Source organism: Falco biarmicus, chromosome 8 (assembly GCF_023638135.1).
Source record: "Falco biarmicus isolate bFalBia1 chromosome 8, bFalBia1.pri, whole genome shotgun sequence".
Lineage (NCBI taxonomy): Eukaryota > Metazoa > Chordata > Aves > Falconiformes > Falconidae > Falco > Falco biarmicus.
In genome coordinates this window covers 17,985,234-18,207,969 of record NC_079295.1, presented here as the reverse complement: position 1 = coordinate 18,207,969, position 222,736 = coordinate 17,985,234, and the positions used below count along the sequence as shown (strand labels likewise).

The window sequence follows — 222,736 nt, the reverse complement described above, 5'->3', positions numbered from 1 at the left end:
TTAAATATATGCTCTGTATATGTTCCTCTTTGTACGGCTTGGATTTCTAACTTTGCAAACAGCAGCTGGCTTCCAGGGTATATACTAACACTAATCACAATCATTGTTAGCAACAGTGAATTGAAAGAGGGTAAGAAATATGAGCTATTTTTAGAGGCAATAAGCCAGAGCTCTTCACTCTCAGAGAAAAGCCATTTTTAGGAGTAAGTGGCTGAGCTGTTTAAAATTCATCACTGTGTTTGCTAGTCTATGGACAGCCTTAAAGACTCCTGACTTTGTAGTTTATTATGTTTATTAAGCATTTAGGAGCTTTAAATTGTAACCTTTGGTGTGAAAGACTGCTTATTTTATAGAAAATCAGTGTTAGTCAGTGTTCAGTTACTCAGTGTTCAGTGTTCACCCTGCATGTCAGAAATCCTGTTCAAGAAAGAGAGAATGTCATGGCTAAATACCCAACTATTTTACCAAAGAAAGGAAATACATCTCCAATGATAACTAAAAAGTAAAATACATTTTGGAATATGTGGAGGCAATTTCTCATTGCTTCATCAAAACTTGTATACAAATTTTATTTTAATGCATTTTGAAAGAGCAGTCTTGAATATAAGTAATTGTATTTATCCTTTACTAAATATTTCTGAAATTTTAGTCAGAATGGCCAGGATTTTCAAACATATCCAAAAACCCTAGGAGCCTAATCATGGGATGTGTTTATAATCCACATAGGTGTTTTAAAATCCCACTCACTGGTCCTTGTTTTGTTTTTGTTTTCCATAGTTCACAAGTAGTTTGTGATATCACTTTTCTGCACACATACATCAGAAGTCACAGGAAATTAGGCTGCAACACTGATCTTATTCATGGAGGTCACACACAAATAAGGTGTTAAAGTCATTCACGCCACCTTGAGAATAAGGTAATACTGAAATGGAATATGAAAAATACTATCTAATCCAAAGTGCTGATAATTTTCCAGTCTGAGGCAAGGCTTGAGTTTTTTGTTTTTACAGTATTTGGTGTTATACAACAAGTGAAATTTGAATGTAACTGCTGAGTACTAAATTAGGTACTTGGCACTTTATCTTCTAGTACATGAACATAATTTCAGAACAGCTCATACTGAGAGACAGGAAAAATAGGGCAGACGAACAAAATCACACAACAATTTTTACTTAATAAGGTAATACTGAAAAAACTTTCATAAAAACAAATATTGTTGAAGAATGTTATCATGCACTGAGTTACTATATGTAACAACATTTACAAACCATGAAAATTTATATGTCTAAATGTTAAAAAGAAAGGTAACAGTCCTTCCCTTACAAATTCATGGCAAAATTTACTTCAGCAAATGATCCTTTCTAAGGAAAAGATCACTCAATAATAACTCAATGTACTATGAATCGAACTTTTCAGTACTACAAACTATAATGAAACTTACCGGATGCGCATAGAACAAAGGAAAGGAATTTCAGGGAGCGCAGTCAGAGGCAGCTCAAGCACACATGTGCAACTCCACTTTTGGGGCACGGCAGGTGGAGAAAATATTTCTGTACTTACATTAAGTAAGAAATTTAAAATTAGTCATTTTGTGTACAAGCTGATTTCTTATACTGTAACAAATATGATGAGTACCTTATTGCTTCAATAGTATCTTTCTTGCAATGGTAATAAAGGTGTTTTAAATCTACTTCAATTTTCAGCATTAAGAGCCAAAGTTTAGTTCTTTCTTAATATTTAACTGGTTTAGCTTCCAAGAGGCAGGAGCTGGATGGACTCTTTCCTGCAGTGCAGCTGACTCGCAACTATCATGACAGCCTGTCTATACTTACCCATCAAATCTGGCCCGTTGATCTGTGTGGTTTGCAGAACCTTTTGCGGTGAGCTATTCAAGTTACTGTGTTTCTTGTCAAACTCTACAGAAAAGGAACAGCTAGTTGCACCATCATTTGTTTGCATCTTTCAGCAAAACTGTGGTGGTTCTATTCCTTTACAGGCTTTGCAAAATTTTGTTTTGAGCTGGAGGAGGAAGCAGAATTTGTACCTAATGAAATGGCCATCTGGAGCTAGCACTTTTCAAGTTCTGTGCTTCTTCAGTGGATGTATTGCTTGCTAACAGTTTGATACTATTACTGACTTTCATTGCTTATTTCAACATAGGCTCACATTTCAGGATTTTTGAAACGTTTGGTTTAACTGAATCAGTGGTATATTTGGAATGTCGACATACTTGGAACAACATAACAAATGCAGAGCTGTGAGATTGTTTTGCTTAAGTGTTTTGCAAGGACTCTGCAAGTTTCACAGGATTTTATGAAATAATTGGTTTTCATTCATTCTTCTCCTAAACCCTTTTTCATAACTGACTGTGACCATCTTTCAAACTTTAACCATAAGTAAAACGTGTATCCTCTAGCTCTAAGCAGTGACTGGAACAAGACTACTGTTTGCCTTTTTCTTCTAAAAAGAAGTATTTTGCTTATAATTTGCTGCCCTGTATTTATAAATGCCTGTATGATAAGAATCTGGAATAAAATTGAGGAAAAAACCTTACAGAAAGTTAGAATTCTCAGGACTAGCAAGAAACATTTGAGTTTTCAGTATCTTGACATTGCAGCAAATTGTCCTACTGAACCTCGCTGCTTAAAATTCATGAGCACGCTAAGTGCGTGTAGTTGGAAGCAGCATGCTTTTAAACCTTCTTTAAAATAAACAGGCCTCATCTGTTTTCATTGGCTTCTGTGCCATCTAGGCCATCTATTACTCCTCCACAGAAACATGTCCTTATGCCTGTCAGTTGTTGTCACCTGTGCTAGTGCCAACTCTTCTCCTATAGCTTCCTGAGCATCCTCACTAGCTCAAGTGAAGCCCTTTTCTGAACTCCACACTTGCTGGCCTGGTTAGTGCCTAGGGTTTACCACTTCAGTGTCATGCCGTAAGGGGACTAAGGAGCCTTCTCAGCTTTGCTTTCAGCTAACAGTAGGAACTTTGTTACGCATTTCTCTGTTTTGGTTTCCTCCCTGCTCTAAACATGTTTTGGGGTTAGCTCAGAATTCCCTCACTGCACCCATACTGCCTGTCTAACCATGCCTCTGTCACCTGGAAGATGTCACCTGTCTCTCCATCCTCCCACCTACCAGCAGGTTCTCCTTCATGGCTAGTCATCTCAGGCCAGAGTTTGATAAGCCCTAAGTTCATTTGCACCTGCCCCTTTCGCCACTGCCTTTTCACTGTGCATTTTAATTTGTGTGGCTACACAGTGAGCCACGCTGGAGAACTAAGATCAAAACCAGATTCTCTCCCTCCCTGCAAAGTTGGTTCAGCCAGCACTTCCACCAAAGGAAGTATTCATCAAACTCTGCCTTGAGTTAAAAAGTAAATCCTTCCTGTTAAGTCACACATGCCGTTCTCTCAGAGTATTCAGTCAGTATTTTGTGCATTTCCTCATATCAATCCTTGACTTCACTAGTGCTCTGTTTAAAACATTTTGCTGCTGTCCAACAAATGTGACTAGCCAGGGTTCTAAGTTGCTGCTGTGCCATTTTTCAAGTGTCTTCCACTTGAGTGCAACCAGCAAAGTTCAGGGGCCCTCCAGTTCTTGAAGGTGTGTCAACCTCTGGCAACATACGGCATGTTATACATATGCTGTGTTATTTAGTTACACAGAATTTTTTTGAGATCAGCCACAATCTGGAAGTTGCACAGAGATTCCCCAGGCAATTATCCATGACTTCTTCCTTTGTTCTTTTATATTTTCAACCCTGTGTAAGAAATTAAACCATTTTTGATAGAATGGGAAGAAAAGCCTTTTCATAATTCTTGTTCCTGTCCTGCTAAGCCTCATCAGTATAATTAGTGCTCATGTATTTATAATTCAAAGTGACTACTCATGTATATGAAGTTGCTTGTTTCAGTAAAATATCTACAGAATAGACATATTTTTTGCATTGGAGTGCAAATCTTGTAATCAGATCTGTATAGGTAGCCACTACTGACAAGAAGCCCTATTCATTTCAAACATTTCTGTAGCTCTACTGGCAGGACTGTGGTTTGGACTTTATATCACTTATAACCATGTAATTATACGAATGATATAAAAGATTTCAAGTCAGATTTCTAATTACTGGAAGTCTTTTGGAATAGCACAATGACCTTTTAGCTGCATGAAAGACGAGTCAAACCAACCTGTCTTTGGATATCTCTGTTCTGTAAAGCAGACATTAGAGGCCAGAGCCAAGTTGCTCTCAACAAAGGCAGTTTACCTCCCAGAGCCAAAGTGGTACGGGATACATCCCAGATCATAACTGAAAGTCCACAGCAATTCTTTGTTCCTCACAGGGAGCAGGACACAGATAGCCGTTTTAAACATTTGCAGCAGCTCATCAGCAGCAAAGCAAAACAGAAAGCAAACAAAACCCTAAAGTCTTTCTGTTGTAGTTGGCAAATAAAACATTGCATTTGGGGTTAATCCAGATTATGCCTCAAAATTTTCACCCTTGAAGAGATTTCAAGTTTTTCTGTTCTGCATATTCATTAATATAATATTTTTATCAGTGGCTGCGACGCATTTTTTTTTCAATTACATTTTTAGGCTTCCCTGGCAGAATATGCCTTCAAAAGTAATTATTAAACTACTGTATTCTAAGTGCCGAGCCACTATACAGCCTTCTAAAAATCCAGTCTGTGTTTCTAATTTCAGGTTTAGATGGAAAAAGGAAAGATTTTTCTCTTTGCTTTGCAATAATCTCTTAAGAATTTCCACTTAACGAATCAAAAATAAATTTTCTTAAATGTTCTAAGTTTTTACTGTTTGTTGCATTATAAGGATTGTACTGTTAAAATATGATCACATTCTCATTTTTATTTATTATTGTATTAACAATAAACACCAGCAATAATTAATTATATATATAGTAGTTAGGTATAACAAGGTTACATCCAATCATAAGGAAAGTAAACAACCTAATAAAAGCATATGATTATTTTCACATTATTAAATGAATAAATAAGCTCTGCCTATTGGTAAGGGAAACAGGTTGCATGCCACTATTTTCCAAACAATTATAATACAGGACTCATACTTCCTTTTTTTTCTTTTTTTTTTCTATTTACACATAACAAAACAGATCATACACTTCCTTGCCAATGCATTTCACATCTGTTTTACTGGGGAGGGAAATTATTTCTCAGTGAGTTTGAAAGCTTAGACATCTGTAAGATATTCCTGTGAAAATCAGCTTTATATTGTTCTAGAGGTTTTCAGTTCAGAAAAAGCAAGAGGCTGCAAAAATGTTAGCACAGGAGGAAAGGGAAATGGCAGTATGGTCACATCATTTATGAACTGCCTTATGTTGGCTCAACTTTCAATTTGGCGTTTCTTAAAAATAGCTGTTAATGACAGTACAGCCGAAGCATCATGTAGGTTTTGTGGGTTTGGGGTTTTGTTTGTTTGGTTGGTTGTGGGTTTTTTTTAAAGAAGAATAAAAAATTAGTAGTTTTGCACTGGGCAAGCTGCAGTGGTGGAACCTTGTGCACAGGAGAGAGGAAGGCATGCCAGTGCTCAGACCCCTGAAAAAAGCAGAGAAGTGATAATTCTTTCCTGTGCAGCACAGGAAGATACCACTTTCAATCTGGACCTCAATATGAGATGTATAATGACAATTGAGAGCCTGGCACTGATAATTAGGAAGGTAGAGGGACTGATTTATGAGGAAATGGCATTGATTAGAATTTGCATTTAGAGCACTTTCTCGCAGCGGATCACAACTGCTGTATTAGTGTTACCAGCATTTTCAAAAGCAAGTATTAATGGGCTGCTGTACTCCCATGGCCTCCGGTAGTCAGCAGATTTTCTGAGCAGGTGTTTAACAAAGCCAAAGCCTGCTGAACACCCATGTGCTAAATACTCAGTGAGGAAGTGGTGGGGATATAGCTGAAGCAATAGACACATTACTTTTATTTGTGAAAACACTCAGACAGCCACTTCCCTTTGTTTCCAGCCAGGTGCCCCTGGTTTAAACAGCTCAAAGGCATAAATAAAGTGGCAGGAGTGAAGGGTCATTAGGCTTGTATAGACAGTACTGGTAATTCAGCAAACTGTGTACCTTGGAACCTCTAACAGAAAAACAAAACAAAACAAGCTCTCTGCCACTACTTTCCCCAAAACCTAAGCCAAAAAAATTAAATAAAGTTTGACTGAATATGAATGGCACAGCAATAGATGAAAGCATGCAGAAAGAAAGGAGGGAATTGCAATTCAAAGGGTAGTTGCATCAGCCACTGGCTGCAGAATCACATCCACCACTGAACATACCTGATGAAACCAGAAAGAACATTGTGGAGAGGGGAGGTGCAGTTATGTGATTAGATCTAAGATATATCCACACCCGCAAAATGGGGAGTGAAAGCCACAGAGAACTTTCCATGATTTGACAAAAAAACTATTGGGAAGACACAGTTACCTACAAAAAGGGATAAACTGTAGAAGGACCTAAAGAAGTTCCACAGACAGAGATGTGATCTGGGAGTCCTAATAGTGTGACCATAACACCGTGTACACTAATTAACCACCAGAACATTTAAAAAATATATAGTTAGGGAGCACTTAAGCTTCTGACAGATTTATGCTGCCTATGTCATGCTCCCGTGGTTTCTCCTACCCTTGCTCCCCCCGCGTCCCCACCCGTACCTCCAGTTCCTCTCATGTTCCTACCCTTGTTATGCAGAGCTGTAGTAGAACTGTCAAGATTGGGGTGAGTGGGAATGAATGGGAGTGCCTGGAACAAAGGGCAGGAGAGGACATAGGGGCCCACGTGTTGATAGCACCCAGGTTAGCAGGTCATCAGGATCCCAGCAGCTCCCTGCGCAGCTCCTAAGCATACCCAAGTTTAGGAGACAAAGGAGAGTGAGTAAATGCCGATGACTCACAGAGATGGGACAGGACTGAGAGGCTGAGGACTGTCAGCTCCTAAAGGGCATATAAAAGGCATATCCGCATTCAGCACGTGGAGCTCATTGAGAAGAGTGGAGAAACCTCAGAAGACTCAGCGTGCTAATCAGCCCAGCTAACAGAAGCAAGGAAACAGTAATTGCTACAAAAATAGAGAGGGATTATAAAGCCTTTACATTGTTTTCCACAGCTTATTCTGTGGAATAAGTCATTTGCATTAGTGGAAATGAAGGCATTGCAAAGCACTATGAAGTAACCTTGGAGAAATAGAGCTCAGCCTCAGCACACACATAGTTCTTTGCAGTGTGATGGGTCTTTATGCCTTGACATAGGACCAGGGCCAGCTGTAAGTGACTAAGGCATCAGCACATATATCAGAAGATTTAGCACATAAAGATATTGTGCGTTGCTATTGCTGCTAAATATACATTGCTTTTATTTTGAAACAGATTCATATAGGTCATTGCTCCAGTGAAATACATACTTCAGTAATAATTTTCAAATCTCTCAGGTTCTCATCATTTAACCATTGTTAATTATTTAGCAATTATGCTGATGAAAGGTTAAAAATGATCGCAGAGGCATTTCTTCAGCCAGGGGAAGGAGAAATGGTTTAAAATTAAATCCTTGCATTTGGTGCTTAATAGTAATGACATGCTATTTTTATATTGTTTGAAGTAACAGATGATTACTTAAAAACTTTGACATTGAAAAATGGGCTAGAAAAGTATGGTGATCTAAATTAAAGACAAGCATTCTCTACTGTAAGATTAGTACATAGTAGAGGCCTTTGCAGAAATACAGCTTTACAAATTAGTATCTTGATGACTACTGCAAACCACAGTGTGAGGTTTATATGTCAGGGTCCAAACGTAAAGTAGGCAGAGACTACAGGTAGAGTGTTAAGAGAAACTTTGCCTTTCTAAGAAAGAACAGGGTATATTTTCACGTATTACTAATACAGCAAGTCATGCATATTTAAATGAAAAATAAAAGTAAGCTAAGCCAATAGTGGCTGCAGTGTCTTTATAAAATCATACCTGAACTACCAGTAACTTATGTTAAGTTGCAATTTTTTTTCTCCTATGTTATGAAATTTAGCATAGTTTAAAGAACTTAACTACCCCATCTGAATGTCACATCAGCCATTTCAGACTGCAAAAATGAAAATGCAATCTAGTTAATTTCTCCTACAAGCAATAGCTGGTATCCAGGGTATACACACGAGGCTGTATTTCATGCTTTCTTCCCCTCTTTAAAGGGAAGTTGGAACAAATGAGCCAAGCTTTATTCCTTGAAATGAGTAAGCCCAGACCATTTCAGAGCAAGAAAGCATCTCAAAGCCATCAGGGGTCCCTGTGAAGAATATCCTGCCAAACACCCACACTTAAGATTGAGGAAGGCATATTATAAGCGCCTTTACCAATTGCATCCCTGACCCCACAGGGAGGGAGGCGGGAGGAATGCAGCCTGCTTACACAAATTGACCTCAGGTTGCCAATCACTTGGTGTCTTTCTGGTGCCTCATTCTAGACATTATAAAATCTTCACTGAAAGATGAGCCACTCTTTTGAGGATGGCAGAGGCATTTAACATAATCCGGGATGCTGTAAACAGCTGTGAGGCAACTGATGACTGTATATTTGTTAGAAATACCTAGAGCACATACTCAGGCTGCAATAAGAAGAGAGGTATTGGCACATGTAATTTAAATAAGAACAAATTTGAAGATTTGGTGGTGCCCTGCAGTACATGGAACTTCTCACACTTTTCTGAGTATTTATTAGGGCTTAATATCCAAATGTTAAATGCAAAGTATTTCAGGAAATCCCATATTTATGAAAATGGGGGAATGTGACCCTTCTGTCAGGCTTTCACTGACAGCAAAAAGAGCTACGGTCAAACTTCAGGAGTTTCTAATAAACACCAGCTTAAACGCATGTCCTGAAATTTGGAAACATAAAACTGGGCTAATTATTCCTGCTTGTAAATGACAGATGAACTTCAAATATTAGAACAGTATTTCACTGAAGGGGGGAGGAGGAAGCGGTAACAGGGAAATAGAGTAGTATATAATACATAACCACTCCTTTCCAGAAGTGCAAGTATATAATATATAGTCCTTCTCTTTCATCTCTTGTGCTGGGTCCTGCGGCTGTTTTTCTCATCCTATAGTAACACCTCAGTCTTGCAGGTTACGGCTGTCAGGCTGGGGGAATGTGTTGCCTATGCTGCTGAGGAGCAAGGGCTTCAGCTCCTGAAGCTCCACGGGTCCAAAGCTGATCATTTGCTGTCTCTGATGGTGCCTCCAGCCACTTGCCTCAGCTGCCCCATTGCTCCAAAGGGCCTTAGCAACTCCAAGCTCATGTGGGTAATCACTGCAGCTCTGCTAACAGTGCCTGCTCCTCAGTGCCCTGTGGTCTCCAGCAAGAGTACAAGAGTGTCTGTAACACAGAGGACTGCACAGGCATCTTTGCTACCCAAAGGAGACTTATTCAATAGACTTCCTATACTGCCTTGTCAGTCTACAACTTTTGCAGTGCAAATCACTTTTACCTGAGCTGATATGCCCAGATTTATGCTCAGTATTGCAACTACACAATTTCATTCACATTATGATATGTCTGCTTATTACAAAGAGCAATATCTCACCTCTAACACTGGCAGCAAACTGGTTCAGAGCCAGCCCTTTGTTCCCCTCGCTGCCAGATGCCAACAGAGTCATCCTCCTCTTCTGGCGGGAGGGAGGGAGGGCAGCTCTTCCCTCCAGGCCACAGCCATCAGGTTTACATTTGTCCAAATGAGAGAAAATTTAGGTGATCTTGCTGGTTCTTTCTTGAAACTGCAAAAGAGGAGATAAAATAAATGGCTTGACTGAAACCTTATGTGAACATAAATTGTGGCATAGATTAAGAATATATATTATTATATATATATAATCATATATAGAGAGAGTTATAATAGTAGTATATATATTATATATAAGCAGAGCTTATCATTACATTTCATTTCTTTTAATAGATGCTTTCTGCTGCATTTATATCAACAGGGCCATTCCTTTTAAGCTGAATTGTGTGTCTGTATCCCTCTGTGATTTAGAATATGCAGGGCTTCAGGGTGTATATATCTGAACTGCACCATACCCTTCCTTTCATGTTTTGTTTTTTGTTTTTTTTTTTTTTGTGGGTTGGTTGGGTTTTTTTATTGATTTGGTTTGGTTTTGTGGTGTTGTTGGGTTTTTTAATTGCTGCACTGACCAAACTCTGATCTGTCACTTGTTCCAACGCAATTGTACCATGTCTTCTCACTTCAAGAGGACAAGTATATTAAACACCCCAAGCTCCTCAAAGCTCTGATAAATATACTTCTAAGTTCTTCTCTGCTTCTTCTCACATCCCTCATTCTTATGGGCATTCAAAAAAAAAGCCACCCATTTTCACTTTAGAAACCATTCCCACTTGTGGGTTTTTTATTATTTTTCATGGCATGGTTTGTTTCGGGGTTTTTGAGATGTGACACCTCTAGAATTGGAGCAATTATCCATTATCTGGGAGACATTATGCATTCATAGTGGGCTGTAAGTAGCATTGTTCTTCTGGGATCATCTAAAGCACATACAGATGCACACAACAGTTTCTAGTGAGGTTTTTTAATTATTGAATTTATCTGTGTAAATCAGTAGTAGAACCATTTATAAAAGCACAGAAATGAATGAGCCCATAATTCCGGGAAAAATAACCATATTGAGTCAAGTCTCTCTTTGGAGCTCTGTTATCTTAAACTTGGTAGGCAGGTGTCTCTGAAGGTTCCCAAGCTTTCCAGATTAGCACTGCTGAAAAGCAGGAGAGCCATCAAGGCAGTCAGTAACAACGTCCTCTTCTGCACACCCTTACATTCCTCACAGTTAGGTTGAAGCAGATCTGAAATTCCTCTCAGCTCCAAATTACTGTCTAAACACAAACTGCTAGTCAGCACTTTGAAAAAGGTGCCATGTGCTGAGAATAGCTTTTAATCTATTTCTTTCTCCCTGCACACTCTATTCAAACAACATTTCTACTTGTCTCATAACACATAAAGCTTGGCGGTCTTCACAGTATAGAGTGGGGCTGAACTATTTCAAATGCCCACAGGACTTCAATTATTCTCCTTGTCCTTCTGCAATGATTAATGCTTTTGAAAACAGAGTTGCACTGGTATGGCTGGATCAGGCGTGTGCGCACCCGCATGTCTGCGGACAGCTGTAACCGAAGGCAGGAACAGAATCACTAATGCTCTGCTGACCGCAGTGCCTAATCAATAAACCATGGCAAAAGCATCACAAGCCATACAATATATCATGGGTTTTGACAGCTGGCAGATGGTATTACTAGCAGCAGGATGCCTCAATGCAAATCTGATTTGGGAGAATTTGGAATATTTGAAGTTTTGTTTTTCAAAGTACCTATTTGGTATCCACACAATAGAAATCTGAAACAGAATTTGTTGGATACAGTCATTTGTATTGCTCCATTGCAATAAAAATGATTTTTCCCAAAAGGAGAAACTGTGGAAATAAGATTATCTCTAGTTGAAAATAAACATGAACATATATTTCAATATCACTAAAACGATTAAAATTGTAGATAAGATTTTCCTACAACCTCACAAGGAGTAAACTCGTATGTACCAGAAGACCTGTTAAACTGTATCCACTAAATAGAAGTATGAATTGCAGAGATGATCTTATTTTCAGACTCATATGTTTGTCAGAAACCTGTGATTTAATAGCAGCCAAAAACAGATGGAAGAGAGAGAGAAATGCTTTTGGAAGTATTTGAAAGGTAGCTTTGTACCCTCAAGCTGCGTTTTGGTATCACAACATGGCAACACACCTGCTTGCAGGCAAAGCATTTTTCAGTTTGGTTACATGCATCATCTTACAAAGATCCACATCGCTGTGCATCAAGGCTTCATGGTTTGTGATAACATAGTTTCAACAGAAAGCCTAAGACAAATAATATAAAACATCCGTTCACTGAGCACAGTGTGAGGTATGGCTTTTATTAATTCCATAGTTCTAGTTGTTAATTTGTTTTTATTTTCTCATTTTCACATTTTTCTATTATTTTAGTCTCTTTCCTCATACCAGTCTCTATTTATCTTCTGCTTAACTATTTCTGTCCCTCTATGATCCATACTTCTCCTCTGTTGCACAATCCTTCTCTCCTATTCCTCTTACTTTCTACATCTTTTCTCAGATTTCTTCCTTTATTGTTTCCACATCTCTTCTTCCCCCACCCTATGTTCTTTATCCTGTAGTTGTTTTTTTTGTCCTGCTTCCTAAGTCTCATAGACTTGTGTGCCTACTTCCTGAATCCCTTTAAAAACATCTCCTTTGCCAGCTACCTTTCTGGATTGGCTTCACCTACATCTCATTGCTTAGATGGTAATTTACTGTTAGGTTGTAGAGAGGCCAAGCACACTGATAAGTTAAACCCACATATACAAACAAAACTCCAATTAAATTCTTTAGCTGTAACTGATAAATTAACACCACATTGATTAGGTTTTAAGGACAAACTCCTGATAAGCACAAGAAGTCCTCCTAGACCAGTTACCATTTGCTTGTAGTCTCTCTACAGTGCTCACAATTTTTTCTGGTAAGTGCATCATCTCTCTGAAACTACTGGCATTTCTACAAATACATTTGGTCATGGACAGCCTCAAGCAATTCAGATAACACTCAATTAGCAGGAGACTGCAAATAATGTGCTTGTCAGACACCTCCCAGCCCTGCTCTCTTTCTCTGAATGTTCAGGCCAGGGAATATATTTTTTTCCTCCTCTACTTTTTGGTGATTTGCATTTTCATTCGCTAAGTGTATTACAATGTCCTATTTATCTTGGACTGCAGCATCAAGATCTTTGTGCATCTTAGTCCCTCCAGGAATTTCCCAAGCAAGTATTTCCCCACTGCACCTATTTGTTAAACAAAGACAAAAGATTTCTCTAATGCAAAAACGTAGAGACTGTCCTCAGAGAAAGCCAAAATCCTTCTGAAGAATAATTAATTTTCTGGATACAATTCAACCGAATGCCATTGTGTTTGTGAACATGTGTTAGCAAGAAATAAAAGCTTCAAATCGTATAAGCTCTCTCCTAGCTCATTGGAATAATCAGAAAAAAACCAACGTTCTGATTGGAATAATCGGGGAAAAAAACCCCAAGAAGAAAAAAGTTCAATGTATTTCAGGGTTCTCATATACCTTCAGTTCAAGCCCTCACTCAGAATTTCTGGAAACACTAAATATATTGCCTGAGAGCAATATTGTTCCCCACATCCAAGCACTGGATTCTTTGGGGTAGAAAGACAGAGATTACCATTATTAGAGAAACACAGCTTCAACCTGTACACTGCCCCCAGCAACGCGTTTATGATTATACATAATATATTCCCTTAAGCTAGAAATAGTTCATTATTTTGATTCCTCACTCACTGGAAAGAGCATGCAGCAGGCATATGTATTTTTAGCCACCACTTCTCTGGCTGGTCCATGGTTTTCACTGTGTAATACTGTCCTAGAGGGCTCACAGAGAGGCTTCAGCCCCGTGGGAGCACTGCCTGACCCTGTTCTTCAGTTCAGCCAACAGTGGTCATTTCAGCTTTGTTTAGCTCTGTGAAAAAAAGAGACCTTCATGGAGCTAATCCAAAATTGCTACCATTCTCTTCAGCTTCTGGAAGAACCTTCACTTCATTTGGAAAGTCCTTCTGGAGAAGGACTCCAAACTCTACACTAAGTTCAGCTTTGCGTTCCAAACCAGGTTTTAATTTGCTTCCTGTTATGATGGCTCAAAAACATCAGTGGGGAAGTGCTGAGTTGAAAGTTGATGAAAATGAACCTTTCTGAGGGCTGACTTTTCCCTGTGTGCCAATAACTAAGAGCAGAGAACACTTTACCTTCTGTGGTTTTACCCCATCAGGAGTTCTGGGTAAACAGTTTATGCAGATGGCTTAGCTTTCTGCCCATTATTCTGCCTTTCACTGAGAGAAGAGAGTCCTGCAGATTTGGGGCATGGGGTTTAAATGAGGTTTTATGAAATAATATTTTTCTATTTTAGAATAATACCTGTCAGAAGGAAAAACAAACAAAAAAAAATTACAAGAGTTAAGAGCCCCACAGCGGCATCCAAGTATTTTTTAAAATCTCATTATCACTCTAGATTTACCACAATGTTGATGACACTGTGCAGAGGTATAAAGTTCTTCAGCTGAATCACTGTTATCAGATGCTACGTGCTCTATGAAAACAAAGAAGTTTCTGTTGATTCAAGGTCAGGCAAGTTCCATCAATACTTATCTCCTACTGACTATCCAGAAAGTGCCTCCAAGATTTAAGCTGGTCTACTACAGTTACATTTGAATGCATTGTCTTCAATTTCCTCAAACAAGTATACATGCCTACTTTCCATCCTTTGCTTCAGTGTCCCCACGATCCACGAGCCCACCTCCTCAGCATCCTCCCCACCTTGGTCTGTATCACCATCTGCAATGTCAAGAAACAGGATCAGTGGGGCATCTTATCCCCACACTGCTTTGCACCTTTTAGTGGCATGCCTGTGAACAGTTGTCTGTACATTTCTTTGGGACAAAAAAATATGGTGATTCCACTTGGTGTCCTTTTTTGCCATATGATTCTTTTTTAGGTCCTTTCCACCCTTATTTTTTCAATCCAGTTTTGACTCTGTGGCTTCTTCCGTCAACAGAAGGCATGAGCTTTTAGTTGCAAGTGTTTTTTAAGCCCACTCATTCTAGGAATTTTCTAGCAGGGCACCAAGTCTTTTTTTTCAACTGTTACACTGCATACATTCTCTTTCCCACTTTATAAAAATACTGAGACTACTAGTTGCTTTGTCTAATCTTATCTTTTCTAACCCACTAACTCTGCAGTCAAAGGTATTTAAGAAACAACTGAATGGAGTCTAGAAACAAGGTGTATTTGATTAGGGCTGGCACTATGCAAATGTAGCTGCACTCATCCTGGACCAGATCCAGAATGAGTCTTGTGGATTTACAGGCTCTGTTCAGCCTGGTGATGTTTGTACTGCATTGTCTTGCACAATATACACACAAATCCTGCCTCACCTAGGCAGTACTGCAACTGTAGCTGTGCATAGTATCCCTTTACTTGGACAGTAGCCTCTTCTCCCTGCTCCACTTTCAGAGCTGCTTTTCTGTCATCTAAGTGGTGCTAGCCATCTTCTTTTTTCTGTACTTTTAAAATTTGGACTGTTAGCTCTGTATCTGGGAGAGTTTCCTTCAGCCAACTCCTAGACGAGGTTTCTGGTCTTTGCTCTCTTCCTGCACAGGGCAAGTACTGCACAGGTTGGGACATTTGCTGCCTCTTCCAGATGGAGCTGCATAGCTCCTGCTGCTGGGCTCCCTGACTGCTGCCTGGTTCTTACTCTACTGTCAGCAATAGGAGATGATTTTTCTTAGAAACAGTCTTTACTGAATTTATTAAAAATGTCAGCTACCACTAGCCATTAGTCATGGCACAAAGATGTACCTACACACTAATCTAAGCCATAGGAATTAATGGGAATGTGAGTCCCCTGCTTAGCAGATTTATCATAATGGGAGCAATTTTAATCCGTCTTGAGCAAAACTGGATTTAAGCCAGTTTAACCAATACACAAAAGACTCTGTAGCTAATTAACAGGTCTTTGTAGTATCCAGACCCCAATAAATATTAATGTGATGTCCTAAAGAATGAGCTTTATATTCCTGAATCATACATTTATTAAGTAAAGATTTGACCTTTTTGGAGATTACACGGGCAAACTCCTTCACTCTATGCAAACACAGGAAAAATCAATCTCCTGCAAACGTACCCTAAAAGAATTAAAATGCCACATCCTACACTTAATGGACACATTTGATTAAACTGAATACAAACCCCAAAATAAATGGAACTCTCATAACCTAGCTACAATAAATTAAATATTAACGAAATATCAGCATCTTTAAAATGTCATGTATTAGTTTTTAATAATGTCATGAATTACAACTCTTCTGTTCTTCCCACAGTAAGAGGAGAGTCTATCTATGCTAAAAATCTAACATTAAAATTCTGCTGTGGCTACAAAGTTAAACACACTCAGATTAGTAAAGGCTAAAATGAAATCTATCAGTAGAGCAATCATTCACTGTCACATACGCATTCTTCTATTTTCCTCTCAAATTAATGATCAATAGGATTTTAACTCTGATACGTTGTGCCCACCAGCACATTTCTTTTACACAGAAAAGCAACAAGTAACAGAGACAGCTATTAGCCCTCACATGGACCAGTGAGTAAACAACTGCATGCCACCCCGTCTGCCAAGGGGTGACATGAAGCGAGCAAGATCTTATTTGGTGTGGGGATTCCTGACTTCCAAGAGCCCAAGGGGGTCTGCAGTGTTCAGCGCAACAAATTCAGAAAGGACAACTCTAACATTCAAGTAACATACACACTACCTGCAAGGAGCCATGTAAATGAGTCAAGAGATTTCATTTTGCCATGATGGCCACCCAAATTATATTCCCATAAATCTTTGACTAAAGCTCTGGAGCACTGTACTGATAAAAGCAAAGGGGGACTTGCCAGCCATCGTGGGCAGAAACATTAGATCTTGGCCAGTGATAAGACTCACAATTTACCTAGAAATGTTTACAGAAACTGATAAGAATTAGAGTCCATGACTTTGCAAGTTCTGGCCTACCCTGTTTTTAGCCTGTGAAGAAAGTGTCTCCCGCCCCAGCTGCAACTAGGTGTCATATCTGATGTGTGTGTAAATCTCTGGGGAGAGGTGGTCCTATGATGGTCAATGCCACTAAAATAAGCCATTTTGAGAATAATCCACTCCTCCAAAAAACTTTCTACCATCAGCTGATGTAATGTATACATGGCTGCAAACATTTGGGATAATACAAAGCATCTTTTATCAGGCCATCACTACTTTCAATATCATGTTTATTTTACTTAGATATCTTTTTACTTAAAAAATAAGGACCACCATAGTAATTAGATATGCCTATTGCACATCTGCAGCAATACTGCTACAGTTACTTAGCAACTAGTAAGATTTTTCTTTCCTGACAGAATAAAAAAAAAATCATGTAAAGGAAGAGAAAAATTGGAAGCAAATTGAGTTGAATGAAAAAAAGCAATTACTGTATTAACATTCAACATGCATAATAACATGGAGATGTCTTTGCTGTATGCACCAGCAACTGTTGCAGAGCATTGTCAGCTTTTATTAAAATCAAAGATCAATCTAACTTAAATTTTCGTACCATTAAGATGCGTTATCTACTATCTTAATGACTATATCCTCTTCTCTGTTTCATATTACAGGCAGAAAGAGGCAACGAAAGGAAAAATATTATGTTGACTTAAAGTTTCTGTAGAGGAGTACCATTCCTCACACTGCGAAGGGAAAGCAACCTCAGCCAGAAGAATTTACAGGGAGCAAAATTCAGTAAGAATATGCACAAATGTTCATGGGCCTTCAGCAGAATTGGAAATTTGGCTGCAGCAGAAGAAAGCACAGGGACATATTCTGTGTTCCACATCCTAGCTGGCCAGTGAGTTTCATGCACGCTATTAAAATCTTCTCAGACAGACAGATGAACACACCTCCCCCTCCCCCTTTTCCCTTGACTGCATTGCTTTCCTTCCTCACTGCTACCTACCATCTCAGGCAGGACTTTGATTCACTTTAAAAGGTGAAGATTTAATGTAATTCTGGCATGGAGCAACTGTAAAGGAATTTCTGTATGTTGACCAATCAAATAGAACTTTTTGGCCCGACTTTTATGATTTAGGAAGGAATGAATCATATTCTGAAGGAAATTACAGACTTAATTACTAAAAGTAATGAATCTATAAATAAACACTTTGATTCTCAGCAGGAGGTAATTATATTTATGGTAGTTTGGAAAATTTAGCACTGTGGTTTTCTTTATAAGACAGCAGTGTTTCATTGGGATGCCATAAAATATATTACCTTCCAAGGCAGTAAGAGTCTTAAGTATAAAACACCAGAGACCAACATTCACTTCTGTACTTAATTATTACATTACTTTTTACGTTATATTTCAGCAAAGGTACCGGAAGTTACAATTTATTAAGTATTTTCTGTGGAATCAAATTAATCACAATGAAACCCCCCCAGTATTTTATTTCATGTTTTCCACAGAAATACTCTTCTGCCAACAAACCCCACAAACTTAACTAGGCTTTGTTTTCATATTTGTTTTCAGGTAAAACCATTTCAGGACAAAATATCCGTCAAAAACTTCTATTAATATAAATCTTTTTTTCAAAACCCTGGAACAAAAATCCAAAGGTGTCTCTCACAGTGTTTGATATGGTAAAGGTCTGCTACGATTGCATTCTGCATTTCTATAAATCAAGTTTTTCTTGATAAATGCAAGAGAGAAATAAAAGGGTCTTTCTCAAGTATCAAAGAGAGAGAAAAGTAAAGTAAAAAAGTGGTGGTGAGTTGGGGTTTTGTTGATCTGAAATTTCAGTTAAGCATCAACCATTTTGAAGGGAAGTGTGTCCCCACAGAAAAGCCACGGTGGGTGGTGGCATCAGGAACATGATTTCTGTGCCTCATTACTGAAGACTGTTTTTCCCTAATTTCTTGTAATTGATATCCCTTTGCTTGTAGAGCAAACGCTTTACTGTACAATTTGCTTTTTCTTTCTTTTTTTTTTTTTTTTTTTTGGTGTTGTTTGATGTTTCTAAAGGGGACCGATTCCTTTTTAAAACACAATAGACACAGTTATTGTTAGTGAGAGTAATGCTGGTTTCAGGAGACCCATAAAGACTGTAGGCTTTGTGAAGGGCAGGGGGGCATCATTAGGAGAGGATGAAGTATTGGAGCCATGTCTTTGCCCCAACCGCTGAGGCAACTGATCTGAAGGACACTTACTCTATAGGGTATGATTTCTCCCTCTCTTGTTTCCAAGTGTTCCACAGTAAGGAAAGACTTTATTTTGGCTGATGCTGAATGGTGTAAGAGCTGGTTTCATCCCAGCTCTGTGCCACCAGTCCAATCCCTGTGTTAGTTGCACTTGGCAGAACCTTGGAACCCTTTCCACCAAGTACCCAGCATCAATGTCTGGTTGCTGCCCTTATCCCAGTCTGTCACTGCCAAAAGAGGCTCTCATTGCCTTTGGGCTTTAAAAGTGGCAGATTACTCCACAGTTTGTCCTGGAGAGCACAGAATGCTGTACAAAGCTTCAGTGAGGTGGAAAGTTCTGATTTACAGTAAGCAGAGGAGTTGAACAGGACTGCAAAACTTAGATAAAGATATGGGCATTTTAAGAGCTCAAATGAGGAGTATCAATGCATACCCATCTCTTTATTCAGTCTTTTGAGCACTGCAAGAACTGTTGCTGTGGCAGTGTAGGTCTGAAAGGCTGCTTCCATGTTCTCTACAGCGATGGCAAACATAAAAGTACTACTGTCAGACTGAACAGGGCAGGTCAAGTCCTTCACAGGCACAGCAGCTAACAGATGGACTTTCAGTGATAATCCTAGTTCTGTAAACCTCTAGCCACTTGAGAGACAGATCTTTCTTATGATTGTGTATTTATTAATATCACAGATTTGCTATCCTTCCTACATAATCATATTAAGGTTTTTTACAGATTTTCTGTTTTCGCTTTTGTTACTCGCAGCTGGATTGATGTTTTATATAAATCCTGGAAGGCCTGAAATTCAATTGAATGTAATTCCAAGAAAATAGAAATAGGTCTCCACGTAAACAGGCAAATAAAATAGCAGCATCCTAGTGGGAACCAGGTGTTCTCCCTGGAATATTGAAGCATGGAGGATGGCTTGAGTTCCAGGTTGGTATTCTGCCAGTCATGTTTAAAGCCAAGACTACCTGCAGCTGGTTTTCCTCCCTCACTTTAAAAAGAGAAGTTCATTATCTCTTCTTTGCATCTATGTGCCTCACTCCAAACCTTTAATTAAGGGAAGGATACAATAGATTGTTAAACTTCCCTGCTTTAGACTTGGCTCTTCCCCTTCAGTGATTCATCATGTTAGTGAGACTTGCTTATAGAGCACATAACTCAGCCCGCCACTTTTCTTTGCAATTAGCTAAGCAGACTGACCTCTGCCATCAGGAAGGGATGAAAATGACCTTTAAAACTGAGGGCCAGATTCATAGTAACTTATGGTCGTGCTGAGGTGGCTACACTGCACTGCAGGAAATATGGGACAAAGTGTGGGTTCTCCTTTGCTGAACAGGGCAGGTGAGGGACCATCTGTACTAACTCCTGCTTGGTGGAAACTTGTTGCCTGTGAACGTGGCAGCCTCTGATGGTGCTTGTAGTTGCAGGATGGCAAGAAAGCAGACTGAACAGTGAAACCTCTACTGATTTATTTGGGGCCCTCTGCAAAAAAATCCCTAAGGGGTCCTCATAAGGAAGACAGAACTTCAAACCTATCACGTAGACAAACATCTGTGGGCAAGCAGCAGCCAAAGCTAATTTCTAGACTGGCACCAAAACAGTCTCCCTCAGTCAAGCCGATTTATTTTTGTACTATTCATTTCTGAAGCCAAGAACGGCAAGATAAGCAAATGATACTACAACCTGGTAAGTAAGTGTTAGTTACCAACTAAACCTATAAAAACTCAGTAGGGCTTTGCTACCCGGGACATACATACATTCAACAACAATCATATGATTTCAACTTCATTAAATCAAGAAAAGGGAAATTGTCTGTGAATTATTACAATGAGAGATCTGTCCAAACTGCTTGACTTGGACCAAAACCCGGAGAATAACTGAAGTGAGACTACTTCCTAAAGAACCAGCATAAGGACACACAAGCACTATTATCATATGTCTTGTTTTATTTCTAACCAGGCCTGACTACACTTCAAGCCAGAAGAGTCTACAGGAACAGATTTTCATGACACAGAGGCCCAGGCAAAGGTCCATCCACAGAAATGCCTATTTGAAGTTTTAGTCTGCAAAAATTCTGTAGGACAAGAATCACTTCTTACTCTATATCGAGCTGTCACCAAACAAGACAAGTCAATACTGATAAAGAAATACTAGTCAATAAAGTCCTGTTTTTTAATCCTTTGTTCAAATTATCTTTGTATTAAATATTGTTGCTACTTCTATATGTTTTCAGTCTGGTCATGGTCAGAGTGACTAATACTCTCAAAGATTAAATGAAAGTACCAGGTTATTTTTTCTGTCTCAGACCCATTGATAACTTTCCTGCCTTCCTATGGCAGTGCCACAACATCAAAAACAGAAAGAAAACCGACAAGATATCACTACTGTCTATGAAAGACACTACACTGATCAAACCATTATTCTGCCACAGGCAATCTGCCTGAGCAAAATGTTAGAGATCTCATGTCAGTTCAATGCAATGAAGCACAACTCATTCAGCTACTCATCAAACATGCTCTATACAAATGGGAAAGCTCTACCTTGCCTAGTAAAGATCCACCTTTAGAGGTAATAATGATCTTGATGGAAAACTACTGCACTCTGGTACCTGTAAATGAAGGGCCATTTGGAGAGGTGGCAAGGGAACAGCAGAGGATCTGTTCTTCGTAGAATCAATTAATGAGATCCTTCTGATTTTGAAGCCTCATCTCAGTCTTGAAAGGTGGAAGAGCCTCTTCAGAAATGAAAAATTATGAAAACGGTAAACGCTAAAAACAATTCACAGTTTCCGAGTGAGTAGGATACATCTTTGGACAAGTGAGTGAGGATTCAGAAAGATGGCATCACATTGGTGGTCCAATTCATTACTATTTTATATCTTACAAAGCACAATGCTAGAAAGCTTGGTGAGCTGGCTTTTTAAGCAAGTGAATGTAAGGTGCTGGGTCAGACAAAAAGACCTATCCAGGCTGAGGACCAGCAGGAGTGGTGTGTATTACAGTGGACAATTATGGAAAAAGACCAAGTGAATGACAACTAAAAGCAAGAGGCACCAACTTCGACTAACGGAAAACAATGATAAGATTTGATTACTCCAGAAGCCACAGGAAGGACACTTATCCCTAAAAGCTGGATGAACGAAAGCTGGCAGGTCTTTCTGTGGAAGAAAGATGCAGTCATGGTACAAGTAGTTACAAGGAGTGCTATTTCTGTTACTATTATCTTCTATTCTTTTGTTCAATTCATTTCCCTCCAGAAACCCAGAAGTAGTTTCTTACATCAATTTATTTGTCAAATGCCTAAGCTGTAGGCTTTCTGGGGCAAGATCATCTTTTCTGTGTGCAAGCAGTAATGAGCACAGCGAAGGCCTGATTGCTGACTAAGACCACTTGAAATACAAATACTAGTAAGAAATACTAGTGGGGACATTGCACAGTGATCTAGCCTAGCGTATAAAAGCTGATAATAGATACTTGAGCCTCACACAAGAGTTTTGATTTTCCAACTGTGCATTAAAAGCAAGAAAGCTTGCTAGGCTGGCATCTAAACTATTTTCAACCGTTTTCTGATGTTGTTTGTATTTAACCTAAGACACTACATTTCTTGTCTGATTAAGATTGGTTCACATCAGTTGATCCGAAGTAGCAGTCTTTTGACCTTGGAGGAGAGACTGAAATGTTTTGTTACAGGCACACAGAGCCATATTCTTAGCTGAAGGTGTTTTACCTGCAATCATTGCCCGTGAAGGGGAGAGTTGCAGAGCTAGAGACTCATAAGGTCAGGTTCTGATGGCCAGATGGAAGTCTATCGCTTCAAAGTTAAACTGCTGAAGTGTCAGGCAGATGATATTTTCAGTCAACTGTCAACACCCCTTGCCTAGCACAATGACTTTCACTGTATCTGTGACAAACATTGTGTTTTGCAAAGAGCTAGTGACTTGGAAACCCTTTGGTATACAGCTAGGTGGGCATTGCTGCTGAACCCCGTGGTCTTCTTAGAAATATGTCAACTCCAGTAGCTACTCTTCTAGTGTCAGTTACTCAAAGCTTTGCTGTTAGTATTCAGCGGGTGGTTAGTAAGTCCCCTGTGTTCAAGATAGCCTTTTTGGTCAATGCAAAAACTGCGTAACATAAATTTATTTTCTTTGCAGGACTGACACTTATAAAGATTTCACAATCTAGTCAGAACCATTCCATTTAGTGGACTGATGATTTAAGCCTTCCATAGCAGATGAATCATAAATGCTAAACCTTAGCTCAGTTTTAGTTTTACTGTTGTGATAGGCATCTGCACTGAACAATCTATAAATAAAAGAATCCGAGCAACTATATATCATAAATATTTATTTCTCAATGTATGTTTCCCTATCCATCAGACTGAGGCTGAAAAATGTATTTGTGACAAACCCTTCCAGCAGCTGCAAAATGAGCAATGGGGACATCTTGGGGTCTTTTTTAATTTAGAGGTAGGGGGAAGATGGGACTGAGTTTCTTATAACTGTGCCCCAGTGGCTTTCCTGACACATTTCACAACATAGGCTACACAGCTGTTCCCATCTTTTCTGGAGGCAAAATGAAGATGTCTTTTGAGATTGGTGTAACTTATTTTTCAGTTAACAAGCTGTCCTAAGTCAAGAGCTGCCCTTGGTGGTCACTGTCTGTAACCCACATCAGTTCTGCATTACCAGGTACGTGGCAGGAAAAGGAAGAGAAAGGCTGCAAGAGGTTGTGGCCCTGCCAGCTTGGTAGCCTGAGGAAAGCATTCACAGCTCTAAGTATTAACTCTGGTGGTCTTGAATTACTGGGATTTTCCAGTAAAAAGTGAATCCTTGATGGAAATACATTGATCTAACAGGAAGACCACAAGCCCCTGTTATGTACTTAGTTGGCACCATATATTCTTTCATGCTAGAGCCTTCAGGGGAAAAAGCAGCAAATATTTCACTCATTGCTCTCAGTTTCTACTTTTTGCTGTGGTGTATTTTTAACAGCATTAATTATTGTTTGGCACTTGTACTTGAAGTGTTCTCTATGAGTCAGGCTAAAAGTTAACGTGCACTAAATAATAATACAGGAGCAGCCAATTAGTAAAAATGCATCAAAGCATTGTGTAATGCAACCATACTAGCAGCTGATATAGGACTTTTGATGTAATTACTGGGACTAAGATGTCAAATGATTGAACAAACCAGCAAATCAATGAACTGTGCATACACAGACTATTAAAATCTACTGTGGCAAGGGATCTTAAGGCATCAATCAGCAAATTACTCTGCCGTGAGTCATTTTTGGCAAAAGTTTGCTAAGATGTTGTGAAATCTCCTCTGTCGTAGGTTTTAAGAACAAAGCCTAGGCAATCTATGCCAATGCTTACTCCCCCAAACGATGAGAATTTTTCCCTAACGAGTAATTTAAATCTTCCTGCCTCTCATTTAAGTTCATTGCCTCTTCTGCTAGCCTCAGTCAGCATGAAGAACAGGTTGTTTTATTCTTTTCTGCTGCAGCCTTTCACAGACTTGACATATAAGCAGATGCTGCATAGGGTCTGGTGAGGGCTGCACCCTTCCCTTATGCCATGCTGTGCAAATCACTGTTCTTACAGCTCCGGTAGTGAGTGGCAGCAAGTCTGAACTGCGAGGGGGGGGAGGGGTGCACTACTTCCAGGGGTGTAAATAGCTAGTTCAAACCTGAGAGCCAATGTATCTTTGCATATCCTGTCTCTGCTATCTAAGCCAAGACAGGAGCTCTCATTTACCTGATAGAAGGGGCACTAAAATCCAGGATTGCTGTCATTGTAGTCCTAATAAGATATTGGCTTTATATATAACTTTTTAAAGTTAGAAATACTTAATTGTCTCCTTACCTCTAAGCACAAATAACTCACTCTTGCTTTAGCTAGAGCTTGGGCACAGACTTTACTTGCATATTGTCAGAATATTGATATTTTACTTTTTCTTCACCATTTTTTTTTGTTTGACCTATTTAAATCATATCAATCAGTTAGAAAAAAAATATAAGCAGGACTGATATGTTATTCAACCTTGGGAAAAAATGAAATGAGAAAAAAAGTGCCCCAAACTGGAATTTAAAGTTTGGGATATTGTCCCAACAATAGAAGAATTACTGAGAGATTGTTGGAGGAGGGAAGCTCTTGAGTTTCCTGCTTGCTTTCTTTTCTAGCTTAGAGTCCTGAAATTGAAGTAGTTGCTGATCTTTGTGATATTACAAAGTGAAAATGAGGACATTCTGATCGGAAAATGGAGCTGTGTGTGTCATCGTGTGCAAATCATTAATACTGGTGCCCTCAGATAATTGAATAGTCATGAAATTTTCAGAGATTTAAAACAAAGAGAAAACCAACTATTTCACTTCACTGCTTCTCTGCAAAGTATAAGTTATTACACTTTTAAAATGAATGTTCAATTGGCTGAGGAATCTCAAACTGATAGTTCAGTTGTGCCCTCAGCAATCACTGTAGCAGGCTGAATGCAGCCCTAGTGCTTCCATTACATGGCACACAGTGGGAGATGTGGAGGAAAATATGAACAGCAGGGTTACAACAGCCACCTTTTCTGTTGTAACAGCCTCTCGATGTCTCCCTATCTATACTATCTATTAGCAAGACATCGTACGTGAACTGGAAGCTAAACTGAAGCTCCTTAGGTGATTTCAGGGCTGTTTCCATAAAGCAAACAAAAGATAGCACAGAAACATGTGGCACAGATCAGCTAAAAAACAAGGTGCCAAAAAACTTCAGAGTGAAAGAAATTGTTGTGTGAGGTAGGGATCTGGAGTATTTTGCAGGTCTTTGACAGTGGTGGCAGACTTCTCACAGGAACTTATCTGCAAGGTGCAGGAGGAATATCTTTGAAGACTGAAACAAACCAAAAAGCATTAAACCCTTTCTTCAGCAGAAGTCTTTCTCAGGGCTCATAGCTGAGAACAGAGATGCTGGCGTTTCACTTTCATAGCCTCACAGATCCAGTTTGGCAGTAAAAGAAATGAATGGGTAACATCCTCAAACAGCCTACCTGCAGCTCACCAAAGCTACCTGCAGAGGCTTGTGGCTTCTTCCCCTGCTGCTGTGGCAGGTCCCAGGCAGTGCTGGGCTGGGGAGCGCTGCCCTGGGCAGGCTCCCTCCTCTGCCCCCTTTCACCTCCTGCGAGGTGTTTAAAGGCAAACCCCAAAACCTCTGCTCTGAAAAAGGATTTTTCCACATCAAATTCACTTGACGAATATTTATCTGGAACACTATATTTATTATCCTGAAGCTTGTATTCCTGGTTATTTCACAGGAACAATGTTGGAAGTCACTTGAATGGTATCCAAGGAGACAACTTTACTGAACTAAACTTATTAGTCTTATTGCCGTTTACGGTTGTTTTTAAATAGATAGTAACTGATCCTGTAGAGCACATTATAGCTCCTCTGTATGGAACACTTTATAAAGATATGCAATACATTTATCAGAGCTGGTTTTGCTTCCTAAAATAATGTTGTTAAGCTTTTCCATTTCATTCATAATGTATTATTTTCCACTTCTTTTTTTCAGCCTCTAGTTCACATTATGGTCCCCCTGGATATCATTTTCCTTTAGTTCAAATAACATTGATATCACCCATATACGCCTTCTATTTCTGGTGCATTATTCCAATTTGGCCACTAAGTGTCACCCAAAGGCATACTGCTGCCGCGGCTCCCCTGAAGATTTGGGAACGCTGGGGGGGAGGTGGGGCTGGGGGGAAATAAAAGAGAGAAATTCTTAATAGCTGCGATAAATTGGCACAGTAGTAAGGGGGGCAGAATTCTGATTTCCCCATGCCTTTCTCTGTTTAGCTAGACTTTTGCATTACAGCAACAAGATGCAAACAACACCCTCCAAATGTTTGTGCTGCGGGAGGTTGACACCATCTTACCTTTGGTTTCGTTAAAAGTTACTCTAAAGTCTGCCTGGATTTACAGTGTTCATCAGCACACCTGGAGAAAGTCTTTCTCCTTGTGTCAGGCCTTCCTGGCTTTTCAACAAGCCATTGATGCTCCCAATTACACATCTACAAGATGAAAAAGAAAAAGCACAAATTGAAGAGGCATCAGATAGGACATACTCATTTATTCCAGGGTTTCACTTAAGAAGCATTTAGCACCCCAACCTCCCACCCCGGTAGATTGTGAAGCAATTTCTTTTTCAAAGCAAATGTAACTCTTCATCTTTGTCCTCCATCTCTCCCTCCCCAAATGTTTACTTTTTTAAAAAAAATATTAAATGCTTTTTCTACCTATCACAGTCTAAGTGCCCATTTCTGTATGCTGTCATTTGTCCAGCTCTCCATTTCTACATTCATTTACTGCATAGAAGATTTCTTTTTTTTTTTTAAATCATCTGGACCAGAAGCTTGAATAAATTGCAGGTGTTCACCAGGGCTGTTAATCAGATTCCTGATACAAAAACATTATCTGTCAAGTGCAGAAATAAACCTGCCCTGAATTTACATAGACGGCCAGGCACTGCAGGACTTGCTGTGTGCACGGGGGAAAAGTAAACCCAGCGAAAGGTGTGCCAAGGTGATACAACCACCAGACATGGCTGGGCAGCACTTGCAAGTCAGCTGCCACAGCAGCCCCATGGGCTGCACCTTGCCATCAGCGTCCTGCAGCCAGTTGCTGCTGACTCTGCCAAGCTGGTTGCAGTTTGTCTAGCACCAGCCAGGTGATTCACAAGAGCCAAATGCAGGGAGAGATTCACCCTTTCATTTTCTCAAATATAATCTATTAGCAAATTATAGGCAGCATGTTGCAGTAAAAAAGACCAGCGTCACCAAAGCTTCTAGTATCTATCTGAAAAGCAAATCAGCTTCAATACACAAATAAACTACTTATTTCCAAGTTTGTTATTTTGTTTCAGCTCACACAAGCCAAAACATTTAAATTGATTTATCATTCCTCCAAGGCCTAATTTTTTGATTTTTACCTTTTGAGGTGGTTTAGCTGGTCTGGATGCTACCCAATGCCTTTTAGGTCAGCTGGCTTCTGGGTGGGTCAGCACAGGATCCTGCTTCCTTCTAGGATCCAAGGGAAACATCCCAATGTTTTCATTTGCAGTTACTCTTATGTGAGGCAGATAGCAGAGCCTGCTTCGCTCACTTCATTTCTTTGGGGGTAGAAAGAAAACTGATTAAAAAAAAGGATAAGAATCCCAATCTAGAAACACTCTACTTCTTTCTGTGCCCATGATGCCCAGAATTGGTGCAAAGGAGGGAAGCGCGCCACCGAGGAAGAGTCCTGGGTCAGTTTCAAGTATGTACAGAAGCCTGGGAAACTGGCCTATGCCTTTGTCTTGTGTGAGATGGCTACTTACATGAAACTCAGGCTTCATAGGATTCCAGAATCTGAATTTACTGTTAAATATAACCCCTAGATTTCATACAGGATGAATTATTATTAATATCCCATCTATTTGACCTAGATTCGGTAGACTGCAAAGGGCTATGTTTAACTTCTAAAGAAAAAATAATTAAATTGGAAAATCAATCACCAGGCAATTTCACATTCAGTTCATTTAAGGTCAGATTGTTGCTGTCTCAGAGAACATAAGTTATACTAGTTTAAGTTTTCTTAATGGACCGAGTTCAGAAGTATTGTGAAATTAGACATAATTACATACTGGCTAATGAGTCTAAATTGGCATATAGCATACATGTTGAGAGGTATGTAACCATTTACATCCTCTTTGACTCATTTATTAGTTGGACCCAAGATGACAAGGGCCAGGAATTGCCACCAGAGGTTCTGGATGGTTCAAAATGTTGTAGCTGAAGTGGACAAGCACCTGCTTCCTTTCTGCACAGGGAGGTAACTCAAGGCCAGGACTTGGTAGAGGCATCATACGTTGATTCCCAAGGGTAATTCTGGTGCTGTGCAGGAGTTGCTGTGTTAAATGTGATCCGCTGTAGATGACTGACGTTTGCGATCCCTGTGGTACTATTTCCACTGTTCTGCACCTTTCTAGTATGCTGGTTCTAGGGAAAACACCCAGGGTGAAAGCCAACATGTTTAACTTGCTTCAAATTTTAGTCCTCTTCAATCATCAACTCCAAGTTACGTTTTGAATTTCTGTAGAAAACCTATAATAACCCAGTTAGAGAGGTTCTTTGGTCTTCCATCTAATAGGTTCTCCAGCTGGAGGTGCTCTGGGCTTCCATCTATTTTTTCAAACTGCAATAATTTCATTCAGCAGAACATTTTCAACAGAATTTTGTAGTACCATGAAGTATAAAGATTTTCTAACTGCATCATGGTATGTGCATCTCCATTATTCAGAGACTGTAGCCCAGTGTAGTTTGGTTCTAGATTAAGATACATAATTCCAGCTTTAAGGATTTGCATCTTTGGGTTTGGGGCTTTATTTTCTTTTTAGTTTATGGTCTCTGACTAATTAAGTATAAAAGTATTTGCCTATAAAAAAGGCTCACTAGTATTTTTATTATAGCATTATAAATGTCTGTTAATGTTAAAGTTTTAGAGTGTCTTTACAAGAAGTAAAATTTTATTGTATACTATATTTTTAAAATGTCTTTTTACTGTGGCAAGCAATTTTAATTTGAAGTCATCTAATTAGTTTAGGAAAGTAATTTGGAAAGTACTTTAGAAAAGTATCTTTTTCTTTTAATGATATATTTCTGATTAATCTGTGTTTTTAGGAAAGCGATGTTGATACAGCTGGCTCTACCAACAGAGTAATTCTTTGAGCGTTAACACACTTTAAACTTGGTAGACTCAGTTTTACAGACATGCAGAACTTGTGCAACTTAAAGCTGTAGTTCTAAAAAGAAAAAAAGAAAGCTTTTTGCAAGTTTAACTGCACTCATCTTAGAATAACAACAGCTGGCCATAAATAAAATCCATCTATCTGCATTACTTCCTTTACTCCGAGGTGCTGTGTGAATCAAATCACCCTAGTGCTAACTTGACTGAAAGCCATGAGAGTTACACTTCTGTTCCTAAAGTTTTACATTTCAAGGTAGCATGAAGCATCAGAAAGAATCACAGATTGTTAAACTTTATCTGCATATCAAGTCAGAATTTCTAATGTAAAGATCCTTGTTTTTCTTTTCAGCAGGCATGACTGAGGGAGGAGTACATCTGGTGAGACAGCTGCAGTGGGGTTGACTTCATGGAGGTTCCTGCAAGGATTCTGCTCAACAGAGACTTACAGATTTTAGGGGTGCAGTTCTTTTCTGTTTCCTTCTTTCCTGTTGCCTTTGTTCCTGGGTTAGTGAAGAAAGGGAAATTCCTTAGGTGAAACTCCTTTATGCAGAAGCTCTGTAACACTTTTGTCCACTGTATTTTTCCTTCAATGGGAGACCAAGCAAAGGAGGACAGAGGCCATGTCAGAACCTGTAACTGAGCTGTGTATCTCAGTCACTAGGCTTCTTGTTGCAGCCAAGGCTGTCTCTCCAAGTGCAGGCATTGTGCAGAACAATAAAAGCATGGGAGGAATCTTTGAAAATACAATTAATTACCAATTCAAGTTCTAGGTAATTAAAAATCTTGAAGAGTTCTTCTAACTTAGCTGTATCCTGAGAATATTGAATATTATTTTCATTACATTAAAATACATTTTAAAAAAGGAAAACCAATAAGCTTTATCAATGTGAACTTCTCAGGCAATAGTAAATAATCTTTTTTCTTCCTTTTTTAAAAAAAATCAGCCTGAACACTTCTTGGAAGACTGAACTATTTCTATGACAAACTTACATTCAGCTGTTCCAGGTGTGACAAGCTCTGCAGAGCTTTCTTTGGGGTTCGTTGCTGTCGTCCTGCTACAAAGTCTCTGTGGAAAATACAGAAATACTTGACATCGGCTCTCAATTCCTTTAAAATGTCTATAGAGAGATTTATCTGGAGTTACATATTTAACCTCTATACTTTCAATCAATGTCAAGAAGAAACGCATTTCTGCATTTCTGGTGATGGGGTTAATTTTTTGGCTTCTTTATCCTCTGAAGAGACTCTGGTCAGACTCTGCTTATTCCAGGATTTAACTATGAAAATACAGAGTTCCAAAACAGCAGAAGCATTTTGTTTGTTTACTTGTTTTAGTGCTGCTAGAAACAAGAAGATCCTTCCTAGCAAATGGGGCTGGGGGGAATATCGCTCCATCAGTAGTATATGCAGACCAAATAGCAAGCCTTATTAACAGTACACCAAATGAGAAAATTAGTCAGACTGGTCTACAGTTTTGACATGTGTTGGATAAAAATAACTGTGAAAATCGGACTTTACAATACCTGCACATACTTCCTACAGATCATCTTATAAATGGCTTCAAGTCCTCTACCATGACAAGGCAGCCCTGTCTGTGGGCTGGCTGCAGAGTCACAAGCTGCAGAGTAAGTGCCAGAGATCAAGAAGCCAAGCACCCAAGATTTCCAAAAGTTATGGCCAGGGCACTCACCTGGTTGAAGAGAAAGGTGTCACCACTTCCTCCTTGCTGTTGCAAGCCAAACAACAGAACTGCAGCGTGACCTCCATTTTACTTTCTTAGCTCTTCCTTTTAGTAATAGAGGATGGGTGAGAGGCTAATTTCCCATCAGCACAATGGCCTGGCAGCCTGTTTCACAGACTGTTTTGATTCAGTCCTAGTAAAACTGCCGGTGTTTTCCCCTTTTCAAAGACTCACTGGTTGTTTTTAAGGTCCTGGTGTTTCTTTTCATCAGCAGGCAATGTAAAAAAAATCCCTTTGTCTCAACTATGTGTGAAAGACACACTCACAGAATTGAAAATTTTCTTATTTTAAATGAAACCAGAAAGCAAGTGGGTGATCTGTTGAAATGCATCGTTGTGTGAACTGCTTGTTGAAAGTATGCAGCCAAGCTTTGAGAAAAGGTGGGAACTATCACTGCTATCAGCCTTCCAAATACCAAGCAAAAATGTTTGATGATTTTCATCTTCTCTATCTGTCATGATGAGAAAAGACAATTCCTTTAACAATGAGGTGAAATATTGAATATCTAAACTGAAAGAGGATGATTATAATTTTTTTGATTCATATCTTCATAAAAGAAACATTATTTTCTGTCTGGAGTCCATTTCTATTGACCTTATTCTCTGAAAACCTCTATGTATATTTTTGAAGAATCAGATGTGATCAAGGCAGGAATAAATTTTCCACATGGGATGCTTTGAAGGATGTCTGGTCATGTCAATACAGTCTTGAGAGGATTGCTGTTTGTAAAGCAGATATGCTGTATTTAAATTCTGTATTGTAACCACTTCAATGTTACTTCTATTTCATACACTGAAGAATTTGAGCAGTTACTCCATTCAAACATTGTCATCAGTCCACTTGGTAGTTGTATTACCAGTGGAAGACAGCATCCAAACAACATCATGTAATTTAAGCTTCATGAACCAGTTTCAAATCAGATTAAGGAGGCAAAAAAGCAAAGGTATTTCCTTCTTTATACCCATACTAATATGTTGAGAAGCTAACATTTTGTCAGTGATCTGAAGTTCTCTGTTGCTGCCTCCCGAGGAACAACATGCACTAACATTTTGTGTTTCTTCCTTATGCCAAGGTCAAACACCACCAATGAATCAGGATGAGAGACTTCCTTTCTCTCTCATGCCAGGAAGAAAAGTTCTTTTAGTGCTCACCAACATTTTTACTGAAATATTGGAAATATCTGACAAGTTTCTGTTAGTCTTCAAGTTTTACCTTCATTATTAATGTTCTACGCTATTACAGAGATATGGAATTGAATGTCTACCTTAGACCAAACACATGCAATGAGCATATGAATAGAAAGAAATAACCATCACCACCCAAGTTTCTTCATTGATTTCTGGTAATTCCATGACTTGGAACATTTGCCAGCTCTGGAGATGTTGAAAGTGTAAATGTGCCTTGCAGAAAATGAATAGAACTTCTGAACTTACTGCAAATTGGCGCTTTTTCAAGTCACAGAATCAAATTTGGCAGTTAAAATTGTAGCCTTAGGAAAAGAAAACTGAAACAAATGTTAAGGTTTTTAGCATGCAAATATATATAGAGGTGATCAAGCCCTGGTGCACAGAAACAGAGATGCCAGTAGAATGGGTTAGAGTGGCCAAGAGAAGTTCCTGGCACTGACCAGAGTGCTGTCCTCAGCGTCCCACTTCATAAGATCTATCAAGCATCAGTTGATCAGCTTTTTAATTTTAGTTACATATTCTTTAAGTGACAACACAGAAGTGCATTTCAAATCACAACTGAATTTTTGATCACTCACAATGTAAAACAAAGCCTGACAGTCTGAAAGCACACCTTCGTAAATATATTTTCCTCCTTAAATGCCTGTAAGTGCACTGTACCTCTTAGTAGCTCACACACCATCCCAGTGCAGTGAGAGCTCCCTCTTCTCTTGCAGTCAGCCTGGGCCACTCTTGTCTTGCTGCCTCCTCTCTGTACCAGCAAAGTATCATCCTGGCACACAGCAAGCACTCATTACAGGACACAAATTTTAATTATAAAATATCTCAAATTTCCATTAATTCCCTTTAAAAATAGATGCAAATAATGGCAAGCAACATATGTAAGGAGTTAAATATTTTCACGAAGGGGCTAAAACTGTTTAATGCTTTTTTTCCCCATGACAGGGGACTGCAGAGCAAGCCAGCTCCAATGATTTAGAAGGCACCAGAGCATTCCCAGCATTCAGTCCCAGAGAGAAAATAGCAAGTCGTAACTTTTACAATTAACTTTTGCATTTGAAAATGTGGATGTAATTCTTATAACCCTCTACATTTGAACAGTCCTGGTGCCTTTGCTACCACCAATCAGTATCTCCTGCACTAAATCATTTACAGAGAGCAACCACTGAAGCTGATTTATGAGCCTGGTGCCAGGTCTGGCACCACAAAGGGATCAGATGGTAGAAAGTATCTGTGCTTGCGTGGTCCCCCCCTCCTTATGTATTCTAAAGATGGGTAGCAGAGAAGGGGGAGAATATAACTCGAGTCTGTTTAGAATCAGCAAGGAACTGTAATCTGGGATTTATGGTTTGGTAGCTGTCACAGGTGAAAAGCATTCACTAATGAAGTCCAAACTGGTGTCAGATAGATATTGTGTTCCTGTTCCCATCTCCCTTTTCTTGGGGGCTGAATAATTCATCAGCAAACACTCACCTGTGAAAGTCACAGGTAAATCTCATACTGGAGGGTTTTTCTACATGAACTCTGATTGCCACTCCACTGAGGGAGGGAGGCAGGAAGCTGAGAAGCAGGAAATGCCTCTGCCCCTGAGAAGGAGCAAGGCATAGACTCAAGTCACTCCAGAGGATTAACTTTTCAAGATATGGAAGGGGATTACTTAGCCCTAGACTCAGGGTCAGACAGACAACAGGAGACAGATCTCTTGTCCCTCTGATGCATATCAGATAATTCAGCAGCAAAGGAAGTTAAAACCCAGCACACATCAAGGCATGAATGTACCCTCCCATACTGTGGCTACGGTGCAAACAGTGCTGTTCTGCAGGGTGGGTGGACTGTGTTTGGAGCAGGAGCGCACATCTACATGATCCTAGCAGAGATGAAAAAGCAAGGATGGAGCCAGTGTATTTGTTCTTGTATAAGCCAAACCCCCACTGTTTCCTTTGTGGTGTTTGGCAATGGGTAGGATCACACTATTCAGCCATGAGAGCCTCAGAGCAGCTTTGGTGAAGTCAGGCAGTGAAGATCAGTTTTTGATTCAGCCTTTGCTGAAAATGTTAGAGAACATTTTAAAATTCAAATTGCATGTGAAAACCTGATTTGGCACAGTTGAACATGAAAATTAGTTTTGAATGAAGCAACCACCTGCCTTCCTGAGGAGATAATATATCCCAGAAAGGAAGTGTTTGCAGGCATCACTGACCCTCTAAGGCAAGCATCAGATCCGCCAGAAAATGTGCTTAGCACAGTCAAGGCTGACAGAGCTTAGACAGATAAAATGAGAAGGGTCACGGTTATGTTGTCCCCTATTCTCAGGGTTTCTTATGAGCTAGTATCTGACATCACAAAATCTCCTGCCAGTTTTACTCTCCCTGCAGGTGCTGGGGTAGTAGTTCTATTTTTTGTTTGGTTTTGCGACTATAAGGGAGCTTTAGAGAAGATGTTTAAGGTGGACTTTTTGGTGGCTTTATAGTTTAGGGAGCTGCTTTCAAGTTCAAGGGCAGTATGGAAAAATCTCACTTGCACTTGCTGAAAAATGAAGACAGACTTCACTCAGGAGATGGAGGAGGGAGCTGAGATCTTGACAGGCTATAACGATACTTAAGAGGCTGATAGAGGGCTGGAGAAACAAGCGACAGGGTTTGATGTGGTCAAGGAAGGAGCTAGATAGAGGATCAAAGAGTCAGCTGATAGAATCAGAAGGCAAGGCAGGACAATGCTGCAATAGGCTCAGACTTGGGATGGCAAGAGGTTGACTGGCAGAAATTGATCCTTGAACAGCGGGAAAAACCTCCCTCTTACAGCTAGAGGAGAGGAAGTGTCTAAATGGAAAAGTAACTTGGGTGGATGGCTCTGGGGAGAAGGCTTAACCAAAAATGTCATCTTTTTATGAGTGAGAAACCTCCTGAAGGAAACATAATCCTGGGGAAAGAAGATGGAAATTTCCCTTGCTGGACAAGAGCCGTGTTTGGGTCTGGAGTGCCAGTGAGGGTGCTCATTGCCCGAAGTATTTTGAAAGCTGTGGCTCAGATTTAGTACTCTGACAACACCAACTGGCTGCTGCTGTGTGTTGGGCATTTAAATCTGCTGAAATTACATCATATATTAAAAGTGTAAACCACAGCCTTTGAAAAAGAAGCCTGTGTGCCATGGCTGCTCCTAGCCTAGGAAAAGAACTCACAGTAGCTAACACCTCCTAATAAATAATGTGTTTTTCAGCACTGCTACAGTCAAATGCTTTCATGCAAGACTGACGTAAACGTGTCCCTTTCCTGATGCATCCTTCTTCACGGGGCTAGATGTAGCCATCCTGGTACTTATCTTGCCTGCATTTTGTGGCTGCGAGTCTGGCTATGCCTGTTCCTCTCCTCAGTCTGTCTGATGGCAAAGGCATCCCTTTCCTCCAGGGCACCTTAGGTCTTCTGTGCAAGAGGAAGCTGTCTGCTGTTTCTAAGTGGTTCTTGAACTAACAAAACCACTGCAGACATCTAAACCTACCCAGTCTCCTGTAAAGCGACCGGCCTGATTCTGTCCCTTCACACAACACATTAAAATGTTTTATGCTGATGGAATATGCTTTAGTACTGTTTTCTTCAGTCCTTAACATCCCTTTCTCTTTACAGCTCATGGAATTGAGACAAATAGTGGAGGCATTCAAATACTTTTTAACAGCCAGTGGGAAACTGTTGCCAAGACATGAGCTCCACCTTTCAGCTTTCTTCCGTTTTCATTTGGCTTGCACAACACAATCGCAATAGTTTGCCCACCTTTATTTAAGGGAAAAGAGTCATTTTTGTTTGTATGGTTATATAGATCTCAATTTGTTTTCAGAGAGAAAAATTTTGTGGTGTGGATTTATGTTTGACTTTATATGATTAAGCACATCCATGTTCTGTGGATTTTGCTGGCCAGTTCTCCAAACAGAGAAATCTGTCTGAACCTTACCTAACCCTGCTTCTGAGACAGCAGGTGCCCTTTTCTCAGTCAGCATCTTACCTGCATAAACCAGTGGATGTTTATCAGATTCAGCCAGCAGTAGCCTTACTGTCTGTTGCATGGAGTATTTTTTGTCCTATCATAATCCACCCTCTTGTTGCTGCTTTGCTATACTGTATCACCAATACTTCCCTTGAACAGAGAATCATAGAATAGTTTGGGTTGGAAAATCCATACTACTTCTCTAAAAATTATGACCAATTTTTGTATTGATCTTTCCTTTTTAAGTCTGACTGGGTGCAGAAGATATATGCAGTTCAAAACCCAAACAATCCATTGCTCCAATACACAGGTTCCCAAGGCAAATGCAGAACAGTTGTCAGCTGTGGCCCTTGATGCACTGACAGAAGTTGCTTCGCTGTGAACACAGGATGTAAGCAAGACTGGAGAGAAGTTTTTCAGCTATTAAATTAGTTAAACGGTTTCAGATAATCTACACGAACAGCTTAGTGAAAACATACTTGTTTTAGTAAAACTCACCAAGGCTTGAAACACATCACGCTGCGATTCCTGCAAAGTCCTTTTTTGGCCTGAGAAAGACAACCTCAGCCCCTCCAAAATCCAGTCATAATATTGCAGTACAAATAATTTCCCCTCCCTGTCACTTTGACTCTCTCACCTTGCCAGGTACATCCTCCTTTCAGTTCTCCTTCGTCAGCCTATTACAAGTAAGATGCTTATCTTCATTGTTTTCAGGCTTTTGTAGCAGGTGCCCACCGTGTTGCGAACGATCAGTCAGTATTTAGTGCTGCAAAGTTTCCTTCAGCTGCCAATCGCCCTGTAACACAACAATTACTTTGATTTTTCAGCAGAAGGCCTTTTTATCTTTCAGAAATTAGAGACTTATTTAAGATGGCTGATCTTCTGGAGATCACCTAGTCCAGCGTCCTGCTCAAAGCATGCGAAGCTGGATCGGGTTGCCCATCTGGCTGCATGTAAGAGATTTCTCAAGGGTGGATACTGCAATAATCTTCCTGGGCAACCTGCTACAGGGCTTATCCCACTGTTACTGTGAAACCTTTTTTCTTCTTATGTACGGTCAGAATGCTCGCTCCTCCACCTCCTGGCTGCCTCCTCTCCTCCTGGCGTGGGGCTTCGCTGAGGAACATCGGCCTCTCTTTGCTGTAACCACAGATCAGACACTCGAGGACCATGGCCAGACCTTTCTCCAGCTCAGTAGAGCCGCCTGGCTGCCCTGAACACGGCGTGCGCGATCCCCAGCCGCCTCTGCAGCCTTCTCCCAGACTTGCTCCCCCCCTGCCAAACCCTCCCTCCTGTCGGAGGCCCCAGGCTGGACACGTTACTCCAGGTGCCGCTTCAGAAGTGGCGAACGGGGGAGTTTTACCGCGTCCCTTCACCTGCCGGCCCCGACTCTGCTAACGCAGCGCGGCGTTCAATGAGGCGCCGCCGCCGCCAGGGGGCGCTGCAGGGCGCACTGCTGGCCTCCCGCGGCCCGCCCGCCCGCAAGCGCGGGGCCCGCCCGGCCCTGCCCAGCCGCCCCCTGGCGAGCGGGCGCGGCTGGCGGCTGCCCGGGCGCAGCGCTGGGCCTCTGCCGCGCCGCGCGGGGCGGCCTCACCGCGGGCCGCTGCTGCTCGGCCGCGCCCTCCAGCCCCCCGCCCGCGGGGGCAGCCCCCCGGTGCGGCGCCACAACCCGCACGCTTGCCCAGCGCTCACCCTTCGCCACCCCACCGCGGGCCAGCGGGCAGAATGTTAGGCGCTCCTGACACGAGCCCGACGGCTGGAGCTGGGTGGCCCGGCCATCCCTGTAGCCACCCACGCCACACACGCTGCCCCCCCTCACCTGCGGGTTCCCGTGGGAGCAGCTGAAGGCCTTACCGAGGGCAAGGCTTACACTGCTCCCCCTCGTCACAGAAAGCACCTGGGCCACACAGGCACCATTTTGCCTTTGCCAACCCATTTTGGCCAATCCAAATCACCTACCTGCTTTCACGTGCCTGGATCCTCTTTCTTGCCATTTTTGAAGACGGGCATAAAATTGTCCTTTTCCCAGTCACTGGGGACCTCCCTCAGCGCAGCCTTTCAAAGGCGACAGGCTCCATTTGGCCTCCTCCGCTGCGGGCTTTGGCAGGAGCCGGCTCTGGGCATCCGGCACCCAGCACAGTGCTCTATCAACACAAATACATATGAACTAAACCAAATAGAAACATTTCTAAATCTGTTACTTTAATCCAAAACCGTCACAAGATCTAAGAATTCTAGATACTAAATATATATATATATATATATATATATATATTTTTACCTGAAATGCTGGTTGTTCCAATAAATACTTGCGGATGTTTAGGTTGTCACTTGAAAGAAGATTGCTAAGAAAAAAATGGTTAAAAAAATATACTACCCATAGTAAGAAAATCATCATGACCAGAAGGTGACATCTGTGAAGATTTACTGTCCAACCAAGCATGAATGAATAGTACGGTACTTCACTTATTCAAGGTGACATGTTCAAAAGATATACAGTGAGGCTCGCTGGGTCACAGCCAGATGCATAAAGATAGTGAAATACTTCCCACATAGCTTAAAACAATCATGATCTCTTTTTTTCCCCTGACAAATGTGCCAAATCCTTTTGCACAACTTTTCTGAGCATAAAAATTACAGTCCAGGATCACAGAGTAAGGAAGTAAAGTAATTTATTTTTAATGAAGTAATCTCTTTCTTATAGGAAACTTTTATTAGTAAATGGACCCAGTGTAACATTATGATAGGACTTCAAATGGTGATATGGACAGGGCAACGTGCGTGCTAGCATCTGTCTTCCTTCTGTTATCTGCCCAAAATCAGAGGGAAAGATTTTGACCTGCAGAAATGAGAAGAACACATACTAGTATCCTGCAGTGGTCTTAGAAGATCCTATTTGTATTATTTTTAAAAAAAGTATGTATCTGTATAGACTACTGGAAACTATCTTCTGTTTGACACCCTTTACGGAAATATTTCACAGTACAGGGACCATGATCCAGCCACACACCAGCAGAAAGTTCCTGCTGACGTGCCTGTGTCCAGTCTGAATCTTTTTTGATTCTGCTACAGAAAGATGGCAGTGCCAGGTGACAATCCCTGACACAGTGTCCCTTGTAACATTTGACTTCTTGAACAGGAACAACTTGCAGCTCAGGGTGCAGCGAACAGACCTAGAATAACAGACACATGGGAGAATGCCATCCTATTACTTTAACCTTATTACCTTAGTGGTTTGCACATTCAATATATTTATTCAAAATTGTAACCGCATTGCAAAGTTTCAGTACTAGTTCTTTGTTATAAAAACCCCACGAATTTCAGAGCCAGCAGACTAATGGTATTACACCTCAAAAGAAAAAATCCCAACATATAAAAAAAAGCAGCTCATAGCCTTTGTGCAAGTATGATACAAATTTCCCTTCTCATGTAGAGCTTGTTATAGACCTAAAACGCAAGATCCCAGCAGGCGTATTAAGAGGGTTTGCCATTTATCATGGGATTATCATCTCAAATGCTCAGTCCTGCACGACATGGACAAAACTTCGGTGGCAAGTGCAGTTACAGTACACAAAATACAAGTTAACACAGCAACGAGTACAAAGGGTGTTGAGTATGAATCTGAACATGAGCCTTCCTTGGCTTACAATCATAGTCTTTTAACTTAGCTTGTGAAACACAAGGAGCAATTCCTCTTAGTGCTGAATAACATGACACGTTCTTTCACTCTTAGTGACCTAAATATTTCTCCAGGGTAGGATGCTCTTTGGAATAATCAGTTGTCCAAGAAACCTACACGCCCCTGGCCGGTCCCCTCCTTCATGCAGGGTTCCTCTGTTTTACATGGGACCCTTTCCAATTGCAAAAATTTGTAATTGCTTTAAATTTCTAATCACCAACAGTGGGCTATAAAAAGCCGGTAAAATAATGTTTTAATACAAAGACAAGTCATTTCCTGAAGAACCAACTAAAATTCACAGTTCTGTAAACTTACCTCATGTTGGACAGAAACAGGCTCCTCATGCAGGTAACTGCTCTGGAAGCAGCTGAGCACTTAAATCTGACTGACAAGCATGAGTTACCAAGTCAGATGCACGTGGAAGACTGTACCCATACTGTCTTGTAATTCTCACAGTCCACAAGATTAATACAACTGTACCTGCTTCCCCAGAGGATGCTAAAAGCCAAGACTCCTGCACCTACTCCTTTGCAGGCGATTCTCCAGCAAACCATCCTCTCACAACACAGTCGACTGCTCCACTGAATAGTGGAAATTGGGCAGAATTACACTCGCAGAAAATGGTCTCTAATATGTTGCAAGTATGAGGTGTATGTTGGTCTGTAAAATTCTCTATTATAGTTTTTATTCCTTGGCCCTTGTAAGGGTTAATACAAAGCCAACAGGGCCATAACAGCCTTACAGTTCAGTCTTTTTACTTTTGTATGCTTCACTTTTCACTTCATATTAACAAAGAAAAGATTTTTCCAGATCAAGCTTTTCAGCAGTGAAAGAGGTCTTTTCAAAGCTTCCCCAAACACCTGCCTTCAAAAGCCTGCTGCATCAGGCAGCTGCCTGCTTTGCCCATGCCTCAGAGCAAGTCCTGGCTCTAAAGTGACTTGCTTCCAGCCTCAGGTATGCCCAGGCTCATTTTAAAGTTAATCCTTAAATCTCCATCAGAGATGGCATAACCATATTGTGGCATTTTAGTGGTGCAATAATAAAACATTACCCACTTGGCTCTATTGCTTCTTCCTCTGAACCTCTCCTGTAGTGAATGTTTACAGTCTTACTGCAAAAAAGCCCCAGTAAAGGCTGTAGCAGGATGTAGCAAGGAAAAGACATTAAAACACAAGGGAAGTAAACACAGGTTCTGTAATTATACTTTATTGCAACTCTAATGCTTTGTCTGCTCCTGAGGACTCCTTTAGCTAAATTTATTTGTTTGAGGCTTTTTTTTTTCTTGTACCAATTAATAAACACAAGAAGTATGTATATTTTTCTTATTATTTTATTGAAAAGGTACATTTAAAAAAATACACAGACATTTTACTATTATGGATTGCAGATAAAGATGCTCTAAAAGTTAATTCTATTTTTTTCCCTTTCTTCCACCTGTTGTCCCCATTATCGCATAATGACTTCAGTCTGAGTACTGTATATTGATTCACCTTTATAAAAGGGTTGGGGAGGTAAGAAGATAGGTGGGGCATTAATGCAGTATATTCAGTAAACAGAGAATACGGTCATTTATAAATATTTCATGTTCTGTACATTATTGCATTAGGGAGCCACAACGTTATGCAGCATCGTTACAAAGAAAACTAGTTAGAAATGAAGAAAAAAGGATATTTACGTACAAATGCATGGATCCATTGTCTTCTTGAACAATGCATGTGAGCTGTTGTAATGTGCAATTGAAAAGCTTTTTTTCTCTTTAAACATTGCTTAGCAACACCAGTGAGGAAACAACAAAAATAAGTTAAATGAAAGTAGCAAACAAGTAGTAATCTTAACTATGTGTTATATGGCTTTCTATTTTTAGTTTCTCTAAATAAAGTGTGACACAAAAGAAATAATTAAAAGCTTCAGCGCTGCATTGCTTTCAAACATTTGCACAGAAACTAAAAATATTAAAATCAGACATATGATACATTTTTAGTACTACACAAGATACACCAGGACTGGGCCTAGGACAGTACACAATCCCTGTCAACAAGAGCACACTGAAAAAATAATTTAAAAAAAGGACGCAATTAATTTTTGAGATGTTATCCACAATCAAGCATTTGGTTCATCTACTTTTTTTTCCACATTAGATTATACCCCCACTGGTTTTCAGAGAAGTATTTACATAAGTGTGAGCAAGGAAGACCCTGGTTTTCAAGTCTGTCAGGAAAATATTTTATGTTCCTTGATGCCAAGGTGCATCATATACATAGCAAAAAAAAAAAAAAAAAAAAAAAAAAAAGCATGAATATTTAATGCTATAAATTTTATGAGCCATTAAGTTTTTAGTAAATAACTCTATCTGAATTTAAAAAAAAGGACTGAGAGAGAGAGAGTTGTCTAGACTCCAAAATGCAGTACCGTCAATGATGAATTTTATGGTGGTGTTGTTTATGGTGGTTGGTTGAGATGTGATGGCATTTCAAAAAAGAAAGATATTTCAAAATCTTGACCCCTTTCCTTCTTTTCTTTTACCCTTTTTACTGGCCATAGTTATCTCTTTCTTACATCAATCAATCAGTATGGTGCAAAAAGTATGGAAGCAGGCGTTGCCCGGATGGGACCATGGCCTGGTCTGAGGAGAGCTGGTGGTATTGCAGGGGCCTGGAACAAGGAGGCAGAGGGCCGAGGAGGGAGCGACAGAGCTGATGATACAGCTGCGGCTGCAGCAAGAGGAGATGAAAGGAAAGCAGGTGCCAGCGGCTTAATCATGTCCTTCTGGAATGCAAGTTTTGCCTGGAATAAAACACAAAAAACCAGTGTAAATACAGTTCTCCCCACGCCCATTTTCACATGAGGGAAAAAATGAACCCTGACAAAGGGCACACTGTGGTTCCTCACAGAAGCCTCATGTCAGCTGCTTAGGAGTTTTACCCATATTGCCTTCTTATTCCCAAGGTAATTAAAGCAACCAAATCATACATTTAAAGATACATAAATCTTATGAATGTGGGGGCAGCCATACTGATGTTTGGAAGGAAGCATGATTTGCAAGTGAACAACTTTGTGTAAATCATAACTGTGCAAGCCATATTAAAAAAAACATGATTAAGACTTCAATGGCAAGAGTCAAATTTTCCACTTGCAAAAACGAACTGTAGAAAAGTATACTGGTCAAGATGGGAAACTAGTATTAGTCCAGTCAACTTTTTACCTGTCAATGCAGAGCTGGTCTTTTAAAAACAGAAATATTTTTTAAGATCAATATCATAAAGAATTATTTCTGAAAGAATTATTATTCAGTTTATGATGTACAATCACTGCTGGTATTTGTGGCGAAAAAGCTAACCAGAAATATATACACTACCATCTCACTGAAAATGGTTTGCATCACAATCACGTTTGTGGGGGCAAAGATACTCATATCCTTTGTTACTGGAAGTCTCTCCTTATGTAATAGATGATCGAATGATGTATTACACAAGCAAAGAAGATTAGTGTGCGCAGAACCAACCTATCTAATGGGGACGCTCAGACAAAGCCTGCAGCATTTTCATTTGCCTCTGTACAATTACAAATACATATTAATATTTCAGCTTTTAAAGGCTCTTCACATACTTCCTTGTGTGCACACACATTGGCATCTCTCTCTTTCCAACCTATAAATTGTTTTTGTGCCATAGATGGCATGCACTTTTCCCTAATGAATAAAATACAGGCTGAGTCATGAGCAAATAAACATACAATCTGTGCTGTGCTAGAGCCAGCCTGAACTCTGGCTGCAGCTGACTGGCAGAACCAGCTTGGGGAATTCCTGAAAATGCAGGTGGGTGTGGAAGGGGAATGGCTTGGGGCACAAAGGCAGGAGAGGTGTTTTGATGGCCAGTGACAGACACAGCCCCAGCATGCAGACAGGCAATCAATTCTCCCGAACACCTGGTAACTCTTGTGCCAACATAATACATCCACATAGCACTCTGTTTTGCTGTATGCAGACAACGAGCATTAGTATTTTGATATCTTGACATCTTATATCCTTTTCCCTGATTGCACCCACCATAACTGAGAGTTATCTCAGGTCCCCAGAAAGGCAGAGTATATACGTTTGCAGGCTTCAAGAAGTGCACCAGCCCAGCAGAGCCAATACCTCTCCATGGGGCACACAGTTCACTCCCCATTCCACCAATTACTCCCTTCTTCCTAGCAGTAAATAAGGCAGTGCTGTCTGCATGCCTTTGACTGGGCAGACAGAATACATAACTATCTTCAAACCTGATCCCCATGCAGACTCAGCCCGCAGGGGCAGACACGCTGCGAAAGCGTCAGGTCTGTCATGTTCCTGTCTCTGTGGTAGGAGTCCCCAAGGTCACGAATTCGCAAAGACAGTCACGAGAAATAAAAATACTTACTGCTAAAATACTTGGGCTGCGCTGCAGTTTGTTGTAAGGACTATATTTAGGTTTCATAGGCTTTCCTGCGACTCTGTCCTTATGCCTTCGGCTGGAAATATGCTGAAATAAATATCCTCACATTTAATTAGCTGTTTAAACATTTCTCCATTTTGAGTTTGAAATTGATTTATCATCAGGATATGCCTAAGCCCCTGTTTGTAAGATAAAGTAGGTTCTTCAGAGAGATTGCTAAATTAAACATAAAAATTTGGAGCACATCAAATAGAGAATCAGAAACTAATCAAATGGAGCGAATTCTGTGATCCGAGACAGACTCTGCAAATTATTGATATTTTGGTTAGTATTTCCTTTTTCTGCTTGAGGAGCTTTGAACCAGGCAGAGCTGTAATCACTAGGTCATAGGGATATTCAGAAGTAGGAGGTAAATTTCAGTCTTGCTGATGCTGCTTAGTTGTATAAATAATTCAAAATTAGCTGAAGGAAGAAGCAGTACCCAGGGATATGTCTACACCATGCAATTTAATACTATCTTAGAGATAACTGAAATGACAGGGAATGAGAGGACACATCCATACAGCACAGTACCATCCAGTTAGAGATTCCCATTTGGGCATCAAAACCAAAGCATTTGTATTGGTACAGCTGTGAACCCAGGGCTAATTGGTTCAGACAGAGCAGAGCTGCATGTTCATACAGACACGCTGCTAATGATAATGTTGCCCTACGCAATTCAGACATGGCTACAGCATTACCCTCCTGCTGATTGTCCTAAACTGGTGGGTTCATGTCACATTCTCCTTTTCACATAGTATTAAAAAGTATCGCGGCAGACTGAAACAGCACCAAGAGAGGAATTCGGGGAACCTCAACCCAGAGTTTCTTCCATTTGGGAGACCAAAGTTCCAATCTCTCTCCTGAGCCACAGCAAACTTTTTAACTGGATGTGCTATGGGATTCATTGGTACTGACACCTTGTCCACCTCTGCTTTATGACTCCCAAGCCCACTTTTTTCCACAGCTGAAACAATTAGGTGAACTTGACCTATGGTAAATTATTTAGAAATAGTTGTGGGATGACAGAAAAGAAATAATGAGTTCATGTTTTGCCAAAACATCTTCACAGAGACCTACACCCCACCTACAATACTGCAATGTAACTAAAACCAACAAAGCAGCCCCAGATACATGCAAGCTACCTGTTTAAGCTGAATTTCTGAATTAACATGAACATCACAGATTTCACAATGAAATGTCTTGTTCTGCAGTCCTGAGCCTTTACTGCTGTTCTGCACCTTCAGCCGGGATCCAGGTCTAGGGTAAGACTTGATGGGACCAGCACCATTCCGAGCCTCAACCATGGTCTTGTGCTTGGAGCCTAACGAGCAAGACAACACAGGTGAGTTAGTGATCGGCAACATGCAACCATGTCCATTAGCCTTGGGCCTTTTTGTAACACATTTATCTTCAAGACAGAATGGTTAAAGTCACCACAGATCAGGATTAACAATGACTGGTTTTGGTCAGTGTAGTTCTCGCTTCCTCAGTCTAAAGGGAAATCAGACAATGGGAGAAGGTTTTATACAAAAAGGGAACAACAGGCACACGGGATCACTGCCTCTCTGTTTGGGCTTAGTGCATGGCTGTATGGCCAAGGCGTTTGCTGCTTATTGTTCTGTAAAATCTATATAGCTGGGGAATCATGAAAAAGGGCATTAGTCAAAAGTGGGAAAGGAACTACAGCAATCACTCAAAACCTGCCTAGGAACAATAATACTTCAATAAGTACCCTCTGATTTGGAAGAAATGGCTGATTTGGCCATTTCAAGAATGTAAAACCAGCTTCAGTGGTTTGTTAGCAAGCTTTACATCACCAGCACATCACAGAGCAGCCAGAGCATATTAGGGATTGCTGCTTGTGGCCTTTTAAAGGGAGCATATCTAATCTGCAATAATCATAAGATTCTAGGACATCCAGGAATCTAAGCAGCCTACCCTAAAATTAGCAAAAACATCAAATAACAAGAAAATGTTATAAGCTGTACCAGCAAAACCCCAGATACTAGAGACAGCGAGATGAAACATGAAAGAGCGACAGAACTGACATTTTAGAAACCTTAGCATTACAGAAACCACTATGATCACACTATGATCATCACTATGGAGGTATGATGGAATCTGATTAGGTAACATGAACTGCAGGGATTTTGTCAACTAGAAGATTATAGAGTACATGAAGGACAGTTCAAAAAAATTTAGAGAGCACTTTAAGAAAATATCAAACACCACAAGTGAAATTGTCATTAACAGAATTTTTTTTTGTAACTTGCCATTGTAAATTTTGACTAAAAGACCCTTCAGTGAAGTGTGGCTACCACAGTGTCAGAAAACCAGCTTGTTACACTGAATTTTAAACATGATAACAGACACAACTGACTTGCACTGTAGGCATACTCACCTGTATTGTGGGCTTCTAGTTGTGACAGGGAATTCACAGCCACTTTGCATAATGAACAGTAAAGTAGTTTTTTGGCTTTTTCCTCTTCTGACTCAGACGCTGTGTTAGGAGCTCCATTCGTGCTCTTGGAGGATGAGGCAGGTGTTACAGGTGCCACTGTTGCCACCCCAGGTTTGGGAAGAAAAGGACCCACTTCTGTACTGGACTGCTGACTTGCATTATTAGGTTTTGCTTTCCCTTTATCTTCTAAAAGAAGCAAAATACTTATGTCATAATATGCTGTACACAAAAAAAAATAAATAAAAAAAATAATCATACAGTAATAGTCCTGTGGTTTTAGTGAACCTAACACGACAGGGGCCTGATTCATCTCATTTTATACAGGACAGCAGCAGCCTTGAAATCTTGTTAAAATCCTACCGTGAAATGTGTGTAATTTGACAAAAGGGATGATTTTCCTGTTTTTAAGGTTACCAGTGAATACCGATGCCTTCAACAAATTCATGCCAGCTGTTGTTGCTGTCGTGCTGAAGGTTTGGCCAGTTGAAAGGAGCCCAAGAAAGCCCCAAAGGCAGCCAGGGTTAAGGACTGGAGAGCACTCAGAAACATGCAAGGCTTTGTACTGTGGATTACAAAAAAGCAATGTATTTGCCTTTGGAATGGCTTGAGTTTCTCAAAGTCACTGGGAGGACGCTGAAAGGCTCCAGCACCATCTTGACATATGATATCCCTCATTTCAGTTGCAGGAGTTGCTTATGGTACTCCACTACACACATGAACACAGCTGTTAATATTTTTAGGTTTTTCCATGAGCAATTCCCCATATATCTGGAGATCAGATGGCTCCAATTTGCATTCAGTGCATTCCTGTATCACTTCACAAGCATGAGTCAATCATCTGTGCTCCTATGAGATCAGTAGGCAGGTATTACTTCATTTTACAGATGGCGATGGCAAGGTGAGAGATTAAATGTCCCAACTGCACCTGAAGAGGAACTTCGTGCCAGAGCCAGTATTCAAACGCTCCTCGCCCACATGCTGCCTGCTGCTCACTGCATTTTAAGCTGTTCAGCTGCAGGCCTTGTGACCACAAGCCATACCGGTTGCCAGCAGTAAAACAAGCTCATCTAACAAACATGGGATGGGAGGGGGACAGTACAGTGGTGCTGGTATGAGCAACCCTGACAAAATCGACATAAGAAATGATTGTGTAAGTGACCTGTCATCACACGGAACAGGCATCAGATTTTATCATCTAAGCAAGTACAACATCTATATAACAGCAACCTCTTAAAAACTACTTATATCCCATTTGAAACCTATGGCATAGTTTTGAGTAGTGTTGAGCTGATTGGGAAAACTAGGTTCTATTTTGAGCATTTGGTTATTTTTAAATATGGGCCCTTTCACTTTATGTTTAGAGCCACCCAACCCTGTCTTAACATCACTCTGTGTATCAGGCCAATGCTGGGCTACAAAGAATTCTGAAAACGGGATTGTACCCCCTCCAACAAACGCTTGAGAGTGCGTATGAACTATGAACAGGCATCCTGAAACTAAAGCCCACAGTTGTTGGCATATTTCCCAGAAGTGCATTGCAGTACATCAATTTTAGAGAGTTAAAAACCAGGAGAAAGAAAATGTAATAAAAGAATGATGATTTTTCAAAAAAATAGTGATAAAAATAATACCATTCATACAGTGTAATTTCAAAGTAAACACTGAAAATGATCAAGAACTAAGACTACTATTAGGACCAAATTAATGATAAAACCAGATTGTGAACGTATTTTGATTGATAAAGTATGACAAAAGAAAGTGATATTAAATCATAGTTCATAGATGACTCAATGTTAATGTCTCTATAGAAGTAAGTCACATCTGCAAAAATCTAGAACACATTATATGATTCTGAGTCTTCATAAAATACAGGTTTTTAATAAATAGCATTTGCTAACATTCTAAATTAAAGAGTTTTCAATATGGAAAGTTCTCAGAAGTGCTAACTTCTACAAAGGAAACATGCTGAACTGCTGCCATTTGTGAGTTCACATTACAGGAAAATAGACTTTTTGTTGTTATTCTATGCAATATTACGCCAGACTGCAACAGGCATAACACCAGGATACAGGTGAACCCGCGTGCAATAAAGGAAGGTTCCTCAGTATTTTGCATTTCAGGCCTTAAAAGAATACCACACCTGCAGAACTGCAAGCTGTATGTTAAGATATAGAGACTACTCCCCCGGCTGACTGGGGTTTTTTGTGTTGTCCCCCATGTATTCTTTTTAATCGTAAGCATAAAGATTTGGTGCTTTTGAAAACACTTCCTGGTGACAGAAATAATCTCCTGTGAGCAAGACAGCAGGAGTGGGTCAGCAGGAATGTCAACCGATGTGCACCGAGGCGGACCCCTGGCCTGAGAGACCACCTCGTGCAGCAAGTGAATCATTCACGCTCCTGCTTGCAGCCCCTGACCTCACTGTTCAAACTGCCTGCAGCAAGAAGGAGCACATTTTTATTCCTTTGTTTTGCCATCAAGTGTCTGTGGAGCGAGGTCCTGAGCAAGAGTAAGATCTTTAAACAGGCCACCAACTACCATCACAGAGTGATGGATTGCCATCGCTGAATTTAGCAGATGATTGTAAAATGACAGATTTCATTTCCCAAATCTCCTCACTTAGCTGCCCACCAGCTGATGTATTATGTCAATTTTTAAAATACTCCCTAGATTTACAGTGTTTTCGTTATTCATTATACAAAGCAATTCTAGAGTATATAAGGCGTAAAAAGCTAACAAGAAAACTTCTAGAAAACTAGAGGGAAGTTACCAGCATCCAGCTGGGTTCAATTCTGCCAGTATTGCAGCTTTTGGAAAGAACCTCAGTTCACATAATAATTCCATCATTTGGAAAGCTTCCTGACACAAATAAGCTCTTCATCGATGGGGATGTATAAAGAGAGACATACGCCCCTCTATGAATTAATGTTTCCTTCCACCATTCTAAATGTTTAATGCAGAACATCTTCAAAGATCATAATTGTAAGGTTATTATACAGTTTAACTCCCACAGAAAGTACACCGAGCTAAATGCATATTTGTCACTGCAGTGGGGCCAGAATTGGGTTTTCCTGGCTCCTAAAATCAGAAAATTGCATTTCTCCAAATGGGCTTTTGATAACAGCTTACTGTTTTCAATCCACGGAATTCAAAACACCATTACTTACAGTTTTACGTTTGAGACAGAAATGCCAAGTATTCAACTGTGCAAAGCACAGGAAATGCAAATCACATGTATATACAAAGCACGAAGAAGATTACTCTTTTATTTGTACTTATAGCACAGAGCTAACATATAATATCTCCATGCAGAAATGTAACTGTTAATGCCTGCATGCATATACATACTTCCAAACGGTAATCACCATATAAAATACATGTGGATGGTTAGATGCAGCTGTAGGATTATAGACCTTTTGCTGTTTTTGAAGGCAAGTATTATTGAGAATAGGCTCAAATTTGCTCTGATTTCCACCTGGGCCAGGCCCCATGGAGCCAGATAGAGGCCAAACAAGTGCGTGAGTCCGTTCTGCCCAGGACCAGGGATGCACCAGCTTCTGCTGCACAGCTCGGCAGAGCACAGCTGGAAGCATGAGACCACAGTGGTATCAACCTCTCCCAGAAAACTGTAGATGTGGTTCAATCTGAGTCTGGGTCAGGCTGAAATGCTCACATCTTAACTCACGTGCAAGAGGTTCATTTCAAATCTAACCCATACCATTGCACTGTGTCCAACTGTGTTCTTTTTGCTCATGGAAAGGCCATATTTCATGTGCGTTAAATTCCCGTCTTTAAATTAAGTCTCCCTTTTAAGTAAATTAAGACTCCAGAGAAGTAAATCAATGGTTCATTTCAAGTTCTTACTGAAGCCTGAATTTATTTTGAAATAGAGCCCAAGGAAAAAATAAAGCAAGCTAATTAAGTACTGCTTGGGGCTCAGTAATATCAATGCTCTTGTCGCCTACTTACATTGTTTCAATTCTGCTTTGAAGTTGTTTTCACATATTTCTGGTTGTTTGCCTTATGTTTGTGTCAGCACCATGTTAAAATTCAAAACTTACTTATCTAATTAGTACTGCCTCATTTCAGCTGTACGTACAAAGTCAGGACACAGCACAGGATAACATCTGACAGGTTCAAATCTAACAGGTTCTAGCTTCCAATGCAAGACAGCTGAAATGATTTACTCACTTTTGCAGGTCATGCAACTCTTGCTATAGTTGTTACATAGGATTCACCTGTTAATGCTGTCCTAGTCCAACTAAGTGAATGGGGTTTGCCCTAACTCTAAAAAGGGGCAAAAATGTTACAATAAAACTTCTTCCCTCTGACACTCAACCTGCATTTCTTCAGTAATTTTCTTTCCTGGCGAAGAACTTAGAATGCTCCGCGCTGGCTCACAGCTCCAGTGATCGCTGCAGTCCATGCCGAAAGCAGAAAAAGTATTTTTTTTTAATCCCCCTAACCATTCCGTTAAGCAGTTTGGTTTATGAGGTACCTTTAAAAGAGTTCACTTAGTTTACTCTGTGAATTGTGTAAAGTCTTTACAATTTAATAACCTATATACATTTGCACATTATAAATTTATATTTTCAAATTATCTCTTCTTACCATGCTAAAATGTGCCTACAGGTATTGCTTTCTACAGCTAGGAAATAATTTTTTTTCTTCTTGAGTGAGAGTGATGATTTTGGTGCATGTTAGGCAGAAGTTCTAATTTGGACTTCATGACAAAAATATACATGCTATTTTCAATAGATATCTAACTTAAAATTCAGATCCATCATTCAGAATTGAGATTCTTAGTAAAAATAAAAACAAGAAGAATTCTAAACCTCCTGTATAGATCTAGAAATTCAAATGATAAAGGTTTTCTGTAGCAATAATACTCAATGCTGCTTAGATCCCACAACATGCCTATCTGCACATTTTTTATCACTGAAGATACATAAAACATAACTACAATAAACTTCTGTTTCGCAACAGCTTGTTCAAATAGCAATTGTAACCAAAAGATTATCCAAGGTAAAGATGATACATGTGACACACTTGCAGGAGCCCTTTCCAACACGTATGCTAAAAGCTTTTAGATGGAGTTTGGCTATAATCCTAATAATCCTTACAAAACCATCACATAAATATTCTGCCTGTATGTAATAAATAAATAAGCCTGCTCTTACTGTGACTAACAGAAGAAATAATATTTCAATTACTGAACATATGTATTTTGTTTGTGTGCGTGCATGTGATAAAAAGTATAGCTTTACACCTGCCTACCTCTCTTCTCTGCCAGAAGCTGAGACTATTACCCACGCCTTGTGCCAAAGGCCAAGCAGACGGACAGACAAGAATCCCAGGACAGAGAACAGCTTCCCAGAGTGGTGCTGGCTGTGATGGAGGCAGCTCCCTGCCAGGAAGAGACCACACCATACTTATAATCACCCACTGCCAGGCTTCACCTTTGCACCTTTCCTTGCGCCAGGTCCTTCACTGCATCCCCCAGCTGCAGGCACTGGACAGCAGCCATACACAAAGTAAGTACAACATAAGGGCAGCACAGACATTGCAAAGTGGCCACCACTGCTCTAGACAGCCCCACACAGAGGCTCTTTTGAGAGATTTGCCCATTTCCCATCCTAGAAATAGAGATTTGTTGTTATAATTCTTCCACCTGCTTGCACAACAGAACATATTGCCAGGTTAGAAAAGAGCATAATGGAAAAACTATTTTTGGCAGTCTAGATATTTATTCTTCTCCTTCGTAAAAGTAAGAAAATAGTAAATACTTGTGTTCCTTTTCTTCTTGAAAAACCTGACAGAAAGAGCCATGCAACTTCCAACCTAAAACAGCTACATGAGAAGAAACACAGCAACAAAATAATTTACTATATAACTTGACCACTGCATGGTTATCAAGCCTATGCAACCGGTAAGCAGAACTGAGGCATGCTTAGGTGCAAATCCTTTGGTGCAATCAGCCTTGTTTACGGCGCTTTGTTACAATGCCACATCACTACTGAAAGAATGACTTTTGAAAACATAGACAGCTTGACGACCCCGAACACTTTCCATTAATTTCTGACTATGCCACTTCCTATGGTAACTAAAACCAAAAGTGATTTCTGAAAGGATGGGTTTATGTTCTATTTATGTGTTACTAGAAAATGTGATGCAAAGATTGTCTTATGATAGCCTGGAGTTCACATAAGTTGTGTTACAGGTAGCTGGTATTAATTTGAAGTGTTGATTTTGGAGAGTAATTGAGACTTCAAGGTAAAGCAAGCATGTCTCCCAAACCAGTACAGCTGCACAGAGTGAAACAGATTTTCACATTCTCCCTATAATTTCAACAGCTTCAATTATGCCTGTGAATACTGGGCTGCATTAAACAACCTTTGAGACATACAGTGATTACAGAATGGGGAGAGGAAATGAAGTTGTCTGACCATTATATAAATGCTCTTTCTCTGATCAACTGTGTAGCAAAGGTAAAATCAGTTGCATTAATTACAGTGGTACACAATCCAAACAATTTTGCTGAAAAGCTTATCCCTGTAGGTAAACTGTCATCAATAAACACAAAGTTAAAATGCGTTTATTGAAAAATAAAATTCTCAGTTAAAATCTGACATGCTAGACGCTTGGCACATCTGACATAAAACTAAAAAGTGACACTTACTTCCCACTACATTTTTTCTTCCTACACTTCTTCATAACACATGCCTGTTGACAATGCTGAAGAGAAGCTAGTTCATTGATACTACTACTATCTATCATTTGACCTTGCTGTTCTAAGCTTTCTGCACACAGAACGGTAAGGTGGTCTAGTCACCAACAAAGGCACCAGTGCGGCAGCCAAACTTCTCATATGCTTTTTTCTGTTTTTCAATCCATCACAGAGAAAGAGAAATTTTCAGAGGTGAGAGTAACAGGAGTAACTTTGGCAGCTGTATGCAGGGAGCTTTTCACAAGTAGGACCAGGAAAAGCAGGAAGCTTTTCAAGATTTCAGTGGCTGATGGGTGGTAGGTGCAAGTCAGCATCTTGAAAGTATGTTACAGAAGACATACAAAAGTATGGAGAGCTTTGAAAGTGAAGCACGTGAAGAATTTGGAGAGAGAAAAAATCAGTAGGTTCAGCTGTACCACAGACATATTGTAACAAAATTTGCAGCATTTAAAATAAAAACATGAAAGCAGAGAGATCACAGTCAGCAAGGTTACAAGCCTGGCTGAAAGTAATTAAGGGATACATTAAGAAACCATAACAAAATAAGATCAAGGTGGGGAAATCTTATTTAGCCACACTACACTTGAAGGACTGCCTAAATGAACCCTAGGATCTTCTACCCTGGGACATAGGTCTGGGGCAGAGAGAGAGGACTTCCAAGTCATCATACTGGAAACAATAGTCGCTGTACATCTCTTTGCCCTGAAATAAGATATGGAGGGAGAAGAACATCAATGACTGAATTAAAAGAAGGACAAGAAGGGCTTCCTTCAATATATTGGCAGAAAAGCTAATGAACAGAGAGATAGATAATCGTACCAGTAAGAAAAACAAGTTTCAAAACATTGTTTTTCACAGAAAAGTCTTATCTTCTGCTGGCTCGTACTGCTACAAAGGAATAAAGCAGGCACTTACACAATTAATTATCCTTTTTATGAAGAAAAAGATGAACATTATGAGTAATATATGCCATAAAGGCAATAGCAGGAAAGCAATTAAGTCACTAGCGGTCACAACCTTTACAGCATTTTTAAGCTCTGTCCTGTATCACAGCATCACTCAAAAAAAATGAACAAAGAGCATTAGATTATTTTTTGACACTCATTAAAACAGTTAGCTAACTTTGATAAGGGATTTCAAAATCTTTTTGTTTTATCTCCACATTTGCTGAATAATGAGACTCTAATGGCTGTCAGACAAAATACCTACTTTCTCACCAGTTGTGCAGTCTACTGAGAAATGAGGCTGAGAAACCCGTAGGGCTCTGTTCTAGAAAAATTCCACTGCAAACCTACATGCAAATCAGACAGCCGAGTGTGTCTATTAACCCTTTGATTACTTTTAGTTTTTGTGAAATGTTTTTCTCTTGTACTTCAGGCCTGTCTGAGAAATGGCTAGGTTTTATGTAATGAAAGGTTGTTACATGAAATAAATATGTTTGACACATTCTAAAGAAAAGCAATTTTGTTTCCATACAAAGATGAGAAACAAGTGGAAGCTATAAATATAAAGCTTTTCATCTCAAACACAAATGTGGACTGAAATAAGCTACAGCATATTTTCTCAAGATACTGAAGCTACATGAGGAAATGTCTGGATTGCTCTGCAATATTGAGTGAACTCTGTAGCTAGACTGATTATTTGATTAACTGCATCACTACCGTTCAACGGGCTGAGCTGAAGTATCTTTTTCATTTCAAAAGTATTGCTTGTTTGGCTATGGTACAACAGTGATGTTGATACTTAATTTCTTAGATATTTTATTTCTGATTTGGCATACCAAAGACTCCAGGGAATTCTATTACAAAGGAACCTGTCATTTTTTCCGAGTACAAAAATATTTCTAACTGATGAAGGATGTAATTACAAAGGTTTGGTTTTGAACTTTTGGATGGGTTTAATTTTTATGAAAGCAGACTGATGAGAATTAGAAAATATTCAGAAGTACACACCATTCTGCAACTGTAAAATCTTGCCCTGCAAAATCTATTTCTGTACCTATTGGTACACCTTCCTGAACAGAGATTGCCTGCTGCTCCAGTTATTGAGGTGTCCGAGATGATCCCACTATATCACCTATGATTGTTAGTCAATTCCTTGCACAGCTGGGGATTCTTGGGGAATTGTTTTTGGCTGGTTGGCTGGTGTTTTAGATCTGTTTTACTGACTAAGATCAAGAAAAATCCAGGTGCACTCACCAGGTGAAGGGAAAAAAAATGCTGGTGCATACCTAGAAATCATATATCAAAGTAGCTGTGCAAAAGTTGTTACGTATCAACAAAGGGCATTCACATCTCAAAAATCTTTTGTTTAATATTCCAACGCAATGCAATTTATTTGTGCAAAAGCAGGAGGAACAAGAAAGGTTGATTCTGCACTGTTAGCCAAAATGCAGGAGTGAACGTACTATGTCTGGAGCAAATTAACTTCTAACACTCACTTGAAGCAACTTGTGTTGTGTCTCCATTTCACCTGCTTGTATTCAATTCCGCTTTTTTTACAGAACGCAGGTTACATCAGACTTTTCCTTTCCTCATTTAAAAAGAGATTAATGCAATTGCACCCCCTCACCCCCCTACCCCCAACCCCCGGCCTTTTACAATTTTTAGACTGAAAAGGGTGAACAGGTAACTATATGGTGAATGCAGTACATTAGTTCTGGAGAAAATCAGCTTGTCTACAAACACAAATACAAAGCAATTTCATAGTGTACACTGCCAACATCTAATTTCTCAGTGACACATCACACCCTTGTCACAGTAGGTTGGGAAAACTTTCACTAGCCGTTTGTTCCTAAAACTCAGCAAGATCAGTTAGCACTATGCTTCCAGCAGTTGAAAACAAGGTGGATCTAACCAGGGGACACATAACACGCAGCTAGCAAGGGTGGATGTTAATTTAACGAATATCCATAAAAGTGAGACTACCCAACAGCTTAGTCCTCCTGGGTCCTGTTGCTATGTGTCTAGGCAAATTTACTTTAAATCCACCTTAACCTTTCATCTTCTCTGAGCTATGCCAGTCTGCATTGGCTGGAATGGAAAAATTTAAGAGCTGGAAAATCATAACACAGTTTGGGCAATATTTGAAATATGGTATAAGATCTGTTATTACAAAATGTGACTCTCATCTGAGTAAAAGTAAATGTTTTACTGGTTAAACTTATCTTTTTCTGGCACCAGACATCTGTTATTTTGTGAATAATTTATATTCCCATTACAGATTATGCCACATTTATTTTAGAGGTTCTGGAATGCAAACTTTCTGTAGTACTGCATTGTCTTGTTAACATTTTAATAATGTAGGAATGCTTAAAAACATATCATTCAAAGATTACAACAAACATACTGTATTCTGCCCAGACATCCTTCACTTCTCCTTAAAAATGTCTTAGTTCATCTTCTCAACTATAAAAAATAACATTGCCTCCTCCATTTATGAATCTGAAATATATTACTAGGAACACATTTCACTTGCCGTTTGTGCAAAAAAAAAAATAATAAAATCTTAAAATTCTACCCACAGCTGCTGAAGTGCTTTGGAACTCAGTACAAAATTTATGGATGTCTAAATAAATGAATCAAGAAGAACTGACAATCTGCATGCAAGTACATTCTCAGGGGTCTGTCTCTGAACTACTGACTTGGTACTTGCCCAGGCAGAACTGCCATTGAAGTCAACTATGAAACACTCATCTTCATTTCAGTTAAATGACATCTATAATTGTGCATTCTCACTGACTGCTGTGGCAAGTTTGCCTGAAGACTGTGAGTATTTAGTCATGCCCTCAAGATTTGACAAATAAATTGTATTTCTAATATACCTTGTCTAACAGACACCAAAATATTTTCACTTTCATTGAAAACAAGTAATAAGGAAGTAATATGTAACCAGTGTGCATATACAGAATTTTTATGCTACAGGAAATGTAGCATATTTCTTATACCAAGTCAATAATGCAGCAGCTGTAGAAATAAGGCTGGAATGATGATAAAGGAAGATTTTCCAAAAGACCTATATAAATTTGTCTGTTGTGCCAGCCATGCGTATTTTTGCTTTTGTGTTTGCTTCAAGATCTCTGAACAAGTCTGTATTAAATCCCACTCATCAACTTCTCAGTCTCACAATTGCCTGCCATCCCTTAGCAACATGCATTTTTCCTTGTGTTCTAAATGCTGCTTGCATTTGTTACAAAAATGAAGACAGATATGAGTTGAAGTACCATTTACCAAAAAAAAAACCCCAAATAAAGCCACACTATTGACTTTGTGGAGCTTCCACCAGACCAGCCTGCACTCTCAGAGGTCATTTCCTTTACTTAAATAGTTGCTGAGAAACACAGAAAAACCCCACCAGCAAGACTGTTTTCCCCAATTGTAAGTACATGTTTTCCAGAAAAGAGGTAAAACACAACATGTAGCTCATTTAGGGGCAGAACCAAAGCATCCTGAAGCAACAGCAACGGGCCTGAGCCACTCTTTTAGAGTTGGAGATGAAATTCACTCAAAAGCTGAGAGAAAAGAAGGAAATTTAACTCACATTTTACAGTCTCAGCGCAACCTTTAACTTTGGCACAACTGGACACAGACAAAACGCAATGCAACTACTAATTGTATGAGTAATCACCAGCATTCTGATATTTATGCTCTGGTTATGTGAGAAAATGAAATGTCTGGCTTCAAAAGAATGGCTGTACTTCTTTAGCAATATATTTCTTTAATAAGCTTTGTGAAAGTATTAGGTACAGATAAAGCTATTCCTCCCAGGCTTGTTAAAACAAACAACAAAACCAGCAGCTGTCTTTTTGGGGAGTTTTCCATTCTAATGGATTTAAAGGGCTAATTTCAGTCCTGCATAAAGAAAGAGAACTTCCACTGATTTGAATTTCTTAGTCTTCTAAAAACAAACCTAGGGCTTTGTTCATGAATTAATTCTTTCTCTAGGCGAATAATACTGTCATTTGCCATCAAAATAATAACCATCTTAAGGTGAAAGAAGGGGGTATTTTATTTCTCTCATTTGCAATTTTTACAAAATCTCATTATATAACCGTCACCTTTTAGGTAACTTCTGATCATCTTTCTTCCTAATGAAAATTGCAAAACTGATGAGTGACATTGGTATCTGTCTTAACTCTGTTTTTGCCAGCTGCTCCTTTTTTGTCCCAATTTCTCCATTTTGTTACCTGAAGACTCAGGAACTCTTGTAATCGTATGTTGTAAAGATAATGATGAGTAAAGAATGATGTGATACATAATAGTTCTGGTAGTACCACCTACCCGGTATTATGTCCCGTATATATGGAAGTACACACACACACTTGTTAGTAGTTTTTGTTACCTCATATTCACCTTATTATCATTCCATTATCATCACCATCCTATCCAAAAAAGTCTTTGGATATTAATAGGCACATCAGCAGAACAAACAAGAAAAACAGATGCCTGATTTTTACAGTATAAAAGAGGTGCTGAAAGATTCAAAGTATATAAATGGATTCTTTAAATGACCACATACACCTAGCTAAAAAAGACCCAAACCAGTAGCTGACAGTGTCCTTGCTCTGCTCCCACTGTCCAGCAACATTAAGAGAGTCAATCTTGCTTGGCCCAATGCCTTTCTGTACCTATCTGCAAAGTAAGAAAAACTTTGAATAATTTTAAGGGTGCTAATGAAAAAAATATGCAATGAAGTTTTTAGAACTGGAATAAGTGGTACAGTTTTAATGATACAGGACACATGAATGCTCAGGCACAGTGAAGCACCCAAAAAGAGTCTTATTTCACCTCACAACCTATTTTTTTGTAATGCAATGCAGAGATTCTGCCTTAATTACTGTGGGAGAAAAAGTCTACCATTTGATCAAAACAAAATCTTGCTTGCATGTATTCAATTGATATAATAACTGTAGAAAAAGAAGACTGAAATTGAACAAGAATTGCAACAGATTGTCAATGTAATTGTATCAGTCACAGAGCATATGTTTCAGGCAGTGGCACCTACAATCAGTTTTCAGTAGAGGTACAGAATTTGGTTATGTACCAGTTAGCATTATTATAGACAGACTGAAGAAACACCTGAAGACTTCCAGGAGCTCCCAGGAGTTTATCAACACCAAAATGTGCAGAACGACTGCTCTTCCATTCAGGCTGTAAGACACTCATGGAAAGTTGAGGCTTCAATATCCACTTTTGAAAAGTATGAGCAGTCGGAGTGACAGGAAAAGGGTTCAAAGATCCAATCTACTGTAATGAATTCCTGTTAATAGACTTTGATTTGCTAATTATCCTTTTGGTTAACCTTTCATCCTAAGAGCATAAACCAAACAGCAACTTCCCGAAACAGCTGCTGAAATAACCCACCAGAAAGTGCCTGGAAGCTATTAGTAATAGAGCCAATACAGGCATTACGTGTGCCACCGACAGTATATTTTACATATCAATACCAATAACATAATGTTCATGTAAATACACATACAGTACTTGCAACAGTGTATCTGTGATGAATTTATGACCATTTGTTAATACTATTTTATATTATCAACTATAAAACCACTGTGGTCAAGCAGCAAATTCTACACTGTGCCTTCTCCTCTGTTTTGGGGATAGAGTTTCAACAGGTGGCAACATAGAATAATCTTCAGATGGCTGTGAAACATTGATTGAAAAAGAACAATCCTCAGGCTTTAATGAAAAAATGCCCTTGGAATGACTCTGGTGGCTGAATCTGACTGAATTTTCACTTAGTTGACCATAAACTAACACCTTTAACAGAAATATGCCACTGCTTAGCAGGCACTATCTCAATACATACAAATGCAGATGCATGATTATTTTATAGAGTATAACTTCAGAACAACTCTTCACATAAGCATAAATGTGAAGAAGTGATGAGGCCATTCGTAGCTTTTGATGGAGGCTAGACCTAACAATGAGCAACTCTGAGTGGCGTAAGACACAACCTCTCAAATATGACTCACTGACGCTGGGGCAAAAGCAAGCCAAACACATCCTTGTTGTGCTTCTCTTCTACAGCCTCTCTCCCTCCCTGCCCCACCCTCAGAATTCAACTTTGCTGCAACATGTTTTGAGGTCTAGAGGACTTGAGTACATTACAAAGCATCAAAAGATTGAAGAATAAATGCCCTAGAAACACGCTAAACTTTGAGGTTCTTATGATGGTATCTATATGACAAATAACCTAGAATTCCCAGAACAGACAGACCACAGTTCAGCTGGGGAGGCTGCATGCCTCTCTCTCCCAGCTATTTCTGAAGGATTATCTAAAAAAAGGTTTATTTGAGCTATGTAAACAAGGTGTTCCTTTAAAATGAGTGGAGAACAAGGTGATAAATGGAAATAAATGTTCAGGTGAAAAGGGATTTTGTTAAGAGAACTGGTATCATTTTTAGGATTACTCTAAGTTCGGAGATACATACGGAAAAGTTAAGAATTTAAGCAATGGCAGAAAGATTTTTAAAATAAGCAATGAAAGCAACATGACTAAGGGAGTGTCCTGATGGTGGACTTGTGAAATACAAACTGAGCTCTCCCTTGGGACATTACATCTCATTGGTAGCTCATGAATAAACAGCGCTGGTAATTGGGGCACTGGAGAAATCCAACCCATCATAATCTTCCTATGAATGTGATTCAACGTGTTGCACTACTTTAGGAATAAAAGGAAAACACTCAGTTTTGTTGCCAAAGCACCCACAGAAAGCCCTTAACAAACTAAAACCCACAGATGAGAACTCAAGGTCGACTTTTCTAAGGCTGCTAGAGCTTGGAGTTGCCAGTCCTGTCTAATGGGCCAGCTAATTACCATATGTCTACATGACATTTATTTTGGCATTTATTGGCATTAATTAGGTCCGTCAACATGTCTAGGCTGTTTTAAAAATGTGAGCTAGCCCATTCAGTGTCAGACGCTGCACTGCACTCTAGCATGACAACGTTCCCCAGAACAACCTCCAGCTGGTTTTAGTTATAGAGCTGTAATGACTTAAATAACTCTTACGGAGCCCACTTAGGATTGAGAAGCTGGCAAACAACTTTCCAGTTGCATCCCTTTCCTTCTGTCCTTGCCATACACAGCGAGATAAGCACAGGACTGCTCATATGCTGGAATATCATCACCATGACCCTGTGAACTGCTTGTTGAGCTGCCCCGAGACATTGCTACAGAACAAAGCAGTAGGTCATGAGAGGTCATGATTTGACACAGGGTCTAGCATTTGGCTTAGTTAGGTGTGTAATGTTGCCTATTCCTGCACCAGCTGAACAAAAAGGTGTTTTCAGAGAGCATCCAAAGGGTTTATCTGTACCTACTAAGTCCCAAGTAGCAGAGCCTTCTGCTCTTGAATGAGGACTGAACCCGAAATGTCCATACCTCTCATTGGCACAAAGGAAACAGAGCATATACTGAATAGATCAAAGGCAGGGGAAAAAAATGACCTTACTTTTATAATCTGAAACCTGGTTTTGACTCTTTTGAGTAGTTTAAAAGTTGCATTTACTTCCTGATTTTTATATCAAAGCAAAATGCAAATGAGGTGATACCACATCATCTGCCTGCTTCATTTTGAACTATTTATTTTGATTTGTAAGTATGATCAAAGAATTCCTCTTTGCTTGATAAGTAAACAGTGACATTTCAAACCAGTTATTACCATACGCATTCCTAAAGGACTCATCACTGTAAGCATCTAGATTATGCTAACCTGGGATCACAGACACTGTCTTCTAGTGCATTCTCAGAGCTATATTTAAAACACACTAAATATTCTAGACTGTGTTATGTAGTGGTTACTATCCCTGCTGTTTTCTAATGCAATGCCATACATATATGCCATACACATATGTATACTTCTGTGTAAAGCCACCCTGAAAATCCTGGGCTTCCACAGGGAGGAAAGGGAATCTTTGCCCCTGTATTGGGTTTGTGTGGCAAGGATTTTGTAGCAGAGGGGCTACAGGGGTGGGTTCTGTGAGAAGCTGCTAGAAGCTTCCCTTGTATCTGATGGAGCCAAAGCCAGCCAGCTACAGACAGATCTGCTGCTGACCAAGCCCATCAGCCACTGTGGTAGCACCTTTAGTGTGGTAGCACTAAAGGTTTCCCCCCTTTAAGAAGTGAGGAAAAAAGCTGCTGCACAGCAGCAATTGCGGCTGGAGAAAGAAGTGAGACTGTGTGAGAGCAACAACTCCACAGACACCCAGGTCAGTGCAGAAGGAGGGGCAGGAGGTGCTCCAGGCACCAGGGCAGAGATTTCCCTGCAGCCCACGGAGGTCCACAGTGGAGCAGATACCCACCTGCAGTCCAAGCAGGACCCCATGTCAAGACAGGTGGATGCCCAAAGGAGGCCGTGACCTGGCAAGACGACCAGGCTGGAGCAGGTTTGCTGACAAGAGCTTCTGACTCCATGGGGGACCCATGCCAGAGCAGTCTGGTCCTGAAGGACCACACCCTGTGGGAGGGACCCCACGCTGGAGCAGGGGAAGAGTGTGAGGGGCCCATCCGCGGAGAAGGAAGGAGCAGTAGAGAGAACGTGTAATGAACTGGCTGCAGCCCCCACTCCCCACCTCCTTGCACCACTTGGGGGGAAGGAGGTAGAGAAACCAGGAGTGAAGTTGAGCCCAGGAAGAAGGGAGGGGTAGTGGAAAGGTTTTTTTTAAGATTTCATTTTATTTCTTATTATCTTACTCTGATTTGAACAGCAATAAATTGATTTCCCCACCTCAAGTCTGTTTTGCCTGTGATGGTAATTGCTGAGTGATCTCCACGTCCTTACCTCAAACCATGAGTCTTTTGTTACATTTTCCCTCCCCTGTCCAGCTGAGGAGAGGTAGTGATAAAGTGGCTTTGGTGGGCACCTGGTGTCCAGCCAGGGTCAACCCTCCACAGCCTCAATGAAAGAGCAGCTCCCGGTGCTGTTAACACTGCTGCTCTGTAGCCATGGCTCAAAGCAGCTACAAAAAAGCTTGCAGTGTCACAGTAGTGATTTTCTAGCATATGAAACTGTTCTGTAGCCATTACTAGACTTCTCCTAGTTAGACAGAGAAACTGTGTGGGAGACAGGTTATGAAACGGTCCCCTATGGACACCTTCAATCTGCAAATACCCGTCAAATCAAGCAGACATGACCCTACAAGAGGTAGGGGAACTGCCACCTTGTCATACATCAGCTGTGGAGTTTTCTTCCTGTCTGCTGAAACAGTCAACAGGATAGGATGGTGGTACTTACAAATATCAACAAACAAGTATTTTCTGAATGGTGAAGAGTTGTGCACTAAGAAAATAGGATCACATAGTAGTCTGTCGTGTTAGGATGCAAAACTTGTGCAATCCAGCCCATCAATATTCCCTTACCCGAGGTTGCAGCCAACACAGCACTGTGGTACTGTGGCTTTATCATTACATGTGCAGCAGATGATCTATTTACAAAAGTAATTTCTGAGTCATAATGTATTATTAACCCCAGCACGGAAGACCACTCTCTCACAGCTTGGGCACTGTCACATCAGACTGAGTTCCAGAGTCACCCCTTTCCATTTGGCTGAGGCTACTTTTGTCTGCAGGAGCCCACATCCTTCTGGAAACTTCGTAAAAGAGCTTAAAGATTAATTTAACCTTTGTAGCTCTACCAGCAGCTACACTTCTCAAGTTGAAAGGAACGGCTGCAGAGAGACCACCGCATCATAAATTTTGAAAAATAAGGACTGGATGAGTTTGGGTTTTGCCTTTCATAAATTCATCACATAAACTGAGCCAACAGTGAAATTATTTTTCCTGTTACTACTACAATAGTGATTTCTGACAAATCAGTGTTTTGGATCTCATGCTATAGCTGACCCACTGAAGACATGGCTCTGTAGTAAACTTAACTTGACATTTTAGTTCAATATATAGCAACCATTCAGAGAGCTCCAGATCATTTATCATTATGTCACGCAAAATGACAGCACATCAAAAAGGCTGTTAGATGTGCCTATTGTGTCCTGTTATTAATGGACCTACATATAAGAATAGTAAATTCAGTTTATCAGTTTACTATAACAGTCCCTACCCATTCTGCACTAATACCAGTGGAAGTACAGTGGATAACAAACACAAGAACTTCAAACTGTCTTCTCTGTTTAGCTTCTCATTCTCCTCTTCCTTCCAAGAAGAGGACACCAGGAATGACTGACTTCTTGATGAACATTTCTGAGGAACTTAGCAATACTCCAAAATGCAATGGCTAAACAACAGCTCCGCAACTGGTGGAATTTAATTCCCTTCCTTGATTCCATGTAGCCCCACCTTATGTCCTTCTAATGCAATTTTTTTCAGATCTACGCCACACATACACGCTCTCATACACCACCACCACCACCACCCTCCATCCTGAACAGAAACATAGTGCCTGGCCAGTCAGCAGGCCAAGCAAAACAGAGCTCACATGGTAGCATCTCTCAGGATGGACCATAAGTTAAGGCTTCTCTTCTATCCAGGTGCCAATTTCCATCAGACTTCTAGGAGCTTCATTAAAACCTCTATCTCATACATTTTCTTGATGCTAGACAATATAGTCAAAGTTGTAAAGACAGGGCCAGAGAATAACAGAAGTACGGATAGATGATGTGACTGTAACCCTCATTTCCTTTGGAAATCAGGCTACAAAAACCAAGATGACAAATACACACATGAACTGAAACTCTCAGTATTAGAAATCTTTTAAGGAAAACTAGAATATACCTATACAGTTAATATATAGTAATAATCCATTTCTCAGAGAATGAAAGCTGTGTTAAAATATTCAGGGAAAAAATGGTATCAGTTAGTTGCTCCAAGGTAAAAAAACCCCTACCACTGATTCCCAGAAGCAACATAGTGATTGCACTAGCTGCAATAAGCACTACGTTAAAGAGCTAAACATATGTCAAAGAGCAGATGAACAATAGCCACTGTAAGGGAACGTGTAGCTGATCAAAATTATGGTTTGGTTTCATGTCCTTAGCATGGTAAAAACCCCCACCTCCAAGCTTTCCCCAGCTCTGTGACCAGCATTCCCTGTGTATATGGAGAATTTGCCATGCCAGGTTCAGGTTTTTGGCCTCCCAAACATCCCATATGCAATCTCCTGTAGAAGAATAACAGGCACTGAGGATTCTCCCCTCCACAGAGAATCCCACTGTTCTCCTAACGGGTAAAAAGTGTTTAACTAAATCGCCACTGTGATTTATTTTTTAATGTAGAAACATTTGCAGTGGTATAATCCAACAGACACAGATGGTAATCTGTCTAATTTATGTGGAGTAATTAATAACATAAACCAACACACTGACAAAACAGGGCAATATAAAAATATCGAGAGCAGGTTTCCCTTGCCATGGGTTAGATTATTTTATCAGAAACTGAATGTAGAGGTGTGAATGATTTTAGGTACACTGCACAGAGAAGAAGAAAATCATGTCAGGGACAGATCTATCTGGCAAAGGACACACGAGACAGATCCAGACTTAGGGAAGAGATAATGGCGTTATTTGGCCCTCAGCCTTTGGCATAGTCAGAGGAGGGCATTATAACAATTACATTATCACAGAATGCATTCTTAATATGTTAAATCCTCTGAAGTTTTAACTGATACCTTACTTAAGAAGCTGTCTGACTTCTTACAGTGTACACCTGGAGCAGTAAGACATTTTAACCAAAGCTATTTTTGATATTTCAGAGTAAAATATTTATCAAATATTTTAAATCTCTTTTCGTTCAATAGTCCACATTTGATTTAGATCAATGGTAGTCTGCTACTGTTTTATAGTAACATGGCTTGTTTACCTGAAGATGCTACTTGGATTTATGTTATCTCTCTCAAACCTAAAATGTGATTTGCTAGGTGAATCAACCCAAAATTTGGGACCCATTGCTAAGTACTCAGACAAAGACAGTTTTGGTGCTGTTGTGAAAACAGCAGGCTGACTGATAAGGAAATTATTTTTTTTTGCGGGGGGGGGGGGGGGGGAGGTGTGGTGCGTCAGAAAACTGTGTCATTCACCTTAAGGCATCTGAGGCAAGCTCAGCTCTGGTGAAGAGGGTAATAAATGGCTATCAAGACAGAAGCAAATTTATCAGAAGCAGTCTATTAGACCAACAGTTGGGCAACCCACAGTAGCTGCTTTCTCCTGCATAACAAGTACAGTATCTCAGACTGTCAGCGAGTTCAGGAGATTCTCCTGTTTCATTCAGTAACACAACACTAACAGAGCAAGGAGAGACTCCAGCAACTCCACTGCAATTAATGCTACTGCTCTTCCTCAGATTACTATATATGGAGGCAGGGGGGTGGGGAAGTGATGTTGGAGTGCTAATGAGCTGTACAAGTCAGGAAATAATCCATGCCATGAGGCTTCACTACACTTCTGTAGGTGTGCTTCCCTGTTTGAACATTATTATCCTATTCAGAAAGGAGAAATTCCTCACAAAGGTTTTTTATGCTTCAGCTAAATACATACATCTCAGACTTGCCCCTCCACCCACACCATTCATTATTATTGTTGTATGAAGAACATACTTTATAAGAGTCAATTTCACAAGTTAAAAAAAAAAAAATACTTCAGCTTTCAGGGACACCAGATGTTTCACAGATGTGAAAGAGCATTCTGATATAAAAACCAATCAATCCTGAACAAGAAAACACAGTAAATAGTTTAGAAAACACAAGTCACAGATCACTGTCATGCAACCAGATTCTCTCGTACAAACACTAAAAAAGGAGAAAATAAAGAATGTATAGAACAAAAAGTTTTCATTGACCTGATTTGTCAGAGATGTTGGCTGTGACTGGCGTGGTGGAGCAGCTTGTGTTAGCCTTTGCGCTGTCCTTGGAAGAACCAACTTTGGGTTTATTTTTCGTTGCCTCTAGTGCTTTGACCTTCTTGGCATGTTTACTTCCTTTGTAGTGGGCCTCGGCCTGGCTCTACAAAGGAGAACAAATCAGGCTCACTTTTTTCTGTACTTCTATATAACACAATGGATGACAAGGCAGAAAAGTGACACTTTCAATAGTAGGCACCACATTATTCCACCTAGAAAATTTTAGTAGCTTTATACTAACAGTTTTTCTAGATGTAAGTTCTTCTATATTCAAATGACAGGATTTTAATGAATGGTACATGTTTTCACTAACTCGGAAAAAGAGGCTTCAAGATTACATAAAGCTCTGTCACTCCTGATGTAATTCTTTGCTTCCATGGTGCTTAAAGATTTAAAGCACTGTACAAATGTAAACACATCCAATTGAAGATGCGCTACTCAATTTTCATGTACTGTTCCCTAGTCTGTATTGCTTATACTTAGAAAGATGTACCATGCTGTAACATGATTAAATCCATTTCCCCTCCTGTTTGATCTAGCACAAAAGTCCTGAAATATTTTCATCCTTACACTATCAGCAATTGAAACAGGCATTAATGACATTATGACTGCACTATTAGATCAAGAAAGAAGGGTTAAAATGAAGAAATACCATACCTATAAACTTCAGTAGACCCAATTAAAACACAGAAAACTAAATACGTATCAGTCTTGATTGTTTTATAAATTGCCTTGAATATTTTTTTCCACAGACTAAGAACATTGGAACCTGAAGGGCAGGAAGGAGAGGAGCTTTCCCCCCCTCCCCCTGCAAAGTGCTTCATATATAATGTACTCTTCTGCCCAAACAGAACAGTAGAAATATGTACTGAGATGTAGTCTTTCCTTCACCTTTGTCTTAAAGCTATCTTCAGAAACTAGGTCAGTGTCTTTGAAGTTGCACAGCTAAAGCTAGACACACAAATAAATGCCTGTTTTTTTCAGTAATTTTGAGCTCCTGTTATTGTTCCTAACATAACCAGCCGCCTTGACAAATCAGGCTCCTTTGTTAGGTGCAAAACTAAGGAACTACATGCTTAATAGAAACTCCAAAACTTGGAAATTTCAGTTAATGAATTAAATGTTTTTCTTGACTTCTTAAGAAATGAATTTACCAAAAATGGGTAAGAAACATAATTGTATACAAAACACTGCCTACTTTCATAACATTATGCTATTCAGCAATAGCTTTGCAATATTAGTATTTCCAAACATAATTTTAAAAAATTATTTCAGATATACTACTAGGCGCCTCTATTGAAGGTTACATATTAACTAACAAAGTTAAGTTTATTTCAAAGTAAAACACTCAGAGAAAGCATGCTTCATGTAACCAGATGACCACACCTTGGTACCTGGCATACAAAAACATCGGTGTAAATAAACTTTTACTTATGTTCATGCAAAAACACATTCCCTCTCTTCAACTGATTACGAGTATTTTATTTAGTTCAACGCATTAAATGAAGTGAGCCATGAAACAAGTCACATGCTTTTTATAAAAAGCAACTATAACATCTAAGACATTTGAATTCCATTAAGAGTGCTGCCATAACCAGGACAATCATTTTAAGATCAGCAGAAACAGGCATTACAATACAGTCACCTTGGGAAAGCGTGGTAACAGTTTTATCATATGGTAGAGTGTAAGTGAAGAGTAGAAACAGCTGGACCAGACAAGAGAACAGACGGTGTTTGGAGTCCTCACAACAATTATATACACTGTTAAAACTGATGGAGAAGTGATGCTAAAATAGACAAGTGAAGTTCTTATACACTGAAGCTCCTTAAGTGATTATACACCCTGTGAAACACAGTGCTTTCTGCCTCAAAAGGACAGGGTATGTGACATGTTGTGGCTACATCTTTTTTAGAGGAGATTTCAGTAAGCAAGCATTCAGCAAGAAAGGGTACTAAATAAGTTTTACTTTGAATTCCTATGAAATTGAGATTTTTTTAAAAAGATTTCATAATACAAACAGTAAAAAGTCTACTCACCAATTGCTATTAAACTTTTCCTTGATTTTAAAACCTTTGAAATATTAACACATGTACAAACACAATTTAAGAATTATCAAGGAACAACTAAACAACTACACCACTTCTACTACGTGCACTACTTAAAGGGACACTTGTCAACTTCTAGGTTGGACTTCTTCAGTTCTGAATGTGGGTAGAGGAGCACAGATCTGTGTGCACCCCATGATGTCGATGGGTCTTACATCAGCACAAGAGTCTCACCCTGTCTCTCCCCACCCTTGCTGGGTTTTGTCCATTTGTCTTAAGCTTTGCTGTTGCTACATGATGTACTAGGAGTGTTTGCCATCAACAAAATTAAATGAACTATTCACAAATTACAGTGTAAAGAAAGTGAAGCTAAAAATTGAGGTGTATATATCCTCTTTCCATTCCAATACTTTCAACTTTAAATAATAGCAAGTACAAGATTTTTCCACTCAAGCACGCTCAAGTTGATGATGTCCCTTTAAATATTTGAACTCTATGCTCTGCGCATATGTGTGTTGTTGATAGGATCATATGCTGCCTGAGGCCAAAGCTATAACATAAGACATAAGTGCACTCAAGAGAAAGACTTAGTAAGTCAATTCTTTGATAATAAGCCTTTCTGCTGATATATGCAATAATAATGCCTGCAATATCAGTAATAACCTGCTACAGTCTTTGATTCCCTTCATTCAATCCTCATATAGTGTACAAGAGACCTGTTGAGAACAAACAAGCCCAGGCAGAATTAAAATTAAGACTTCCACAAACACAAGCAAAGCCTCATGGAAATGTGGGGAATGGACTCACTTTTGATTTAAGCTTTCTAACTAGTATAATATCTTTATTATCAAATTCATAGTTGTACATTATAAGGCCAGAAGGTATTGCTATGAGCATCTAAGTACAGCTTCTGAGAACACCAGCCTTTTCAAAAAATGTTTGAACTAGTCCATTTGCCTTTGGGGAAAAAATTTTGATTCTGAAGTAGCTAGAGATGAAAAATCTATTTTTGGTAAAATGTTTCAGTGCTTGACTTTGTCAGTTAAGTACATACCATTTATTTCTACATTTGTCTAGTTTCAAATGCCAGTGGCTGGATTTTGGTAAACCTTTGTTTTTCAGGCTCTTTCAACTCATCTCTGTTCTGTGAGTAGAAACACAGATACTCTTTTCAAACACGAAGTTAGAGGAGCATTCCTTGAGGTACTGAAGCAATGTTTCCTAGCCACATAAGCACTATTTTCTAACCCTCTCAGATACACCTAAAGTTCAGAGTTCACTGCTTATCCAATGTGGCATAAATCATTTGAATCAGTCACCTTTTGGTAACTGAAATACAGTATCAACAGGGAACTACGTTCTGTGGAACTGTTAAAAGAACCATTGGAGTTTTCTGAAGTCATAGTAAGCAAAAGGAAAAAGGACAGCTGTGGGAATCTGAAATTGGAACGCAAGTTCTGATTATTGCTAGTACCAGTTATTCAGATTATCAATGTCCTGATCATTATTAACCCTACTTTTAAAAAATATTTGCACAAGTACCACAATAAAGGCAAGAATATTTGCTCCAAGTCCCATTTAAAACTTGTTTCTGACACAGCTACAGCAATACAGTACCGGTTACAAGCTTTGTAACATACATCACTGAAATACGCCATGATGTAGAAAACTTTCATTTTTAGTTAAGACAAGAAGATGAACGTTTATTTTCATTTACTCTGATAATCTAAAGGAAGATCAGTACACACAAGGTTTATAAGTCACATGTATAAAAGAAAGACAATTTACCAATTTTAATATAAAACCCCAATAAAATCTAAAATGAATTTAAGAGTAAATATCTCAGGGATGCAATATCTTAAATGAAAAATGAATGTGCTTTTTAACGTCATTAACATTAACTAAATTAAGTACAACTAACTCATGCAAACTCCGTATCATGAAAACAATATTTGAGAAAACACAAATAGTTAGGAAAAGTCAAAATAAAGATATACAACCTTAAGGAATCTCTCGGTATTCATGTACTGTGATGCTTTTTACTGGCATAATAACTTATTCCTGTGTACAGGGATCATTTACTGGAGGGTTGAATCAATTCTACAGTAAAATAATTTATCTGTGCTAAAATTCAATGTTATTGGAATATTTATTTTTTTTAAAAAGATCTGGTTAAATTTATTGTTTATATAATCAAAATTAAATGTCACTATTAAACTTCTATTATTATTATTAAAATCTTTAAATGAAATGCTTACTAGGTTAAGGAGGACACTTTTTGAAAAAGTGGAATAAGAAATTTTTTCATATGAAAGAACCCCCTACCAAAAAGGAGAACCTGATTTCCACTTGGTTCCAAAACTGACTGTAGTTTAGTAGCGAAATTTCAAAATGGAAAATTGAATCCCCCCACTTATTAGAAAGTATAGTAAGTCATCAAGTACTGGCTAGTAAGATTTAATGAACAGGAAAAGCTTTAAGCTGCAATAAATATGACATTACATACCAGAATACAAAAAATACCTTATACTGACAGGCCAAATTCCACAAAAGTGTTTATGCATTTGCCTGGCATTACTTTTTGATCAATAGGATGCATATTTTAAGACACTAAACATATGTCTAAATCTTTAGAAGATTATGGTCTACTGAAAAGCTGTATTTTGAATTCAGTTGCAAATAATTAAGAATATCATTGACATAAATAAATATACAATTTTCTCCCATCTTTTTTCAGACTTCTACACCTTAAAATGGCGGGCAGATGACTGTCCTTTCTTTAAGCAATCCAGATTTTTAATTCCACTCACAGTATTTAAGTAGCAATTAAAAAACCACAACCAATAAACCCTATGAGTTTGTTTTTTTATTAAGCAAGCCTTCTATGCTATTAGGATTAATGACTTCGCTGTAAGAAAGGACAAGATTTTCCTCCCTTAAAAACATATTTCATTGAGATACACAAATGATCCAAGTGTTGCAGTTTATTTAAAATCTAAAGTTAATTGCCATTTTCAACTTCAAATTATTGTTTGACATCTAAGCATCAGGATGTTAAACTGTGAGACTACACACCATACGTCAGCCTTATAGGCTAGACTGTATCTAATAAAACATCAACAATGCAAATCATCTTCTACATGTAAACATGTTTTCTAAAATAAATGTGAATATCATTAGCATATCGGAGTTCTTAAAATAACTTCAGTGGCTTTACTTTGCATAAACTTAAATATGTGTATAGGTATAGAGATGTATAGATGGAAAGATATATAGAAAACCAGGAAACATACAGAACATACAGATTCATTGACAGTGGTATTACCTTTAAGAAAACTCTGAAATTCAGGTAAGACTAGAGTACAAAGTATTACTGAAAATTATGCCTGTCAGGAGTAATGACTGACAGTATATTTGAAATCAGCACTACTCATTCTGACAGTTCACAAGTGACTGAGTTTTAGAATCTATTTGGTGGTGAATGACTAATTAACTGATTTTATTACTACATAAAGAGACAAAATATCAACCTACCAGACCCTTTCAATGACAACCTGATGCAAGGTTTGGCTAAGTCTAATGATTTAGCGTGTATGTGTGCAAGAACAACATCTTTTCAGGTTTCTTCAGGATCCGCTGAAGCATCCCTTCAATAGGTCTTCATGGAAATGAGACCACTGGACCATCAACACTTAAGCTGAATACTTGAAACTGCTACCACACCATCCAGTCTGACAATTAACATACAAAATCAAATCTATGTAGAGCAGCATGACATTAAGAAGGAGAAATACAGAAATAAAGGGAGATCTGGAGTATTCACACGGGAGGTCTAGCTTCGTGCCTTAAGCTCTGCAATACCAGTGAGTGCCATAACTAAATGGAACTGAACATGGTGGCTTGTAGCGCCTACTTCTTCTCCCTTGCTACTGCATCTTTTTAAAGCAGGAATTCCACTCTGGATGGGAAGTCTTCTCAACAGCAATTCTGTCTCAAATGGTGTATTCATTTGGTGTCAGTACAATGGTAATCTCAAATGGAAAATATTTTGTTGAAAATATCACAAAAGCTTCTGCCAGTAAGAGTTCAACCACACAGACCATTTACAACTGCAAGACTTAACAGACAAGTAATAATCTTGAAAACTTCTATTCTTCTTGGAGTAACTACAAAGATAAATCCTGCCTGCATACCATATTTTTTTTATATAACGTAATGCTAAAAACATATATAAAATCTAACACATCCTAAATCTAGTCATAACACACATTATAGGTAGACCACCCCTCAACACCTGTGTACCTGTCCACTTCCATGCATCAAGTTGACTCCAATTCCAGGGGGCATATCATTAATACAGAATTTCCATATTTTATTAGTATTTCAGAATATTTACAACATTCTCATATTACTCGGGTCTTCATCCTAAATTATCAATAGCTTGAATTACCCAAACTTATTTTGAAATCAATAGATTTTGTGCCTGACAGATATAAATAAGGCCTAAGTAGGGCTGGAAGATCATAGTATTCTTTAAAAGCATGGATCAAAGCAAAGCTGTGACTTCCAGAATTCCTGATAACTACAGAATTCCTTAACGACTACATAGTCTCAAAAAATTCATTTTTTTTGCAGGTAAAGCTCTTAGTGTGGAAGTAGCTAGTCTAACCAGAATTGTATGAAATGAGTAACTCAGGAGCAGGGGGTTAATGCAGTGTGTGCAGCTCTGCACAAGAGCTGACCTGCCGTGGCTGCCATGGCAGCGGTCCTACTGCAGAAGGCATCTAACTGTGCAAGACTGGAGGAGCACAGGGGTATTTATATCCATAACATATTGCCATTTTAATTCACAGAAAGTTCTAAACTATAAAGCTCCCTTTCTTAAAACAGTAAGAGGTCTACCAAATGTTTGAACACACAGTTCACCTGTTATAACCATACTGTAAGAGCATGCATATTTATGTGAGGAATATGTAAGTTAAGAAGAATTTAGACTAGAAACATAACTTGAATAAAAATTATATGAAGTGATAAATTAGGAAGTGGTGTTGAAAAATTTAATTTTATGTAATTTGATATTAATAATAGATGTAATTGAAGAAATCTGCAAAATTGAAGTGTTCATGCATTTGTTATACCGAAGCTATGCATTATTTTTTCGACAGATTTCTAAACCCTAATTGCTCCAAATGGTCAGGTAGATTACTATTGAAAAGGACATGGAAAAATCAAAAACCTGTGAAGCTCAGCTATGTCATAAGGAGTCAATTCATATTTTAAATACCTAACCGAACTTGAGTTAAAAGCTCTGTTAAACAACTGTTATTTGAACAGAACTTTCAGCACATTATAACCCTGTACCCTGTAATTGTGCAATATTTCTGTCATGTTGGAGCTAACAACTTTCATCATTTTGTCAGTTCTGTCTACAAAACAGAAAATTACCTTCAGAAGTTCCTGAGATTTATGCTTTTAATTACCTCCTATCTGCTTCACTACCCTCCATACCCAAGGAATCAATATAAATAGTCTTATTTATAGGAAAAATCTAAACCATTTGACAAAAGATAATGACAGTTCTGTAGATTTTTATTTGATGCTATTGATTATTTTGTGTGTTATCTTTTTGACAGCATGAGTGATTCATTCAAATTTGCAAAGGTAACATTTGGTAATATTTGCCTAAACTTCAAAAATTTGCCTTCTGTCTTTTTAAAAAGGTGATCACTGTCATCACATCATTTTTATTAGCTACAAATGTATTCAACAATAAGATGATATTTAACACCTCTTAATGCCCAACTGTTACAGCTGCTTTTTCTGATCTACCTACAAGGTGTTTTTTCTTGAATTCCGAGACTTCACAGGCAACACCAAAAAGCAGTAGTGACTTACAGTCATTAGTCACAGAGCAACACACTGTGCAAACACAAGTTTATTTCAATCAAATGATGACCCATCAAGATGGTACCCACCAGGCTGTACCACAGCCAAGACCTTTCTACAAGAAACAGAAAGTGAGCAGTGCGAAGCAGATACTTATTGCAGATGTGATCAACGGATGACAAACTCTGGTTTCAAAAAAAACACCACCAAAGAAAAAAAATCATCCACAAAAAAACCCAGCTGTACTGCTGGCATAATATATTCATGAGTTTGGAGTACAGAGAGGTCTGGTTGCTGAGGAAAGGGACCATATTAGCACTGACATTACTGTGTAGTACCCAAGCTCCAACAGCTCTGTGGACCATCAATACAAACAAGGAAGGAGAAGAGCAGAGAGAAGTTACTTGGGCATTTGGTGATGATTCATAGATACCGAGAAAAAAGCAATTCTGCAGAAGCCAAATAGGTATCCTTGCAACTGCAGCTCACTTTTCTCTTATGGCTGCAAGCTACAGTGTCAGCTGCCATAACAGAATATAACAGACATCTCAGGGACACCCTGGCTGAAGCTCCACAGTTGATGGAGGGACTCACTGCCACACAGCAGCTGCAGGAGATGCTGCAGATTCATCCAGTAGCCAGAAGGAATGAGAAAGAATGAACCAGCAGAGAAGGACTCCATGTGAGAGAGAAAACAGCCATTTTTCCCCTTGCCCTGTTGCTACTGCACCCTCTTACAGGTGTCATAAGGATTCAGCAAACTCAGTCAAGCTGCTTTTTGTTTCTGCTAGAATGTCTATAATATAAATAGTTAATACCAACAAGCCAGACCTATATAATTAATAGGAAAACTTACTTAGCAAAGCTTATCTATAGTCCACATAGATATGCCATGGATTTGGAAGGAATCCCAGAATTCTTAAAAGGAAAAAAAATTATTTTTTTTTCCAAAGGCTAAGCCAGATCTTTCTCAGCAAGTCTTGCTTCCTCTTGGTGGAATACAGTTATGTCCCTTGCTCTGGTGGCCTTTAAGGAAGCATAAACTCTGACTCACTATCACAATCTGTTCCAAGAGGAGGATTCTTCTTCTTCTGCTGCCTGGTCTCTGGTGGTAGTAAATGTAACTGAGATACTTCTCACTTTTTCTGAACTGGATTATAACACAAGACCATAGCTTGAACTTTACTGACAGACTAGTCATCGCTGCACTGGAACACATACTGTTTCATCATCATGTAGAAATTAAATGATAAGATGGTGTTAACAGGTATTTTGATGCAATAACGGAAACATCTGTGTTTATTTTAATATACTGGAGCAAATCCAACTGTAACTATTAATGGATGGTGTTGTGGTTTTTTGTGGGTTTTTTTTGTTGTTGGTTTTGTTTTGTTTTTTTTTTAACTAACTATCCTCGTAACACTAAATTAAGATTTCCAACTTAATTCAACAGCAGTTAACTCCTGGTATCTACCATCATTAAAAATTAGTTTAGGAAAAAGCCCTCTGTTCCCTCCTCACTTTTTTGCATTTCATTTCTTTGAATTGTTGAGAGCTCTACTACCTATCCAGTTTTCTGGTATCATCATCTTGAGATCATTGAACTTTCTCCTATTTCTTTTAATGCTTGCTCTCCTCACTAAATACTGCCCCTGCCCCCAGCTTAAAAAAAAAAAAGGGGGGGGGGGGGGGAAGATTAAAAGAAAGGAAAAAGAAGCTAAAAGGCAAACTAAATGAGTGGGGATTCAGTTCTAGAAACAGGCATCCAGTATAATTTGGGATGCCCTCAGGTGTCCTGCCTGACCTACTGCAGGTCTTCTGTCAGGTCCACCAGTCTGGTGTGGAAGTCGCAGATACTTCAGACACCCAAACAAGACACTTAGGTTTAGGCACCTGATCCCACCTTACATACCATTGTTGTTGAAGCAACCTCAGTTATTACTGTTGTCAGGTCAATAGCAGTATTACAGATAAAATTCCCATTCAAGGACCTCAGAGTCCAGGCTATTAAAACAACTTTAGTCTGGTGTTATATCACTGGGATGGCATTTTATTCTGTTTCTCAAGACTTTGGATTATCTCTTCTGTACTACAGATTCTCCTGGAGTTGACAGTTTGGAAGCCGTGCTCAAACTGGTTGTGCCAGCATTCACTAGCAGAAAAAGACAACTTCCAAACTGACCAAACTGCAGCTAATGAATTCTAAAAAAGGACAGATAGATTATGATGGCAAACGTCTATAAGAACGAGCCAAAATCCATCATTTCTTTTTTGGAAGAGGATAAACAGATCAGGCTAAAACTAGACCAAATTTAGAGTCTGTACACAGATGTTCTCTTCATGATGTACTTTTAAAAATTGTTTTAAAAGTAGAGGAGACTGGGAGACCCTGAAGAATTTCAAATTATGATATGGTAAAAGAAAAATAGCATCATCCTAGCAACTTTTATTTTTCAAAATACAGAAGGCATCACTTCAACATTAGATATGTTTACTCCCAAACTGGAGACAACCTATTTTAAAATTTCCTTCCATCTCTGATATCAGACTTTCTCTTCCTGCAGATCTCTGCTTCTCAATCTGATGCCAGAACACTCACCAAAGCTAAATCTGCAGACATACTAACAGAAGTAAACTGAAATTTACTGTATTAATTTAGTGGGAGTTTTGACAATTATAAATTGACTAGTCTGAATTTTTTGGGTCTATTGATCTAGACCAGTGAGTGTCAATAGCATGAGGAAAAGACTGCAGGCAAGGAAACCAATTTTCTTCTCACAGATGAATATCCACTGGTCTGTATGTTACTCATGCAATAGATAAAGCACTACTAGAATCAGGTCAGAAGCTTCAAACACCATATAACTTAAGTTCATTTAGGAGAACAAAGTAAGAAAACTACTTAGTAGCTTACTTCCGACATTTTTCTTTCATTTGCTTGCATAATTTAGGTCAAAGGAAGTTCAAAGGACTGTAATGCCAATGAAAAAGGAGCACATCAGCCTTTAAAGAGCTAGAAGAAAATACAAGTGTGAACCAGCTGTACTACAAATCTCATTCTGCAATGTGCTGTGCTCAAGGTTTTAATGCAGGTTAGCACAGTTTGATGCCATTCAGAAGACTCTCAATGCATTCTTAGGATGTTACATGGTGGAACTGATTCACTGAAAGATTCAGCAGTTACAAGGTTCACAAATATCTGACTCCCTTTTCCCCAATTAGCAAACACAGGATGGATTGTAAAGACCATTCCAGCCCCTAGGCACAATTTCACATTATAAAGGGACCAAAAAGAAAAATACAAGCAAAGAGTCCAGATTTTTATTTCTGTGAAGGAGCTTTTAACAAGCTAAGAAAGAACTATAAAAGTCTGCAGAGCTTAGCTGAAAGACCATTAGCATTGCCTCAGTGAGATTATAACAATGCAGATTATAGGTGGTAGTGAGAATAACATCTGAATAAAATAAGATCTCACTCTTGGGGGGGGGCGGGCGCAAGGTAACACACACTCAGATAAATATTTAAAGTCAAAAGGCTGAACCTGGAGGAAAGGTTTAAAATGTTATGTAAAGCTTCCCAGGAAAAGCTGCATTATCTGATGAAAGGCTAGCTAGCTTTTACAATAGAAGCGCTACACTATTGAGAAACTCATTCTCCAAATATTCCTGTATGTTGTAGTTCTAAAATATTTGTGAAACACAAATTTAAGTATTTTCTGGTATTAATACTACTACTAGAATCTCAGTGCATTGTAAAATCAAATTTCCAGGTTGGTTCTGATTGTCCTGGTAAAGTAAACTGCTGTAGAAAGTAAGGAACTGCATTTTATCACTAACAGTGGCCGAGTCACGTTGCTTCATTCTTTCTTACAACCACCCATTACAAAAGGTTGATGACATTTTCCAGTAACTATAACTGAGCATATTGATCACATTTAGAAAGAAAAGAGCATGATATTGTATGAATATACCCACCCCAGAAAAGGAAAGAAGGCTATAACCTGCCAAGCTTTTGTGATGCCACTATTGAAAGCAGAATATGATAGGTGCTTTTCTACTTTGTGAGTAAGCCTAGATAGGAAAATTGCTTGGTTGGCAGATGTACAAAATGATATATTATTTCAGCTCTTGTTTTGTTTTGAGCCACTAAATTGTGATTCAATCTGCTGTTTGTCCACCTGAATTTCAGTGCAAAGTGAGCGCATTGCTCACTCTAGGGACAGGGCCCATCAGCAGGGGGACCCTGACCTCAGGAGGAGAGGGATGAAGCAGGATCAGGCCCAGCTGCCTCCCTAGGGATAGGGTAAGGCCAAGCTCAGAAGCACCATTCAGATCTACGGAGCCCAGGGAACTTTGTAAAGATTTTATTGGTTCCTTGTTTTCATCAGTAAAAGCTGGTACCTGGACCAAGTATCAGAGCAGAAATACTTTTTCGACCTGAAGTCTTAACCTTAAAGAGGAAAGACAAGTGAACTAAATTTTAAATAACAGCTCTTGAAATCAGTTAACTAAGTAGGTATTGCCACTTCAAAGAAAGTTTAATAAGCTTGTCAGAAGATGACAGATTTAAAAATCAATTTGAAGGTGAGACAGCACTGCTTCAAAAATCTTTACCAGCCAAGACAAGTAAGCCAAACCGAGGAAAGTACCTTACAAGACACTTTTCAAAATGGAATGGTGGAGGCAGAGAAAAATCAGAGTAATAGGTATGGGTGCTTTACTGCGAAACTCTAGGAGCACCGAGTACTCAAAGGCTTTCAGGAGGTGTCTGCAAGCTATTTCTTAGATTGAAATTATAACAGCAAAATACATAATATTAGCACATCACTTCAGGATTTTTCTTACACTTAAGATAAAAAAAAAAATCCGGATTTGAGGGTTTTTTTATTAGCTTAATGACATTAGGAAGTAGTGTCCAAAAACAAATACATATTTTTGAAGTATCAAAGGTCATAATTATCTTAGGCATAGTTTTATTGAATTTCTTTAGTTTTCAAGGTACTCAGGAAAAACATTAATTGGATACCCATTTAAAACGTATCAGCCAATGTACTCTCTTTCATAATGCATTTTTTTTTTAAATTACACCTCAGAAAACAGTTTCCTTGAACTTTACCAAACTAAAAAAAACAGCTAAAAGTAAATGTTCATGTTAATTACAAATTAAAGTTACTGGAAGAATGACTTTATTAATGGAAGACATACTATCAGCAAGGACACAGGAACAACAAGAAAAAGATACTTCTTCTGGAAGAAGAATAGGTATGACATGGAGAACTCACAGGTAAGCTTTTCTCTCTGCTCCCACTCTTTTTAAAAAAATAAAACCAAAACCCCACAAACAAAAAACTTTTTGCAGTACTTCTTGAGGGTTACTGGACTGTCAAATAGGATATCATGGATATCGTGGCGCTGGATACCGTGCCAGACCCATTCAAGAAAAATCAGAGAGCAATATACCTCTGTGGACTTCCACGCCTGAGTGGACAAAGTATCAGCCCAGCAGACTGAGCAGAATGCAGGTAGAACTGGAATGATTTGTTTGGGAAAAAGAGGTTTAGATTAATTACACCTACTGTACCAAAAAATAAAAGAAAAAATAAAATAAAAGAAAGAATGAAAATAGCTAATACTCACATCAGAGTTAAAGCGAAGCTGGCAGACATTACAGGAAATGACTTGTTTCTTCTTTGGGGGAATGGACACACCAAATGTATGGTTTATGACTGCTTTTTGCACAGGATCCATCTGGAGAACAAACAATAATTAATTTACAACTTTTCAGGGCAATACACAGTACAGAAGAAAAATCAGAAATAACACTATATGCTGGAAGCTTTTTCTTTTCTTTTCTTTTTTGAGATAAACAGGAAGAAATAAAATGTCAGCCCTCATAATAATTAGATTTAACACAGGTTAGGGAAATGGTAGCACATCAGAGCTCATGAAGAAAAGGCAGCTCCGTTGTTGCTGCTATCCCCGTGCTGATAAACCGTTCCTCCCCCAACCCCACATATCCTCCTGCTGCAACGCCCCACTATCGTGTCTGAATTGCGAAGAGACCCCTGAAAGCTTTCCCCTACCACCTGCTGATCCAAGACACACGAGAAACCACTTTTGCCCCCTAACAAATCACTGTCATTTATCCCTACCCGTTCTTCTGTTCAGTGACAAATACCAGCACTTATTTGGAAAATATCCTCTCCTGGAGACCTCTTTGTGAGGAGAGGTCCTTTGCAGGCTCCGTTAGAAACAGCACTTGCTGGGGAAAAAAGGTCGCAATCCCCAGACATTTCCATGCAGAACTGATGAGTGACAACGCCCACATGAAGGCTGAAGTTCAGAGGAGCACGCAGGGAGCATTTGCACCAGGAAAGGATACTGAAGTTACCATGCTTCAGAAAACATTTTAACACTGTGAAAAATGCGAGATAAGTGAAGCGCTGAATATGTTAATGCTAAATTCGACGGAACATTTTCAGGAACTGGGAACTGATTATATCTTTGCTAAATACCAGGACTCCTGTTGGTCACCAGTTCAGAATATGCTCAAGATTGCAGAGAACTCTGCTGTTAACACTGCAGGAGCTGGGGAATGCACTGGATGTCAAGGAAACCATTTATAACTGCTACTGCATCAAGGCCTCAATTAAGCATAATACATCATTTTTCCTGATGTGGCGTGGATATAGATTAAAATTAATTTCCTGACTCAAAAGTATTCAAACGTGTTTTTCTAATTTAAATAAAACAGAATATCTGGTCTGATCTCACAGCTGATCCTGCTCTGAGCAGGATGCTGGACCAGATGACCTCTGAGGTCCCTTTCAACCCAAGTTATCCTACATGTGTGTTCTTCCATCCTTATTTAACATGAGGAATGGATCCTGAAGAGGAGAGGCCAGTCTACAAGAAAAGATAATTGCTCCTTTCCCAACCTTTTTTTAAAAACAGCTCAGGAGAAAGTAATTCATTTTGTTTTAAAGTTATATTTTTGCTGAAGCTTGATTTGCAGTCACAGTGATGTTTTTTCCCCTTTACAGTACTATTTGAAGAAACTAAACCTGGCTTTTTAATCTTGGGTGGTATACATCACATATTTGGATACTAAGTTGATTTATGAAAGCAAGAGAGAAAAGTTGAAGTTATTGATTCATTAAAGAATTACAACAGTAAATAAGCAGCTTCCTGACTTTCTAAACCTCAGGATAAACCCTGCAGTTTTCCCTTAGTACACATTTAAGCTTCCAGAAACGCCTGCACTGATGAGGACTTTCTTCACATATATGCACATGCACAAATACACAAAATCAAGAAAAACATATTGCATCATATCTTCCTAAGACTGCATTCCCTGATGATCTATTACCTAACATTAAACACTTAACAAGTTTTTCAGACTACAACTACACAGGTTTTTTTGCTATATTCCTTTTAAACCAAATTCATAGTTTTGTAAATGTCATTGCTAACAATTTTTCTGGAGAGATGATATAATTTTTATCAGCTTTTGCCATTAAATACTGTATTTCATTGCCATGGGGTACCATATTAAAACAATTACAAAAGTAAGAACACCTTGTCTAGAATGAACTACTGAATCATTAAATGACACAGTGTTGTTACAATGAACATGATAAAATCTAAACCCCCCTAAAATAAATATCTTTATTTTTCATTTCCTGTTTCTAGAACAGTGACGGTCCAGTTTAAAAGGTTAAAATGGAACAAAAAAAATTTCTTTCTGACTTGTATAATTTATTGCACCACCCTGCGTAACATACAACAATTATACATGCAGATTAAAAGTTCTTCAGGCATCCATTTTGTAATAGATATGCCAGTCAATATATATTATTAAATTTATAATATATATTAAAAGATTGCTGTATCATTAAGGAATAGTGTTTTCGTTTGTTGGTTTTTTTTTTTCCCTTAAATTTAAGCTACGTTTTGCTTTTCAACTTAATTACTAATTGTTAGATCAGGTAATCTAGAATAAAAGAGTAATGCTGAAAAGTACCTCAACCATTTGAAGTGTCTGAGATCGATGAAAAGAAATCGCAAAAATACCCACTAGTGCCTGAAGTCCCGTTTAGAAAAATAAAAAGGGAAAAAGCAGCAGTGATCAATGATTCCTCTGTGCATTCCAGATAAAAATCCACAGCGCTAGCGTTAGGCAACGCAGTTCAAAACCATACAATGCAGACTACACACAAAGTCCCAGTTTCAGACAGATGTAGCAGCACAAGGACAAAATCTACTTAAATAATACAGCTCACGCTGCCTCCAGAAAGTACCACTCAAGATCCCCAGGGGAATGGTTAATGATCCTTCCCAAACAGGAGCCCTGCATGTAGTCTGGTCATGATTAGAATTCAAGAAGTGCAACATTAACAATTAATAGGTTTTATATATATCAGAAACTAGGGTGGATTACAGCAGGCTGGAAAAATAAAATAGTATCTCTCTGTTAGAAGATTAATGCTGCAGGGTAAACCGATCTCAGATCGCTACACAAAATTATTCTCTTCATTGCAGGGAGAGAGGGAGTAGGAAATGGAGAGGGTAATTTGTTGAGGTATATATTAGGAAATGACGCAGCATACTTTGCCCAGTGGGGAACACCAGTATTTAAAAACCAGTTCTATAAAACAAAATAATAACAGAAGCTAACACTTACCACAAATAGAAATAAAAATCTACACTACACTGTTTATGCTACTGGAGCAATTAATAAAGCAATTCACAGTGCTCTGATAGCCATAACGAAGTTTAGCAACCTTTTAGTCTTTTTCTCCCATTTCAACTGGTTTAATAAAGTTAAATTTAAAAATGTCTTTCCGACAAAGTTGAAGATACTATCTTTTTGCAATGTCTCCTTAAAACAACCTAAACTATCAAAGTGAGCAAGGATTAACAGAACCCAGACAGGTTTCAGCAGCAATCTACTACTACTATCCTCTGACTTCAGACCATGCAAACATGAGAAATACTCTAGAACTACTGAGACTGGCAACAATGACTTTCAAAGCACTTTAAAAATGGTAGCATAGCATCAGACAATCCAAAAGCACAGAACTGCTAAACTCGACTGAAGCTCCATCTACCCTGTCGTTTTACCCCCCAAAACAGTCATATGTAGCTATCAAGAGAAGAACAGGAGCAGTGTAAACATGTATTGTGTTTCCTTTGACTATTTTCACAAGGTTCACATATTTTTCCACAAAAAATTTTCCAGAGCCAGGTGTTTTCTGTGTGTTTGGTAAATCCGAGTGACTTTCTCCTGTGTAGTCACCCCCTGAACTGGAGCAAAACAGTTTGCAGTCTTTGCATTGAGTTCCAATGCCTACAATCTGCTTGTCAAGAAACATTGTTTTTGTTAAAACATAGCTCCATGGAACTCAATTTTATAAAACCTGCACCACATCCCAAGTTATCTCTGTGTTGCTCAGTCATTTTAGTGTGTGGAAATCATTCCATTCCATTGAGTGTTTTTGTTGCCCTTCTCAATTCTACCACAGTTTAACAAATTCAATCACATACTTTGAAGACATGGCCAGGAACCGCATACAATACCCAGGGTGGATCAGTACTGAACTGAGCTGATGTTTTCATGCCATTCACCTTACTCCCGAGTGTTAACGGCCAATTCATAGCACATTACTTTCTGTGTGAAGTTTTGTGAAGTTTTCCTTGTGTGTGCATCACTTCACATTTATCTAGACGGAACTTCACCAACCACTTATTGTCTGGCTTCTCAGTCTCATTAATGTCTTGTTTTGGTCTTTCTTTGTCCCCCTACCTTGGAGAGCTTCACCATTAGCAAACTTCCTCAGCTCATTTACCTCAGAACTATCTTTTTAGCTTGCAAGGATCCTCTTAATGCCAATTTAGTTTTTGTAAAAATCTTTACCAAGGGGTTTTGTGAAGACCCTTTTGGTAATTCACAGCATGTCAATTAAAACATCCTTATTCACATGTTTGTTGACCCCTACAAATAGGTTTGTAAAGAAGGATTTACCTTGAAAAAGGAATTGTGTTGACATTTTACAGGCAGTTTACAGCATGAGGTTCTCTTATGCTATTTTTATTGAAGCTTCTATTAATTTGCCTGGCAAAACTATGCCACCCAAAAGCTTACATTTTCCATGGAATAGATTTTAAAAACTTGCATCATGTGTACCACCTTTCACTCCTCAGGTACAAGAGCAGTTTTATATGAGCTGTTACACATCAGTAATTCAACAATGAATCCCTGAATTCTCTTATAATTCTTGCTATCAGAAAACCTCCCTGACCTGCTATATGTCATGGTACCACAAATGCTTCTGGTGCCTTCTGGGAACTGAACCAGACTAGTAAGAGACATCAAAGTAGCATAGGAAGGAGAAAAAAATAATTGAAAAGTGCATCAGGATAACGCCTTCAGTGAAACTGAAGTTCTGGTTATTTTAAAAGATCTCTGTACACATCGCAGACAGTAAAAACACCAACTCATGAGCCTCAGAAATAAATTGCACTGATCCTGTCAAGAAGTTACTTAAAACAGAAAGGTTAGGTACCGTTTCTAAGTCTTTTGTTTAAATGAGGTGACACTACGTGGCAAGAAGAGCTACTTTTTCTGATGCTGGAAACCCAGAATATTTGTGTTAGGTTTTGTTCAGGTGTAATCTCCAGTTTAAAAGTTTGGATAAATGCAGATACTTACCTGATTTGAAGCTTTTTGTGCTTCCCTAGTATCCAGGGCTAAACCGCTGGTTACACATCTGAGCTAGTGAAAGTGTACTGATTTAGATTTCCCATTTCTACCTAATGACCCAATTTCTAAGATTTCATTCTCTTCCTGATCTGCTTAGCTACTGAAGCATGCTAATCAAGTGTCATACATGGTATGGCTATCACTCCAAAAATCGAAACCCAAAAGCTCTTCTCCTACCAGCAGCACAACCTTAAATCTGAGTAAGGTTTAAAATCATGACTGGGAATTTATGCCCTCAGTTCAGTTACCTCTCAACATGATGTAACTCTTGGGTCAAATCTAGACCTGTCTGTTAGACAAACATATGTAAACAGAACATTGCTAAGTGGGTATAAGAGATTTAACTGAGTATCGCTTAGCTACTCGGCATTAAGAAGCTTCTGAAAAAACTCTGAGAGGGGCCCTACGGCATACTGTGTTTTTTAATCTGATAAAGCAAAATTTTAAACCGTATGTGGAACAAACTGATAATATACTCCAGTACTTCCCTCAGGCAAAGGGAGAAAACAGTGCCACATATATATATATATATATAAATATATATATATATAAATTACCAATGCAGGAGCAGCATCTAAAGTTCTGGGATTTTTTTAAATCATTGGGCAACACTCCTTATTTGCATGCCGTTGTTGTTGTTGTTATTATAATTATTATTACTACTACTACTACTATATAGGTAGGCAAACAGCAACAAACATCCTGTAAATAAGATCTTTTCAACATCCTTCTAGATTACAAAGCCTACATGAACTCCTCCCTGTGTTTGACCTCCAGTTGTCAGGGAAGCTGAGCGCACTGCCACTGAGGAGAACGACCATGCTCTGAAGCTTATCGTAAATTCTGCCTCCTACCATAATTGTACATATTATGATGACTAAGAGTGACAGAAGTGAACACACATACTCAATGGAGCACATATTTAAAATGCCTAGCGTAAAATCAGAAACATTAACATTGTGATGCAATACTTGGCACAGTTGGGCAATGCAAACTAGCAAGAATCTGTTCTCTCTGTGCTCATGCTGCTTTTGTCCCAACAGGGAATGTATTTCACATTTAGCTAATGCTAAGTGTAATTTCCTGTTCAAATCAATGCTATAGCGTTACATGTTTTCTTACTTCTTTTGCATCACCAGGAACACTTGAGTCAGCGCTACCGATGGAGCTCTATCTGAAAAGAGGTCGTAGCAAGGTGAGTGTTGGTGTCTTCTCCCACATAACAAGTGATAGCTGTGCCAGGGGAGGTTTAGAATGGATATCAGCAAAACTTTCTTCACCAAAAGGGTCACCAAGCATTGGAACAGGCTGTCCAGGGAGGTGGCTGAGTCACCATCCCTGGAGGTATTTAGGAAAGCTGTAGATGTGGCACTTAGGGACACGGTCTAGTGGTGGACTTGGTAGTGTTATGTTAACAGTTGGACTCTATGAACCTAACGGTCTTTTCCAACCTATATGATGTCCACAACTCCCTCCTCTTGTGGGAATGCCATGAATGTTTCCCGTGTATCAGCTCTCCTTGACTAGCACAGAGTGTGTCCCCACAGAGATGTATTTCTGTACAGGGAGCCTACAGTTCTCCAACAGCCACCTCTCCTCACACCTCTATCTCTATGCTCTTCACATTTTGGGGTTTGAAAAAAACCAGGCAGGTGCAAATGGCCTGTAACCAAACCAGGGGAGGGCTTCTGTCAGATTCCCAGCAGCTGATTCAGTCTTGTGCAAATGTTGAATTAGAACAGAAAGAATAATTAATTTACAACAACATTATAGGGGGCTTTACCAACCCAAATGCACTCAGGTTGCAGCCAGTCCATGATTTTAGCTTTTTGGCTTTTTCTTTTTTAAATTCTGAGTAGGTGTCTTTCCCCAAGTGCAGAAAGAGATAAGCCAAGAAAGAATTCAGACCACAGGGAATAATATCTCCCTTCCCTTCCACAGGGTTCCCAAACCACAGTAACAACACTGTACTCTGAAGGCAAATCTCTATGAATGCAACTTCTCACTGTGTTTCTCTTTCCCTGTCTTGATCAATTTGGCAGCAAGCTCCAGCTTCCCCATGGAAAACAGTGGCTGTGATAGCTGTGACCTCCAGACACTACTACTAGTCAGTGAAATCAGCCTGAAGGCATTTTAAAACATAACAAAACTCTTGCTGTAGTTCACTTGCTCACATGTCAGATACTACAGCTGTCCATGAAGAGCTGTTGAAGTAACAGTGAGTATCTGAAAAATAAAAAAGGAAAGACATATCTTTGGAGTTTACACTTCTACCTCATTTTTAGTACAACTAAAAGGGCACCCAGCGCTGGAGCAACCTTTTATGTCTTAAAAGAGGTGAAATATTAATAAATACAGTTTCATCATTTTCCTTCTAGAGAGTAAGGTTCAGCTAATTTTATTTTTGTGAATTCCACATTACTTTTGTTAACAGAGTTGCAGGGCTGGAGTCTTGGACTTGGGAGACCGCTTTTCTGTCTCTGGTCACTAGCAGTTAGGCTTCCCTCCCCACCTTTTTATGTCTAGTCATATGCCATAATGCAGAGCCACTTGGTGTGCCACCCTCTTGCATGTTCCCCTTTTAAAGTACAGCTTTCATGGAAAGATGAAAAAGGGGACGATTGCCTCTGCATGCCTGTATTCACAATCACATAGAATACTGAAAGTGATGTCTGTGGCAATTTACATATTTGTTTTAGGCCAGAAGGAACTGTAACATCTGACTTCCTGAAAAATTCATGACACTATTTCATTCACTAGGGAGTTTCAGTCCTTCCTGTTATGAAGTCTGATAATTTGTGGTCAATCAGAGCCTACATTTTGGGAAAAAAAACATCAACAGTTTGATTTAAAAGTTTTCAACTAAGTTAATTTACATCTCTGGGGAAGCAATGCTTACTGTGTCTATTATAAACCACTCGACCTAGTTGTGCTTCTCTATTAAAGGTCACCCTAATCTCAGATACCTCCTGAATGTGTAGGCACTCGTACATTGCAATCAGCTCAGCTCTCAGCCTTCTCTTTGATAAACCAAGTTCTATACGCCTCTCACTATAAAAGCCTTGATTCATTTGTTAGGTCTTCTCTGACTCCTTTTCAGATTTTCAATATACTGTTGAAACATAGATACTCCAAGTTAGAACAATACACTCAAATATACTTTCCCTTTACCTACTTAATTACATCTTTTTTGTTTTAACAAGAAATGCAATAATCTTCTTGCCTTAGCACTGACTTGGGAAGCACATCCCTAAATCTTTACTGACATGCCCATTTATCCATCTTGTGTGCTAGCACCATCACATGTCCTCCTCTACCTTAGCATGTGTTTTGACCCAGTCTGGGAGAAAGCTGGGTGAAACAGCACCAACCTGAAAATCTTATGTTGAAGCAGAGACTGCTTTCAGTAGGGTTTTCACTTAGAAAGTCTAATTTGCAAGACTTTATCAGACCAAGCTCAGGAGGCCAAGGATGAATTCCAGCCTTGACAGCAGAATTTTGTTTCTCCTAAACCAGTCTGAAATCATGGTTTAGACCAACATAAGCAAAAGGAAAAACATTCTACACTGTCCAACTGAAATAAAAACAGTGATTTAATAACCTTTTGCTATTCTGTCCTCCTTTGTCTTGGTATCTCTCTGTCTTAAATCAAGAAACTCTCATACAAAAAATAAAAATCAGGTAAATAACTCTGATGTTTCTCTGTCCCTCTCTTCTCCCCATATAATGTGATATGATTAAGCACAGAGATCAAAAAAAACCTGAGAAAACCTCTTTTAATTCTTTTCTACTATTAATATTTTCAGTGTTAGGAATATTTCCTCTGGCCTTCCTTCCCTTCATCCGTGGATATATTTATTGCATGTTAAAAATAATTTCTGTTTTAGAGAACAGTGATTAGGAAAGCCTTAGACTAGAATTAGTTATTAAATACCACTGCTGTTTTCGAAATTGTCATGTAAAAGATTAATAAAATTTAATATTTGATTCCTGTAGAAAGACTTAACCCAAAGAAAGAAAAAACTGGTGAGACACCACAGCAAAATAAAAATTCTGAATCTGGTCTCAGTTCTTATAAGGCTTATTTCTCAAGTGAGGACTATAAATACATAAAATGATTGTGTTTGTAATATGAATACCAACACCCTGAAGTAGAAAAATGTCAGATTTTCTGCTCTAGACAAGATTGGAGATTTCTATAGGTGAAATAAACAGAAAGCTGATGAAAATGTTTTAGGATAAAAGAGAATTCCCCCTCAAGCAAATGGAGAATGAATTAAAAAACAAATATCGGAGGTTTAATGCTTCCTTTATACTAAACTAAATCAGCTTTAAGTAATCGGCAGCTTCTTTTTTAAACCATCCAGATTACTCCTTTACCATAGTACAAGACTTTGTACCTGTAATATGAACTTTTAGGACCATGACAGACCAAACCTGAGAAAAAGACTTAAGTACAAACCCAATGGTTAAGCTCAAGCATTATCACAACTCACCTTCCCTTTGTGGCTATGCTGGCTCACAAGTTTAACTGTACATGCGTCACTTCACCTGACACAATATTCATTTGTAAAACAGGGATTAAAATATTTGCAACCTCACAAAAAGGCTGAAAGGTTTAAATAACATGTTTACAACTCTTCAAAATCATCCAATGGAAGATGCTATGTCACTGGTATCAAGGCTGCTGTTGCTCAGAACACTAGGCTGTGTTCCGCTAAACAAAAAAACACTACCAAAAACTTCTTGCCTCCAGAACCAGCAAAAAATAAAAACATACTACAGTATGAGACTTGCTGAAAATCAAACCAATAACATAGTCTGAAAAGCTATTCTTGTTATGCTACCTATTACTATCTGACAGTAAAATAATATGAATAGGTAAAATAATACAAAACATTACCTTTCAGTAAAATCCTGCCAGAACTTAAGCCTAGGAATTGTCAGAAAAGCAGCTTAGATAACATGTAGGGTAAACAAGGTTCCTGATTTGTGCTTTCCTCTAAGATAGTCCTTAGATGTGAGCCTTTTCTTAAGGGTCTGCTTTAAGTTTTGCTGACAGTTTTCTTTCTCCCAGCCTTTTCCAGAACACCAACAATGCAAAGATTAATGGTATATCCCATTGGGTGGGTTTGAATTTCCTCTACAGTTCTGAACTGTGCAAAGAGAGGAAAGGGACAAATTCATGGCCTTGATTAATTCTGTGAACAGGAGAGAATAAAGAAACTAGAAGCCTAGTCTTCTGAAATGAATTAATATCATTACTTTTCACATAGTTGAAAAAAATCTAAAAAGAGGATAAGTTATATATCTATATACACATTTGCATGTAAGTGTATGAAATGGCTGAATATAAAAAAGAAGCAAATCAGAACCAAGAACTGCATAAGTATGCTGGCTGACAGCTGTCATATACTCTTCATAGTAAGGAATAATAGGCTTTCTTCATTTAAAAATCAGTAATGATGTTTCCAGTTTGGGATTTTTGGCTTTTTTTATCAGTGCTGCACACTACACAAACAGCCTTTAAAATACTTCTAATTAAAAAGTGCTGTATTTAGATATGAATCTTTAAAGGAATATTCCATTTCTAATTGAACCTGTCCTGAAATTTAATGTAGTATCAAAGTCTGCTGGATATTTTTGTTCTGTTTTCTGTTTGGTGTGGGGTTTTTTTTCTTCTTTAAATCTAAGTAAATGAGACACAAAGCAAGGTAGAAACCTGTCTCTTCTATCAAATACATGAGCAAGAAATGTGATCCTCATTCCTTAGTGTAACTTGGGGAAGCAGCTGAAGTTTGTGGTTTCTCTACTGTGAGACCCAACAGGTTGAATACAGAGAAGACTGGTCTGAAATGCGCCGATTTTCAAATCAGCCTTTCTCTGTAGTTGAAGATCAGTAGCTGAAACAAGCTGGTCAGTGCTTCAGACCTGTGTATCACTGTTTTTCAGGTATGCTAAAGACAGGTTTCACACCACGACTGTAAACTGCCATACAGTGCTTTTAAATTGCCATAAAATTAACTGTATCTATATTAAAAGACCACTAGCTACATCCACATTTGGGGGGTGGGTGTGGGTGTGTGGGTGTGTGGTGGTGGGGAAATGTACAATAAGAATTAATTCTTGGCTACATTCTTATAATTTATTAACTAATAATTATTGCAGTAATTGTTAGTTTCTCATGGTACAATGCGATGAAGGTCTAATAGAGGGCAGGAAAGCTAGCCTCATACAGCCAGGATGCTGCAAAAGCAGCCACTACTGTATTCATCAGACACACAGAGCATTAGATTTCTCTAAAGGTGCTCCAGAATTTTGCTTAGGACAAGATGTATAATTAGAAATCGGCAAAACCTTTATAAGCACAGTGCTGCAACACATGTGCCTTGTTTGTCTTAAACTACAGCTTTGTGACTGCTTGCTTGGAGCGGAGGTGTTACCCTCACAGTCTTTATGGAAAACATCCTTCAGTGGTCTAACACCTGAAATATTTATGGCTAACAACCCTCTCCTTTTAACCAGCTTCCTTGTGTCATAAACGTGCTACTAACTTGAGAAGAAATTACTTCAGTGAAGATAAAGGCTTCTGGCTTTTACTACGCTGACCAGTAAAAAAGTAAATACTGCTGAAGTGTTGGGAGAGACAAACTCCAAGATTTCTGTAAAAAAAAGATGAAACACATAGCCAAGGAACAGATTTTCGTGAGGACTCAGCAAATGGTAAGATTTGTATGCAGAAACTGTATTTCTTTAAAGAATCAGGCTGATGACCTAATTACTTGTATGCACAATAATGGATGTATTGCAGCAATTAAGGAACCACTTTTCCAACAACCACACCGTGGACGCTTAGCTCCTGTAAAGTGGTAGGGAAAGGCTGCTGCGTGTGGTGACTTCTATTTCTCACCAGTGCATGTCAGTGCACTTTCACCTTACAGACAGGGTTTCCTATCTGGCTGCTTATCTGGGAACTGAGAGGAGGAAGCTCATCCATCCAATTCCTGTTAGAAAAAATACAAAGCAACAGGAAATAAGCAATAATTAATGTTTGAAGAGATTCTCCCTTAAAGCCGGTCTGTATTATTTTAAATACGGTGGGGGTTTTTCCTCAGAATAATATTAAAGACTAAAAACAAGGTGGAAAAGTACTTATTTAGGCTCACCAAATTAAGGAAGGGCTGCTCTTTGAAGAGTTTCCTGACAGGAACTAGGGAACCTTCATCTTCATATTAAAATACCACAAACTGTAAAAGCTGTCAAAGATTGACTGACAACTCCCTGCCTTTGGCAGCAATTTTTTCCCCATATCTAACTCAGTGTATCTTACCAGGTGTTTGCTTCAAACTCAATGTTTTTTGAAAGTTTCAGCTGAAATGGCTCAAGTCTTCTGTAGGGAAAATACACCACCTTAAATAAGCATTTTTCAGGTCCTCCAAAGGCTGAGAAGAACTTTTCCAAATACTGCTACTGCAGTTGAAAGAGGTCTCTGCTGGTCTGCACCAAAGCCATAGAAAGGCAAGGAGGAATTCCTGGCTCGGTACAAAAAAGCCTAAGGACACAAAGGAAAAGGGACTACAGGAACTGAAGAGAGGAAGATGTGGAAGGTTAAGGGTCTCTGCAGCGCTCTCTGTGAGAGGAGGGAGTCAGAGGAGCAAGCAAAGACTATCTACAGAGCTGAGTGAGGTCTGTGCTGCCAGAATTTGGGCTTTATCAGGTAGTTTCTGAACTTCTGCTTTCCTCACCTGTAACTATCTGGGAAAACACCTATTATTCTCTTTTATTCCCTTTATGAAAGGTACCAGGCTTATTCCTCATGTTCTAGTTTGGATGATTCTGGCTATGACTTGGAAAACACAAACTATTATATCCATAATAACTAAAACAGGAATGTTTTTAAGTGCTTCACACAGGAATAAAAGGCAAACCTGAAGTGCCTTTTGTGCCTGCATGACTTTAAAAAAGGGTATAAAATGTCCAGAAGAAAAAAATCTTGCCATTTCTTGATTAAAAAAGACAAAAACAACAAAAAAAAAATACAAAACAAACAGAACACCCAGCTACCCCCAAAACCACCTCTCCTTCTAAGGTAACTGCTTGAATTTCTTTTCTGTGCTGTTAATGAGCATAACTATAGCTCTTACAAAACTTCATATGCTCTCTGGAGCAGAGTGTTTCAGAGGGATATGAGCAGAGCAGGTCATTCCCATCCAGCACTTCACAAAAGGGAAAAGGAGAAATTGGAGCACATGGACAGGCTACTCAAAGAGGACCGTAGATAACGGGTTGGCAACATACAGTTGGCTGCATCTGTAATTTGCTCCTGCTGTGCACAATCCTGAGCTCCAGAGCGTACTTTGGCACTGCAACAGGGTGTTAAGTGGCTGGATTCAGACCCTGCTAAGGAAAGAGAAAGCTCCTGAGCCGCAGCGCTGTGCCAAAGCACTTGGCACAGCTGGGCGAGCCAAGCCAGCGATGTGAGTGCCCCACACTCTTATCTGCAGACCTCCACTTCTGCCTTGGCTGATTACTGGGCCCTTCAAATGAGAACTAGATAGGTAGCAAATACAAATGAGGAACATAATTGAAAATACAGAAGACGAAAGAGCAAATTAATCCTTCCCAGTCGTTGTCTTGGGGGTAAGCCAGGGATACTTAGTCCAGGCAGGGCTAATGCTGGAGAGGACACAGAGATTTCTGACTAAGTTACTAGTCAGCTCCTCTTTCCCTTCCTGTAGCCCATTCCAACTGGCTCACCTTCACTGACAGATGTAAAATACTTCTGGTCCACTTTGCAAGGGGACTGAGGGAACTCGAATATAAAGAATCAGCATAAACCTACTTGAAGAGAAACAGACACTGAAGCAGTAACTAGGCCACATTAACCAATGAGTCCTCCAAAATATGAAGGTATGAACCAGCATTTAGAAACCAATCATGGGCTAGCTAGATGGAAAAATATTTCACTAATATGAAAGCTACAAGAGTTGCTATAATCTTTGATTACCCCTGAGGCCATAACAAACTCAGAAGGAAGAATATGAATTGCTGATTATTTTCTATGATGATAGAATCTGCAAAGTTGCTGATACTGCTTTTGTGCAGACTGACGGGTCCCTGGCTGTACCACTTCAACTTAATTTGAATCACGTAATGCTGCTTTCATTTCAGGACCAGGTAGAATGTGTTGGGAGTTCTGAGATTTTTTTTTTTTTTCTGGAAAGTATATATTCTTTATGGAGAGATGCACTCAGTGATCATTAAGTTTGCCTTGCAAGAGAAATCCTGGCTTTCAGCCACTTTAGCACATGCATCATGATAACCTTCCACGATGTGATCACGAAGTGTCCTTTCTTCATTCTGTACCCAAGACAGATGACATAAGACAAAGAATCAGGCAGACATAGAGAAGGAATGGTACAGAAGGTGAAACTGCATGGTAGAAGCCAACAAGTGCAGAACTCAAAACTGCATGACAAATAAATGAACAATGGCAAGGGCAGTAATCTTAACTTTGATTTCCATCGACTTTATGTGCTAGATTTTGAAGTTTTTACAGATCTTTAGATGTAATCAGTATGCAAGATGTTACATGTTAAGGAATCATGAGAGTAATTTTAACATGCTAAAAAAGAGCTCTGCTTAAACAATACCTTTTTTGTACACATCCATTCCAAATTGGAAGCACCAATTTGGGAAGTTCCTATAATGCTGTTTTCCATTCTGCTATCAACAAGAGTATTTTAAATAAAACCAGCCAAGAATTTGATTCAAGCTACGCATTTCAGACAAAGGGGTATGAGTAACTGAGCAAGAGATTTTAGAACTTGATGCCAGGACAAATATGATGTCAGCTTTGGATTTGCTACTGCAGCACTTCTGAGAGGGTTTTTCCTTCTATGCGGCAACTCAGGTTCAGGCTGTCACAGTCTGGTCATGTCTGTCCTGTTCTGACAAAAGTGTTTGCTGGTGCTGTGAAAAGCCCAGGAAAGAAGAGAGCGCCTATTCTGCAATACCTCTCCACTTGGAATCCTTCATTCTGCCTCTAGAAGATCCCTTTCTGGCTGATCTGCTGAAACAAAAAGGCACCCTTACTAAGGAATAAAGGCATGTATTCAAGGAGTTAGTGCAATAACTCCCGAATTAATTTCTCCTATATCGTAAGCACATCCTATAGAACAAAGACAAATTTAATTGGGGCATGAATTGGTAAGTGCTATATATACATTCACAGCATTTTTAGAACAATTAATGGTTTCAGGAGTAACAGAAGGGAGGCATTTCAAACTAAATCACACCATTCTGTCAAGGAAATAAAATATACTTGAGGTAGGCATTTCTTTTAAAAAGGTCAGGGTCTGCTCAGTGCTTCATGTGAAAGTGACTGGAACTTTCACAAACAAAATAGGAACACTGATGTTTCATCTGGAGCATCACATATATTTTCAGAATTGAAAACTGTCAAAGTTAACTATATAAGAAAGGCTTTACCCCAGATTTTAAATATATTTCCATAAATATGAGAATTTATTTTGGAAACACTGTAGGGGGTGTTTTTTTAAACATGTTTGTAGTTAATATATTTTACCTTGTTTTTCCTGCCCTGGTAGTTACTATATCAAGCTCCTAAGCAGAAACTTTTCTTTTTTCAGGCCACTGAAATCACCTGCTGGCAAAATTTAGAAAAATGTTTCCATATCTGACTGCCATTGAAAATGAACAAGTGGATCCAACGTTTCCTCCTGTTTCCACATTTCTTTTTGCTGCCTTCAGTGAACACACACAAGCATGCATGTAGCGCTGGCACGCACTGCAGTGTCCCCACAGTCCTACCGAAGGCAAAGAGGTTGAGTGCTGCATGCTGGAAGTTTCACTGTCTACAGTCCTTGACAAGTCCTCTTGTGAGTGAAGTGCATAGATTTCCTGATTGATCCATAAGGCAAATAATGGTGCTTTTGGGGGGGAAGGGAAAAATGGTTCTTCTAATACTTTGTTCCTGCACAAGATTATAGCACTTTGGATGATGCATACTTTATGGGTCAGCTGGATTTAGCTCACTCAAAATTATCTTCTGGAAAAAGCCTTTTTACAGACTTTTACATACTCCTCACACATGCACTTCAGAGTGACAAAAAAAAAATTATATATACACAAACATGGAAATCTACATTTGCAAAGCTTGTGCTACGTCAGAAAGAAATTTCTTGACAGCTGGTGTTCACTGTGTCTGTCAGTAGATAACCATGAATGGTTTAGTTTTCCAATGAGCTTTAAAGTCCATTGTAAAAAACTGATAGGGAAAATCAATACCTGCAAGATAAATGGCAGCGTCTGTGAATTAGAAATACAGTAGTACTGAACTACGGTTCCTCAAAAAAAGAGAGCTTAAACACGCAGCATCTGTGGTGCATAACAGCATGATTTCGTATAACTACCAAGAATTCCAAGGGAGGAAACAGATATTGAGTCGACAATATTTGCCGATTACCCCAGGCCTCTTTTTTTTTTTTTTTAAACAAAACCCACAGAAGTTTGGAGAGGAGTGACAGGTGTGAAGAATAAACACTCTGGGAATTAGGCAAATGGAATGTAACCCAGATAAATGTAAGCTAGTGTACATAGGCAAAACCAGTCTAAATATCCAAATTAATCTGCCTCTAGAGGCTACAGCAACTCAGAAATTCAATAATACTGCAAGTATGCAAATAATGTTGGTTGACTTTACAGCTACAGCATCCCTAAAGAAAAGGTTCTCCAAGTCTTTATGTATAGTTCCATGAAAAAGCTCACCCATAAAACTAGTGCAACTGGAAAGCAGACAAATCAGTAAAAAATAAAAAACTTGAATGTATTAGAAAGAGAATGGAAAATTAATATGAATTGCATCATGCCTAGAAGATGAGATGATGCAGTACTTTCTTGAAATTGTATTGAGTTTTGGCCCTGCACTTTAAACATACCTGGATTTTTTTCTATCTTTTATCTCTTTGGACACACACATGCACCCCCTGTAATCTGCACACATGCACATCCCCACAACTCTCATTAATACACAATTTTCACATACACATTTTGTAATGAATTAGTAATATTTGATACTATTTATAATAAACCTTGGGCTGCTGACATCTGAAAGAAGCTGGCTGATATGTTACCTCATAACCATCCCACAGCACCGCATGCTGTAGCACAAGGCTTGTCAGCTAGATGTATTTGCAAGTCATGAAGAAAAAAAATTCCTCTTGCTGTTTTAACTTTAGACAGAAGGTGAGTTTGCGAAAGGAAACACTTGGCAGTGGTTCAGCAATCACCGCCTGGTGGTGATCACATCGCTTACCTTCCCATCCCCCACCCCTCCAGCAATTACAGTGACAAGTGTGATGCTGCACAGTTCAGGCAATGGTCACATACGGACAGATCGTACTTGCTGACTTGGCAGAAATGACCCAGAGCTGTTTCCTTCCTGTTGCTATTAGCTTACTGTTTGCCAAGGCATTCCATGCTGAATTACCTCTGCAAATGGAAACCTGAGTGGTAACATGCAGAATACTGGTTTTGGTGTACTCAACGCATTTAAGATAACAATTAATTAAGTTCCACAGCAAAAAAGCATTTTGGTAACATTCAGAACCATTTTACAAGCTGTTGAAGAAGTGAGAACTACAGAAAAGAGTATTTTTATAATTGCTGCTCTGATAAACATGGAGAACTACAGAAGCAATGAGCATTATTTTGGCAATGGTATTTTTTTTTTGCAAAAAACTAAGATGCTTTACCATAGACTAGAAGTAGCAGTTTCACATTTTTCACATGGACTGGCTGCTCAATTTTAAACTTTATTGATATTATACAGAATTAACAAGATCCTCCAATTGCTTCACTGGCTGTAATAGACCTAGCTTGAATAATGTCAGTGGAGGATCTAGGTTTTACCTGTTGATGTTTTTCCATTTTGCTTTTTTCTTTCTTACAGCACATGGAAACGCACATACCCAGGCAAATACTCAAAATGATTCTACTGGTCATCAATTCTCTAGTATGGGGTTTGTTTGGTTTGGGTTTTTTTTTTCAGTGTGCAAACACCACCCCAACAGACCAAGTTAAAAAAGGACCAGCCCTGTTCACAATAAGGCTGGGTACCACTCCAAGCCTTTCGCACAAGGGAGCAGCAGCCACCACAGCACAGACATAAAGGGTTCTCTAGAACTGTGTCAGCAATGCGCTGTTTTAAGGCAGCTTCAATACTGGATATTAGAACAGTCTTGGAAAGCATACACTGAAACTAAATGTGGAAACACCTTTACTTACTGTGTTAAAATTTGGGAAGAATCCAACAGCAGAGCTGCTGTCCACAGGGAAGGACATAAAGGGTTTGATATCCAGGGAAGGCTGCATCATCAAGGTAGGTGTGCGCACAAGGGTGGGAAGTGTAGTAGCGCCTGCCAAGAGCAAACAAAACCAGGAATTCATAGTATTCCCCTTTCCACATCACACACAGTATAGCTGACACAACTGCCAAGATAAAAAAATAATACAGAGAGGTAATAAAGTGGCTCTGTATAAGTTAATATCATTAAAAGAAACCTACTTCCACATAATACATATGAGGCAGAGAATTTCCCTATGGCCAGCCCCAGATGCTGAAGAGGACACATATGGTATATAAATCACACTGGCAGGTAGAATAAATCCTTTCTAAAGCTGAAAAATTCTCCTGTGCCAAAAAGGCCAGGCTGGGCGCTCATGAAAGTCAGATGCTTTTGCAGTTCATGGTTGCCTATCAGATCAGCTAGCACACACAATACATGCAAGCTGAAATCCAGAGGTTTGTTTCCAAATAGTGAGCTGCATGTTATTTTTCCCTTTTCTGACAGTAACTGTTAGGTACTGCACAAACATCATTTTACCTAACATTTAAAAAAAATGCTTTCTGTTCTACAGTGCAAGGCAAACAAAAGAAAAAAAAACCACCAACAATTAAATAATCAGCTAACACATAAACAAACACAACTCTTACATGCAATGCAAACTAGCATTTTCTTAAATGGAGCCCAGATCTTTCTCTCCAAATAACAGCTTTCCAGAAATCTACATGCTGAAGTTCTTTCTATATACAGCTGAGAATCATTCCCCAAGCAAGACCCCAAAGGAATAGGAAGGCACAGATGTCCAAATATTCATTTTTAAGTAGCTATCTGCGCTATTCACACAATAGTGTCTAGTACACAGCTTCCAGCTATGCCTGTGAGAGTACTTTTTTTCCTGAAATCATACAAAATAGATTTCAAAATAAATTTATCTCATTGAAATAAAAAAAATGCAAAAAAAAGTTTCAGTTTCTCCTTCCAGGGTTGAATAAATAATTCAACAATGACTGGAGCAGGCACTGGAACACAAGTGTCCCACACCTCTAAAGGAGGGTGAGTCACTCTCTGCCTCTCCTACCTCTGCCAGAATTTCTCCATAATTACCTCCTTCTCCCACTCACTGATGGTCAGCACATCAGCTGGGAGCATAACAGTCCTCTTAGGAGCTTCTCCGGTCTCAAGCAGAGCTGACACAATACCTAAGCTTTTTCTCACATTAGTCATCTGAGCTCTTTAAAACCAGTCAGGAATGTGGGGGGGGAAAAGAGGGCAGGGAAAGGAAACATTTTTCCTTCTTTTCTCCCATAAAATCGAATCACTTGCATCTACTTGCAGGATGCCAGGCAATCCATATGGGCTGCCTGAGTACCAGTCTTCCATTAAGGGATCTCCCTTTCTCCCTGTTAAGGACACACAAAATTGAAGGCGGAGTAGAATTTTTCCTCCTTTTCATCTCATCAACCTGCCTCCACAGGCACAATTTCAAAACCATCTTACAGTATTCAAGAGGAAAGCTGAGCTCAGATGCCAGATGGGGCTGCATGGATTTTTTGGATGACCAAACACTGATAACTAGCCCTGAGCTCAAATTTTGTAGATGCTGGAGAGACAGTCATTTCGATCACAGCTGCAGCACAGTAAACATTATATTATGGCCTAGCAGATAAATACCAGGCTGTAATTTATTCTCTGTTTCTTCTATAGGAAAAGTGTGATGCTTGCACAAAGATGGGTCATTGACAACTATGGAGAGAGAATTGTTTAACACCGTCCCAACTGAGCTGCACAACTTGAAAGGAAAAATATGCTTGAGAGACTTCCCCAGAATATTTTCTCCCCTCAATACTTTCATAAATGTAAGGTTTGTTTCTGCATAAGCCCATGAAATTAATTGACAGTTGTACTTAATTAACTGTAAGTCAAAGCTTAATCAAGTGGAGTCACAAATGTCAAAAAGCTAAAGGCTAACATGCCTATGGTTACTTCTTCACATCCATAATGAAAAAAATGCAGCACCAGGAAAACAGTGCGTCAGAGGATTTATCCAAAGAAAATATCTTCAACTGCAAAAATGACAATTATTTCTACTAGCTGGTTCTGAAACAGTAGATTTACATAATTTGGATTTCAGAGTTGTATTCAAACACCAGATATGTTGTATTCAATTACCTGAGGCCCATAAAGTGCCATCATCAATCTAACTTCCAGAAGTTTCTCTTTGAAGTTCATAAGCAATTACAGATCCATGAAGTTAATAGAGCTGTCCTCTCTTTACATATACATACTTCAATGAAGCTAGCTATGATTACATATTTTAACTAAACTTTACAGAAAAAAAAACCAACAGAGTAGAGCTAAAATTATGACTGACTTAAAACCAGAGTTAAGCTACATTTCTGGTGTTGTCTTTAACTGAGGTATAGAAAGCATTTAGCATAAAAGTTTTAAAAAATCAAAAAACAGTTAGCATCCCCTTGCAAACAATGCACTTCTTTGTACTCCTTGGCTGAGTACAGATAATTTCATGCTACAAAGACATTTGAAATCTACCTGCAGTTTTGCAGTCCATGGTCTTTCTGCTGCCAGAGTAACTATATGAACAGTAGACTAGGACACATTTGGAGTCCGTACAGAATAGAAAACATACACACCTACCAGATTGATCAGTGGAGGCATCAATAATAACAAATTTCTTCACCTCTCTTCACCAGTTTACTACTGCAACTATTGCCAATCAAATACCAGTGACCCTGTTTGACTGAAGTCTGATTTTTAGACCCACCTTTTGAGGGCCTCTGGAAGAACAATCAGATAAAGACGACCTAAACTACAGGTGGAAGCACTTCAGGATAAAATCATCAAATGAGACAGAAAAGGGCACAGTTTTACACTGGCATTGCTCCCAAAGGTCAAACAGATTCTCACCATCACTTCACCAAATCTGTATGCAAACCTGAGCTAAGCAGGAATACTGGCACAAGAAAGATGTAACTGACAAGCTTCATTATCTTCATAAATCTAGCAGATGTTTACCATTTCATTAGCATTTTAATGATAAAGACAACTTACCATGTCAAACACAGATTGTTTTAAACTACTGGCATAAATATAACTGATCGTTCTTGTAAATTCATCTGCTCATTTCAGCTTCATAATTTTTAAGCAGTATTATACCTTTGTAACTTCAATTTTAACTCCCACAGCAGGAGTTACCTACATACTGGAGATGCAAGCAGCAGAGAGACTTTGCCAAAAGGCACTGATCTTCACTGGCTCCTTCATCCTTTTCTAAGAGGCTTCACTCACACTCCAACGCACCGAGACTCCGATGTTTTTGCAAAAATTATGAAAGATTGCAATCTTTATCCAAAGTTGCTCTGTCTCTAGCAAAAAAGGCATATAATTAATAGATTAGGCAGTGAAAGTGATGTTTTGGGGAAGCAATTAGAAAGCCTTGCATCGGTCACTCCTGTGGCAAGACGAGCCCCAGGGGCAGTGAAACACGCTTTACCCAGGTGCCAGGGAGGGGACAGACGGCACAGGCACTGGAGGAGCCTCTGCCAACTACCCCCTGCAGCTCTTTTACAGCTTCACAGAAAAGCTGCAGAAGCCAAGACTGGCAAGGTCACAGTTTTGGCAGAGGCAATCACAGTTAACTTTGGCCATGGTTATCGGTCACTGCTCATCTTTCTCAAGTGACAGCAGTGTCAAGTTCAGTCAAATCTAAGCACACTATTTCTCACTCTCTACCTCCCGAGAACAATTTGTGGAAGTATTACTTCTATGATTTTCTTCCTATATGCTTTTATATATCACTAACAAAAAAAAAAAAGGTCTAATATATGCACATTATTTCCATTGATTTGGGTCAGTATGAGACCATTACATAAAAAAACAAATTCTATTAGAAAACTTACTCATCTAAAACGCATTTTGTGAACAACTTGAGCATACTTAAAGAAATTAATTACCTTCCAGACTTGAAAGTACGTTCTTCCAAAGTATTCATTAAAGACAACTGTAGAGAAATCTAAAGCCATACTCAAGTCTCTCCCCCTTTTTGTATTACCTACAGATGTTACTACAACGTTTTAATCCTCTGATCCAAGGAAGCAGTTCACACTCAGAACAAGAGCAGTGGAAGAGTAATTGAAGTGCCATCAGAACTGAATAAAAGTATCCAGCTGATAAATTTCTGTGAACTGGCCAATCTACATCCACCTCAAACTGCACATGGTTGCCTTTGTTTTAACTTGTGCCATGGACAGTATTTGGGAAAAATTCAGAGGGACACTGAGTTAGTTATTCACACCTAGCACTACTTCAGCACATTACGCCGAGAGTTTTCAGTTTATGGACAAGCCGTGCTGGCTTTTTCACTTCTGAATTACCTGACCATTTTCAACTATGAGAAACCTTTATTTCTACCCCAGTGTTGAGTAGTCTCATCTGGCCAGTGAAGGGTAGCAATGTAACTGATGAGATAGGTCAGTTCTGGGCTTTCTCCCCCCTTGACCTCTTTAGCACAGCATTTTTAAGATGCTGCTTGAGCCAAGAGTATCCCCTTCAAGGGTGGATGACAAGTTGCCCCTTTCATTTTGCCCACGTTGGCTGAATTCATTATGGACTGTAACCACACCATGCACAGCCACTCTGCCTTCAGACCTCGCGTCTCCATTTACAGCATTTTCCTTCAGAACTCCAGAAGATGGAAGCCCAGACAGGACATAGTTGAAACAGCTCCCTGGAAGGATTCTGAGGTAATTCTGCATGCATTCATCTATAAGCTTTGTCTGGGACCCTACAGGTTCAGTAGAGTTAATTAATTTGTCAGTGGAAGTTTTGAACATTGTCAGAAATATTTACTTCAGCACATGGCTCAGAAAACATTTTATGAACAGGTTAGAGCCAGAGGTAGTAGCTAGGCTTTCATACTGAATAAAAATCTCTTCAGCTCTACTGCCAATGCCTTGCAAAAAACTAAAAAAACGAAAAGCTCACCACCACCAAAAAAAGCACAAGAATTTCCTACACTTACTTCTAGCAACTTTATGGGAAGATTGGTACAATGAAATTTATGTTTATAAAAAAAAAAAAACACAAACCAGCTAACTACAGAAATGCATGCCATTAAAAAATAGCTTTCTTCCCTTATATCTGATGCCTCCATTGCATCATGCCCCAGATCTATCTCCCTTCACTACAGTTTCTTTCCCCCCACAAATGACAGGTAAGAATAAATCACTCATAAGTCACTATGTTTTATAGTTTAGGTATTTAGATCTTTCCCAAGACTTACTATAAATATTAGTCTTCTTTTCCTTCTCAGTATAACCAGTTTACAGGATTCAGAAATTTTCTAATTTTGCCTGTTTAGTTACAGCTATACACGGGCATTAGAGAATGTCATGTGTTTCTGTTTATGCCTAACAAACTGCTAAAACCAAGTTAAGCCCAAGTGAAATAATTCTGAGTTTCTGAACAGCACATGTTGATTATCAAAATGCTTAAGGAAAAAGCTATTGTGGAAGTACTCCATTAATAATACTCATGAAGGGGAACCTTACGACATTCACATTCTCCCCTCTTAAATAAGAAGCCATGTGAATAAATACAGCATTTTAGTAGATTCCCCCACCCCAGGATTCACTTAGCAGAAGAAACATCGCTTCCTTATAATACAGTATTATGATAAATGAGACTTATGACACCCATAGGGATTCCAGTCTGTCAAAAGTAAAGTAGTCAAGGAGAGATAAGACCATTACTTCAACAGATTTTCCCAGCTGGTGAATTAACATGATCCTAAGAGATATCTCACTATCCAGGCAACTTATTTTTAAAAATAACTTGAAGCAGAAGCCCAGCATATATGAGATATGGCACAGCCCCCAGGAAAAATGCTAACAACCTCTCTGCCTCCAGGGCACTATACAAACTCACTAATGAATGAGGATGCAGCTCCTTTGAGAGCTTATATGATTACCATCCGAGCTACTGATACACATGCATCTTTTAAAACTTGGATAGTGCACTGAATTCATGTCTCAAACATTATTCAGATGTCAATGGAGCAATCAGACCTCCCACCAACTTATTAATGGATTTAAAAAGCACAAGCCATAGACATCCATCCATGTTTGGTAAATAAAAACATGTAAATCCTCAAAAGATGCAGGTTGCTTCAGAAGCCACAAGGCAAGGCAGCAAGAACTGGTGTAGAGCTTATGGCTACTCAACAGCACTAGCAAGAACCACTCTGTGTAACACTCATAACACAAGTGATGAGAAACCATTGGCCCAGGTCTAGCCTTCCATAGCAACATGTGGATACAAAATGACATGCCAAATATTTTGCACTCCATTCTGAATTTAATTTTTCAGTAGATGTTTCAGCAAACCCAGGGGCATTTGATGCAACTTCACCGCAACATACAAATTATCTGTATGTAATAGTTTAAGCTCTTCGTGCTCAAGAATGACTTCTCTAAAAAACATGTCAGATTATGAAAATTATCTCCCTACAAATGAAAATAATTTCCAGTATGCTTGAGCACGAAGTTAGTATTTCCATTATTAACCAAAGAGAAATAAATTTTCTGTGAAGACATGCTAACAGAATTCCGTATTGTCCTTTTGTATAAAATGAGATATCATGAAATGAAGTATTTCTACATTTCAAATACATGTAGGATTCCACCAACTAGGTCAATACCAAAAATAAATTGAAATCTGGAGTTGCTGAAATGAATGGAAGCTCTGCCATTTAATCAATCCAAAAAGGCAACCACCACTTACCTAATATTGATAATCATTTATAGCTCATTTACAATTAGAAGTATAGCTATATATTGCATGTATTTCACAAGAATTCTAAAAATAAAAACTTAAACCTACTTGTACTTACAAGTAAGCAAATCTTCATTAGATCAGACCCTTCATCATCAAAGTATTAGGGGCAGCCTTGGAATTACTTTTAACTTCTATGAATTGTTAATATTCTTCTGTCTAATTGTTTTCCATCTCCAATGCCTTATGATTGAAGGGTGTTAATTTCAAAAAATAAAAATGTAGACTACAGATCACAAATACTATGCATTACTTGATATGAAGGCAATCATGGAAAAGCTGATATTGAGAATCTCTATTATAATAATATTAATAATCAAGAGACCTGTGTCAATATTTATTTTTCTAATCTCTACAATTAGTACATCAAAATCTAGGAGAACAAATTATGACATGTACCTGTTGGGGGGAAGGGCAATGGGAGGGTAAAGGCACAACAATAGGAAACTGAAATTTCAGTATTTCAGAGACTAATACATCAAAACATTAATCAAGAAAAATCTCATTCTCTTGCAGCTGTACTGCATTACTAATAGTTTGCAATAACAACAGGAATCCCTGTAGGTTCTGTATAGAAGATACCAGAACAGATGGAGTGGGAAGAGAAGTCCAATAATTAGAAGTGGAACAGATTATCTTGCATTTTCCTTAAATAACTGTGTTACAATTGCCTGATCAAAACATTTGGAAGAGCCCTGTCCTTCCCTGATTTGCAGAACGTATGACTCACACTCCTGTCCTCTTTCTCCTTTAGCCACCACTCTTGTGTTCTTGCAGCTGAGAAAGGACTTGCACACCTGCACAGCGGACAGCCTAAATTTTACAGGAATTGTGCTACACATTTTTTTTCAGTATGTATATTCCCAAGTCAAGTGAACTCCAGAAGTACTATACTACTATCAAAGCACATTTGTTAGTGCTAGCTCCTTATCAAGTCTAAGCAATTAAATAAATTTCGGAATATCCTTCACTATATTTAGAAGAAATATGCTGTCTGCATCACAACTGCTGTTTGCTGTTATCTATAGGTAACATGGAAATATCTGTCATTAGTTTCTTAAAGAGCTAATTCTCTAGACTTCTAAAGCAACCAAGAGAATCTATCTGACTGGAAAGCAGCAGCACATTATAGCTTAATACCATCAAGCTCAGTAAGTTGTATTTTATTCTAATCAAACAGTGACAACTATTAAAATGCAATGCTCCTGCCTGCATTAAAGTCAGCTGGAGCTTTGCAGTCTATCCCAGTTTCTTGTTCTTAGAATCTCCTGGCTTGCTCAAGCCTCTGCCTCTGGTATCCACAGCCCGAGTGAACAGTTCTGCCTCCTCCTCTGTTCTTATCTGCTTCTAGGAAACACGGCTTTGAGTTGGTTTTGCTTTGACATTTGCAAAGTATGACAGAAGAAACAGCTGCATCCTTTTCAGCTCTCTATTCTCTTGCCATCTGCACTACTGGGGATCTTTTTGAAATCCTCAGAATCCTTTTTCTTGATTTATTTAAACCAGGCCCTCCCTTGGCTTTTTTATTCTCCCAACAAAAAGGCACAGTGAGAGAGGGGGTGTGTTTGCTTTCCTTCTGACACCCTTAACTAAAAATATGACATCACCACGTGCCTGCTGAAGTCATAATCTTGTCCAGCGCATGGTGCAGCTTCCATGCCAGTCCCTGTTTTTTTCCTTGGTGCACATTCTCAAGTGCTAGGCATCAAGCCTGTCGGCAGCCCAGGATGAAATACTGCACTCCCTTCCCTCTTGGTTCAGGATTCTGATTTAACACAATGTTTCATTACAAACTGAATCTCCCCTATGAAGGAAGAGGAGCAAAAAATCCCAATTTACATTACACTGAAAGTTTTACAGTCTGGGGGATGGGACTTGGTTGCAGTTAGCTTTTTAGAGAGTCTGTTATCACTTCACCTCTCATATAACATGATGCTTCTCAAAATCCAGCTCTTGCCCTGAATTCTGTCACCACTGAGCTCATCATCTAACCCTCAGCGAGCCTCAGCACAGACTTTCTCTCAGGAGCTACTGAGTTGCTATTCACGAACACCAACCAATTCTGTCACCGGGAGTGCTGCTGGGTGACTCTTGTTATTAGTTGGTCAAAACCATTATGCTTTAACTTTTACATGTGGGGGATTCTTGCTCCTTATTCCACTTCAATACTCCAAGACACCAGCTTGGCAATGCTGTGTACAAAGGTAATAGGGGTCTAGACCTATATGCATCCTCACAAATGTGTCCAATCACTTAAGCATATTAGACAATTTCCAACTTTCTTAAAAGTCATCAAATTTCATGCCTCATTGGCTTTTCTCATGTTACACAATCATCTACAGAAAATACAGTTACTCAAGTTACTTCTTGTTTTTGTAAGTTCTTCTATTGGTATTACTCCCTAAATATCCTTCAGATAAAAGATGTCAACAGCAGCTAATTTAGGTTGTTGAAAGTGGTCTATTGAAACTATCTGCAATAGAAAACAAGATCTTTGCTGAATGAAATCTAGTTTTCCTTCCAATGAAAATTTCCAATTTTCCAGTAATTTCAAAAGAAGTCTGAACATCCAGTTGACCCCCTTTTCCACCCAAAAGGCCACAATTTCAGTCACAATCTTTCCCTTAGGTGCTATTATTTGCATAGCTAGATACATGTTTTTAGAACCACTATCCTTCTGTTTAGAAATAAGAAACAGTGAGACAGGGAAGAAAGGCAGATTTAAAAACCTTAACACTGTCGATGTAGCCTACATTCCACACTGAATTTAACTGCTCTGCCATGGCACAGGGCATGCAGCATACAAGCACCTGTCCAAAAGAGGTCAAACATGTAAAGGTAGTGGGCAGATGCAGTTTAAGTCCAACACATGCAGTTTAAGTCCAAGTGATACAACCTTTTTTCTAAGACTGCTCTACTGAAGGAATTCCTAGATGGCTCAGAAGTAGTTTAAAGAAATAAAGAACTATTTCATAATTTCCTAGTTAATACTACAGAAAAGTTCCTCTGTCCAAACTTCTCTAATTCTTCCTTGTACTCTATCTGCTGCCCCTAACTAAAGCAACAAGAATGTCTTTGTAGGGTTTCAACTTTCTCTTAATCAAATGACATACTATTCTCCTTCTTTTCAGAGCCCTCACTCATAAAAGTCACAGCAAGAGACAAGTCAGAGCTCCGTTTCTCAAGCTTTCCAAGTCACTAGCGTGCCCTGTTGTATTGTACCTGGAAACACAAAAAGCACAGAGACTTCACCCCACTCCAGAACGCAGGAGCCAGACTCAGCACTTCTTTCACCTAAAAATACAGATGAAGATACTTTAACCTGGCTGTGAAACAAGCACAAGAGTTGCATTTCTGACCAAAGTTCTTTAGGCCATTTAGAAATTGAAGACTGATAAAAGTTCACCAGTGCCTTATAATACTCATAAGCTGCAGAGGTTTTTGCTATGACCACACAACCACGAATCATTTTAGCAAAGCAAAAGCATAATAAACCACAGACCACGTAGTCCCATAAAGGCTTCCCACTATTAATCAGTGCCACGATGCTTACCTTAGCCGCTAACGTTACAATCCACTTCCTCTTCAGCTTTTAAACATACATATAGAATAAGACTCAGAGAGAAATAATCCTTTCATTTCAACATGGTGCTTTTGTGATGCTGGATACTATGAGGCAGTGGGCAACCAGCAAGCCTGAACAAATCCGGACTGTTGTAATTGTGTGCTTAGCTTTAATTACCCTTGAGGAGAGCATTTGCAACTTGACTCCTTGGCAACACCAGATCAAATATAACTTAAAAGACTGATAAACTCTGTTTCAATGGCATTTCCCCTGCTATTATTCTTAGAATTAAACTTAGAGGGGTTACTAACTAGCTGGCTGCTACAGAGCTTCATTGAAAATAACTTTTGGAAAAAAAGAGAAAAAAAAAAGTAATGGTACCTGCTTGAATTTTTTAGTAGGTTCATAAAAGAGGTCCTCAGAGCACAGGGTGAGGTCATGACATTCAGAAGATCAAAGTCCACAAATGCTAGCTCTCCTGAATTAAGGTGCACTGCTTTAGTTATTCTCAAAGTCAGGATTGATGAATAAGAACTTGAAAATTTATAAAACTATAACACATGCTATCTACCCTCTATTACAGAGGGAGGAATGAAGGCAATAGATTTCAAATTAACAGACCTGTTAGCACAGATCAACGCACTCATGATCTTACTGAACATCAACTAAACACTGGTATGTGACTAGAAACCTTATTCTGCTTTAAGGTCCAGTAGTGCACCAGCCCTGCCAAGGGTGGACCATAAATACTTTTGATGCTGTTATGCTTTCAAAGATTGCACAACATGAAGCTGGGTAACCCTACCCCTCGCTATATTGAGAGAGAGAGACCAAAACACAAAAAGCAGTATATAACAATGTTTCGGTTAAATTACGTTGAGATTGGACCAAAGAATAATTTTTTTTTTAAGAAAACTTTCAAACTGACTTTTAACAAGACTTCAGCTAGTATAAGCCTTTCAGAAAAAGCCACCTTTCATGTCCCAGAGGCTAATTAATATCACTTTAATATGATTTCATAAATTAACTAAACACTATACTGAAAATAAAGAGAAATAAGCAGAAGGTGAGAGCTGATGTAAAAAAACCCACATGAAAGTGTTTTTATGAAATATGCCATGCAGCCTGCATCTACTTTCCATGACCGCACTGGGAGCAGGCTGGGCAGCCCCACCACCCCTCCGTTCTCAACACTCCCCTTGAGCCAGTGCAAGGAGTCAGACCAGCTGGAAACAAACCAGCAACAAACCAACAAAAAAAAAATTTGCTTTCCACCAGACCACTGAGCTGGTCAAGCTGAACTCATGGTCATGAAACAAAAAATACCGAGATGGGGCAGCTGAAAAAAACCACCTTTGTGAGTGCTGATGCTTCTTATTCTCACCCAGATTCACTAGCCCTCATCTTTCTTGCAGTGTAGCAGACAAATTTCATGCCTGCCACGTTATGTTTCTGGTTACATCTCTCAGGATGGTATCAGTCTTGGTAACACAGCAGCGTTAACTCACATTCAGCTTGTGATACACAGCAATCCTTTCCTGCATTCGCAGAGCAGCGATTCCTGCTTATGTGTTGCATTGGTTATTACACAGCTCCTGTCTTCCTTCGTATGCTTTGGCATAATTCATTTGTCCCTTTCTTCAAAGGGAAGATAATCTATTAGTTGTTAAACTCAGTTTGTTCTTTCTTCTCTTTTAAAAACACTGTGACCCCCTCTGCTCTCCTATTGCTCTGGGACTTCACCTTCTCTTCACAAGTGATAACAGCTCTGGTATTTCCATCCCTGCGAGTATCCTTGTGTTATATTTGTCAGAATCAGCATTTTGGAGACTGTAGTTCATCAGGACAGTTTGACCTCTTCTTACAGGTTTTAGTTATTTATATTGAAGACTGTCACATTAAACAATTGATCTTTCTAATGAAAAATAATGCAAAAATGGCACCATGCAACCCAAACTTCTTGGCATCCTCTGACATTCACAGAATAACAATCCACCTTTTCCTTTAGTATTCTGTAAGTATTGTATGTGCACTTACAGAAAGATTTCTTAAAGTTTGGTGCTTATTTCAAGCTCATTTTATTTTCTTGTCCTACACATTCACATCACCCTTTCTTCACCGTCCTTAGTAAATTAAACTACTTCCCACTTCCCACCTATACATATAGTCCTTGGGCTTGAATCCATAGTTGAGTCAAATTATCCTTGCCACGCATCCTGTCCCTCCTCTGCCATGGGATAGTCTGCAGTTGTGCTGTTACTAGGGTCCCTCTAAAAGAACTTCCAAACCCTACAGTACGCTTGATTAAAGAATATCCTGGTAAGGGTATCTTAAAGAAAAAATCTGCTCAATCCTCTTCTCAAAATTATTTTCATTACTGGTTGTTTGGTGTACTACAACATATCATGCTGCATAACTTAAAAATCAGGCAAGATGGCTATTCTGTTACTATTTCTATTAAGCAACTCCCTCTCCCTCCTAATAAATATCCTTTGCACTATCTTAAAAATGTGTAATATTTCACTCTGATCTTAAAAGCAATAATCTTAATACTTAACATTTAGTATCCTAAACTCTATTTTAAAGATGTATCTCAGCAGCATACAGGCTTCAGCCTGCCTCTTGGAACAGGCAGGCAGATATATTTCACTTTCTAAATCCCTGGTTATATACTAAGGTAAATAACTGAGCCTATCATTCTGAGAAGTAAGAATGAAGCAATGGACATTTCACATTTTTTTTTCCTCTGTCCTGATTCCTGTTTTAAGAATGAGCTTAAATTCTCAGTCATTGGGCTTTAAATTAATGTTCAAACATTTTTCTTAATTCTCTCAAGAGTACCAGGCACATTTAACCTCACTTCATACTTAGCAATTGGTAAGACTGAAGTAAAAGAGGCTTTTCTGATTGAAAGGCAATACACATTTTATAGAAAACATATGGTATGAAATGTGGCTTTATATCTAAACTTCTCAAAACTTCACAATGACAGATGAAACTACATAATTCAAAAGGAAGGGAAAGAAAGGGTGTTTTGTTTTTGTGAGGTGGAAAGAACAGCCAAAAGGCACCAATGCTATTACAAAGACATGGCTTCCTCCCCCTCGTGATGTGTCTAGCAGCTGTAATGCCGCTGACTGCAACAGGGAAAGTAAAAACTCTGAAATGCAACCCAGATTACTGGAGAGAGAATTATTCACGTATGATTTTGAAATCACAGTTAAAGGCATTTTATAAGAGTATACAAAGAAATCTTAAGACGACTGTTTCTAGAGTATACCCCTGCTTTTCCCTTTTATTTGCATATATTTGCAAAATGACGGGAAGCAAGACTGCTTTTAAAAACTTGAGGCCTAGAGGTATGATGCGTGATGTACAAAACTCCAGGAAATGGTTCAAACTTGGATCTGTTATCCTGGTGCAAATCTGTCATCATTCCTTTTAAGTCTGCAGAATCACTAGGATTAACAGCAGTACAAGTGTGAAATTTGGCCGATTAACTTCAGCAGGAGGAGTTCTGTGCAGAGAGAACAGCTGCCGGGTCAGGTGCTATAGCTAGCATGTCTCAACACAAAGCAGTAGTAAGAGGAGGTGCTATGGCAGCACAGTTTCGTGTTTTTGCTTTGATGCTACATGAACAGAAACTGGTACATGTTGACTAATAGTTCTTGAACTGCTGCACAGAGAAATGCAGCGAAGACATGAAATACATGAACACCAAATGGAAACAGGCAAACAATTATGATGTTACACAGACAGCAGCATTTGTAGGAGGAGGACCACAGCAAGCAAGTCACGCAGAATGACTTGCAGTCCAGGGAGAGGATCCCAGCATACCCACTCCATTATGTATTACCACATACTCTGGACTACACATAGCAGCTCTCCTATTTCTGTGCAAACGTCCCGAATCATAACATCTCCTTGCGTAAATAGTTGCTACAGTAGCATGCTAAATTTGGCAATAGAAGGTTGCAAAGACAGGGATGAAAGACTGGCTCCTTAGTTAAGGTCAAGGCTTACACATTCCTGTGGATACAGCAGTCATGGTTTCATAGGTAAGCATGCATCCCAGCATGGATTTAAAATATGGCATGTATTTCTGCAACAGATACAGCCTTTCAGAGCAAAACTATACTCCAGAAAATACTCACTGCTGTATAACCTAAGGACTCTAACCAAAGTCCCTAATTCAGGAGCTGAAGTTCCTTAAGCAGGTGATTAAAGCTCTGAACTTGCATTTTGCAGTTGCAGTTCAGTCATCTACAGAAGGAGCCCGCATTTTTAACATGGTCATTTACAACAGACAGCATAAACAATCTCCCTTCACCTCCACTGGATGTACCTACACCCTTGGAATTTCTGTGTTGTTTTTCCAGAATTTTCAAACCATTCTCTGGAAATATTTGATATTTGAGTCTGGGTGAACCTTGTCTGTGACTACAGTATATGTCTGCCAGCACAGGAGAAGGTCAGGCAACTGAACTTACCATTAACTTACTTTTATGCACTTCGATCAGGAAGATATATGATGACCTTAGCTGCTTCCAAATGATAAATTCCTTAGGTATTTAAAAAAAATGTAGTCAGAGTAGAGAATGGAACAGGAAGAAGTCTAATAAGGTCATTTGCCACTAGTAGAATGTTTGCATTAAAAAGAAAAATACATGTAAAGTATTCTAAATCCACCCCTTAGAGATGTGATGTATTAAGGTTTCGGGTTTTTTAATTTAAGGTCCATTTCACCACAAGTTTTGCAATGACAGTTTTTATCTTACAAGTTTTTGCCAACACAGAAGTTCAGGCTTCTACAACACCTTTTTACCAGGACGCGAACTTCGAACATCTTCTATGAAACACTCCTGAAAGTTTCACACACACACACACACACACAAAAAAAAAGGTGTGTAAAGTGAAATTTAATGCTCCAATGTCTTTTCTATTATACAAGAACAGAAATGCATGTCACATTCTAAATGCTTTATGGAACACACATTTAAATAGAATACCATGACTGATACATTGATTTAAAAAAAAAGGCAGTTGCATCTTTAGACAACAATGGAGCCAGAATAGAAAACAGCCATAAACATTTTCTTCTTCCCAGATTTAACAGAATTGCTTGAAACAAATGAACTCCAGAAAAGCCATCATTCTACATGAAAAAAAATAATAGAGGAAATACGTCTTGAACATAAACTGAGTAGTAGTCATCCTATGGTATGAGATATCACCTGCAGCACAGTATTTCATTTTTGGTATCCATGATGAAGGATAGGAAAAAATAAGATGGGAATAAGAAATAATCATAAGACCGCCTGAATTTGAGTCTGTAAACCTCTGTGTCTACAAGAACAGAGGTTTAGACAAGATGAGCCCTGCACAGTATTTCTATTTCTGTATGTGCACATTCAAACAAAACAGCTGCGACAACATGTAAATCAATCTAAGACCAACTGGTCTTTGTATGTTGGGCTAGGTATAGATTATTGATTGATCAATCAATCCATGAGGGAGTAGTACAGAGTTAAAATAAGTCTTCAGCAAAAACTACAGAAAATAAAAATGTCTGGATATTCTGTCTAAAAAGGTCTTCAAAGATGACCTCAATCATACAGCAAGAAATATGAAAAAAAGATTTAAATAGTACAAATGTTTGATGTGTTTCCAAATAATATTTGAGTTGCAAGAGCAAGGGACTGACCTGCCAGAGTAGCAATGTAAGGTGAAGAAGGAAAAAGCCCAGTTCCCTCTTCTGCATAAAACCATCATGCCTAATAACCTCGCCATGTTATGGCATGAGGCAAAAAGCTCAAGGTATCAATGCATCCCTTATATGAAGCAAGGACTTATCAGTCCCTGTCTGACAAAGCTTATTGTGCTGAGCAGCAGTTACCTTTTAACTCAAGAAGGATTTACAAAACTGAAGAGACTGAGGCAAAGCAATGTAAAAGGCAAGCTCTGCGAAGTCTAGAAAAAAACAAAAAGTTAAGTATAGACACCCTAGGAACAATACAAGACAGACAGGCGAGAGGGGGGACAGGGTATTTGAAAGACTTCTGAAGCAAAGAATTCTGAAAGGTCTGAATAAAGAGAATTGAAATAAAAGGATATAACTGAGAAAAACGGGTCTGAACATCAGGGAAAGCTTCTTGACACGAAGATTATTCTGAGTGATATTTAATGTTCACAGCGGCAGCCTTTTTGAGCTGAACCAGACTGTGGAAACAATCTCCCAAGAGAATGCGGGAATCTCAACTGCACATACATTTGTATCAAGACTGAATAAAACGGTGTTGTGTGTACAAGAGAAGCAATTCCACACTGACAAGGAGAGGATTAGATGACCAGTAATGGGTACTATGATTGCAGTCATTAAAGACAAACTGCAATCAGGTATTTATAGCCAATGTCAAACTTTACTTTTATGAAGTACAAAGATAGCCTTGCTTGATTTCAAGGAGGCTATGTCTTTCAGAAATAGTTTTCAAGTTTTGGTCAAGAGATCAATAAAACAAAATTTAACAGAAGCAAACGAAAGGCACAAACATGTTACAAGCTAACATCAATGATGTCCCCAGTGTGGTATATTTTACCACGTCCATTCTACACTACAAAAGTGGGTCCTTCCTCCACAAACAAGGTTGTCAAAATATTAACGTCATATCATGGAAATATATAGAAATATCTCTATATTTCTTTGTATTAATAAATAAAAAGCTTTAGTTTAAAAAGAGAGAAGAGCACTTCTGTTTGAAATTTGCATTTTTATTTTTATGGTACTTGCATGCTTTTGTATTTGAAATGCAGAGAACAATATAAACACCAACAGAATCACTCTGATAGGAATTATGTACCTATTCCTGTGGACAAGTAAAGCAGAAAAACTTCTCACACTTACACTTCTGTCAAATCTGGTTGTTGACAATTGAACAATTCAGTAGTTCTCAATACAGTAGCAGTTGCAAATACTGGGAAAAGGAGGTTGCTAAGATTCCCTCTCACTCTGCAAGTGGAATTTTCCACTTTATATAAATACTATTTTTGTCAAAGCAATTTGTACAGAGTTCTGCTACCACCACACATGAAATGGAAAGTTCCACAGCTGTAATGAAACTGGGAACTTTTGTTCATGGAACACTTCTATTTTCATATGAAGGACAAACATGCGTCATAGTCAAGAGCTGTGTTGCTTATCTTCGCAGTAAATACAAGATTTACAATTTTATATCTAAATAAATTGTATTTGATTTTAAATGTTAATTTTCCATAATGTATTTCCAGAAAATTCATGATAAATAGAACAACCTGAACACAGCTGCTAGTTGCCATGTCTTCCTTTACACCTACCATAACAATTAGCTTGCATGGAAAGCACTGTGAGCTGAATCAGCAAAAAGCAGAAACGGCTTTCATTTGGGGACATTAGGATTTGCGCAAGCTGCAACGAAGCGAGGAATCTATCAAAGAATGTATACTTACTTTTTCTAGAGTGACTACAACTTTCAGCCATTATTACTAGATACATCAAAGCACTTTGATTAAAAGCTGATCACTAAATCACAGAAAGAAGGGCTAGGCAATCTCAACTCATTCAATCCATCTACATGAAATAAGACTTCTACCTTAAATCTATGGTGCCAGTCAAACTCCACACCATTTGAAAGTAGTGTTTATTATAAATAGCACTCAGAACAGAGGGGGGGAAAAGGAAAGGTAAGTGAAAAGCTGACAGGAGAAGAAAAAAAATGATTGTTACTAGCTCCATAGAATTTGGTGCATTTTCTGTGCATGTGTAGCTCAAAAAAAAGAATAAATCACATATTTGAAAGAGATTTTAGTGAACTGTAAAGAGGTACTCACTAGAAACTACAAAAATTGCTAATACGTCTCACATTTAAAAGAAGAGTCAGCAAGATAGTGTGATATTTGCAGAGTAAACTAATTACAAGCATCACGATCTTGTTCATAGTCTGGAACTTTAATTACTTCAGAGAAAATATAGAAGAAAATAATTAGATAGATTATAGTTGTAAATTATGCAGACTAATTGATGGAGTTATAACAACTACTTCAGCATTTCAAAGTTCATCCTTCAATAGCAACTAGATGCTGAGAGTTCTGTTCTGTCTAATACCAGTGAGAACAATATAGACATATGGTCCATCTTTCCCTGAAGGTCTGGAATCCCACTGCTCAAACTTTTGCTTATGCTGGAAAAGTCAGTTACAAATTTGGCTTGCAGAAAAAAAACCAAACCAAAACAAAACAAAAAAACCCAAAACAAAACAAAAAAGTCATTGGTGATAAATCACAGAAAAAAAGAATCATATGCAACTTTCGGTTTTCAGAAGAGCTTATAGGGCTGGACTTAGGGGCAACACTAGCTTTGCTTGTAGGTTCAGCAACTTAGAGAATCGGAGATTTAACACACACAACACATCAGAAGGGAAATGCTGTCCAAAAGATTCAAGGGAAGGGAAGAGGACTGAAATAGGATATAAAATTTCACTGTAAGACAAGATACAGAATTGCGCCTGAAGGGATACTGACTTAATCAGGAACTGTTTGGCTTAAGGCCAGACTAGAGTTACCTGGTGGTCTTCAGTTCCTCCTACGACAGATATACAGTCACATTTGGCACTATTACATACGTACACATTCTTCTCAGGAGTGCAAATAGGCACAGAGAAGCTTCTACTACTTATATTATAACCACTCTGCAAAAAGAAGCCTGTCAAGTCTCAAGTACTACTGTTATTCTGTCTCTCATAAGAACAAAATTCATTTTATTAAGTGACCTGGCAACTACTGTTCCATACTTACATTGACCTGTACCAATTAATCTCATCAAGCACGTCTGCCCAAGTTTATTCCACTCTCATTTAGATTCCCACCATTCTGTCTCTTTTCTTTTACTGCTTTACAGATAGTTGAATGTACCTGATAAATGAATGAGTAGGTGGCAGTTCTTTACCCTGGTGTCCACCCTCGAAAGGTTAAAAGTAAAAAATGACAGAAATCTTGACATTTGTGAATTTCCTTGTAATGACTTTCAGCTGACAGCCAAGTACATCCAAATAGTTTTCTTAGTTGCTTGCCCTGACATCACACAGCAGAACTGATAAGAATATGCAAGATTATATTCTTCCCATCTGACTGGTACCTCTGCCCAGCATCGTGTGCCTATTGGTGTCAGTAGCTCTCACAGCCAAGCAGGAGACCCAGCCTTGAGCTGCCATCTCCACCCCATGCAGGGTGGCTTGCTGTACCATGAGCCTGCTCCTGTACACCTTTCCACTTTTCATCATCGTAGCTTAACACAAAATAAGTTCAAACACTGATCTGGAAGAGATCCCTTGTAGAGAGCCTACATTAGTGCTGACTACAAAGACAACTTCCTGAAGTGGTCCATATTTTGAAGGGTACCTGTTTGTATAAGCTTTAAAAATATATCAGATAAAATATCAAAGACAAAAATTGCATTAGATCATTCAAACTAATCCCAAACTTTTCATGAGAAAGTTACAGAGCTGTTAACACCAACCAACAAATATCTTGCAACAGCACTCTCCGTTGAAGCCTCCAGTTCCAGTGTTAACCACAGCAGTGGCTGCATTGCTCCCTTCAGCAGATCTGGTCTCAAACTGTACAGCAGAAGCTGTAAGCAAACAAGTGAATAATTGCTGTAAGACCTCAGCTTAAGTTTTAAGTTGTCACACAACAGGCTGGCATGTGAACAGTCAAGGACTACGTAGATTAGAGTATCAGTTTAATTAAGAGTTTTAAGAAAGTGCAATGTAACCGAGAACTTAAAAAATGTGTTATTTTATTTGAATTACATGTACGCTTTGGGTTTATCTATAAACCTTCAAAACCAAAAGACTGCTCAGAAAGCTTTTGTGTCTGAGACAAATGAAAACAATTAAGGAAATCAAACTTTCAGCAAAAGTTGGTTGTGTTTCATAGTGCAGACAGGCTAAATTACTTGATTACAACAAATGACAGAAAAATACAGAAATGTTGCCTTCATTTAGGAGGGCCACAAACAGGTGTAACTGGAGTCACGAGTAACTGAGGACCACATGAGTATCTGTCTAGTTCTCTGAAGTCTAAAACAGACACCAGATGGTATCTCGTGCTGTTGTCAGTGATTGAAGGTGTTCTGTTTTGCTGCGTTAAAAGAGGGTTTGTGTGATGCTGTCAAGTCAGACTGAAGAATAGCTGGTTGCAATCTCCATCTGCCATTTTGCCTCATAGAGAAGAAAAGCCTTTGATAACTGACAGTTCAAACAATCAGGAACCCTGGATTCAAGAAATGAGGTGACACCTTTACAAAATATGGAGCACTAACATGATACATCAACTGGAGAAAGTTGCACTCACATTCAACTAATTTAAGATTCCAAAAGGTGTCCTGGTACATGCTGCATTGACAGTATGCATGCATACATATTAAAGGCAGAATTCCCACAGTACGTCCAGCAGCAACAGTTCAAAGAGATTTTTCAAATATCGGACACAAATTACTTAAAATAATATAGGGTTTTTTCATTAACTCATATCTCGCTGCTTTTGTTTAAGAATGGATTTTCTCATTTAGTATGCCTCAACTACATAAGAACTCCCCTTAATTCCTATTCTCCCTACTTAATCACCAAGCATCCTTTTTTGAAATTGTTCTCCTCTCATAGCTGGTTTACAGCACTAGTCTCAGCAGCATTCAGTCTGATCTTATCAAGCCTTTTCCTCATGAACGATTTTCAATTTTACATGTCAGTAAAATAGCCAAGCCCCTGGCACCATGGAGTTAGGATCAAAACCTGATGATAATTCCTCCCAACCCCCTTTTATTTTATCATTTATAAGAAAAGCATTGCCTTTTTTTCACATGCTTCCTCTTTCAGATCAACACTGAAGCTAGATGAGAACTTTAACCTTTATCTCCTTTAGGAACTAACCCCACTTTTCTAAAGTGGTGTTTGTTCTCTGTTCCATCAATAAACTAAGAAAGCTTGAGCTCCTCTCCAGGTGGCACATATTGTATACGCCAGGAGCCCTTTGCTTTTCATGCAACTCATTCCATTAGAGAAAGTAAACCAGTTTCCTGTTGAATTTTAAAACAGTACCTCATATATAGTTTATAAAAACTGCCAATTACATCAACCTTACTTCTTCTGGTATGTTTTCTGCTTTAAAATGTCACATGCAATACTTCACCCATAGGTGCAGTATCTATTACTGGCTGTAACCGACCGTGCGCTGGCACCCATTTTGTTGCTATCAACAATCACTTAAGCATTACAGATTTTTTTGGCTGACAACATCACCCACTGCATTGTTGTTACACTTAAAGTTGCCATGGAGACAAAAGAACAGCTGATTAGCAATATGAATGCTGGAGAAATGCTTATTCTTTAGTAATAGGATGCTACTTGCTAGTATGGAGTCTCAGGGTTTAATGGAAGTTATTATAAATAGTAACTTCTGAATCAAAGCTTCACACACAAAAAAAATAGACAAAAGACAAACAAACAAAACCACCAAAAAAAGTCTCCTCCATTTCCTCCTGCCCACCCTAGTTCTACTGGTAATAAACACAGGTTGAGGAGTGTCTCCCTGCTGTGGCACAAGAGAACAGCAGAGCAGAAGTTGCCTCCAGTCCCATATCCTAAAGGATACAAACAGTCACTGCACCAAGATGCTTACCTTATTTTCTCTCCATGTGCCTTTAGGTTGCAAATAACCTCAAAATGGGAAAGAATAAGGAAGTTCCATACTTCATCTTCCTCAGCAACTCAGATTAAAGTGCTGCTCCATCCACGGGAACACAACACAAACTAGGGAAAAAAAATAATCAAGGAGCCTCTCCTTGATTTGTTTTCCCCTAGCCGTACAGACCTACTTTTTCTCCAGCACTACACTTTCTACAGAGAGTGTGTGTAGAAGCTCAGACTAACAGCTGAATCTCACTGCTCTCTGCTCATAATCCATTAACTCACATTACAGTATGACTTGCAATTGATGGGAACTGAGGGCACTCAGCCCTGGGATACTTGGCACCTTTCGGATTCCAGTCCTAGATGTTTAATTCCTTTTATCTCACCGCAGCTCCTGCTCCTGAGTGGACAGAACACATGGGTTCAAAATGAGTATCACCTAAAGATGTTTCTGTCTTAAATCCTATTGTTGGCAAGTCAGAGAATTTCTAAAGATCACTATCAACAGCAGATTATCCCTGGTTCAGTACAGTGCATCAGAGACAAAATGCAGAAAAGCAGAGTCTTGTCCTGAAAGCCAATCTGCAAGCAAAGCAAGCAGCTGTCAGGAACAGCTGAAGAGTATTTTCATATGTAAGAGCCTTCCCCTCACCCTCTGCTTGACACTGCTGCCCTTCTTCCAACACCTCAGTGGCAGCAAGAGCACAAAACCTATTCCCAGGGGCTGATGCCTGATCCTTCCCCAGCAGCAGGACCAGTTTTAACCCCTCATTTTCCTGCCCCAGGAGCAGATGCTGACTTGCCTGTTACCACGAGGTGCAGGAAAATACAGTCAGGAGGAAATATTATAGCAGGACAGGAGGTGGTACGGGATAATGCACTGGAGTAGGAGGAAGAAGACTGAGATAAAGATGACTCTTCCTCCTCCTTCACCAGACCACCCTGCTGAATGACTCCTGCACACCCTTTCGAAGTCACTGAATTCCCTCTGCCCTCCCTGCCTTTGCTCCCTACAGCCTTGACATCCCACTTGTGACTCCTTTTACCTCTACAGAAGCCTCTTGCAAACCCACAGCTTTCAACAACTCAGCCTCTGTGCCAAAATACATTTTGTTGACACTTCAGAAAGAATACTTCACACTGAGGATTTATGATCTTTCACTCACATTGGACAAAATCTGCTTTTGCTAAGAAGCCTTGAATTGACTTAGGAGCTCACAGGAGCAAAAATATTAAATGCTAATATATGAAAGAACAGGCAGGCTGTGACAGCGGAGGTCTGTTCTTCTAGCTTGGAAGTTTCCAGCTGAGTGAGAACATTCTATTGATAAGCTGAAATTAAACACACAGATTGATCCCAGTTTTACAAATTCTCTGATCTATAGCAAAGGTGCTTAAAGTGGAACTAATATTCTGAAAGAACACTACTTTTTTGTTCTTTTGAGCAAATATTTTTCTATTACTTGAGGGAGAAGAGGACAGACAATGATGAAAAGCTTTTATTACAGTTATCTAATTCAGCATCCCAGCACTCATATGCAATCCTAAGGTCTAAGGGACATGATACAAATGATCTCAACAGCAAAGAGAAGTGAAAACGTAAGACCAACCTCATCAAAGAGAGGACAAGACAATATTTTAAATAAGCTCCTTGCCCACTCAGGAGTTTCATTATTCCAACCTCAGTTTTATGTCAGCAGGTCCTGCGCTCCAGGCTTGTCCAGTCACAGAGAGATTGCACAGCTTAAGCAAGTAACCTGGGCAGACGCCCAGCAAGACAGGAACTCCTTCCAAAAAGAGTGCTGTCCCCTTATGACACCCTATTCAGAGGCACCAAGAGCCTGTGACTGGGATGCCTGATAAAAGTACACAGCCTCCCCTTGGGAAGTGCATCAGTCCGGGCCAGCAGAGGGCTGGGACTTGGGCATCACCCCACCAACACTGCAGCAGCTGCCCATTTCTGACGAGGCTGAGCCAACACGCCGGTCTCCAGCTACAGACAGAAAAATGCAGCCTGGCACATCACTTCTGACAGGTTGCCAAGCCCAATTCCACATATCTCTACAAGTAAGGGATGAAGGAAGAAGGTAAATCTGCTAACAAAATGGTGACGTTTCTGATCCTTGTGCCCACACAGTCAAGCCCAAATGGAAGGGAAAGAAGTCCACGCACCATGAAACTAGGTAAAACTGAATGGGAAAAGGAGAACAGCTGAGTGGCAGCCTCAGCTCAGTCCCACTGGCATTTTTTTATCAAATATATTTGGAACTGCTCCCACCTTGGGAGAGAAAAATCTTCTCTGAAACACAATTTAAAGAAACATGTGATGGGGCAGGAAATAAAAGGCTTCAATTCAAAAGATTATATAGAAAGACCATTTTAGAGGGGGGGAAACTTTTAGAAAAGATTGTTCAATGAAAAAAATTCCAGATGGGACTCAAAAATAAATAAAGCAAGAAACTGATAACTTCAAGGTCAAGTTGCATTTGAAGATTAACATATATTCAGACATTAAGAAATAAGGGTGTGCATTTAAAGCTTAATAGCTAGTCACACAAATTCCTTGTGAGAGACACTGCACCAGCATCTATGTGAAGTCTACCCTAATTCATTTAAGGACCTACTTAAGTAAAAAAAAAACAGATACACAATTTTCTCAGACAAAATATGAGTCTTTCTTTCACAGGACAACTAGATCTAAAAAAAAAAAAAAAAAAAGAAAAAAATTAATGCCCTGAGATAATGATAGACAGTGGATGTGCAGTGGTAGAGGTTTGCCTAGGATTTCAGCTCCTATGTTTCTAGCTCAGATATCTTAAAGAAGGACAATATCTGGATAAACTGGGGGGTGAAGGAGTAGGATACTTGGACTTCTCAAGTGCAAAGGAAGAAATGCATTTAAAATGAACAGTAAATAGGGGTCAAACGAAGTTTTAGAAGGGATCCAATCAAAGTACGAAAATGAAGAATGATACAAAAACTGGCATACACACCCACAGATCATCTAGCAGCTTCTAGCAATAAAAACAAAAAGCAGACTTAACTGTCATCTTGCTATATTAGCTTAGTACTTCCTCACTGCACCTTAGTGAGAGGAGGGATTCCTTGGTGTGAAGGCACAGATGCAGGAAGCCTTCCCCTCAAGAAGTCTGGCAGAGAGATGCTGCACAGCTGCTCAGAGCAAAGGCCTCTGGGCAGAGCACAGTACAACTGTCACAGCCACCATGCAACATCCTTGCAACAGCTCAAATTAAGAAACATTGCCGCACTTCCAGTAAGTCCATCTTTCACCATTTTGTTTCTTGTGGTGTTAAGAATTGTTCCAGATTCAATTTAATAGCAGTTTGTGTATTTTCTCAGAGGTCAGTATCAAATACTCCATTATTCATGCTCGCGTTTAGGGAATTCATCCTTAGGATATCATGGTTTTTAAATACTGATGAAAGGTCTTAAAAGTCCCCTGCATTTGTATTCATAATTGACGGTATTATATAATCTTTAAGTACTGAATGACTCACAATTGGGTATAAAACACTGACTTTGTAGAAACTGTTATGCTGCTTAGTATTTCTTAGACTTTCCTTGCTCTAAGGGTCCAGGATTTCAATCCCTGATGTTCGGATTTACAAGAAGCAATTCCTCTCAAGTAGAAGTCTTTCCTTTGTTTAATTTTAAAAGAATTTAAAAAGAAAAGATGGTGCTGAGATCCCCATTTTTGTTAGACTTGCGTAACTACATCTCAAGGTACTTCTCAAATAGCTTAACAGAAGGATTTCCCAAATCTTACAACTATATCTCCAACTATAAGCAAAATAAATCCCTAGGTTTAAGGATTCAACACATTAAATGTATTTGAATGAATCTTTCCTGTGTAGACAAAATACTACAAAAATTTATTGTTTGTTCTGTGGTTAGTTTTTCTGTAATCAGCTCACCCTCCCAAGTCCACAAAACCTGCTCATTTCTTTTAACTCAAAGAGCTACTCAGATCCCAGTAACATATCTTTGAAATATCAAGACTATTACTATCTTCTTAAGTATCACTACAGTATAGTAAGTCTTTAATTTAACTGGATTCCTGAAGAGGAAGAAAAAGGGTTATTGAGTTGGTTTTGTTTGCTTGTTTGTTTTACTGTTATTAAGCTGTAATAGGATCCCACCCCTTTCATTATCTGATACTATTTCTCAATGGCCAAGCTTGAACAGGGACTCAAAAAGTAAAATAACGCTGTTCTTAATGTCCCAAGAGCAGACAGCTAACACAGTAAACTGATACCATTTACAGCTGCTAGAAGTAAGCATCTGGCTTAAAGACCTCTCATGTCATCTAACTAATGTTGCAAAGCACCACATATGCACAGAGTATGCCTCTAAAAGTAACTCCAAGGTTACTCCACACAAAGGAACAGCAATAACCAAATGGCAGCATAACAAATCTCACCTTTATGAACCTGGTGACCAGGACAGGAATCACAGACTAACTCCACTGCAGGAAAAGCATTATTCAAAAGGTATCTCTGAGTTGACTAGATATAGACAATTTTGAAATAACGATTTTAATGAGGTTATTAAAACCCTGAAACACAAACATAAAACACCATCCCTACTGCTATTATTAGGACTAATTTAAAAGGTAAAGAATATCTGTACCCCTCACTGCATCACAAATGTTTGAGGCATAAGCAAAGAATGTCCCTTACTTTGATACACTGAAGCATGATTAGGATTGATGGGACAGAAGAAATATACAGTATTGCTAAGGCTTAATATTGGGAAAACCAATATCCAAAACAACCTATCCATTAAAGCAAAAGGAGAACGTCCCACGGGAAAGTCAGGAAAGCCAAATACCTTAGGACTTCTAAAGAGAGATCAGAAAATAATGAAATTCGTGCATGCAGCCTATTCTCACATTTCAGTATCAATTTCACTTTTGTTTCATTTGTATTTTTAATATTAAAACTCATTAAAAGTATTTCAAATGTGATAATTACCATAACTGTAAAATTTAAAGAGCACAGAGCCACAGAGTAATCATTTAGTCTCTATCATTGCTGATCTTAAAGTATATCTTTTACTATTGAGTATGCTCAGTGAAAAACTGATTTTGTTCTATAGCTGGAGTTCTACTTAATCATAAACCACACATCACTCCCCATGGACTCCCTTGCACTCAAGATGCAGAACCAAAATGAAAATGCCCCCCCTTCTAAGATTTTACTTATATTTCATGTAAATTGGACAAAGACCAGATTCTGTGGATTGCTGAGCCTATTTCTAATCTCACATATGGTCTTGTCCATTAGCTTAATTCCACTAGCCTCAGAGGATTTGCATGGGTAAAAAAAAAAAAAGGCTGTGCAAGCCAGCCACAAGACACTTTGAGCTGAAGCACACACCCCACGACAGCCTGACCTGCAGTACATTAGGCAACTGATAGGCAGTGGAGATGCTGCTGAGCCTTTTGTTTTAAAGCTTGTCAGAAATACAATACACCACTTCAGAAGCCAACTCCTCATTCTACTGCAGTGAGCGGCAAAACTTCCAACAAAACCAGCATTACAAGCTGACAGTTTGAGGGTAAAAAACAACATTCACAAGGAATCTTGTAAAACCTGGTCACTCAGCTTTATAGCTCAGCACATACCATAAACTACAAGACCACAGAGAAAGAGATGGACACCCTACTCCTTTACCTCCAAGCATCTCCTCTATTTTTTACTGGATGAACAGCTATCCTTTCAGTGCCATCAGAATCACATAAGCATAGGAATTGCTTTATCAGTTAAACTGCAGGTTTGAATCTGTTCTTATTCCTGTTTTTTCAAAAGCTTTGAACACTTTGAATTAATATCTTTTCATGTCTATAGTGCCCTTAGGTTCCTATAGTTCTAAGCAAGCCTGGAGTAAAGTATCTCTTCCCACTGTTAGTGATATCCCTAGTCTGATCTTGACTGTACCTGGAAAAAAAAACAATACAGAGGAAACCCCGCTGCTTCCGTAATTCTCTACCACAATCCTGTTCTGACGTCTCTTCCCCCCTACAGTTTCAGGAAGCATGTTAAAAAATTGCAAATACTTTGCTCAGACAATTTTCCTTCTCAGCCTCACTGCTGACTCACACTTACCCAGAAATTGGAAGTTTTAAAATGTACATCTCCAAAATGGTCTCTCTCCCCAGGCATTCTAACCAACAAATCCTTTATTTACAGAGAAGCATTTTACCAAGTTCTAGAGATTTGAGACTACCCAAGATAAAACAGACAGACTTTTGGATTAAACTAAATGCAGCTTCTTGGTTTTGCAAGAACACGTGAAGGAAGAGATCAGGGATTTAGGAAGACCTTTAGCTATGGATGTTACTTTTCAGGAGAGAATTCATGAATTCCTATGAAGTATTTCATACTTAGCGAAAAACTGAATAGCTATGAAATACATGTAGGGATGTTCAAATTAAGATCTTTGAACTACTGCTATTTCTTTAGGGCTTGCAACCTTCTTTTCATAAGTAACTTTTAAAAGTTCGTAAGTCAACATCCTATAGCTAGATTAATATTCAACTCTCAAAAGGGACAAAACCCGTGCTTTCTAGTCAGCCATGATTTTGCTATGATTTACTCATACATTCAGTGCTTCTGTTCTTTGTCAGAGATAACCTCACCCACACACAAGGCAGGGCTGCCGCCTTGTTCTGCTGCGCTACTACCTGTCATTTCAGGAAGTTGGCAGTAGCTTTTCAAAGAACTTTTCAGAACTATCTTTAGACCTATTACTGACATTTCTACCAAATTTTCATCTGTGCCACCATGACATGGTGACAGACATTAATATACGGTATCTCAAGTCACTAAAAAGCAGTTAATATCAACAAACATTAATTTTCACACAGGAGACAAAGCACATGAATCAATCTAAGAATAACCTTGGAAGCTATTGCCAAACACAATCTCCCATCTACATGATCCTCTTAAATTCAATCTTAAAAAAAAGAGAGAATAAAATTTGGGTTTAGTATCATGGAACCTCCAAAATACTTTCAAACTCATTCAAGGTGGAATTCTGGGAAAAACAATGCTTTAGATGCTTTAGCTACTTTTCTGGGATTAAGAATTAGCCACCTTTTCAGAAGTCTTCTAATTCTGTATTTACTCTTAAGACACAGGCTACCAAAAATAGCTAGCTAAATAAATAAATAAATGAAGGAAGGAATGTAGAACACTATCTTTTCATATCTTTAAAGTTCTCACTGGATATTGCTTTTTAAATATATTACACTTTCTAAAGGAAAAGCTGGTCTAAGGCTGACTCATTAGTCTTTTGCCATAATTATTTCATTCAGTCCTTTATGCCCAGTTTCATGAAGGCCTCCTGATACATGTCAGCAACAGCTACTTTCCTAAGAACGCTGTAGGACTGTATCCCTAAGTAATCTTAAGTAACATAAAAGTAATTTAAGTCTCTAGTGTCTGTAATAGTGACAATTCTATTTTAGTAATTATATATTATATGCAAGGGTGTATTATATTTTGGTTTATTTACAACAACGAACAAGAAGTGTTCTAAATTGAAGACAACTATAGAAGCATATGATCAGTTTAGGGATTTTTGGGGGCAGTGCTTTGTTTTGCATTTTTACTTTTATTAGCATTTTCTTAATCAATCAAAATAGGCTTTTCTAAAGGCTTAGGGCAGATACTATCCTAGTTGTTAAGTAATATGGTGGTTTGTGTAATACGGTAAAAGGTATGACTGCATGCTTCCGTGAGCAAGAATAATGCAGGTAACAAGGAGCAAGATATGGTGAGATGAACTTGAGTATTCTTTTGCATCGAGGAAATGTCTTGACATTTAACAGTGCATGTATTGTTGTAGAATAACAAAGAGGAATAGTTCAAAACAAAATTTTCTTTCTTCCTTTCTTAAAGCTCTCTTTTTCTTCAGATTCCCCAGTAAAATCTTGAAAGAACAATCTGATTCTTTAGTCATCAACTTCATTTTAGTACAAAGCACAGCATCACTAAGGACATATATTTGTTACTGTCTAAATATCTGGTAAAAACAGAGGAAAAAATTTAAAATTACTTCAGAATATAATTTAGATACATATGAAAGTCTTTTTTATTCTAGTACCACAAGAGCACACCCATGCAAGCAAGATGCTAAATAAGAAAGCGATACCAAATGGAGCTCTGCATAGACATGGAGGTGAGTCAGCCACCAGGTGGGTTTTGAAAATAACCTACAGGAAGTACCTTGTAAATGCTGGTGAGATGCCTCATCACCTGTCGATAACTGCACTTATCACTGTTATGTCAATCATTACCTCTTCAATTAAAGGAATCTGCTTTATCAGGGAACACTGGACATCAGTTTGGTTCTGTCCCCAAAGGGTGTATATAGAAGTGCTTTGCTGATCACTGTCCTTTGAAATGTGCAAGTCTGAGATACATTTCTCTTTGGTAATAACTGTTAATGAAATTACCTAATAAAACAGAGATTTCAATCACAAAGACCACAAAATTAGATTGGTTTCATAGTCTAAGCTGATCTTCACTGTCTGGCTTGTATTACTACTACAACAGGCAACACATTTAGAATGACTAGGGGGTTTGTATGCTACTTTTTATGGTAAGATCATATTTTTCAGTAGCTTGTAAATTGTCAGTTTATTAGTTGAACTCTTCCTCATTTAGTTTAAATTTTTATTATTGTTTTAAATTTCAAGTCACTTCTGAGAACATCTATTATAAATAACTGGAGGGCATATATGCTTGAACAAAGAAAAACTGGTAGACATTGCCCAGTTAGGATTACCTGATGCTTCCTTTGCGAAGGATTCTTAAAATTTTTCTGAGGAACTTCTCACATTTCGGTTGTCCATGGATATCTGGAAGAATATCCTAAGGCTGTCCACCTAGTCTTTGAATTAGGGATATACCTTCTGAGCTGTTGAAAATCATCAGTTCCTACCCCAGGGAGATTTCAACAACCTACAAAAATTCTATAACCAATCTCAGAAAGGACCATGCTACTTCTAAAGCTCATGCCATACCCACAACCGTCACACACTTGGTCACTTACACCCATTTGAGTTGTGAAAAAAACACCAGGGTAAGAGAGCAAAACGTCTACTCTCAAAACTGAAATTTAGCACTTTGTCTCAGTACTCGCTACCTCCTCTCCTTCCAATGGACAGGTTTCCCCCAGGGCTATGAGGACAGCCAGGCAGCACATGCAGTTAGAAATTGCTCCTACCCACAGAACATAGGGAACAACATTCTTCAGAGTCTTCGCAAGAAGGATGTTGGAAACAAGAGGAACCAAGACAGGTTTAACTTCCTCTTACAAGTTCCTGGATTCAGCAACTTTTCGCTTGAATTGAAAATTGCCAGCTTTTATCATCACACGATATTATTAGCCCTGTAGATCAGACAATAACAAGAAATAATAAGCATACTGTCCTCTGTACCTTCTTGTGCCATTCCGGTTGCACTGAGGTCAGTTTTGTTCTTGCTCCCCTTTGCCTATCTGCCCACAGCGAGGCAGAACTTCTGCCTAAAGGCGCAGAGGACAAACAGGAATAAACATTACAGCAAAGGATTACAGGCAGGTATAAGTAAATCATACATAAATAAACTCCTGATCTATGCCAAAGCAAGCTGTATCAGGATCAGAATTTTCCTCTGCTAATCCTCAGTGTCTCATAAAAACGCTAATGAAAGACCTGATCAAAATCCCAGAAATTAAAGCAGGAGAAAACTATTCCAAATATAACATACTTCTAAACAATCCCTTGTTTTAATTGCACAACTCCGAACCTTGGCCAACAATGTTCCACAGAATTCAAGCCAAACCCATCCCCAACTGTAAAAAGTTGTTGTTCAGATAGATCCTACCTTCTTTTACCAGTTAAACCAAGTTTTGTAGGAGAGAGTACTGCTTGTGTCTGTGTCCACTATTGGATGTTGCGTAAATATTAGGCTTCCTGCTTGTGGAGAAACTACTGCAAAGTCTCTTTCAGTTCTGTTTGCACATTTCAAACTTCTGCGTGATTTAGAACAAGGAAGTTTATGTAATGCTCCCGAGAAAGTGCAGTACATCATGGCTCATTTTAATTCAGGTATGAATACATGACACAGATGAATTCACAAAACACTCCTTTCATCTGAAATTTAAGTAGTAACCCTTTTCCCCCTGAAGGTTTAAGCAGCTTTAAGTGATGAAATGATTATATTTTGCTGTTTCTTTAAAGCAGTACTGGATAGAAACAGCTTAAGATTATTTTTTCCTGAATTTATTCAAATATACACCATCGACTATAAGGAAATTTGAATAAGTCATTCCAAAAGATCTTGATGTTCCCTACAGTTATACAATATAATGACTTTAAACTGCATTTTAGTATTACAGCACATAAAAGCATCTTTTCCCTAAAGGCCAAATTGTCAAGTGCTGAAAAAACCCAAATATCTGTTTGCCAAATCAAGAAATCTGTACATGCATCTAGGACGCAGATTTTATTTGTGCACTGCCCATTACCAAAATTCTTGCTTACTTGTAAAGCTGGTTTCATATTTCCTACAGATAAAGCTTTTTAAATCACTATCATTAGGAAATATAATTGGGAAGGTGATGGTGTAGTACTTTTGTACTTCAGAGTCCTGTTCAAACACCCCCTCTTGAGGACCCTTTCTGGCCCCGATTGCTGCCTTTTGCCCCTATGACTCAGAGCCCTACATCTTCTTTCCCAAAAGTAGGGTCAATGATAGCCACTGCCACCAGAAAGGGTTAGATATTTTTCCTCATCTGGCAGCAGTTGTGGTGCTCAGCTCATGCCAAAATTCATGTCATCTTTGGTGCACAAGCTTCCAAGTTTTATTGGGCTTTCTTTCTCAACAGAATCCCTTTCTCAGCTTATCAGAGCTGCATGGTCTGTATGAAGCAGCTCTTATGAGCTAAAGTGGGGGTTTTTTTGGTTGGTTGCAGTGGGTTTTTTTTTTTTTTTGAGGATGGGGGGTGTTAGGGGCAGGGCGTTTGTGGGGGTTTTTTGTTGATTTTTTTTTTTGGTGGATATTTGGAGGTTTTGTTTTGTTTTTTACAGTTTCTGGATAGATGGAATTTTCTCTACTGTTTTCATCACATTGCAACAGTCTCCAAAGGTTTGACGTCAGGTTTTGGACTCTCATTTCTCCCTCTCCACTTGCAAGCCATTTTGCCAGGACAATGTCAGCTTGGACTTGCCATCCACTGGCCAAGAGCAGCAGACAGACAATGCCTGAAGAGCATGGACTGCTCATTGCCTATGCCTTAGCTCCCGGTAGTCAGGAACATCCCAAGATCTGGGGGTTGTCTGAGCTGCCTGGTAGCCATTTGCTATGGACAACATACAGCAGCCTGCCACATTCTGTGGGCTATCAGATGAGCCACACTGGAAAACCAAAGATAAGTGCAAATCTAGACAATACCATGATAATGGTAGCACAGGAAAATTATGACTAGTGATGTTTAACTCAGCACCCTAAAGGCAGCATGGATGATGTGGACTGCTCCAAGTTCAGAAAGAATTAATACATTTCTAAATACAGAATGCTGAAATCACGGAAGTGAGCAACAGGAACAACCAAATCACCATATTTCTCACATTGACTTCTCTGTTAAAACCTTTTACAACATGTATTTCTTTGCTGCACAGCAAGTTATTATCATGACTATTATCCGAATACACAAAATGACACAGAGAAGCAAAGGTCTAGAAAACTCAGAGAGCATTTCCCTACCACAAAGAATTCAGCACCCAAACTGTAAAAACTATAATCATCAAATAAAACATAAGAACAATGCCACAGACACATATATGAAGAGAAAGAGAAGAAGAGATAAATGTTTATGAAATAGCTGTATTTGCAGTCCTGAAGCACCTACAAACATGCAATGTAATTTGCTGGAATCTGAACGATTTAACTAGATTAAATACTGTACTAATCCTCAATTCTGCCTAAGAAAAACATCTCCCCAGGACATTTTCATGCCTTTATAAAGTTAAAACAAGGTGACAATAACCAAAAATTATGGTCAATGGATAGACATAATTTTTAGTTTAAAGAAAGGTAAAAGAAGTAGTTTTAAAAGCATTGGAATCCTATGAAATGGAATTTGCCACAGTCCAAAGATAGTACTTACACTGAGCAGAAAGTATTTTGTAACACTCAGTTCACAGCATTTTATTAGTATTTATTTCATAATACTAATTCAAAATAAGCATTTTATTAGTATTTATTTTAACATCTTAAAAAAACTACCAATGACATTCCTCCAGACAAGGTTGCCTTGTATGAAAAAAAAAACAAAACAAACCAACCCAAAACCACCACAACGAAAAAACAACAGAAAAACAACCAAATGTGTTCTACAAGCTAATCGCCTAACTACAAACAGGACTTGGAGGGCAAGGGCAGCAGGAGAGCATTTATGCTGTCAACCTAACAAGGCATCCTAAGAGGAATTTTCTGAATGCATCATGGACATTTTTAACATTGCAGCTAAGCAGTACAGTGTAATCTGCAACACATTAACATTTCATAAGCTAAATAATTTGAAGTTGTTCTTTAAAGTACACATGAAGGTATTCCCTATTTCAAATGCTATTACTATTTATGGTTATTGAAACTATTATATAACCTAATATCTGTGAACAGGATTTAGCAGCATAATACTAAAAGGAAATTAAAGACATAAAATAATCAAGCATTAAATTTTTACAGTAAGCCATCAGCATACTCAGAAATAAGAAACAAATTTATTTTAATATTTAAGAAATACATTCTTCCAATGGGCTTACTAACAAGAATTTTCATTTATAGCCTTCCTTCAGAAAATGTCATGATTACCATCTGAACGGGGGGGGGGGGGGGGGAAGATAAAGTTCAAATGCTGATTTTGGCATTTGTATTTCTCTGATGTAGTTTACCTAAAGATAAAAAGTATCTAAAAAAAATAATAAAAATAGATCACAGGCACCTACAGTGCTAATGTTTCCTAATTTGACCAGACAGTTCCTAAACTACAGCAAATGAGTACAGCTTTCACTAATGGATTGCTATTAAAAATAAATCAGCAAAACAGTGCATGTATTTCTCCTTCCATACAGCTGGAGCAAGCATACACTGTTCTATTATGCAGTTAGTGGAAAGACAGATTTTAATTTTAACCTCCACATGGAATTACTTACCCAGAAGCATGTTTCTCTTCTACAGTTCGTCCAGTAGAATAGAAAGTTTTGCACAATAGATCTTGCAAAGGGAACTTTCTCACAAGCTCCTTTTTGACTTGGTGCAGGTTTTGAGTAGGGTTTGAACTTGAGCTGCTGAGAAATATGCCTTGCCCCATAAAACTGCTGGGACACTTTACTTCACTCTCATTGGTGAATGATACCTCTTCAGACTATGTGGAAGAGATGCAAAAACAGGCAGTAGCTGCTGCCACCTTAATTTGAGGTAACAAAATCATTAAAAAAAGAGTAATCACTAAAGTTTTAAAGTTACATATTTTACTACATCTGTCCTGTTTAAACTGCAACTGTGTAAAAACAGTTGCCTATCTTTGACCAAGAGAAAGATGCCCTACAGAACTACTGCATTACTTAGAGTAATACAGTAACACAGTGTATCAAGGAAAATTTAAGTGGCAGGCTAAATTAGTGTTTTGCAAAAGCAAATGCCCCATCTTTCCATACTGCTTGATTACATTACAGCTGAACTTGTTTCCTCTGATAGAAGTCTTCCTTTAAAGAAATAACAGCAGAGTCTGTTTGGGATTTTTTGTTTAGCTCAAAAGTTACCTACAAAATTAATTTGGACACAGAATAAAAACATTTACAACACTGCTGCTACCATAGCAAGTACCTACTGTCCACTAAAATCCACCAGACTGTTTTTTCACAATTAAAATTAGCCTCTGCTATGAAGAGAAAAAAACACACCCTCTTCCTATTATAAAAGCAAAAGACACATCATCTGAAAGCTGGGACTCAAACCATAGATTTCTAACCAAACGAGATGCCCATGCCCTGCATATCTCTTCACTTTGGGATGTGCTGTGTCAGTACAACGCAGCTGGGGTCTGTGAGGAACTTCTGACTCTTCAAAAGAAATTTCCCAAAAGTATCCTAGTAAGATTAAGTGATAGAAAGAGTTGTAAAATAAAAAAAATAAAAATAATTTAAAAAAAAAGGTGACGGGGGAGGTGAAGAAGGAAAGAAATCCAAGTGCATTAAGGACAGACTTTTATCTGATGCAATTTGCAGTTGCAGTAACGTCAGATAATTCCTCATGGAGAAACTAAACTGAAGATCATGGAAGAAACTACATATAACCCTTCCACCTTGGTGCCTTCCCTTAAATGTATAGAGTTAAGATTTACTTGATTTCTTTGTTTTGTTTTTATAGATGTAAAGGGATGGGAGGAGGGGTAAAACAGGACTTTGAAAAACTATTTGGAACAAACTTCCACATACCTAGAAATACTAGACAAAATTTTTGTGACCAGATGAATTTTGTACCCAGTCCTTAATAAAACATATTGTTCCAGTGACGACACTCTTCTCTAGGGTGTGACTATGCGTTACTTAAAACCACACATATGAAACTTTAGCTTAATCTTATTTTATTCTACAATGTTCTACTCTTCATTCTTTTTACTAAAAGGGGGATTACTCTGATAATTACCCTGCCAACATGACCTGGCAGCAATTACACGACTTTGTTACATGTCCTGAAATATTTGGTATTGTTAAAAGTCCCTTCCTTCTCTTTTTATTAAAAAAAAAAAAAAAATAAAATAAAAAGGGAATGGGCATTTCTAGCCATAATGATCAGAGAAAAACAGTGGAAAAAATGAGTCAGCTTTGACATAAAAAGGCAAATAAAAATGAAAGCCAATTAAAAATAAACCCCTCTGATTTTTAAGCAAATCTTGTGATCTTGGAAGATGTGACTCATTCTCATTGCACACTTGGGATTGGCAACATCAAACCTCTATGAAACTTTATGTAGGTTTTATACAGACTCTGATGACTTAGCAAGATGACCAGTATTCCCAAGTAAATACTACATTCTCTCACGCTGACAATAATACTAATGCTTGTATTTTCTGTGATGTCTGAAGGATTTATTTTTTTAAAACTTCACAGTTAACTGCAGAAGTGTTTCACGTGTTCTGTAAGCACGTAGTAAGTATATACATTTAAGGCAAGACAAAATGGCAATGACTATATCCCCCCCGCCCCCCCAAAAGTGGCAGGCATGTTTCCCCCACTTGGTCCACGTGTTCCATGACTGTAATGCCTCTTTTCTGGCAATGGTTGATGGCTCCTTACTAAAGCCATTAGCCTCTACACTAGCACGCTCAGGTTTAAACACCTAGACAGTTCAACACACTGTAGCTCCCTTCTGTTTCCCTCTCCCTCCCAACAGTATGTAACAGCCAGTCTCACAGAAGACCAGTTTGCCTTTGGTTGCAGAGGAAGGTCTTAGAACTCATTCATTACAGTTTTAACATTTTAGCCTGCCCTCTAGCTCACGTTAAAACGTGATCTCCAAGACACAAGAAGTCACAGTTTTCACTACAGATCTCTCTTCCCCTCCTTTTAAAACCACTATTAACTCTCATTTACTGTACTAACGCCCACTGTCCCCAAGATTTTGGGCATCCCTTGGTTTTTATTTTGTCCAAGAAGGCCTTTTCAGAGACCCATAATCAGTGCTGCTACAGCACAGATATGGCCCCATCACACTGCCAGTGTGATGGCGTTTTTGGCTATGAGGGCAGGAACATGCTTGTGAAAGCACAGCAGGTACAAACACAAGAGGGATGATGTGGGTGAAGTGGAAAGCAGGACAGCACTTCTTGGAGCACCACTCTGAGGTGATCATGCAGCTATTGCATTATAGATGGTGCTAAAGAGCTGAAGAAGCAACAAGTGTAAGGATAGGTGCTGGAAAAGAAAGAAGAAAAAGACAAAAAAACCCCTAAAACACTGTATAATATGTGAGAGAAGAATGGAATGAAAGGGCAAAATCTTATAAGATAGCAGAAGGCATTGAGGAGAGATGGAAAGAAAGGAAAAATGGAAGTAAATTAGGCGAAGAACAATGGTAAATTAAACGTGACAAAAGCAAATGCGTATTTTTCCAGCTAGCTATCAGGTGCTGACCTTCCAGAAGACAAGGTGGTACATCATTCACTGCAAATGTGGCACCAACTACCACAAACCTAATTAAGGGGAAGAGAGCGAGCACGAGCGCATCACACTAGGACTGTAGGAGCAACAAGAAAGGAAAGGCCTCTTAGAGAGGTCATCTGAGGGCAAGTGCACTCCGGTCTCATTCACAAGCAGCTCCTGTAGTCAAAGAATAAAAGAGTTGACATACAGGTCAACTGTTAAGATACTCAGGTGGCGTCTTTTAACCCTAAGTTCATGCTTTAAATTTCCCCTTCCTCTGTATTTCCCTAGCATCTCTCTCTCACGTGTGGATGCTGGAGAAGTGGTATTTTGAGTACTTGTAATAGGTTACTTCTTATCTCTGGCTAACAAGTTTTAATAAGGAATAAAAGTCACCTAAAATCCATCAATGTCTACACAAAACATGGTGTTTAGACTTCTTTCTATGTCCATTCTCTGTCCCCAGATTGCTTTGATACAGATAAGTCTCCCTAGTAGACTGTAATATAACATGTTTATATTTTGGTTCATGTTCAGAAACGAAAAAAATTGTACTGTCAGGATGTCAGGATTGAAGAAAAATGGACAGTGTATGTAGATGTGCTGTATTTTCAGCCTGAGCACAAAGCAAATCATCCTTCCAGAAGTCCAAAATACAGCACTTTGGACTTCTGTAGAGATTAGTGTCAAACAGCAATAATAGCAGCCTGCTTTCTAACATTCAGAAAAATTTAGAAGTGAAAAAATGGTATATGTAGAAATGGCAAAACTTCAACAGTTATATGTGTGTCTCCCTCAGCTTTTGCTTCCAAAATTCAAATAAATATACATTCATCATAACGTTAATGATAAAGAATTCCTAAATAATGTGAACAACAGCGAATCACAGAGCTTAAGCAGCTGCAAGTCTTTTTTTTTTTTTATGATGCTTGATGATTTTTAATTATATCTATTACATATGTATTGTATCATGAAAGCCACCTGTTTGACATCAGAAATATGAAAATACGGTAAAGGCTACGGGAAAGGAACAATGAAAAGTTCCATTCAGATTTATTTTTTTTGTATCAGCATGCTTCTCTCTGTTGTTAAGGGATAATAGATGTTAGCAAACCAATCATCAATTCATACTACATAAATGTAAGCAGACTAGGTCACAGTCAAAGAATGTTAGATTAATGATAAAAAAACCCAGACATATGCACTGACATGAAAAAGTAAGTTTAAAACAGCTTTCTGAGCCATTATTTAGTTTGAAAATACATTCAAATCTTTCCAATAACTCTAAGAGTCTTCAAAATTATTAAAAAGGAGAATCTGCATACTATTTGCAAGGACTTATATGCCAAAAAGGTTGAACATAGGCAGGAAGTGTCAAGACAGCTTTACTGAGAGAATGAAGCCATAAGAAACAAACAATACATCCAAGTATATTCTAATACTGGCTAACAGCTCAAACTACGTTAATCCTGTTTTAAGGACCATCTCACAAAAATTATTCCTTTGCCCTTTCTCTTTCTGAAAAAGTTTTAAATTAAAAGCAGCAGCACAGCAAAGAGAAAAAAAAAGATAAAAATGTAAATGAAATAAATCAGTTCAAGGAGATAATGACACATCGATCAATTTAAAGTTCACATTTTTGGCAGGACAGGACTTTGTAAATAATACTCAGAGCTGATGACAGCATTTAGCCACTGACTTGATCAAATTTGTGCTTGTAATGGCCCCAAATTACATTCTGAGCGCTGGGTTATGAAAAGAGTAACACCCTCATGCAAGAAGAAACAGAAAAGGACATGAAATCATGTCAAGAAACACCATCTCTGCCTCAAAGATCACTCATTAGGGGATCTTACTGGCAGACTTACCTGAGATACCAGTATTTCTTTCTGTTCAGATTTTAACTTCCCCCCACCCCCACCCCAAATGGACATTCTCATCTAATGGTAGGGCACAACAGGAAGCTTCTACAGATGAAAACACTTCTGATAAAATGCAGGGCTGGAGGGTTGTACAGTCTAGTTCTAACAAATGAGTTTCAACAGGACTTAAGTATGACACAGTGCAACTCTCTTCAGCATTTGTGTTAATCCAGGGTTGTAAAACAGATGCTGAGGAAAGTCTCTTGCCTTTAGGGGCTGAGTTGCTTAACCGATACAATCTGAGAAACACAATTTCTACCCATACTCTGTAAATGGGAAGCGAGATGTCTGTTCTGTGGACTGTGTATTGGCTCCAGTCTTCTCCCACACAGCCTCTTCAAGTTGGAAAGGATTTGCTCATTCCCCAGACTCCCTTCCCTTCAGTCTTTCCTCTCTATTTGCCACTTTCTCTCAGCTTTTCTTTTCATGGTCTTTCCATCTATCCTTTCTTTACTTAATTCTCACAACACTGTGCATAACTAAGATGATACTGGCCTCTCTTCCTTTTTTTTCTTCTTGCACATTGAATCCTTTTCCTCTTTGGTGCTGCTTGAGTTAGCAGCTGGTGTGTTTTTGGTTTGTTTTTTTCCTGGGGTTTGCACAATATTTCATTCTGAAGCCTCTGTTCCAGTATTTCTGCAATACATCAGATCAATGGCACCCACTTCAAAGCCAACTGGAAAGCACGCACTCTTGCATCAGCATAGCTACATTGTAGATCATTGGAAGGGAGAAAGCTGTAAGGAATGGAGCCGCTCAGCACAGGAGAATCCATGTCAGGGTTATTTTGGACATGGAAGATGTGTGTGAGAAGATGACCAAGGGCTCTGCACTACACAAGGGGATTGTTTCCAGGGTCAGGTAGCTGAATTCCAGTGTAGTAGGGCAGAGTCTGTTGTAATAAATTCCCTCTGAAGCAGATGGATGTGCGTTACTCTACAGAGAGACCAGGCTCTCAGAGCATGATGACAAGCAGTAGCTTGTTTTTATTTCAGCCTTAGGTGTGAAAGCCAATTAAACTGCTTAGCTGACACATGACAACGGAGTTAATTTTTCTTGGCAGCCAGCCTTCTCTTGCTACAAAGTCACTGAATTGTGTGCATGGGCTTTGCAGAGATGGCACCTGTACAGACACATCAGAACTCGAAGCAGATTTACACCTGTTAAAATCCATCCCCAAAGGTTTGTGGGTTCACAGATGCACACAGTTGTTTGAATGTTACTCTGACTCCACAAGTATTTATATCTACTATGAATATAAGCATATGCTCCCAAATCTGTGTATGAACAAGTGCAAGATATACAGAAGGTTGGCTGAAAATTTCCAGACTTTGGATGGAAGAAAAACAGCCCTTCACTGACTCCAAGAACAGCGCCACAGAAGCGGCTTCACTGTCAGACCTCCACCTATACCCTTCTGATGGAAAATTCCAACAGTTTGCTCTGCAGCTTCCAAAGCTAACACTTCTAAAAGCATCACATGAATTGTGTAGGGTATGTTGCTACAGCTCAAAAATCACAGCGACATCTCAGAGCAATTACTTCATCTTGAAATATTATCTCTGAATCACATTACACTCAGTAAGATTTCCTCAAAGAAGGTTATTTGCAATGTATACACGACACTCTTTATAATCTGGATAAAATACTAATCTTGCAATTTTAACCTCTAAGCTTCTTATATGATACCCTAACTGCCTTTTATCACATGCATTTAGGTATGTATCTCCTCCAGGCCATCTACGACATACCAATTTTATTCCTTTGGGACAACTTGTTCACATAGGACATACTTTCTTTAACAGGGTACTCAAGTCAGCTAATCCAAGCTCTCCGGAGACATTTAAAGCACTGATAGCATTAAGTAAGGTCGTTCCAGGCACCTGTTATGAATTTTCAAGCAACCTAATTTAATTAATCATAGACTGAAGTAATTTCATTAATCATAGATTGAAGCTCAATCAGAATGGCGTGTATTTTTACTGATCTTCTTGAAATGAATTAGTATGTTCTTCAACAGATTCATAGCACTGCAGTCTGCCACCTTTTTGACAAAGCACTGCTGTGCCTGACAGGATGCAGATTTATGCCCGAGTTTTTAATTGTCATACAGAAAACAGACAAGCATCACAAGACTTTTTTTTTTTAATATAACCAACATGCATGTGAATTTTTTCAAATAAAAATCTCATTCAAATTAGATTATTTCAATAGCATTATCATCTAAATAAAAATATCCAAAGTGTAAAGCCATTTTACTAATCTTTTCCTAATCTGGTGATCACTCCTGAGGGCTATTTCGCTATTATCTGCCACTCAACCCAGTTTCTGAAAGCACTGAGCCTCTGAAACTACACAGAAACCAAAAGAAACTGCAGATACTGTGTCCTTGGAAAACTGGGCCAGCTGTCTTTCTGGGACTTGCAATCCTTCATCTTCACCTTAGTTTAAGTCTGAGGTACCCTTAAAAGAAATCTCAACCCAAGCCCTCTTTTAAATGAATGGTACTGAACCACAACTGCAAATACACTTGCTTATACAGTATTAATTTAAGCTGCCATGACAGGCCAGTTTCCTAACAAAAATTATGGGCAAGGCCTACTAACATGGATGAGGCTTACATCTGTCCTGCTTGTAAGTGATACTACCAGAAACATTTTGTTGAGCAAGCCAGCTTGCTAAGGAAGCTTCATCTGCTGCCGCACAATGAAACACAAATATTCAGGAACAGATGAACTAAAACCAGGTGAGTGAGATGGATTCCACAGCACAGCCAGCACTTCCTTTAGCCATTTAGAGCATTGAGGCACCTAACACCACTTAAATACAGTTTAATGGAAATTAGAGATAGTTTAGATTGTCTCTTAAACATATAAAGGTTTTTCTGACTCCTTGAAAAAGTCCTCCGAATAAATCAAAACTTCATCTGAAGTCTTGTCATCAGCTTCCTCTTTTCCAATGTACCAAGTTATTCCTAAATCACTCACTTTCCTAGTTATGCCTGGCCTCTTGAGCTCAGGAAAAAGGTGATGGAGATCACACAGTATTTTTCAGTTAATAAATTCATAGTAGTTGTTTTCTTAAATAGAAAGCTTAGCATTTAGAAAAGCAAGTTTTAGCTGACATGAGCAGAGGACCAGTTTCTGTGAATGAGTCAGTTTTTTAAGTCTGCACATTTTGACAGCTGTAGAACTATACCAAACACCTGGAAAAGATAAGTTACATCACAATGATTATCAATATATTTAACAATAAGGTAACTTCTACGTATCCTCTAGCAACGAATGATATAATAAACTGATTATATACATGTAAATGATTAAATTATAGGAACGACATAATTCCCTTCTTTCCCCCCCCCATTCCCCCCCCCCCCCCTTTTTTTTTTAATATGGACAAATTCCCTTATTGTTCTTATTAACTGCTCCAAAAACCCTCGGGCCAGCATCAAGCATTTGATAGAATCACAGTGAAAAAAACCTGTTCTATGCCCACCCCGAGTCCTCAATTACTGCACCAAGATCAAGATACTAGTGAAACGGAGACTCCAGGACCTGTTAAAAGCCCTACCGGGCAGCAGATGGAGCCAGCACCTTCCTACAAACCACAGTGACATTAAAGCCCTTTGTTCACGTCTTCAAGTCAGGCTAGTGAAGAATATAAGCATGCTTTAGCGTTATGAATTTGGGATAGAGAAGTTACCTGCTTCTTCTTTCCCAAAACTTCTGACTAGTCTATCGACTACCCGTAACTCAGCCCTGCTACTCTGACGTGCACTACCCCAGGTCACTAATTTGGAAGGTTTCTACTTTCCCGGGATGCTCCCCTCAGGTGCTTGGCAGACATGATGAGCATGTAGAAATATGGCTGTACAGAGCAGCCTACAAGGCTAGGTCATACTATCTCATTTTAAAGGCTGATGAATAATGGTGGACTGTATTTTTAATCTCATTTTCATGTCCTCCTGCAATATACATAAATATCTGTATTGTCTGGGAATGGATTAATGAGGTAGTTTAGGGCTTGCTGTCTGCACTACAGCATCACCAGTTAAAATAAGAACCTTACCATGTGCCTTCACTTAGTGAAGCGTAAAGGGGCAGCATAAGAAGCAAGCTCATCCACTCCCTATCTGTAATTATTTAAGCAGGTTATTATTTTATTATTTTTGTATTTTGCACATACTTCTAGGTCTCCATGCCCATTGTTCTACTGAGTATGTCAGGTATATTCTTCATTTCACCGATTTCAAAGAAAAATTTAATGACTACTCAGTATATAAACAAGACAGTAGATGAGTAGAAATGGTTGATCTTAGGATAACTTATCCTTAGGTTTCCTCGTATCAATTTCACATTTTTTACATAAAAATAACACCCCCCTTTAGATTTTTCTTCAAAAAAATAGCTCCTTAAAGAGAAACTTGAGAAAGAGTAAAATGGAATTTGATTTCTTATTTTAAAAGCTGGACTTCTACAGAAAACACCACCACACATACAGGTAAATGAGTGTTTAATTTGGCATCCCAAACCATTAAAAATATGAGAAAACAACTGCTTTAGAAAGAAGTATAGGTTTCAAGATGCTTATATACAAAGCAAAAAGAAATGTGTAATTCACAGAAAGGAAAAGGAAAAGCCCATGTAATGCATTCAACGTCCTCAAATCCTAGAAGCCAAGAACTTTTCATCTTTCAAAACCAGTGGGAAGTATACAGACCAGTATCAGTCTTGTCCCAGAGCACATTGTCTCTTCAGTGGGTTAATCTGCACAAGGCTGCCATTCTCAAATACATCACAAGAAAGAGGTGGGTACCTCCTGAACCTAGAAAAGGACTCCTACAGAATTTTTTTGCCCTCTTTGGAAATAAATTGGACCTGCAGCCAAGCAGTTGTCTCCCATAATTAAAGATTAGCAGCACCAGAACTGTGAAATATGAACACATCCACATTAAGAAATCAGCAAAACAGTAATTCAGTACTTTATTCTTGGATACCTCTGAACAGTCACATAAGCATTCTTCTGTCTACCCCTCCCACTTCGTGTTCATTTCTATCAGTTAGCATTTCTGGCCCCTGACAAGAGAAAAACTGACTAAGGAGACAAATGAAACTTAGGATGCAAAGAAGAGCCAGAGCAGCTTTGTCTCAATCCTTCATATAACCTTTTATTCTTATATGGGAAGGCTGGCTGACCAGGATTATAGTTACGTAAAAACTAGCACCAAAATAACATGTTCTTGCAACCTCATATCTACTTTTTAAGGAAGACAGATATCCAAGTTGGAAAAAACTTACTTTTAAAAAAATTATCTTACTCATGTGAACTTTATTATTGCAATATTGACCACTAGTTTTATTTAAATAATTTCCTATTACATTGCACTGGGGTCACAACAACCCCACGCAGTGCTACAGGCTTGGGGAAGAGTGGCTGAAAAGGACCTGGGGGTGCTGGGTGATGGCTGGCTGAACTCAGGCTAGCAGTGTGCTCAGGTGGCCAAAATGGCCAAAAAAATTTCAAACATGCAAACAAATTTCAGAGGTCAAATATTTAATTGTCAACATCATTAAAAATGGAGCTTTAGCACTGCTCACAATAGATGGAATTTTTATACAGAAGCCTCTAGATACTGCTATTAAGCTCAGTGGAACCAAAACAAAAATAATGGTAAAAATACAAGCTTTTTGCCACCCTTTATACCTTCTATAAGTTTGGGGTTTTTTTGTTTTTGTACTTGCCTGTACAAAACAGAGGACATGCTTAAACATGCTTAACCATCTTACTGAAGATGATACTACTATGTAAGCTCCCAAGAGCAGACATATCTACATAATTTAAATCATAACAAAGCACAGTGCTCAAACCTAATTTGAATTTTTTTAATATTTTCTATAATTATGTAGTTTCTGGGGTTTTCTCAACTTTTTAGTAAGAACAAAACATTTTGTGCTTTAACATAACTTCCCCTCATCTGGATTGACTAAAGAAGCTTTCCATGAGGAAAGCCAAAAAAAAAAAGTAATTAAATATGGTAATTATAGCTCTGGTCGGCTACAAGTTTGGGAATCAGAGCTGCTTTTGCTTAATAAAGTAGCTGCTGAATTAAAATCATGCTCATCTAACATCAAATCTTTCAAAGGGGTAAGGGCAAAATATTTAAGAACATTTTCCCATAATAGCTACTGGCAAAAATCTTAATTATGCTGAAACTATGAGATCTATTGTCTCTGATTTTTTCTTATCGTGAATCTTTATTCTGAAACAGATAGCTGTTTGGAAAACTGTAATTACGTTATCCCTCAGTGCCTCTTGATCTTATGCAGACTGCTCTGATAGTTAACATTTACAAGAGAGCAACAACCTCTTAATCTATAAAACACCCAGTATCCAAGTTTTAACAACATTCTGTATGAAAGCGAAGTTCGCTATGCCATGTGGGAACTGAAAATTGGGATTTATCTTAGTATCAGTCACATGAAATGCTGCATACTCGCTTTTGTCTGGATTTACAGAAGCCAGGACAATTTTAAAATCAATTAATGATCTGTCACAAAAAAATCATTCCCTCAGATGATTTTGCACCCCTACTTTCCCAAAAGTAGAGCAGCTTCCTCACTAGATAAATGAATCTACAGATATGCATAAAAGTATTCTTCCTTTGAAGCCACACCATGAATGCCACAGCAAGAAACAGCTTGGCTTCTAGATCAGTAAGACCCAATTCTTTTTCCCCTTCTCCTCAAAATGTAGCTTCATCAAGAGTTTCTATTAGGTAAGAGTAAGTATGCCTACTGCAGTTCCAAATGACTTCCAGATTATTAAGTGAAATATATAATTTAACACAGATGAACTACATTTCAGTCTTGTCTAGATTATACAAATACAATGTTCTTGTTGATTCTGCAGCCATGCAAATTAACATACACATTAAAGATTTAGGTTGAATAAAATCCTAAGAGTCTGTTTTTCAGCTCTACATTACTTTCCTTTCTCCTTGACTAGACACAAAAAAGACTGTCCTGCAAGTTCTTCAGTCAAGTTTAGAAACCATTAACTCAAACTACAAGGTCGTCAAGATAAGAATAAAATCAATAGGGTTGTCCTTCTGGGCTCTTTTCAGATATGGCTAATAAGTCTCTACAGCACATACGTCTCCACACTGGTTCCTTTTTAATCAAATATTTACCCTGGTTGCAGTTTAACTTATGGTTTGCTTTGCAAGGTGTCAGTGTTCTGGTTTTGACTAGAGTGCCATTTCTTGCATCTGGTGGGACTGCACTGCTGTACGGCCTTGTTCAGTATACACAACATCCCAGTCAAGCCTGGGCAATGCACAGCTTGCTGAAGAGAATGGGAAAATAAAGCTCAGATAATGGAAGACAGCATCTGGACATTCAGCCAGAATGAAAGTCTACATTAAGTTTTATGTTAATTCATTAACCAGAAGCGCACAAAGTGGATTCTCTTGAAATGCAGGCAATGGTAACCTGTCCTGAACAAACCTACAGCACAGACTGAAGGAGGGGCTTGGATGCCAGGCGCCACCAAAACTGGCATGCATGAGCTAGTGGTGGGACAGCTCTCATCAGACGATGATAAGCACTAGCATAGCTTATGTTTACATGCTGAAGGCCCTTTGCAAAGCAGTCTATCTCCATCACCAATCTTTCCATCACTAACACAAGCATCAACTCATTCGTTTCTCGCAAGCAGATCACTCCTTATGCCACCCCGACACCGGAAACTTCTGTCTAATGGTCACCCTGTTTGCCACCATACACCTTTTAATGAACTATTTTAAGGAATATCACCCCCTGGTAGCTAGGCAGGTGGTTTCTGAGGGGATTAGTATTTAATCTATTTATACTGTACAGTTTGTGAAAAAGCAACAGCACTACATATCTGGGCTACAGAAATATTACATATTTTCTACATAATCTTTATTTTGGCCTGTAACCATGTTCCTTCCCACTGTCTGTGATCCCACACTCCCTGAGCCTGGTTTTAAAGCACCCTGTAAAATCAGTACTGTCTTGTGCCCTCTACCACTGGGAAGCCACCCTGACTGCCAAAACGCAAAATGGACACACAATATTTTTACCAGGATACTGAGGTTACTACTACTATGAACATAAGACACCAAAAGTAAGAATGCGGGGAAAAAAATGTGGGAAACTTAACAGATACAGTCAGATGTGCAAATGTCTTTTTAAATTTCTTTACTTTCAAGATTTCTCCCATCCTTTCAATAGCACATAACCTGTCATAATGGAGTACCTGCTTAATCAAATTTACTTAAGTGCTTGTAAAAGAATTCAGAAAACATGCTACACAGTATACTAATATTCTTTGGAAATTCAAATGAAAGCTAGCTTAATGCATATGAATAAATTCACATTTTAGTTATACAGGAATGCACATAATGTGATAAAAGCAACATGAATGTTTATCCAGGAAGAAACTGATTTTCAACAGCAACAACTGCAAGGGGAACTATCCCCCACTATTTGGACAGCAATGAAATAGCATAAAAATATTGTGTTTTCAAAGTTTATTTTATAAATAATTTTGGAATTAATTCAGCTCTTTGTTCTGATTAAGAAAGATGGGCATGCATTACACATGCTGGCTGGGAAAAATGACAATCCTATGATTTCTGGAACTCTCAGTCTTAGGAGTTATAAATATGGTAAATCAATGGAAATAGCCTATACTACTTGTACCTCAAACACAGATAATTAAGTAAATTAGTACTATACATAACCTTTCAGCTCCCCTTCAGTTAATCTAGATTAATGCAGTATAAATTTTTTTAGGAATAACAGCAAAGAAGTTTTCTAAATGCTATGTAATTCTGATCAACTGTATATTAACTGACTACATAAATCTTATGGAAGTAATGAATTAAATTTCATTACCACAATCATAAAGCCTGCAAATGTTCATCAACTACATCAAATCCCCCAAAAAAAGGTGCAGCTGGTATTGTAAGGATTCAAAGGCAGAGGGGGGGAAAAAGAGCTGTTACTCTAAGAAACGTATACTTTTAAAAAATGTGAATTATATTGAGAAAAGAGGATTATTAGGAAATATTCTAGGATGTGTGCAAATACAATTTCTCACATTATGCAGATTTTGGTGTATCTTTGCATAGGCATGACTATGAAAAAAGCACGCAGCAACGATACATACTTAATTCACATCAATTCAGAGTAGATATAACACGTTATTTAAACATGCATTGCAAACTTCAGCACTGAAGTTCTGTTCTTTTTTTGAATTTTTTTTTTTTAATTTTTCAATGCAATAAGACCGGATACAGCTAGGATAAATAAACCTTTAGATTTGTAAGCCAATTAGGTGATAAAACTTCTAGATTTTATCACCTAATTTCAAAACTTGTAACTAACTAAAGAGAAGAGAAGTTTTAGACTGAATTTGAGTAGTGCTGCCAATACATTTAGACACACTAATACAAGTCAAGGTTTACTAAGTATTAAAAATCCAAAATCTTCTACAATACTGAATAAATGTAATGGACTACTTTAGCCTTCATTTATTTAAGCAGTTTTGGCAAATGAAAACAGACAATCTAGAAACATGTTAGAAATCATTCATTCTCCATCACCTGTGTAGAGCTTGACCATATCAACTCATCTTCATAGTTATTGATGGCAGCATGTTTCAGTAATACCGCATGTCAAACGCTTACTTAAAAAACACCTATGTAGCCTATCAAGGCAATAAACACATAAAAATGCTCACAAATCAAGAGAATTAGCTGACTGATGTGGATGCTATAACCTGAACAAAGTTACACCAATTTCAAGCAGTCTACAAGTATGACACATCGCACACACCAAGTTTTCCACATCTTAGTGAGAATATGTCAATAAAAGTTGGAGTACCACATTTTGCTCACATAACTTGCTTCAGTGTTTGACCTCGCTCTGATGTACATTCCCAGCGCTACCTGGCACCAGTGGTGAACCTCCAGAGTACAGACATTGCACTGGGTTTACTGCCTTTGAGTCACTGAAGAGAAACACATTTTTCATCACAAATCTTCAAGACAGTTACTTAAAAATTAAGTTCTTAAGTACTCTGTTGGATTGCAAACTCAACACCTTGCCAGATTAAGTCCTTGCTGAAACCCAAATGCATGCCGTTTTGTTTAACCATTAAGCTGTTACACATAGGATGAACTATCATACAAGTTCACCTTTGGTTTTCCTGGCCTTGCTAATTTTAATATCCATATTGCTGACAGCAATCTTCAAAAGGTTTTCAATGAAGTACATTTTTTAGAAAAAAAACCAAAATAAATGCATTGCAAGTTAACAAATTAATAGAGGCTTATACTATTATGCAAGAAATACAGGGATTTTAAACAGAGATTCTAAGCCAATGTGCCCTGTGGTATCACCTTTATCACTGATAAGATGGTCATACTAGTAGTTACTGTATTCTATAACAAATTAATATAGCTATTGCCTCAAAAATCAGGACCTAATTCAACCATAATATGTAATTTTGCATTATACAGGTTACTGCCAGTTTAATATACATACACTAAGATAGCTTAATGTTTTCCACATGTGTTTGAAGACAGTCCAATCTGGCTAAAGGCAGAAGTTTCATGCTCTTCAACTCAATTCTTTGTACACTACCACCTTGAACGGGGAAATCAGGAACACATTTCTGGAGTGGAAATGTTTCAAGACTCCTACTGGATAAAACAAGTGAGCCACAGAAACCTTCCCAGATGTGTGCTCAGTAGAAAACAGCTTGGCAACAGACAATTTTACAAACCTCTCTGAAATCTCAGAGGCTGAAATACAGAATTCTAGATGTGGGACTCATTGCAACTCCACCCTAGAGACACAGAATTTAGAAACTAATTAATGATGGCAGTCAGCATAATCTAACGTTTGTCCTTGTGTAAAAGCTTAGCCATGCACAATACTTTTGTATGAGACACGTGGAGTGATTCAGCTTGGGTTTCATGAAGTGGCAACTTGATCGCAGCTACGTTGGAACATTTTATCACAGATCTAATTTTGCAAGTGGTAATTCTCCTTTGATCCGTTGCTAAGTTGAGAAGATAATTGAGGGACAGTGAATAGCTGGAGGCAACTATAGAGGACACGTTCAAAATACAAACAAGCTATGCAAAAAGAGCAGCTCATCCTTAATAAACTCAGAATGGCAGTACCTACTATAAACGGACTAAGTACCAGCAGTGCTGCCACAGCATGCTAATCGTGTGCACACCCTTAAACAGCCACTGGTGGGCTAAGCTTAATGACATGCCAGAAAAAGCATTTGAGGAATAGGCAGCAACACCTGCCATGGATGCAAGTCAGCCTACCTAGCTTCTATTTTCAGCAATATGGTGCTTAACTGCCACATTTGGAAAAGAGAAAAGAAAACCACCAAGCCATATTGGTTTTGTGAACTATGCAGACTGTTCAAATACCTATTCAAAAAAATAATAAAAGGTTTGACTTACAGCAGTGGTCAGAGATACAGGTTTTATTTGGCAACATGGAAAACACAGAGTTATCTGGACACAGATCATTTCACATAAGGAGAGAAGCTCTGCAATCTTGTGCACTTGAAGAGTTGCAGAAAAGCCTTTATTTAACATACTGAACAAGGGAGGCAGTCACTGCCTTTATAAATGCAGCTAAGCAACATCTTAATCCTTCAGAGTATGAAGGCACCACAAAAAAGCTCGCCAATATCCACTCCCTCAGCTGAAGCCATCTTTGTTCACAAGGAGTACTATCTGGAATGAGTTTTCCTAATGGCACATATAAGTCTGAACCTCCTCCAAGATGCTGATGACCACAGCCAAGTCATCATTCTCAACTGACAAAAGTGGAAGTGACTTCAGTGGTTGGTGGGGGCCATAAAGGTTACTAGCCTGCAAAAACAAAAAACACCTCAACCAGAACACAGACAGACACTCAAATTTGTTATACCTAAAGCCCCCACACTCAACACATGCTAAAATATATCATATCCTTTACGCATTTACTTCATAAAACCTTCCTTGCAGTTTCCTCCTGAACATAGGAAGGAGGAACTGCACACAAAAAATGCTCAAAATGTCTCTAATTCTAAGGGCGTTTAGTATGACAGTGATAAGGAGCATATAACACCATGAACAGAAAATATACTTTTATGCACACTTGCTTAGCTTATACATCTACAATGGAAAAGTAACCATCAAACAATTCTTCTTGATTGGCAGTAAAATAAATTTGTAGTTTTGTTTATGGTTACAACATACTATTGGGAGAAAAACTCCTTATTTTGAGGTTATCTTAGAAAAGCATCATTATTTGAGGTAGTCAAGGACCCAAACTTTTGACTTTCAAAACACTGCCAGGTATTCCTCCAGAAAGATTTATTTTTAGTAGTTTAGGTTAATGTTACAGAAAGTTTGCCAGATTTTTAAACAGATGTAATTAAGATGCCTTAATAGTTTATGAAAGACATCCAGGTACTGCCTATCACTCAGTGACTTCATCTAGCATGTCTTTTCCTTTCTTGCCAGATTCTGTAGTCCCGAGTTCTACATATTCGCAACATATTTCCTCTGCTTATGAATAATAGGAAATAAATTGAAATGGGAACCAAATAATTTATGCGCTCTCGTTATGAATGGACACAACTAAATTAATTGCAATTCAATGAAATCATCTATCATTGCTTAGATGACCAGTATAGCACTTCTCCACCTGCCTCAGTTTTCTATTCTGGAATTCTCTTTAGTTATTTTTTAATTCTACATGTGCATATACTACATACGAGCCTATATAACACTATAAAAGACTATAAATTGAAACACTGGTGATTTAACCCTTTAGATAAAAGACTAATAACTAAATCATTCTGAAAAATCAAATCATGCTTTGAACAACAGTTTTAATAATAGATTAGGTCATTTCTTTATCCTTGAAAGTCCAGCTATGAAGAAATAGGCCTTGAATCAGTTCCACATGCCCATAAAACTGCATGTAGAACTTGATTTTTTTATTTTTCAGTTCTGTAATGGTGTACTCAGCTTATTTCAAATATCTCCTTGGGATATGTTCTTACACTCAGGTATTTCCTTGAGTTACATTCACGTACTTTCAAGTGTTTTCACTTTCAGCCATTGCTTAGGACTTACTTCCCTTTTCTGGTTTCTTCATTATTGAAATGTTTAAAAGCATTTCAGAAGTTTCCTGTGATAGAAGCTTTACCGCCTCCTATAAAAATAGAATTTTCCTTTATCCATGCCCTTTCTATACGACCTCAATCTCCTAACATTTGAAAGAACCATGTTGTTCTTAGAACTGCTTAGATCTTGTTTTCTTTTGGTGTATGAGATTTATTACCTGTGAAATATTTTATTGCCTTATTTACTGGCTTTAGCGTTCCATTCTGGGAAAGTGGGCAGATCAGCTACAGGCACTCCTAAAGACAATGATATTAATGACTCCAGCTGATGTTCCTACTTTTCCAGCCAATGGAAACATAAGCCCTGTTCCTGAAGCAGCATGTTTCCTGAAGCACTGCCGCAGTTCACTTCAAGAGCTCACTACCTGGAGTGAAGCCAGACATATACCCTGGCATGTTTCACAAAACTGTAGAAGACTGCACTCAGTTGCCTACTAAAGGAATACAAGTCATTTACATTTTCCATAAGCAGGACTACTCAACATAAAACCAGGTGAGTCATGAGAAGGAAAAAACCCTTAGTCTCTCCAAGGAAGTGGCTTAAGACAAAGACAGTTAGTTCCGTAATGGGAAAATAAAAAACAGAATCAGTGTATTTCTGTAAAACCTTTCATTTAAGGACCTCCAAATCAATTAATGCCATTAATTCACTGGGCCTTTCAACATGTCTTTTCTTCACGTAGCACTGGAAAATTTAATGTGCAAGCTTGTGGTCACAAATTTGAAATGCATAAAGCCAAGAAAATATATTTTAATAAATGCATGTTTTGGAAATGGTTCAATTGCACACATCAGAAAACACCTTAACAAAGCTAAATTTCCTGCACCTAGCAATATGAAATTGGCCATTCAATTATCAAATAAACAACTGAAAAGAGAATTAATGCAATAAATACCTATGACTAAGAAATTCAACTTCCCCCTTAAGGGTGGAGAAATAGGTGCCAAACTTGAAGGAAAACATCCTGCTACTAGATCCTTCCAATTACTGTGCCATCCCAGATGTACCGTGTAGCCCTATCAGTGGTCATTCCAACTTCCTTCACAGTCTCTCTTAGATACTTACATTCTATTTATCTATGATACATGGACCAAATGTTTAACACCATCCCAACATCCCCAGATCAAAAAATAGTTTAACAGCATTTGACAGATGAAAAGAATGAACAGGCACTGTACAAAGACACTGATTATGGTGAGCAGCTTACAAATCCATGTTAAAAAACTCCAAATTTATGCAACTGCATATTTATATTTGTACTGAAATATAACAGAGGTTTAAGATTTAGTAAGCATAAAATGTGGACACTCTGCATTTAACATTAAGGACCTGGAACCGGGTTGCTGAAATCCTGGGCATGTGCAACATACATCACAACCTGAGACAGGGAGTTTCTGACCTCTTCCCATCTCATTCTTGACTGCCTGTTAGAACTCGTTTTCTAAGAGTGGTTCACTGATTCATTCTTCCTTTTCAAAACTGAATTTTACTTGCAAGGCGTGGAAAGAAACTAGCAACTTGTATGTCTCATTGACATATCAGCTATATTGTGTTTAGCCCATTAAAAATAAAAAAATAAAAAAAAAACCCTGCCCAAGCCAAAGGGCTGCTCTACAGGAAGACACATATTTAATGGGCAGCAAACCAGATTATTCTTCAGGAAGCTGTTTGCTTGTTCTTGTTCATACATATACCCATTTTTCTACTATGATATAATGAAGTGTTGCCAAAACAAACATTCACTTTCGTGAGAAACATCAAGAAAATCACTTGACTTCAGCCAAACGACTGTTTCTAAATTATTCTTTTCTTCCTATTTGCTCTATTTTCTTCATGCATTATGTTTCAAAGCAGATTTTAAAATTTTGGGAATAAGTCTTTCCCATAATTCTGTACAAGTGTAGCATAATAAAACTGTGGATCTTGAGACATGCTTGCAATACAAATAAACATCCAGTTAATTACTATAACATAAAAGACAACAAGCTCTGAGCAAAATGCCTCTCATTACTAAAGATGATCATGACCAGTTCTATGCCAAGACAAGGCTGAAGATTCATTTGAAGAACAAAAAAACATACATAGTAATCTAAAAATCTTGTTTAAAGTTTCTTTTTGCTACAAGGCTATATTGAACAATTACATACCCCCACACACACACACACACACAGAGTGCCTATGTATGTAAGGTTTCCTTATTGGGCATTCATTGGAAGGCAGGTATTTTTCATTATAATTCATTATATCAATTCTTTTTTTCTTTTTTTTTTTTTTTAAAGACATTTTATTAAGCCTCCGTGCTCCACATCCTCTCCAATTCTTATTACCATTTTCATACCCTATGGTGAGGCTGACAAGAAGCAGTGTAGATTTGACAACCAGAAGCACAGGAATCTAGCAAGAAATTACTATGCAAATGTGTCTGGGAGAAGATAACATTAATAAATATTTGCTGATGGGCCTTTTGCTTCAGTAGGTGGCACATCTATAATGAAAACTTAACGGCAGTTTAAGCCAAAGATCAGAAGCCTCATATGTACATGTGGCTGATGGATGACAAAGAGGAAAAACACTTCTATGTGTTGTCATTTTAGAGGAACTAAGCCAAGCTCACTACCTTAGATGCAAATATTTTCCTTCCAACTTCTCACATTCTATAAATGTTTTATTTACCAAAAAATAAGACTTGTTGTTCAGCAGTTACTAGCAACTTCCAAAACTATATTTCAAAATAACCAGATACTCTCAGAGCTGAAACATGAAGTAGAACAGGCAACATTAGGATTGTCATAAAAAAAAAAAGGCAGCCTGAACATTTATTAAAAAAACCCAAAAAACTCCAAAGAACTTTACAACTTTTGAACTTAGTTAATTCTGCAGCTAAAGTAACGTAAGTCACAGGAAAGCACACCATATTTTTACCTCACTGTAGAGAAAAATCAATTATAAACTCTGACACTAAAAGAAAAATTTAAGAGAAGGAGAGAAAATACTACCATGTGATTACATAAAATTTCAATTTAGATCACAAGAGTGTAGGACGATGCTTCAGGAATAAAAAGTAATCAACCTGGGGTAAGTACTTAATTTCAGTAGGAGGAAAAGTAGAGGGAGGGCTCACACAGCAGGAAAAAAAGCAGGCAATTTAGGAGTGACCAACCTTCCCAGACATTCAATGATGTGCCCAAGAGCAGAACTCTACTTCTGTTTTAGTGTTTCCACTTTAGATATTGCTACAAAATAACTTCCTTTTTAATTCAAACCATGCTGTGATTTTCAGTTCTTAAAATACAAAATTGTAACATATTTTTGGATCTATTAACAGACAGCACTTTCAAAATCCTGAACACAGGTACACATATGAATCTGAGGTCACCCTGATGCAGAAGTGAGAAAAGCTTAGGTAAAGGTCAAGTTTGCAAGCAATACAGAAACTGAAGAAATAAATTCTGAGCGATACTTAAATTCACAAAGCTTTTTCACTCCCACTTCTGTGGGAGAAAGTTGGTATCAGGAAAAAGCAGCCATCTTCTGGCAGAACACTTTGGAATCAGAAATCCTGAACACTAGCTCACAAGGTATTAGAAAGATTAGTATTATGTATTACAGTCACAGGCTTAAGAGCAAGCCTGCTAACAACATCATCTTGTCAAGATAGTTTTGTGCAATTAAACTGCAAGCATTTTACCTTAAGTAAAACAGGAAGAAATTAGTCATCCAAATAAATCAGTATGCTTACACTGTGCTTCCACAAACTACAGAAAAGTCTTTGTGTATAGGTGGATGTGGGTGCAGGGAACATGCTCCAAAGGAGTTCAAAGGAGTTAAAGACGTCTCAAGGATAATAGTCTGAATATAACACTGTATAATATTGTCTCTAAACAATTCCAATGAAGTGGCAAAAAAGACAACAGCTAATGGGCATGCCTGTTTAGTATTAGTACTAGTGTACCAAAAAAGACAGTCAACAACATTATTTACATGGTTAGATTACAGATACTTTTAGTTCCAAAACTTCAGGTAAGACCATAGGAAAACACACGTCAGGTACATTGTATATGTAATGTCTTTACAAGCTGGTTAGGAAATAAGGAAGGAAGATTCTCTACTCCCTGTTCTCTGCATCTTCACTGAAGGTATGCTTTGGATAAATGTTTTTGAAATTAATACCAAGAAAATGAGGTGAAATGATAAGCACACGTCATATAAAGGAACTCAAACTACACTACCCCACCCCCCACCCCCCGATATTAAGCTTCACATATTTGGAAAAAAAAAAAGGGGGGGGGGGGGGGAGAAGAGAAACCATTGGTAAAATTGGATGACAGGGACAAAGGTCACTGCACATCCTGCCTGGATGGTATCGAGAAGGGGACATAGAGCTGCTCCACAGCTGCCTTTCAGTATTTAACATACGAACATACAGAGGCCAATCTCTACAGAAGAGCAAAACAAGCAGCCTATACCATAAGCAAGGGATTTGACCTGGAAAACTACTGTCCTTTCACAAGTGTGCACTGAGAAAAGCTTGATCCTGCCAGCTGAAAATTAACTGAAGGAGAGGAAAAGACAGCAAAAGTCCAGAAAAATCCTGAGAAGTGTTGGTATCATGCTCCTAATTTGATGCTAAGAAAGAGAGCTTTATGAACTCCATTCTGGCTGAAAGAGCATTTGTTACTGTTACGAGTATATTGCGCAGACTTTAAAAACCAGGACCCAACAGTCCATTATTGTGGAGGCAAAGTTGTCGTTATGATTCATTGGAGAGTCACTGAGACCACTGATGTGAACCATGTTATTAAAAGAAAAAAAGTAATACATACTCCTTTCAGATGTTACACGAGCTGTGTTTGTAATTGCACACTCAGTACAAACAGTGCTGGACTTTAAATCAAGCCTCCATGCCATTTTAAAAGGAGAATGTTACGTAATAACAGGGGTTCTTTAATAGTGGGGAAGAAAAGGCACCTCCTGGCTCACAATTAGAAAATCCACATTGATAGTAAGATGCAGTTCTTAACTGCAAAGTTAAAGGGTTATTTAAACAATTGAACGGTGTAACAAGTAAATTCATCACATCCTGAAGTCCTTCAATTGAACTTGGATGTGACTCTAAATAATGTGTTCTAGTTCAATTGCAGATTTATTGGACTTAACAGCAAGCACTGGCATGTTAGTGAAAGCAATTTCTTCTACTGAAGGAATTAATGCTTGCGATTCTTTTGTCTGGTATTGTACAGGAGATCAGGCTTGGTGATTCGTTTGGTCCTCAGAGTCTGTGAGCCCCAGTGGATGCAATGAATCTGATTTTGTTTATACCAGAAGAGTCAGACTAGACCATACATGGCTTACAAATGTGTTGACTTCCAAATTTCTTGGTAACAAGTTAGCTTTGATACTGTACCAAGAAGAATTTTCTCATTATTTTCAGTTAATTGATAGATGTCCCTTCAGACTTCACTTCACTCTGGCAGCCAAATGCTCCACACCACAACAATATAGTCATGTTCCACTAATATTCAGCAACAAGATCAAAGGAGGAAAACAAAACCAAAACTGTTTCTACTAGATTGTGGTACCTCAAAGTGTCCTCTGCTGCATGTCTGCACTGTACTGGTTGCTGCTCTAACAACTACATTACCACCTGAAACCTGGAGTTTGCAGAACAGTTTTTACTGACCCCAGAACTCTATTAAAGGTAGGCAATAAACACCACGTTCATGCAATAGATGCCCTAGAAAATAATACAGTTAGCAAAAGGATTTCAATTATTTCAATTTCAGAATAGGTAGCATATTTACAGTAGCAAATCAGTTTCTTACAGATTATCACCACTCAACTACCTACTAAAAGCTGCTGGTTTGACTCATTTTAGGATATATAATTTCTAGCTACATGTTTTTGACCACTCAAGGCAGAATAAAAGTCAGCCAGACTCCATGCATGCTCCCTATCTTGTACATGGGAACCTCATCCAGTCTTTCTAAACACCTAATATTTTTCCAGCAGTGTGCTTTTGCTACAGAGGGATCACTGTTGGAACAAATGAGGCACATCCTCTTTCAGAGGGGCTGGATCAGCTCCCTTCTGCGTAGTGCACAGCTGTCAGTTCAGAGAATGATAACCCCTTGTACAGGATGGATGGGACTCCAAGCAGTCTAACAGCCTGCTAATCGGCAGCCAGCAGAAAGAACACATTCCTGCTCCCCACTCCACAGTTATTCAATTAATGCATGACAATTTCTGTGATTAGGATTCTTATCTTAGCTATTTAAAGCAGTTAAAGTAACTTTGATGCATCGCATCAACCTTGCAAAGGGGAGACTTGAAGCAGCCAAGGTGTGCTCACTATCTATCAGAGCAATCCCAGGTTCTCAAATGAGGAAAAAAAGTAGAAATACTTTAAAAGTATAGATAGCTTTATTTGCCCAATTCATCCGTTGACTTCACGTCTGGATAATCATAACAAATATTTCTGAAGCAGAACTATAAAAAGATGGAAAAATAACTGCATATAGTTGAAGACAGAAAGTATGTGTCTGTCATTCCATCACCTCCCAAGAATTTCAATAAAAAATAAGCACATTATGATTGCAAACTTGGCCTGTCTTTGCCAGGGTAGATATCCGATGCAGTAATGTGTAATTGACAGGATCATTATCCACTAAAACCTGCTGATTCCTTTTGCCATTGGAGTCTTGACATGAAATGCAACTGAAATCTTTAACTTCAAAAAGATATTTAGATTTCAGCGATGCTTGGTATTCAGTAAATTAACAGCCCTTCAAATATACTTATTTCATATACAAGACCACCACTCACAGAGACCTACGTCAACAATGAAAGAACTCAACAAAGCTTCTCTTCAAAAAAGGCTTCAGTAAAAGTGGCTGGAAGTTTACTGGAAACACTGATGAAAATTAAATCATCTCATGTAAGTATTATTTCTAAAGCTATTTTTAACCTTTTGAATTTTGTTTTATTTAATATCATGCCTATTATGCATAAAATTGACTTCTGGTGATACAAAACACTGGTATATTTAATTGTGTTTCTAAAAAGGTGAAGTACACTATTTATTCATATACTAGACTCTTGCTCTAAAAATACTAAGCAATACAAAATCCTTTAAAAAATTATAATGTTTCTGTATTTCTTCGGAATTATTCTTCTGAAGAAGTGTGCACTTCCTCAAAACAAATTTACTCCACCAGAAGGCTTCCTGGATTTTAAAAAATATTTGTAATTAAAAACCAAAGCAAAGCCCCAAAATACACCACAGGATTCACACTGACTAGACCTTTGCCTCTTCAGCTGTGATCAACTTCACTTCCAGTTCACAAGCAGAACTCATGGGTGCAAAACCTGGAATGCTTCATCACCCCCCACCTTCTAGGGCAGAGTACTGCACCACTGCACACCTAGCATTAGCTTCACTTTCTGCAGGAGGAAAATAAGGGAACTCATCAGACTAGCAGCCAGAAAGTGAAAAACAGAACAACAACAAATACTCAATATCCAGCGTGCATCTCCTCAAGTAGTATTTCTTTAGGCCTATCCCCCAAAATATCATGTATTACTTTTCATCCTGGTTTAATGTAACCTTTTCTAAGACTGAATTTTCAACTGCCAGAAGCTGCAACTCTGCTGCAATTCAAACTCCTATTCATAAACCATACCCTCAACCTGTGAACACTCACACAAATATTTAAGCATAGGTGCATGATTACTCATCACCGAAGTCTCAGATATAGCACTCGTGAGGGTAGCTGACCCTTCAAAATTCTGGGACACCCTGACTCCAGCCACATTGCTGCTTCATTTCAAACATCAGGATGCAGCAACACCTCCTGCTCTCACAAATTCCTTCCTTCTTATTTTGATTTACTTCTGGAGTTGATCAGTACATCATACTTAAGCTCTAACCCAAATCTCTCCCTCTTCACCACCAATCCTATTAACATCTTTCCAACAAGTGAGCATGTGTATGACTGACAGCAGAAGTAGCTATGTATTTAGGTTGCAAAGCACCTTCAGACCATGGAAATCCCCAGCAGTTTTTATCCATTCCTGCAACAGCTCATTCTGTTGTATCACATCTCTCAGAAGATTCCAGTAAACTTGGGCTGGATCAATGAATTAATGTTGTGAACAACATGATAGTTTTAGCTAACAGCTTTTCCAACTATCTGACAAATGTTTACAAATCTGTTTATAAATATAAAATTACAATGATGTAGCTGTACATTGTAGATCACATATGAAATTATGTCAGCTGAAAGGGTTTTTTTTTGTAATTAATAGTTTGGATACATATTTCAAAGTAATCTTTCCATAAGGTATATTTTTCTCATTTTTAAGACTTCTTTGCTAGTGGGTATCCTGACACACTTATCAAAACCAGGCTGTTTCTGCCTCAACTGAATAATTGTTGGTAACAATACAAGACATTTTAAGTACCAAACACTATATACGACAAAAATCTTCCGAACTTTGGGAATGTATAAAGTATTTAAGTAAATACCTTTGTCACCCAGATTTTCATGGATATTTTCTTACAAAGCATAAGCAGATTACAGACTTCATTCATTAGCTGCAGGTAAATTATTACTTTATTGATTTGGATTTTAAGCTTAATTGATTGTCCAGTTGAGAAATATTATCTACAGAAAGATTCCAGCAGCATAGCTACCATGCAGTAACCACAAGTCCCAGAGTAGAAGTCTAGTATACAGTTAAGGTAACAATGTCAACTCAAATATTTTTTTTTTTTCCAGCAAAGGTAATCTGAAGTAATCTCTAAAACAAAGTCATCCGACTTGTTAGTTTTGAGGACAGACAAAAAAGAAAAAAAAATATTTTTCCCCCTAAGGAGAAATACTTGTTAGAGAGGATAAATTATTGAAATGAACAAGTGTTTGCAAATAACAAACAAAATGAAGGAACAACAACATTTTTATTTTTCTCTGCCAGATTCTTCCTTGTCTCTGTCAAGATTTATTTTAAAAAAATCTGGTATAACACCGCTTCCATATAAGCATTCTTTATAATCATGTCTACAAAAACAACTAAGGATATTTTCATGATTATTTAATCCCCAGAAAATAAGCTCCTGGTGTTCCAGCTTTGGCTTTTCTGAAAGTCTGTGCCCTGCTCACCAGCCAAAGCAACTGAAAAGTTTGAATCTTGTTTTCAGAAGTAACCTGGGTACACAGTTACCAAGTGCTATTTATGTTTCCTTAAAAGGTTGCTACAATGATTATTTAATAGAGGATGGATTTTTACTATCCAAAACCTTACTAGATACATATCAGGCTTCAATGGTACCACTAACAAAGCTGGCCACAATACACTGATTTCAATTCCTAACAATAATCTCCAGTTGTTGCCAACTAGTCTGCTTTTTCTTGATGAAGTGATTTCTGTGACTCTTTATCCAGATGTGCCACTCCAAAGCCTAGAAATCTTCCACACCTCTTTATTTCCTCCATGCTTCATTTAAGTGCATTCTGCTGATTAAAAAAAAAAAAAGCCTCCTTTTCTGTCCACATTTAAATGCTCAGTCCCAGAACTATTATTCCATTCTACCTATTATGAAACAAAACATTTCAGGATGTCATCATTGCGAACACCCTAGGCTGAGAGAGAAGAGATAGCATGTGTAAATTTTGAATCCAGTTTGAGCAGAAAGACACACAATTTTAAGAACGTCTTTCATAGACTTCTTCCCACCTCTTCCTCTCTCTGTTCCACCTACTATAAAGTATCCTAAATAAAGAAAATGGAGACCCCTGGATGGAAGCCACAAACTTCCAGGCAGTATGTTCTGACTTCTAATTATGTCATTACAGAACATTTGAAGAGAGCAAAAGGGAAACAAGCACACTAGAGACCTGCTCTCTCTGTCTCTTCTTCTAGCTCAGTATAAGAATAAACATCACTCAAGTGAGCAGTTAACAAAAAAAAAAAAAAAAAAGACAACAAATCCAGAAAAGAACACACCACAATAACCTCAGCAGTCCCTAGACCTGGAAACATCCTTTAATCACCTGAACACAAGTAATCTAAGGACAGATCTCAAACACCATCCAGAGCAAACGCATATATGCATATACCAACAAGTGGTATCACCAAATGAATCGTACCACAAATTCTTGCCCAGTCAAAAATCTGACACTTTCACAAGTTGCCTACCAGGAAAAGTTTTGCCCACTGAGCTTTCACAGTCATATCCCTTCCCTCAGGTAGCTCTTATAACACACTACATGAATTTGAAAATCTCAGTCCTTAAAGAAGCTGTAATATTCTGAGAAGTACTACAGCGAGAGAAATACAATACTTACTCATCTTCTCCAGAGATCTGCACTGCTCAGCCACAGACAAAAAAAACTTTTTCAGGGTAGGTCTTGGACCTACCAAAGGCTAAGGAATTTAGCCTTATCTGCCCTAGCTGCTGGTGTCAATACAAAAGCACCATCCTTACACCTGTACAGATCAAAAAGTACCCTGCTTTCCTCACTTAAAAAAAAAATTAAAATATTCTTACAGGAACAAAACACATCTGTGAAAGAGGGAAGTTACTCAGTTCATTTTCCCTTCAAAGAGATGTTATGAGCACTGCTCAGAATCCAACAGAACAGAAACCATATGAAAAAAGACACAGTTTCTTGGCTGAACGTTCTGGGTGAGAACTCAAGAACATCTCTGGCTTTTTAGCCTATAGACAGGGAAAAACATATATAAATTCCAGCTTCAGCAGCAGGTCTTCAACAGGGCTTGCCACAGTGATCTACAGTTCTGAGTTTACTCTGCTCTTCTGGCAGGAATCCAGTGACCTTCCCTGAAAAAGGCAAATTCAAGATTTCCATGAAGAGCTTGGCTAGACTTGAGTCCCAAAGTCAAGTGATCAACATGGAATTGCTTACAGTCCCATACCACTTCCTCAGTCTTTATTCCCTTTACCTTACAGTATCCTCTTCTCCTCCAGAATCTCCTTGTAAGTAACCTTGCAGTGGTGAAACCGCTATCCCCTCAACATTCTCAAGCTGCAAAAGATCACCATACGTTAACACTGATGTCTTCTAAAGGAGAAGAAATTAAAATTATGGTGCCATGTGATAACTGGCAATCTGATATAGTAATGGCTCTTGAAACAGTAAAGCTTCCTACTAGGAAGCCAAGTAGTTTTGTCCAGTGTAACGAGCACACCAGCTCTTCCTTCTCACTTTACCTACCAGTGTGAAATGGCAGTAGGGGAAATATGCAGCAATAAAGACACTTGGAAGAGGATGCAAGATTTTTGAAGCTGAAAGCACCTTACAAACAACAATGTGTTGGAACAAAGAACTAGCCAGCTTGAAATGTGACAAGCTTGTATTCATAGTGATAAAAAAGCACAGATAAAAGAATCCCAAAAAGAATAAAAGGACAAGGAAAGGCATTCTAGCTCAAGCACTTAAAGAAATAAAACAAGTTTTATGTCATAGTAGTGACATGTCACACATTGTTTTCAGAATGTTCACGACTATCTTCTGCCTGGTAGCCTTTAAACACATGCTGAAGAATAGCAATTAAGTTTATTCAAAAATCCTAAAAAGACAGCAATTTTTTTTTAAAGCTGTAAAAAAACCCAAGCTGTCAGTCTGTATGTATTTCTTGACTACAGGATGATCCAACCAACACGGCTTTGAGAAAGGACCTTTATTGAAGTGATGCTGTGCCTTCCAAGTATCTTTGACATAGGGCAGTATTCTCCATAGCTTCTACTTCTCTTCCACCTCCATGATGATGAAATAATAAAAAAATCAGTACACCATCTTAAGTTTATTTCTTAAGTAAGCCTTTGGAAGCTATGGCCTCCAGCTGCTTCTTTCACAGGAAGACTTATCAGCAACTGATCAGGATCTCTCCTCAGCACTTGAGAGAAGAAACACGATCACTTCTAAAGCCCACCACATCTTCCACACAAAAAGCAATTTCAAATTTTGCCCCTTGCAGACAGAACAAGAGCAAAGAAGCAAATATTGTATCACAAAAAAAATGCTTACTGCAGGATCAAGTCAGAATTATGGAGACCTCTATTAAAAGCAATACAATTTAAAATTACCTAGTAAACAAGAGAAATTACCATAAACTGGACAAAGTAACTCAAGCGAAGCCTAACAATGCACAATGTTAACCACTGTAATCTTTCACTAAGGACAGCTGCTAGTGAGGGAACAGTTAGCAATCTGGCAGTTAGAATGTCCTCTTCCAAGAATGAAAGATGGGTAAAAAATTGGCTCATCAATTTATGAATTACATATATTAAAGGAGGTTTTACAAAGGTATTTACTAACGACATTTTTTGACTCCTATAGATTTCCAAAGAAAGAGCAAAGTTTGTAACCTGTTCTAAAATTGCTTTCTAAAAAGCATCTCTCCTGAATGTTTAGGGTGCTTCATACACATTTTTCAAGTGTATTTTGTCCTTGATCATTAAATAAGCACACAGAGCAAATCAGTATTGAGGGACAGTAATTTTCCATGTCATGAAAGAAAGCTTATTGCAAAGTAATTACAAAACTCTGTATGAAGTTTAAGAAGGTGACAATCAATTTAATAATTTTATGTCATGAACTACAAATGTATGCTTACAAACGTTATCTGAAAGACTGCAACAAAATAACTCAAAAATGCTATCAGAACTGTGAGTAATTTAGCTAACTGTGGAGACTTTTCCTTCATTAGGGTCTCCCTAGGATCCCCACCACGAGATGGATTTGTGTTGAGGGTTTTTTTGGGTGAGAGGTGTTGTTTTGGGGTTTGTTTGTTTTTATCTCCAAAGAACACCTTAGCAGAAGCTATCAGCTTTGACAGAACACCAAAATTCTGGCACTGAACCATAAATTGACCATTACCATAAAAAGAACTGCTAAATGAGAAACCATGTGCTCAGTATAAAACTAATTTCATGCTTTCAAAAGCACACAGTGGCTTCTAGCAAGATAGTGGCCCTGGGACTTGCAAAGACAGATTGGCTAATACAAATGGTGTGTGCTCCTGATGCAGTCTGCTTAGCCAAGCTTTACATGTACTGGCAGTAAATGGAAATTCTCGAATCTTCTGTCAAACAAATACACACTTATCTATAACTTTAGAGCTGAAAGCTATAAAACAGCTGCCTCATAAATATATTTAGCAGGAAAACGCATGAGCTGTCCTAGTTCCTCGTAAGGAAAAAAAAAAAAACCCACACCACATCAGGCTTTACATAGTAAGCATAGACATTTCTATAGCAAGCAAGAAATCCATTTTAATAAATGTTTTTCAGCATTTTTCCTTTTTTTATTGAGAAAATTGCTATCAGCAAAAAATCATAGCAGGTCTTACCACAAATTAAACGTATTAGCAGAACAGCAATACTTAATAAGTAACTCAGTTAAACTAATTTTTTGTATTCTGCTATAGGTGAAATTCTCAGTAAAAAACTCTCTTTTTTTAACACATTGGTACAAAGTCTGTTTAGTTTACGATAATCCTTCTTTCAAGCTTAAAGATTTACTACTAGAACTTCACAGGCTACCTTTAGCACACTATCTGTTCCCTTAAATAAAACTTACTGCACTGAATCTCAAATTTAACTGGTTAGGGAGAAGCGCCAGTAATTTTATACCCATCTCAAAGCAAGTTGTCAGTGCAAATGAATTACTGGAAGCTACCCTGGGCATGACAGATCATAACTTTTAATATTAACAATGACAGACATACGCAAGTTGTTAAATCCAGTATACAATTTATTTCATTCTTTACTTTCTTAGTTTATCTGGAGAATTCGACAGCTTTTGTGTTTACATATCATTATAACTATAATTTGAGATTTAACAAGCCAGAAAGCAAGCTCTGGTAAGAGGTATTTAGTCACACTGCTAATTAGCTTCTTTCTGTAACAGTAATACAGCATCACTGACATGTTCCAAAAACATTTAAAATGCATAGGAAGTCACCTACTGGAAAGATGCCCTCTGCAAACAGCAAGCAAGGAAAAGGAGCTTGCCACATATTTAGAGTTACTTTTAATACTGAAATAAGAGAAGAAATATATGCATTGTATGCCTTGCCATTTTTCTTACCCTTTCCACTGAGTAACTAAAACACAACTGACATGCACACAGAAATAATGCCAAAAATATAAGCATCCACTCTTAATATCATATCACAAAGCAATTCAGTGAAGTTTAATAATAAAAAAAAAAAAAATCATGCTCACCTCTACTGGGAAGCCCACTCCACATTATGGCAACACTACTGAAGCAGCTTAAACAGCAACCAAGTTACATAAACAAAACTTCCAGTATGTGACCAATATGATCTACGGTGCTACAGAGACTTGGCTTCAGCCCTGATCATCTGTGTGACAGTACGCTGTTATACCAGTGCTGTCTCAAACCTTCCCAGATGCCGGCTTATTGCATTGCTCATTGAAAATCCTTCACACGCTGGCAACATTTTAGGGAAGGACAAGCACACTCTGAGTCATTTGTAAAGAAAGCAAAGCAATTTCAGTTCTGTATCTTCATGCGTACTGAAACAGAGCACTGTCAAAGTAGAAGTCTGAGGTGAATTTATGCTGAGAAACAGGCAACCCAAGCCTTCATTATCAATGCATGGAATCAGCTACAGTGATCAAATTCAAACAAACCATTAAAAAAAAAAGAAAAAAGGGTATGATTATGAAAGGCTCTACAGATTCAGCCCCAAACCACACAGAATGAAGAATCATCTATTTAGACTGTGTAAATGTTAAAAATAGCTCTGTCTTTTCTACAATGAACATGAAACAGAGGAGAATCAGTAGCCTGTATTGTGGTAAGCTTCATTATTGGGGAAAAAATCCAGCAATAAAAATTAATGATTCCTTACAGCTTTTCTAAAAGATTAATTTACAATTATGCAAATGAACAAATAAGTACTTTTTAACCACATTACAAGGTCTGTTATAAACAAATAGGGTATTTATTAAAGAGAAGCATACATATTTGGATGAAAAATTTTAGAATACTGACCCAGCAAAGACTTGTGCCGTCCAGCAGATTAAGTATTTGTACAACACACACACCCCCCAAATAAAAGCATGACATTACATGACCTATGCCTTTTCTTTCAAAAACAAGAATATTTTTTAATTACTTACTAGGAAAAATCTCCATGGCTTATTAAATTCATGCTCTTCCTACTCCCACACAGACTTCCTACTATGTAAATCTTTTTGTCTTTTCAGGTAGTTCATACATTTTCTTTCCCAAAAAAGATAAGAGGACATGTGTTGCTCTGCATACTCACACCCACAGAGATACACAGTATAGTAAGAATCAGATGTAATCATGGCTAGTTAAGTTGGCAATGAACTAGAAAGACACAGGAGTTTTTATTTTAATACCTGTATAGTTATCCAAATATACTACTGTGTCAGGGGTCAACTATGAAAGACATTTAGGATCTGATCCCAGATGAGGATACTTACCATACAGAAAGAGTACCTGATTTACAAGACAAAAATAACAAACATATCTGACTTTACTGTTTTATTTTTTCAGTCATTATAATACAGAAATCACTGTTGGAAATGTACACTGGATAAAAATGATGAATCTGCATGTATAGATAACTTTTCATCTCAGCTGCCTATACCTGTAAACTGTGGATTACATCCTTCAAAGAGATGGTGAAGAAATCCTTGCAGCAACATGAACTCACCGATTTCAGTAGCTCTCTATGCTGTTGCCTGGGCTGTTTAAACGACAAGAGAGACACCCACCCACACCCACCCCCCCCAGCCTGAGCAGACACTGTGTCATCACCACTCCTGCAGCCATTCTCTCTCAGCTTGAAATCATGGCTGGTGAGCAGCTGTATTTTTAGTCCTAGACCCTAGAACACCTAATTATCTTATGTCTTACATGCTGGTTCTTTACCACAGCATAACTGCCCCTGAAGAGAGGTTAAACTCTGCAGGAAAGAATTTTGTAGAGCATTTTGATATGGGAATATGCAAACTAGTGGCAAAGAGTGCCAGCTGTGGTAGCCTGTTTTCCTTTGAAACCCTCCTCCACTCCACCCAAAGCACCACCCCACATAAACCACATTTTTCCTTATTAGTCACATACTCTGTTTCCTAATAAATGTCGTTCATGTGCTCCCCACCTCCAAGAGGATGAAGTGGAAACTACAGATGAATAACTGGTCTGATAACCTTTACCAACTTCAAAAAAGGTTGTGTTTTCTTTTTGCCATTAGGGAACTGTTCAATTCTTTGCACTAATGCAACTTACCAATTACTTAAAAACAACCAATCTCAATGAAACAACAATTTCCACTTTTTTTTTCTTGATGACTACCTGTGAGTGCACATATCATCTATTTACTATATTTATGAATCTTACCAGTACTTTCACAGTGCAGCTACTCAAACAGAAGACAAAGTATTATGGATACCGTTTGTAGTTATTAGCAAACACGAAACCATGTCTGCTCTGTCCCTTGATATTAAGTCATCATTAACATTTTGTGAGCAGCATCAAGTCTACAAAACCAATATAATAAATCCCCTTAATGTCAGAGCAACTAATCATGACTGCTGTGAATGAAAAATAGCAATCACCTATCATGAATACATTTCATACTGTAAGAAAATGTTAACTTATGTAATATTAAATGTTTCTTAAGAAAGTTGCGGAGATACTCAAATGATGCAAAGAACATGGAACCATCTAATCAAACGAATCTTGTTCAAAAGACCACTGAACAAGAACTCAAACAACCCTGTACCGAGATAAGTGAAATACTAGCAGTTTCTCAACAGCTCACTAACCTAAGTTGCATTACAGGAACATAACTTTTTTAAATTATTATTATTATTGTATTGGTGAAATGTAATAGTTTTGCTTTTTAGTAGAAGAATCTAATCTTTTCCAAACAGATAAACAGACTTTACGCAGAGTAGGATAGCAAAGCAGGGAGCAACTTCCCTTTCACATGGGGGCAGAGAGAGGAAGTCCCGAGGCATCACTCCAGTTTGTGCCCCCACAGCAGCAGCTTTCTTCAGACTGCTTTCCAACAGGTTGAGCTGTAGGCAGCAGATGTGGAAGGCAAAACAAGCACTGACCTTCTACAGGTCTAAAAAAGATTTTGGCATAACACAAGGAAGCGTAAGTTCACAGTGCTTTCTACTGTCCTCCTCTTCTCTTACACACCGGTTCCATAGCTATACATGCAAGAGTTTAGTAGAATTCAGCTCACAAACTCTTACAAGATACTTTTTGGTTGCTCCTTAGCATTCCTCTGAGCATTTGGTAGATTAATTCATAAAGATCTTCTGTAATAAAAATCAGATTATCCCTGTTCTTTTTTTTTTTAGAAAAATGAAAAGATAAACATTGATAAGGAATTTGAGGACCTAAATTAAAAGGCTTCAAGTAATCAAAAATTCCCTTCTCTATTAAGTTGCCAAAGCAGTCTTAGATGGCAACTAAGCTACCCATCAGCAAGCTAGTCTTGGCCCAGCTAAGGATACAAACCTACATACAAAGACCTTCATTCAGAATCAGATTCTTTTGACAATTCAAAATGAAGGAAAAACTCCACTGAAATCAGAGTCATGCACTGCAGTTCCATTCTGTTGTAACGAACCATTGTTTAGTCCTGCATTGACCTAGTCACCTGGCAAGGTAATTGCTTTACAGTTTCATTAAAAAAAAAAAAAGTGTCCTCCTCGTATGTACCAGACCAAAGGTGGGCATGCGGAATTAAGGCTATATGGAATATTTTCCGCATAATTTCTCAATGTCTACCAATAGTCCATTTTACCTTTTGAGAGAAAAAAAAAAGTCAAATGCTTAGAAAATGAGTTATAAATTTAAATTAGATTTTTTAGAAGGTCCTTTTCATTTTATATGGCTGAAGACACTATTCACCCTTCCTAATCTAGACATTTAATCTGGAAAACAAATATGCAAGTTAGCTATATAGGCCATAGATCCTTTGAAGGATAATTCTGAGCACTTTAATTGTAAGTCTCCCTGACGCCATTAACTGGAAAGGATGCTAGACATCCAGCTTAATACAGCATCACACAAGGAAGCAAAGCTGTTCTAATCCCTATTGCCAAAAGTGAAAAAAACCCTGTCTCTCCATACTCCCTTGCTGTCCTCCCATGTCCAAGTTTGCCGTTTTACCTTCTCCCTTGCACTAGCAGTACCAGGCCCTTTTTTTGACCTGATTTACGTCGTGAACACAACAGAAGTCTAGTCATGTATGTATCTATTTTGCTAGCTTAATCCCTGGCTGTCATTGCTGTGAGCCAGATCACACGACTTTGTGTTGACAATCTCTCAGAAAATCACCCTGCCATTATTTCCTCAGTAGTGCAAGGGAACACATTAACTTGTAGCACTGCTCCCTACAATGGGTCCCCACAGCACGGGACCCCACAGCACTTCCAAAACTGTCCTGCAAGGTCAGATATTTCAAAAGTAAAAAGGCAGAGCTGCTACCAGAATACACTGCCAAAGGACCGATACCCAATCTCATTTCCAGCCAAACCTACAGACAAATCTTCAAATGGGTATTAATGAGTGTCATCCAGACCCTAAAGCACATCTTTTCTTTAAAACAGCCTAGGACTCAGGAAAAAGTGGTTCTGCTTCACCCACTTCTAGAATTTGGCCTGTAACAAAAATGAAACTGCCCTACCTGTTTCCAAGGATCTGTAAAATCTGGACTTCGATAGGTATTTCTAGTACACTCACTCTTAAAACTACACCAACCATTCCCATGTTAGCATGGGGGCAAATGAGAGAATCAGGAGATTCACCGCAAGATAGCACCCCAGGGAACAAGTAATGACAATCGGTGGAGCATCTCCAAAGGATAAGTGGGAGAAATATAACAAAGTCATCCACAAAACTGGCCAGAGCATATGTTGATAAACAACTCGCTGTTATCCCTACAGATACCTTGCTTAATAAAAAAGGCTTTAGGAAATAAGATGCAGAACTAGCCAACAAATCCCATAGTCGCGGCTTGTTTGCTCAATCGCCCGGGCTGGAGCACCATCTCGTGGAAGCCTTGCCATCCCGCAGGCACGCTGCTCCAAAACGCTGCCGCCCTCCTACCTTTATTTCCGAATCAATCAATTAGCTATCTGTTAGTAGATAAGGAGGTATTAGCCAAGTTCGTACCATAATCTCAAAACTGTTTTCTTCCCCTTTGAAGAGCAGATAATTTAGCCCTTCTTTTCGGGGTGGCAGGTGGGCTGTTTGGTAGCTCAAGCAGCTGTGACATGACCCATGGCTATCGCCGCTGCAGGCTCTAGCAAGACTTGCTGCTGAAAACCTTTTAACAGGCCTACTCCAAAATAGATTTCCCCAAGGCTGCAAGAAACTCCTCTTTCTTTTCCTGCTTATAGGAAATAACAGAAATAATTTTCAATTCAAGATGCAGAAGCAAATACACACTTTCTTATTTTCCTGAGCTTCCATTTATTTCCTTCTGGCAGAAGGCTGGTCGTACATCAGATACGCCTGGCCTAGGGGTAGGGATGGCCCTTGGGAATGGCATTGCTGACAAGCTTCAACCTGAGCTGCAGTAAGACAGGGTGGATAAAACTGGTAGTAATGAACCATCATTAACGTAAGCAATAGCAAAAGTTCTAACATCATGTGCAATATACTTTTCCAGTATAACACTGTTCTCTTCACACACCAATTTTTAACACCAGTCTAAAGAAAATGAGGAGTTCAATGGGTGGACCAAATCACCGAAGCCTTCTAATTTAGTTAAATAGTTTCTTGATTTGGTCAATAGAAAGAAAAGCAGCTGTTAAACTTCATTTATATTCCATTTTAGTTGCTGTGAAGTAATTGAAATTGCAGGTACACGTACAAGAACAAAATAGCTTCCTAATTTCAGTAATGGGGTAGGGGAGGCAAAATAAACAAGAGTCTACAGAAACAGAATATACTTTTTAGAAAAATATATTGCTAAACAACTTTCGTAATCCTGTAACAATCATACCATTAACTCTAAATATAAAGAATTAACTTCGAAGTTTTCTTTAAAAAGACATTTAGACTTTAATTATCTAAATGCCTCTCATCTATACATTGTGGAGTATTATTGCCAAGACCCAGAATTCCACAATTAGCAAATCTTAGTAAGCTCGATAGTGGTACAGCAAGGATCATTACCTATTACTGACAGTTACAAGCAACAAATTGAGGTTAGAGTTGTAAAACAGTGGAATCCAACAACTAAAAGGATGCTTTATAACAACCTGAGGTCACCTGTCATAGAGAGGTTCTCAGAAGAAGGAAAATATGACAACACGTCTCATGACGCCTTTGTGTTTGTCCCCATTTGGAGCAAAGCCCACCAAGAGCCAAAGAGGCTGGAGGCAGTGATGGTGCACAGATCAGTTCTGTCACACAAGATCAGGTCTGTAGTCCTGGTTTCTGTACTGTCAGCGAATATTTAGTCACCTGTATTTTACAGTCACCTTATTTTCCAACAGGAATATTACTACTTTCACACTCATGAAGACAGAAGAAAACCCCAACCAGAGATTAGCAGGAACCTTTTACAGAAAGCTTCCTGAGGTGTCCTGAACTACTTACTCACTGCTACCTAGTTTGTTAGGAGCGTATGTAGTTATAACAACGAAGTATGAGAGGGGCTGCTTGCTTCCTTCACACGTGGAATAAAGTCTCTTAACTGGTGAGGTGAGATGACTGTAACTGTTCTCTTACCATCTGTACAAATAATTCTGTTAGCCAAAGAAATGGCAAAGGCAGACTCCCATTACAATGGGTAATAACACTCCATAGAACATGCATTAAAATAGAGCCTGGATAATGTAAATTTATAAGAAAATTAATTTCTACTTTTTTTCACAAGCATTCTTTGAGAACTACATTTCAGTAAATCTTGTTGTCCTACTGGCTTTTAAACAGTATAATAAATTGTCTATACAATAATAATAATAATAAACTGCCATGTAAGCCATCTCTTTCTTTTAAATGTTATGAAATCAACTTCCTTTCAGCTATGAAAACAGAATGTCTGTTTCAATATACAGTGGATAGACCAGCATAACTAATAAATAACTATGATAGAGTCTAATATAGAGATCAGTGAACAAAGCACAAGGAAACATGAATTTTAACTCCTAAGCCATACAGTAACTCCAAAGCTTGTGGTCCATAAAATGTAAAATATTCAGCATCAGTGCATTCTTCGAGCAACAGTGCCAGAGCATCAGCTGTGATCCCCAAGAATGACAGCAAAGACACCAGGTACAGATGCCCAGCTAACAAAAAAGCAACAGCAAATATACAGTGGAAACATTTTAAATGCTTTCTATCAGCACACAGAGGAATTTAAATTAGAATGTCTCATAGATATGAAGCTATTTTAAGAATGCACACAATTAAGTAATTCAGGTGTTACTCAATAGGAATTTAATCTTTTGACCACAGGCCTTACCCAAGTGATAACTTTACACTAGTTGGTTTTAAAGCAAACAAAAACAATAATACAGACTTTAAAAAAGTCAAATTCAGTTTTATTCTAAGAATCAAAATTAGAAAAAAATTGTTAAACCCTTTAATACAGTTTGACTGTTTCCATACAAAACAAACTCACATGGCTAATAATAAAAAAAACCTCTAATAAAATTAATGAAAATTTTTTCATGAAAATTTGGTATTGATGAAGTAACAGATGTCAAGTGTCAGTAAGCAACAACTTTGGCTTCTGCCAGACAATAATTTCTTAAACCGCAGCATTTTCTTTATCTCGGAACTAGAAAGGATGACTTACTAGCTTGAAATGTAAAGAATACTTTTTAAGATCAACTTTGGCCCTTCTGGATTCTACAGAATGTCAAAAACCTCTGAATTTTCTTTAACAAAATAAATGGAAGGGAAGCAAGAAAGTATCTATTTCTACTATCAGTAAGAAAAGCATCCTTCAAAGTGGTCTAACAAATTTTCTGCAGCGCTGTTGGAACATCACAGAAAAGGGATAATCCTGCAGCAAAATCCTTAAACAATGAACACTAAAGCAAGAGACTATATAGCATACCAGGACCCCTTAAAACAGGGAAGGAGAGTCACTACATCTTTTACCCTTGCAACCATACAAGACTGGATCATTTTTGACATGGGCTCACTTCCTTATGTGTAAAGTAGTAAGGAAACACTACATTTTCTCAGAACAGCGATGAGGGGAGCCTAACGCTGAAATAAAAAAATCCAACAAAAAATGCACATTATGTGCTTTGCACCTTTACATCATGCATGTTAAATGCATTTTGCCCAAGCATCTTTACTTACTGGGCAAAAAAAAGTATTATTTCAAATTATTTCTCACTTGAATGACAGTAATTTAAAACCCAGGCCACTGAAAACAGAAACAATGAAAGGGCCAGGCCTGTAAATTCCAGCTCTCCTCCTCCTCTTCCTACCACCGCATTTCTTTTAAAAGTTCTTCTGTACACATACATCCTTCCAGAACTTTGTTTTGGGAACAAAGGCAAATGACAAAATGCATGACCATTTGAAGCCACAACAGCAACTTTTAAACAGACCACATCTCAACTGCCCAAGGCCCAACACAGCCATTAATCATGCATTAATGCAACATTGCCTCAATAGAAGTTGGCTTCACAGGAAAAGAAATACACCAGCAATTCTGAACATGGGAAAATATTATTAAGTAGTTGTATTAAGTTTAATGGTTATGTTGGGTGGGGAAGGTAGAACTTAAACGCTTCCCCAGATTACTTGACCAAAATGCAACATTTCATACTTATCACATACCTGTGCTTGTACTTGCAAACAGAGCACCAGGAGCTGTACTTGCAGGGAGTTTTCCATTATTTAGCTGCTTCACTCTTTTCAGGTGAGACTTCCCATTGTAATGGACTTGAGCTTGTGCTGCAGAGTTCAGCTGTATATTACACACTTCACAGAAGGAAAACAGTATCTTCTTTTTTTCTTTGCTTAATTGGTAGTCCTGTCTGTCATTCCTCAGTCCTTTTTCTTCAAAACCCCAGAGAACAGCTGGCTGATTCATAATCCCATCTTCAAAGACGTGGTCAGGACTTAATGGACGCTTCATACCTACAAAGCAAACAGACAAAATTGTTACTAGGAGCCAACTAATAATGCTTCCTATTAAACCAGCATTTTCTGTTTTAGAATGCTATACACCATGCACCAAAGACCAGTTCCAACAAATAAGGTTCCAAATTGCAGAAATGTTGCTTAATAGAAAAATACACACATTTGTGACACACTGCAGAGCTCAGTAATAGTAAGTTAACAATACATCAGTCTGCACATGACAACACACAACTCATTATTTTGTTCTGTGAGCTCTCTATTTTAAAGCAGGTTTATTATTGCATCTCTAGCAGAGGTTAAGAATATTTTCAAATACATTTCCTTCGCCTCACTAAACACCAGTTCCAGAGCTTTTAACTTTCCAATGCCCACAGTAGTACCCACTGCCTCAAATAGTTATTCAACAAAAAGGATGCTGATGAGATATTACTGAAATACTGGAAGATTGCAGACTGTTCAAGTGAGACTAATGAATACTTTCCACTTTCATTTACACTCAAATCTTCAGCCTTCATACAAGCATTAAGATGTTGCCTATAGCAGTCCACCACTACCTTCACAATTAAAACTATTATACACAGAAATGCCAGCTAGAAGTTAGCTTGTGGGAGCTACACAAATACACAGTAAATGACAGTCCTTGAAAAAAAAATGCAAGAACCTGAAACATGCACTTGTCCCTAGAGAATAAAAAAAAATGATAAATGAACCAAGTTGCACAAAGAAGTTTTATATAGATGGGGGGGGGGGGGAGGTGGGGGAGGGGGGGAGGTGTCTATTTTTTTAAAGATATAATGCTAAATCAGTAGAAAAGAAGGGGGGGGGTGCTCTTTAAAGAAGGAGAAAGGTCTAGGGTGACTCAAATAGAAAATACTTGTTTCCTTGGCTAAACAAATTGCTGTTTACACTTAATTTTTCCCCCCCACCCCACTCTGGATCAGTTAAAGGCTGGCTCAGGGAGCTGTGCAGAAGAGCAGCTCTTTCTGGGCAAGGGTGCACCTGTATTCAGCTTTCAGAAGCAAAAAGACTTCAAATGCAAGGTCCTTTTTTCAGCTCAGGAATCAGAGCAGCACAGATCTTTGTGCACACCTACCACCCTGTTAGGCAGGCAGAATGAGAGAGACCACACCTCCACGAACAAAAAATGAAACACAAAAGCAGTCATATCAGTCCTCCTCAAAACAGTGCAGTATTCACAAACAATATAGAATACTCCTCTCATTATCCAGGCAAGTGTATTACCAGGAGAAAGTCTGTTTAATTCTTTGGCACAGGTATGTACATAGAAACACCTTCAGAAATAGGTTATTTAAAGAGACATTTATATGGTGGGATGGACTATTTCATCACATTCTGAACTCTAGCCCACATGTAAAATTTTTGTATTTGTACAGATTCCTGCTCAAGTATGATTCACCAATCAAATATTCTAAATAAACAGAGTTCACAGTCATAGTCATATTCATTTCATATAATGGATAGTCCTGTCATCAAACAAACAAACAAACAAAAACAATATTAAGATATGCATCACATCAAATATTAAAACAAAAAATATTTTTTAAAAATAATTGTAGGGTACAGGTACCTAATTGCTTTTAAAACAAATTACTAGTGATCCTGAAAAGGTAGGCTAGACACTGTCACACTAAATCATTTAAGAGTAAGTATCACATTTCAAGGCAAGCAACCAAGATCCTCGACTCAGCTGAGCTTAGATGACATTTTCATCTGAAAATTTAATCTGCTTAGAGCTTTGGTATTTGTTACTTTTCAATGTATTGTTTAAACCATAAATAACTTCCCCTACTCCATTTTTCTGTGTATTTTTATTTCACAGTGTTAGTTTCCAGAAGTAAAAGGTTTTGGGAAAAAAAGTATTTTTCTATTACATTGTTTTAGATGCTATAAACATACAAACAACTATTTAATAGTAAAATCGGTAAGAGTTTAAAAGTCCTGGCTTGTCAGAAATGTCATGAATTTGATTGCAGAAAGCAAATAATAATTCAAAATATAATTCAGTAATTATTTCAATGACCTAATGAAACTGAGTTGGTTTAGATACTTTTAAAAGTGGCAAACATCTGTATTAGAAAGCTGCATGGACCAGAAGGCAAACTGATAAAGCACATAGCTGCTGCTGAGTTACCCTGTAACAGCACCAGAACCTTCCAAAGGGGTTTTACTTTGGAAAGCACCAGCCTGGTACTGCATTAGCCCATTATCACTGCAGCAGGAGATACATACACACCTGGGCTGCACACTGGTTTACTTTCAACCAAAGAAACAAAACCTTTCAGTTGGTAGAGTCTGAAACTGCTAAAGCAGGGTAAGTGGGGAAAATGAGAACACTCGTCTCAAACGTGCACTTCTGACATGATCAAAAGTGGTCTCAATATGGACACACCCAGAAAAAACAGCTAAAAGTGCAAGCAAGGACTCAGACACAACACCTACACCCTAAGCCATCCCCAGCTCTCAGTATAGAAAGTTAACCTTCAGACAAAGAAAAGAACACTGCCAAGTTTCACTTTTGTTTTTACAAACCAAATAGTTTTAAACTCACTTTTACTACAAAGTACTGTCTCAGTTGCATTAACACAGGACAAAGGTCTTTACAGTATTCCCTTGCTACTAATTTAAGAATTAAAAACCACAATCTGAAATTTTAAAATAACCCTGACTAAAGCTCTGCATCTGAATTAGAATGTGACCTGACTATAAGCAGCACTGACCTCCCAAGAACTGATAAGAGCAGCAGATGCAATGTACTTCTGGAAAAAATACCTACATCGAGCATCTTAAGCCTTGGCTTTAGGATGGCTCGCAGCAGCTTACTCTGACTGGTCCAGCCCTGGTGAGGACCTGTACATGCAGCCAGAGACCAAACCACGGGGTAGCCCTCAGAAGTCTGTCTGTTCCTATGCAGAAATCCCAGCCCTCACCTTCCTGAGATTTGAGAGACCTGAACATTTGGTACAGCAAATCATCTGTGTTTGAAAAGCCTTATCCAGTCCCTTCTGAAGTGTTTAAGAGAAAAATGTTGGTGGCAAACATCCACTGACATTTTACAGTATACACATCTTTCATACAGTAATACTGTGAAACTTTTACCATAGTTATTTACCATAACTGATCACTTCTTGTGGTATATGTATTTGTTCAAAGAATAAGAAGGTTATTACGTGAAAGGTCCCATTTGTCTTTAAAATTCTATTTCCTTCCTTTCTTCTTTAAAGTTATGTTTGGAAAAAAAAAAATCTTTAAAAATCTCTGCTGAAACGTCCTGGCTCTAGAATATACAGAGCAAGTACAATGCCACATTGAGTCAGTGTTAAGAATCTCACCATGAATGTTATTTATTTTGTGAGAGGAACCCTTTCTTTAGAAGGCTATCTGAACGCTTTACACGTTTATGAAACCTGTACATACACATTAAATTGTGACTTTAAAAACCCGCAAACAAAAAAACCTGAGCATTATTCCTATTCTCTACCATTCCTAGTCAGTGAAATTTATCCAAGCAAGCATCTGGCAAGTGTCCTTTTCCTTTGGAGCTTTTCATTGCAGACAGATTTTGAAAAGTTCTGGATGGTACTTACCCTCACTCCCCAAGAGTCAGGTATGAAATGGGGCCATTTTGTTCCTCAGGTTTACACATAGCTCAATAACATTATCATGTAACAGAAGCAGCTACTCGAGACTACAGTCAGTGAACTGAGAATAAAGAGAAATTACATGATCATGATATTCCGTGAAATAAAAAAAAAAAAATCATTAGAGTAATAGTTATAGATAGGATTGTGAAGTATTTAGAAGTAGGTTTAAGACTTAAAACAAGAACATGAGTTCATTAAAAGGGAGAAAGTATGAAAATTATCATATGGAGAAAATACAACAAATTAAGCCTGCAAGCTCTCAATTTTGTATAACCTGGATACAGCACAGTATAAGCCAAGACTCAGCAGCAGCTGATACATAACAAGATACACAAGTTAAAAAGTGTCCCATGCAAAAAGGACATGATTCTGTGGATCACACTGGAGTGACACACACATTACAAAGGTAGTGCTATATCATTGTAGTGTTATTTACTCTATGACTTAAGAGATCTAGACACAAATAAAATTGAAAGATGAGACTGTGAAAACAAGCAAAAAAGCCGGAAACAAAGAGGAGCATCCAAGTATGTTGGAAAACATCCAGCTGAAATGATCCAGAAAAATCAAAGTCCATAAAGGGATCGTGTGCCATATTCATCTTCCACAAGTACTTTTGCTTCTTTGTCTTGCAAAAGTAAGTTCTGATTCACACGAGATATACTCATTTTTACTTTGATCAAAATCATAAGAGGAAGCAATGCAAATATAAGAGCTTTTCAGGTATATAACATAAGCTGTTAACAGACTGAGGTTGTCCCCCCATCACGTTTCCTCCCCAGTACATAAAACTGATCGATCTGAATAGATTCTGCAAGCAATACTGGAACAAGAATAAATTAGTGATTTATGACACCACATTAAAATTCTTAGGTGTCATGAGATACCCTGTTCGGATTTCTGAAACCACATCTCAGCCTCTTGCAGCTGGCGAAGAAATCTAAGCATGGACATCCTTTGTACTTGAAGCTCAAAGCAGTTAGCCTTTCAATTTAGGTAATTTACTTTTAAACAGAGTTGTGCTTTCAGAGGAGCTCCAAAGAAGTATTATATATAGTACACTGCTGTAGGTGAGAATGTGCAAATCTTTACTCAAAAGAAAATAAGATTTGGTTATCCTAATGAATTAGTGATGGTTACATGAAGCATTCTTTTCCTGAGCGCTAGTCTAAACTTTTGCAATGCCCATTCCTAATTAGTTCACACTTCAAAGAACCACTATGCTGGAAATGTAATTAGACTGCCACCCCTCTGTGGATCTGTGCCACGTAAGCGAAATAGAACATGTATTTTAACAACTTACATAGGGGCAAAGAAAAGTTTCTCCTTTAGCCTTTCAAATAGTCAAATGAGTTACAGAAGACATGGGAACAAATATAAAAATTAACTGGCTTTCTATATAGTTACATTTCCAAAAAGGTTCATTCAGACAACTAGACATCTTGGGAGGGGAAGGAGGGGGAACAGGAGACTCAAGACTGAAGCCTTGTGATGTACAGCTCTTAAGCACCTCCTATGGGGAAAACCTATCTATGCAGATGAACCAGTGAAGTATGCACACATGCCTTAAGAGCTGTTATCTTGTACTGGAGCAAGTATGATTCCATACTTCTTCATCTCTGCCATTCAAAAAAAAAAAAGTTAAATCAGAAATCAGCTTTCAGCTTGAATGCCTCCAGAGCATTATTTACAAGAAACTCACTACAGCTGCTTTTGAGAAGTCTTACAATATTTCTTATATTTATAGGTAGTATTTCCCAGACATAGATAAACTATCAAGAGACATATGGTTTGCACCATCTGGGCAACAAGTTCTATTGGGATACTGCAGTGAACAGCATATGCATAGTGCCTTGTGCGCAGTATCCTACAGTGTTAAAAAAGCACTAGAGACTATTTTGAAGCCAACCTTGAAAAATCTCCCATATGTTTAAGGGACCAGTTTTCTTTCAGAAGATGTGTTCCTCTCTCTTTCAGTACAAATCAAAACACAGAACTGCCATGTTTAATCTTCATCTTGTCCTGAAATTCCTCAAGGAGGCATCACATTCTGCAAAGTTTCCACCTGTCAAACTATTTATTATGCGGCCATACACATCTGATCAACTCTTTCTTACTTCTTTCACCTCTGCTCACAAAGCACATAGAATGTTTTAATTCAAAGTTACAGTAAAAACTGGATGGTTCAGATAAGTAAGTACATTTTTATTCCTTGTAGCATATAAAGAATAATCAGTTCATCATAGCACATTGACCAAACCAGGTTAAGTACTTTTTTTGTCTGTACTTTGATGCTGGTTTATCAATGCAAAGCGGAACAGGAAGTCAGCTCACTATTCCTCTGCATTAAAAGTTTTGAATAGTGTAGTATGACAAATGGCTGACAGCCTCTTCACTAACACATTTTAGAGTATTTAACATTTGAACAAGATTCTCTTTAAACTACTAAAACAGATGGTTGTTTCACATCATAAACATTAGCTGTTCAGTAGAAGGTAATTCAGAAAACTGAAAACGTTCAAGTAGCTAGTGTTTTGCTTTGTTTCACCAGCCTTGAAATAGTCCATGTTAAGGAAGCCTAAAATTAGACCTACCGTACTGGACTGTGAGCTCAGCTAAACTTAAGTAAATAAAATCACTCTTGACTTAGATTATTCACAGGCTGTGGTTGCATATGTCCATGTTTGTAGCCATGGCTAATTATAAGGTTGATCCTTTCTTCTTTAGCCCTGGTACTTACAGATTTCTGGCGTTCTTAACATTAACAATAGTAGATTTACACATCAACTTACTTACCAAAGATACATATCCTCACCTGACATAACATATCTGACTGCTGCCAAGAAAGTTAACCAAGTTTGGAGTCCAGACAGCTATCTTGAATTATGCTTCAAGAGGAACAGATAGTTTTCCAGCGTTATCATAACATGATTTTGCTTGATGAACCATTTGACAAATTGATGCTTTCTACTCGTAAATCTGTCATTAAGCCATTACTTACCTTCAGTTAACTTGCACTCTAAGTACTATTACCTAATTGTACAAGAATACCTAGATGCCCAAAGTGTCCAATGCATGGTTGTACGTGTGGTCTTAGCCTTTTGTCCTCCCTTACCATGTGTGTAAGTCCATCAGAAAGAATAGACTTGCCAGGAAAATGGCTGCTGAGCTCCCCTAGCTTTCTCCATCAAGAAGTTCCTTGAATAAATCCATACCACACTCCTGATAACCACACTGCCACCCCTGGTGTGTTACCTGCAACACGGTCAGGTACCACATAGTCCAGTCTTTGTGGTTTAGTGTCCTCATAAACAAAATGAAGTCCATCACATACCAAACGTCACTGACAGTCAGTATCAGGTCATATCTACATCTTACTTCATCCAGGAACTCTAGTTTTCCATCAAAGACCTAACCCCCAAATATTCTGTATTTCTAAAGCAACACTCAGCAAGGAGGAAAAAACCCATGAAAATATAGGCAGACTTAAATGAGTTTTGCTGGATAAAACCAGGATTAAAACATCTCACATGCCAAACTCCCAAGCAGTCAGCAAAAAATAATAATTTAAAAAGTGGGATGCTTTTAAGATGTTAAACATGTGAAAAGTACATGTCATTTTAATAACATCTCCTCAAAGAGTAGACCAAAATATTAAACAGATTAATTTTTCCACGTAGAAATGAACAGAGCAAGTTTTAAGTGTATTCCAAATTTCGCCCATTTTCACAATCTGGTTCCTTGAGACTAGGGAACTGTCTTATCAATTACTAATGTAATAAATAAATTTAATTATATTGTCTTCAAGATAATTTTCTAACACTACTTGCTAAATCTCTGGACTTCTATAATGTTGCTAGACTGGGCTTTTTACTTGCATCTTTCAGAAGTGCTTTATCCAAGTATTCTTTCAAATCAAAGGACTCCTCTTGTATTCCTCCACAGAAAAAGCATCTACATTGAACAACATAAAACATTAACTAGATGCATCTCCACCAATTTTCACAACTCAGAAGAAATTAAAACAAACTTATAAAAGGAAAATTATGTAGGGGATGTAGTTTGAACCTGTCTTCAAAAATAAAAGAAACAAAAAATACAGGTTTTTTTAAAGAAAAAAATATTTTTGTATGTTTTACAATCTTCTCTTAAAACATAACATAATTTAACACCCACTGTAAAGATAATGGCTTTTAACTTATTGGAGAACTGGTACAAGGTGTAAGGTACTTCTAGTGAAGCATCTATTTCAATTTAAAAAAAAAAAGTTTTAGGCATGATTTTGCATGAATAAAGATCAAAACACGTTGACATAATGGGTGATTCCCACAGGGTATTTGTAGCTGGCTGGTGCTTTATCTTGCTTGAGCATAATCACATTTGAGGAATAAATAAAGCTTTGGTCTTAGGAAGCAAAAATAGTTTCCTACCTTTCTTAAAAATATTAAGAATTCACCCGAGCATAAAAGGAAGCCACAATAGGAAGCCAGGCATAGTAGGCAGCCGTCTTGTTCATATAGCCTAAGTCTTACAATGCTAGGAGCTGAATATAAGTTACACTGGAAACCATTAATCCATGATAAAGCCTGGTTAATGCTGCAGAAGAGCTCTTAGACACAAGAGCAAAACCTTTGAGGACTGTGTGAAAATAATAGCTGGGCATGAAAAAAGAACAAGCTACATTCAGAGACTGAGACCCATCAGCTTGTTTGACAGCACTAAGAAAACAAAGAAGAGAAAACTCTGCTCAAAACTACAATGATTACTGGCAGTGAATGTAAATCTTAAAGAGCTCCTAAAAAGATGGTCCTGCATCAGTCATCTGTAACAGACTGTGAGTGTCCATGCAAACTATTGATTCCCTTTTGGAACTGAAAAAAATATTGAAAGCAGTGCTCGCTCATAGTAAAAAGGTAAAGGGACATAACATATGTTTTGTCTTATTAACTACTTAAGGTTTATGATCAAGTTATAAGAGAATTATCCATCTGGTAGTGACAGACCACAAGAACAGGCAAGTGGATCACCTAGTTTGAAGGCACCTGCAGGAACAGACCAGGTTAAACTTAGCATTGCCTGGAATACAACCCTCCACTTCCTATTTTTCTTGTTTAAAGGAACCAGCAGCATATTTTGTGCTGCAACTGAACTCAGAGAGGCCTCTGGCAAAGCTGAAGATACGGCCACTCCCTAATTCCTCCTGCCCGTACACTGACTTGCACAGACCTCTCCAAAACTAGAGCTGGGAGTTACCCGAGGCTTGAAGTGACTGCTGCCTGCAAAACCCATTCTGAATACCTACCTTACTCCACATTAAAATACACGCTTCCATTCATAAAAAAATGAGGCAGCCTTTTGCTGGTTTTGCTGACATTTCACACCATGATCCAGAAGTAGCACACACATGTGTTTCCATGCTGCGGATAATCCACCCTGCTCTCCCCTCAATTAAGAGCCTGTTAGAGCGAGTGCATTTGCTCACACAAAATTGACAGGCAAATGCTCCTCATTTCTCTGCATTCCAGCCAGTGAAACCATAATATTGCATTAATCCAATTTGGGTTTCATAAACTTTTGGACATAACTCTAACATTTTTTTAAGCCGAAAGGTAGTATTTGAATTAAGAATTCATGTGGGGGATTGTTTTTCTTCCCTGCTATTCATTTGTATAAAATCAGTATACTATTTGCATATCATGCTCAAGAAGCAAAAACACTTGAAAAGACTCCATTAATATATTCCCTCTACCCCAAAAATCTTTGTAACAAAGAATCATTGGCAATTCCAACAGCACTAAACTGCATAAACGCTTTAAGCCCCACACCCTTGCAGATATTCTGCACCAAGTATACTGAAAGTACTGAGAAAAAGAATAGTCAAGTCAGTTACTTGAATCACTGAAGTACATGCCATTTCATTAAACTGTTGCTTCACACAGCTCTGAAGCCCCAAACATAAAAACGTGGGCCTGTTGGAACAAGTCCAGAGCAGGACCACAAAGATGATCGGAGGGCTGGAGCCCCTCTCCTGTTAAGGCAGGTTGAGAGAGTTGGGGTTGTTCAGCCTGGAGAAGAGATGGCTCCTGGGAGACCATACAGCAGCCTCCTGGTACCTCAAGGGGGCCTACAAGAAAGCTGGAGAGGGACTTTTTACAAGGCCGTGGACAAGGGTTTAAACTGAAAGAGGGTAGATTTATATTAGATATTAGGAAGAAACTCTTCCCTATGATGGTGGTGACACTCCAGAACAGGTTGCCCAGAGAAGCTATGGATGCCCCATCCCTGGAAGCATTCAAGGCCAGGCTGGCTGGGGCTTTGAGGACCCTGGCCTAGTAGAAGGTGTCCCTCTCCATAGCAGGGGAGTTGGAACTATATGATCTTTAAGGTCCCTTCCAACCTTAACTGTTCCATGATTCTATGATACCCATTTCAGCAGATACACAGACCAGCTGAGTGTGACTAAAATATGCTTTAACACAAACCACAATGGGTGTCTTAACTGCAGTATAAAGCAAATTGCATGATAGATGCACAGATTTCTTCCTTTCAAAGATGTTTTCACTTGATACAGCCCAGAGCTTCCTATGGGATCAACTTTACTATCTAAAATACTCTACATAAAGAACCTGTCACACAAATGACAAGCAACCCTTCCATCAAAACTGGTGAAAACAGTATTTCTCAAAGCACTTATGTCCAGAAAGGAGGCTTACTGCATAGAGCCAGAGACAGAGGATGGGGGAAGTGGTCTCTGGGTATCCTCCATGGTTTACATTTCTGTCTGTGCATCCCCTACCTGGGAGAAGGTAAAATGGGAGTAGAGGAGGAGCAGATGTGCATTTCCATCTGGAACAAAACCATGGGGTATTATTTGGCAAGTCATTTTACACCTTTGTGTCCAAATCATCCCTCCCTTCACCCATTAACTCAGACTACACTGTCAAAGCAAGGGCACATTTAATAAGCACAAATCCATGCTATAATCAGTATCAGGTATAATCGGATATGAGGCACCTAAACATTACCTCTGACACAGTACCTGAGAAACAGAATTTATATATATTTTTCAGCACAAAAGCACCAATTAAATGTCTGCCAAAATAAGGGCCATTTAAGTTCGCCATCAAAATGAACAAACTATGGAAGAATCCCCTTACACCTAACCATATTACAGAGATAGACCTGAGGCACACAACTCAGCTTTTGCTGATTACTGCATAAAGTGAGTTTCTCGCAGTTGACTGCATACTAACTGCCGTGCTAACAAGCGGTGCCTTCCTTCGGACATTTACAAACATCAGAATGCTTTTTCATGACAGTCCCACATATAATCTGCCATTCCAGATGGTGACTGGTGGGATGCTGATTTTTTCCTAAGGCAGTTACCGCCCACTAAGATAGTATATACAGGGCTAAACAAAAAGCATGTGCCATCTGCTGTCAAGTTTATAAGACTTTTTGAGAACTAGTAGGCTAGTTAAAGTTTATTTTAGATCACAAAGGTCAGGAGGCTATAGCTCTCTAAATGCCCAATAAAAGAAGAGTAAGTTGCACTGTAACAGATACGCAGTAAATCTAGAACAAGTTCCAGTGCCAGGCCCACCTCTAACACCCTGAGAGCAGCAAAGGATTCTCACTACGATCCGTGGCAAAAGGTACATACAACTCACAAGCTCAGAGGGAACCTGAAACCAAGAAGAAAGATTAAATTCCACAGAACTTACAGATTCCTTTAGCCTGAAGAAATTTTAGAAATTTTCTTCCTTGTGGCAGGATGTTTTTTCTGCCCCCTTTCCTTGCATCTCTGCTGCTCTCATTTTGACAACTTCTTAATCTTATTTCTTGCCCAGCCCCAGCTCTTTTCCTACCCCACTATCTGCATAGATTCTTCTTATCCTCCTGCTCACGTGTTGTCATACTATATACGCATAGAGGAAAGAAAAATAAATTAAAAAGCAGAACTAGTATGACATCTTCTGCCAGCCTCACAAACAGCATAAACTTCCTCTGACTCGCTTCATCTGTCATTTATAGATGGTTAACAGCAAATACAGCAATTTCCCCTCTCTGGGGTCATTAAAGACTCAAATTACATAAAACAATTCTACACGTTCTTCTTAAATAGTCTAATTCAATCTCTTTTTGCACATTGATGAAGAACAAAAGCAAGCAGAGAAAACAGAAAAACACATCCACCAGTACATTTTTCAGAACATTTCTAAATCACCATGTACATTAAAACCTTTAATTGGACCAGGGAATTAATCCTTGCACATGTGTAAAGGTTACATCACTGTCTGAACAGATGAAAAAAAAGTATTGCTTAAGCTCACCCCTTAAGAAGTAGAATTTCAAAACATGAAAAATTGCCTTTAAATCATTAACATCAGAAAAACAGGACACAAAGGAGAGAGATCATGAAGGTCCGTACTGCACAGTAATAAAGGGCTGCAAAAGTCTCTGCAGGAGCTAACACTGTGAGAGCCTCTGGTCCCACACCAACGTGGCTGCATCAGCAGAGATCCCCCTGGAAGCCCAGCAGCAGATGCTGAAGGAAACCATCTCCAGCCAGCACAAGTGCATCACCTCCTCCAGCATTCATACCATGTAGGGCAGAAGTAGGGTAGAAGAACAGAACACACCAAAAGTTACCTCCAAATGACGACTTGGCCCTTAAGAAAAAGTAGGGGCTATATGAAGAAAGAAAATCTGGAGAAGTACGTGCAAAGAGAAGGATTTGGCATTCCTCTCCCCACCACATACAAGCAACCAGAGGCAATGAGGGGCATAAGGTAGAGTTTCTCCATACTCCTTAACAAAAAATTTCCTTACTCTTCTTTAAATGACTGTTAGTACAACTGTCAGTTGCTTTAAATCATCCCAAACCACTTCCTCTACTGCAGATACCACAAATACCAATCTATGCATCCTGCTGACTATCTGCAGAACACATGGCTTTATTAAATGTCTATATAATCATAAAAGTAATTAAAACTCAATACTACAATAAAGTTATTTAACATAAAAATATCTGACAAAAAATTACACAAGTCACAGTTAGTCTTATACTGCCATCCTGCACAGGATAAGATTCTGGAATCTCCTTAGTGATATAAACTTTTTTCCAGCTTTCCTTTTACAACTATGAATCTGAAGTCTTCACAAAAAATCATGCATACTGCTCCTGTAAAAAGTAAAAACATCATTTTGTGAGGGGATCAACTTCTGATGAAGGCAGTCACACTGAAAATTGGTCATTAATCTCCTCTGAATAAATACAACCCCCAGAAAGATGGAAGTGTGAACAGAATATATATTTTCTGCACTTGAAAATGCTGAGGTGCACAACAAGAATGTTTTACTTTAGCATTTATAGCTGAAGTTATCCTTCAAAAACCTGGGCTACTCTCATGAGAGATTTCTTTCCAATCATTCATTTTTCAAAGCCCTTTGCAACTTTAAAATTGCAGTAAAGCTGACTTTATAACTTATTTCGGTAGATCTCTCTCCCTTGTCCAAGCAGTCACATTCCTTGGAGACATTTGGTGGGGTTTCAACTTCCCAGACATTTTATTAATTAAGAAAAAAAGATATATATTTTTTTGCAATGTGTAGAGAGTTGACTTTATAATGGAAACATCCTTGTGCTAAACGATTCCTCTAATAGATACCCTGATTAATGAAGACCCTGCTCTCTCACACTAGCTTACCTAGTTAACCTGTGCTCAAGTTATACTTTGCTGTATGGCTGATAACTGAACACAACTTCTGCTAAAAGACAGTTTTAAACATACTTACTGCGTTAAAAGATCCAGTGGATTGAATATGCCTCCTGTGCTGATATCAAAAAATGACATTTTGAAGCATCAAACGTTTGGAAGGGTTCACTTAAGAAAAACTAATTTATCAATCTGATGACTCTTTTGCTTATGACACTCCACTCATGAATTCAGGACTGCTAGCTCTCAGAATTTTATTTTGCAGTATTAGGTATTTTTCTTAAGCCTGGCTCATGCAGTTATAAAAATCCCTAGGAACTCTAGCTTTTTAAATATCCTTCTAATCCTTGCAGAGATGACTGAAAACGTGAACCCTAAAGGCTTAAAAACTAGAAGGGAATTAAAGAGAAACCAATTTCAGTTTTCTTCTAGAACTTGACAAGGTATTCGAATGTTCAGAGTTGACTATTTCTGGCAGCTAGGCAGGAGCATTGATGTTCTCTCAGCTATGCACTTGGATAAAGTCCTATACTGCTGCTATACTTTATCACTGGAAGAAACAAAAGACTTAAAAAAAAAAAAACCAAAACAAAAACCAACAAAAAAACCAAAACTTCAAGTCCAGTCCTCATGTACTTTCAGCCAGGACAAAGCCCCAACAATCAGACCTGTATTTGGCTATACAAGATTTTCCCGGGCAACCTGCCACTTATTCTGGGCCAGCCCGCTGGCTGTTGGTTTGAAGTTTCTCTTTCCCTAGCGCGTGCAGTCCATAAACACATCAGAAGGCAGGTGTTTCCTCTTCCCCTGTGTTCCCATAAACTCCCCCTTCCCTTAGCTTTTATTTTACAAGACTAAAGCAGTCTCCAAATAAAAAAAAAACAAACCACCAGTATCTCCTTTTCCCCAACCAGAATCCTTCTCAACACCCATCTCAGTCTGAACTCATCACAAGCAGTAATCAAGCCAGTTCCCTGAACTCCAGATGGGGACTCATCAGTTTTGCAATGTTAATGCTTCCTTATCCCTAAAAAGAAGGAAGGTTAGGAAGCACTAGTTAATTTAAAATTCATTTGTAAACAATAAAAAATGGATTTGTATATTTGTTTAATTATGTTTAATTAGGTATTGCAATTAAATAACTAGCAAGTATCAGTGAGTTCTGAGTAATTCATTCAGCTTATGCTAAATGGCCAATTGAATCAGTAACTCAAACTGTCAACTAAATGACACTTCATTGTTTTTAAAAAAAAATAATTATCAGTCCTTAGCTAAGAGTTGAAGAAAGCAAGCCCAGTTCAACTGTCAGCAGAAACAGACTAATATCTGCCACAGGAAACCACACAGGAAAGCAACTAGAGTTCAGAGATCACATAAAATATCCTTACAAATGAATGGATATTAAAAACTTAAGTTTTCAGAAGTTTCCAAATATATACAGCTGTAAATTTTCCAATTATATTTTCTACTTCCCCTTGGAAAATCCTGTTTTGTAGCTAAAGTTTTCTCTAGGAAATAATCAATTTAGTCACAATGTTATTTTCAGAAATTGCATAATCATTAAATAGTATCATGAGCGTCTGTTTCAGTACTGTCAAACCGGCATCGCAAATGGAAAAACTGAAAACTTACAAACTTTAAAATTTACAGAAGCAACTTTCAAAGGGGTTTTTGTTTGTTTGTGTTTAATATTTAAAGACTTTTCCCAAAATTTAGAACAGGAATCAAAATTGACACTGAGAAGTTAAGTGAGGTAGCAGCTTTGGTTTCCAAATACTTTTAACCAACAAGGTCTTTAATTCAGAGACCCTTCATGAACTAGGCTGATACAGTGAAACTCTTCCCAATCCTGTTCATGCTTTAAACTGGGGCGTGGCTCAGGTAGCATTTGTAGCTCTGCTACAGATGATCAACAAATATTTTTCCGGAAGTGGGGCTGTATCCTAATCTCCACTCTCCCCCTTTGATATACGAAAAAATATCTTCTAAAAAATAAGCAAAAACCCAAAACAAAACAAAAAATAGGCATTACATAGAAAGAAGCATCTTAAGGGCTAACTCTAACTTTGTGCAACTACAGATGCTATAGCAGAACCTTCAGCCACAGTACAACCACATCCTGGTATCGATCAACCTGGAGAGCTCTTGACTTTTAAAGATATTCAAGGTTCACATTGTACCATGACGAATTCTCAGTGGGACAGTCACCACTTGCATTTTATTGAGTTTCTCACGGCATACTTGTGTCCCAGCCTTAACATTACTCACACTGCAAAAATTCCCAAAGGTAACTGAAGCATGCAAAGAAGGGGAGTAATCTCACACCCACGTTTCGGTTTGCCCAGCTTCATGAACTCCAATGACCAAAAAAAAAAAAAAAAAAAAAAAAAAAAAAAATCACATGGCTAATCAACTAGGGATTAACCACATCCAAAACGTCAGAAGTTATAAAACACATTTAGTCTGTCAAGACAAGAAACAAAAATGTAACAGGTTACTCTACCCTATCTCCTATCCTAACTTTGGGCATACCAAAGTTCTTACACAACATCTTGAGCAAGCACGACATGTGACACCATTAGTGGACTTGGCAGTGCTAGATTAGTAGTTGGACTCTATGATCTTAAAGACTTTTTCCAACCTATACAATTCTATGATTAGATTCCATTGCTACTGCTGGGCCAAGCATACACACACACACATATATAAAACATAATTGGGCACCTTGTCAAATTCTCTTGCTTTACCCTTTCCGTGAAGTAGTAGTAAAACAGACATCCTGTTACCCAAATGCACAAGCCAATACTCAAGTAGTATTAACTCTCAAGATAACAATCTGCAGTATAGCTACCATAGTCTGTTTTATCTAGCTTTTCAGGGAGCAAATTCTTGCATTTCAAGCATTATCTATAATGTATAAGAAAACAAATTAAAATAAGAGACTTCAGAGGCTCCAAAACCAAGCAGAGGTAGGTTACAAGATTTTTGTCATGATTTTCTAAAGGCATTTCAGACAGCTTTAATATAACTGCATTCAAGGTCTCCTGTCAACATGCACTGAACAATGGCCTCCCAGTTCTGCAAAGTTGTTCACCAGTAACTTCTGTATCAGGTAAAGTTTCCCTAACTGCATTTTTAATTATACTGTACAGCCAAAGGACAAGATCCATACCTACTTACACTTGCTATAGCATTAGATGTGTCTACATCAAAAGGACAAAACACAACTTAGGTACTAATGACTCCATTTTTCCTCTCAAAACAATCTGCAGGTACAGTACACAGGCTGATCTAATGCCTGCTCCTGTTATGAGAGCATATCTTCTCTAGATTATCTAAATAAATCCTGAATAACAATAGAGGAACGGTTTATTCATGCACATTTTCTAGATACAAAGACAGAAAAGATAAAACAGTATAATTTTCAAGGACCCTAATTATTTTCCCTGTGTCTGACTGCTTGGACTGTAAACAGCAATTTAGGACCACTTCATCTGTCCCCTTGTTGATTTCCAAACCAAGTAGACCGACGGACCAGGGAACCACAAATTTAAATTTTACATGCATTCATCTGATTCCTTTAATGACCACATACATTTCAGGGTAAGCAGAAATTTGGGGTGTAAGAGAGAACCTGAAACCTTGCAACCAAAGTTCTTACTGCAACAATCCAAAAAAAGTAGTATAGCCCCCAACAGTGAGGTCATTAATAAATACAGCCTCCCTAATTTTTCCATTTCATATCCTAAATGATGTTACATTGTACTCCTAAACAGCTGCCACTTCTCACTCACAGGATATCATAAATTCATTATGTGAGGTAATTCCCATTTTGAAATTATATACAGACCCTCTGAAATAAAACACTACACAAATTCACATATTATCAGTGATAAGCATTTACTTGCCATTCTTAGGCATTAACATCAGTAAGCATTCTAGAAACAAGTTTATGTGGAATACCAGTCACCCAGTTTGCTTTTTTAGTACTTAACTAGACTTCATACTATGCTGGTGAGAGACATGAACAAGGAAGAACATCAGCTGGTTTTCCTAAACCAAATAACCCTCACAATTTACCCTAGCATACTGCAGAACACTGAAAACTGCAATTTCTCCAATGTTCATAAAAATCATACAGAACTCATTTACTGAAGGTAGAACAGAAATCTAATCAAAGAAAACTGTATGGAGCACCTATATTCTATATAGGAATAATGAATTATATTCCAAATTAAGTCTTCTACAAGAGAAATAGTTGGGAACAAATAAACTAGTGTCCTAAAACTCTGTTGGTGAGTGAACTCATTTGGGAACTACAGCTGTTGGGCTTTAGAGATTTGGATTAAAATCCATCATTATCTTTCAGTTAATACTCTTTCATCGACCAATCAGCAGTCATATGGTGTTTACCAAGCCTGGTCACTTAACCCACTTGAATGGCCTTTGTGCTCTAATTTGTACTTCAATCAGATTACTTCTAATCTAAATGATTTGTGTCCTTTATGGGACAGATAAACACTAATCCCAAGGTTCCTAAAACACAACAAGCCTAAACAGTGCCAGTATGGCATCCACTGTTTGCCATTTTAATAGAATATTTCATTCAAGTTGGGAAATATGCGATTTGATCATACTGACCCTGTCTTTTAGATACTCGTCCCAGATTTCTTATCTAGACAAAGAAGAAAGATTTATTCAGCAAACACAACCACTCAGAAACACAAAATCAACAGCAAGAAATCAATACACTAATATTTAGATATTATATTTTGATAAAATTATTTCACAGGAAAAAAATACTTATTCTTTAAAAGTAGACTAAACGAGTAGGAACATTTTACAAATCCTTGTTCAGGATTACACATTACACATGGTAATGGCCCACAACAGTCCCCAATTCTCAATTTTAAAAGTCCAGCTCTTCAGAATGGTTTTCCAAGGATTCAGCAGTTAAAGCATCCTCAATCATTCCTGTTCTTCAGTTAATTTTGGGTGACACTTGGAAGAAATTGCACTACGGTGCAAGTCTAACATCTAAGTGCACTTAACTTTAATACGCTTAGGCTCTGATCCCACAAATGCTTCTGAACAGGTAGATCAGTGAGCATGCAACAGTATCCCTAAAAAAGGGAAGACTCACAGATACAAATACATTTGCATGATTGAAGCCAGGTACAACAATGTATCTGCACCTTATAAAATGCTGAAGTCAGGAACAAGAACAATTGAGTAATCAGTAATAACCTTGTGGTGACACCAAGTAAGCAAATACCTTCATATGTAAAGATACAGGCTAACGCTGAGAGTTATATTCACATATTCACCAACATATATATTTCTTACCTAGAAAAATTAAAATTAATATAAATTAATAAACAGTAATTAAAATTGCCAACTCCCTAGAAAACATATCCCCTTCTAAAATGTAACTTGGGATATGATCAATTAAGCCAGGATAAGCCTACCAAGAATTGGATAAAACATTCCACAAGAAAAGTTCAGATCCTGGATGTTATTAATAGCATCTGTAGCTATTACCTTACACAAATCTAAACATGTTTATTTACAATACCTCAGCACAGGTAACTAAAACTCTTTCCTAGCTGATGACCTAAACTAGGAAGTCCATTTTCTTATGGTATCCTCATTCACTACAGAGCCACTCTCAGTAGGTGACCTCAGCCTACCTTGTAGCAGATGAGCAAACTAACACACATGCAGGGGATCAGGAACTACCACCATTGCCAAAATTCTGTTTTACAACTGCACATACGGCACGAAGGGTATTGCACTATGAAACCTGCCATGCTGGCAAATACTACTTCCAGGATTATTCAATGAATGGTACATAGTACATATACTCCTTACTCTACTATGGAAATGGCTGTTAATGTTCCTTGTACTTTGAGCAAGATCCCTACTATGTATTACAAAACAACCGCCTTGAAATCTCTAGCAGAAACTACAGCTTGCCTGAGATCTTCCAGAAGTTGCAACAATCTCAGAAGTGCTGGGAAACCTTCTATAATTCACTACTGGAATTACAAGCTAACATATCACTAAATACAGAGTTTAAGAGGACTGATCTACCTTCCCAAGAGCAGTAGTCTTTGCTTTTCACAAATTTCTCAAGCTCTGCCACAACCTCAGAAGGTTGCATAGTTCCTTGAATACTATATTTCTGTTATTTTAACTCCAATCATGAAGTAAGCACAAACTGCAATTTTAAAATGGCAAGCCATAGTTTCTCCTCTACTGACATTTAAAAGAATGATGAGAGTGCAATGCCCAGAAGCCAAAGATACAAATACAACAACGACCCACATAGTTCACTTTTACAATTAGACCCACTGCCACTGCCTGGAGGACACTTGAAAAAGGAGTGTTGCTATTTTTTTCCCAGATATCTAAAAATCCCTGGACCAGCTATTCCAAAGACTGCTCGTTCCAGAAGATATTGTAAAGTCCACCAACATTGAACAAGTATTTATGAATATGACAGTGATCAGAAATTTGAAGGAAGAACTTGTAAAATCTACAAATCCTTAATACCTAATGAATAAACATCTGGAAATAGCAAAACCTTGCCCTCTGTGAACCCCAAAACATATGTCAGAAACTATATTTCCCATCAAGGGAGTAGGTAACAGTCTTCACTTACAAACTCAGTAGTTCACATATATGGTATCATACTGCATATGTACTGCAAAGGTACCACACAGTTCTTTGATGATTAATAGCACTAAGTCCAAACTTCACAAAAGGGGTGGTGGTGGGATGAACCTACAGATCTCTCAGGACAGACAAAAACTCTCAGATGCAAGCCAGAAAAGGCTCTGCCCTTGGTGTCTCCATAAAGATAGCACTACAGACTAGATAAGGAATGGACACTTGCTGGAATATGTAGGGAATGCCTATAGATTACAACAGATTCAGAATTAAATGTGTGCACTTCTGTCCAAGATGCTAAAACCAGGTATACCAGTAATGTTGCTGCACTCTTGGCAAAAGGTGGTAATTCTTGAAATTAAACTACGCACCTGAACAGCAAAATAAAAAGGACCTCTCATTTCACTCCTGTATTTCAGATGGCTCCCCCCAGCGATTACTGAAAGCAGCTGCCCCAAACAGAAATTAAATTATTTCTGGAGATCAAAACAAGGCTGAAGTCAGTTAACTTCTGTGATATACCTGCTTCTCCACTCCAGAAGACACACTAAGACCACTTAAACTATTAAGAATCCAGAATTAACTAATTTGAGTTTACAGTATTGTAGTTAAGAACATCAGAACCACCATATCAAAGATGATGTAAAGACAACTATTGAGGAACTAACAGAAATACAACTAGAGAAGCTTCAGGTGTGTAAGAGTAATACAGCAAAAAATTACATCTTTCTTCAAAAAAGTTACTTAAATAGTCAAAGCAGCCATTTGAAAATCTCTCCCCAAAACCTCTTATCTAACAAAACAGCTTGCCCTGCTGTGGGTTTTCCACCCCATTTTTGGAATTAAATCACACTGGAATACTGTTTCTCTAGTATCAAGAAAAAGTCAGAGCTAGATTCCAAATATGTGAAACAGATCCATTAAGTTTGAGCAACAAAGGTTACATCTGCATTTCTATTCTTACCTGTTATTTTTATGCTTTATAAAAGAACCACATTCCCTCCTTGCTCCAATAAATTGCCTATGTGACAAGGAAGCAAACAACCATAAGTCACAGCAACATGGACTTTTACATCCTTGCCATAATGAAGTAGAAGATGCTTATGGCTGCTTGCTTCTCCTCCAGCACACCAGTCACTTAGCTAGGGGAAAACATTAAACAACTAGGGGTGTGAACCCATTCTAGCTTTCCACTTCATTAAGTCATATATCATTTTTACATAGGAGTCATGGAGTTATAAATCATGTGAGACAGAATGAGAGCTAATTAAAGGGTCAGCTAAGCATATAATTTTGCATTATTGCATATCAGACAGCTCTAAAATTGGCCATATTTTGTATCAAATATTGTCAAATATTAAAAGAAATTTCAAGCAGATAAGTATTTTCTCCTGAGGTGGGCATTACTACCTGAAAGACATGAATATTTGTTTTCCTAGCACAGAAGACCCGTGAAACCTTGAGTCACCTTTTTTTCTTTTTACTAACAGATTTAACTCTGCCTTGCACATGTGTTGCAGTCCAGTCTTGTTATACTGTCTCTGAATTCAGTCATCTTTTTTCCCAGTTAGAGCAAACTCCCATGCTTCTGAAGACAGAAATTCACAACCCAAGAAATCTCTACATGCACTAAGGTAAAACATTAATCAAACACACCTAAATCTAGCAGTTAGACTTAAGTGTGAGCACTTCAGGCTATTTACAGAATTCCTTTGCCAATAAGGTATAGCTCACTTGAGAAAACCAATCTATTTCCTGATACCAGATTTCTCAGTCGATGCAATTATGTCGTAAAAGATCTTCTTTGAAGGGTCTGAGGTAAATCTGACACAGACACGTTAACTGAAATATATATAACTCTCACAACCCGAGAGGGCTTTTAAGTATGAATAATATTACTGTGACACCTACAGCATTTGTTAGTAGGTGAGAAACCTGTTATGCCAAGGCCATGTAAAAATACAGCATGAGGATGATCCTCTAATTCCAAGAGCTTTTTCTCTAAAGGATTTTTATAGAAATATTGACATGTTTTATTCTTATTCCTTCTTCACCTTTGTAGTGACCCAATAATTGTAGCTACTAAAACAATTCATCAAATTCAAGAAAATTAGTCTCAGACTGATTATTAACTATATACATCAGTCTCAATAATATATAACTTCAAGGAAAAGTCAAGTGCTTATATGGTAGCCTTATTTCTGTAACTTCGGTTTCCTACCAACTACCCTAAAACAGGGAAGAACACATGTTTTTCTACTCTGAATGCATACACAGGCTTGACAACTAAGCTTTAAAAATAAAGAGCATTCATCTTTTTTTCTACTGAAGGGGGGGCGGGGGGGGGAAGATATGTAAAATTTAAAAAAAATACTTTTATTTCAGCCTTGACTGACTGAAAAAGGGGCTCAAAAACATTTATATTAAAAATGGGGCAGCATCCACATGAAGATTCACATTTTACTTGGACATCCCAAGTATCCCAGCGAGTCACTGGTCACTCTTGCAATTTGTAAAGCTACACTGCAATCAGGAAGGGGGACGTAGATCAGATACACAACTAGGTCAAATACCAAGCTCACCAAACCAATGCAGGGGTCAAGAAATCAGAAGAGTCAAGAAATACAACTACTGAAGGAAAGGCCAGAGACCAAGGCATTAAGCTGCCTGAGGGGACAAAAAGAAAGGCAGGTGTGGAGGAGCGGCAGGGGCCAGGCAGGGCTGCCTGCAGTCAGCCCAGGAAGCCACAGCTCACTCTCTTCAATCTTCAAACCTAAAGGATCCCAAGCAATCTCAAGGAAGTTTTTCATCTTCACACTATCCTACTAACTCAAAGTACTGCCAAATATTTCTAAAAGTTAATTAAATTCTGCTTTTTGAAAAAACACAAAATACAAATTCTAGTAACAAGCATTCTAGAGATTCTGACAATGCTTAAAAAATACACTCATGTCAGTCTTAGAGAACCAGCCCATTCAGAAATGAGAGATGAAATATCCTTTCAAACAACACAAAATATTTCCATGGCCCAAAGCCGGCTAATTCAACCTCAAGTAATTTTAAAATATATATGGTTTTTGCAACAAGTCATTGACATGAAAGGAAGCTGAGGGTTCTCATAAGATGGAAGCAGCAGCACAGCAACAGAACAATAAATGACAGGAATGTAGTCAAAAAAATAATCAGAAACATCCTAAACTTTGACACAGTGTCACATAAATGTGATCTCCAGTTCTATAGAAGCAAGAGCCACTTCATAAAAAATACCATGTTAATATTACAAACACATTTATATGGCAGCAGTATACAAAAGCAAGTCTGCCAAGACCCTCAACACAAAACATGCTGTTGACTCCTAACTCCCCATGACATTTCCCATAATTATCACAACCACATGGTAAAATAACCCTCTGATAACTGTGCACAGCACATGAGGCAGGAAGCAGCCACAATGTTGCATGTAGAGATTACAAGCCACACATACTCCTGTTGGCCACAGGCTCCTTGCAGCCCTTCTGTGTCATGTCATCAGGGTTTAATGCCAGCGTATGCCTTTTTTTAAAAAAAAAAAAACATTCACCAAATCAGATTAGCATAAATGTTTTCCTCTGAAAGAGGAGGACGTTTTCCTATCTTTGTTCAAGATCTAGACGTCCACTTTACGGATGGAGAAGAAAATTTAAATCCTTTCTTACAAAACTATGATACAAAAACTTGATCAAGATTCTAATTTACAGTTAAAAAAGCAAGATGAAAAGCATCAGAAAGCTACAAATAAAAGATGTCCATGGGGTTCCTTCAAGGGTAGAAGTTTTTCCAGTTTAAAAACTGCAACAACAAGCTGCCAAAAAATTGTATGTAGAAATATTAGCTAATGCAAATTCACTGAAAGAGTTAAAAACAAGTAGTATAGTATTCCTGTTCTGTCTGCCTCTCACTTTCTCCTCCCCATCCTGAGTTACATGATAAATTGTAATTATGAAGGGGACAATTGAGGCTCATCAAATTTACAGAGTTAACATATGGCACTGCAACACAGTTTACAAAATAACCAAATTAAGAAGTTGACAATATAATCAAATTTTAACATTATTTCTGTCAACTTTTGTTATTACTAACCATCAACGCAACTTTCTTTGATGCTTGATGAAGTTTGAAAAGCTCTATTCTATGGTTTCTTAAGATATTTTTGTAGCTTTCTTAAGTTGGTGAGCCTAACCCACATGCTGAGAAAAGACCTCATAATCAAACTTGAAATGTTTTCACAAATCTGTTTTAAAGTGAAAGGAATTGCCACAGTGTAGGCAGCTCTTGTCTAGCCTTTCAGGAATACCACTTGCTCCACAGCATGTGTTACCTGCCTGTAATAAAGAAGAGGTTCCCAGTACAGTGGATTTATAACTTACTCAAATCTAGATCAGTAAAGCTACAGCAGTCTCAGATACATCTGAGAAGAGCAATTTCCATCTTCAAAATGTATTTTATACATTTGCAGACAACAGATATTAATTTGGAGCAGTTTAATACTACATAGAATAAGGCAACAGCACCAAACATGCCTACCCATATGTTAGAGTACTTCATATACTTCATATTACCTATGGGACTAGGAGTGCCATAACTCCATTTTGGTTGCCCAAAACTGTAACAAGGTTCTGCTGCTTCCGATGTCACCCGTCTAAAAGAATGTGCTGAAGTTCTCCAGAGTGTGATCTGACGATATCTGAGCAAATACCAGTGAAACTCAGACAATGCGTATCAAGCCTCTAATGCTATTCCCTGTAGAAACACAGAAAGGTCAGGGCTGGAAGGGACCTCTGGAGAGCATCTAGTCCAACCCCCTGCTAAAGCAGGTTCACCTAGAGGAGGCTGCACAGAATTGTGCCCAGGTGGGTTTTGAATGTCTGCAGAGAAGGAGACTCCACAGACTCTCTGGGCAGTCTGTTCTGGTGCTCTGTCACCCTCAAAGAAAAGAATTGCTTCCTCATGTTCAGATGGAAGTTCCTGTGTTGCAGTTTGTGCCCGTTGTCCCTTGTCCTGTCGCTGGGCACCACTGCAACGAGCCTGGCCCCATCCTCTTGACACTCACCCTTAAGATATTTGTAGACATTGATATGATCCCCTCTCGGTCTTCTTTTCTCCAGGCTAAACAGGCCCAGCTCTCTCAGCCTGTCCTCGTGAGGGAGATGCTCCAGTCCCCTCATCATCTGCGTAGCCCTCCACTGGACCCTTTCCAGTAGTTCCCCACCTCTCTTGAACTGGGGAGCCCAGAACTAGACACAATACTCCAGATGCAGCCTCACCAGATCAGAGCAGAGGGGATCACCTCCCTCGCCCTGCTGGCCACGCTTCTCCTAATGCAGCCCAGGATCCCATTGGCCTTCTTGGCCGCCAGGGCACACTGCTGGCTCATAGGCAACTTGCTGCCCACCAGAACTCCCAGGTCCTTCTCTGCAAAACTGCCTTTCAGCAAGTCAACCCCTAGCCCATACTGGTGTATGAGGTTGCTCCTCCCTAGGTGGAGAACCTTACACTTGCCTTTGTTGAACTTCGTTAGGTTCCCCTTTGCCCAAGTCTTCAGCCTGTCCAGGTCTCACTGACTGGCAGTGCAGCCTTCTGGTGTATCACACAATAGTATGAAGTTCACTTCTTAATCATTCCATAAGATCCAGAAGCCGGGCTCTGAATCTAAACATTTGAAAAGCAGCTGTGAACAATTCAAGATTTACCATCATTCCTTAGGACAGAATTTACAAATTGTATAACTTGCTTTTTTTAAAAATAGTTAGTAGGCTCTTTAAATTACAAGATCATGTTTTCCCTCTCCTCAGAGACTGGACATGAGTCAAATCAATGTAAGCCATAAGAACAGCTACCCCCTGAAAAAAAAAAAAAAACAACAACCTACCTCATTTGCTGTAGAAGTTGGAAGAAAAGAAGGATACTGCAAGAAAAAAAGATTCTCTCAAGGTTAAGGCACTTGAGTGCTGCAGTGCAGAATCTGTTACCACAGAGCCTCTAGTAATGCTAGGCAAGTTGTTAAATCAATGGTTCCACAATCACTGATTGCACATGCCTTTTCTGGGAGCCTAACTTGCTAACTGCAAGCTCTAGTTTAGAGAACTGCAGAATGCTCATGCTGTCAACTCAAGGCAACAGAAGCTTTGCTGTGAACATGCACTATATCATTCCAAGTGTTAATGTACCAGTCCCCGTGACTCAAACTGAGCATCTAACACTGCTGAAGACCTCTCTTTGTGATGAAGCACCCCTGCTATGTCAGGAGAAGGCCATTCATTTATGTCATGGAAGTGTTGCAAAGATTAATTTGGGGGTTTGGGGGGGGAGGGGGGCTTTTGTTGTTTTTTTTTACTGTTTGTGAAGCACACAGCTACTATAGGTTGAACACCAGTGAAAAAGCCCACATTCTCAGACTAACATTCAAGTGATAAGCCACGCACAAGAAATCCAGGAAGAGTCATAAGCAAGCATTACCTATCCTGTGCACAAAGCCTGGTGAGAGTCCCACAGAAGGGAAAAAAAAACCAACACAGAATCATGATTATACACACCAACAGGCTCAGTTAAGATTGTATAGACTACACTTTGTGGCATTACTTGATTTTCAAATAGTTAACTTTGCAGCTTTTAAGTTGTCTTAATGCTGTTCAATGTCTTTAATATGGGTATTCTTGTTTCTCTGATGAATAAGGGTCAAAGTTAAGCATCAAACATGGTATTGACTATGTACCGGCCCCAAAAATCTAACAAATATGCATCTGTTTGGCATAGACTGCACCTGCATTGCAGATAACAGACTGCAGAAATAGAAAATGGCAGAATCTTTTTCTGTAAAGCCCTGATGCTGACTTATAAGGGGGTTTCTTAATTAGTAATATGTGTTAAATAATCTCATTTTAAATGAAAAGTTAAGTGCATCTAGGCACTTACATTTGCAATTCCAATTCAAAGATTCACCATGCAATTATTAGCAGGTGGCTAAAGGAAGGAAGATTATGCAATGTTTTTTTTTTTTGTCATATGCAGTCATGCAAAGATAGAGACTAGGTACTCCTCTGCTAACTTATATTAGCATTTCCATTATAAAATCCCATTAGCAGGTTCCTCTAACTTCTTTGGAAGTCTCACTGCATAGGGCAGAGTAAGAACTTTGAGAGTGTTTACTTACTATCATACCCAAAGAGTCTCTATGCTCAAAAATATTACTCCCTGGCTTAGGAAAACAAGCTTACTTTTAAAGCTCAAATTTATGATAGATGCAAATAAACCCAAGTTCCATAAAAATCACACTATAGGGTTTTTGCCTCTCTTGCCATTTTGAAGCATACTGTACTAACTCTGCCTGTCACATCACTGACCCTTAAACTAATTAATCTTTGAAATTGTATCAAATTGTAATCGGACTAAGGAGACCTGATAGTCTACTGTATTTAAATGGGATGTACTGAGAAGTGTCAAATTAAAACTCAACAGCACTAGCTGTTACACAAAATCTCCCACCATATGTTTAACTTCCTGGTACCTGCACAAGTATATATAGAGAGAACAACATAGCCTACAGCCATAACAACTTATGCTATAAACTCATTAGAACTTTCAAGTTTAGTAATGCTGAGTAGTGTTAAAGATTCAGTAGGTGGCATCCTCTGCTGCGAATCAGCACTACAACAGCCACCATCAAGTAAATTGGTTATGAACGACTCAGCGTGAGAAGACAGTAGTTGTAGAATGGCAGCATTTTGGTTCCCAGAATGCCCTCAAAAACTCACAGACCATAAAAATACCACAGCACATAAAGTATGTTTTAATGTCACAATGTAATTGAAACTTTACCTCAGTTAATTTTACTTTGCTTTCCTGACCTTAACCCTATCATTTCAGGTAGGTACAGAATTGTTCTTTATTGCCTGTAGTAAGCAGTTATATAGTCTTCCTTTATGCGCAAGACTTACCTTAGCCTTCGAAGGATTGCCTTCCCTGCCATACAGATGCAAGTAAGGGGGTGAACATCGTCATACTATCACACAGTGGACTGGCTTTGAACTTTGTGAGACATCTCTTGGAAAGATTCAGTGAGCTGTAGGAGACAGGACCACCCTACTTCACATGCAGAATGACTTTGTTGCAGGTGTGCCCCAAGTCCTCCATACTTTCAGCACTGGCATGTCTGCACCAAACAATTTGTAAATAGAAAGCTCAGAGTAATGAAACATTGTCCAGCATATTCCAGAATCATAGCATTTTAGCAATGCCATAACCCACCATCCTGTCACACAGCAAAATCACCAGGGAAAGGTTTTGAAAAATGCAAACTGCGATGCATAATTACGCAGATCCTGCATTCTGCCACAGAAGAAAGTGCATTTCACCTATTTGTAAACCAAAACCTATTTGTGCAGTCTCTGTGTTCAAGGCAGACTCGACATTTTAAAACATAATGAAACACAAACAGAGAAGGCTATGTAATCGAAGAGTTTAGGTATATAAAGCAAGGTGAAAAGAACTTTAGGTGTCTAAAGCTTCTCATGTCCAGTTAACCCCCCTGCCTTAAATTCCTTATTATAAATGTTTAACACCAAAAAAGGTTGATGTCAACAAAGACTTACTGGATAATTTCACTGAGGAATGAAGTCTTAGCAATGTTTTCATAACAGCCTCTCTTGTTCATATCCAAATAATCATCAATAATGTAAAACAGCACAGTTCTAACATGCCTAGATGTGTATTAGCACCACCTGTCATTACAAGATCCATCTGGCAGTTCAACAGCAGCAAATTGGGAAGGTAGCAATATTGATAAGTGAAGGACTGGAACTGCACTGATATACTTAGATTGGTTTACAAGGCTTCTATTTTTACACGCCTTGGCAGCTCAGGTTCTCTAATTAATTTTTAACATGTCAATTAATATGTTTATAGAAAGCAATGTCAGCATTAGCTAATACATAAGAAAAATCACAGTCGCATGCAAAATGTACAACATAAGTGTTAAGGCTCTATGCTTTACATTTTGGAAAATTCAAAAGAATTATTGCAGATGATCTGATGAGAACACTCAACCAGAAAAGAAACACAAAAAAATTGTGAAAGTTAATGGATATGATTCATCACTCTCGGAAATATTAGCTCAACATCATGAAATGTGATGTATTGCAGGACATAAGAAAACAAGACTGTGTTTTTGGCAAACAAAGTAAGACCCTGACCTCCCGCTGTTAAAAGTCACAGTATACCAAAACAAAATACCAAGTATTTTGTTAATTTTACCAACATAATACTGGTGCCATAAATTAAGCAATGCTTACTTAATAATATATGCTTCCACTGAATGTAACTATTTTAGAATACTAGTTAGTGTTTTACAGCACTTCAACAACACAGAATGGCGTCAAATGACTGCAATGTGCAGATACAATTTTTGTCACAATTCCCCAGTTTGCTCTGTGAATTACATAAAAATCAGAAAACAGATCAATTTTGTGAAAAAAAAATTTAAAAAATCCTTAAGACAAATTTGCAAAATATTTTAGATGTTTTGTTTCAAAAAACATTGTCATTTGTTAAATAATGAAAACCATAAACTTCCTATGGTAAGATTTTGCATACTCTGTGAAGCTACAGTAAAATAATTTTACTTTTGAAAAGAACCCGTACGTTTCACACTTGTGGGCAAAATAACAATAGAAAATAGCTCTTCAACCAACATTTGAACTGCATCTGTAAAGTTAAGCAAGCAGAGCATCTGGTGAAAATCTACCAACCTATCCAGCTAGAGGGATATTATGATCACACAGGAGAGTGAAGTTACTGTAATTCCCTCAACTCTCTGTGCATTCGTCGGCCTGAGGCTAAAAGACGCAAATGCAGTCTACAGATTTGAATAAATTCCCCCTTTGTTAACTAGGATATTGGATATTATAGCATTTAACATGTGCCTCTACCTTCGCTGCATCAGAGGTAACACAGGATCACATCAGTTAAGATGTTCATGCTTATATCTTGATGGATGACGTATACTGCATACTACAATTTTCTAAGTGAAACTAGAAAGTTACAGGACCAAGATATTTTTCTGCTACAAGCTGACATTCAAGGAATTTCAATGGTTTTAAAGTACACAACAAAATGATAGCAGAATTTCAGAAAACAAGCTATGCAGGCTGCAAAGTCATCTTTTCTTCCCATTAACTACAGATGACCTAAGTTTTGCAATGTATTTCACTACACTAGACAGAACCTTGCACTCCAGTTCTGTACTCTGTTACATCCCACCACAGCCTGATGAATGTTTCAGGACTGGAGACTACCACAGCTGTACCATATGTTCATTTTAAAAATAATATTAATGCCTCATTTCATAAACTCTTAAAGTCTTAAAGCAAATATTCTCAAACCACAGTCCCTTGAGATAACCTGAAGAGCAAAGACTGCAATGATGGTTAAGCATGTCATGGTTTATACAGTAATCCTCATTGCTGTCAGAAATCTTGGGGCTAATTAACTAACAAGCCTACACTCCCCCAAAAGATTATCTTCCACAGGGCTTTTTCTTGCTTTTATACCACCTTATCCCTGAGCAACTGCACTCAAGTAGGAAGGAAAAAAAGATGCAGACAGCTGAGAACAGTTGGTTAAGAGAGATTGATGCTGATGTGAATACATTCATCCCTGGTGAGAAAGTGCGCAGTGCGGACAAAGCACAGGGGTGATGGACAGCTCCAGCTAGTGTGGAAAGAGGCAAGACAGTACAATCTCTTCATACCAGCTAGTTTGTCTTAATAATTTTAAGTTTAACCAAGCATCTATTGTATTATTAATTGGGGAAAAGACACAGGAACTTGGTAACTTATTGAAGATATCATGTAAGGACTGTTTCCTTTCTAATTTCTTACTACCTCAAAGATTATTTAATCAAACAACAGAAAAAGAAGCTAGTAACATGACCAAATCTGCAAGTCCCAATTTCTCTTCTGCCTTCAGGGTTCACAGAGTCACATCAATCCAGGCTCACTGGAAAAGGTTTGAAGTACAGAAAATTCATGTGGTGAGAACAAACACCAGGAAAAAAGTTTGCAGCCATGGAGAAACACCTTAGCAACCAAAAAAGAAGAAAGAAGAAAACCCTCGTCCCTCCCTGTAAGCAGTCCACTGACCTGGTGAGTTGGAAGGAATAGCAAGATTGCTTATTTGGAAAAGGAGAAGCAGCATAACCCACTCAAATCCATCTAGTGTCAGCTCTGGACTGTGCAAAGAGACACCTTTTTCCCCTTTTCAGAACTGAAGTAACAGGGCATGGGGCAGCTGCGTCCACTGGTTGAGCACAGTGCTGCCACGAGAGGCAGAAGCTTCAAAGAGTACATCCTCCCTGCATTCACCAGCCTAGGTGTCTCACCAGTGCCCTACCATTACCTCTCATTCTGGACCAGCAATAATGCTTCATCTACATCTATTGCAATCACACAGACGCATCCCCATCAGCTTCAGGTTTTTATGCTACCACATCATATTGTGTTTCATTCAGATAAGAAAACTTACAGGTTCCAGACAATAAAAAAGGACTTGTTTTTCACCTTGTTTTTATACTTTGTAAAAGACATCACTGAAGTAGCAGCAAAGAGGATGGGAAATAAAACTATAATCTCCCTTCTCCTGTAAGCAGTAATTAGCTGCAGTTGAGTGTTCGCTTTGAAGATTTATTTAAACTTCTGAGTGCTCACAGTGCCATACTTCTCCAACTTTTCCATTTACAGACTTTTCTATTCAAGCTTAACAATAAAGACCTAGCATCCAGAAGTTTTAAAACCCATGGAGAGTTCTCTAGTTCGTTTTAGAATCAAAAATCAACAGAAAACAAACATGAGCATTCACATGTGCATGATCAGTCTGACAATTCCTCTGAAACAAGAAAATTTCACATCTGTACTCACAGACAACCTTGCACCCACCTCTCCTTTATATGCTTTGAAACATACTGTCACCAGGACTTAAAGTTTAACATTTCGAGCATGCCACCACCCTCCACAGGTTTATGATTATGAAGCTTGCTATGCCAAGCGCTTATGCTTATCATGGGTAATTAGCTCATCAAGGATGACTCCTCCATGTGGGTTAATGCCTCCTTTGCTGAAGAAATTTACTTTCCCAAAGTCGTCGTGATTTATGCAACGAGAAAGCCAAGTTATTCTCATGCAACTTTTTCTTAAGAAAAAAAAAAAAAAAAAGTCGCTGGGTATGCACTAAGAACAGCTCCATGTAGCCTCGAAACCCAGGAAAAGAAGCCCCGCACCTTTCCAAGGTAAGGAGAACTGTTACGCAAATCTCATGCACTGCTGAAGACCCTGACCTATTTAGAGGCGCCTTATCTTTTCTGGAAACAATTGCCGCTGCGAGAGGCGCCGATAAAGCCCCGGGGCCCGCCGCGCCGCCGCTCCCCGCCGCTCCGGCCGCTACCTGCGGCGCCGCTTCCCGCCGGCGAAGTTTGCCCGGCGGCGCGCGCGGCCCGGGCGGGCTCTGACCGCGGGCTACGGCCGTGCCCCGTGGCCGGGCTGGGCACCCCCGGCGCAGAGCGCTCGCCCCAGCTCCTCCGCGCCCACCCGCCGCGCCGTGACATTGAGCAAGGTCCCCGCCGGCACCTGCCGAGCCCCGGGACACCTCCCGCCCCTTACCTCAGCCACCGGCGAGATGGAAGGAGGGAAGCGGCGCGGGCGGGCGCGGCAGCCCCGCTCCGGCGGGACCGAGGCGAGCGCGTCGCGACTCCCGGACCCCGGCGGCTCGCCCGCTGCCGCCGTCCCGACGCATGCGTCCGCCCGGCCCCGGTGGCCCTCCCCGCCACCACCGCACCGCCCCGCCTCGCCTCGGCGGGCTCAGGTGGGGCGCGTGCGGGCTGGGGGGTCGCCCGCGGGGGCGGAGCCCGCGCGCTCGCGCCGGGCGCGGGAGGAGCCGCTGCACCTGTGGCCGCGTCTCTTACCCGGCTGAGGGGAAGCGTCGTCGCCGCGCCTGCCCTGAGGGGCGGCCTGTGACAGCGCTGCGGGCCGGGGCCCCGCCGCCGGCTCCCGGGCGTTCGAGCGCAGCGTCTGTGTGAGGGCTGAACCGCCTGAAGTTGTGAGCGCTGCCCTCGGCTCGCTCGCTCCGTCGCCGAGGTGCTGCCGCAGCGCCCGCCCGCCGCTGAGGGGCCAGCCCGGGGCGATGGCGGGGGGCCCGGCCGCTACCCCGGCCTCGCCGCGCTGCGGGGCCCCGGGAGTCTTTCAGCGAGAGAGGGCGAAACCGGCAGTTGTTGGAAGTAGCCTCCTCCGGCAGCACAGCGTGTTTATTTTCCCTGGGCTAACCCAGAGGTGGCCGATCGCCGTTGCCTCAGCATTTTCCCATTCCTCTGGGACTTGCCCTGCCAGAAGCACCACAGCTACGTCCTGGAAGCAACAGCTTTCAAAACACAAAAAAAAATCCCAACCACAAACAAACAAAAACCACCAAGAAACAAACAACAACAACAGAAAAAAACCCTAGCTGAAACAACGTCCCTCTTCCTTTTCTTGCCCCCCTTCAGTTTCTGGTGGTCAAGGGTCTCTGGTTTTTTTAAACTCTGTTAAACTTCCTAAATTTAAAGAAATGGCTGGTAAGACTCCCAAATCTTTGGCTTTGTCAGCCTGCCTGTGAGCAGTGCAAAACAGTAAGCATTGCTAGTAAGTTCTGTTTTGTAAAACTATACAAAACTGTATCTTAAATACAATCATTACACTAAAAAGCATCAATTTTTGTAAGTGTACTTAGAAAACATTATATATATGACAAACATTAAAATCAGTACAAATGTAAGTACAAACACTTTTACAGTATCAGTTTTTATAATTTGAATGTTATCATTCAAATATGCCATGATGCATATAGGGTAAACCTGTGGTACTTAATTTGATGTTCTTCTCTGGAAAGGAAAACAAGATCATTTAAGATTGGAGAAAAACTTCTTACTGCTGTATTTTAATTTCAGCTTTTGGAGAAGAGAAGCGCTACTTAATACCATTAAGAATTGCATCATACCTTGTTTACAGTTTCACGTTCAATAAGTTCTTTTATAAGTCAAGACAGGAAATTTTCAGAGTTTGAATTAATCATCCCATGAAAACATGAATATAGCCATTTTTCTGGTGCTTTACCTACCAAAACCTTCTTGCTCAAAAGAAATCTAAATTCCGAAGCATCACTAAGTGGTTTTGAAAGATTTGCTGATGTTTCCTACAGAGAGAAAAAGAAAGAGAAGCTGAAAACAGGACACATTTATTTTTTCCCAAAAATTCTGAGTTTGTCTGAATCTGTAGACACCAAGTAGATGACACAGTAGGAACAATCTGCCACTTAAGGTGGGAACATTGGACTAATGGTAGAGGAACTGTGAGTGTACACAACCTCTTCAGTAACTGAGCTCACAAAAAAAAAAAAAAAAAGGCAAACCAAAACCAAAAAAAAACCAGGCTGGCAGGATTTGGGGTCAGATTACCTTGCAAAGGAACATCCATGTATGATCACACACTAGCAACATCCAACATTTTAATATTTGATTATCTTTCGTCTATCTTGTAGCCCTTTTCAAGACAAACTTCATGTAATCTAGTATAACAGTCTCCAAAATACATTCAGAAATCTCAAAATATGTCAGGACCGGAAAAAAAAACACATAAGCAATTTTCTCTTCATGTCCAACTGTTAAGTCCTATTGTAAAGAACTAAGAATATTACGTTCACACAATATTATTTTCCTATGTAAGCAGTTGTTGTAGTTGCCATAGAGATGTTATTCAATCTCAAATTGAAAGGTGGTCTACAATGACCATGCACCATATTTGTTGTTTAGATGAAAATGTTTAAGAACCCCTGTGAATACTATGACAGTCTTCAGAACAAATACATTACTGTTCAGTAGGCTTATTAATTACTTTTTACAAAAGAAATTATATTTCAGTGAATGCTAACCATCAACCCCCTACAGAGAGATGTAATGGCAGATAGATAATTGTATATGGTTTTGAACACTTTATGTGAAAGTGTATCTTGGATCTGTCATTGAAAGAACTTTCTCATCAGAAACAGCATCATTTAACCCATAACTGTAAACATCTTTATAAAGCATTTCAGTTAAGTCTTCCACTGTGCTCTAGAAGACAGTATAGGTGGGAAAGGTGAAAAATTTGTATTACCAAAATCTCACGTTTCATCTCTCTCTAACTCTGAAAGCACACTAGAAGTTATGAAATTACAGATTTGTTGTACAATTATTATTTCCTAGGAGCTGAAGAATATCAAGACAACTGTAAAAGTGGTGTGAGCAACAAGACCATTTAACTAAGGAGACCTTATACAGAGATAACAGGTCTGTAAACTCTGAGGAACCTCATGGAAAGGAGAGGTTGCTATTTGCTGCATTTCTACTCAAAAGCTGCTGCATAAAAACCAACTTATAAAAATAGGTAGAGTTGGGATCCGATCCTGAGTAAAGTAAAAATATGCAGAGTAAGACAATGACATGCCAAGTGTGAATTAGAATTGCTTTTTATCATTTCAGTTTATCCAGAACTTTACATTTCATTCTACCAAAATAAACTTGGATGGTTTGGATTTTTTAAAGCATCTACCATTGGGAGTGGGTTGTGTAACACAAATTTTTCACTGAAGGAGTAGATCCACGCAGAATGGTGTGTGCAAGCAAACCTCTCAGGGCTGCCTGTGACCCAAAATCAGTTAGGGAAATTCAAAGATCTGGGAAGTGTTTCCTGCTAAAGGCAATGGTAATGTTAAATCTGGATGATACTTTGTATTAGATTAGAGGTGAGGTTACCACTGGGAGACTTCAAGCCACCCTCACAGATGTGATTAAACCTGTAAGAGACATAATGCAAGAAATCCAAGTAACTTTTTCTTTTTTCCTCTAGAAAACAAGGCAACTGCCAAGTTCTCCATACTAGTCTGTTCTATATAAGGCCTACTTGCCTGTCGTTCTTCCTATGAGAATGAAGGGTCAATAATTTTTTATTATTGTCCATTTCAAAGATAAGCTGCCTCTAAGCACCACAGGGCATTTGATGTATGCATATAGGCTTTTTTTGTTTGGTTGGTTGGTTGTTGTTTGTTTGGGGTTTTTTTGGTTGTCTGTGCAAAATACAAAATTAGTGTCCTAATATTAGCGCCAAGTGTTGATTTGCCTTTTTGGTGATCCCATAAGGCTAATAATGTAAGGAACAACAAAAATAAGTACTTCCAAGGCACATCACAAGTCTCCTTCTGTGGGCATAAACCTAAGTGTTTCACTTCTCCAGTAACCTAATCGATGGTGAGAAATGTTTCAATAAAAGACTTCAGAAATGGGAGACCAGACATAGAAACCAAGACTGCAGGTACAGTTAGTACAACATTTCCCCTCCATTAAGTACCAATTCTTCTCATAATGGGAAATGTTTCTAAATTATTACCTCAACATGTCTTCTTTCCCATGGTAATTGGCCCAGACTCTCTAAACTCATACTCTCTTGATTTTAACTGAATATGGGCAGCCTTCTGTGTTTGCTTTGCACTCTACCCATTCCAAGACAGTAATAGCCTTGTCACCATGTAGATGTGAAGAAGAAATTTGAGATGCGTTTGCTTTTTTTTCCTCTGAGAATTTCAACTAATTTCTATGGTCTTCAAAATCAATGTCTAATAACAGAGTTTTTATTAAAACACAGCTAAAGATCTAGCCACTTACTTTCATGCATAGAAAAAGTATGGTGAAGAAAGTCCCTCTGATGACTGAAGTATGATCTTCCATGCCTGAATCCATGTCTCTGTCCCTAATCAAACTGAGATTTTCCTGGTATTTTCTCACAACATTGCTTCAAAAGACTGTAAGAGTTTTCCCCACTGGCATGCAGTTCCTTGTTTGTCACCTGTTTTGGTTTTGTGGTTTGGTTTTTTGTTGGGTTTTTTTTTTTTTTCCCCAGTAAAAGAGTTCTTTAGAGTTGTTTCTGGATCAAGTGGGTTTTTAAAGGCTTTTGAAACTTCTTTGATTTCTTTACTCAATTTAAAACTCACAGCTATATGTGTGTCTTGAGTTTCAGTTCCTCTAAGGGAATTTGACATTTTATAACCAGGTATCTAGCTTCCCTGTTACTGCCTCTGGGGAAACAATCCCAGATTTAGTAGATCTCCATCTGCCTCCCCTGTAAAACCAGACAAAGCAACTACTTAGCCACCCTGCTACTTGCTAACCAATCTATCTTTATTTTTTAAGTAGGGCAATGATTTATTTTGTTGTTCTTTTTTACCTTGCATCTATATTTGATGGAGTCCTTGTTACTGGAGATGCTTTTTGCAGTTTGCTGTTAACTCTTTACTGCTCTTTTTTTATTTTTCTCCAGTTTTCCAGTTTCTTGGTGTTTTAAAAGTGTGTTAAGTGTCCCACTTGTCTTTTTAAATGCTTAAAGCAAGGGTCCTCAAACTATGGCCTGCGGGCTGGATATGGCCCCCCAGGGTCCTCAATCGGGCCCCTGGTATTTACAGAAACCCCCCCGCCCCCCTGCCAGGGGTTGCGGGGAGGGGGGGGGGGAACCAAGCAGCTGCAGATGACTGCCTGCCATTTCATCTGCGCGCTGGCCCCCTGTTTAAAAAGTCTGAGGACCCCTGGCTTAAAGGATACCTCTTAAAAACCTGTGTCTGCTAGCTATAGCTAGAATGCTCAGTATCTGATGAATTTAGCTTGGGGAGAATGCCTTTCTGTGTTATTCAAAATTATTTGATAAGTTGTTTATGTGAATACACTTTATGCAGCATCTGCCAGTCATTCAATCTACATAACTATGCTATTTGTACTGTGTGACAGGTCAGTTAATTTCCATGATAGCATTTCTATTTCCTGACTGCATGTTGAGTAACATGATGTGGATTTAGTTTGTAAGCTGTTTGGCACAAGGAATTCTCTGTATTATCTATCTACATCATGCTCAGAAAGCACATCTGTGAGCTATGATTAGGGTTGTATGTGCACATTCAAAGTAAATAGTAAATAACAAACAGAATAACCAGATAGTCATATGAATGTGTCTTCACAAGTCTGCTGTCATTTATATATTCACCGTTCTTTCCAAAACGACTTGTGAACAAACATTTATGTTTTATACTAAAAATAATACTGAAAGTCGGAAACCAGGAATAAATATTTTATTTTAATGAAATATTTACATCATTACCTTCCCAGCTATGTCAAATGTTTTTATATTTTTGCAGTATGTTCTTCCTTTGAGAAACTGAAGCAGAAAAAAGTAATCTAAAGAAAAACATATGACATCTTTCCAAGCACTTGAAAAGCAGCTAAACCCTTCCTTCCAGTCACAATCTGTTCTAAGAATGAGAGCTCACTGGTACATATTAAGACTATTCAATGTTATCCTGTCCCCTGAGAATATCAGCTTCACAGTTAACATGGAGGCCTGTTCCTCTGCATAACTAATTTACTGTGAATGCTGGAAACACTAGAGATTTTCTAATTTAGAGGATAAGTAATAGCAACAACAGACAGGGAAGATCTTCGCAAAAGAGAGCCAGATTTTTAAAACTCTGATTCAGTTCAAGGAATAAGGTGATTCCTACACAGGGAAGAACAATTGGGTAAAGAAAGTACATCAGTAATATAGGACTTAAGAAGTTGAAAACTGGCAGAGAGAACAGCTGAAAACCTCCCGGTAAAGTACCCGGGTAGGCTAGCCAGATGGCATACTATTCGTTTTCACTACTTCATTTAACATAGAAACAAACTACTCTTCAGCTGAAAAACAAAACCAATTAGAATATTTCTTTCTTTCAGTGTTCCTAAACGAGCATCCATTAAAAAATCACCAGGGGTTTTCAGATAAGAACTATGCAGTTTCTCTTTTAAAGTACAGGTGAAAGATCAGAGACACCTCCCGAGTTCCCATCTGTTTTTAAAATAATACTACCTGCACAGTGCAGGAGATGAGGAACTGTGAGAAGGGTAGTACAAGGCATTTGAGCTACTGCATTTGTTCTCTGGTGTCATTGAGTCAAAACCAAGGCTGTTGTATCATATATGCATGTAATATTGGGATTTTTTTTTTATTAATATAAAAACAGTGCAACAAACTATGATTCCAAAAAAATCTGAATTGAAAAGATCATTCTTTGGTTAGGGGGTGGTCTCTTCTCCAAGATATCTGCCACTTCAAGGACAGACAACAAGCCAAGTATATACAGCATAACTTTACCACTTTCACCCTAGTAGAAATACAAAAAATATGAAATACGAAATCCAATGTAAAAGCTAGCAGTTTAGATCAGACAGGAAACTAGTAATTTTCTATCTTGGGCTGTGGCTTGAAAAAGGTACCAAGGATAAGAGTAATCTTTTATTCTTTACGTTGCCAAAGCTTACCTTGGAAAAGTCAGTATGTGGTAAAAGAAGCGGGGTGGTGGCAAAAGAGACTTTTCTTTTCAACATCCTCAGGACCTTCTCTGATCAATGAAAATAAAAGAAAATGTTATGAAAAGACATTGAGATCCTTGATTGCAAGTACTTGAATGAACGCTATTCAGTATGAAATCTCAATGCATCACCCAAAATTGTAAAATAAATAATAGTTCTTCTAATTAATCCTCAGGGAGAATTACTCTAATGACAACATGAATAGGATTTGTCTTTAACTGCAGCTCTGTCTGTACCTTGAACAAGACTACTAGTGCAAATTTGGCAGCACAGGTGATGCTACTTAGCTACTTAATTGAACTGGTATAGCATGCCATAAATTTCTATGTATGGATATTAGGTGCTTTATGCTGGTATTACAGCATATTCCAGTATAGGAAGGCTATGCAAGTACATTGATATACCAGGATATACATATACACATCAGCTCTAATGATACAAAATCCACGCTAAAAGTTTGTACTAGCATTACCTGTGTTATTTGATACTGTGTGCCATACTATTATTTTTGAAAATTTATAAGTATTTGACTACTAGCTTGTAGGTTTGTTTTTTCCACCCCCAGCAAACAGATTGCGTATCAAGACTTCTCTCTCATACAGAAACTTTTCCTTCTCCATGGTAAAACTTACCCACTCCCCAGCCCCCACCACCCTTTTCTTTTTCTGTCAAGAGATAACTGTTCCAGAAAAATACAGGACAAAACCCAAACCTTACAAATAGTTATATCCATAGAAAATCTGAACAGAGAGCAAGTTTAAGAATATTTAAAGGACAAGCTGCAGCTGTGCTTGTTTAATTTCAGCAGAAATGTGAGAAATTGCATCAATAGGGTGGATGTCTCTTAGACACACTGGATGAGTCATATGAATCAGTCTTCAGGACACAGTAACTGGACACCTGCAAGAGCATGCTTGTGCCATAAGAAGAGCACAGAAAGAAAAATAAGGTGATCAAGAACGGGATTTAGACTATTTTTATTTCCTACTTTTGTAGGGCTTTTATGCCTGCATACATATATGTTCATCTGAATTCCAGAAAGATACTTCTGCTTAACCAGTAGGAGGAATGGATATGTTATGTGGACATACCATTTTTAAAATACACAGGGGTTTCATGGACAATGTTGAGACTGGATTATACTATTGGTTAAAGAGTAATTTGAGTTGGCAGATAATGCAGCAAAATAACTTTGGGAAACTTAAGATGGGTTCCTCAGTTTAAAGATTACTTTTAGTATGCAGCCCTGTAATTACATTGCATATTTTAAAATACCCAACACAATGTATAATTAAATAGCTGCTTATTAAACATACAACTCCACAGCCTTATGGAGTTATACCCCTACAATTACTGTATTTCCCACTAAGTCCTACAACAATTTTAAAATAATTAATCTTTCCTTAGCTTGTTTGCATGGATCTTGTACACTAAGATTTGAGGAGGAGATTAATTCTGATAGACTAGAAATTATATCAACACTTCAATTCTACATCTGATTTTTCTCAGGGTTTATCACTCAGTTGAAAAAAATAGTTGGTTTCTTCCCAGCACGTTTTCGTTCCTTCGTTTACTTGCTTATTCTGTAGAAGAAAGACAGCAATAGATACAGCTTAATTATACGCTAAACAGATCAAAAGCTGCCTCCATATGATTACACAGTTCTGAAAAAGAACAGTCACCAAAATAATATCCACCAAACCAAATTACATCTGATGTAACCACAGAGAAGCAAATCAAACCTTATGTGCAAGGTAAAATCTGCACTACTGTGAGATCTGCCTTCTCTTTAAGAGGAGGCTTAGTGTGTACAAAAAAAGCATAGCTTCAGCACTGTCAAGAGAAAAAGCAAAATGGGAAGCTCTCAGATCTCAGAAGCAAATCGCTTAGACTACAGTTACAAAGAAAAGCCACACCTAGTATTGTACTGGTGGATTTCTCAACACACCCAGCTCCTCAGATAGCGATGATTTTGGAGTGGAGCAGACAGAAGGTGGCTTTTGTGAAACCCTTCCCATCAGTGTGCCAGGTAAGGGGCTGAGCCACGCTTGTGGTCAGGGCTCTCTGCAGGGTGTGCAGGCTTGAGGCACTCATTTTTAACACGTGCCAGGCACCGGGCTTGCTTAGAACTAGTGAAAAATATAGTGGTTTTATTTCGTGAAGTCTCTGTTGCTGCAGAACTAGTCTCTCTCTTGGGTGTTGCAAGTGCCAGTGACAGGCTGTAAAGAAATACAGCAGCAGTCCCAGGGATAACGATAAGGCGCAGGGATCTCTGGGGGCTTTTCAAGGTCTATTATAGGTTTTGAGGAACGTGCAGATTTTGGTACCAGATTTACTGCCTGTGCCAGAAAGGGGAAACAAATTCACCCTGAGCTCCTCCCATGTCCGTTTGATGGAAGCTCCAAGGGGAACGCTAATGAATATTCTGCTTTCTACATGGATAAGAGAATGCTTCAGTGCACAGATACACATTTATCTATAAAACAACAAATGCAGTTTATATGTTAGGAAGGTTTTATCAGAGTTGGTCCACCTTGTAATTATGCTGAGAAATGAATGGAATGGAATCTGAATGACTTAAGGTAAATGAGGTATTAACCTACCAAATGATTCATGTGCACTCGCTTTTTCCCTCTTGCCTCTCACTTCATTGTAAAGGTGAAATGAATGACTAAGTTGATCAGGACATCAGCAATCGTGGCTGCAACAGTGTTCGGCAGAAATGAAAACCAACCTTCTTTACACTAAACAATCCAGATAATGTTAAAACAGTAGGATTATTTTCTTTTTAACATTTGCACAACATGGGCAAATAAGAAAGAGTCAAGCAAGACCCTGGGTAGTCTCATTTCCTCATTACAAGAAATCCCCATTGGAGCTAACCATACAAAAGAATGAATAAATTCTGGGATCAGACTGAGAGGAAGACAAAGTGATGTTCTGCTCAGCTCTACACCTACACAAAGTCCCTCTCACACAATTTTCAGCTTATTAGGGACAACTTTTCTTATTTCTTTTCTTAGTAGGCACAGGAAATCAGCTGCTTTGAAAATATGTGACAGCCTGGCAACGGCATGGCACAGACAGGCTGTTGTGTCTCAGCAAAGGAATTGACACATGACATGACTGTCTCTACTGCCAGCCATCATCCCAAAAAACTGTACAACCTCCAGTGATTCCTTTTGTAGCTTAAAATCTTTGTGACAGCAAACATAGTGGGGAGACGGACTCCCCCTAAGAGCCTGCATTCATTCTTTCCTAGAATGAAGAATACTAAATGGACAAAAAAAAAATATATTTCTCGAGAGTTCTTTGCAGCTGCAACTTGGTCACTGCCGGCCAGCATCTCTTGTTGGATGGGCTGGCAGGCCAGCACCGGTCCTTCTGGCCAGGGGTCGGAGTTGCACCTTGCCCTCAGCTGGTTAAAGCAACCAGAGTTTCTGTGTGAACCTTGCACCAGGTGGTCCCTTCTGATTGAATAATACAGGTCTTTAAGAAAAAAATCGCCCACCCACCCCTGAACGTTGCTATGACAAGAAAATGTTTCAATCACTTCTTTCTCTCGCCTGTATACAAGTAAAACTGGTATCTGCTGGGGGATCCCCTCCCCTCCCCAAGTCAGGCTGTATGTGGGGGATGGTTGCAGACAGCTCTCTCTTGTGATTATGAACATGTGTTTCATGATTTCTACCCCAAACACAACAATCACATCTGAAAGTTACGTATGCAGTATTTTGCTGTTTCATGTTGTAAACTACAGCGCTGTTTAAGAGTAATCATTAAGATTAGGACCTGGAAATAATATAAAGCAGGATGAGAGAACCTGCTTACAGCTCTGTACAGAGAAGAGAGCGAGGAATCTGCAGAGCAGACTGGGAAGACACTGCCAGCCCCAGCTGTCCACAGCTCAGAGCTTCTCAGGCACGGACTGTGTGCATGAAGAGCGTGTGTGTAACCTAAACAGAGCATGTTGTATGCAGCGTTGCCTATGACAAAGCAGTTTATAGCCCAGGAGACTGTTTCCTGTTCCTGTTTGAGCCGTATCAGCCACCCTGGGGGCTCCCGCATGCTCTCCTCACAGCTCCATCAGGTAGGATCCGAGGAGGACCCAGTGCCATGGCCTGCATGGGCTCCAGCACCGGGCTGTTCCTGGGACATCACCCTCCCTCCCAGCAGTTTGCTTCCCGAAGCTGCCAGTCAGTCAATGGTTCAGCCAGCTGGAGGGCATGGAGAAGGGCCCGGCTGAGCACCTAACAGCAAAGGCAGGCAGAGAGCAAGCAAAGGAGATGTGGCAGGACTGTCCCCGGCCTTGTGCTCAAGCCTTTTTGCACGTGACATTCTCCCTGTGCTCTGTGCCAAGCTGCTGCATCTCTGCGTCTGGGGTAACACATGGCCTGACAGTGGATTAATAAATCTAGAGGGACTGACGCTGTGTTCACACTTCCTCCTGCTTTTGTCACCTGCTGTAGCAAGTCAGGGACACAGCAGCTCTGCAACGTCTGCTTGTAATTGAACTAAGCAGTTCAAGGGATTAAGATGGTTTTCAATAAGTAAAATATTTTATTTCACTGCTTTTTTTTTTTGGTCCTTGGCATGAAACAAATTAAACTCTAGCTGTTCCTGAAGTAGTTTCAAACGAAGCTGCTCAACCACCTGGAGCCACAACAAGGGAGAGGATTTTTCACACACAGTCTTTATCTTACTCATTTAAATACCTTTCCTTTTAAATACCTTTAAAACTGTATTTGAACACCAAGTCCTTGATTTATCCCCTTGTAAAGATTTTCATCTTCTCTTCAACCATTTAATCCTTTAATTCAAGTTGTCAGTTGTATAAATTGTATCAAAGGTCTTCAGGGGAATTATTGACCTCATTTTTAGTTACATGATAAATATTCAGTAAAAATTAAAAGCCCTAACTGCAAAGTAATAGGAACCACCAAAAGATATAGGAGGGAACCTACCTGGAATAACGTCATTCATCTGGACATTCAAAAAGCCTTTAAGAAGTCCTGCACAAGAGGCTATTAAAGAAACAATCCGGTTGTGAGGTAAGAGATCAGGGATTTGAAACATGGTGCTGGAATATAAAGCATACAAAGACATGGTCGATATTCTGTATGGCAATAGGTTAACAGTGAAACAGTCCCCAAACCATGTTCTAATGCTGTGTAGCACTGCCAGCTGTCATTCAGCTTACGTGGAACAAAAGTGATAGGAAACTAAAGAATTTGAATTAGCTGAAAGGACAATACAATGGCAGCTGAAAGTCATTGTTGACAAGAACATGGTAACGGACATTGGAGGAAATTTGTGAATAATTCATACAAGTTTGGTGCACCAATTGTGGGAGAAAGACCAGAGGATCACTGTAGACAGCTCAATCTCCCTGATCACCATTCAGTGGCTGTCAAGAAGCAAACATACAGACTGTTTCAAGCATAAGGAAAAGAAAAAAATAAAAAAGGAAAATACAATGTCATTTTGAAAATTAGTGGTATGGTCCTGTCAACTGGGACGCTCTGCTTGATGGCTCCAGAGTACGGCATAGAATCACAGAGGACAGCACAAGAGAGAAAGGAGAAGGAATAAGAATGATTATAGGCTGTGAAGGCTTTCCTTCTGAAGTGAAACTCTGGAGAAGCGTTTACAGAAAAGATGAATAGAAAAGCACTTAGCCCTGGACATTGGCAATAATGAACATTATATGGAAGAGAAAATGAGCACTTCTTACTCTGTCTTGTAACAGGAGAGACATTCAATGAAAATGAAAACAAAACATTTAAAACAGATTACAGCTTTTTTATTTTAATGTTGTAGATGATTCCATAATAATAGTCTGCAAGATTTGTGGCATCTGCTTCTGAAACACTGGCTGATAAGGAACTAAATATTTCACGTGTAATTCAGAACAATCAGGTGGAGCAGAAAGCTTATTAAGAAAATAAAAGGGGGTTTCTGCAGATATGAGCACCCCCCCCATCCTCTTTATTTTTATAAAAGAGATTATAATGGTCTTCACAGAAAAAGGAGAGACTGGAGTTATTAGGAACAAGGAAGAAGATTAAGTTAAAGCCAATGCTAGGGTTAAAGTGCAAATTAAAACTGTCATTCAAAATGAAAATGTCACAGACGGATGACAACTGCCATGCAACAAACCTTGAAACTCTCTCTGCCTCGACTGGAGTATGATATACAGATCATTAAAACAATTGGTCTTCATGCTGTATTTTCTTTATAAACCACAGTGAAACTGCAGTTATGGAAATAAAGCCTTCCTATAAATACTGTTAAACAGAGAAAGCCTTTGATTATATATGCACCCAAAATGAGGTAGACCTCAAGTCTTGGGTGGAAACCCTAAGCGCTAAACCTGAGTCATTGCTCCTGACCACGCTGGTAACCACAGTCACACAGACCGCCGGAGGCACCGCCCGTGTTCCTCGGTATACTGAGGCAGAGCCTCATCTTGATGTGCACTGTTCCAGTTAAGTTCCAACTTCAGTTACTCCTGGAAAGGGAAGTATAATTGCATGTATATAGAACACCAGAATGGGACGCCAAAATATACAGTAACAACGCTGGTATCTGTAATCCTACCTTTCGAAGCGCCTGTTATTAGATACTATATATAAAAATACACATTTTTCTACTTCGGTGGCATTATATTACACCATGTATCACCAGAGAACCTCAGTTAATGTACCACATATCCTTTTTT

The 222,736-nt window shown here is 38.6% G+C and overlaps 1 protein-coding gene and 1 long non-coding RNA gene across 14 annotated transcripts; both read right to left on the bottom strand.

Moving 5' to 3' along the window:
- Nucleotides 1-9,599: 9,599 nt before the first annotated feature.
- On the bottom strand, nucleotides 9,600-28,424 carry LOC130154114 (uncharacterized). Its single transcript, XR_008823608.1, has 4 exons — nucleotides 27,872-28,424; nucleotides 26,820-26,954; nucleotides 14,391-14,471; nucleotides 9,600-9,791 (listed from the first exon to the last, which is right to left on the bottom strand). It is a non-coding gene; the product is annotated as an uncharacterized LOC130154114 (long non-coding RNA).
- Nucleotides 28,425-41,563: 13,139 nt separating this feature from the next.
- On the bottom strand, nucleotides 41,564-209,797 carry ZNF385B (zinc finger protein 385B). 13 transcript variants are annotated; one of them, XM_056349327.1, is made up of 9 exons: nucleotides 209,521-209,797; nucleotides 176,174-176,476; nucleotides 99,747-99,877; nucleotides 81,314-81,424; nucleotides 67,686-67,848; nucleotides 47,105-47,350; nucleotides 45,846-46,024; nucleotides 44,647-44,748; nucleotides 41,564-43,033 (listed from the first exon to the last, which is right to left on the bottom strand). In XM_056349327.1, the coding sequence occupies exons 2-9, from the start codon at nucleotides 176,472-176,474 to the stop codon at nucleotides 42,815-42,817; spliced, it is 1,452 nt and encodes a 483-aa protein (XP_056205302.1). In that variant the 5' UTR covers nucleotides 176,475-176,476; nucleotides 209,521-209,797; the 3' UTR covers nucleotides 41,564-42,814. The 13 variants fall into 13 exon arrangements, with proteins under 13 accessions (XP_056205302.1, XP_056205297.1, XP_056205304.1 ...); XM_056349322.1 differs by lacking the exon at nucleotides 209,521-209,797 and adding an exon at nucleotides 209,219-209,450; XM_056349329.1 differs by lacking the exons at nucleotides 176,174-176,476; nucleotides 209,521-209,797 and adding exons at nucleotides 164,280-164,362; nucleotides 167,566-167,914.
- Between the last annotated feature and the right edge of the window lie 12,939 nt (nucleotides 209,798-222,736).

Bases quoted from the DNA above. Each gene is read 5' to 3' on its own strand.
- ZNF385B (XM_056349327.1), bottom strand. From the start codon at position 176,474: ATGAAGCGTCCATTAAGTCCTGACCACGTCTTTGAAGATGGGATTATG. The intron at 99,878-176,173 runs GTATGTGATAAG...TGCTCTTGGCAG, and splicing joins GTTTGCAAGTACAAGCACAG to GCGCTACTACACTTCCCACC. The intron at 81,425-99,746 runs GTAAGTAAAGGT...TTTGTTCTCCAG, and splicing joins TCTTCCCAAATTTTAACACA to ATGGATCCTGTGCAAAAAGC.